The sequence below is a fragment of the Maylandia zebra genome, linkage group LG18 (assembly GCF_041146795.1).
Source record: "Maylandia zebra isolate NMK-2024a linkage group LG18, Mzebra_GT3a, whole genome shotgun sequence".
In the NCBI taxonomy this organism is placed as follows: Eukaryota; Metazoa; Chordata; class Actinopteri; order Cichliformes; family Cichlidae; genus Maylandia; species Maylandia zebra.
In genome coordinates this window covers 13,427,970-13,716,327 of record NC_135184.1, presented here as the reverse complement: position 1 = coordinate 13,716,327, position 288,358 = coordinate 13,427,970, and the positions used below count along the sequence as shown (strand labels likewise).

Genomic DNA, 288,358 nt, shown 5'->3' with positions numbered 1-288,358 from the left:
TATCACCTCTTCAGGTTGTAAATCGTGTTTTTAAAAAGTAACTAAGTAACTAAGTAATTAATTACTTTTGAAAATAATTAATCAGTAAAGTAATGGGATTACTTTTTTGGGGAAGTAATTGGTAATTAGTTACTGATTACTTTTTTCAAGTAACTTGACCAACACTGTTCATCAATGGAAACTTCAAGGCCACTGGATATTTGAAATTGCTACATGATGATGTGTTTCCCTCTTCATGTACTGAAGCTGGCACGTTCCCTGAGTTTTTCCAGCAAGATGGTGCACCACCACATTATAGGTGCCAGGTCCGAGCATTCCTAGATGAACAGTTTCCTGGAAAGTGAATTGGTCGTCGTGGGCCAATTGAATGGCCCCCACGGTCTCCTGATCTGACCCCCTTAGACTTTTATCTTTGGGGTCATCTGAAGGCAATTGTCTATGGTGTGAAGATACGAGATGTGCAGCACCTGAAACTACGGATACTGGATGCCTGTGCTGGCATTTCTCCTGCGGTGTTGCTATCAGTGTGTGAAGAGTGGGAGAAGAGGGTTGCACTGACAATCCAACACAATGGGCAGCACATTGAACACATTTTATAAGTGGTCAGAAACTTATAAATAACTCATGAAAGAGTAAAGTTACGTTGAAACCAAGCACACCATTGTTTTTCTTGTGACATTACCAATAAGTTTGATGTGTCACATGGCCCTCTTCCTATTGAAAAAACAAAAGTTGTATCCAAGATGGCCGACTTCTAAATGGCCACCATGGTCACCACCCATCTTGAGGAGTTTGCCCCCTCACATATACTAATGTGCCACAAACAGGACTTTAATATCACCAACCATTCCCATTTTATTACGGTGTATCCATATAAATGGCCCACCCTGTACATTTGATTAAATATATGGTTAAATTATTGACAACTAATGAATAGAAAAATTTGCTTTCTGTTTGGCCTTAGTTTAGCTGAACTCAATTTTTTCATTGTGCTATGTGATTTTTGTTGGTTGGCTAATTGACCCAGTAGTTTTTAGTAAACAAGAGGCATTATTCTCCATTGCAATTTTAAAAGACATGTCTCTTTGTCTTATTGCACCAGTAGCTTGCATCCTTGTATGCAGTGCCATGAGACATGGGGAAAGCCAAAGGGAAGAAAGAAATGAGACAGTATCATGTGTTGATAGTAACTGCTTTTTTTAATTGCTAATGTGCATAGAGATACATGTGGTTTAATGTTTGTTGTTGGCCTTGTTGACAACAGAATGCAAACTGAGATGGCATTTATCATTCAGTGCAGAAAATGTTTTTAAAATCATGAACTGGTGAAGGACATGGATCTCCCTTTACACCCATATTAAACTGTGTTTACTCTGTCACTCCGCCCCTGCACTGTTTCTAGTGTTACTGTAGGGCACATATAAAATGATTCTTTAGCTCAGGTAAACCCAGCAGGACTGCAAAGCATATAAGATCCAATCCCTGAAAAACAGTAGCCTCGACAGCTCAATGACAATACAGTGTGTAGACCTCCTGAGACTGTGGTTTCACTAAGAAAACCTTTGCAAACTATTTTACCTCTTTCCTCTGCTCTCTTTTCTTATAGTGACTAATAAATACTAACAAGTTTAGATGTTCCCAAACTCCCAATGCAGATAACAAGAACTCCTCCAGATTAACTAAAATGACAGATGAACTAAATGGAAGGTCTGCTGAGATTTCTTGAAGTTCTCTAATATTTCTGTCAATACTGACCAGGTAAGAGAGGCAACAGTACCTGTAACTGGTACTGAGTCTTCAGTGAGTTCAGCCTTGTGCAAATAATTTCTGTTGTCATGGATAAAGTTCTGCTGCATGCTATTAGCGATTAAACTGCCTGTTGTGTGGCTCAGAACTGGCATCTCTTAGGACGAGCACAGATTTTCCTTGCAGTTTATATGCAGCTCATTTAAACTTTTTAATCTGATTTATTAGCATTAATTCAAAAGTCAATAAGTTACAAAAGTAGTTGGTCATTACTCTCAATTATCTCACCTGGCTGATAGACAGAGGAAAATATAGTGTTTGTCACTCTAATATCATCCTTGTTACCTAGAAGGATCACAATTATGAGGCCGAACTGTCAGGTACAATAACAGAGGAAATGTATCAAAGAGACATGAAATCCGCATTGGTGAGAAACACACCACTGGTTTCACTAATGAATCCCATTCTCTGCCTGGAGATTAGTTTAATAGACATGTGTGCAAATATGTGTATGCTATGGAGGAGTGCAAAAGCGTGGGCGGGTGTTTGTCTTGGATGGACTCGTAGCTGTTGTGGAGTTTTCTCTTTGATGCTGATAGTAAAAGAGGTGCAGCAGATGATACACACCCACAAATCATTGCTGCCGGTCGCCACCAAGGAGAATATCCGGCAGAGGTCACAGCCTTGACCTATATAAAGAGTGAACCCTCTTCATGTAATACTTAAGTTAAAACATATAGTGCTAGTGATAAAGACGTTGGCTTCCTGCCCAACGCAATGCAATTTAAAGCCAAATCACTGAAAAAGTGCTAAATTCTCTGACAGACTCAGATGGGACTTGATACAAACACAAACTTAACTTTGAAAAAAATATGAATAGTATGGAAGCCAGGATCATGTTACCATTCCTCAATGACTGCAAATGTCTAAAAACAGGAATTACTGCAGCCAAAAATAGAACTACTAGCACTGACGTTCTCCTCCCCTCCTCATGAATCCTCATTATCGAATGCATGTGCATCTGTAGCTCAGGGGATCCAGACTTTCTTGAGTACTCCAGGAGTTGTTTGTAGTTGGCAAGGCTTCAATGCAAAAAAAAAAAAAAAAATCTGCAATCTACATGAACACACTTGCAACGCTTGACACAAATCCAAGGAAATTCTTTGATTTCTGTGAGAGATGACTTGCAGATAAAGATGGGGATTCTGGTGAATCTTTTGAGGAAATCTTTTGCATTCGCAAAAGAAAAATGAAAAAATTGCAATGCCTCACTTGAGCTGGGCTTTGCATACATATCACTCTTTTCAGGAATAACTGGAGAAAATTATTCCTTCCTATCCTCCTTTGTAGGTTTGAAAGGTGTTTCATTCCTTTTACATAAACAGTTGCACTTGATATGTTCTGAGAACTATAATGTACTGTAACTGACAGTTAAATGACTCATAAAGACACTTCTCCCTTCACCAGCTGTCACTGTGTTGTAATATATTCTCTTCTAATTGTCATTGCACATGTTGTTCAAATGATATCTTTACATAGCTATGCAAATGTCCAGGTAATGAAAGACAAATAGAAAACCAGCCAAACAAACAAAAGTGAAATTAAAACCAAAAAAAAAAACAATTAACTCTGATCAGTATTTGGTATGACCACCTTTTCATGCTGTTTAGCAGGTATGTTGTTGCAATCTTATTGGATTAAACCATCTGTTGCAGGCTTGTCTTTTTTCTTGTTGCTGCAGTTATCCATCTATGACTCAGGCTTCTACCGATGCACAATTCATTTGCGATTGATCAGAAATCTCCCTGGTGATTTTCCGTTCATTTTGTAGAAATGTTCGTCTTGCTGTCCCTAGCCTTTACAGAAATATGATAACATTTAAGGTTTGCACTTTATTTCTGCGTTAAAATATGAATGTGATTTGAACAATTGCACATTCTCAAGCCATAAATCTAACAATATTTATTAAAAAAAAAATCAAATATTCCAAGTATAATATTCCATGTGCTACAGAAGTGCTCATTCCCACATTCAAAATATAGTGCAACTGCTATATTTTGAGGGGAAAAAATATACATTTTTAACAATTTAAAACGCAGTGATGCATATATAACTATTAAATATACAAAGTCACTGGTATGACTCACTTAACTGTAAAATTGTCAAAAAAAAATAAAAATGGTTTAAATTACAAAGTTTTGTGAGTACATTATGACTGAGAACATGTGATTTGATCTCCTGTAACATCCTTTAATAAAGAGCATAATTCATGAAAACTGTTACTGCTCTTGCCTTTCTTATGGCAAGATCATTACTCTTCAGCTTACTTTGGTCACATGTGTCACTGTTGTTACTGTTTTCTGTCATATCAAACAAAATGTTGCACATTTCCCAAGATAATAACGTTATATCCATTGAATTCTGCTACACTTAAGGTCTGAGGTCTAAAGAATGGCATCATCACTCATTTTTAACCGTTTTTCAAACATTTTCATTGTTACAAGGTCTCACAAATGAAGAAATATCATACAATCCCACTTTGAACAAAGCTGATAGCGATAAATAAAAGATAATCTCCTGATTTGTTGCACTATCATTAATCTTCCGTGACTCTAACTGTGCTGCAGAGACAGAAACAATATTTGATAAAAGCCTTTAACATAGAATAGGAGTTACTTCAGTGACACAAAGACAGCACATGTAGTCTTTAAGGAAATGCACAAAAAATATATTTTTGGGGGTGATGTTATGATGTTGATGTTATTTGTGTGTATATATAAATTTCAACAAGTAAAACCATAGTGGAAGTTTGCAAGTTAGAATAAAGGAAACTAATTTTAAGGCATCTTCCATATTCCATTTCATTACCCCTAAAAAGCAAGGGGGCAAATTGGGTTATTATATATAAAAAGCCCAAAGGACAAGAAGTGATTGTTATATTGCTCACATTCCAGACAAAGCAAGTTGCACTACTCATGGATGTCACACCCACACATCCTGCAGGAAAGCACCACAGAAACACTATAAATAGGTTTTCTACTGCATTTCTTCTTCCTGCTTGTACACCTTTTACACCACTGGATTGGTGTCAGAAAAGAGCAATTAAATGACAGTTTTGCAGGCGAAAAAAACAAAAGTATGCAGTGTGCGTGTGTGTAAAGGCAGACACAAAGGAAGAGTTAACTCAAAGCAAACAATTAATAAAAGCAAGTTTCACATAAGGAAGGAAAACATGGGAGCCAAAAAAAAACAGTAATGAGCATCTATTAGCTTGCCGAGCACCTCAGTGCTCCTTTGTCTGAAGATATTGGTTATGTCCACTATTGTATTATACGGTATTACATAATCTTAACTCTGAAAACAAATGGCATTAGATGATAGGATTGATTCAGTTACCGCCCTTCTCTTTTACTAAAAATGAGAAAGGCATAAACTCAATTTCAGCTGTCATAGGATTGTTTTTATATTATTACCACAGACAAATGCCCAGTATGGAGCTGGGGGAGAATGTCGGCCAAAACTGAGGGAAAATCTAATTACAGTGGAGTGATTGACCATTCAAAATAATGCTACCCTAGGTATGGCAAATTTCGAAAGCTAAATGCGTGGCCGTGACAGGAGATCCATATTACATCTTGCATCTGTGTAATGAAAATGTGATATTGGAGACATAAAGCACATGTAATTGGCAGTTCTGTTTAACAAAACCCACGGAAACATTGCTACTGGAACAAAGACATAACGGAGCTCAGATAAAACCACCGTTTTTACAATTTGATATTTAGCTCAGGCGGTCTTCGAGATTTCATTAGTTTTTACACCTGCTCACCACTGGAACTCGCGACACCTTGACATTCATTAGTATCGGATGCTGCAGGAATTCATTAGTTGCCAGCTGACAAGACAAAAAACTGCGGAGCTCGAGAGCAACTGAATCAATACTTTCACAGTTTTAACAGAAGTTGCGTGATGCTCTGTAGCTGCCGTCAAAACGTTCAGATTTCTGCCTCCTGATGATTTTGATCTATGCTGATGCTTTCCATTGCTTTACGGTCACTAGAGAAGTAACAGACTGAAAGTAGTCATTTGAATGTAGAAGCGGCCATCGTGACATCCAAAATGAATTTATGCACAGTGAGTCAGATAATACTTTTCCTTCCGGTGTTAAATCCATATGGATGTTATACTGATCAGCCTCATAAATGCGTAGGTCTGTGTATTTGAAAGCTGTCATGCTATGCACAAATAAATTCTTCACATCATGACTCAGTACAGGAGATTATTTAACAAGCTAATAAAATCATTTACAAATGTTTAAAACCATCTATTACTGGAAAACTGTTCCACCGGATAGTAATGTCACCAATAAGGAAGAAAAAAAAGGTTGATATTTTCTATACAAATAAAACCAAAATGCAACCAGATCCACAGCTGCTTGTTAGTGTTGCTTGTCAAGACTAAGTAAGCTTCAGAGGGGGAAATGGGCAGAATACGAAGCTGCACTAATGAGCTTCATTATCAGTCAATGATTTTAAGAGGCTTTGTGAAGAGATCCACGAGGGGAATGAATTAGCAAAATTCAGATTAGAACACACCAGTGATTCATATCGAATGCTCCTTGATGCTTTAGATTACCGAGCATCAGAAGTAACATGAAAACAAGAAAAGAAAGGGTGCAATGAGCAAGGCACTGTGTGGCTATTTTTTCCCAGTATTATCAGCCTCTCACAACATAAGCAACATCAAAGCTGATCTAATGACACAGAGACATGCGAAACACGCAGAAAAAGCTTTTATTTTTTTTAATTATTATGTTTTTTATGGACAGTATCTCTGAAGTGGCTGTGTTAATATGTGAGTCATACTCCTCTTCCAGTCCTCCTCCCTCCTGTACTGCCTTCTCAGATCCGCCGCCCCTCCCTTCCAGACACCCTTCTCCCCCTCTATTTCTCACCGCGGCAGTAGGTAGTGTGAGCGCTGGATCCCTGCTGCATTACTGGAGCCTTCTGATCTAATTGTTTTGTAATGCGGAGATTTTGCTTGGGATGACTCATAACTTAGAGAAGGGTAGAAAAGTGCAGATGTCACCAAAAATTCAAATGAGTACAAAATAACAGCCAAGACACTCAAAGCAAATTAGAATACCCCCTACATAGCTGTCTTCAACGAAATCATATTGCTTCTCTCAGTTTTCCTTCCATCCTTCAGGTGCAGTTTCCGTTTATTCCTTCAATACATTTTTTCTGTTTCATATTTGTCGGCTCTGCTTCGGGCTTCTCAGCAAAAATGTCACTGCTAATTCTAGAATGCTTCAGCTGTCTGAGCCCAATTAAACATCTTTATACCATTTTGAACTTTCAGTAAAGCTCAGCAAGCAAACACTGATCAGCTTATATAACTGAAAAGAAGGAAAAAAACACCCTGGAGGAAACTGCAGTGCAAGGTGAAATGGTTACCACATATTACCACAAAACCTCACCAAAGTGATAATAAGTTTTGTAAGGTATTTAATGGTCCTTAACACGATTTAGGCTAACTTATAGTTTGCTGTTCTAAGAAAACAACATTAGTCCTGGCAATATCCAGAAACCAGATTTAAGTAAAATTTATAATTTACTACTAATATAAAATCATCCCAGCATTACACCCATCCTGCTTTAAGAGCAACCAACAGCTGCCTGGAACGGTTTAGCATCTTCCCTCGCTGTTTTTTATAGTTACAGGTGCATTAGACAGGGCACCCTTCTAGCACACCCATGATGCTGACTGTGATCAAGGGTGAGCCATTTCTGCTTTTTAGCCTGCTGTTCTGATAGTCTACTGAGTAACCCAAGCTGTTTTCACACATGTACTGCAGCACTGAACTTTTGTAGACATGACACGAGAGATCTGCAAGTGAGAATGCAGTCAGATCAGAGATTAAACATGTCAGCAACCTACAGCAAAGTCTGTGTGATTGTCTGTCAGATTGGCTCCTGTGTGAGAGGAGGAGAGGTAATAATCTGTAGAATTCCCAGAAAATGATTGTGTCTCATGTGCATTGCCTTCCTCTATCTAGGGAATACCCTTGCTGGATCAGAAAATGTCCTATATAAGACACTGAGTAACTTTATCCTGTTCCGTGCTTATAACTGTGTATACTGAAACTAAGTAAAAATGTAAAAAATACATGAAATTGATGTTTTTTCACCTCAGGATTTTAGGCATGGCAATTAAGACAACATCAAAGGAAAAGCACAATTTGCCTCACTGGAGAAATGGGTGAAAATGACCTGTGAAGTTCAGAGGTCAGGACCCTGTAGAGGTATAATAAATTGTCTGACTACAAACATGAAGAAAAAATAGCATTGGTCCACACAACAAAAAATAGTAGGGGTGCAACGATACACAAAATTCACGGTTCGGTTTGATACTTTGGTGTCACGGTTCGATATTTTTTCGATACAAAAAAAATGTTCACGTCTTTTTAATTTGTCATTTATTAAAATTATAAATATATATTTTAACTCAAAAGTACAGTTTTTAAATTTAATGTTGCTGAAACAACAAAGTAATAAAAAAAATAAATTTATCTGATCGAGAAATCACTCATCTTTGGAAAAGAGAGTTTATTACAGAGAAATGGCTCTTTCCAAAATAAAAGCTATACTATCCGCTTCTTCTGGGCTATATTCTCAGCAGCATATTAAACATATCAGGTCCCCATAAGGAGAATCATGTGCTAATGGCTGTCTAAATGACTCGGGTAAAGTTTGTAGCATGCGTACTGTTGTTTTTGTCTGCTTCCACTTGTCTTTGCACTAGGATGATGTCGGCGTAAATGTGCAGTCATATTCATTGTGTTCCCACTAGTGCTGTCAGCGTTAATCTCGTTAAAATGACGTTAAAACCACAACACGGCAAATCTCCGTTAACGAGCTACCGCGGATCGCCCCGTGCGTGGGGCTGGACGGCCAACACGTTAACGAGCAAACTGCGCTAACACACTAGTTCCCACCCATGTAATTGAGCATTGCGGGGCACATCCAACATACTGTTTTACTTTTGTCCATGACGCGCTTACCTTTAGGGTCATACGTCACATGAAAACCAAAATAGTTCCCAATGCCACATCTGAATGAGGGTGGGGGAGGTTCAATTTGCCATGTTGCAACGAGAGCTTAACTTATGTCTTGGTAGCTTGCCCTGCGGTCAGTCAATCTGCGTTCGACTACTCCACCTAGGCTGCACTGTCGAGCGCAGATCCACTGAGCGCTCACCAGTCAGAAGAAAAGTTGATCAAATAAATTAAAAATTTTGTATTGTTTGATACATATGCGTACCGAACCGAAAGCACTGTATCAAATGGTTCAATATCGATACGAGTATTGTTGCACCCCTAATAAAGAGATACTGCTACAAGGTCTAGAGTGGGACAAAAAAATCAGCCCTGGTGTTTCTGGTCCACGCTGCCCAGCATGATCGGTCAAAACAGCGCAGCTGGTCCAGTTAAATATCTGCACATTTTTTTCTTAGCTTTTCATCTCCACCTTTTCACTTTTCTTTGTCTGTCCTTATCAACCATTTCTTCCACACTAGAGTGTGTTCTACAAGGTGCATGAACTCACAAGGAAGGTATTGGAGGGTCCGCCTGCATTAAGAGATTTGATTGAGTAATCCAGTGTCAGCAATGAAAATCAAAAAATGGGCTGCTGTCAGTGTTTGTAGCTCTTCAAGCCGGCCTGTAGCCTGTAAAATTATGACAATGAAGAAAAAAGAAATTTAAAAAAAATTAATTATATTGATCTATTGGCCCACTCTGGCCAGATTACCAGTCAAGCCCTAACTGCTACTACTTCTAAAAAATATTTACATAGTAAAAATAATATACACTTGATTAAATTTAGTGCATGCTGTGCAGTTGTTTGGTCTGTTGAAAGACTCGTACCTTTCACAAGACAAGTGTTACAAAGCTTTTCCTTCTCCCAACATCCAGAGTAGTTACTCTTTAATAAGCTCTGTATAAGCGCTTGGAAGCAGTGTTCAAACAAACCTTTGATGAATCAACCCACTGGTGTTCAATAATGTGTTTTGGTTGTAACATCACGACAACCTTTCAACTAGAAGCTTAAAAAAAGTATATCAACTGCAAGAATTGCAATCTTTGCTTAGTACTCTTAGAAAATGATTACGCATTTAATTTGACAAGTTTAACCAGTCAATCCAAAATAAATCACGGATTAAGTGATGACTAATATACAGTAAATAATGCTGAACTTCAAAAGTACAATCCACAAGTAATTGCTTTATTATTTTGGTAAACTTTCAAGGTACATAATGAAAAAAAATGAAAGAGGATAAATTTGGAGGCTGCAAAACAAGTTAGAGAAAACTAATTCCACAGCAGCAATGATGAGTGGCATGACATTACAACTTAAAAAAAATTCCAAAATTGTATAGTGTAATGCTAATGTCTTATTCCCGCCTCCACAATATGATGAAAGGTTCAATAGCAGAGATCTAAAGTGATGAACCTTTTGTCCGAGCACTTTTCTCCCCTGGACATTTAATTATGCTAAATGGCTCTCTTAGTGTGTGAGTGGCCCTTTCACTGGCTTCTCTGCTAATCAGGACGTGGGCTGCTGGCGACTTGTTAGCTGACCTGCTCATTATTCTTTAGCGTTAACGTTTCTCATGCTGAAATGCACACTAATTGTTTGCAGGAAGCTGCAGACTCGCCCACCATGCAAACCCAGGTTAACATATCCCTTGATAGATTATTTGCCTGTCAGCCTTTTTAGCAATAAGAGACACAAAGATTTCAAACTACTCTCATTAGGTCACATTAAACTTTAAATAACGTCATTTAAATCCAAGCTTTGAAACCTGTGAGTCTTTGTTTTATGTGATGGAGCATTTCTTTGTAAAGCACACAGTTTTTTCAGCTGACCGAGGATCTGCTAAGAAAAAAAACAAACCTTTTTCATCATTTTAAAAAGTATTTGCTAGCACAGTCCAGCAAATGTGATGTAATAAGTTCAGCCAAACTACTTTCCATTACTTTTTTCTCTAATAAATTTAGAATGAGCTTGTCAGACTGAAAATCCAATAGAACAAGTGACAAATTAAAATAAAACTCAATAAAAACATGTCTTCCAAGGTGCTGGACCAGCAGAACAATTTAAGTGCTCTTTGGTACTGAGATAAGGTAATTTTTTATTGCAGTGACCCTTTCATCTGAAGAAAAAGTAAATCCTACTATTTGCAGGATGCGAGTCACCATTCCTGCTACTTATAGAGTACAAAGACTGGGCATTTTTCCTTTTGTCGTCAACAGTCTTGTATACAACCAAAATTAACTATATGATTACAGCTATATAGTCAACTGGCTCATGAATCCTATAAATGCACAAATGTTTATGTAATATCTTTAGGTCTACAGGTCCAAAAAAAGCTCAGGCGGGCATACGAAGAGTTAACTTTTATCTTATGTGGTGACTATTTGTCACTGTTGCATTTTTGCCATGGATATTTGTGCTCCAGGTCTAAGGGTTAAGCCCTTGAAGAAAAGAAAAGGAAACTGATCATTTTTTGTCACTAAATCTCATCCTTCTTGGTGGCTTGTGTGCCCGTATGTGTTTGTTTAGCTCAGCTTCTTGTTCTTCTTATTACATGACAAATGTCACGGTAGTCACCTGCATCCTCAACTGGAGATTAATCTTGCTTAGGAGCACTCCACTGTGTGACAGGTCAGATTAAGAAAAATGACTGTTAGCAAGAAAACATACACAACTGCAGGTCTTGCCTCCATGTTTCCATCTTCATCTCTCAAGCCCCCCACCCCCATGTTGAATGCCAGCCCCACCAGTTCTCAATTGCCCCATGGACTCGTACTACACATTCTTACCACCAGTTGTTAGGGAAGACCATGATTTGTAGGCTGGGTTGTGAGGTATGTGGGTATTTGTAAGCATAATTGAGGTGTGGCGTTTTATTGGAGACTGTGTGTCGATGTGAATGTGGGTGTATCCACAGGGCGGGGGTAGCTGCGTATGTACAGACTGAAAGGAGAACGATAATAGGTGTCTGTGCATGTGCACTATTGTTGCTTCGTCTAATTAAAAAGAAAATAGTCTTTGCTTCATTAGGCTGTCTAAATTGAGAACCTCACTGGTGCAGTTGTGCAGCGTTTTCCTGATAATTTTAGTACATTTAGCTGACATGAATTTTAATCAAACTTTAGTTATTATTTATTTACAGTTTCCAAACTACTAAATTATAATAAGCAATGTTTATTCATTGGATAACAGTTGTTTTCTGGATGGTTATTTTAAATGTGATAACTTTGTTCGTAAAACTTTGTTAGTGGTTAATAAATACTTTGCACTGCAAATGAACAACTACAGGCCGATCTCAAATCTCCCGTTTTTAAGTAAGATCATTGAAAAAGCAGTTTCTCAACAGCTCAGTTACTTCTTAAAACAGAATAATTGCTACGATGCCTTCCAGTCAGGTTTTAGACAGAACCACAGCACTGAAACCGCTCTGACCAAAGTGTTTAATGACATATGTCTGAATACAGACAGTGGAAAAATGTCAGTCCTAGTTTTACTGGATCTCAGTGCAGCATTTGATACAGTTGACCACAACATATTACTCAAACGACTGGAGAACTGGACAGGTCTTTCAGGAACTGTACTAAACTGGTTCAAAACATACGTAGAAAACAGGAAATACTTTGTATCAATAGGTAACTTCACATCTGAGCAGACAAGTATCACATGTGGAGTTCCCCAAGGTTCCATCTTGGGACCCCTTCTGTTTAACATCTACATGCTCCCACTGGCACAGATTATAAACAACAACAAAATAAACTATCACAGCTATGCAGATGACACACAAATATATATCACAATGTCACCAGGAGACCGAGGCCCTGTACAGGCTCTTGGTAAATGCATTGAGGAAATTAATGACTGGTTGTGCCAGAATTTTCTCCAGCTAAACAAAAACAAAACTGAGGTAATAGTCTTTGGCGCCAAAGAAAAACGATTACAGGTCACCAGAGAACTTCAATCTATACATCTAAAAACCACAAACCAGGCGAGAAATTTGGGTGTAGTGATGGATGCAGACCTAAACTTAGAAAAACACATTAAGACAATAACAAAGTCAGCTTACTATCACCTCAAGAATATATCAAGGATAAAAGATCTGATGTCTCAACAGGACCTGGAAAAACTAGTCCATGCATTCATCTTTAGTAGGCTTGATTACTGTAACAGCATCTTTACAGGTCTACCTAAAAAATCAGTCAGACAACTACAGCTCATTCAGAACTCTGCTGCTCGAGTCCTCACTAAGACCAAAAAAGTGGACCACATCAGTCCAGCTCTGAGGTCCTTACACTGGCTGCCTGTCCGTCAGAGGATAGACTTTAAAGTTCTGATGCTGGCCTATAAAGCTCTGAATGGTTTAGGACCAAAATACATCAATGACCTCCTGACCCAGTATGAACCATCCAGATCCCTCAGGTCATCTGGATCCGGTCTTTTATCAGTTCCCAGAGTCAGAACCAGACACGGAGAAGCTGCATTCAGCTTTTATGCTCCTTATATCTGGAACAAACTCCCAGAAAGCCTCAGATCAGCTGAAACACTCAGTTTATTTACATCCAGGTTGAAGACTCACCTGTTCTCAGCTGCATTTGAATAAAGCACCAAATCCACACTTTAAGCTTAAATTTCAAAACTTACATTTAACTACTGATTTTATCTACTGTTCTGATTTTATCTGTTTTGATTTTATATACTGTTGTTTGTTTGTTTGTTTGTTTGTTAATTAGTTAGTTAGTTTATTTGCTTGTTTTATTCAATTTTAAATCATGCTTTTTATTTGTTCTTGTTTCTAATGTCTCTGTAAAGCACTTTGAATCACCTTGTTGTTGAATTGTGCTATACAAATAAACTTGCCTTGCCTTGCCTTGCCTTGCAGCCATAAAATTATCCGGAAGACAACAATGTTTCAAATGCTTCTCTTTTTAGATATCGAACTCTCACAGACACGTGCGGAAGGTTTCCCGCACTGAAAACAAAACTTTTTTTCTCTACATAAGTAAAACTTCGGGGTTAGCATTTCAAATTTTCAACTTAATAAGTCAAAATTTGGAGCTGCATATCTCAGATTTTCAACTTACTAAGAAGTAACTCAAAATTAGAGCAGCTGGACCTTTAGCTTACAGACACACTGTGTGACAAACTGCACAGAAACAGTTTGTGTGTTTGCAGATATTTTTTGAGCTCCTTCTGCTGTGCTAGCTACAGAAGAGTAGTATATGTAGTACTGGATGCTGAAGTACCATGACCACAACTATGCGCCAAAACTGTCATTGCAGATTGTTTCACCACAAAGTACAGTTATATAAATGAATACATTACATCTTTTTGGCGATTTCATCTATTTAATATGCCAACAGTATTGTCTTTTATATGTTATTTTTCCATCCATTTTCATCTATTTATGCAAGAAGGTCCACATTGATGGGAAATGGAAACTTCCCCCATCTGTGTAAACGATCCTGTTTATGTAAGGAGAAAATTAAAAATTGTAAAGAAAAACAAATACTCAAGTAAAGTACAGATACCTAAAAATACTACTTAAGTACAATAAGAAGGTATTTGTACAAAAAATTATTAATGATTGATGTTGTTACCAGTTTTGCATAATTAAAATGTGAATTAACATTGTACTGTATCTATGGTTTTACATGGCAGAAATTTGTGATGAATATAAACACGTTACAGTTTTAAGTCCTGCTAATTTCCTCAAATGTTTACCAACAGTTTGGATATCAAACCCCGACAGTTTTTATTGAGATTTCTAAGCTCCAAGTCACCAGTAATGCATACCCACTGATGGCTAATTACACAGCACATGAAAGGGAACAGAGATGCTCTTTGACATCCACACACCACAGAGCAACCAGCGGGAAGCTGAAGCCTGTTAGTGAGGACACGATAAGCTTAGGTCTAGATGCTCGGTGTGCACGATACCTTTCCAAGCTTCTTTCATTTGTAAAATCCCAGAGATACTGCATCTCATGTTGTGCTTTTACTGTATCACCACAGTCATAAGCATGCACAAATAGGATCTGTCTGCAGCACTTTTTAAGGAAAAATGAACTGAAAAACTGTTAGGGACAGGCATGCAGTACCTAGTACGTGCGTGCAGATGGATATCCTCACACACAAGCTTTAGGGTCTTTGATCAGCTTAACTTTTAACTTCAATAAAACTGGAGATCAAGTAGAGTACATTGTTGCAATCTTACTCCCACGTCTCTTAGTTTCCATTGAAGTCTCTGATAGTGAAGGCGCATTTGCCTTAATAGTTTTAGAATTTCATCAAAGAGACTTCTCAGGTCTCAACCTGTACAGTTATTCTGACAGTCTGGCTGCTATAATAAATATTTTAGGCGTGTTCATTTTCTTCACACTTGACATGTAAAGAAGAACATTTTGGATGTCATGCAGTCGTACTCAGTGCTACCACTGGTTAAGATTGCTGTACCTATACATACCACGGGAATTTATTTTGTGGGTGACATAAAGTTTTGGGTTTGTTCTCGTTAATGCAGAATCAGAAGTATGCAGGAGATGATTGTTAATGTTTCACTGAATAAAATAATGAAGTGAATATGTATCAGTCATGCATTTTAATAAGAAGAACATGCCAGTCTATTTTATATTACAGACACTCATGGATTTCAGCTGTAATTTTTACTTAAAGGCGTGCAACACACGGTGGCGATTCTAGTATTTTTTCTTTAAATGGCAAAGATTACACACTTTACTAATGTGACTCAGCAAGTACTGCATGTAGCACCAACATGTATTTCAGTTCAGGCCTTCACAGTCTGTAGAGAATGAATATGAATGAGTTTGAAAAAGCAGCCTTGACAGATGGTGGTCAGTTCAAACGCTAATATTGGTTTGAGTTCATGAATATTTTCTATTTGTCAAACAGTTTCTCATTCAAGATCTTGTGTACTCATTATAATATATATTAATGCAGTTTTGGATGTTTTTTCTATAATTCATATACAAAACTATGACGGTTTTGTAAAAGCGATACTTCTGGAATTGACTTTCCATTTATAGCTGTTTCTATCTATTCTATATAATTTGCTCTGTGCTTCCTACAAACTTTCCTTACAGGCAGCATGTGGCTCATTCTACTGACATTAACAATGGCTTTAGGCATCTAAGTCAACATTGCAAGCAAGCCAGCATAGAAGGCATGTTACTCTTAGATCAGCGGTCCCCAACCCCCGGGCCTTGGACCGGTACCGGTTCGTGAGTCGTTTAGTACCGGGCCGCGAGAGTTGAGGCTCAGGTGTGAAATGTATAGTTTTCAGGGTTTTCAGAGTTATTTTGTTATAGTTTTTATCGTTTACTCGGTTTTCCTGGGTCTTTTCACGTGTGTTATGAATAAACCTTCTTTTTTTTGGTAGTTTTATTTTGTTGTATTTATCCGCGACACCTTAAAGGCCGGTCCATGAAAATATTGTCGGGCATAAACCGGTCCGTGGTGCAAAAAAAAGGTTGGGGACCGCTGACTTAGATCACTAATAGGAATCGAGCCAAGAGTATTCCCATCTATTAGACCTGTGTTTTTTTCCTTCTTGACATTTCTAGGTGTCCTTGGCCTGTCTTTCTACTTAACCCTAAACCTACTTGATTTATTTATTCACTCAACTTTACAGTCTAATTACTGCTCAAGTTCACTGTACATTTATTGTTAATGTGCTGCAGTCAGTTGCTTTGTTTGAGAAAACCCCACATCTTTAAATAAACACTTTGCATCCTAATTGGAGGAGTCCTGCCCCACTCTTTTTGGCTGCTGCACTATTTGGCTGCTGTGATATAAAGCCGCTGCTGCTTTCTGGATTACAGTAGGTCAGTTGGTGCCAAGTGGGACTGCCTAGGCTGCCGTGCCAGTGACGGGGACAAGGTCAGCCAGAACAGTATGTAGCCATTGCCAAATCTCTGCCCAAAACTCTGTTTAAAATTATAATCAGCCATGATTATATTCACTGCAATTATACAAGCTAGGTTTATGGTCATAAACTGTGAGCCTAATGTCTGCTAGTGATTAATTGGAAAGCATAATTAGATTTAGAGATTTGGAACATAACAATCAGCTCAACATAGTGAACAAGAATATGAAAGTGACAAATGCTTTGTTGATATGATTACCTGAATTAGATTAACATATTACAGCCTAGTGATGTTATTTGTTTACAAAATTCTTTCTTTGTACTGAACAGTTGTGAAACACAGATAAATGAAGAACAAAGTAAAACATTTTGCATTTCAAACTACTGCATTTCATTAGTTCCTTTCAAATTGTGGGTTTTAGGATCAACCCAGTGGTGTGATCATTCACAATAGTTCCATCGCAGGACATCCAGTGTCAATCAAGGAAAAATCCAACATGGCACGCTAAAGACATTTTTCTGTGGAATACTTGCACAGTTTTCATTTTCCATTATCGGAAAGACAGTTCAGAAGGATTTCGGTTAAAAAAAAAAGCAACAACAAAAATCGAAGATCAAAAAATGTAATTTTCTATCCTGAAAATTGCTGGACCTGAAAAGACTGAAGGTCCTTTACAAAAGATGAGCAAAAATATAAAATATTCGTTAAAACCAGAAGTGAGTCCAAAGATGGAAAAAAGGTGGCTTAAGGGAAGTCCCTCAGGAAAAAACTCAGTTGTGACCAAGGTTAGATGAAACTAGGAGTAAACATGGAATGTTCCACCAATGCATCCAAACATTTTCACAGTAATACTGACGTTTAAAGGGAGATTTTATTACTGCATCAAACATAGATCATGTTTTGCGCAGGTAGATAAAAGTGTTTTGAATTAAAATTAGTTTTTTTTGGAAAACTGTCTCCTTAGCTTCTAAATTGTGAACAAACTGGTCATTTTTTCATGTAAAGTACATTGGAAATCTTTTTTTTTTTTGGACATATTTGGGCAAGCAAACATTTGATTTTGTTTGAAACAGTGAACCTCTGGACACTATACTCAACTAAGTCAAGTCGTTACATTTTTAGACTTTTTTTTGTTCTTTTTTCAGAGGCCTTAACAGTTTTGTATCACTAAACTGATGTTTTTATTCGTCTCATTTCTAATAATTAGCATACATAAAGTGTGAAGTTTTCACTTGTTCAGGCACTGTGAGTTTGTTTGACTTATTACCAGCAATGTGGATCAAGCTCCTGTAATGGATATATAGTGAACGAATCCCTCATAACAGTGAGCCGGGAACCCCATACTCCTGAACCACTCACCACAGGATACTTCTCTGGATCCATAAAACACATGTAGGTTGAGTAAACTCCCGTGTACCATTCAATATCCTTGAGAGGATAAAGAGCTGGTCCAGTGTTCTGTGACCAGGATGAAAACCGCATTGTTCCTCCTGTATCTGAGGTTCATCTAACAGATGTTGTTTTCTTTCCAGGACCGTGCCATCAACCTTCTCAGAGAGACTGAGGAATGTGATCCCTTGTAGTTGGAGCACAACCTCTGATCCCCCCTTCTTAACGAGGGGGACCACCACCTCAGTCTGCCAGTCCCGAAGCACAGCCCCAGATCTCCGCGCAATGTGGTAAAGATGTGTCAACTAGGACAGTCTTACAAAATTCAGGGCCTTAAGCTGAACCTCATCCACCTAATGGGCCGCCCAGCCAAAGATTTAGCCAAAGTTTAACTGCCTCAGTGATGGGGAAGTTGTTCCCCTGGTCCCTATACTCTGCTTCCTCTATGAAAGATGTGTGAGTGGGACTGAGGAGGTTGGGACATGCTCCAGCCTCCCTGAGAATGCTGTAAAAGTTCTGTCAGAAGTGGGAGTTAAGATGTCAAGGACCAGCACCTCTTCCGGACATTCCCGGAACACCCTTACAATGCCTCCTCTGCCACCTCAAACTCATCATCTGGTATTAACCAGTTGACAGCTCCTCTTGTCACCCAAGATCCAGAACATGTGGCCGCAGATCCAATGATACAAGATTCCAAGATTGCTCATTGACCTGCGACCTAGGGTGTTCTGGTGCTGTGTGCACTTATGCACATGCTTGTGTTTGAACATGACTTTTGACCGAGCACCACTTAGGTTCAGATAAGGCAGGCCATTCCTCCCAATCACGTCCCTCCAGGTCTTGCTGTCATTGGCTACGTGAGCATTGAGGTCTCCCTCTATGAGTTGCCAGATGGAGTACCCTCAAGTAACCCAAGAACACTGGGTACTCTGAAATGTCATTTGGCACATAAGCGCAACCCATTACCCGACCCAATGATGAAGGGGAAGAACCCTCTTGTCCGCCAGCAGAGACTCCAATGTGCAGGCAGCAAACCGAGGGGATGCAATAATACCCAGGACTGCTAGCGGCACTCTCACCAAGGACAACTCCAAGCTGGAACAGAGCTCCAGCCCCTGTTTTGGATAAAGTCGCATCTCTTAAATCTACCCTTCCTTTGGTGACCGACCGTATGCCCACCCCTGATTGTTCTACTACTTTTTGTCAATTTGAACCTGTTTCTCTCTCTACTCTGAAGCATCTAATTGAGAAACTGAACAATACTAATCTTGTACATGATGTTCTTCCATCCCGTATAGTCAAGGATTGTTTTAGTGCAATTGGACCTTGTCTATTGTCCATATTGAACTCCTCCTTGCTGTCCAGCTATGTACCATCAGCTCTTAAACATGCTATAATCCAACCTGTTCTTAAAAAAAGTAACCTCGATCAAAATGATTATGCCAATTATAGGCCGATTTCTAAACTTCCCTCGTGGCTAAAATTCTTGAGAAGGTAGTTCTGCTTCAACTTCAGACCTACCTGGATGAGAATAACATTAATGATAAATATCAATCGGCCTTTAAACAACACCACAGCACTGAATCAGCACTGCTCCGAGTTTTTAATGACCTTTTACTAATGGCTGACAATGGACGCCCCTCTGTCCTAGTGCTATTGGATCTTTCATCGGCATTTGACATGGTTGACCATAACATACTATTGGCGAGACTAGAGCACACTGTAGGCATCAAGGGCGCTGCCTTGGATTGGTTTAAATCTTACCTCTCTGATCGTCTCTCTTCGGTTCACTTGGCCACCTCCTCCTCCTCCGCTGTACCTGTTTGCTGTGGTGTCCCCCAGGGATCTGTGTTAGGCCCTACCCTGTTCTCACTGTATATGCTTCCTTTAAGTGTCATTTTTGAGAAATACCACATTGCCTTTCACTATTATGCCGATGACATCCAGATCTATTTTGAGCTGAATGATGATCTAGCTATGTCCGTGAGTAACTTTCGAGAGTGCATGTGTGAGGTCAAGCAATGGCTTCTGGCAAATTTTCTTATCCTTAATGATAAGAAAACTGAAATTATGATCTTTGGCAGTGTTATGGTTCGATCCCGGGTTTCGGCACCAGGAATTGTTATGGTTCGTTCGATTCAGGTAAGAGAAGAAAGCAAGCCCAGGCCGAAGTAGGTGTCAAAAAATAGTGATCTTTATTACACACTATTGCGCAGTCAGTGTGGGAAAGACAATTTGCAACACAATCCTTCGTCGACTGGACCGTCCCGTCTCCTTATATTGCCATCATGACATCACAGTTGGATCTTTACTGGAAATGATAACAATTGCCCTCCTCTTCAAAACCTTGTCCTTATATAGACATCAACTGCTACTCTTAAAGAAAAACAAGTGTGTACTACATTGTGCATTTTGTGAAAGTGTATCTATCAGAAAAACTATCCTCAGACGACCCTCCTATTATTACTAAGTGTGAGTGTAAACGTGCATGTGTTATATAAGTGCGTGCATGTGGTTACAGGCCGGCGTACGTGCAGAACTGAACGCAGACAGGCCGGTGTCCAAGTACTGATCATCTGTGTGCATTAATATTTGGTCAAAGTAACATAGATGTGATTCAAAGATTATTCTGTCAACAGATTCAACAATGGTAAATGATTAATCAATGATAACTGATTATAAGAATACAAAATAAAATATCTCCTGATCACACTCCTCCTCTTTGGCCTTTAGGAAAAAGGCCAACTTTTACCCAGATATTGTGTCACTCCTCCGTCCAGGCGGCTTCTCGCAACGGCATCATATGTTCCGGACCAGCTGACCCAGCTGAACCAGAAGCTATGGCCCTGCTCACCAGATTACCCAACACCTGCCTCACCAGAGGAATGAGACAACACCCGATCAGCAATAAACCTAGAAAAACTAAAAGAGAAAACATGGCAGACATAAACACACCCTTCCATTGCCCAAAAACAGATGTGATCCAGTCTCCCAGCCTCGAGTTCACGCCTGATTGCTCATGCATGGTTCTAGATAACGCTTTCAAATTCTCCAGCGCCCGCGTGACCGTTCCGTCCGGAGCTGTATTGTTGGGAATAAAGGTGCAACATAAGTCCCCAAACATCGCACACACGCCTCCCTTCTCAGCCAATAACATGTCCAGCGCCATTCGATTTTGGATTCCCATTAACGACGTCGGACCTAATTGTTCTGCAAGGCCTTCCACCGCGTCCCTGGTGAGATTAGAGAGTCTCAACACATTATAATGAACATAGTTAATGCGATCAACATTTTTATTTGGAGTTACCCACAAAAACACACTTTCAAACCCGGCCGCTATCTGATCAACTAACTTATACTCATCTGGAACTCCTCTGGGAACTCCTATTGAGTCAATCCAGGTTGGCGAGTCCCGTCTTGGATCATACCTGTGGATACCCCCTGTGGCTCTCCTTCGTCTGGCAGTAGACACATCCGCGCCTCGCTGTGGAACTGTCTCTAGCCTACTGCCTATGAGCATCAAAGGTGCAGCTAGGTGCACCAGAGCACATGTTCCCACACTCCCCAAGGGAACCTGCACCAAAAGGGTGTACTCCCCACAATAATAATATAGCCCACCTCTCGCCCAGGTGCCTATAATTGTGCTTGGGTCACTTACATCATTGGTAGTCCTACCTGTGATTGTCCTCTGACACCAGCTTGGATCAATCCTCCCTACCCTAAATCTCACTCTGTCTGTAGAGAACTCAAAACATGTATAATTATCTCGTTTTGGTGTGAATGAACCTGGTTGTGTGCGTTTATCAATTGGCAGATATAAACCTGACAAAGTGGTGCAGTTACCTGTGTCCACCGCCTCTCTAGTTAATCTCAGCATGCAATTATAACCCCACTCATCCTCTGGATACAGAGGAGCGGGTTCAGTAAACAAATGAGGTCGAGCGGTAGCACAAGCAACACAATCAACCACTTCCTGCTCTTTAGCATTTTGAGCCACCCAATCTAACCAAAGATTCCTATCTCCGAAACCTGTGGCACGCTCTATCAACTCCTGAGGTTTTAACCTAGTATAATCAGTGGCAACAAACCATTTCTCTTCTGAGTCCTTGTAAGTAACTGTCTCTAAGGGATCCATTTGCTCCGTGAGATTCAGTGCTGAGTCATTCCCCAGCGGTTTAGACCTGGGATTAAATAAATTCACCCGAATTAACCCGAATGGATCTGTCCCTACTTTATCTACCCCTACTACTAAATAAAACGCACCTCCATCAAACCCAGGTTCAGGGAGTTCACTCCATGGTCCTAGGGAAAGAGTAATAGGGTTATTTGTAACAGAATAATCTCTCTGAATAGCTATTCCTTCAAGGGCCGGTGGCACTGTTGGCTGCCATCCTACCCCTGTCCACGCGACCACATCCTGCCAAGAACACCACTGATCCGTTACATAGGTGTAGATGTCACTATCCCATGATGGGCCCCACACCGACTTAGGGTAACACATCATTGGATGATAACAAACCCACACATTATATGTTCTCCAGCTATTCCCGTCACCCGAGCACAAATCGAATGTGAACGCTGTCGTGGACCCATTAACATACCCAAACTCGACTCCGCCACTGGCTTTGAGACACCCATCATCCCCACCTGAACCAACCGCACGCTTGACTTTTTTCGACGATTTGATCGGTTCGGGCTCTGGAGCGGATAGACCTCTGCGTCTGGGCAATTCACCTGTCTGCCAAAAAACAAAGAAACACGTTATAACACTTATTAACCCCAACACCCCCGTTATTTTCCAATTTTCCCACAATTTCATGATGCTCCCAGGCTCGTTTTACTTTTACTCTAAGCTATGTAATAAGAATATAAAGTTATAAGTATAAACGTATGTGATTAACGTACAAAACTATTAAGATTCCTTTAAACTATCAATTACTTCAGACTAGAGCCCTAGCCTATTTAAGAGCCTCAAATTAATTGACTGACGTGTGCCGCTCCTCTTCTTTTCTTCGCCTCAACTCAGGTTAGACTACTGAGGAGGACCGTGGCCAGGGGGAGAGGATTATTCTGCCTCTATATTCCCCCTGGGTTAGTTGGGGTGGAGCTTAGCTCCAGCAAGCTCTCGTCCGCGACTGCACACTGAGACCAATGGAACCAGGTCTCCCCTTTCCCCTTCAGACGGACAGCACTGGTGGTTCGGGCAGTTACTTCGAAGGGTCCGGTCCACCTCGGGTCTCTCCACTTTCGCTTAATGACCTTCAGCCACACCGCCTTGGCATCGGGGATGGACCTGTCCTCCGCTTTCACCCCTTCTCCAACCTGTTGTGTGAAACTAGACACAAGAGCTTTTAATTCTTTCCAACATTCAATATGTTTTCTGTTACTTTTTACACTTTCTTCCGCCGGAACTGTTGTCCAAGGACCTGGAAACTGTCGTCCTGTCAACAGCTCATATGGTGTGAAACCTGTGGATTGATTAACACAACATCTTATTATCATCAATGCAATTGGCAGGGCTGCTACCCAATTTAGCCCCGTGTGAGCAGAAATTTTAGCAATTTTATTCTTCAGGTTTAGATTCATTCTTTCTACCTTTCCCTGCGACTGGGGGTGATATACCGTGCCAAATCTATGTTGCAACCCCAGCTTCTGTTCTACCTCTGCCAAATCTTTGTTTTTGAAATGAGTCCCATTGTCGGACCTGATCCGCTTCGGGAAACCATAGCGGGGGATGTAATGATTGATTAAACACTTAATCACACTGCATCCTCCCTCTTGGTTGGCCATGCCTCAGGCCAGCCCGTCAAAGCATCTACACTTACCAGTAGATATCGAACTCCTCCTGGGCCTGGATCAATCATGTCAGTGAAGTCAATGACAATCTCTTCACCTGGTCTTTCCGGAATGGGGAACTTACCTGCCTCTGGTTTAATCACTGGCTTCGGATTGTGCCTCCCACAGATCAGACACGTCCTGGCCTTCTCCTTGATCATATCCTTCAAAAAGGGATGCCACCAATGGCACAGCAGTGACGCTCTTCGTGCCAAACTTCATGATGCTTTTGGTTTTCTCACTAGTTCTTTCCCTGACACTGTTAGGAATTTGGGTGTGCTACTTGACAGCTCATTTAAACTTGATAAACAAGTGTCTGCTGTCGTCAGATCTAGTTTCTACCAACTTCGCCTTATTTCCAAAGCCAAACACTACATCCCGCACAATGACTTGGAAAAGCTTATCCATGCCTTTGTAACGTCAAGACTAGATTACTGTAATTCACTTTATTATGGTCTCCACTCTACCCTTTTACATAGATTACAGACAGTCCAGAATGCCGCTGCACGCATTCTAACTTAAACTAAGAAGTTTGCTCACATCACTCCCGTCCTTGCTGATCTGCACTGGTTGCCTGTGAAATTTCGTATTCAATTCAAAATTCTGTTGTTTACTTTTAAAATTACTAATAACACAGGGCCAAGTTATCTTAAGGAACTCTTAAAATCATATCTTCCTACGAGGGCCTTAAGATCCTCCTCACAGTCATTGTTGGTTCAGCCCAGATCTCGCTTGAAGTCTACAGGGAGTGCAGAATTATTAGGCAAGTTGTATTTTTGAGGAATAATTTTATTATTGAACAACAACCATGTTCTCAATGAACCCAAAAAACTCATTAATATCAAAGCTGAATGTTTTTGGAAGTAGTTTTTAGTTTGTTTTTAGTTTTAGCTATTTTAGGGGGATATCTGTGTGTGCAGGTGACTATTACTGTGCATAATTATTAGGCAACTTAACAAAAAACAAATATATATCCATTTCAATTATTTATTTTTACCAGTGAAACCAATATAACATCTCCACATTCACAAATATACATTTCTGACATTCAAAAACAAAACAAAAACAAATCAGCGACCAATATAGCCACCTTTCTTTGCAAGGACACTCAAAAGCCTGCCATCCATGGATTCTGTCAGTGTTTTGATCTGTTCACCATCAACATTGCGTGCAGCAGCAACCACAGCCTCCCAGACACTGTTCAGAGAGGTGTACTGTTTTCCCTCCTTGTAAATCTCACATTTGATGATGGACCACAGGTTCTCAATGGGGTTCAGATCAGGTGAACAAGGAGGCCATGTCATTAGTTTTTCTTCTTTTATACCCTTTCTTGCCAGCCACGCTGTGGAGTACTTGGACGCGTGTGATGGAGCATTGTCCTGCATGAAAATCATGTTTTTCTTGAAGGATGCAGACTTCTTCCTGTACCACTGCTTGAAGAAGGTGTCTTCCAGAAACTGGCAGTAGGACTGGGAGTTTAGCTTGACTCCATCCTCAACCCGAAAAGGCCCCACAAGCTCATCTTTGATGATACCAGCCCAAACCAGTACTCCACCTCCACCTTGCTGGCGTCTGAGTTGGACTGGAGCTCTCTGCCCTTTACCAATCCAGCCACGGGCCCATCCATCTGGCCCATCAAGACTCACTCTCATTTCATCAGTCCATAAAACCTTAGAAAAATCAGTCTTGAGATATTTCTTGGCCCAGTCTTGACGTTTCAGCTTGTGTGTCTTGTTCAGTGGTGGTCGTCTTTCAGCCTTTCTTACCTTGGCCATGTCTCTGAGTATTGCACACCTTGTGCTTTTGGGCACTCCAGTCATGTTGCAGCTCTGAAATATGGCCAAACTGGTGGCAAGTGGCATCTTGGCAGCTGCACACTTGACTTTTCTCAGTTCATGGGCAGTTATTTTGCGCCTTGGTTTTTCCACACGCTTCTTGCGACCCTGTTGACTATTTTGAATGAAACGCTTAATTGTTCAATGATCACGCTTCAGAAGCTTTGCAATTTTGAGACTGCTGCATCCCTCTGCAAGATATCTCACTATTTTTGACTTTTCTGAGCCTGTCAAGTCCTTCTTTTGACCCATTTTGCCAAAGGAAAGGACGTTGCCTAATAATTATGCACACCTGATATAGGGTGTTGATGTCATTAGACCACACCCCTTCTCATTACAGAGATGCACATCACCTAATATGCTTAATTGGTAGTAGGCTTTCGAGCCTATACAGCTTGGAGTAAGACAACATGCATGAAGAGGATGATGTGGACAAAATACTCATTTGCCTAATAATTCTGCACTCCCTGTAGAGGTGATCGAGCGTTTGCTCTAGCTGCACCTGAGCTGTGGAACAATCTCCCGATTGGCATCCGGGCGTCTGATTCTATTCAATCTTTTAAATCACGGCTTAAAACATATTTGTTTGAACTTGCTTTTTCTACTAGTTAAATTCTCGCCTCGCTTCTGTGAGTTATTCTATTAATGTGTCTGGTTGTTTTGCGTTGTCCTGCGCTGTCAATGTTTTCTATCACTGTGTTTGATGGTACAGCTTTACTCTGCTATAGCTGTGTGCTATAGCTTATTCTTATTAGTGGTCTTTACCTGTGAACATAATCTCACACTTATATGACTCTGACGTTATAGTGCTAATTATTTTATTATTTTATTGTTGCGTTGTCTATGTTCTCTATCACTGTGTATGATGGTACAGTTCTACTTTGCTATAGCTGTGTGCTATAGATTATTCCTATTAGTGGTTTTTACCTGTGAACATAATCCCACACTTATATGACTCCGATGTTTTAGTGTAAATCATTTTATTGTTTTATTGTTTTATCTAAAGCACTTTGGCATGCCCCTGGCTTTTAATGTGCTCTATAAATAAAGATTGTTGTTGTTGTTGTTGTTGTTGTCCAGAAGATTGACCCCCTTGTTGGACATCTACATCACTCTACCATGCAAAATGTCTTCGGCATGCCTGTGTCCATACTCATAGGACCTCTCACCCCTTTGAATCCCCCAGACAGCTGAATGAGAGTCAAATTTAGGATCATTATCCTATTCTAAGATCAGTGTCTGGAAGCTCTCTGGTGAGTAGTGAAGCAACTCCAAACCATAACATTTCAACCCTCATCAGCGACAGATGATTATCTTATGGGAGGTTGTATTTATTCTTACTTTAGTCTGCTGTAACTCTGGTGAAACAACACCAAAGAAGGCCAATTCCTCGTAAGATTAATTATTATTTCCAGTATTATTTCCATATCACCAGTCTACTGGTGATCTTTCTAGGGTGTCCCCTGTTTGAGATAAGCCCCCGTTTGACCCTGATATGGATCCATGGAAGAAAATGAATGGATGTACAGATGTAATGCTTATGGATCAGTGTCAGTGAAGCAATACAGAAAAAAAACTGACACAAATATTTGCAGAAAAAAGACTAATTGTTTTTATTATAAAACATGGCTTTGATGCTCACTCTGTATTTGGTGTTAATAGTATGTAGTGTTTGCATGGATCACATTATGTCTGATTATGCAACACTTTTTTGATCATTTTATCAAATTCTAATAGAGACAACAAAGGTCAGAATAAATAAAAATTAGTTTGTTGAATTTTCATTTTTAAATTTTTGCCAAAAGATTTGCACACATGGGATAGTTCATCCCTAGGGTGGATCTGCACCTACATTTGAAACTAGATGTACATATTATGGGGTTCTTAGACTGAATTGGAGTGTCACCACCCAGCCTTGGACAAACTTTGGGGTGTTCACCATGTTGCATTATTGTCCTTGCACTGAAATTACTTGTTTAAAACAATTTGAAGAACTTGAAATGAAATCTCATATAGTAATCATCCCCATCTCTCTTGTTTTTGCTGAAGGCTTTAGAACACTCTTGAGCTTAAGATGATGACAACATACACTTCAAAAGGAAAGATATCACAAAACAAATTTTCAGAGGTTTAAATAATACAGGTTTCATCTGTCACTCCCTTAGCAGGAGATTTGAAGGTATGATAAAGGTAGAGGTGTAGTTATTTTTTTTACATGCAAGACCTTATTTTGTTTATATAAATAATAAAACATGAAATGACAACAAAATGTCAATCTTATGTTTCATTTGTTTGAGTGTCTCACATTCCTATCACATAATAGGCAGTATTTCAAACAGGATCAAATGTTTCTTTTCCAGATATGTCAAAAAAAGCCAATGTTTTTCTTCTTGTATGTTTATGAATGCAAGGGTGTATCAATCTTACTGTCGTATTCCAGTGTCTCATATAATGATATAATTTTGCATTTCAACATTTCAACATTTGAATATGTGTCCTGATTTGGTATGGGAGACCTCACGCCACATATTACATATGCATGCACACAGATATAGGAGTGCATGTGTATTATTAAGTTCACACCTATACATGTCTGTGCACGTGCGTGCGTGTGTGTAATATGTGGTCTCTATAAATCATTGACCATATCACTATGGAGCTCACTCCTCTGACCTTTTCTTGTCTCATCCCAGCAATAGAGCCTAGATACATATCGATATTGTCTAACTGCTGTATCCCAGGCGCCGTGGGTTGTCCTGTGCAACACGCTACTGGTGTTTGAAATAAACACTCACAGAGAGAAAGAGAGAGAGAGACTATGATTTTCATTGCTAAATTGTTCTTTAAAGTTGTCATGTTTGTCATTTGTGTAAGCCATTTCAAGCACAGAAAGCACTGATTTGTTTGATGTGCAAATGTCAGAACTTGAAACTGAGTACCTTCAGTTTAGAAGCCTGAAGACATTACTATGTGTTTTATAGTACTTTATGTAAGAGTCGATTTATGTAAGTGTATTTGAGGTTCACTGAAGTACTTATTCGTATATCTACATCATAAAACGTGTTGTTGTTGTTTTTACATAAAACTATTAGGAAAAAGGATTTTCATAAACGAATGTAACTACAGTAGGTGTGTGGGGTCATGTTATGCCAGACAAGAAGCACTCTATGATGAGCATTTATGGCTTATCAAGAAGGTGGGCTGAAAAACTGGAAGCCAAAAAAGTAGAAGGCCTATCTTCCTACAATGAGAAATGACAAGAAATACTTGTTTTTAAAACCATCTGGTGAAAACTACTGTGGACCACACTATACATTTTATATATGTTCAACAATTCACAGTTGCACTGCATGGTAGAGAAGCAGATATGCTAATAAATGAAGCGCTTAGCACAAACAAAGCTGATTATGAATGTGATAATCAGATTAACATGCTTGACAAACATAGCAATGTCCCAAAATAATACTTTATGCTAAATGTTTGGAACATTAACAGATATTGCTTTGTTTACACCAATAATTCTGTGAAATACTTTGATTCCTCCTTATGGTTATAGAAACTAAAGCTTGGTGTTGATATGAGGCCAAACATGCATTACCTTCTTGAGTAACGTAATGAGGAAGCCCATTAATTAGCTAATGGAAACATGGCCTTTGTCATGTTTACTCTAACATTAGTGGTGAATTAACATGCTCATTAGATTAGTGTAGCTGATGAGTCTGGGGGATTACGTTCGAGGCATTCTCCATGTCCAAATTTTCAAGATAAAAACTAGATTCCAAGGTGAATAGACGAACATGCCTTCGATCCCGAGGACTCGGTCTGACCAGTGTGCCAACGTGTCTGATGGCTGGCAGCAAACGGAGCGATGAGTCATTATTTCACTGCTGCAGTGCACAATCACACACACCTTTTGCAGCACGGAGAAATCCCTGTGTATTAAGCTCAAAGCAGATTAGCCAGTGGTATATAAACATCTGAAAGAAAGACGGGTGACTTTGAGATGTTCATTATTTTGGTTCACACAATATGTATATTTTTGTTTTGGAATTTTGGGAAAATTATTTCACAATATTATTTTGGGGAAGCATAATAATGTAACACTAGAATTTGTAAAAATGAATGAAAGTGTATGTAAATCAAGTTAAATGTGTTATTTTACAATATACAGTCGTATATAGAGGTTTTTTATATTTTTCCTGTCACTAACATTTGAGTCATTGTTTTTTTTTTCTTGAAGCCCTTGAAATATACATCCCAACGTAATGAGTCTAATACTGACTAAACATTTCAACACAAAAGTTGTTCAAAAACAAAACTTTTTTCTACTTCAACACAGTTGAAAAACATGAGACATGAGATTTTTTCCACAGTACCCACTCTACAGATAAGCTCACTAAGGACAAGATGAAGTGTCTTTATCAACAAGTTTTAGTCATCTACTTCTTTTAAATGCTTAAAAGAGGGAACATAGTGGAAATTCAGTGGGATTCAACTGAAATTGTTTTTCATTAGTAATTAAAACTTTGATAATTTTTTCAATCAGTTTTGTTTACTTGTCAATAAATCATAATAATTAGAAATTAGAGAAAAAAATGCCTTTTAAGATTTCCCAGAGTACAAAGCAATGCAATTAGTTTAATGTCACTAATGTTCAAAAATGTTTAAATGTTAACAAATACAAATATTTGTAAGAAAAGCCAACGATCCTTCTAATTATGCTGCAGATTTGAAATGCAGATTCACTTTAAATCAAAATCTAATTCAAGTCTACTGTTCTATGGCATCTACCTCCCCTCACCCCCAACTGGTCAAGGCAGATGATCACCCCTCTGAGCCTGGTTCTGCTGAAGATTTCTTCCTGTAAGACTTTTTCCTTCCCACTGTTGCCAAAGTGCTTGCTCATAGTCAGGTTTATTGACTTTATAATACACTGCATGGCTCTTAATTAAGTAGGCTGCTCTTATGTCATGTAATGTACGAACACAGGTTCTAGATTTTAAATATAATGTTCCCATTTCATAAACTCTGTTTATTATTGAGGCTGTAGTTGCTGTTGATTTTGTATTGCACTCTAGAATTTATTTAGCTTTGTTTTCAAAATGCCTTCCCCCTCATATTTTAAATGGATAGCTAAACCATTAGATGCAATGCATGATAAAAATGTGATGGTTGCTGAATGCTAGTAATTTCACCTCTGTACTGTATGCAATCTGGACAAGCAGCATATGCCATCGTATTACCTTTATTATTGTTGTTTTTTAATCAAAATTTTAGCAACATGGGATACAAAATATAAAAATATGTTTCTGAAAGACTGACACACAAAAATAGAAACATCAAAAATCTGGCGTTGTCAGGAAATAAAACAAGGCTCCCAGCTGAACTTGAAGGCTAATGGGAAATGGGGAAAAAAACCTTTATCATGTTACCAGCGCAGTTAAAGGGAGAGCCCAGCCCACAGTTATGATTCCACTAGCCCTGAGACCTCCAACAAGACTTACCTTTTATCCACTCCTCCCACGAGGAGCGCAGACACTATAACCTTTATTCAGCATGAGTTCAGGCCTGCCCCTCCAGACACAATCACTGGTTGAGACAACCTTTATATTAAGACAGATCTGCCTCGCCGTCTCACTGTATACTCAGAAAATTGTCTGTTGGTCTACCCTCTGCTCTCCTCTTATGTTTCAATATTGCCATCCTCTCAAAACAAGTTAGCTCTGTGTCAAAAAGTAGACAGTCGACTTGCCAGTGGGCAATTTGTTGAAATATAGACAGCAGTGACGGAGAGATCTGTGTTATTGTTCATTTTAGGGTGCCCATCATCAATTTTGCAAAGCAGGTTTTTCTGTCTCCCCTCAATTTGACCTCCTGTTCACATCTGAATAACAATAGCTGAAAGTGACAGTACCACATTATGATATCAGCCTGGGTAATCCTTAGTATGCCACGCTGCCTTGCATTTTTTAGATATTTAAAAGTACATCAACTTATACTGAAGCTGTTGACATAGGAGGTGATTGCAGCATTAATAATTCAACATTTTATTAACATTCTACAATCCAGACTGTTGGAATAATAGCAGCATGAATACTGCAAACCATTTCCATTTTAATGGCGCTAAATATAAGACCTTTTACCACTATGTCATACATCAAAATGGCAGCATTACAAGCACGCTCACAGTTACGTTGAATGTTTGTGACTCAACAAGTGACTTTTCATGAATCATTATGTTTTCATCGAGAAGTTTTGATTGTTACTGTAGGCACTGCACTTGTGATATGTTTACCATATACACAGATTGTTTCAAGGGTTGAGAAGGCCAATACCAAGGTTTGGACCCAAATGCAGACATGATGGGCAAGTGTTAGAACAAAGGTTTTATTGAACTCAGGAATCTAAAGGGACAGGTTTCTGCAGGGAGCGAATGTCACAGGAGATTTCATTGAAAGAGAGGAAAAGCTGGATTAATCTGCTGAATAAGAGCGGTGGGATCAAGGTAAGTATTTTGATGGCGAGTGAGGGGAATGAATTCTTCTTGGTGCAAAAGACAGCTGTGATTCCAGGAGGGGTGTCAGCCAGGTGAGCATCAGAGGGAGTGCGGGAGAGTTGTCCGAGCTTTTTATGCTTCCAGAGTTCATGCTCAGTTTCAAGGACGACCAATCAGAGTTAATGAATTCACATTTATTGTTCCTAGTTGCTGCAGTGATTGTTAAGGTATCCCTTAAAAAGAGCAGTTCATCTTGGAGAACATTTCTGTTGTCCCTGTTAACTTGAACCCTCTTATTGCACAGTAAGCTTATAGCCACATTTTTAGAAGAACATATTTTCAGCACCACTACTTTAAAGTGCTGAACAATAAGGAGATATAAACACAGATTGGAGCTCGGCTAATTAGGATGGAAATGCCAGTAAGTAGCAATAAACCTGTGCAAAAGTAAAATGAACTAACAAGGTCATTTAAATGTGAAAGTAATGGACTATTCTTTTAAAAAACCATAGCGTTAGCGTCAACAAAACAATAGTCATCATGAAAACTATTCAGCTGTCTTTTTGTTTATCATATACTTGTTTACCCTTGAGGTAGCTTCTGAAAAATAATAGAGCATTTTCTCTCAGTATGACACATGTTTCTCTATACTCTACATTCAGTTTGGTAACACAAGGTGAGGGTGGGATATGCGTATTAATATTTGAATATATGACAGGAGGAGAGGTGGAAACAATTCACTGGTGGAAAAAAAAGGTTTTCATCCATGATTAGTCACTGTATGAAGAAATGGGCTGGTCAGATGAGGTCCTTTCTCCATGTTAGAGCGGCTCATGCGAAAAGAAGTCTTAGTTCACATGACCTCTCAACATCCCATTGCTGCTTTCGATTAAATCTCCCCTCAGCTATTTCTCCCAGCAATTTTTTTTTCTTAAGCCACTTATTTTTTGTGGGTCAAAATATTTGAGCTTCATGGTTTAATTTGTCAATCTGCCATAAAGCAGTGCATTCAAAGTGGTGTCGTGGGCACAAGCTGACATAGCAGGCTAGCATTAACAATTCAGATACAGCATCATCCTCACATCTTGCTCCATATGCCTCTGGTTTAACCCGTCTGGAAAAAGCAGATGGTGAAAGAGCTTAATAACACTTGAGTCCTCATCTGTCCCCTGGTCACACTCGTTGCTTTGTAGCTGAGATTTCTCTTGACTTTGAACTCTACCCTACAAAAAGAAGCTCTCCTTAACACAAAATGCATTCATTTTCTTTCTTCTTACAGCATGTAGTAGCTAACTCCAGAACGGCACGTCTATTAAAAACTAACTCTTCAGCATAATTTAGACCTGTCTTATCATTAAAAACTAACGATGATCAAATGAGGTGTTTCCCTTCAGATTCAGCATCCCCAAGATGCAGAAATTGTCACAAACAAGAGATTTGTCTCACAGAGGTCATTCTTTACAAGGTTCCTATGTATTTTTCATCACCACCATCATTCCTCGATTCATCGTACCATGTTACCCCGGAGTCTGACATTATCACAGTCCTGAGGGTGCTGAGCACATTGCAAATTAATGTACCCTATTGACTTTGGCAACTCCATCAGCACATCTACCTGCAGACACAGTACACAAACACAGTTTTAGTAATGAGAGCATGAGAAGTTTGGGGTTTTGTCACATTAGTTAGCACAATTTCGATCATGATGGCAATGGCAGTAATAGTGGAGATTGGAGAGTCCTGGGAAATAATAAGCACCTTCATTACCTGCAAAAAAATATACGGGGACTTCCGCTTGAATGTCAAATGCCAAGAAATGGATATGTGGGAGTTTGCTGACAATTACAATAGACTGGGAAAAGTACACAAATGAATATCCATTTACAAAAAAATGTGCCTGTGCTTGTGTGGCTAGTCTGTCCTCTAGAAAGACACTTGAATACAGCCACTTTATTTTTGCCACTAACATTTTGGAAGTAATGTATTATGTTCATCTGTAGCTCTGTTTCCTCTGTTTTGTAGGTCACCTCCTTAATTTGAACGCCTTTAAAATCTTAGAGAGAAAATACAAACAATTTTATCATTCTGATCAGGAAGTCAACATCTGTGGGCTCACAACTCGGTCTGAATAGCAGGTAAACAGATAAGATTTTGCATCCAGGCAATGACTATACTGTGATCAAACAAAATGAAGTACAGCAAATGTTTTGTAGTTTGGATTATGGTTCTCTCAAAATGTATCTGTATTTGCACATTAGTATAAATTCTTAAAATGCAGATTTGGCGTCTTTGTTAGGATGTTAGGATTCTTTTGTATTAGCTCACGTGTGATAACATTCATTAGCTGCAAGTATTATCTTGATTTCATCCTGCTATTTTATCTCTTTGTCACTGGTTTGCGCAGCACCCTGAAGATCAATATCTATCTGTTTGAGCACTAACTGCCGGTTCTTCTATTGCTATTTTTATGGTTCATCCCTTACCACGGGTTGATAGTCACCAAACAGAATTTTGCTATATCTTTCCACAATGACAAATAAAGAATCTTACTGTGTATATTTTAATTGTTTAACACTTCAAGAATTTCCAACTACAACAAACTCTGAAGAGTAGAATTTCAATTTTGAAGAAGCCACTTAGGGTTAAGAAACGTGCATGTTTCCTAACCCTAATGCATTTCTCCATAGAAAGAAGGCACCTGAAATAGAATCAGGCTAAATTGTGTGCATGATACAATTTTTCTTTCTATCTCCCACGTAACCATAGTGACTGCTGGTTTTCGCTCAAGACAGAAGTAACATTTTCTATATAATCAATAGTGCATAGAATTTCATTTAGGGGAAAAACCCAAAGTCTGGCTTCTTTTCTACTGATTAAAATGCCAGCGTGTCTCCAGTTAGAGCTATCTGATAGACATAACCTTTAGTGGGCCATTAGGAATATATTAAAAAAGACTCATTTCCTGGGAACATGTCACTGATGAATTATTAAAACATCTAAAACAGGCCACACCATTCTACTCCGTCTCCCCTAAAAAAGATCACCACTGATGAAGAGTTAACCCCCTGAGTGACGAACACATAAAATAAAATTTAAATTTGCACTTACAGGACACGAGCAAAGCTAAGATCAAGCTTACAAATCATCAGATACGGCCTCTGATATAATTTTCTTATCGATTTTGAACCTGGCCTTGCTGACTTCGCCAGAGCCAACCTTTGCTCCGGCCAATCAGTATGCATTCGAAATCAATGGGTCGAGCAAACGCACAAGGGTAAAGTGGGATCTTTAATTGGCAACTGCGCAGCTATGTTTGACTGGGAAGAAATCAAATCCTGCTGCTTAATTCAAATCAAGCAATCAATTTTTGCATCTTTGAAGAGTAATTTAAGAATGGCAGCTTGAGAATGAATTACAAAGTGAAATCAAATGTCAATACAGAATGAGTGATAAGTCACAGCAATCAACAGACGTAAGCAAGGAGCCATGCAGATGAAAGGCAACACCACACTCAGGAATGATTCATAGTAAGTCCATAATCTCCCTCATCTGACAAAACCCACTGAGTAGTTTTCTGTTCTTGAACTAATAATTCAAGCCAATAGCCTGTTTTTACTAAAAAAGCTGAAGGTTAGCATTTGAGGAGATATCTAGTAATACACATACAAATACTCTAAGGATCGTTTTTATTCCTCTGCTTGTGGAAACATTTCTTGAATAGAGAATGGCAGTATAAGTATCAGTCACTTTTGATCATATTTAAGAATGTGAATACTGATAATGATGGCTCAATACTGAGGCGTACTCATCTTTTGACAATGGCATACAAAGTTAACTGGTTTTTCCGTATTTCAAAAGTACTTACTGTAGCATATTAACATCACTTCTTTCGGTCTGTGGCAAACTAAAATCGAGTCATATATTGCCTTCATTATTTGTTTGAGACAGATTTTGGAAACCTAATTTAACAGGAAATCATGCCTATGCTTATCTTTAATAAACAGTCAAATACACATGTGATGTAGTTTTTAAATTTGTTGGTCCGGTTTATTTTTAGTTTTAATGAGTACACAACCCAAAGCAATGCCACAGAGCATTCACAGTATAATGTGATATGTGCAAAGCTTAAAAAAATCTCCTTATTCCCAATTACCTGCTTGATTCAGCACAGACTGTGCTTTTTCCTTCATTTTGCATTGTACAGTGCCATTCGCATGCTCTGTAGGGCACAGAGTTAGACAGGTGCGTGTTGCCCTCCGATTGTTTGTACTGCGTGGGCTGGGTTTGCGTGGGCTGGCTAGGAAGTTAACTGATGTCTGTCCATAACTGAGTTTCCACTCTCTGGCTCCAGACAGGCATGCAGGAAGTCAGGCAAACAAGCTGAAAGGCTGAAGCTCATAGAAGTGAGAGGAGGAGATGGCCAGGGTGGCTGAGCTGGCAGGGGAAGGATAACGACTGGTGCATTGTGCCCAAGCAGCTTGGGCTGAAGGAGCGTGAGAGAGGCCAGCAACTGGCCCATGAGGTCCACAGATGGAGCCTCTGGATGGATAGAAGAGAAACCTGGTCAGACTTCTCAGATGCACTTTTGGATGACTCACAAGCCCTCAGTGTCCTATACACCTACACAGAGACATGAAGCAGAACGTTGTAGTGCAGCTTGCTGCTCGTGTTTACAGATGAAGAAAACAGGAAAGGGAAGTCATTACTTCCTCTGACTCTCTCCCTGGACCACTTTCAGATTATCATACTGACATATGACTGTACTGTTGTCTAGGTTAACAACGTGAAAATTAAATCTGACAACTCAGATGGCATGACGCTATTCTGATGAAACATATATCCTCCAAAAAATGAATGTTTTGTTTTTTGTTTTTTTGTTTTGTTTTAAGAAAAAATCAAATTCATATCCAAATCTACAAATGAAATGATAAATGGTGATAGGTTAGATTACATACTTGATGGTTTTGCTTTGACACTCTTTGAGTGAGTCTCCCATACTGTATGTGGCAAAATCAGAAAATAATAATACATACTGTAGGTGGGTGTGAGTTAACTGCACCCAGCAAGGAGTTATTATTGCTGAGGAAGTGAGAACAGCTTTACAGTAGAGTGGAAATCCAGGAGATGTTAAATTGAATTTAGCATCTCAAGTGATGGTAAGTGGTCATTGCACAGCACTTGCAACAGATCTAAATCTTACTAAATCATTGCTACATGTGCTGTGAAAACTTTTCTCATGGTCAAGTGGGAGTGGACTTTATTTTTTGACAGCTCTTTCACTTCTAACATGTGGGTGTTTATTCATTTTTTAAAAAAATTGGTTATCATTTTTGTTGCAGCTAGTGCAAATTGATTTATATATTTAAACCAATCATTTGCTGTTTATGCTGCAAGAAGAGCGAAAAGTATACATAATGATCCATATTATAGATTGTCTTCCATGGTCCAAAAAATATTGGCTAAGAAAACAAGTAGAGGAAATGGTCTCTATGAAAAACAGGGACACTCATAAATAGAAAGATCACAGCTGCTTTTTATGTGCTATATTTGTTTTTTTCTAGATTATGAGATTTTAAAATATTGCTTCACCATTAAGCCGTGATAGGACAGTAAATCAAACTAACGAATATGTAGTAATTTTCTTCCCCTAAATGAAAATGGCAGGGGAAAAATGGAAAATGCAAGAATATGTCATCATAACATGTGTTTTGTTACTGAAAGTCCATGAATTTCTGTTTCTGTCATGCACTGTAACATGGAGACCACAGTGAGAATGATACAAATCCCTTCCTAAAGCTCAAAAGTCAATTTAAAAACATGAAGGCAAGGATCTCCCTATACTCTTAATGTCCTTTTCTTTGGAGAAAAACAGAGACCACAGTAGGATTTATGAAACATTATGTTCTAAGACTAGATTTTAGGATGCATTAAAACACCCACAGCTCTGTATTTAATATCATTTCCACAAGCAATCCTCCCACTGAGTGACCCTGATAGTTCGGTTCACGTTCCTTGTGCTCTTCAACCTTTCAGACCACTGCAGAAAACATCTGCAGTTTTAGCGTCATGAGGTCCCAGTGTATCATGTGGAGCACACAAACCAAACACTCCCTCCAGAAATAAACCAAGACCCTGACACACAGACCTCACTCTTATCTTGCACTATTTGTGTTTTCTTGCCCATTGTGGCCCGCTGTAACACAATTCTGCCACTCAAACAGAGGCGATGACACATTAAACCCTTTATAGACACATCATGCATATTTGAAGACAAAGCATTTTGGCCCATAAATAGCACATGGGTGAAATAACTGACAAAGCAGTTGGTAGACACGTATGCAAGCACTGAGATCTACTGCACATCCTGTTCCTGAAGATTAAGCAGAGCATGAATGACGCTATACTCGAGCAAATGGGAATTGCGAAAGTCTTACTATTAAAAATAAAATAACAGCGCTGATAAAGTTGTTTAGGAGATGAGTGATTGCAACAAACATGGCTGAAATATGAAGCGATAACTGCTGTATAAGTATAATAATGTAGTATTATCTCTTCTGGTATGCAAATGCTATGAAACATAAACTGAGTTCTTTCCACTATTATTGAAAGTAAAGCCAAAAGCCACCATTGTTTAAGGAAATTGAATTGAATATATGTTTTATTTAATGGTCTCTTTTTGCTCCCATTCACATGCACATCCAAGATATTTCGTTTTCTTCAAAACTATTGCAACATTTTTGAGTGGATCGGTACTTATGCCCTGCCTCTTGCCCTTTGGGATCGGCTCCAGTCTTGACCTGAAAGGCAGCACAACGGTTTATTTATTTGCAAGGAAGTGCAAAGATGAGGAAGCGATCATTATGCAGCTTCAATATTTATTTTAATAAATATAATGGAAAGCAGTAAAAGGTATATTTTTGCACTATTTATTTCTTTTCGGAGTTCCTAAATTGTGATTCTGTGGTTTCATTTGCACTTCCTCGTTGAATCTATGTAAAGTGTACGACATAGTCTAAACAAGTGGCCAAGTCATTGCCAGTTTTTTTTAGATGGCAGTGGAGTTTGTCGCTTCAAGTATGATTGTATAACAAGTAGCAAAGATGCATAGAGGGAAATGACGGTACTGAACCGGCCAGTCACAGTGTTTGGAGTCTTTGTGGATACATTTCTCAGGACTCCAATATATTTCATATATCCACTGTAAGTCGGCTGCAGGTGGAAATGTGAGATAGATAATGAATTAATGGGTACACTTGCACCCAGTTTTGCACCTGGGTTGAAATGGTCCATTTTTGCACTATTACATTAAAGTTAAACATTGTCCACAGGGGCAAAGATAAGCACCTCCTGTCAAAGGTATAATGCCAGCACCAGATGGTACTCCCCCAGTGACAAGCAATTGTAGCCCTAAAGTTACAATAAGGTACTTTATTTTCTGAGAGTAAGGAGCAACTGCACAACTTTCACAATGGCTCAAGGCAGTTAAGGAGAGGGGGAAAAAGTATTATTTCAGTTTTCCTCACAGACCTCGCTAACTAGTTCAGGGATTCACGCTGGCATCCTTCTGGTCTGATATTCTTCACTCTCACCTGCTGCAGGCTCACAGTGCTGTGTGCCGTTTTATGTTCCCAGCTCTCTGCCAGTTGTTTGAAATCCTGCAAAAGATTCATGTTCACGGTGAAAGGGAGAGTGCTGTAATAGGAGGCATGATTTTACAGCACATAGTGTTTTCTCGCACAGGGGCCAGATGAGGTCCAAGTCTGTTTCTCATACATGGGGAAAAATAAGTCCAAGAGTCGAATGAATTTTTTACTGAAAGTGCCCGGCCAAGAATGGGAATGTAACCTCAGCGTACCCTCACTATTCACTTTCTCCCACACGCATATCGCATCTTCCTTCACACAGGCTCACCCACACAGCAGTATACGCACATGCAAGCAAAATGTAGGGACACGTACACAGAAGCACATATGGATTCGGCTGACTCCTGAATAATTGAGATGTTGCTATAAAACAAATGGTGCACCATATAGTGAGAGGTGGTGGCGGAAATAAATAGAAAGCTCAGGGAGTGCCTGCAGGTGAGCGTTAACATGTGAACCATCATGAATGGGTTTTAACCAGAGAACATCACGCATTAGCAGTTTGATGTTCTAGCTGGATCCATGATTGTCATTTTTTTCCTTCTTTTTTCTGCCTTTATAGTGCAGACACACACACACAGACGCAGACACATGCAGAGTTCAGTGCACAGCAAACAAGTCAGCTCAGCTGGAACAAATTTAACTTGAGGGCCTTTTTACTGCATCCAAGATTACGACTTTATAAAATATGAATATACAAATATTGAATTAATATGTAACAAAAGAGTGACTCTGGGAATGTAGCTTTACTCAACACACTGTGGTAAAAAGTAGAGAGGATTATGCAACCAAGAAAATGGGACCAAAGAGTGCTAGTCATGTTAGCCAATGCTTTACACTTCTACTTTGTCGCAGTTCATTACCGACTGCTTGTTGGGATTATACTTACAGGCTGAATCCATGGTGCTGCAAGCAAGTATTTTTTTTAGCTCAGTCCAGATTACTACAAACTCTGTGAGGCCATTATGATGGCACCTGCAGTGCTAAAGCTGGGGATGCACACACAGAGCAACAATGCATGTGTGTTTGTTTAATAGTGGATCAACAGAGTGGGTATTGACCAGGTGTCACAATTCCAAGTAATTCAATACTCCATTTATTTAGAAGAGTGGGGTAATAATGATGAGATGAACCCAAGCAAATGACAAAACCAACGTGTAATACTTTAAAGTGAAATATAACTCTAGGCTCCAGTGGACCTCCATTCAAGTTAATCGTTTTCAAAGAGTCATCGTGTAAATCTGCTCCTCCTGATTAGTGTGCTGGTGTTCATTTTAAAAATATGTCCATAATTAAGTACATATTTGATTGACATGCGTGGTCTATAGCAGTTGACAAGCAATTTTGATAAGACAGTTCTGAGGGACACACGTACAGTTTTTAATTCAGGTGAAATGTGAGTTTTATATTTTGTTTCATGTGTTCCACAGGAGGCAGAGCGATGCAGTGGTTAGAGGGCTCCAACATTGTTCTGCTGTATCCTACGCACAGCCTACAGACAGCTTTGCAGACTGTCTACATGTTGTACCTTTTTACAGTGTCACAAACTGGTCTGTGGGCTACTTGTGCCATTTCTGGTCCTTGGCAGCTGTAGAGAAAGAGCTCAAGTGAAACTGGTGAAACCAAGTGTTGAAAAGTGTCCACTGCAGCCACTGTCTGCTCTTCTCATTATGTTTTTTGTTTTTTTCTTTGTGCATCTCTTGTTCGTGTTGAATACATAGTGGAGTTTGCATGTTCTCCCTTCTTCTCCCCGCAGGCCAAAGACATGCATGTTAGGTTAACTGGTGATTCAAAATTAGCTATAGGTGTGAATGTGAGTGTGAATGGTTGTCTGTCTCGATGTGTTAGCCCTGCAACAGGCTGGTGACCTGTTCAGTGCCCACTGACAGCTGGGAACTTGATAAAGATGGATGAGATGTTTTTGCTGTGCAATGGCAGAGTCGGTATATTACATTTTCTGAAGTCTGTGTGCTGTTTATTAGCTTTTTTATTCATCTTCTATTCACAGTAATTATGGTTTGATCTTTGGATAATTGTACACAGTGACCCTCAAGAGGATGTGATGCAAAGTATTTCTTGTTTTTGTTGATGACTTCCAATTTTGATGAGGTTCGTGTATATTTTGAAATATTGAATTAAGTAGAGAGTCACTCCATTCATTTAGAAGTCACAAGTCACGTTTCTGTGAACATAACAATCATGTGTTGCAAATATTGGCAGTGGGTGTCAGTATCACTTGGTTTGTCCCCTCAATGCACAAACGGTGACTGCTCTGCTTTAATATAATTCAGAATAACAGTAGTTAGCATACAAGGTCCAAATGAGAAACAAATCTATATTTCTAACATCTCAATATCTGTTTGTGGATACAGAAGAAGAAAACTGAGTTATGCAAAGTTCAAGTACTTAAAGGATGAGTTGAGTGCCACAAGACCGAAAGGTCGGTACAAAAATTGGACTCAAGTGCAGGAACCTAGAGAAGAGATAACGGAAAGTTGAAGTTGTTAAACTCAAAACTTCAAAAGTGCGACAAGGGCAAAGTAAACAAAACACAGAACTTGATATGGCGAGGCCTAGCTAACATGGCTAGGTGGACGTGGATTGGCAGGGGTATTGGGCCAGAGATGCAGCCTGGAGCTTGGCAGTTAAGCAGTGACACTGAGGATTAGGGATGGGTATCGTTTAGGTTTTATCCGATACCGGTGCCAAATCGGTACTTTTGAAACGGTGCCGGTGCTCAAACAGTGCTCAAACCGGTGCTTAAAGAATGGAGAACACAAAATTGGTCCAAAAACCTCTCATGTTCAGCTGTTTTTTGTAAAAAGATAACAGCCTTTTCTGCAGCTATGGGGCATATATGGTATCACTCTTGGCTGGAAGCAGTGCTTAAACAATGGAAAAAACACAAACTTTGTCCAAAAACCTCTCATGTTCAGCTGTTTCCCTCTTTTTCTTTGGTCATTTTAGCCTTTTTGGCCAGGGTGAAGGGAGTACCTGCCATCAAACAAGAGGACAGCCGCATGTAGCTATGATGATGTTTGCTAGTTCATCTTACATGCATTAATGTAATAACGTGGTTAGCCTACTCAACGTAAATTACACACGAACAACATTAAGCTACTCACGCAGAGAAGAACGGCTGCTGCTGCCATCATCATCCTCATCATTTCTGCTACACTGGCAGGGCTAGAGGCCAGGACTCTCCTCTTCGTGTTTTTGGGTATGTTGCTAACTCCGGGTCCGATAACAGGCACCACACCTGCAGTAGATGTGCTCGGTGTGAGGTCTCGCAGCAAGCTATCAAATACGGCGCATTTCTCGGCTTTAAAAAAACCCGCTATGCGTCGCCTGGTGTTTCATCAGATTTGAGGTGTTACCTCCTTTGACAGTATCAGCTTAAAGCACTTGTTGCAGGCTGCTGAGTTTGCATCTTTTGCTGTGAAGTACAGCCAGACTTTGACCGCTTCGCCTTGGGCATTTTTAATCTGTAGCTCTGCTCTAAAAGAACGTACGTACCTGGACCCGCCTACTATCCTCGGAAACGTAAAATGATTGGCTAGAAGTGTATCACAGCTCAGGAAAAAAAAAAGCACCGAAATAAAGCACCAAAATGTGCGCTGCTTTTCGGTCTGGTTACTACCGTTTATGTCAGACACCGGTACCCATCCCTACTGAGGATAGAGGAAAACTGAGTTGGGGAGGTAGTGGAGAGGAGCTCTGTACATGGTGAGCATATTGTACAACTTTTCTTACTTGCAGGTGGAGGAAGTAAGCGATGAGGGAGGAGTGATGTGATGTAAATCTGGAGTGAGGTCAACGGTGTGGAATGGCTGACCTGAGATCCAGAGGTTCCAGATGGTGTGCAGTGGCAGGAGGGCAGGCAGGTGAGGCACAGAGTGATTTACAAAATGAGGGTAAGGTATCCTGAGTCCAAGAGAAAAGCTTAAGCTTGAGGTTTAAGTCAAGGTGAGTTCAGGAATTGTGGCACAAGAAAACAAGGTTAGCAGGGTAAATCACAAAGAGAGCTTGAAACATGCAAACCGGCTGCCAACGTGAGTTGATGACAAACTGGCGGTGAACGAACGACAGCGTGAGGCTCAAATCACTCTGGCTTGATTGCCTGCAATCAGCCCCAGGTGTGTGGAACTGCAGAGGAGAAGATGGCCAGGGGCGGATACCAGGTAGACTCAGGAGCCAGATGGAAAATTCCAGCCACAGACCCGGACCATGACATTGAGCCTCTTAATGGGGCTGAATGAAAGCCTTTACCTCAGCTGTCCTATACAGCGAAGACGAGAACAGTGAAGCCAGCTTTGTTTTAATTAATTTTAATCACAGCAGTGCAGTGTTGTTTGTCCTATTTCTTCTTAATTCTAATGTTACCTAACACATTAAATTAGCCAATCAAGTATGTATGCGTGCACAGTTCTGCTCCAGTTTCATCATAGTTTAATAAAGTTGAAGTTTTGGCACTTTAATATAGACTTTTAGGGCTTATTAAATCATGTGGCACATGTACAAAGATACTGAGAAATGACATAACCAATGAAAACACTTTAGCTTAATGTAGTTTCCTGTAGTTTTTGGTTAAGAAATACCCCAAACCCATGTGTGGCTTTTTATTAGCTGCTTTTGGGTATGTGGAGATTGCATTCACGGAGATGAATGAATATAATCTGCACGTACTGAGCATCATTTCTAATGGAGAGCCATGTGAGACTAGAAGCTGCACCAAAGTAATCTGGATGTTGATTTTTATACTAATTATATCCCCGAAGAGGCATCTATTGCAGCTGAGTGGGAAATGCAAAGTATGCTCTCCAAGTCTAACCGCATTACATTCTATTTATTCTAATGGATAAATGACCATCTTTATCGGCAAATGTGGTCTAACAAATTGTAGTGTCATGAATAGAAATAAAAAAAAAGTTATTTCCAAGCCTTATAATGATTTATTGTTACCCATGTAACAGAAATAACTTTCTGGCTGCACATCAATAAAGTTAGAATCACCATGGTAATGTAATCTACTTTTTCTAACTTCAACTTTACAAGTTTTCTTTTTTTATCATTGCTGCCATGACAAAAGGGTGACAGGTTGTGACGCTCTGCTATTTATAAACAGCTGCTGCTCTGAATAAATAATAGCACCAGAATAGGCTTGTAGTATAGGTCACCTTGCTGCTCATTTCATCAAGTTCGTCAAGATTTTACTTAATGTCTGCGGAAAATATTTCACTTGAGGTAGCTCAGTAAAATATGGATTTATGACACACGGTTGACCTTTGAGAAAATGCCTTTCACGGCTCATTCTTTTCATCCATTACAAATATCTTAAGTTATTCAAGAGGGTGACAGATTTTTATGTGCTCTCCACTCTGCCTGATTGTTAGTATGATATCAAACACTTTATGAGGATGTCTGAAGCTTCTTTGGGGGTTAGAGCCAGGTACACAACACAGTCTGACTGTTTGGTAAGGAAGAGACAGGCTATCATTATTAGCCCAAAACAAAGGCTGTGTGAGAATGCGAAAAGCAGTTTCTGCTTTCAAAATAAACATTCTGCCATTTCTTGTCCTTGTTACGTTACCATAATGTTAATGATGCAACACGCTGATGTTTTTGTAAGGTGAATTTGACAAGGACGCAGAAAATTCCAGGTGCATTAAGAATGAGAACAAACAAATACAACAACTGCAACACATTAGTAATAAGTAGCTAACTCAAAGGTAAGACATCTGGGAATCAGAAATAGAACTGAATTTAATATTGCATGCAAATACATGTTTCTATATTCCAAGCCTGATCGTCCAACAGTAGTTTGAAAGTCAACAAGTCAATGATTAAACCATGATTTCGATACGGTGTAATTCAATCAGCATCATCATAATTAACAATGCATTAAATGACTTCACATCTGACACGTCAGCCTCAGGTTCAGTCTCTGTGGTCCATCCACCCAACAGCCTGGTGTCATTGTTTCCTGCTTATTTATTTTAGCTACTTGTTCATTTTTATATAGTTATACTTCAAGGTTTTTCTCAACAGTGTTTTGTGGAGGTTTTGTTGCTCCTGTTGTGTGAAACTGGATTCAAAGAAGGTCCTGCACCAACAACCAATGATTGCTTTGGTTGCTGATTGATTGCCACAGTTGCCTGCAGATTTTCATGTTTGTGTGTAAATACTCACTAACTACTTGCAAGTTATACCTCAGTGCTGCAGCCAGCGTATTTCATAAGGAGCCACTTTTACTTTGAAGGAAAATGGTCTGTATTTCCAGTTTGTGTTGTACTTTTCACAGTTTCTCTACAGCTGAGAGAGTAGGTTCAAGGTTCAAGGTTCTTTATTTGTCACATGCACAGTTATACAAGTATAACACACAGTGAAATGTAATCTGACACGCTCCTTGACATGTGCAAAAATGGGGGGGGTAGAGGAAGAACATTATATATATAGTATATACATTAGGTGAATGTGCAGTAGTAGCAGCAAGCAGGTGAATTCTGTACATTAATAAGAATAGACATCTGACTATTTTACAGACTAGACAATATAAACATATTTAAAATTGGTGGCTGTAGCTCAGGTGGCAGAGCAGGTCAGCCACTAATCAGAAGGTCGGTGGTTCGATCCCAGGCTGCATCCTAGCTGCATGCCAAATATCCTTGGGCAAGATACTAACCCCATGTTTGCCTACTGGTGGTGGTCAGAGGGCCTGGTGGCACCTGTGTCCGGCAGCCTTGCCTCTGTCAGTGCGCCCCAGGGTAGCTGTGGCTACAATGTAGCTTGTTCTGTGTGAGGATGCTCTCCACAGCGCCTGTATAGAAAATCCTGAGGATCTTTGGAGAGACCCTGAACTTCCTCAGTTGTCGTAGGTGATACAGGCGCTGCCTAGCCTTTTTGGTCTGGACCTGAATGCGGGCAGCCCATGTCAGGTCTGAGGAGATGTGGACACCAATCAGAATCAGAATCAGAATACTTTATTCATCCCGAGGGAAATTAGGGGTTACAGCAGGCAGCACGCTAATGGCGCATGCGCACTCACAAAGGAACCTTCTGACCAACTTTACACAAACATCATTCAACATTCAAGTTACTTGAAGGACTGCACCCTCTCCACTGGAGCTCCATTGATGATAATGGGCTTGTAGTCTCTGTGCTGACTCCTTCTGAAGTCCACCACCAGCTCCTTGGTCTTGCCGACGTTCAGCTGGAGGTGGTTATCCTGGCACCATGATGCCAGACTCTTCACTTCGTTCATGTAGGACGCCTCATGGACAGTGTTTATAGACAGCCCAATCATTTCCATTAAACTACAATTGCTGCAGTGTGCTAGCCACCAGAGCAATCACAAGGATGTTTCTGCCAAACGATTGGTTAATGCACATTGTTCCCTAGCGACATGTGCTTGGTAAGAGGTCAAAAAGCTGTAGGCTATCTGTAGGCTTGTGTCACTGGGGTTTAAGAAATAACTTTTTAAGCAACTACCACCAACACTCTGTAACTACTCACAGGTACGTGGGGAATGCTTATTTCCCCCCTTATCACAAGTGATTAACTCCTTATCATGTCTGCAAAACCTCAAAATCAACAGTCATATAGAGTGGAAAAAAGATTTCTTTTACTTTGTTAATCAGGTTTTTAAAGCTAACATGTAAACAGCTCTTCAATCACATTACAGTTGTGTAACGTGCTACATTTCACTTACAATTATGATGTTACTTATGATACAAAGCATCTTCAGTTATCTGAACAAAGAAAAAAATCACCAAATAATCCTATTTTTTCTTCCTGTGCACATCTTTAACAATCGGATGTTTTTAGTTTGTGTGCAGGAAGATGAAAATCATGGTATGGTACAGCGATACAGGAGATCTGTATTTTTATTCCATAAAATAACAAAGAGTGCAATGGTAAAGTGCAAATTGCATCCAGGACTGAAACAACTAAATTACACTGGTAACAGAACTGTCACGGACCGCCGGGGCAGACCGTGTGGAGAGTGCGTGGAGGACTCAGGTGCAGACACGAGTGACACGGGAGTAAACTTTAAACAAAAGCGAGCCTTTTATTGTGGCTGGTAACGCAAGAGAAACAAACAAGAATAAGGGCAGCTCAAAAGCAATAACTAAACAGAAACCTAAACTGGGAATGAACTAAGGTAAGGCTATGACTACAACAGACCGGGCATGGAAACATGGAGGGTGGGACCACAGACGACGCGACGCAGACTACATGAAACACAGAGACTAAATACACATGAGGAATGATCAGGGGAAGTGGCCACACATGGGAACGCAGCTGACACACATGAACTTAACGACAGGACAGGAGGAGTGAAACTGAATACACTGACAGTGAATGCAGGCCTTCAAAGTAAAACAGGAAACATGAGACATGAACCGGGGAGACGTAGTACAGGGGGAGGTGACATAACTGACAGCATGAACTTGACAGTACAAGACACACAGACATAAACACACGAAGGGCAAGGGAGACTTAATGCAAGGGTGGTATATACAGATGGCTGGACTAACTTAATGAACCTAAACAATCAATAAACATCAAAATAGACTAAACACAAAACACTGGGTCGCACGACCCAGGACCATGACAAGAACTTCAGCTCTTTGCAAACATCTGCATAGCCAGGATGCTAACACAAAGCTAGCGAAGAATCCAGAGTGATGATGAAGCTGAGTAAATGCCAACCTCAGCTCAGCAACCAGAGCTGAAAACAGCAATCATGAAGATGATCATTTTAAGTAACAGATTAGTTGCTACACATTCCTGCACCGAGAGGCATTTGCAATATTATTAATATTTAGACTAGATGTTAGGTTCAAATACTTTAACATTACAAAGTATTTAGCTGTCATTATAGTAAAAACTTTTGAAAGCCTTTTTCCTCTTGTTCATTCATGATGCCACTGTAAATGGTGACTACAATGGATCTCTTTCCTAATAGCTGAATATGCTGATATTGTTTCCTGTGCCCTTTCTCCTTGTGTAATACTCTCATTGTTTAAACCTGCTGTGTATGGTGCTAGTGATGCACCACATCCTGGAGCTCATTTCAAGTGTGTGCCTTGGCACAGATGTGAAAAATACTGTGTCAACACAAGAGCACACATTAAATGTACCAGGACTATACATGTAACTACCAATGTATGGGAACGGCTCAGTGGACTTTGTCAGTGCGTATATATTTAGCCGCTGCAGTCCTTTTTCAGTGTGGTGACATCTCCCACAGTCTCACCCAGCTGTTTTTATCAAGTCATTCTGTCAGCCAGGCAACCCCACACTGCTGCATTATTCATACTCTGCTACGGAGACAGGGGAATTGGAAGTCCCGACCACCACTTTGAAGACATGCAAAGAAGGGGGGAAAGACTCTGCGCCGCTTACATCTGCTGTCACCGGTGCTTTCCCAGTTGCTGTGATCACATTGAACGCAGGAATCATTAATAAGACTATACTAACATGTGGAGGTGAGATCTAATTGCGAATAGATGCTTACATTTATGTGCACAGGTATTTTGTGTGCATGAATGCATGCACATGCATGTGTGAAGAATATGCAATTTTGCTTAATGTCATTGTCCCCCAGTTTTCCTTTTGGTTTTGTACCAATGTTTATTAAAGCCATAAATCATCTTCCGGGCTTTGGGTTTCCCTTGCACAGGCTACAAAAGAACACAGCTCCCCTCTGTACTATAAATATCTTAGATGGTGAAACACCCCTTTCAGGCACTGTCAGAGAAAAATCTAACCACCATCTTGTTAAAAAAATTGTCTGTGTTCATTTCAGGATAATTACATAATCTGAAAACTCTGACAAGATAACGGATGTGATGGAAAAATGAAAAAAACACGTGCCCCCCCCCCTCACAATACCTCATATTTCTAAAAGTCTCCTCGTCATTTCAGTTTGATAGAGACTGTAGCTGTAAGGAATATGACTGATCTTCCATCACAGAGATTTTTTTTGTCAGTCCTAACATCATAATAGAAACACAGCAAAGCTGAATAGATTGACAGTATTTTGTAGATGCACACAGACCCGCACACAAAACAAAAGTAATATTCCAGAAATGAAAGAACGCATGAAACCCTGACGTAAAACTAGGCAAATAACGCCGTGACTGTGTATGCTGGTGTTTGGCGATTTGCTCGTGTTTGCATAAATGGGAAAGCCTGATTGACAGAATGACTTCCAGTGTTGACTCAGTGTGATTGAGTTGGAGATGTGAGTGCACTCTGCTGGCAGTGTTCTCCATTTGTCACCATCTTGAGCCATGAGATGGGCCGGAAGACGCCCGTTGGACCAGAGACCTCCTATCTGCCTTGCCGTAATCCCGCTCTTAGGATGTACAGGCACGCCTACGGCCCCCAAGAACACCCATATCATGGAAACTAATCCATTGATCCCACTCTGTGTCAGCCACCAAAGCAGTTAAAGCTGCGAGCTACAGAGCTATGCTATGTCAAGTGTAGCTCTCATCACCAAGGATTCGACAATGTGAAGATATTGTGGAATGCAAATGGTCAAATCGCAGCTTTGTTTATGAGTAGTACACAAGAAAGAGGTTGTTGAAATAGCTTCTTCTCTAATTAAGACTCAACCCTTTTTATGAAATTGATTAACATGTATAACTAATGAATGGTTTTATATTCATTATAGATTTGTCTGTAACTTAAATCTAATCAAGTAAGACAAGAAAAATCAGAAACACCATTAATCATCATCTGTTTTCCTAATGTCTAAGGCCAGCTTTTTATTCCCCAAGTATATATCAAGTCTACGAATAAAACCCAAATAAAAATTGATATAACGTGATTTATGAAAGAGGCTCATTGGAGAGTAGGGCAATGAAAATGCCATCCGCCTGAAAATCTAATAAGCATCCTCTCTGAATCAGCGAATGAGGCGGTGGCATGTACAGGAAGCCTTTCACAGGGTGATCATGTATTAAACAGACTTCCTCTCCTCAAATATTCATGGGCAGAGATTTACTCATTAATCTTTCATTATCTTCTATCTCTCTGTTTTGCATACATCAGGAGCTTGAAGCTGTTATTGGTTACAATCACCTTCATTGCGTACATATTCCTACGTGCGGGTGCCTGCGCTTTTGAGCTGATTATAGTGCCTACGTGCAGCAGATAATGAGTCAACTTATTATTTGAGCATATGATTTTGCTGCTGCCTTTTCTGTCTGATTTAGGAATTTTTAAATATTTGTGATGAAGGAGTCAGAGTGTATGGATGCCTAGCTCAAGGGTTCAGTGGGAGAGGTGTTTGGATGACCCACAAACTAACAGGATCTCTACATAAACACAGATGTTTGTCTCAAGGAGCAGATACACTTCAACTTGTCATGGCTGCAGACCTGTGCATAAATACAAACAGCCAAGTGGTGGTAGAAAAAGCTCTGAGATAATTAAACCTTTATTTACAGGAAAGTGAAACTCTTGAGATTAAGAAACTCATTTGCAAGAGTGTCTTGGGCCATCGTGTGTGGCATGAACCTAGCATGTTTTACGTGCCCTCTTGCTGTGAGGGAACAGCACTAAACACTCATCACCATTCTCTTGCTTCCAGTTCGACGACCACCATGTTCAGATCCCCTGCCATTTGCTTTTGAAAGTGTTGTAGTGTATAAAACAGAAGAAAATAGACAGATTCACTACATGAGTAAATGTGCCTAACTGCATTTTAGTACTATACAATGCAATAAGTAAACATTCTACTACTTAAATAGCTTTACTCTCATAAGGGGCAGTAAACAAACTAGATTTATGTTAACTTCAAAGCTTTATGATCCGAGCTCACATGATGCTGCAGTGCGTTCCAAATTAGACTTTGGGGGGAGACAGAGTAGGCTACAAACTATCCTCCAAGATGAAAGCAGTTTTGACAGTCCAGTAAGGTCAGTGGTTCACTGGCTACATGCTTGGCTTCCCAGAACCGCCCCCAGCATGATTAAGGATGTGCTGTGATGTGATCCCTCTGATTACCATAGATGACTATAGGAAGGCAAAGCTGTGTGTAAGACTTCAGGGGGACACTGGTGGGCAGCAGTTGTATCGACCTGCTACCTTGGATTCCAGTTAATAATATACAGGGACTTAACACGCCTACATATGTGAACAATGTGCAAGAAGAAATGCCTGGGCAAAGAGAACACACCAAGTCGGGAAAGCAGAGGAACAAAAAAGTCATCGAACTAGAAAATAAATTACACATGCACAAAAAGAAACACTTTTGAATGTAAGACGCGTACACTCCCGTTTCCTGCACATGAGGAAAAACTGCTTTAAATGAGGCAAAATCTAAATGTCGCTCCTGATAATGACTTTCGTTCTGCTATTTGTCCACTAACATCATCATCACCATGGTTCTCAGAAATTGGACCTTGTTATTCTGTCGACTCTCTTTCTACATGGTCTGACTTACTGGTAACAATGCAATTAATCAGAAACTCTGGATCGAGTTTCTTTTTTCTGAAAAACACAACTTTTGGTTTTAACTTTAGGGATGTGCAAAGGAGTTCTTTTCAGTGTCTTCAATCAATAGAAGCATTTCTTTAAAAAAAAAAAAAAGTTGCTCAGATGATTTGTTTGAGTCCACTGACTCACTCAGGGGACTCAGCTTCGTTGTGTAACCTGTTCAGTAAACGAATCACTGAACCTGCACCTTTCCCCTCGCAGTGACGGGATCTGAGACCGTCTTAGAAGCCACCGAACAACACTCAGGGCTGTCATTCCATGTGTGGTAGTTTCACATGAATCACTGAAAATATGCAGCTCTCTTGCATTGAGTCACAGCTGCTGAAGCACCAATGTGTAAGGTGAAGCTAATACTTTGATTTAGCCTTTTTTAGGAAAGTGTGTTACCAAAAAAAAACTTGCTTTTGATTGTGTACCTTAGTATTCATGTGGCTTTGTAAGTGGAAGAACACGACCATCTAAGCCAATTATCTTGTGCTAACTCAGCCACATCAGTCTGGTTAGCCCTGCAAAGAGTCATATTTGTGTGTAAGAATGTACTTGCTCATTACTTTGAGTAATGTATATACCGAAGACTGCATGATAAACTGCACAACATCACATAATATTTTGAAAAGAAACAGTACCAGTGTAGCACTGACATCTACAGACAGTATTACAGTTGATGTTGCACAACTAGGTGTTTGGGCAGTCAGTTAGTCCAGTATAATCAGCAGCAGTTCCTTAAATCTTGCAATATGTCTTTTGGAAGAAGCACCTGACATTGAGTTGATAACATTTTTACTGCGAAAATGAACCGGAAAACATCTCAATTTCACAGTTTTGCCATTTGTAGATTACCCTGACCTTCTCCAGGAAACAAAATGCTTGTCTTTTCTGGGAAGGATTGGCTACGGATCCAGACTGTTAACAAGCACAGGGAGATCTTTTCCATCCCAACAAAGAGTGTTGTACTTATTTTTTCATATTTATTTTATGAGATTCAAAATGTTTTCTGAAGTCTTCCTGCTAAACTGGAGTTTTCTGATATGACTAATGCAATAATGAATCAGCATTGTACAGAACCTGGTCAGGCTCAACCTGTTTCCACCGCTCATCCGGCTTTGAAGAGGTACGTATGTCTGCCATCTGTTGTTATCTGGGCACCCGCTGACACCACACAAAGATTCATTCATATTCATTGATTGGAGCTTGTCAGGCCCTCTTCAATGTTAAAAAATAGATGAAGGTGACTTTATGTCCACGCTGTCAATCAGAAAGTTCAGTAAATTTGAAAATATATCTAAACCTGACTATAAAAACTGGAGCCTGACCAATATCAGCCAAAACTAAAGTAACTCATCTGCTGAATAGTAATACATTAGCAAGTGCTGTGTAAAAGTTGACATTTTGCTAGGAAAATGGCAAATAGGTGCAGCAATTTACTGAAAAATATGGAGAACATACATGGAAATACAGTACATAAGCAAACGGTTTGTTCAGTTCTAACAAGCTTGAAAATTAGTAGTTGATAGCAATAGCAATGACCACCTTTATTCTACAAAATAGCCTGGACTACGTTAGGCAAGCATGCTTGTAACAGTTCAGGAACAGTTCTTTAGGCTTCAAGGACATCCCAGATATCTTCTTAGATATTGTTTGCCTTTTGTGCCACCCTGCATCATGCTCAGTGTTCATTAGCGAGCGTCAGCGTGGAGTGCGAATTTGGACATGTGAGTGACTGGCTTTGTGAAGAGGGGAGCCTTGATGTGTTTTCCCTTCCCTGGATTCCCTCGAGCCCCTTTCCCTTCACCACTGTATATAGCACTTGGTGTGACTCTGTAAATAAACTCGCTTTAATTGTTTCGTTCAGAGTACTGTGTTTGAGTCCTGCCGTTCACCATGATGCATTTCTATTCAGGTATGCTTCTACTGCATTGTCAGTGCCTTTGGGATCACTGTCATGCTGAAAAATGAACCCATTGCAATCAGATGCTTTCCGGATGGTATGGCATGGTGGATCAAAATCTGACGGTACATTTCTGCATGCCCAATTCCTACAGTTTCAACAAAATCCCCAACACCACTGACTGAAATGCAGTCCCAAACCATGACATAGCCTCCACCGTGTTTTACAGGTTCCTGTATCGACTCACAGTTGAACCTCTCCCCTGAGCACCTCCATGCATATTGATGATTCATCACGCCATAAAACCTGTTGGCACTGATTCCCAGGCCAGCTCTGGTGGCAACTGGCCTATACTTATTTTCCTCTAACCTTTCCTTAAGAACATCTTCTTGACAGCCACTGATACCATTTCTTTAAGGCCGACTCACTACCTTGGCAAAACATTACTCCATTGTGACTGCAAATTACGGACTGTCAATAGTACTGCAGGCCAAAGGTTTGTATTTTTCACGTGTTTCGAGCAAAGACTACTTGGATCATGTATCCAGGAAGGAAAAACAAAGATATGAAGAGAAACTACAGATTTTGGGGACTTATGATCCATACTCTGCCCTGGCAGCTTTATTTAAATCTCTCCTAGAGCTCCAGGATGGTGACATCTAAGTGTATCTTGTAGAGAATTGCTGATCTTCATTTATTTATTTTTATTTATACAGGTAGTCCCGTTGAGACTTAATGTCTCATTTACAAAAGAGGCACTTCTAACACATTTGACAGGATGAAAGCTTTCAAAATACAGAAAAGCTACATGCATTTTCAATCTGGATGGGTAGATATTGCCGCTATGCAGGAGGTGAAAACAAGATGCTAACTACATAAAAACCAATGCACAAAGACAAAAGCTATGATGAAGTGTATTGACACTTTTGAAAATGTTCTGGAGAGAGGATATCCAATCAGAATTAATTAAGTTGTGTAAAAAGGCAGGATGGGCTTGGAAGTGATCCAATCAGAAGTTAAGTACTTGTGCAGCAAGGTTATATGCACACAATTTGATCAGCCTCCAACAAACAGGTTTTGAGGGGGTTGGTGAGGAAGCTCCCATTGGGCAAGTTACTTTGAAAAAGTAATTAATTATAGTTACTAGTTAGTTCTTCAAAAAAGTAACTGAGTTAGTGACTGAGTTACCAGATTCTAAAAGTTATTAATTACTTGAAAAGTAACTATTGCATTACTTTAAAAAAAAATGTTTAAGCTTCTGGGGTCCAGGTTATAATTGGCCATTTAACCACTTTTGATTTTACCTCAACATTTCACCTTTAAAAACTATTTACTTTGCCTTGTTTGGCATCATTTTTTCAGCACAACTTCATGTGTCTGAATTTACAGTTATGTTTTAATTTTGATATGGTGTATTAACACAACTGATCTAAAATCAGACAAAAAACATAAAATCAGAGTAGAAAAAGTTATATTTGCACTGTAACAACCACAAACATTTAATGAATCCTATCTCATAACTTTAAATGCAAATATAAATTGTCAATTTTAAAATCCCATGCACAAGTTTTGCAAACAACAAAGTTATTTGCATCAATTTACCTTTTACCTTGATTTTTTATAACCATTTCAAACTATTTACAGAACAATCAGCTGTTCTGCATTCAATAAGATGCCACACAAATTATTTGTGCCACTCCAAAAAAATAATTTCTGTCGACTATAAAGGAGAACATCACAGCCTGATACCTGCAGGTGTGACAGCAGCAGGAGTATCACTCCTGTTTTCTACCTGGAGACAGCAGTCACCTCATTGTTCTGACACACAACACAAAACTATCCACAACACTACACACTGACTACACAACACACAACACACTTAACTACACACTCCAAACACGCCAAACATCACAAATCTCTCACATCTCAAATCTCGCTCTCCCTCTTTTTCTACTCTCTCTCTCGCTTTCTCTCTCTCGCCATCACTCCTAAAACGTCCCCCTCTTCCTAAACAACCAAATGTCATGTTGCCATATCATTTTTGATTGGTTGACATGGTGCAGTTTTCCACCAACACGAACGTTTTTTTGTTTTGTTTTTTTTAACTTTTTGCTCATAAGCAGAGAGTGCTTGCTAGCGCTGTCCTTAGACAGTAAACGTGATGAAAATATTGAGGAAAAATATTGTTTCCCCCTAGCTCCAGGTGTTGTGCCAAAAAGTGGTTTGTCTACCAGAAAGTGATTGCCGCGCGCGCAGCTGCTTAAAGCTGTAGCGCCCAGATTACCTACAGCTACTTCCTTTGCAACTGATATAAGCTGCGGTAAGCTGAAGACAGCTTCAACCTTCTGTTTGTTGAAAAATAGTAACGGACTGCATTTTCTTGTTAGCAACGGTAACGGCGTTGTAACGATGGGAATAGTAATTAGTTAGATTACTCGTTACTGAAAAAGGTAACGCCATTACTCCCATCACTGCTTCTTACCAACATGGCATTCGCATACTGTTTATCTTCTGTAAAACGTTTTTCAGGCCTTTCATTTGTTTGACAAACTGTGTTATCTTTGGCATTTTTTTACTAAAGAAATGAGAACAAATGATGTGTTTTTTCAACAAGCTTCAAGTAACAAAATCTCTAAAATGCTATTTAAAATTGGTTCTTTGCTAAATTGTCTGTAACAGTGGTTCCTTCCTTGAGGTAGATGCCTGTTTTATGCTTGAATGAATTATAGGTCAGCATTGCACAGCTTTCAAAAATCCTTGAAATGGCTGAAAAAGCAGCCAAAGTCCAAGGAAAAACTTTGAAAGACCTGTAGAAAACCTGGAGAATTGCTCAAGACCACCTTGAAAAATTACAGGAAAGTTTCTTGGCAAGAAGATAAAAAGAAATGTATCAAGACTTTTGCACAGTACCGTGGTTTTATATATTGCTTTATTTTTGAAAAAAAAAATCCTAAATAATTTCAAAAGATGACTTATGTTTTCTATTTGTAAATTGGTTTCCATAATTTTAATGGCACTAGTAATAATATTGATTTCAAAAATCTAACCCTGGTAATGACCTACTCAGGAAAGGAAAGAAAACATTGTGAATGCAAACAAGTAAAAACAGAAATCAATAAGCGAATAAGTAAAAATGTGACTTTGGTTCAACCTGAATTTGATGCTAAAGGTCAACTCCAAAGCCCACACTGTGTTAACAATATCACAACAAACCCAAAATATCACGACGACACCCATTTCAACACTTGTCACATTCACAGTAAAGATCCAAAGTGTAGAAGAAAAACAACCCACGGTGTATACAGCAAAAATGTCAATTCACACCACAAATCCCCCCTGTGGCCCACACCGTATGCTGTCATGAAAAAAGAGCCTAACTTGTCTCTCAGTGTTCAGTCATCTGTGTTCCACATGACCTGTTAGATATGCTTAATAGCTGAAGAACACTTCAAAGACACAATGACAGAGGACACACAAAGATCCCAGAAGTTTATTTGCCAGCTTTGGATGCATCCAGACAATCACGACTTGGCTGACGGGATGTAATGGAAAGTCCTAAGACTCATAGTGGGAACAGCACAAACATCAGATTCAAACAACACAGCGCAGCACTGTCAGTAGTAGAGTGCCAGCTGAAACAGATGGGCAGATGAAACAGCTGTGTGCCTAAATTAATAGGGTTTTCAGCATCAAGCTGACAGCTTGTCTCGGTGGACAATGTGTTACTCACTGACTAAAAATGTAATCAGATTACAAACGCTTTTTAAAAATCTAAGTGATGTCTTGTTGGTTTAATTAAAGCCCAAATTTTCATGTCGAATTTGATTTTTTTTTTTCTTTTTGTAGACAGCCAATGAGTTTGTTCAGTTTGTTTTTCCCGCTGATTGTAAATTGGATTATAAATTGGATTTGTTTGTAGATAGTAAGAGCAAACATAAAAAATGTCATGATCAGTGGTTTGCCCCCAGGTTTCGGTGTTATTGGAGTTTTGATTCTTGTTTAATAGGTATTTTATTTTCACTGTGTATCTTGCTCTCAGTTTTTCTTGACTATTGTTTGAGGCCTGGATTTTCTTTGTACTCTAGTTTCTTGTGGCATTTATGCTCTAGTTACAGCTTAGTGTTAGTGAAGTTTGTGTTTGTTTTTAATTTCCTCATTGTTATCAGTGTTTTTCTTTGGTCTTTCTGTGATCATTTTTGTTCCAGTAAAACTGTTTTTGTTTTGAATACAACCAAGTTTCTGTTCTGTATTTAGAAACTGGATTACTATTTGATTTGCTCATTATTATATTATGACCTTCTTTCCTTATCGAGTCCCTGGTTTCTGTTTTATTTATGGATTTTTAGGGAATAGTTTAGTTTTCTGTTTCACATCGTCCAATATTTGTAGATTGTTGTCTTGTGTTTATGCCTCAGTTCCTCTGCATGTCCTTGTGCTGTAGTTGTTGTAAAGTGTTTGTTTTTTGATTTGGGTTAATTTTCTTCAGTCATTTCCTGCTTTATTTTCTAGTTCTTTTTTTTGTCTGTTCTGTTTTAGTTGCTCCTCCGATCTTTATTAACTTGATTGCTTGAATGTTTTCATGTCTTGTTTATTGTGTTCAGCTGTGTCTCATTTCTCCTCCTGTGTCTCATCCCTAATGAGACTTCCATGTCTACGCCTTTACTCGTTGAGTCATCTTTTTACTTCCCTGTTTATTTGTGTGCTCCGTGTTTTCTTGCATTTTGTTTTCTTTGAGTTGTTGGACCCGCTTGTGTGCTTCAGGCGTCAGTCAGGGATGGAGGCACTGGGAGTCGATTCTCTGGCTATTGAACCTAGGTCCTGGGACATGGAACTTCACCTTTCTGGTGGGAAAGGACCCTGAACTAGACGTTGAGAGATACTATATAGTCAGGATCACCTCAACAGACAGGTTGGATTAGAACGTGTTTCCTGGAGAGGGTCTGGAGTTGCCCTCAGAGAGAGGCAACAAGTGGGGCTGGGTATATGTCATTCCCTCGCTTCCTGCCTGTATGTTGGAGGTTTCTCTCGTGGACTTCAGGATTGCTTCCCTGTCCCTCCAGTTCAAGGAACAGACTTTGACTTTAGTTTACCAAAAAGTTCTTTAATTAAACACTGGTCACCTGCTGACCCATTTGTATCCGTGAAATGTGACTAATTCCACAGAGGAAGGGTTATGGAATTAGAACAGATTTGTCTATTTTTTAATTCAAAATTATGATTCAGATATAAGGGACATATTTTCTTGGCTATGAGTAGTGTGACTTATCCCACTCCTCACACCTCCTGAGTTGGACATATAAGTATAAGACTGCTTTTGGAGTGGAAACAGTACAATCTATTTGCTAGTCTATGTAATTTTTTGGAGACATGGTAGTGTATCAACAGATGAATGTTTAATATTCATTAAGACTTGTGTCTATGGTCACCCAACTCACACAAATCCACCATTCAGTCTCCCGTTGGCTGCACTAATGGTTCACCCACTCCTGGATAAAACACTTGGCAGGCATATTGAGTATTTCTCAAAGCAGAGAGGAAGGCCTTCTGAGATATTGAACATCTTCAGTTCAGAGCTAATAATAATGACAGACAGGGTTTGAAACTTCTTCTTACAAACTCTAAACTGTAGATGTCTAGTTTCTGGTACTATGCACGTCACTTCTGGAATGGGCTGCATGACAGCGTTAGGTTAAAGGCTCACAATCCCCTGTAAGCGAGAGACGTTAAATCTTTTGCATCTCATTTTTCAGAATGTTTTAATTAGTGTGGCGTGTCTGTGAGTGAGTGCTTGTTTGTGATAGATGTTTTAGTGTGAATGATTGTAGCACATGCATTAGTTATGTTTTTCCAGTTACTTGAGTATTTAATTCATCATCCACCCCAGTGCTTTTCTGCCCTCTGATCTTTACAACAAAAAATAATAATAATTATTTGTGTGTTAAGCAGTTAATTTACAAAATGATTTTTCCATACTTACAGAAAGTGATTTTCCTCCATCATACCTCAATGTTTCTGAAGTTTGTGTAAGTTTATCATTGCATTCATTGCCAGTAGAGGAAAAATAAGCAGTGCGGAAGGAAGTATTGGGAACTTGACAGTCTTTTGGGAATGACTGTCAGCATTCTAAAAGAAAATTCCTGAGACATTATTACTGCTCAGAAAGAGAGGGACAGCAGCGAGGTTATGCACTGCAGACTATTTACTGACTGGAAATTTGGCCCACATGTCTACATCATAGCGCTCATTATTTTACCTGATAATGAGCACTGTGATTAATGAGTAAATTACAAACCCAATAAATCACTTTACATTAAAACAAATGTCATTGTTGGTATTTAACTACACAATTCTATTGACTTCTATTAAACAACTGAGCTATAACTTCATTTCCATTCTAGTAACAGTTCACATCACCAGTTTTCTCAAGGCACCATATTTTGTAAGATAAAGATGCTGTAGTAGTAAAGGGAAACCCCGGTGATGAGACCAACCCCAATGACCAAGCGCTTGGCAACAGAGGAAAAGAAGAACTCTCTTTTAATAGGAAGGAGGAGGCAGGGTTAAAAGGCGACCGTAGATTTAATGTGTGAGCCGAAGGACAAACCCTGATGAAAAAACTACTCCGTACTATAAAGTTTACACTTTTAATTGTAACATTATGACTGAGTACGCATTTTTATTATAAATGTTGTCATTTAAATTCATGTTTATGGCATTATGTAAAAATGCATTTATACACTCCTCTTTCAGCCACCTTGAAGTGCTTTGTGCCAACTGCCTGCAGCAGTGTGACCTTCCTGTCTCTTTCTCTGGCTTGCTATTTATATATATATATATATATATATATATATATATATATATATATATATATATATATATATATATAGAGAGAGAGAGAGAGAGAGAGAGAGAGAGAGAGAGAGATATTAGATTGCACTTTCTTATAGAACTGGAGACAGTGTGAGACACCCTGTGAGCTTTACAAGAAGTGCATCATATTTGAACATCTTGTGAAGTTTACTCCCTGGCCTATATTTTTAAATTCCTAAGCAATATTCAAGAATAGAAGAAAGGATTTTGGAGAAAGAGATTTTTGTCCTCTATTCACAAAGAAGCTTTCTCCTGTTTTATCTGTAGGGCATGTTTGAAAATGTGCCTCATGGATTGCTGGTCCATGAACGGGGTGTATGGGGACCGGATGTGTCACCAGGTTGATGACGTGTTACCACTGGGAAATGCTTCTGAGGATGCAAACTTTTGACATGTGGATTTGATACCGTCTAATGGTTTCTGATGAGCGGGAAATCACCTTGAGACTAAACTTTTCACATCTATTCTTAGGAGAGGAAAAAAAAGCCAAAAAAAGTATCATTTCTCTAGCGCCATCTCAACAGAAGAAAACCTCAGACAAGGATGAGAGAAATAATAAATGTCAAGTATTGTTTTATTTTCATTTTATTAGGCAAAAGTAGATCTTAGATGTACTTGAGTCAGTTTGATTTATCATCTGCTGAGACCAGCTGAGTGCCTCCTAATGACTTAGAAAGATATAATTCTAAAATGTTTGTTTTCATCAACAAATAAATAGTCAATTAGGTGTTAGTCACACCTAATTAAAATGTTGCTGTACATGTCTGACTTAACTTTTAGGTAATCTGACCTAGATTTTTCACATTTTCACAAACAAAGCAAGTCGTAATCCAATCTTCACGGTTCAGTTCTGCCAAAGGGGCCTTCCTTGTATGTCTCCGTCTCTCATGTGTACTTGCTTAAAGTCAATTAAAAGACAAGCAAAAATGATGTATTTTTGTGTTTGTAGACAATAGTGATTCAATGGATATGACAGTAAAGACAAATGGGCCGAGCTGTTTAATCATATGATTTAATTTAGTCTCTGTTGCAAGTCTCTTATGAATGTGTATTTAGGTGCAGCGCTACAAATGCGCTGCAGGTGAAAAAAACATCTGCTAACACACAACATTGTTAGCTGAATGCACACTCTCAGGTTATTTACTGCAAATGAAAATCCTTTCTCTTATTCTTTAGAGATACAGTCATGTATTCGATCCTCGAGCAGGTGTATGTGCAGTGATTTAAATGATTGATCTGCCTTAACTAAATACACCATAACTGTCTCATTTGTGTGTAGATCAGTCCTATAGATCATAATGCAGCTTTCAGGGACATGGAGACTTATAGTAAGGTAGACTTTGAGTTTCCTTTTAGAGGAAAGGGTCGCCATAAATCAATAAAAAGTTGCTCTCATTGATCACCTTTATCCTTTGATGGTGTGGTGGTGTTTTCTTGCTGCTCACTTTAACAGGACACTGGGTATGAAAATTATATGCAATAGCATTCAAGGTCACGAGGTTTTAGGTCTTACATAGCAATTTCTAGGTTATATCTTTTGGAAGAACGGAGTTGCATCCCTCCACCTGTGTCACAGAAACTTGTGGGGTCAATGCCAGCATACACTGAAGCTGTTAGGAAGATATTTTAGGCTCGTTTTTCCTATAATTTTTCACCCCCATACCTTCACCCCCAGATGTGTCTGCCATACAGACACATAAAAAGAATAAAGGGTTGAAATAATACTGTCTAAGGTTTATTTTTAGATGAAAGAGAAAATAAATAAAACACACCCTTTTTGAACAGTTAGCGTCAACACCAACAGTCAGCGGCCACGTTTTTCCTCTAGTTTTTAATCTGACTTGTGTTTGGATCTATTTGTGAACTCACCAGGGAAATGTTATATCAGCTCCAATCAGTCCCACCGACTGAGGGAACCAGCTGCAGCACTGCAGCATCACAGGAGGTTTAACTGTTCCTGCACTAGAGCCGGCCAAATCAACAAATCTGCTCTCTAATAAAAACTCGTGTGTAAAACAGTCATCATCTGGAGAATGCTGTGCTTGCCAATAGTGATGCATTCACTTTGGCTCTCTTGTGGTTCTTCCCTTTCTTGATCATTTACTTAAAAATCTAGGAGGCAAAGTCAGTTTATTTATGGCCAATGGTAAATGGTAGATGTTACAGAAAGAAGATACATTAAAATAGGCAGAGTTCATATCATGTTCACAAAGATTCCAAACTCATGCTAGTAAAATGAATATATTTTCTCATTTTAGTCAATGATCAGTCTCTTTTTTGCATTATTGGAGTAAGTCATGCAATAATTTACACAGTTTCAAAGCTGGAACAACTTTTTAATCTGTGTTTTCTTGCCTTTTTGAATCCATCCAAATATTTATTACAAATCTTTGTCAATCTTACTGAACAGGAGCCGTCGTGATTTCAGTGGGGCATTACAAAAATAATAGCAGATTGAATTTATTTATGAAACTGCTTTTGAGTGAATTACTTTCAAGCCAAGATGTGGTGCTGGTTATGTGTAGTGGTACAGCTGCCTGAGATGTTAAAGGAGCTGCTTTTGAAAAAATTCATCTTCATCCTCCAAAACATTTTCCCCACAAACATATATGCAAAGGACATCTGTACAAGTTTTGTCACTTGTGCTTTACATTTAAAATCCACAGATTGATATCTCACCTACAAAAGCTAGTTTGAAAGTGCATTATGTCATCACAAAATAACCAGGTTGACCAGGTGGGACTAAATGGGTTGAATCAGGGAAAAACATATCAAAGAATATGGGAGGACAGGAATGTCTTTTTTATTTTTACTTCTTTCTTGTGTGAACATTTCATTTCATCTAGTTTTTTCAGCATATGGGCTACAAGCACGAAAAAACAAAGAGTAATAAAAACAATTAATTTGAGATTTTATGTTATGTTAGATATATGTTATGTTTTAATAACATAATGATAGAAATAAGGACAAGGAATGTGAGACCACAGACAACAACATAAAATGGTTCCAGTGAGCCAATATCACCTCTGGTTTAAATTTACTAGCACACATATTGGATATTTCTGCTTTCATGTCTGTTTATTTCACATCATTGTCACTCTTAGTAAAAAATGTAAATTCACAGCTCTGTGCACACAACAACTACAGTCTGTCCAGACTAAAATGCAAAGTCTGTATCCATCTCTGAGAGCAACCAAATATTGTCCAACTAAAATAAGGAGAAATAAGACATCTTGCCATCTGAATAGCAAAAGACTTCACCCTGCTTTTAACAAACCTCAGATTCCCAAATCAATCTGAATTAAAGTATTTGATTACCAGTTTCCTAGCAACCCAAGACCATGGCCATCTGTTGCTTCTGCAGGCAGACGAGTCGGCCGGCGCTGTAGCCAGCAGGGAGGAATTCCACCACCCTTTCCTTCTCTCAAGCTTGTGCAGAGCCCCTTGTTTTATTCCAAAAGAAAGAGAAAGACCCAAAAGGGTACAATTTGCAGTATCTGCAAAACCCATCACAAATACTACTTTCCTGAGTGCATTCTGTTCAATAATTCAGCTGCGGACAGAAGGAAGAAATGAAATATAGACACAGATAAATGTCCCGCTCTGTTCCATGCAGGCCCTGGGAGGACAGCATACTTCTCCTAACACGATGGACTTGAAATTGCAGATACGTGAAGACAGGGTATCAGTTTGAGTTCATCTTATGACTGCACCTGCCAATGTAAATTTGCACCAAGCATGTTTGAGGAGAAGCAGTGAGAGAAATTCTCAGCAGTGAATATATCCTTTTCAAACTTTTCATGAGAGTGAACCATTCACCACATCCACTTTATTATTCTCTTAACCGCTTAACAAACATAAGGTCACATGGGAGTAGGGATGGGTATCGTTTAGGTTTTATCCGATACCAGTACCAAACCGGTACTTTTAAAACGGTGCCGGTGCTTAAACGGTGCTTGAACCGGTGCTTAAAGAATGGAGAACACATACTTTGTCCAAAAACATGTCATGTTTAGCTGTTTTTTTTGTAAAAAGATAACAATGTTAGCCTTTTCTGCAGCTATAGAGCATATATGGTATCACTCTTGGCTGGAAGCAGTGCTTAATCAATGGAAAAAACACAAACTTTATCCAAAACCTCTCATGTTTAACTGTTTCCCACTTTTTCTTTGGTCATTTTAGCCTTTTTGGCCAGGGTGAAGGGAGTATCTGCCATCAAACAAGAAGACAGCCGCATGTAACTACGACGGTAGGGATGGGTATTGATAAGATTTTAACGATTCCGATTCCATTTTCGATTCTGTTTAACGATTCGATTCCTTATCGATTCTCTTATCGATTCTTTTTTTTTTTTTAAAGGAGAACACTAAAGTCGATTAGCTTAGAACTGTGTTTTATATCTTCTCTTTGAACAAGATAGAAATTTAGGAGTAACATGGCCTTACAAACCCAACAGTGAGATCTTAAGAGATCCACAGCCTACGGCTCTTCAATGGGGTGTCACAGGGTCCCCAGGAAAAAAAATGTATATGTAAAATAATAAAATAAATATTCTCCTGTAGCAATAAAAGTTTAACATAAATTATTCTGTAGCAATTACACAAGAATATCCAGTAATGTCCTGCCTACAATTAAACACATTCACTTACCAAAGTGAAATCGGGGGCATCTGCTGTGGCAAATGGGTGCAAGCCTTTGACCACAAACTTAGACACTGCTGGGTGACATTCGTCTATCCTGGCCTGAAAGGAGACGCTACCGGTAGACTGCAGCGAGAACTGCCAGCATCTGAGCCAGCCAGACTCTGTCTCTCTCATCATGGTTATCTAAATGCAACGCACAGTAATAGCAGGTTTTGTAATAAGGTAAATCGCGCTAACATAATATGCAATGCTAATTGATTAGTTACCTGCAGTATTAACGGGAGAGGACGTGGAAACGCTACCGCTGCTGCTGGGTTGAGCTTCGCTAGTCCGGAGCGGATCAAAAACACGACATTCGTTGAAAGCAATCACGTGTTTTTTGAGCAAATGCTTTTGCATGTTCGTAGTGTTTCCTCCCTTTGATGAAATCTCTACTTTGCAAGTATTGCACGTTGCCCTGTTGTCATCCTTTCTCATAAAGTGTAACCAAACTTTTGAGCGTTTGTGCCGCTCAGGCGCCGTGTTTCCTACTGGGTAAAAGACACTACTCAACGTGATGACGTCATTCGGGGCGACTGGAATCGATAAGGGAATCGTTTTTAAAAGTGGCAAACGATTCCAAGGAATTGAAACAGTGGGAACCGGTTCTCAACAAGAACCGGTTTTCGATACCCATCCCTATACGACGGTGTTTGCTAGTTCACCTTACGTGCATTAATGTAATAACGTGGTTAGCCTACTCAACGTAAATTACACACGAACAGCATTGAGCTACTCACGCAGAGAAGAACGGCTGCTGCTGCCATCATCATCCGTCATCATTTCTGCTACACTGGCAGGGCTAGGGGTCAGGACTCTCCTCTTCGGGTTCTTTGGGGGACGTTGCTAACTCTGGGACTGATAACAGGCAACCCACCCGCAGTAGATGTGCTCGGTGTGAGGTCTCGCAGCAAGCTATGAAATACTGTGCATTTCTCGGCTTTTAAAAAAACGCTATGAGTCGCCAGGTGTTTCATCGGATTTGAGGTGTTACCTCCTTTGCACAGTATCACCTTAAAGCACTTATTGCAGGCTGCTGAGTTTGCATCTTTTGCTGTGAAGTACAGCCAGACTTTTTATTCTGTAGCTCTGCTCTAAAAGAACGCACGTACCTGGGCCCGCCTACTATCCCCGGAAAGGTAAGATAATTGGCTAGAATGCAACATGTATGACGTCTCAGGAAAAAAAGCACCGAAATAAAGCACCGAAATGTGCGCTGCTTTTCAGTCTGGTTACTACCTTTTATGTCAGAACCGGTGCCATAATGGCACCGGATACCGGTACCCATCCCTACATGGGAGCTGGAACCAGTCCATCACACACAACCACATACTTGCACACCCACACTTATGGACAATTTAGAATCACCAAAAAACCTAACGAGTATGTCTTTGGGCTGTGGAAGGACACCCACACAAGTACTGGGAACAACATGCAAATTTCACACAGAAAGGCTCGAGCTGACCAGGACTTCAAGCTAGGAACTTTCTTCCTGTAAAACCTCACAGCAAGAAAGTTGTGGATTGTTTTAACTCCCTCAGTGGGATTATTAAACATTCACTAAGGCAGTGAGATGCTCCCACTAGAGCTGAGGAAAAGGTGCAAACTGTCTTCAATCATAAAACATAAGCTACATAAATGAAAAATGGGGGAAATGGTTTACTCACTTGCACTGATTTTCAAAAGTCAGTTAGTGGTTCCCTGCAAACCGCTGCTTGATTACCAAGTGTTATCCCCTAGCATTACTGTGGAAACGAACTGTATGTTCCATGTGAATCTGCACTTTATTTGGAATCCAAGCTCCCACCAACAACAAATCGCTCCATGTCCCAATAATCTACACATATTGGCAATTTCAGAAGCCACAGTTTTTACTGGCCTTATCCAAGTCAAAGAAGACAATTTATTCATTTTCAGCACTTTGTGTCATGTTTCCATTTGGTTGTTCAATTTGTGGCCCTTCACTTGCTGTAAGCACTTTAACTCAGTCTGTCCCTCTGAGAAAAGATGTTTCCTCTCAGCAAATTAATATTCCTTTAGATTCTACAGAACATGTCTAATAACTTTGAATCTAATCCAAAGCAGTTTTTTTCCTAAAGGCTCAAACTCAAAATGTAAATTAAAGGTCACACTAGGATTCAGAAATATTTGCTGATACTGAGAGAGGCTCAATATAGAGCCATAAAAACAGAAATAGGACTGAATTTCCTCAGAGTCTAGATGCTGTTGGTGTTGGAATGAGTAGGAGGAAATATGAAACCTTTCTTCTGAAACTAAAAGAACAATTTGAATGTGCAGTGTAGGTGGGGGATTGTGTAATTGTAGTTCTGTAAGGAAAGACTGGTGCTTTAGAGCCAGCATCAATTGACATATACCTTTGAGAGGTTAAGGATCAAAGCTGGGATAGGCTCCAGTTTGACCCTGAACAGGATAAGTGGAAGAAAATTGATGGATATAAACAGAACCAAGGCAGCACGGTGGCACGGTGGTTAGCACTGTTGCCGCACAGCAAGAAGGTCTTGAGTTCAATTCCAACATCAGGCCGGGGTCTTTCTGTGTGGAGTTTGCATGTTCTCCCCGTGTTTGCGTGGGTTCCCTCCGGGTACTCCGGCTTCCTCCCACCGTCCAAAGACATGCAGCTTGTGGGGATAGGTTAATTGGAAAATCCAAATTGCCATTAGGTGTGAATGTGCGAGTGAATGTGAGTGTGAATGGTTGTCTGTCCCTGTGTGTTGGCCCTGTGACAGACTGGCGACCTGTCCAGGGCGTACCCTGCCTCTCGCCCTATGACAGCTGGGATAGGCTCCAGCGCCCCCCGCGACCCTGAAAAGGATAAGCGGAAGCGAATGGATGGATGGATAAACAGAACTAAAAGAAAGGAAGTTTTGCTTGGTGGATTATTTCTTACTTGTAACAATGGTTCTTGTTAATAAATCTTATAAAGTTGGAAAGCCTGTTTATTTCCCCTTAAATGGTGCCACATTTGTGTGGCAAATACATTTGTGGTTTGAGCAGCAGAGTTGAGTATGTGGGTTAGACCCAGAAAAACTTGCTAAATCTTTGCCAGTGCCAAACAATTTATTCTGCTACTGACTTTGAGCTTCTTGTACCCCAGATTCTGAAAATCAGGTCTCTGGTTGGTACCTGATGAGCATGGACCTTGCTACAGCAGCCAGTTGATTCTCTACTCCCAGCATGTCACATTCTTGATAGAGCCCTTTCCATAGGGTAATATCAAACTGCTGTTTAACAAAGACAAGTTGCAGCATTATTTGGAGTGATTGCTAGTGCCATCTCCAAATTACAGGGCAAGTTCCATAACACGGGAGATGTCAGAGACAGACCAGTGGGGCCCCAATAAGACAACACGACAGGAAGCTGTTTCCTCATCATGTCAGCACTTAAGAAGCGTAGGCAGTCTTCTACAGATCTGCAGGACAATGTGGCTGTCTGCTCTCTACCCAGACAATCCAGAACAGACCGCACACAGGCAGCCTCCTATCTCACAGGGACACCAGGGCAACTGCTGGTTGAAGAACGAGATCCCCTCCCACGACATTGTATGACCAAGTTGTTGACTAGCATGAGGAGGAGGTGCCAGGCTGTTGTGGCCATGTGTATATATACATCAGTCCTGACTATATAAGTTACAGAGTAAGCAATACAAAGAGTAACAGATTACTTTCTCCTGAAAGTGAGTAAGCAATGAATGCATTAGTTTAAAAAAAAGAAAAAGTAATGAGTAATGTGCAGTGCATTAAGTCTTTTGAGTAATAACCCCAACACACTACTTATCAAAATATCTCAATTATGGAAGATTTCCTGCCCTAATAAATACATTAGCCCAACTTAAGATACATTTTTGTATTACTGAAGTTTCTACTTATTTCTGTCTATTTGAGGGTCGTATAAACTGACCTTACAGGTATTTTTAAACACATGAGTGACTAGTTCAGCAAATGTTGTCATTGAGTTTACAAGACTAGCATGAATAATTACTGGACAGTTTAATTTATATTTATCAAAGGTTGGGAGGAAGGTTTGATGAAGTGCCTGGACAAGGACCAGGAGCAGGGTTTTGATGAGGATGTTGAAGGGACCTCAGGTGCATAATCCTGTTCCACTGTCAGGCTGAGCCCTCAAGGATTTGTTTGCTCCAATTCAGTCAGTAAAGCATTTTTGACATTGTGTGCTGACATTGGGGTTCAGCTCTGTCCGTGTGTTAATTTGTAATAGTATTGGCAGGTCCTGCTAGTAAAACATACAAAGCAAATTCCAACTAGTCATTGAACATTCTTGTTGTTTATTTGGGAACTGCCCACATAAAAAGGTTGCCAACAGCTAATTATATTATATGGAGCATAAACAATTGATAATTTTCTACATTTGCAACAGATTGTCTACTATACTCCAAAGAGAAACATGCTTTTAGGGCATCTAAAAAAAATGTGCTGGCGATTTTCTTGCAGTAGTAAAACATCCAAGGTTTGTGCAAAATATTACCTAGGACAATTTAATCACCTTATAAAGGAAATCACTTTAAGCTCTAATACAAAAAGTCAAGATCCAATAAGACGTTGGGTTAATAGATATACTGAGAGAGAAAAAAAGGTCTACAAATGAAAGTTATTGTTAGCATTATTTGTTTCATGGTTCTTGCATTCAAATAGCTTTTTGTGATCAAATAGTTTGTCTACTTTTTTATCACAGTTTTCAATAACAAACAACATTTCACAAAAAAGGGAGAGAAATACTTTTATGAACTTTATATTTAATGCAGTGACCAGATGGAAACGTGCTTTGATGTATTTAAAGCAGTGATACAGCTTAGTGATGAGAAGCACATCCATCTAGTGTCCTATTAATGGGTGATCTGTAGCTTTAAATCAATTCCTAAGCAAGCAGTATCTACACAAGGACTGTGGTACATTGTGACACACCCGAATAGATGTGCTTTAAACCTATATCTTCTTATCCCATGGCTTTAAGTGAAACCTCAGTTACCCGTATCTCTCCAAGTGTATATCAATAGCTGTAATCTATCGTGGAGAAGGAAAGAAAAGGTTTGATCATCATTTTCTTTTTACCTGTCCAAACTAAATATTTGTGGTGGAGGAAGATAAGCTCACGTTATTTTTGCCGACCACACAATTGGTCCAAATTTGACAAAAGCTTCATGCAGCTGTTTGCAGTCCTGCCAGCTGGAGATCTAGCAGCCCAAGTAACTTGATTTTTTTGTTTGTTTCTTTTATGTCCTTATGAAACAGCTTGTCTTTAATTTTGCTTGCGGTGTTGGATGCTATACCAGTCATGAAAACCGTTTTGTCCAACTGGGATTCAGTAGCAATCAATTTGGCAGTGGGACACCTAAGCAGTTTAAAATCTCTCTGTCGTCCTCTCTAACGCTAACCCTCCTTCTCCTCTCCTCTACCAGCCTCAGAGACAAAGTGATTTACTCCAGGGCTATGTTTAGAATCCACTGTCACATCACTGAAACACTCAGTAATGTTCGTCTATAATTAGAAACTCTAGTGTCACTTCTTCTATTATTTTTTTTTTCATTTCAGCCTGCTGTTGCCTTCATCCCTTGTTTGAGTATATGAGCTATACTTTGCCACAATATGGCTACCTGCAATATAAGTAACTTTGTAATATCCACAGTTTTGTTACAGCACATTAATTTCCCTCCTGATTCTGTGTATGTGTCTGTAATAAACAGTATTCGCTGAGTTGCTGAACCTTTACTAATTTATTCTTATTGGGGGAAGAACGTTTCCTGATTCTGTGTTGTTGTACACTTAGGTTAATTAATAGGAATGACATTTTCTGAACTTGCTTGTTAACCAAGTTTTAGCCAGATGTTCTGCATGTTTACACTGCAAACATAGAGTACTGTGCAAAAGTCTTGAGTCAACCTCAGAGGTATTTTTCTCTCCTCACAGACTCACACCAGGAACTGTTCACATGTTAGTTACAGGAATGGTTTAAGTCTGGCTCCTTTGAAGCGAAACATAAAGAAATCAGGTTTGAAACCAGATTTTAGCTCAGTACTACATACAGTCAGAACATTTGGGAAACTGACATCTAAAGTATCAGCATTTACTCATTTTCTTCATCAGAAAATATATAGACACATCTTCTTAAAGACAGGGCTGACATAGAAACACTTCATTCATTCAAAGGAAAGCACTTAAACATCCATCTTTGTTTGTATTAGCTGTTGTCTGTTTGCTTGTAGGACCCTCCCTCTCCCCTCCCTCATCCACTGCTTGCCATTCTTCCCCGCTGCTGGCATTAAGGGGGGGGGGGGACACCAGCCCCTTTGGAATCCTTCTTTGCCATCATTAGTATTCTGTGGGGAAATAAAAGGACCCATCTGTGGAGGTGGTGATGAGGGGGTGACAGGAGGAGGAGGAAAAGAGGGAGGGGGCATCCCCTGAGGGACCAGGGGATTAACCACTGACACATGGAGCCTGCTAATAAGGTGGTTTGGTAAAACCCATCCATAGGATCAGTATTTACATGTGTAACAGACACCAGGCGCACATATCCATACACCTACATGCATGCTACAACAACAATATGGCTTATACACTTAAAAAAGTGTCAAAGTCTATCACACACTGCAGCCAGACACACACAGTAGCAGTGCAGCACCCTTTATTAAATTTGTAGTAGGGCCACATCTGGTCACATACACCCAGAGAACAAAAGGAGAAGTGGAGGAGGTGGGGGGCAGTGTCAGATATGGAGATTTCATTCCATGCTGTAGAGTATTAATGTGCGTGTGCACACGCCAAGCATCTGTCACGTATAATTGGAGGGTGTCAGGTGTGGACATGGGGCCAGATTCAGTCCACCCACAACATGGATTGTCTGCTCCCGTGACTGGTAGAATCTGTGTGTCAACATCTATATTTATTACGGGGCTGACCCAGAGGTTTGGGAAGATGACTGGCTGATAGCGGATGAATGACTCTTGAGATCGTCATGAATCATGCTGCATCACCCACAGATGCCTCTCATCTACAACAGCCCCACCGTTGCAGTTGTTGATTTAATCGGAATTCATTGATTGCTCCAAACATTTCTCCAGAGGCTTTTTTTTTCTGGCTAAGTAATAAAATAAATAAATACTCTGCTCGATGTCAGCTGTGTTCAGTTAGAGCATCTTTGTTAAAGCAGTAAAGCAGGACTTTGTTAGTTTTGCTCTCCACATTATATTGTCACCAAGTGCGACATCCAAGTGCTTGAGATCATGAACATGAGACCCTTCCTCTCAGGAGACTTTCCTGTCACTGGCACCGCTCACAAGCCCCACAAGAGTCTCCAATGCAGCTTGATAGGAAAAAATCTCCACACCCCTCCTTTTGCGGGGAAGATTCTGACACTTTTGCAGTTTTGTTTGCAAAAGCAGTCTCCGTGTAGACTTCGAGTTTCTGCATTACCACACTGTTCATGAACGTCTGCTGACTCGAGGAAGGGGGATTGCTCACTACCTTCGGGTTTCATTCATGCTAGCTAGGTAATGTGTCGCACGGGTTGATAGCACCGCTCGGAGTGGGAATTTACTCATGGGATGAGGCAATTAACTGGGATGCAGTGCAAGCTTCACAACAGTATGACAAGGAGTTTTGCCTCTGTCAGTCTCTCCGTCTCACCTAAATTTAGCTTAAATGACAGTCTAGTTTAGCAAGCTCGTATATAAATAGATCACTGCAAATTGAGGAACAACAAGGTAATATAGTGCCATTCAGCGCAAATCAGGGTCTGATTGGCTTCATGAGATATGCTGGATCTAGAAATAGAATTTTGCTGACAGAGGAAGCAGTTGGGACCAAAGATCGATACGCTCTCTCTCGCTCCCTCCCCGCTTTAAACCTTAGGCATTTTGTCTGAGCGCTGCATTTTGTTTTCCCTTTTCCTGTCTGGCCATGCACTGACTGAAGAGACGGTGGTTTTGATTGTAATAAAGTTTACCTCTGAAAGACTCTTGCGCCTGCAGAGTCAGCTTGCCTCAGAATTATGCAGACTGAAGTTTAGCCACTTAGGAAACATTAGTTTTAAATGTTTAGCATTAGTGCTCAAAGGTTGTTTTTTTGTTGTTGCTGTTTTTCAATAAATCTGCCTAAAAACCACGAACTTAGACTTTTGTCTAACTTTCTTTTTTCTTATCTTTCTTTTTTGCATAACACTGAAATTTATGTCCTGTGGTGCTGTTTGAACAGCATTACCTAATGATTAGGCCACGTTTGCCTAACTGTAGTCATACAATCCTTACTTAATCATAATCATTAATAATAATCAGGACAGTGTTTGGCATGTGGAGAAATTAGAGAGCAAAAGTATTTTAAAAACATTAGCATTTTATAGCTGCAGAACTTCAGTGTAAATTGAGATATTTTGTTTTTGTTTCTAGTGCAAATTTGGGTGTTTAAGCTGAGTCAGAAACGTTAATGAGCATGCACAGTGGGTTGCAGATTGCACTTCAAGAAAGTTTTTTTTTTTTTGGCTTCTATGATAAACTTCTAGTTAAATGAACGAGCATCTACTTGAAGTTAAATATTTAATTTTTATTGTCATGGCTACCAAGTCCTCCTGTGCAGCACTTCCAGTTTCTATCTGCCTCTTTGCATGGGCTGTCCTTAACGAAGTTATCTGGTCGTACATTTGTGTGAATAAAGTAATTTATTTATGACAGACAGTCATGTGACACTGGGTGCTGAGTCGAGTATTTATGTCCTGGCCTCTATGGTGATTATAAGCTGTAAATTAATGTCCTAAACGAGCAGCTAGATGGCGTGTGTCCGGGAGGGTGCGAAATTTGAAACTGTGAGTCAAACAATAATGATTTTGCCTTGTGAAACATGCGCTAGTCAATCTTTCCCCATATGGCTCCGAACATGCTTGCAAGCTGCCGTCGGTCAGTGACGATTCCTCCTACACCAAACAGTGGAAGTGATCTGGGCCTGCACTGCACGTCCAGCAAAACAGCAGCAGATGGTGAGAATTCTAGATCTGCGAGCCTTTGTGATGGACACCTCTGAGACTCGAGTGAGTGACAGCTGTTTCTCAGTACGTGTCTGTTTACTGTGCAATCAGCTGCCCGGGGGGGTTGGCACAAAAAGCTTAATCACAGATGTGATGTCATGAGCATGTGCCCTTCGGTGTATCATTAACTAATGATGTAGGAAGAATCGGCACAGGATAGACTTTTTAAAGAACTGCATAAAATGTCATTCTTTTTAAAAAAAAAAAAAAAAAAAAAAAAATCCTTTTTTGATTATAAAAGCAACTTTTTCATTCTTTAAAGAAATTCATAAATATTCAAAACACAGCCTCTAAAAATAAACTCATTAAGCTGCGTTGTTTTTCTGTAGCCCACTGAACACTGAATTATAATGGTTTCTGAAAATAGATGGGTACTGTAATAGAGCCTTGATTTTAGCGACTTCACTGATCCCAGTTGTGGAGAGTTAAAACAAAACTGATGATATTATATTGATTATTTATTTGTATACACATATAAAACATATATAGACATGTGGTTATGCCTATACATGGTTATAAATGGGGTCTAAAGTCTGAATATATGTTTGCTTTGCTGTAATATACTACATAAATTTTGTGTTCAGTAATCCATGATTGTGTCCAGTATCTGCTCATTTAGAATGAAGTATTTCAAAACAGTCTGAACTCAGCTTGTAGTCACAGATGCAAAGGCATCCTCGTGATTTGATTTCTTACTATAGATGAACAAAGGAACCTTAAATTGATCTGGAATGAGTTAACAGATTCACTCTGGTTCCGCAGTATTTCTATACACTGTAATAATAATAAAGAAAAATATTATTTAAGTGTATACTAATAATAAAAGACAGCTGCAAGTATCTCCGGTTTGAGATATTATGTATCTAAACCATCTAAACACCACATTTGTAAAGCAGCGGTTGATTACACTCATTGCTTCACACCGTGGGAAAACCTTAAAATTGGGAAGCTAATGGGTCATTAAGAGATTTAAACATTTTACTGCCTCATTTTCAATATTTATAGTGTTACGTCTCCCCGAGGGCAGGAGGGGATAACACAACAACTCCGGAAACTCAGTACAGGTGTTATGAAAAAAGGTTTAATGGCAGCGCTCTCACAAAATAAACAACCCAGACTCAAACAGCAAATGTGGGGGGAAAAGGGACAGTTAGGTTGTGCCAAAAAAAAAAAAAAAAAAAAAAAAAAACCACCAAAAAGACAAAACCAAAACTTAGCTGAGCTGAGCTACTATCCTAGAAAAGCAACAAACAGGAGAGATAGACCCAAACCTCAACTTAAAATAAGCTCAAAATTACATGGGTGGCACCAACCTACTTACCTAGTGTTTCTAACACAAAGACTCTACGTGAGTAAGTGTATGGGGTCCCCAAACTCACCTAGTCCACTTTACTCCCACCACAATCATCAAACAAAAGAAAGACAGCAGGAAACCATCACACATGTGTCAAACAATTCAAGGAGGGAAGAGAGCCGCGCCCAGCCACAGGTGAGTCTCCTTATCAAGGGCTTCACTCCTGGTTTGTCCAATCAGGGCCTCCCTCCTCTAATTAATTGGACGTGCCCAGATTGACATCAGCCTGCAGTCTGCAACCTAAGGGAATGGCAAACAAAAGGGGAGGGAAAGAAAACATGCAGCCTGCAGACACGTAACAATAGCCTTTGTTTACTGTTTTATTTTTGTTTTTTACATTATTTTCCTGTTTCGGAAGACTTTATTGTTTTAGCTGTTGTCATTTAACACTTATCACACAGTCATTTAAGTATATCATACACTAGCAAAATGTGTGTGATTATTTGAATCTGTTCAACACTTAATTTGGACAAAGATGTAACATCGTAGATCCGGTCATTATGTAGCTTCTCATTTTTAAGTTGGTTTTTTTTTACCTGATTTTTCCAACTTTGTTGAAAACTGTGATGTTAACCTCCAAGGTTTGGTGAGCATCTAATATTTGCTGAATGGCTTCACTAAATATTGATGCTGATCTTCCATTTTCATCAAGCACAAATAGCATCATTTTCACATGAAATAAACACTCACAAGCTCTCACTGGAAGAAAAGCATCTGAAAGCGTGGTGTGATCATTGCTGAGAAATATTTGACCAATCCACACAGGGCTTATGCAGGACTGACTGGGTTGTTGACCTTGACTCGGTCGATTATTGGTGGACTTAAGCAGCCCTGACCCAAGTTTAATCCGGCTACTTATTTTTTGCGGTGAAAGAAAACCTGAAAATGCCTTTATTTCATCTTTGTGTCTTATGTTTCCACTCTTCTTAAGACCAGTCAATGAAATTATTTCTAAGTGATTATCTGCAGTCTGTTTGTTTGTATTTGGAGACGTCTTTGGTGCTTAGCAGTCATTGCCATGTTGTTTTCACTGCATTTCTCAGTAATCACTGTGCCAGCATGATGATGTCACTGGACTTGCAGCAGCTGCCAAACCTCCAAACAAACAGGCATGAGCTGTCCTACTGCAACTACAAATAACAGAAGGGATGAAATTAACACAGTGCCTCAGTGACCATGTCTGAAGAGACAAAAATATCTGCGACATGTTAAGGAAGAATGATTCCATGTCAAAAATGCTGCTTTCCATTGATTTGAGTTTGGAGCAGGCAGCTGGACAATTTTCCAAACCTTTTACATTGTTATTATTTTGCACCAAGTCTCATCTCTTTTCATTTCACACATGTTAATTTACCACAGCAGTGTGTCATTAGATTTTTGGCTTTTCTCTCTCTTATTCGGTGTTTTGTCCTGTCTGTCTATTCTCTCTTTATTCCTTTTCTCTTTCCCCCATATGACTGCCCCTCCTTCAACCTGGCTCTGCTGGAGGTTTCTTTCTGTTGAATGGGAATATTTCCTTTGCACCATCACAAAGCTCTTGTTCATAGGGCGTGGCTTGATTTTCCAGGTTTCTTTAAGAATACTGTAATATCTTTACTCTGTAAAGTGCCCTGAGGCGACTGTTGTTGTGATTTGCACAATATAAATAAACCTAAACTGAAGTGAACTGAAAAGCTGTTGATACATCTTCTTATATTCTGTCAGAGAAGACAAAAGACTTTGTGTTTTCAGCAGAAAATCTGAAAAGATTTACCTTGGAAATTCTGCAGTTCATTCCAAGAGGCAGCATTAAGATTCAATGTCAGTCTTCCTTTAGATTAGGTTTCACCAGGTGGAAATGCTCCAATGTCAGTGTTCCCTGTTTCCATTAAAAAAGTTTTGGGGGAAAGTTCCAGAAATAAGTCACCACTACTGCTCGAACAAACAACAAATTTTCTCAGCCAGCTAACTTTGGCATTATTGTAAAATTTAACAAGTTGCACCAACTGCAGCAAACTAACCATCATAAATTTAACATGAAACCAAAGCAGGTATAATAAGATAAGATTGGCATCCATGTGCAATACTGTGCACACCTCATTTCTTAGTGTTTTGCCTCCAAGGAGTGTTTGTTGACTGAACAGAAATGACGGGAAACGCACACAAGGAGTTGATAGAAACTGGACTGGTAAATGAGAATTGGAAACAGCTGAGAACACAGCTGGAATGAATCTAACTAATGGAACAGAGGAAGTAAAACTAAACATAATGCATATAAACAACAGGTTATCACAATAAAGCAGGAAACATACATAGGAAACTAAACAGTGTCCATACTGAAAACACTAGGTCAACAACCCAGGTACTTTGACAGTACCTGACCATTTTCAGAGGAACAGTTGTTTGTCTGTTAAGCCAGTTAACACTAACCAATGAATCCTTCAAGCATAAATATGGCACCAAACTTACAGAATGAACCCGTGTTGGGTTTAACAACAGTTTGTGGAAATGGTGGAGAAGTCCACAGCTTCTTAGGAGTGGAGATACAGACGTCACTTTTATTTTTATTGCACAAAAGAAGAAGATTACAATGGTGAAATGCAAACTGTGTCCAGGACAAAAACAACTGCAACAGCTGATACACAACTTCAGCTCTCTGCAAGCATCTGCATAGCGAAGTGATGTTAAAGCTGTATGCTGACCCCAGCCCAGCAGCCACAGCCTCTACTTCAGTGGATAGTGAAAGCAATGAGAGTGAGCAGTAAGGCTTGCGGGACTATAGCCTAATTTTTCCACCTGTACATGTTTGTACTGTATAACTACTTTGGTGATGCTTGGAAATCTGTTTTTAACTTTGCTTTGTGTTGTTAGTTTTGTGTTCATACGTTCATAAGTTGTGTGTGTCCTCATCAGGATAGGGATTCATTTTGTTGTGTGGGACTGTAGTCTCAGGTCATTTTATGGAGTAATGCAAAAGTAATGCAGTGATCTGTCAATCTATGGATGCACACAGCAGAGAGCTTAGCAAAGAACTCATTTTAATTTGTATTTTTTTTGAACAGGACACTTTCTTTAGCTGAATCTACAAAAAGAATTATCCAACTATATCTGGCCATATAGTAGATTCATGCTTCAAGAAGCCATTCTTCAAGGAGAAAAGGCAGAGTTATGCCATACTACCCAAGAACTCGTGTTAAAATCAAATGGAACAGGTCTAATGGACACAAATTTGTCATTTTTAGTGTATATGTTCATCAATATGTAAGGGAGAGAAACAGGTTCTGTCATGATTTGGGCAGCATTTCAGCCAGTGGTGTTGGAGATCTTGTCAGATAGATGGCATTATAATTGCAGAAAAGTACGGTCATTTTTGAGTCACACACAATACCATCTGGAAACCTTGTAATAGGCAACAGCTTAATTTTTCAGCATGACAATGATCCCAAACACACTGCCAATGCAGTAGAACCATAACTGGATAGAAAAACACACAATGCGGCACTATCAGGCATGGATTGGCCTCCCCAGAGCCCAGACCTCAACATTATTGAAGCAGTGTGGAATTATCTTTACAGAGAATGGACCAAAAGGCAGCCAAGATCCAAAGAAGAGCTTTGAGTGTCCTTCAAGAAGCCTGAAGAACTATTCCTGAAGACTACTTAAAGTCCGCTCATCTAAAAAAGTTCAGGCTGTGTTTAAAAATTTGGCCCACTGTCTAATGTCATCAGTCCAGCTATCAAGTTATCCGTGCTGCTGTAGACAGTGTTGCCAAACCTTGCCACCACAGTAACAGTTTTTAAATATCGGAACAGGCATTGTTGTCGTTTGTAGGTCTGCGATTGTGTAACAAAGTATGAAATGCAAATGACATGGATATCTGCCTTAGGAACATTAATGTTTCAGCAGTGTGTCAATCATTGTAACAAATGTTCCCTGATGGGAAGAGCTGTGTAGGAGGGCAACCCTTCCAACAAACGGAAGAGGAAAAAAAAAAGAAGAAGCGAGAAATGGTGGGATGCGCAAGCACAGTCTGTTTTTCTACTACACGATTTGGATGCTTTACCCCGGGGAGCACAGGATGCTGTTCACAGGTGTGAATGAAGAACCTGGTTGGTTGCCTCGCCTCCCTATGTTTCCCACTTACACTTCTCTCCTTATAACACAGCTTCACTTTTTATAGAGCTGCCACAGACAATTCCCAAAGAGTTGTGTGTTTCTCTGTGACAGGCATTTCCTTTTGTTTTGAATATGTGTGAAAAAGATGGGAAAAGCCTGCTTTGCTCAAAGCGAACACTTACCTTTTTGGTGTGCGTGTGAGGATTGGGGTAAAGCAATCTCTAGGATCTCTATATGTGAACCCTTGGAAGCATGAGAAGTTTGTAAGACTGGAAGAAAAGGAGAAGATGCATTTTAGAAAGGCAGAAAAGGAAACTCTTCCTATTATAATCAAAAGATGTTGAAATAACACAGGTTTCTTGAATCTTTTGTGATGTAAACTGGAGAAAGGGGACTTTGCAATTTCTCTTTTCTCCAGCAACTTTTTCTTCAAACATTTGTTGTTTTCTTTGTCCACAAAACTTGTTTTTGTCAGGAGTCATGCATTCAAAAGCAGTACTGTTCCATCTGTCTGTATTCTACAGTCTCCTCAAATATTTTGCCTATTTATTAAAGCATTTCCCAACCCTCACAGACACACACGCTCATATTGCGTTCATTAAAAGGAAAGAAGAAAGATAACATAACCACAAGCTGCGTGTCAGCGTGAAAATTTGACTCTCATGAGCACATAACCCATGAAGCCTGAGCCTGACAAGCGTCTCTCTCTGCTCTCCACTGTTCTTCATTCATTAACACTCATCTCATTCAGGAAATCTCTCACAACTTTAGAGACGTGAGGGTGAATGATGTGGAAAGGGGTGCAGCAGTGGGTGTCTGTAGGGGGAAGGAGTAATAGGCTGTCTTCCTCCTTCATTTTAGAGGCAGGTGAAAGAGATGGGGAGGAGAATTAAAAGAGCATGAACATATTTCTTCTCGCAAATCTCACACTGAGTCTTTGCACCTAACTTCACCAGCAGTGATACATTATTCAGTGTTTGCACAGCCTCGCCCTAAACCAGAATGGGCACAGCGAATGTACGAGCTGCAAGAAAAATTGAAGGCGAAAAAGACGGTCAGGCTGCAAGATGCTGGTTTGTTTGCATCCCGCTGAACCTTTAAGGTCTGCGTGCGTAAGGTTTAGATATTGTCGTTCGTGACCCTGTTTCTTCTCTTCAAGAGCCAAAAATGTTCTTTGAGTTTGATGTATTAGCATAACAAAACGTCCCAGTACCGCTCCCACTCCCCAGGAAGTTGAAATGCAACCCACCCTGCCACTACCACTGCTACCAGCAGAAATGTTGAGAAGCACATGGGACAAAACAGCTCTCAGATCAAGTCTTTTGGAGAACCAAGCTGGGATCAGACAGCTTTAAAGAAAATTGTTTGATGTTGAACAACGCAGAGCCATGGGGTTTGGGGAATTTTTTTTACAGTTAAATAGCAGCGACTAACGGGAATATAGGGGGTTCTGGGAATAGGCCTATTAAAATGTGTGTTAACAAATTAGGGTTTTCACTGGCATGTTGGACTCGCATGTGAGAGACAGTGTGCAAATAGTCTTTAACTGAGGGTCCAATTTGCAAACTATTCATTATTTTCTATTTATTATGTTTGAGCCTACACTTAGATCAATGGGTGTATGTATTGGCCTCCACAGACAAGATTATTGTCTGCACAGTCCCAGACCTTCTGGCAAACGCTTTGTCTTATTAAGTAAATCCACATCTATGTAGACCCAAGCATAATAAACGCCCAGCTTTATAACACCTGAAGCATCTACAAATGGAAGACTTGATATGGCTGTTTGATTTCTTCTTCAGAACTGCTCCAGTCAACATGTTTATATTGACTGGATCAAATTACTGTGTGATATGAAAGGACATACTTGTACAGACGGTTCATCCGTTTCCTGCCGCTCCGTAGAGGGTTTTAAAGTTTTACTGCTTATTGTTCAGATTTTTAGTTCGAGTGCAGCAACATCAGCCTTGCCACAAAAGCAAGATGTTTTTCAGAGGAATGGGCAACCAGAGCGCTTAAGACAAAGATGTAGACAAACAAAGAAAGAAAACAAAAAAAGAAAGAAAAAATCAGAAGCTGAAAGGGTCTGAACTACATTTGGAGAGGTGGATGGAGACATAACTACACATCTGAGATCTGCTGCATATCTACAGGATATGCAAATAGGCAACTGTTTGCTAGCATAGAAGCTGTATAAGTTTATAATATCTTGTTTTTCTAGCCTTTCGTGCTAGCCTCAAGGTGTCTAGAGATGATTCATTTTTTCACAGATGTGCTCTCTGTTCTCTAAATAGGTTAGAATGTGTAATTTTTATTCATGACTTATAATTCTTTTCTTTTTGTTTATAGCAGGTGTATTGCTAAATGCACCATTCTTTAGTCAGTTTATTAGTAGTCATCAGCAACAATGTAACCTCTTAAGACCTTGAAAAATAGAAATCAATTGGACTTCTTCAAGTTTGTGAAGACGTTTCATGGGCTTCACATCCAAGACGAAACTTCAGTTGACCTACGTCCAAAGACTGTTGGAATAACCACTACACGTGATATTTTGAGCTTATTTTTGTAAAGTCGGGTTATTGTTTTTTCAAGGTGCACTCATGTTCAAGCTTAGCTTGGAGACGTGTACATTTAGTAAAGTAGCTGAGAAAATGATGGTTGAGGTGATTTTCTTTCCAGGCCAAATAGCCTCATAATAAATGATGGATAGTTCTGGTCACCCATGATTACTCAAGCAGCACAGGTAAAGTGTTTCCCTCTAAGCCAGAAGCAACTCTTGATCAGTGGTCCATGTCTGCAAACCCTCGCCCACATCTCCTATTTTCTCCCTCCCTGTCTTTGCTGTCTCTCTCTCTCTAACACGTTGCTCCCAGAGGGGTTGATGTTCACCACAGTGTGCCGCCTGCTCAATGGTAGATGTGACAGAGCCCGCCACAAGAAGGGATTTAAGGGAGAGGAGGATTGAGGGATTCGTGGCTGCCACAATCAAGAGTTTCATAGCAGGCATGACTAGACTGCCCCCCCACCACCCCCCACCCCGCTCAAACCTGACCACTGAATGATTCATGGGGTAAAATGCGAGGGGGTGGAGTGGGTGGGATGGTGATTGCATCACTGCGGTGTCTGGGCCTTTCTTGTACTCCTAACCCTGACATGCAAGAGAGATGTTATGGAAGAAGGAGGGGGCAGTGTTTGCACTTGAGATAAATAAACACACAAACACACACACACACACACACACACACACACACACACACACAAAAGTATTGTGAAGGGAAGGAAATGTTAATCATACACACAATAGAGCAGTAGTGCTCATTCACACACACATACACACTTCTGGCTTCACATGCTCATCAAAACATGGTGACAAAGAAAGATGGGTGTGGCCATGCGGGACTGGGAGAGGTGTGGGTATCCCCACTGGAAAAGCCCTGAACAAAACCTCTCCTTCCCCCTCTAACACTCCATACGTGATTAAGACGTGTCTGGAGGCAGAGAGCTGATTATTAAAAGCCGTGTTTGATTCCAAACTGTTTATTGAGGGAGTTAGACTCTAAATTTAGGAGCTCTTTCCATTTTCCCCCAAGAGAACGAAACAAAACAAAAAACCCAGAGAGACTGAGAACCTTCACAGACAACCCAGAGAGACAACTCCTGCGAAAAAATCAGTTGTGGAATCGCTCAAAGATGCTAATACAGATTTAAGACGTAGACTGCAGAGAGGAGAGATGATGCGGCACTATGAAGAGGGAGGAGCCATCTTTTATTGATTCAGGCATTAATGTACATTACAGTATGTACAAATTGGTCAAGGGTGGCCCCTTATGTGGAAGCTGTGCAAACAAATTGATGCATTTGTCTCAATATCCACTTGTGGGGGTGAATATCAAATCCAATTTATTTTTGAATACATTTTTTTGTTCGTTTCACCTGCCTCATTTGCTCCATACAGAACAAGTCTTGCAGTCTCTGCTTGTCAGGTGGACCGAAGCTGCTTTTCACTTTGACAGCAGAAGAGCAAAGGGGTAGAGGGGGTATAAATAAAGACCGGAGACAGCATTTATATCACACAGGTAGGTTTAGCACAAAAAAAAGGCCCCTGACAACCAACAATCTGTCAGCCTTTTCTTAGCAACAGGGCAACTCCCATGAATTGGTGTCTTCAGGGAAGAAACAGAGATGCACGTCGAATGAGTGTGTGGCAGTTTCTCATGGCTAACTCACTTTGTTGAATTTCATTAATCATATTTAATACCTGTGCTCCTCTGTGGCAGTAGCTGTTGGTGTCATTACTGTGTCTCTGATAGACACACACTGTGCATCTGTTTCTTCTGTTCAACAGGCAGCGTGTGCACAAAAACTGTAAGGTGTGATGCAGAACCCCATTCCAATGCAGAGCCCGCTCAAGGTCTGCCTGTGCAGTGCACACAAATAGCCCAAAACACTCAGACATGCACACAAATGCACACAGTCTCCGTCTTTGTCTCGCTCCTTTTTTCCACACATACAAACACACTTGACACATGCGTATACATAACCGTGTCCCTTTGTGGACCGTTGCCATGCAACATTTCTCTGATTGGGTTAGTTGAGCTCTGGTGCATGTGCACTCACAGACACATACACACACACACACACACATACTCCTGCTGGCTTATGAGTATCAGATCACACACATAATCCTTTGCCACACCCATCCTCCTCGTCTCCCACAGGACACAGCTGCACTACCAAGGCCAAGGATGGAGTGAGGAGAAACACAAGGCAGTCCAGGAGGAGAGAAGCCCTGTGTGGGGCTCTGCAGCTCAGCCGTAGCTTCTCTTGATGAGCTCCTCAGAGATGTTTGATGGTTCTTCAGTTTGAATTGCAGGTTCATTTATTTATTTCCTCAACTTGAAATGCAAAAACACATCTGTGATTTCCCTTTTGACGCATTGCAAACGTGTCTTTTAAAAGTTAGACCAACTTCACACAATGCATTTGCTGCTTTATTTTCTGCTGTGCAACTTTATGTTTGTTACAGGAGGAGATCTGTGCTCATGGAAATAGGTGGTTCTTCATGTAAGCTCAACATTCATATGCGGGCAGTAAACTGCAAACAAAATATATATTCTAGTCAGCGTGTGTGATGTAACTGTGGCTCCGCTGCACTTTCTTTGTTCAAAAGACACGTCTCCTCGAAAAACAAAGTGATGTATTTCAAAGATTAGACATTGATTAGAAAATGTTGTTGTTTACAAAAATTTATTCATACAAATCTTACAACACTTTCATAACAATGACAAACGTAAAACCCCATATAAGGACTCCTGTGTGTATAACGATGTCACTTGTACTAAGGTTCACTTTTAAAACACATTGTTTTCAGATAGATAAGAGATTAAACATTGAAGTAAGGCGTTCGGCGCTTTCAGAAATATCAACAACAGGCATTTTCTATGATCTGAACAACATCTCTATTATATTCTCAAACCCTTTTAAATCTAGATAGTGATGCACAAAGTTCTAATATGTAGGGGATATTTTCTCATTGATAAATTACTGACCCAAAATAATCGACAACACGTCATAATCAACAGCAAGGAACACTGGTCATTGTCTACTGTTCTCACAGACACTGAACACCCCATGCACACACACACACACAAACAGTCAGACACACACACATACATCGCCTGCTTCACCGACATACACATTCTATTCACTTTTTTAATATACTTTATACTCAACAAATCATTGCCATGCTTTAAAAGAAAGCCTAATTCTACTACTCTTGGGGCAGACTAAGCCGAGCGATTAAACAGAGGAAAAGGAAGTTTTAATGTAAGCTAATGGACTGCAGCATTGTAGGGCCACTAAAATTGCCATCTGTCACTTGTGGTGAATATTCTTTTTAGTATTTTTTTTTTTTAGTATTTTTTATGTTTTTCTCACGTCGAAGCAAGGCACCAAAAGCCAAAAGCTGTTTCCACCTCCGCATGCATGTTCAGTCACTCGTCCACACAAACAAACATTAAATGCACACACGCTCACAGATAAACGCAATATGCACATACGCACTCACGCAAAGCCTGTGCGATGGAGCCAAATTGAAGAAGGAGTGTGTTGATAGTTTCTATGGGGGAACACAGGCCACTGATTAGATTGCAGGGGTGCATAAAGCTGCATTTGCATAATGTTGAATAAATACATGAGATATCTCTCTAATAAAAGTCATAGGGAATATCCCTCTGCTGGAGGGCTGAATTTCATACACCTCTGTTCTGCTGGTCTGATCCACCTTGACTCACATACTCTTAAACCTTCTTATGAAACCAAAGTGAAGGGAATTCAACGTCTGACATTTTTTTTTATCAGACTCATTGACCCTGATCTCACTTCAACAGGTGAGCAGAGGCAGTGGTGCCATCACTTGTTTTGTTTGTTTGTTTGGTTCTGTATTGACGTGCGACAAACCTCCTCTGGCTCGTGGGTGCTGTAACCTGTGTCTTATGCAACAGGCTACTTTGCTTGCCTTTCCTCTCTCGCGCTCTCTCTTTCACACACACACACACACACAAACACACACCGTCTCTTTTTCCACTGCCTTTTCTTCGACTCCACACACACATCTCTTTATCAGCTAACACTCTTCACCTGCTTCCTCACATACTCTAACACAGATCAGCTTTACAGTGAAACTAGAGCATTAACATCAAACCAGAAACTTGGCATGGCAATCTAGAAGCAAAAGAACTACTACAACCAAGACAAAGGCAATCAGCATATAAGGGAGGTGAGGGGGGTCCAGTGTCTTGTTCTATGATATCCACAATGACAGCAGCAGGACAGGAAAAAATAAAATCAACAAGTCAGTGCAGTACCAGTTTCTATCACTTCTAGCCCTCTTTCTTCACATTTCTGTCACAAAACATCTGAAAGGGGGGGGGGGGGGGGGGGGGGGCTGAAAGAGGCTTAGCACAGCTCATCTCCTACACAGCAACAAAAGCACAATCGCATGCAGTTTGTAAGGGAAAATTAGCACGGTGTCAGTTTTCACATGCACCATTAAATCAGAAATAAGAGTCCAGTATCTCTAACCCCAACTCAGACGCTACCTTCCCTCTCCTCCTCTTTTGTCAAACTGCATCACTTTCTGCTCCTTCTGAGTCCTTTCTAAATATTTCGGAGCTCTGCCAAAATACAATCAACAGTTTAAGCATTTTTTTTCCTTTCTCTTCTCCATTTAATCCTGTTGACTGAACAGAGACAACACTGAGATGACTATGTGCTCTGTGTAATTTTTATACTGTACACAATACACATATGTGAAACATTCCTTAGACAGTCGTATCGAGCATAATTTATCTCCCACTGTAAATGACTCTCGAGGCGAGTGAGCAAGCAGTGTTTTCTGCATACTGTTAACAGCAACTCGAGTGCTTCCTTTCGATTTAGTAAAGGCATCAGTGCCCTTGCAAAAGCCTGCAATGAAATTGGAAAGAAGGTTGAATTTTTACCAGCACTTACATTGACTTAATGTGTAAGTCAATCGGTTAACCATCAAATGAGAGGCTGTGGAACAAAAGCCGTCTGAATTCCCCTTGGAGGGGCAGCAAGCTATACAAACCCACAGAGCTCCCATTAAGGGAGCGTGGAGAAGCGTGGACAAGGGCAACATCTATCATTTAGGATAAGCCGGATATGCCTCACATAGCATGCTCACTGCTTCTTTGGGCCTGTTTGGAAAACAAACAACACTAAAAAAATAGAACGTTGGTTACAAAAATAAGTATAACATTCAATACTTTGATTGTCTTTTTAAAATCTATTTATTTTCTGCATATGTAGATGACTTTTAAAGATTTCAAGCGCATAATGTTGAAGGTGCACAATTATCTCTTTTTTTACTGGTTTCTTCTTCTTCTTCTTTTTTTTATCATTTTGTTTTGTTTTCAACATCGTAAACATGAAAATAAAATATTGGTCCACAAAGTATAACTGTGCGGTATCAAGTGCTTTTGTACAAAAAGAAAAAAAAACGATATTATTATTAAAATATTCATTTTAATGGCTTTACTTCATACATAAATACATGTTGAAAGAACACAGGCGCAATCCACTGGTTGGTCAGATATATCTGAATGACTTCGATTTAACGACTGGATGTATATACACAGGAGGGCAGTTTGAGCGCCTTAACAGCGCTACAAATAGGCAAGCCGGCGTCCTTTGTTCCTAACTCTCTGTCTGTACCTTCTACCCAGAACCGCTGCCAGGTATTTCTGCACGGCCATCTGCTTTCTATAGCGACTGTAGCTGTCAGTGAAGATCCCATCTGAGTGTCTTTTGGATAAGGGCTCTGATTCTTCCTCCATGCTGTTGTCGTCACTGAAAAAATACAGAAGATAAATAAAACAACAGTGACATTAGTTAAAGCTGCGAGGTCTTGACTGGTTTGTGCTCTTTTTGATGTGGCATTTCAACTTTGATCATCTCTTCATCTGGCCAGTAGTCATTAATAATGCATTTATGGGCCTTTATTTTATTTTTTTTATTTTTTTTGTTTTTTTGTTTTTTACGTTAAAATATATATATATGTGAGGAAAGATTTGGTGATTTAAGCGTTTTGGAAAGGTTATCAAATATTAATTTACATCCCATTACATATTCTGACGCTTGCTTTTTTTCCCACCACCACCCATTAATGTTTGTAAAAGCAAAATCAATTGATAGGTAAGACAAGGGCTACAAATAGCGCTGTATTTCAGTATCTTATTCTTAAAGAACATAAATCGTGGATGCAATGTCACGCCACATCAAAATAGGAGCAAAACGGTGGAATGAAAATGTCCAGACGTTATATAGAGGGGTAGCATTTTTTTAAGAAGAAGAAATAAACCACACACGCACGTAAAATGACAGACAGTGACACAGCAGCCTGAACTTGAGCAGCGCAGAAACATAAAAAAAATAAAATAAAAATGATGACTGCAGGTGAACGCTAATAAGAAATGCCCTTACCCTGCACGAATTGTCATCAGAGAATGCAGATAATGTCTCGCTGTTAACTGACCCAGGATCTCCCTCAAGGCTCTATCTAATTCTTCCTCAGCATGCCTTTCTGGTCTGAGATGATAAAACGCCAAAACACATAGATCGTCAGTGACTAAAATAAAAATAAATAAATTAAAACAAAATAAAAAAATAGATTAAAAAGCGCGGACAAAATGATCAAAAGTAGCCTAAAATGTTCCCGCCCACTCGCATGTCCAATATCACGTCAAGTGCAATAAATAAATAAGAAAGAAAGAAAGAAAGAAAGAAAGAAAGAAAGAAAGAAAGAAAGAAAGAAAGAAAGAAAGAAAGAAAGAAAGAAAGAAAGAAAGAGATTAAAGGCTATCCTTTACGAATCTGCCGACCTTCTTTTTTTTCTTTTTTTTTAATCTTGATTATCAACTGCAGGGAATCAACATTTTAGGCTACTCGGTATGAAAATAAGACAGGACAAATAACATGAGAAACTCTGGGAAAAATAAAGCAAGCAAACATTATAGCAAACAGCAACAAAGTCATTAAATTGGAATCCAGCCCAAGGCTTTGGCTGTGAAACGAAGGCGCATTTACCTCTTCTCCTGTGGGTAGTATAGGGTGTATGCGTCGTCGTTTAAGGATGGCGGGCTTCGTATAGCAATCTGATCACTATCAAAACCCATGTCGGATAACGAATTCCCGTCCTCATCGAATGCGTCGTTTTCAAGTCTGCATAAAGAAAGAACATTCATCACAATTTTGATCAATGCACACGTGTGGACGCAGGAGTGAAAGGATGCCAAATGTCTGCATCTGCCTTTAAAAACAGCGGGCGGTTAAATGCAATGAAAAAGGGTAAAAACGGGGGAAAGAGGCTTTTTAGAGTAAATAAATAAAGAAAAATAAGCCAGAAAACGAATAATTTAAATTTGGCGAAAATAATGACTTGAATTTTATTAAATGCGTCCTGCTGTATTGTTTTCTTTCTTTGAATATGTTTTTCTTTCTGGAAGAAATCGGGTTTTTTTAATATATATATATTCCACTTGATGCTGCCGGCTCCAACCTTATTAATTATTTAAAACTCGAAACAATGGGTGTGAAAATGATCACATTTAGTGTAGGCGTGGAGCTCAAAAATATTAAAAAGAATTCAGAAAATACCTTTTTTATGTATTTATTTATTTATAATTTGATCAACGAGAACCACGCCCAAATAATGGATATGCTTTTCCCGAAGAAGGAAAAAAAGAAGAAGAAGACTAAATCTTAAATGGATAAAGCTCCCCTATTCGTTTTGCCTCGCCTCTCCTTGGTGACGCCAGTCCACCGTCATCCCGAGGGCTATCCATTGCATCGACTGCATTCTCATTTTTAATAAGGGGAGTTCCGTGAACCGTCCCACCGGACAGATACTCCTGTGCAATTTCCATACTCATTTTCCACACCAGCCTTGCATTTGATTGTTTAAAAGCCTGCATGTCCTTCTGTTATCATGCTTAACTGGGAGATTCTAAAACTTGCGCGCGGAGTTTCTGCGCAATTGCGCGCATTTATTTGAAATAAAGTGAACAAACCTCTTTTTCGTTGATTGCAGCAAACGTAACAGCAACATTAAATGAAACGTGTTGCTGAGGAGCATTTCAAATAGAACATAAAGGACAACGATAACAACCCAGAAACCAGAAACCTACCTAATCTTGGGGTAACTTAGTCCAAGAGGTGTGCAGAAGACGCTGTAGTGCATAAAGATCCCGTAGATGAGCAAGATTAAAGTCGCTTTACTCGAACTGGCCATGCTGTTAGGAAATGAGAAACAGACACAACATTAAACAGAGCAGTTACCTGACAATAAAGCGGCTTTTTCTTTGTTGTATCAAAATCACAAGGCGGTGCTACTTTATCACCACTAATAAAACTAAAAAGCTGGTTCGAACATGAACCTGTTTGAATTAACTGGATAAAGATAGCGTCCACTGGCTTATACCAAAAAAGGATCATTAAAAACGAGGGGTGGGAAGAAAAAACTGGATATTTTGTGTTTTATTCACCTCATCTTGTAAAAGTTACACTGCGGTAATGACACCAAATCCTCTATGTTCAGCGTCAAAGTAGCTAAAAAATTGCAGATCTCCACGCAGTTCACAAAAAGGGAAAAATTTCCATTACTTTATCTCGCTCTGGAGCATAAATTTCTCCGAGTTGTAAGACAGTCCGCAGATAAAGCACATACCTATAGCAGGAAAGCAGAGAGGAGGCTGTGCTGTAGGTTGTGAACCGGGCGCGGTTGTGGCAGTGCTTGTCTGCGTGTGTGTGAGAGTGAGAGAGAAAGAAAGAGAGAGACGGTATCTTTCTCACGGCACTTCTTCCCTGGCTGAAGCGCCTCCGTCGTCTCCTTATGTTCCCCTCAGTGCTGCCTATCTCACTTTTATACCCAATTAATAGGACTCAACCGGTCGCAAAGCCAAACAAAAACTCGGTGGGAGAGCGCGCTGTCTGTGCGTCTACATATCGTTGCTCTAAACTTTTGTCCTGTGCTGTGATTGCCTTGGATTTTTATCCATGTATCGCAAGCCTTGCCCCCCTCCTTCTCCTCCTCCTCCTCGTCCTCCACCTCCCTCCAATAAGTCACATTAAGGATGCTATAGACGTCATCAAGTCTTCCTCCCGGAATATAATAGTACAGTTCCTTCCTCATCGATGCATCCGTCAGACTCACCCCCACCTCCCTCCGAAGATGGAAGTTTACTTTCAAACTTTCTTCTTTTTTTTAAAAAAAAAAAGAGAGAGAGAGAGAAAGAGAGAGAGACGCTTGTGAATGCATACATGAAATCATCAAGTTTTGATGTGACGCCCAATACAGATCAGTTCGTCAACGCCTTAACCACTACTGCTTTTCTTGTTTTTTTTTCTTCTTTTTTTAAAATATAAAATAAATAAATAAAACTTTCACGTCACCAATAGGTTAATTACGCTTTAGTGATTATCTCTGATCTGGGAAGTGGTGCTGGTGGTTTCAAATGACTTGATGGTTTTGATGGAGGGTGATCAGGCTTCCGATGACCAAGTCCAAGGCCCCTGGGGAGTCGGGAGCTGTCCAGTGCTGAAACGACTCGTCTCAAATTGCGGCTTTCAGACTTTATATTCACTTTTCTTTTTGTTCTAATCGTTTACAATAATTGCTCACTGGATGTCGAGGGGTGGCTTTAATGGCCGTGCAATGAGAACGCTAAGGTCTAAACCTAACCTCTGGATTGTTGAAATAAACGAGGCACATAATCGGATTTGAACAACGGCTGGTGACGCAGGATGCTGGTTCGGAGAGTCTGCGTGGCCGAATAAACGATTCACGTTTTCCCAGCATTGTTCTCAAATTATCTATGTCATTACAATCTGCTGATTGATGTGTTTAAACGAAAAACGACGATGCAATGCTTTTTATATAGAACATGTGTCAAATAACCAAGAAGAAGGCCTAATCCTCTCCACCCATAGTGGACTGGTGACGTCTAATTTCGAGCTCGTGGAGAGTAAGTCGAACCTCTCTGTATCTGCAGCTTCTGAGCAATTTTCTCTTTATTGTTTGTTCTAATGCCGCAGTCAGATGATTGGAGCAAAACTTGGCATTCTTTTTTACTCCATACATGAGACTTTTCATCTTGGAGGTTCGGAGGCCGGTCTAGCAAACTTGAATATTTTTCGTGGGGACTGGTAATATTCGCCAAATGGAGAGGTCAGGAGACGCTTAGGTTTAACTATGCACCCCCACTGAATCAGATATATAGCTCACCAACCAATTGAAGAGTTTGCCAAAGAGGGGAGACGGAGACATTCACGTCAGCGTTTTGTTTACGCTGACGCAATATGACGAAAAGAGCCAGTCACTGCGGGAGGGGGGCTATCTAGAACCTCTCCTTGATTCATATGAAGACAACAACTTAAAGCCCATGCGTTTCAACTGGAGCAGACTGCTAATATTAGGCCGGGTACAGCAGGTAGCATGCAGCTCCGTAGCCTGAGCAAACGGCGCCATCATGAGGACAGAGGACAAACACGCTGAGCCAGTCTATCGAAGTTTAGTCATCATCACAGAAGCACACAGAAGGAAAGAAAGAAGGGAGAAGTGGAGCAAATCCTCACACCAGTAATTCCTCTTCATAAAGTGTCACCTTGTTAGTGAAACAGCTTAACTGAGAGCTTCATTTAAAATTCGTGTGATTTCGGCATGACATTACAACTAAGAGGGTTATTTTGCATTTAAAACACAGACGCGTAAAATGGAGCTACTCCAGCGTGGCTTTGAATGTCACTGCACCTACAGTTTAGTGAAGACTCATAAAGGCCAGTTTCCCTATATGGCTGACCCATAATTGAAGTACTCTTTTTTTCGAGCTGGAACCTCTGTGAGTTGCTAAACATTGGCCATCAGAATCAGAAACACACAACACCACAGAGAGATCATAGATAAGGAAAAGGGATATATGTTCAACAGCTTTTCTACAGATTTCTGTCCGATTTGTTATCCGTGGAAGATTTAAAGTGCCCAAATTCAGATTTCCCTTCACTCCATGTTTATCTATTACATAATACAATGCAGTAATAATAACAGTTTATGTGCTTTATCAAATGTAAATAAAACCGAATTCAATGATTGAGTGATCTCAAAAGCCATATTTTGCAAAAGACCATAGAAAACAGACCACCCTATGGCAACACGTCTTCTTTTTTTTTCTTTTTTTTTAAAGTCTGTAGACAAGTGTGAACTGAGGAGACCAGTTGCTGGTCTTTGGGGAGAGAAATGTTCCATTCTTGTCTGCTATAGGATTCTAGTTACTCAACAGTCTTTGTCATATTTGTTTCATTAATTTCTTCGGTTGGTGAAAGGGTCTCCACGGGATTCTTTTCTAATAGAGCCAGGTTTAGCATTCTCTTACTGAAGGCTTTCCCTGGAAAACATGTAATCTGGATGCACATGTTGCTCTAAAAGTTGCATATACCTTTCAGCATTGATGTGCAGCACACATCTGGTCTTTCCAGCTGTGAAAGCTGCCAATTACAATGGACCCCCATACTATCAGAGACACAGGTTCAAATTTTACATTTCAGTTCATCTGAACACAGAACAGATTTCCACTTTTGCCTCAGTCCATTTTAAATTAGCTTTGGTCCAAAGGACAAGACGGTAGCACAAGCTTATGTTTATGTTTATTTAAAGAGATCATGTCTATTAATTAACATGAGAACTTAAATTCATCATGTAAATATGCCAGATTTAGGCTAATTTTCATCGGCATACGGCTTCTTTTTTGCATAGAAATGCTACTTTCGACTGCTCCCTCACTCACAAGGGGTCACAGGTAGCTTTGCTTGTTTGATTTCATAGATTCTTGCACTAGATTACCTTCCTAACCCAATCCCAAAAGGTTTTATGTCTCTCTGAAAATAACAGGTATTTAGTATTGATTCTCAACCCCTTGCACACAGAGATTTCTTCAAATTCTCATGTTTTGATTATGTTATTTGTTGTAGATATATAGATATTCACAATCTTCAAATTTTTACATTGAAGAACATTATCTTGAAATTGCTCCACAATTTGTAGACACAGTTTTGTTGAAAACTGGTGATCTTCCATCTGTCCTTTCTTCTGAGAAACTCTGTTTCTAAGAGGTTCTTTTTATACCCGGTCACGTTTCCTGTCCAATCACGGCTCATATCCGATCATACTGCCAACCTCTTGTAAATCAACCTAATTAGTAGCAAAATGTTGCTTCACGTGTTTCTTTTTAGTTCCACTTTTTGTTGCCCTGTCCCAACTGTTTTAAATAGTGTTTCTGCCATGAAATAAAAATGAGCTAATATTTATCATGAAGTAGTAAAACATCTCAGCTCAGTTTTCTATGGTCAATAAAATATAGGTATATGAGATTTGCAAATGATTTGCAAATGATTGCATTCTCGTTTTATTCACAATATCCACCTTTTTTGGAATTGGGGCAGTACTGAACTACTACTACAATACTACTGCTATAATAATAATAATAATAATAATAATAATAATAATAATAATAATAATAATCAAAAGAAGAAGAAGAAGAAGGGTGAGGTGGGGTGGTCAGGATTATCTATGATGGATAATGGTATATTGCTCAGTGGCCTCTCCACAACAGCTTCAAACTTCCTAATCAGGTTATTTGGACTATAGCTGCCACTAGTGCAAATGCTACTCCCCCACATAATGACCTTATTACAAAAATAAGAGGAAGGCTTTCTTAAGGACATTTTGAAATGCTATTAATCTTGCATCTCCTTGCAAGCCATGCACGGCCCATTGGCTGATACCCCTGAATCAGGAGGTCAGCAATTAATGGAGGGCACCACCAATAAGCTCATAAAGAGATCAAATTAAGACTGAGCAGAACTGAGTGTAGCTTATTGCTGCAGCCCTCCTCCACAGTCCCAGTTTCTTATGTGACCCTTAGGGAAAATTAATTGCACATCCGCTGCCCTGAATGGAATTTAACCAACGTGTTTGAGCAACAGTTGTGTTTATTTCCACCCCAATAACTGGTTCGCATGATATTTAATCTGAGCATGGATGTTTACTGTAAATATTGTTCTTTTTTGTCCTGTCTGTCCCCTCACCCACAGCTGGTGACGACAGATGGCTGCCCCTTTCGGAACCTGGTTCTGCCCGAGCTTTCTCCCTGTTAAAAGGGAGTTTTTCCCTCCCACTGTCGCTAAGCGCTTGCTCCATTGGGGGGGGGGGGGGGGGGGGGGGGGGGTCTGATTGGTGGGTAGTGGAGTTTTCTCTGCATTGCTGTAAGGTCTTTACCTTAAAATATAACGTGCTTTGAAATGACCGTTGTCGTGATTTGATGCTATATAGATCAAATTGAATTAAATGGAATTGAATTATTTAACTTTAAAGGCTAACCGATAATAAAATATAATATTAAATCTAACCGATGAAAAAACAAAATGTAGATATCGAGCAGTGGAAATCATTGCATGATGACAAACAGTGACCGTGCAAACTCTGAGAATCCTTGCTCGTATGCATCCGAAGTGTTTTGCAGAGGGAGCCACTTTCTAGGAAAAAAGCATCTGGGGGACATGCTGTGGCGCCTGCGCACTGTGTAGTTAGAGTCAGTAGGGGTCAGCAAATCACTTGAAAATTGTTTCATCCCTTTACAGACACACTCCCGCTGTGTCTGTAGTCAGCTTTTGGTTAGGTGTTCAAGGTGAAAGCCCAACATTAGCCTCCCGCTCTCCTTCCTTTTCTCATTAAATATTTTGAAATTATTTTAAATATGACTTTTTTTAAACTACCGCCTCTGTGTAAGTTTAGAAATCTTATGGAAACAATGAATATTTTAATAAGTGTTTTACACACTATGATTTTCCAGTCTGTGCTTCGCAGACAGCCTCGCTGAAACACGCAGTCTTTTACACCTATTGTTAACTCAAGTATCTGCGTGAACACACCTCTTTTAACCGTTTGTAAAACCCAGATGGCGCTAAATGCCTGCGCAATATGAACAAAGTTCAGAGGTGAACACCACGACGCGACTGCGCTTTATTTTTATGGCCAAATAATACATCTTAAAAAAAAGAAAAATAATGAATGGAGATTGTTGGAGAGCATAACTGAAAACGCTTTAGCTGTCCGGGCAGATGGTGGGCTTTCTCCTTTACAGGGATGTCGGCCATATTGGGCACACGGGAAAACCGTTCAATAGGACACAATGATACCTTCAAGTTCTATCGGAAATAACAAAACGTCGACATGACCAGGCGTGGGCTAGATAAAAGTTTGATTTTTCTTTTTTAATGACCAAATAATTGAATTATTCAGATTAAAAGACTCTTTATCTTGTTGCAGTACAAAATATACCACGGAGTAAGATATCCGTTACACATGAGTAGTTCACTGACAGACAAAAGTAATTACTTTGAAGTTATCCTCGGTGTGGTTATTTGCTGTACTTCTGTGAGCAAGCTAAAATTCTTTGGGTTTCGTACAGTTTGACAATTAGAAGAAGCAATTTGGTGATATCGCATTTTTAAAGAAACAAAGGCCAAACATTCAGAAAAATAATGGTCAGATTAATAATAATTATTATTATTATTATAACATAAGCGTCTTCAATCCTCATTATAGTATACACACACAAACAAACCGCGCTATTATATATATATAGTAACACTGGATAAGAATGGATATTTATATTATGCTGCCTCTCAAACTGGAGGTCGGATTGGCGTTTGAAGTTGGGATTTGCCGATGTTCGAGTCTAATCTGAGCAAGTGAAGGCAGCATGATTCCTTCTTTGGCCTCGTCTGTTCCTCGGTCCTAGTCCGGCTATTGTTGTGTGTCTTTCGTGGCAACCCTGACCTATCGGCAGGCGGTGATTTCTGATATTTTAAACTGCTTTGCTCAGCGCCTCCACCGCCATATTAAGTAGTCTTTGTCAGCTGGCGGCGTGTCCTCGCTTTGAGGGAATTTTAATTAAAAAAAAAAGGATCCCAGTGAAGGGCTCAGTGCTCGTGAAGTAGTTAATCGGTATGGGACAGACGGAAGACTGAGATTCCACGTTAGTAGAGTCTGCTCGTGTCGCCCGTTTCCACTTAAGGTTGTCGACGTGAAATTGAAAACGCTGGGGGGAAAAAGGCTCACAGGACGCATGTAGCCGACCCACCACACTGCTACGGTCGCTTTTGAGGTAAGAAACGCTCGCCAACAACTGACATTTTACGTTGGAAGTCGATTCAGCAGGGCCTCGTTGTGTTTGTGACACTTGGAGAAAGTTGGGAAGGGACCAGAGGAGTTTCCTCGCTGTGTTACATTGTCGTAAAAGCATGTTTCATTATTAATCCGCGTTTAAGACCCCGGTGGGGTGGGGGTGAGGGGTCGGTCCTGTGTTGGAGAGGACAGCTGTTTGGAAAGGCTCCAAAACCGTCCTGGGACAAGACGAGAGCAGAGTTGTAGCTATGATGAGAGGTATTATTTATTCATTTACATCTTGGAAATCTTTATTTCAACTACATATTTTGGTTCTTTTCATACAATAAAAGTTTACCACCCTGTCCCTATCTCTGTGCCTCACCCAGTCTCCCTCTCCACACATGCATCAGCTGTTTTAGGCCTCAGCTGTGATAGGCCTTTTAATGCAAGGCACTCATCAGATTTTTCTAAATGGCCAGTGTTTTGATGCCAACTTTGCTCTTGCGTGCTTTTATTGTGATAGTGCAGCTCTGTTCCTCAGACTTATACACACGTGTGTAAGATTTTCAGGCATGCTGCTGTGTTGGATTGTGTATGTATCCTAACATTTACTGCCCCTGACTCTGCATGTGTCTGTCGGTGTGCTTATATACTCTGGTGCCACGGTAATCCCTCTGTTAGTACAGCCCCAGTTGGCTGGACAGTTGTGTCTCCTTCTCACACAGACACAAACACACACATATACACACACAGCTGGAATGGAGAGGGCAGTTGGTAGAGGAGTGAGGAGCACTAACAGGTGGTGTTGGCTGCGGTCCAGGAGCTTGAATTTTAACTGGGTTGAAGGATCCTTGCATACTCTTTGAGTGTCCTCATGGCACGAATGAGACTCTACACTGTCATTAAAGTTTGCTGATTAGAAGCCTCCAGTCTTTTGTGCCACAAGTGGAAAGGCTGAAGTCGTAAGGCAGCTCCACACATGTTGGCAATCTGAACAAATGTTTGGATTTTTGGTGAAAAATAAAAAAATAAAAGAGGAGAATTCACCGTGGGCAGAGGGAACAAGAAGAGCTCTTCTTTTTAATAGCTTGAAGATGGCTCTTTCTCTTTCCCAGCCTCACTCTAGCCTTTGACGGGCACAGCAGGTGGCCTCGACGGCATGAATGGATTCGGAAGGAAGTTCATCTCCTAGCTCCCCGACAGTCCCCTCCTCTCGCTGTGATTGGCAGAGATGGCAGGCTGCCCTGAAGATAAGACCGAGCTGGGCCTCAGAGAGTGTGCCAGGGCAATTACTGCGTTATGCTTTAGTAATGGGTTTTCAGGCCCTTGTATATTTTCATTGCTCAGTGCTTGTGGCTGGCGTTAAAAACCAAGGCGATTAACTTTAATATTATGCAATGGCTTTATCTTTATCAGAATGAGCAGTTTGGCTGTAGAAATAATGTTTACTTATGCATATTGCACATGCTCATTAATAACTTTTTTACGGTGCTGAAAAGATCAATGAAAAACAAATAAGCAAGGCTGGAGTGATTGATGAATTCATCTGAAGAATCTATAAAAAAATACTGAACGATTGCTGGTTTTCAAACTTTTCAGATGTGAGGTTTTTTTCTGCATTTGTCTCATTTACACCACTATGACTCAGTTTTTTCGATTTTTGTTTTCAGTGTCCAAAAAGTTCAAAAACAACTCATGTTTAAGGATTTCCAGCTGATCGGGTTAATCCACTACCTGGATCACATAACCATAAGGAAATTGGTGCACGTTTTCATCTATTCTTGGATATAGAGTATAAACATGCTTCTCTCTGTAATTGTACCTGCTCTAATAATCTGGCCCTCCAGGTATTTGAGTATTTCAATACAAAGGTTTTTCTTTATGCAATGTTCCAAATAGGGCTTCAGTCTATATTTGTCTCTATAAGTTGTGAAATAGTGGTCAGTACTGCTCTGTGCCAAGTTTCACTCTCTGGTCACTTCCATGTTATTGTTGTCAGATGACATTTGCAAACATTAATGCCTTTCTTTTATTTAAAATGAATAAATAAGTGTCCTTCCTGAGTTATGACCAGTTTGTTTAACCACGATCTCCATTAGCAGCATTAGATCCATTAGATCAGCCTCAGGTTAGCTATTTTTAGCTTAGCTATTTATCCTGGGGTCCCTACACACATAATCCAACAATCGCAACATGCAAACAAAACAAGCAGGTTCTTTGTATAAAAAGAACATTTTAATTTAAACAACTAACTTATATCTATTGCTTTGGTTCCAAGATCAGGGCTTTAAGTTTGCGTTCATATTCACACAGTATATTTACATCCTGTGTCCATCAGCTGTCTTCATTATCCATTTGTTAATACTGCTTTAACAGATATTTAAACTGATTTAACTTGTGAGAACATTGCCGTGCACATCATGCAGATTCATTTTGAGCTATTTGTAACTTATTTATTCCTTTTGTTGAAGCACTGGAACAGATCACACTAATGCATTTTATAACCTCGTGTCATTCATTTTAAAGCTCTTCTAATGACTGACAAACCTCCACCTGTTTTACTTACATTATTATCAGACTATGTTAATTTACAATCCACCATTATATCAAATAGTTTAGTTTTCTTCGATAGGAACATTCTTAACACTCAGGTGGTAACATTTAACACCAGTTTATTATCTGTCACACAATCTTCTACAGCCTTCAACTCCTCATTACGTGTTTCCTTTAACTTATCGGTTGACGCTATAAATAACTCTTGAGTCATCAGCATATATAGCAATCTGAGCCTATTTTAATAAGATCATTAATAAAAAGACAAAATAATAATGGTCCCAAACAGCTACCTTGGTTACTCCACACATTACATGTCTTGTCTTTGACGGACCATTAAATTAAATAATCTGCCTACAATTTCACAGACAAAAGTTATGTTATATCTGAAATGAGTGTGCTGACCTGGAAGCAGTACATATGTTATCACTGCAAGATAACATCAAGTATTATTCAGGCATTTACAGCTACCATCTGAGCCTTTCAGTGACAAACACAGCACTTTTAGTCTGACATGGACAGTTGTCTAGTGGGATTACACTGCAGTCATTTTATAGTTACCCATTATAGCAATCTCAATCACTACCAATGCAAACAGTTGTGGTCCAACCAGATTGGAACCAGTTAGAAGAAACCTGGTTTATACAATGTTGATAAGCCTGTAAGCTACCAGAATACTTTGCCTTAAAAGCTGTCAGAAACAGAGACTGAACGATGAAAACCTTTGCTGATAGCTTTCCGTACTTGAGTGTTTTTTTTTATATAGACTTACACTCTATTCTGGCTTACATATTCTGACTTAATATACAAAGTCTTACACTCTGAAAAAATACATCCTCTGTTGAGCTCCGGTCTCTGGTATACACCCTACAAGCCCAGTCTGCGTCACAGAAATGTCCCAAGTGACTGCAAAGTTTGCGAAAGGCAGTTGTGTAAGGGTCAAAGTCTTCTCCAAAGTTGCGTCATTCGCGATCTGTCACCTCAGTAGCCAGAGTAAGGAGCTTCATCTCACAGGACATAATGCATGAATATCGCATTTATACAGAGCTGTACTGAACCATTTTTCTGAGAGCAGACATGCTGGAATTTGTTTTGTTTCTTTTTAAAAAAAAAAAAAGCCCTCAAATAATTAAAACCAGTTTGTCCATTAGGATTGAGTTTGTTTTCTTTTCGTTTGACAGATCTGAGATTTAGCATGACGTTTTCTTTTCCCTGTTTTTGCTTAGTTACTCTGCTTACAGTTTCTGCCTGATATTTGCATCAAATTGCTGTACTGACTGTATAACTGGTTATCTCTTGTGTGGTAGCTCGCTGACTCGTGCCATTATAACAAGTATAAGGCTAACAGTTTGTAATGCTGGAATTTTTCTTAATTTGAATGTTGATGCATGCCAGCCGCAGCAAATAGCTTCCCGCCTGTAGTGCAGCTTCATTGTTGTATTTTCCCCTCTGGGAAGCAGCAGCCTGTGTCTCCTTAATCTGCATCAGCATCACTGGTAGTCTGGCACATAGCATTGCATGTCGCATGTCCCTGGATACAGTCTATTGCCAGCATTTGTTTGAACACATACCAGTCGCTGGGAGTAAAGTTATTCATAAATATGCGTGGGAGTATCTGGATAAGTATATTTCCCTTTCTTCTGTTATTCCACACAGTGGTGGTTGTTTGAAGTGCAATGCAACTAATCAGTATTGTCGTTCTTTATTATTGCACCATTTGTTTTCTAAATTAACATATTTTTCATTCCTGTAAATGGTCCGTTTGATCTGAAGGAAGATCAATAAAATTGAATGAACGTGAAGGGTTATGGTAAATATTAAAAAAAAATATCATTCAATTAATGTTGTTGACCTAAGTGCATCAAAACTTCAAGCACTGCCATGGTAATCAATGTCCAAATCAGTGCTTCAGTTTTTTGGGGTTTTTTTTAATATATGTACTTTACTAAAGAAATCAAAGAGACCACAAAAGAACTCACAAAAAATCCTCGAACATGATTTATAATGCATCAACATTATTAAGGTCACTTTATTGATCATGTTTGACGCAAGCTGTGATGACACCACAGCTCAGTCACCACGTATACAGCCGCTGAGGGTGTGCCATACTCACTGTAGTGTTCTTCTGAGTGATGGGTGTCGCCACTCAGACTTCTATACAGCATAAGTGCTGGTCTAGGAGAAGAAAATGTCAAAAAAGACAAGCAAAGAAAATCAGAATTTGTTTTTTTTTTTCCTTTAAAGAATTCTCCGGAAAGTCTGATCTTCTCTGGAAATCAGAGGTTCTGCGCTATCGCTGAGGTGGTGGTTTAAAAACAACACGACCAGCTGGAACAACAACAAAGCCTGGCACGCACCAGCGGATGTGGGGCCACCCTTTGTGGCGCTGTTTGGCAACATTAGTGGGTAGTTTATTTCAGACAACATTTAATGATAGGCGAGACCACCACAGCTATCATCTGCCAACAAGTGACACTTGTCAAAATAACTTGTCTGGATACAGTCTATAAAAGAAGCTACTTTTAACTGCTCGCTTATTCACAAAGGATCACCGCAGCAGGCAACTCTGTATGTTTGATTTGGCAATTTTTTTTTTCTTTACGCTTGATGCCCTTCCTGGTCCAACTGGAATTATTTCCAGTTCTTACCTAAAAGGAATTTATAGGTTACAAATCTACAGGAAGTTTGGCAAGTAATCACAACAGCTTTTGCTAATGCAAACTAGGACTGCAACTAATGATTATTTTGGTAGTCGACTAGTGTGCCAACGATTGTTTCAATAACTCTTATCTCCACTTCTTGTGGGCAAACCTCTTGCACCAGGCTCCACTACCTCACCTCCTCAAGTCTGCTCACCTGTGAATGTCACCCTGTTGTCTCGTCCCACAGCAAATTAAAATAATGACTCACGAACATTTGAATTTGAAAATTTAAAAATAATCTAATGTAATTGTAACATTTCTCAATAGGACATGCTTAATTCTAATTGTACTATGATTGCATTCTCTTTAACGACTAATCAGTACACAATAAAAATATAGTTCAGATTACAGGTTTAGCAGTATTACTGCTGTTTGTAAGCACTGCTTCCATCTTGGATGGTGATGTCCGTGTTGGTAGGGTGTCTTTGAATTTTCAAGTTGGAAGTTTTTGGGGATTGTTCCAGTTGAATATTCTAACTCATAATGCCATAGATCATAGGCTCGTTACATGATATGATGTTGCCCACACCTATGCTGATGTGTAGTGCACAGCTTGTTTAATTACTGTGGATGTTCCAAGTGGTGCCAGTCGATAGACTTTTTTTTTTAATGCCAAGATTAATATGTTTTTTCATTCTTGTGTCTATTTGTATTTGTCTATTCCTGTTGTACTTATTTTTTTTACGATCTCTTCTATTCCGATAGTTTTAGTAATCTGCCTGCAGGAATCTGCTAACATTTGTAAGCCCTTATATTGATACTACGATTATTGTTCTTTATACTGAGGTGATGATTGTTATTCTCTTACTGATAATTAAAAAAAAACTGGCAAAAAACTAGCCAGAATTGAATAGGAAGAATCGACGGTGCTGAACAGGCTAATCACAATAGTTGAGGGCTGTGCTGACCTGACGTGTAATCACGGTTCTCTATAGGAGCGCGTCAGGTTACAGCATAGAGTTCAGAGGGTTTTGTGGTTATGTCATAGGTCACAACGTAGGTTTCACGCTGTAGCAAAACTTGAGCATAGCTCTTTTGCTAGCTGCTCCTGTTGTTAAACTGTAGAACAAATAGTTCTGCCTGTAAAGCACTGCAGTGTTGCTGATTATCTAGTAAAACTTTTTGAGACAGGATCAGGCCGATGCCAGATCAGCATGCCCAGTTTTGTCAAAATCGCTGTTATGTTATGTTTTTGAGAAACTATGGGACTAAGACGTCCTTTGTGAGCTGACAAAATACTCCCATTTCTTAAATAAAAAAAAAAAATTATAGCTCAGCTTCACGAAAAATTGAGTTTTTTAGAATGTATAGTTTGCACAGGGCAATAACACAATGGTAGCATGCACTATACATTATCCATCTTAAATCAGATCATGACCCAAATCACTGTATGGGCTTGAGGCACCATTTACCGTGCCCCTTGGAACCACCAGAAAAATGGCACATTTCTTTCAGCTAAACTCATTGTGTGTGTAACAGCCTCATTTAGGAAGCCATCTGAGAGAAGATACAGTAATCTGCCTGTAATTTGATTTGCTGTGAAGGCGATTTAAGCTGTCATTGCTGTTGGCAGATTTGTCACACTAGAGAAAACACTGGTAGTAATATTTATCTTTGTGACATGCATTATCGGGCTTTTTTTTTCCTTTTACAAAACTGCAATTGATGTATAGTACAATGATTTGGCTAAGCTGTTGTAATGATACCATTTTCTATTCATGCCAGCTGTACTTGTAAATGTTTGTCTATGAGGCCATCTGGTTGTTTTGAATATTTAATTGGAGCATTTGATTGATAGTTGGCTGTTGGGTGCCACTGTAAGAACAGTTCCGGGCCCTTATAAGCTTTTGTGCTGTTGGTGTTGTAGGAATATGCATGGGATCGTATAGTTCGGGGGATTCTGATGTGATCTGTGGGGGAGCACCACAAAATCCTTTCTCTTTGTCCATAACAAAAGGTGGGGGCAGACAAAAGAGAAAGCCAGAGGGAGAGGTGAAGTTTCTGCCTTTTCTCAGCGCACATTTCCCAGTTTTAAGTTTTAAAGAAAAACTGGGTGGTTCATTTGTTATGTGACACCCCCCCAAGAAAGAACTGAACCAGAATATGATGGACAACTCCAATGATGTTGGGGCATATTTTGACACGGACAGTAGAAAAGCCAGTTCCAGTTCTAAAGGAATCACATTCCACATGTTTTTAAGGCATCGTTGAAGATTTGTATTTGATAAGTTGCTGCTGTGTTATGTCTAGATTCTGCTTCAAGCCAATTCTTGAGATCTAAAGTGAAACTTGTGGCTGTTGAGCCAGTTTGACATTCGGGCTTGCTCAGGCTTGTTATCCATCCATTACTGTCTTAGAGAGCAAATAATATGAAATCATAATGGTATAAACAGCAAAGGTTGTTTAAACATATCTGTGACTTTGGGAACAAAACGGTAGTCTTCACAAGAGAAAGCCATGTTTTTGTCTAGATTTTTTTAAACCTGTTTTTATGTTGATACAGTGATCCATACTGATTTAAATTGATTTGGTCTTCATCTTTCCAGTTATTGACCCTTCATCTTAAAGTAGACATGCCACTTGCATTCTTCTTCATCAGTTTTTATGCTATTAGCGGCAGGCTAAAGTGCTGCTTCCAAAACAAACAGAATTTTGGATGTTTTTTCAGAAATGTTTTCACAAATTTGTTCCAGGTCAGCTCTAAGGTTCTGCACTTTGTGTATCGGACAGATGAAGCAGCACGTTTTGAAAAAAGGTGGGGAAGTGAAACAATAGACCAAAAAGGTTGTGCAATGGGGAAAAAAGTATAACAAATTAGATAATGATATGTTAGTCATAGTTTCTGTCAACAACCATTTTTTTTCCTAACTCAAACAAGAGGATAACTAAATAAAAACTAATGCACAAGGACAAAAAATATAATGTAATGTATCAAGACTTGTCAAGGCCAACATGTTCTGGAGAGATGAGATCCAAACAGAACTAATTAAGTGTTGTAGAAAGGCGGGACGAGTTTGGAATGGATCCAATCAGAAGTAACACTTCCCGTTTCTCATGAAAATGTGACAAAATGCCAACGAAAATAAGATTCCTAGTATTTAGCAAATCTGACTGGTAAAAATCTGACTTTTACTTCTTTACTTGATCTTGTGATTAAGAGTTGTGCAACAGTTTGATGTTGTGTGTTGTTTTATGAATGAGAAGGAACCCAGAGCTTCCAGAGAAAAAACACAGAAGTGGGGAGTATATGCAAGCGCGTCATCAATGTTCAAAAGTCAGTATTGATAAGTTATGGAGGTGCATTAGTGCACATGGCATCTTTATACATCTGTGGAGGCTCCATTATTGCTAAACAAAATCATGGACATCATAAACGAGAGGCATGTGACTTTAAATGTGAGTTATGTTTTTGTTGGTAGAAAGTCAGTAAAAGTATCAAGTGTTTGGGTTTTTTTGTTTTGTTTTGTTTTTTATAGTCTATTTTGGGTGAATATGTCTTGGTAACCAATGAAGTGCCCAGAGCTGGTTCGAGATATTTGCCAAACTGTGAGGCTTGCACTTGAAGGACTTCAACAATATAGGTTTTCCGAGCAGCTTATTCTGCCAATTGTGTGGTTTCTTTTTCAGGAAAGGCCTAGGAAGATGATGTCATTCATTACAAAAACACAACTCCATTGCGGAGCAGGCTGAGTGCTGAACTGACCTGGACACAGCTCAGATCCATCACACATTAGAAACATTAAGAGCATTAAAGGGGAGGCCTAAACGGCAAATGTACATTTTGGTGGCATCAAAATAAAAATCATTGTTCCCATAAAATCCACTTGGACCTGTTTTTTTTTTTTGGTCAGCTTGCTAGCAGTATAGAGTTTCTGCATTGAAATATCTGCGTAAGTATTTTGTTATACTAGTAATTTAGTAGACAAATTTTAAAAAATGAATCTGGAGAATATTATTTTCTATCCCAGCATATTTGGTTTTCCAAAACAGTTTTCTAATCTAGTTTTTATTTTTTATTTTTTGCATTTGATAATAACCGACTTTAACTAACTGCCAGTCGTAGTGCTGCCGTGCCCACACAGCTCACATGCTGCTGTCACCAGCTGGTTATCTCGTCTGTGCTAAAACTTCTGTTAGCTAGACCTCCTTCTGCAGTGGATGTCTGGATTCTGAGAAGCAGCTGACTCATCCTCGTGATTTCTAGTAATATATGTCATTATAATTGTCATATTTGCATTTGATTTCTTCTAACATTGTTGCTCCAGACACATAAATAGAATTTAACTGTACAGTACAGTATAAATATAAATATTGATTGTTTCAGGTCTGATTCTTCTGGCTCAGCATTAGCTTTCCGTGAGTCCTGTTTATTTGTTCCGAGAAAGTCAGTTGGTCCCAGTTTGATGAAACAAATTGGGCGTCTAATGTCTTTTGCTTGCTTTGTTGTTTATTGTCGCTGTCGACCTTTAGCTGGATTTTAAGTAGAAAGGCTCAAAGGGTTAACAGCAGTAACGCTCTAGGTCTCAGTGCAGTGTAGCTTTTGATTTTGTTGCTGATATAATCGCTGCCTTGCTGCTTGCACATTGCGATTGCGATCAGGCTGTGTTGGGCTCCTTTGGCGCTATTCCCAACAGTCGGCATGTTTTCAATCTTTTATTTACTCTGTGGTGCAGAGCTGCACTGAGCTACACACAAAGAGAAATGTGCAGTCGTTGTGTTAGGGCTCATTTATTCATAGAGAACAACAAACGGGCCGAGCAGGGGATTTGTGCTGCAGTTTCTTTGTCGGGTGTTTTGTTACTTAATGGGAGGTGACTGCTGAACAGTGTTTCTTTAGCTTCAAGGCCACTTAACCTTGAAGCCAAAGCTCAGAGCCACCAAAGCTACAGCCTAACCTCTTAGCACAGAAGAATAACTTCACCTGACTCAGCCGCTCACATATTAAGTGCTATAATCCTTAACTAGCTTCAGAACAAAGATACTAATTCAAATTGGAACATTAAAAGAGATTTGATGTACTTATATAGATGTACTTATATAACCCTTAATTAGGCTTAAATTGTGGTATGTTTAGGGTTATTATTATTATTTTCGCTTACAGAAATACTGAAGTTTATTCAGGCTTTTGAAAGTCTGCAATTTCCAAATTACAAGATTCACACTTTTAATGATAACTCGCACAGCTAATGTCTTAACAAGCTGGAGGAGAAAAAAAGTTCACTTAAAGTTTAGTCAACCAGTCATGTTCCTCGCAAATGTAGTCAACTGTAGCTAATTAACTGAAACGCTGCAAGCTTGCGAAAGTTTCTTTAGTCAGAAGTACCACTTTTGTTCCATTTTAATGACTGAAGAACACTTTGTGAAGTTGAGTGAAAGAACAGCAATTTGCACATAGTTATCAGATTTCAAGTGTCTTCAAACCGCGTCATGTGGTCTGGAATACAAAGATAGCGTTGCGGTAGAGAACAACTGGAAATCCTAATATCTGAGACACTGAAAACTTTTGTGAATTTTTTTGGCTTCAGATACGGTATAAACAATGAACCCATTATGTTAATGTTACAGATCTGATAAACACACTATTAAAACATTTACAGCCCGTGCAGCCGTAGGTCACACACCAATGAAAAAGTTTACCCATGTGATTTAAGCCAACCAAAACAGAAAACAAGGCAAACACTCAACCATAATCCAGCATTTGAACACACATTATCTTTTTTTCTTTGACATTTGAATGACAAGTTAAAAGTAAAATCAGCGACTAAAGCTAAAGATGCTTCGATCCAGCTTTTTTTCAGTTTCCCACCCAGTACCAGTTACATTGGCTTTTAGTATCTGAGAATGTGACGTGATGGTTTTAAATTGATGAACTGTAGTTCTCACTGTGAGGAAGGGACTGTGACTCATTCTTTTAGGACGTGCACTGAACCAGCGTCCTCCTCCCTTCTCCCTCAGTCTCTCTGACCGAGTGTAATGAGCGCAAAGTGTGACGGGAAAAACAACCATGATCTGATATCTTCATTCATGCCAACTCACTTTGGCCACAGCTCTGCCGTTTACCACTGATCCCTAACATAATTATTGTTAGTATTATCAGAGAGTATATGCGATTATACAGTAGATTCTACAAACGATTATCCATTTATAATGACATATTATAAAAAAACAGTACTTTTGGATACATGTGGTTAGAACAACTTATAATGATGTATAAATAAATATAACATCTTTTTATGAAGCTGAATCTGTGTATTAGATTGGCATATTTATTTATACCATATAAATATATTATAGGTTGCATAATCAAAACAGTTATATAAAATGAGATGGATAGTGTTTGGAATTAATTTGGAATTAATTGATTAACTTGGAGAGGGTAGTGATTAGATTATGTTTTTGTGAATATGATGGATTTATGATTTTTTTTGTGTGTTATCACATATTATTTATGTGTGAATTGAAGATTTGACTGATTGAAAATGTAGTTTTTCCCCAAGTAATTTTATCTCCACCAAGTGCTGATTGATTAAACCCGTAACAGTTGTATGCAAATCCTTTCAGCATTAACGGTATCATAAGGGATGAGTGCACACTTCAGCTATTCTGTTACAAATACCAATGTGACCCTTCACTTACGGGCACTTGAAACTATGTTGTAACATTTTACAAATGCCAGGATATGAGTCACTGAAACTGGAGAAATCTTGGAGTTGAGCATCCATCTGCTATGTAGTGGCAGCTTGTTTCACTCTGCTGCCACGTGCATGTGCGCGCGCACATGCACTCGACCTGCATACACACAAGTAGTTTGACATAGAGGTCAAAGGTGAGAAAAATGAGTAAACAGAGCAGGCACTGTAGAGGATGCTGTCAACCCTTGACAACGCACACGAGCTCTCATACTCAGACACCGAATACGTTTCTTTGCGATCACACACTCTCCTAATTTGAGCCCAGATCATACGCTGTGCAGACTAGACTGCTAAACTGCCATGTACATGCTTTTATATATCTTTATCCCAGCATGCATTTCATGCACAATGCGAGCATCCAGTTTACTGCTCCAGGGCAGGTGTGGTTGGTATGCTTGCACTGAGTACAGTCATTTAAAAGTTCCTTTTTGGGGCTTATTGGGAACTTATTCTGAAGATATGAGCCAAAATATTACTTTTTTCAAATATCCCATAATGTGACTGTATAAACAGATACAGGTCCTCACAATTTGAGTAATCCCTGGACCACACACACACACATTACTAACTCACTGAGTCATGTGTATCAGTAAGCCTGGGAGGGAAGAGCACCAGCTCTGAATGCCAAAGGGCTTTTTCTCCCTTTCAAATCTGTGTCAGTGTAGTGTGAACACAGGGGAGAGATGCCCGTAGGCTGGAATCGTTTCTTGCTGTGCAGCCTTGAGAGGTTTTGTCGGGACTTGTAAAGTCACGTGAGGTCACGCCTTGTTTTCTGTATGCTAGAGTCAGGCTGAAACCCTCCAAAATGCTTTAGGCTAATGATGAACAACATAGTAGTTTCTGTTCATTTGTGTCATTCAAGTTCAGCCCTCATGACAAAGCTTATTATCAAGTCAACATTTATGGTGTTTAGCATAAATTTCTTTTATCCAGCGAGACAGGATGGTGGCTCATGTTACAGATATTTTTCACAGATTTGTACTTTGTTTTTGTTTTTTAAAATTTGCCTAATTTGGACACATTTTTTGGAAATTATATCATTTGTGTTTCATATTTTATAGTTAACAGCATTGCATTTACACCACAAGGGTGACAAAAGCATCTTTAACCCAAAGCATCTTTCTTGGGCTACTGGTATCCTGGTATTTGATCGTCAAATCTTCCTCTTCCTCGCAGGCTTGACGATGGGTTGTGTCAGGAGTAAAGAGGACAAGGGCCCGGCTCTGAAGTACCGACCAGACAACTCAAATGCCACTCCGGCCAGCTCGCTCCTGGGCCACTATGGGCCCGAGCCTACAATGATGGGTCATTCACCTGCTATGAATGCTCACAACAACAGCTACAACAGTCATGCTGCTGGCCTCACACCCTTTGGCGGGACGTCTTCAGTCATGACACCCTTTGGCGGTGCCTCCACCTCCTTTACTTCAGTGGCTGTGAACAGTCCCTTTCCCAGTGTCATCTCAGGTTAGTTTGTGGTGAATCAACATATTCTGTATTCATAGATTTATGTATTAGAGAAGCTATAAATGAATGACTTGAACAGCTTTCCTTTCTATTGTGTGATGCACAAACTGTTGTACAACTTTAGAATAAACTCAGTTGATCATTTGTTATGCAGAGGACGTTATAAGCAGCAGATGTTATGCAAATGAGACATTTGAAACGAGTCAGCCAAAACATCATTGCTGAACAGAAACCCAAAATAGGTCTGTATTATGGGAAGCAATGCAGAGGCATGGCCTCTCCTGAGCCAAGAAAAACAATAACATGGACTGGATTGAGTGGCTTTAGTAAATGCAAATTGCATATTGAACGTTTTTATTTCCTACACTAGTTAGACTTAGAATGACTTTAGAATTAAGGGTGTGTCGGTCATAGAATGACTCTGAGTGGATTTATATTTAAATTATGCAGGAAATGTATGCAACAAAGCATAATGTTGCCTCCTAAAGCACGCACACATCCCTCATTCCCTTCATGGCTCTTTCACGATGCTGTGGCCTGAGGGGCTCCTATGCATCTAATACAGCCCTTTTAATTTTCTCTCCAAGATAAACATATCTGAGTCCCGTTGTCTCTCTGCACTCCATCATTTGTCAGTTCTTTTTATTGTGAATAAAAAATTAAATGACCTCCCTTTAATTTGAGGTGATGCCACTCAGTTTGAGAACGCTAGGAGGAATATTCTGCTTCCCTGATGAATTCTTAAAAATAAATCAGAGCTGAGAGAGCCAGGTGTATATGCAGACCACCTCTGGTGGTATAGCAAGGAAAATAAATATCTGAAACAATATTTCACCGTGTTCTGCCATATTTCCATCTTACCTTTGTATTAATCTGTAATTTAAGGCTGTAACAAAGAGCGATCAAAATGAGTGTGTGTTTAGAGGAATCAGGCGTTTAAATTTCTCTCACTTTCAGGTGGTGTAACGTTTTTTGTAGCGTTGTACGACTACGAAGCGAGGACGGCAGACGATCTGTCTTTCAAAAAAGGGGATCGCTTTCAGATTATCAACAACACGTGAGTATATTTGCTTTTTACACTGACAAAATGCTAGGCGGATTTGTGTGTGTGTGTTTAATCCTTCAGTGTATTCAGGTCTGATATTAAGGCCGAGATCTGTCTGGGTTAATGGGTTCCTTTAATGGGCCATCTGTTTACTGTCCATTGATTTTTCTCTTGCCAAAGAAAAACATGCAGTTAAATTTATGACATTATACCAAAAAAAGGATGCTTATTATTGGCGCTTTGATGATCACTGAAGGTCAAGCTCATTAGAGTATTGACAAACCAATTAGCTTTGTAAACCAATGCTCATTTACTTCTTTTGATTTTATTTTGTGGATTACTCAAGTCTTGAATTTGACAATTCAGTATCAGTCATGTTAGTTCTCATAGTGCTTTGTAAGGATATCATGATTTGGAAGGAGAAATATGTCACTCAATACCTGCCGCAGCAGCTTTACCTTGTACCCCACATGTGCTCAGGTGTGAAAATAGGCGGCGTGCCAAGTGCTCTGCTTTTCTTGTTTGTCACGTTCCACGTCCCATCCTACCACTGTGTGTGTCCACATTGCTTTTGCGGTGATGAAAATGCCATCTGCTTCTAGAGAAGAGGTGGGACGAGTACAGATTGGCTAAAGGTTTTCAGACAGATTCTCTCTTCCTTCACTTTTAATTTAAGCTCCACATCTGCTGTTAAACACACTAGTAATTGTGGCTACTTGCTTATTTTAGCGTTCTAGAAAATTTTGATTCTTTTCCAATCAGTTTTACTTGTTTTTTTTTTTGTTTTTTTTAAATAATAGAAAAAGCATATATAACATTATATAGGGCTTTGGAGTTTATATAACGGCCCAATGTATTGTGGGACTGCGGCGCCATATTTGCAGGTCACGAATCAAAACAAGCACACTGTGGTGGACGATTGCTAGAACCATGCTTAAAAGCAGCTCAAAAGAAAAGGGACGGGATAGAGACTGATTGCGTCCGGATGCGAAGAGACGATACTTGGAAAAAATAGAGTGCGTTGGTAATGTGGACACGTATGAAATATGGCTGTGGAGTAGAAACCCTGATGACCTACCGCCATTGCCCTACCCTGATACCTTCTCGTACCTTGTATGTCAGGGGTGGGCAACTCCAGGCCTCGAGGGCCGGTGTCCCTGCAGGCTTTGGATGTGTCCTTGAACCAACACAGCTGATTTAAATGGCTAAATTAGCTCATGCAGTTCTCCAGAGGCCTGGAAACGAACTAATCATGTGATTCAGGTGTGTTGACCCAAGGTGAGATCTAAAACCTGCAGGACACTGGTCCTCGGGGCCTGGAATTGCCCACCCCTGTTGTATGTGGAGTCGGTGCATACATGGCGAACCAGTTTCGGAATTATAAATCTCTGGAGGCACACATCCAATTTACAAGATTTCAGGGTTCAAGATTTGGCTGTTTTTAAGCCTCCGCGTTGTGAGTACGTTGTCATTCAAACAAAGGTAAGTCAACTTGAGTACTGCGAGTAAAACGCGATTGATTTCCCCCCTCCCTCCGTAGATTAGACATTTATTAATGAACTGCACAATCTCCATATCATATTGTGTGTGTGCAATTATTGTCACTTAAAGTCAGGATTTGTTTCATCCATTTCATAGGCTGGTTTGCCTGCAATAACGCCAAATAATTAGCAAAACATAGATCCTCAAAATCACTCATTAGGATGTTTGTTCTATTACGCTATGACCTCAGAGCACATTGAAAATAAAACTAATAGGCTATAAAGAGCAATATGAACTTATATGAACTTACTGGAATGAAATGATGGAGCACACCAACAGATATCTGGGGATAATAGAGAACTGGATATCAGGTTGTCTCACTGCTGCTATCCAGGCTTGACGCCTTCGTTTGGTAACATCCGATACTTGAGATCCCACATGTTGCTTCCAGGAGGGGAAAGAATGAAAAGGTAGACCATTTTCAAGCTTATTCCCTTGCCGGTCATGCAATCTAACATTACAACCGACCACACAGCAAGTACGACCCATAGCTGATGTTATCCGTGTGCTTTCGCTCCGCTCAATTGTTAGCTTTTTGTTTGGCCTGCAAATATGGCGCCTCAACCAAAAATCCTGGCCACGCCCCCTCCCACAATGTCATGCTCCAAAGCCTTATAATGTTATTGAGGCGTAATTTAACTTTTCCTTAACAAATTACTTTCCCATTTTCTGCCAGTGACTTCCCTCAAAAAGTAGTTCAGTCAGGACCACTTCTGTTAGGACTCACAGGTCACACAGACCTGGAAACCAGTCCATCGCCTCCCACGGCAACCTCTGGTTGCTAAGGAAACTTGTGGTGATAGTGCAATTTCAAAAAGAACAATGCAAACTGGAAAAGATAAACGCTCACCATCAAAGTAAAAGCTGTGCCTCCCTTCTGAAACTTTGAAGTCAAATGGCCTCTGTTCCTGCTTTATGCCTCACGTTTCAGTTTCACTATCACTTGCCGAGTAGTTTGAGTGTTTGCAGACAAGTTGCAGTCTTCCATGAAAACTACTAGTGACCAGAGCAATTGCTAGAAAATTTTTGGTGCAGCACCACATTATCTCTTTGCGAACATTTTCACACTACCAGCCGCCATCAACCGGTCAGGAATACATTTGCAGCTTATGGTTAGCAGTTGGTTGCCGACCAATCTGGTCTGTGTAACTGGGGTTTTAATTAAGTAATGCATGCAAAGGAAGAGCTGGGTTAAGGGTGGGTTCCAAATGGGTTTGCATCAACAGCAGTAACTGTAGGTGATCTTGAGTTATTTAAATATTGCTTCCTGCTGAGGTTAGCTGTTATCAGCTGATCGCAAGCTGAGCTTGACTTCCTGTTTTGACTAAATGCTTAATATGTGGTCTTTGTGTCACATCACAAGTCTTTGTCAGTTGTTTGCAATTAAAATAAAGAAACTCAAACCCTTGAAATTTATTTTAAACATGTTTTTATCATCTGTACAAGTAATTTTTTCTTTTTTTACAAAAAAGCTAATTTTAGTCATCATTTATTAAATAATTTTGTATTCTTGATCTGTTCATTTAATACTATATATAATATATCAGTTATTTAGTTTCAGTTGATTTAAAAAAAAAAAAAAAAACTAAAAAAACACCAACAACATTCAGCATCTGAACTCCACCCACATTTTGATGACTCAGACTGCTGACGTCTTTGGATGATGTATAATCCTACCTCTCTCTGTCTTTTTTCCCCCTTTGTATGCTTTCATACCAGCTCCCTTTCTTTTGGAATAGGATAGTTTTTTTTTTAAGTCACACTTTTGTGTTTGTATTATGTGGTTCTGATTTCTAATTTACTTCTCTCTTCAGGGAAGGCGACTGGTGGGAGGCGCGCTCCATCAACACAGGGCAGAAAGGTTATATCCCCAGTAACTATGTGGCTCCAGCAGACTCCATACAGGCTGAAGAGTAAGAACTCACACAATTGCCTTTCCAAACATAGTATCTTTGCCTCTCTCTGTCATCCAACAACTTTTATTTCCACGTCTCTTTTTTTTTTTTTCTTGTCCCTTCTTGTTATTTTCCCGTTCCTCACCCAACAGAGAGTCTAAACAATGAAGCCATGTATTGTCACAGGAGCCGATGGCGTTCTCTTTTCTGTTCTTCTTGTGTGACAGAAACATTGTGCTGCTTTTACACAGTTGTGGCCTAGTTTCTCTTTTAGCTGTTGGCCATTTTCACATTTTCACTTATGTTTGAGGTTTAAACTGCTCATTTAAATAAAAAAAAAAAACTGGGTAAACCTGCCCAACTTTGCCTTTAGCATGAAAAATAACTTACTGTGACTGAGTTTGCAGGATTTTAGTATATGAAGCAAAAAAAAGAAAAAGAAAAAAAACTCATTTCTTTGATTGAACTTCGCAAAGTAAGCCTTACAAACAAGAAAATTTAGATTTTTGTTATTTACATCTGGGAGACAAGTGGAAAATAGAAAATATACCATGGAATGGCTGTTCCAGCAAATTCATCCCAGGGTCAGACCGTGCGATGTTCAGAGAAATTACAAACAAAGCCCAGACACTGTATACACAAACAGAACAAGTATAGCTTGTTTAGAAGGGATGCCAGGTGAAGGAAAAAAATGGCGGCACTGTTTAGGTTTGCAAAGTTGCATCTGAACAAACCACATGACTTCTGTACCAATGTTCTTTAGAGCGGTGAGCTAAAGTAGAGATATTTGGCTAAAGCGTCACGTTTGGTGAAAACCAAACACACCATATCAGAACAAACACACATCATACCAGCTGCAAGCACGGTGGTGGAGGCGTGATGATTTGAGCTTTTTTTGCGGTCACAGGACCTGAAGGGTTTTATTATAACACAAGATTAACCACACTGTGCATGTCCTCTGACTGGAGCCTTTTATTTTGCCGAGCCAGCTAATTCAAAAAAAGCCTCGCTTTCTTGAACCTCCTCTGTAGTAGACCCCTCAGTTCATCTTTTGGTCACTGAGTCAACCATGAATTCGTCTTTATATACCTAAATATTCTAGAGTCAGAAGCCATCTGTCCGACAGCTAAAGCTTGGCTGAAATTGGGTCGTGCAACAGAACAGTGATCCCAAGCACAGTAACAAATCTACAACTGAATGTCTGAAAATAAAAAGAATCAGGTTTGTAATGGCCCAGTCAAAGTCCAGACTTCAAGCTGATTGAGATGCAAACCTGAAGGAACGCTGTAAAGAAGAGTGGGGCAAAATTCCTCCACAATGAGGTGAGAGGCTGATAAAGTCGTACAGAAAATGAGTCCTTCGAGCTATTGCTGCTAAAGGTGGTTGTACCTTTTGACCTATTAAAGCATGGTATATGTTTTTAAAAGGATTGCAAAATCTTTTATAACTTTATTTTCACATGACTATAAATTGAAACATGCAAAACGCTTGTTGAAGCAAAGTTTTAAACAAGTGATTATTATTTTACCTTAAATTATATTTTATATTTTTTCCCCTGTCTTATTTTCAATGCAATAATGTTAACTCCACATATAAATACCTGTCAACTGGTTGATGTCAAATATATTGTCACATCACTACAAAACATATCCCTACTATATGAAGGAGAAAATGTAAATTGTGTGCAGTACATCACAGTGGGCTCTCCTCTTGTGACTGATTGTTTGACTTTATTTCTTTTGGCAGATGGTACTTTGGTAAAATGGGCCGCAAAGATGCAGAACGCCATTTATTGGTTCCAGGAAACCAGCGGGGAACTTTCTTGGCACGAGAGAGTGAGACGACTAAAGGTAGGATGATTTATAACAGACATAAAGATGGGCGTGGGTATAGAGACGTCACCCTTTCCCTTTAAACTTGAACTTTAGCATTATGACGATTTTCTTCTTTTGGACCAATAAGTGACTCTATTTGGACACAAGAGCAAAGTGTTAGCTTGCCCCGTCACATTTTCTAACAATTTATTTAGAAAGATGTTTCTATAGAGTGCTGGGGGCATCACAGGAACACAGATACCTGCTGATTCGTGGAATGAGTGTAGCATTTTTAAATACTGGATGATATTGAGATCCGGTGCTTCAAGTTCTCATTTGGTGGATTGAAATTTTTGGCACTTTTGTGTTTCATTTTCCTTCTCTAACTGGACACACTAGCAGCGTAGCTATACCAATGGCTGTAATGCTTTGTCACTTGACCCACCATTATCACTTTACTGTGTAGTTTACTGTAAAATAGAACCATAGATCTATCTGTATGTCTTTGTTCACCTTCCGACTTCATGAGATTTGTAGGCTCATCTGTGACTGTGGCTAAATATTTTTTTTATTTCTTATCGGTTTAGTTATTTTAGAGTGTTTATTTTCCCGAGCAACACATCTAAGTTCATTTCTGTGGATTGTTAAGGTGCGTACTCTCTGTCCATCCGTGACTGGGACGATGTAAAGGGAGACAACGTCAAACACTACAAGATCCGCAAGCTGGACAACGGCGGTTATTACATCACGACACGAGCGCAGTTTGAGTCATTACAGAAGCTGGTGAAACACTACACAGGTATGCTGCCCATCTTCTGCACACTCGGGCGTCTTATTTACGTGTGGAACGCATTTAGACAAAGTGCTGTTTATAACTGGACAGATTTATTTATTTATTTATTTTTTTTGTTCTTTCCTTTTTTCAGATGCATGTTTTATGAAGCCTAGTGGTGTTATTTGGGCAGATGTGATGTAAAAGTCACTGAGACCATAGAGACTTATTCTTTTGAAGGGTTTTAGCATTGCAAGTAGTCCCCTGCCTCCTACTCTGGCTCCATACAGTGTGTAGACCAGCAGATTCAGTGCTCACAGTGGGAAATGTATTATTCAGCTGCAGATCTATGTGTTGAATATGTATGCGTGTTACAGAGGCTTTTTTGCTATGGTGATTCTGAACTAGTCACAAGCAGCGCTTTCACCGACGCGGTCACAGCTCAGTAACTCGGTAACGAGGTTCTAAAAAAAAAAAGTTTAACCCACTGGGACTTAAGCCAGAGGAAGCCATGAATACAAAAAATGTTTCACTTTTTAAAAAAAACTGTCTCATGTAGCTGAAATCTGCACAGTATTGATAAACAGTCATTCTAAAGGTCTCCTTTGGTATCTTAAAAGAAAGCGACTGCAGCGCATGGTGTGTAAACACATTCAGTACAAACTGTTTTTGCGAACTGCACAAATCCTGTTAAACTTGTAAGAAAATCTATTTTAAAAGAGAGTGTTTGTTAAAAGAGACTGCGTTTCTGGTTGTGTTGACCGCATTTTTCCACATAACTGATAGAAATCACTCGCTGCTGTGTGGGGGGTTTTTTTTTTTGTTTTTTTTTAAAGAACTGTTATGGCTCAAAGCTCTGCAGCAGTGTAGCCTTTGATCTGGAGACAGAAAGTCAGGAACAAGTGAGAAAATCTTCACTGGATCTTAACTGCTCAGTGTTTGAATACAGGCTGGATTTCCACTCATTCCTCTGTTTTCCCCTATTTTGTGTGCAGAATTCCAGCAGGACATGATGTAGCGATTGCTGCTGCTGCCAAACAAAAAACAAAAACCCAGAACCTTGATCTTCTTGCCTTTTAGTGTAGTTGAAATCAAAATAAAACACGGGATACTATTATGGTGAAAATCAGATTATTTCTGGAGTGCATGTTGGAAATAAAGTTTTTCTGTGAGGTGTGGGGACGGGGATCAAATCTGTTGTGATTTGATTCTAGTTTGCTACCTGCTGGTGGCCAGGACTGCATGTGGATAAAGCACTCCGCATCAAAGCTCATTCACTCACTCACTCACTCATTCCCCTTCTTTTTTTTTTTATGTACTTCTTCCTGTGTAGAACATGCGGATGGTCTGTGCTACAGGCTGACGACTGTGTGTCCCACAGTAAAGCCGCAAACTCAGGGACTAGCTAAGGATGCCTGGGAAATCCCACGAGAGTCACTCCGGCTGGAGGTCAAACTGGGACAGGGCTGCTTTGGAGAAGTTTGGATGGGTAAGAGGCCACTAGAGCCATACTCAAGCACACAGTATGAATGATATTATTTATTGAAATCAGCCCTGCAGGCACAGAAACCAATGCTTCAATCTTTCTTTGTGCTCACTCACACTAAAGAGTGACAAAGCAAAATTCATCTATATGCCCTCCAGATGTTATGTGACAATGATGGCTGTAGTTTTTGATTCCTGCACAATTGGTTGACAGCAAGGACGCTACTTTTATGTCTTTGTTAAATATGGAGATGGGGATTGAAAACAGCAGAGACTTCATAATAAAGAGACATGCTACTGAAAGAATCCTGAATGGAAGCTGTTGGTAGGAGTATAAACCCTTATTATAATCCTTATTGATGCACAAGTGCTTGAATAAGTGCCTGGAGGCATTTCAAGATGGCTGCTGTGTGGCAACGCTTGCTTCTAGAAGGACTACAGTAAACAGTACAGGGAGTGCAGAATTATTAGGCAAATGAGTATTTTGTCCACATCATCCTCTTCATGCATGTTGTCTTACTCCAAGCTGTATAGGCTCGAAAGCCTACTACCAATTAAGCATATTAGGTGATGTGCATCTCTGTAATGAGAAGGGGTGTGGTCTAATGACATCAACACCCTATATCAGGCGTGCATAATTATTAGGCAACGTCCTTTCCTTTGGCAAAATGGGTCAAAAGAAGGACTTGACAGGCTCAGAAAAGTCAAAAATAGTGAGATATCTTGCAGAGGGATGCAGCAGTCTCAAAATTGCAAAGCTTCTGAAGCGTGATCATCGAACAATCAAGCGTTTCATTCAAAATAGTCAACAGGGTCGCAAGAAGCGTGTGGAAAAACCAAGGCGCAAAATAACTGCCCATGAACTGAGAAAAGTCAAGCGTGCAGCTGCCAAGATGCCACTTCCCACCAGTTTGGCCATATTTCAGAGCTGCAACATCACTGGAGTGCCCAAAAGCACAAGGTGTGCAATACTCAGAGACATGGCCAAGGTAAGAAAGGCTGAAAGACGACCACCACTAAACAAGACACACAAGCTGAAACGTCAAGACTGGGCCAAGAAATATCTCAAGACTGATTTTTCTAAGGTTTTATGGACTGATGAAATGAGAGTGAGTCTTGATGGGCCAGATGGATGGGCCTGTGGCTGGATTGGTAAAGGGCAGAGAGCTCCAGTCCGACTCAACAAGGTGGAGGTGGAGTACTGGTTTGGGCTGGTATCATCAAAGATGAGCTTGTGGGGCCTTTTCGGGTTGAGGATGGAGTCAAGCTCAACTCCCAGTCCTACTGCCAGTTTCTGGAAGACACCTTCTTCAAGCAGTGGTACAGGAAGAAGTCTGCATCCTTCAAGAAAAACATGATTTTCATGCAGGACAATGCTCCATCACATGCGTCCAAGTACTCCACAGCGTGGCTGGCAAGAAAGGGTATAAAAGAAGAAAAACTAATGACATGGCCTCCTTGTTCACCTGATCTGAACCCCATTGAGAACCTGTGGTCCATCATCAAATGTGAGATTTACAAGGAGGGAAAACAGTACACCTCTCTGAACAGTGTCTGGGAGGCTGTGGTTGCTGCTGCACGCAATGTTGATGGTGAACAGATCAAAACACTGACAGAATCCATGGATGGCAGGCTTTTGAGTGTCCTTGCAAAGAAAGGTGGCTATATTGGTCGCTGATTTGTTTTTGTTTTGTTTTTGAATGTCAGAAATGTATATTTGTGAATGTGGAGATGTTATATTGGTTTCACTGGTGAAAATAAATAATTGAAATGGGTATATATTTGTTTTTTGTTAAGTTGCCTAATAATTATGCACAGTAATAGTCACCTGCACACACAGATATCCCCCTAAAATAGCTAAAACTAAAAACAAACTAAAAACTACTTCCAAAAACATTCAGCTTTGATATTAATGAGTTTTTTGGGTTCATTGAGAACATGGTTGTTGTTCAATAATAAAATTATTCCTCAGAATTTGCTGTTTGAGGACGAGGTGATGAAGCAGAGCTGTAAACATGACCACGATGAGCCGCGGCGTTTCGAAAAAGTCTTAAAAATTTGATATGTTGTCTTTGTGTCCTTTTCAATTAAATATGGGATTTGATTTGTGGGTCATTGCATTCTGTTTTCTGCACTTTCATATTAATGAAATTATTAACAGGGTTGTAGATGGCGATGTTAAGGGATACATTGCGATAAACCAGTGGCCTCCGTGCGTTCGAGCAGTACTTCCGATGTTAACAACTTGCAGACATAAATCCCCGCTGTAGTCCAGGTGTTTGACACAAACACTTATGAATTAGTGAAGAACAGGAACAACTTTGTGGACGTAAACACACACAGTCATTAGGGCCTACAAACATGCCCAATGTGCATGATTTATATGCGCATGAATATGAAACTTATGTAGAGTTAATGTGAAAAACAAATGACACTGATTTATGTTAGTGTTTTAACGTCAGGAGTGGGCCTGTTTTGCTGCCTCACCGGCACACGTACTGATGTCAGAGCTGATTACAGATTCCTGTGGGTTTTCATAGACACACACACACACACACACACACACACACACACACACACACACACACACACACAGCTCCAGTAATCACAGGTCACTTCCTACGCTTCTTTTCACTGGCCTGCTTGTGAGACGGGGCCTCTGAGTGAACACGACTCTCTTCTTTCATCGTTGAGTCTTTAATTAAGCCTGCCCTGCAGCAAGCCTCGACCTGCAAGCCTCCACTGAGCAATCCCAGGAATCCCTCTCTGTCACTCACTGTTTCGTGGTTTCGTGATGGTTTTCTGCTCAGCTGCAGTTCGTGCTGCTCGTGTGTTTTTGTTTTTTTAGATGATGTTCTCTATGCACTCCCCACCTCACGTTATTACTTATAGATCTTATCATTGTCTTACTTTGTCCTTCAGCTTGCGTGCGTGCACGCAGAGTTTGTTCGCTATGATTCATTCATGAAGCTCAGCCCTCTAACGAAAGCAGTAGATCTCCTGCCTTGGCTTATTGTATGTAAGCAGGGCGTGAGTAAGTGGCTCTCAATCAGGAAGTGGCCGATTATTTCAGCTGCCATGTTCTCTCCATACATGGGAGCCCTGCCAGAGGTCCAAGTGATTTTAGGATTGACTTTTTAATCACGTCAAAGGGTTAGAAAATGGGCCTTTTAGTCTTTTAATGAATTGGAAGTGTATTTCCTCTGTATCTTTCAAGCAAAGTATTTACTTTTGCAAAGTAAATAAGTGATCATTCACATTTTGTTTCATATATATTCAGGCACATGGAACGGTACGACTAAGGTGGCGATCAAGACCCTGAAGCCGGGCACCATGTCTCCAGAGGCTTTCCTGCAGGAGGCTCAGATCATGAAGAAACTGAGGCATGACAAACTGGTACCTCTCTATGCCGTGGTGTCTGAGGAGCCCATATACATTGTTACTGAGTTTATGGGCAAAGGTAAGAACTGTTCAGTTTCCAAACCAGAAGTTATGACGATGCACACAAAGAATGTATATCTTAAATTTATTTGTATAGCCCAGTATAACACAGAGGTTCCAAAGAGATTCACAGGAACTAAAGCATATGAACCCATATGAAAACAGACATTTAAATAAACAAACAGTCCATCAGAAATAAACACAAATAAACACACAAATCGTGTTTGGTTTTAGAGCCAAGAAATGAAGAAATGAAATTTAGTCTTAAAGCATTTGCAGTCATTCATATGTTAAACACAGTGCTAAAAAGCTCATTAAATCAGTGTCGCCTGGCTCTACAGATAGCTGTGTATCGACTGCACAACTATGCTAACAAATGTTTTGCTGTTTGGTGACGTTTCCAAGTGGCAGCATGTATAAGGAGAAAAATAATGGATCAAGACAACTGCCCTGTGGAACGCCATAGAAGTCATGAGTGGTTGATCTCCGTAGATGATGATGAATTTTCTGTTAGTGATAATATAATATGATCTAAAACATTCAAGTATATTATAAAAGAGTCGTGCTGTGACTCATTTTTTTTTTTCATCCATAAACTGTTTAGGAACAGCCAGCCAAACGTGCCCATACTGTTTGCAGTGACGTCTCTTTGGGGCTTGTAGTTAAAATAACACTAAAAATCAAAAGACAATCACTTTGAATCAACTTCAGATGTGTGCTTCATTTGGCATGAAATAACAGGAGAGCTCGCCTCACCTGGCCACGAAACTGCTCCTCAGTCAGTTGTCTGAAAATGGAGACTGTGTATAAAAAATGGCTATAATACCCAAACACTTCATGCATTCATTTTTGTAAAACCTCTGAATTAAAGCTGAAAAATCTTCCCTTCAAGCACAAATTGATTTGTTTATTTGGATTTAAATCCACTGTGGTGGCATAGAGAGTCAGAGCGGCAAGAAAATGTATGTTTATGCAGAGCTTGTTTGAGTGCAGCTTTGAGATAAATACATTTTTTTTCCACTCCAAGAGTGAGGCAGGAAGTCTGACATATCTTGTGTAAACCTTAGAAGTGAAAATATCGACAGACCTTTCAAAGAATAAAAAAAAAACTGACGTCCTCTTGGAATAATAATTTGTGTCTGTCAATTTTTCTATTAGAGTGTTTCTATAAAAGATCTTCTGTTTATCTTTTAACCTCAGAAAAGTAAATGCAAATTATTTCAGAGCTTATATAATGTTATCCCTGGCCTCAGAGCTCTTTTTAGAGCTGTCACACAGATTATACTTAAGCCAAGCGATCAATAGCCACTCCTTTCACTCTGATTGATTGATTTATTTTTTGAGCAGATGTTAAACAAGAGCAGCAAAAAGGTAAAATTTGAACTCATTAACTGGTACAGAACTGTGATTAGAACAGCCAGATAGTTCCATCAACATTTAATAAGTATTTCATTCTTAATCTGACCCCATTAAACACACACAAACCTTCCAGTCAACAACTTGCTCACCCCTGCACCACTGGATCCCCCGCAGTCCAGCAGCCTTTAAAAACACATCACAGTTCATTTGAAGGGTTGTATTCACTTTTTAACAGTCGCGGTGCCTCCAGGTTATTTCTGTTTCTGTTTATTTTGGTGTTGTCTTTATACACGTTGCAGACGGATGTATTGATTCTCTTGACAGTAGTCTTCTAAACTCTGGCAGGTAGTTTACTGGACTTTCTGAAGGAGGGAGATGGAAAGTATCTGAAGCTTCCCCAGCTAGTGGACATGGCTTCACAGGTAGGATAAAAACTCAGTGTTTAAATGCTAACACAGGTGCAGCAGCTCCCCGTGTCTCTTCCCTGCCCGGCTGCTCTTTTAACTCTGACTGAGGGGAAAGATTATCATACATCAGCAATGCAGCGGAGAAAGCTCCACGCGGGCTTCTTTCCAGCCGTGTGTGTAGGTGTGCATGAGTCAAATATTCACGCCCTGTGAATACTGGTTTCGGTTTGTTCTCCATCTGGCTGGCATAATTTATTTAAAATCTACCCTTCCCCTCTCTGCCGCTTCCTGTGCAACAATGTGCGCCTCCTCTCCCCCTCCGACAGCTCTTCACCGCTGCGTGTGCCTCCCCTCGTTGTCCCCCACTTAACTGCCTGTAGCACTTAAACGCTGCTCACCAGAGGCCATTTAAGCTCGCTGGTTCAGTCACCTACTGTGATCTGCTCTTAATTTGCCTCTTCACGCTCACAGGCTCCCTCTCCACTCTGCAGAGTAGTAATTTTTCTTTTCCTTTTTTTGGGGGGGAATTAAAACTGAAACAGGCTGAAACCCAGAGATGCCTCAGAGGGAGTTTACAACAAGTGTGAGAATGGTGTCGAATGGCTGTGTTCAGGATGTTTATCCAGATGCTGTTGGTGTCATTGTTACAGGTGTAGAGTGCCTTGTTTGAGTTTTGTCTTCGTGTATTCTTGACACCTAAATGCAGCTATGTTTATTTGATCTATAATTGAAAATAAAACGTCCTTTTTTCATGCTCGCACTTTTGCTTTCTGAAGCTGTTAGAATAACACCATTACGTCCTGTCCAATCCAACTTAATCCCAGATTGCAGACGGCATGGCCTTCATTGAGAGGATGAACTACATCCACAGGGACCTGAGAGCTGCCAACATTCTGGTCGCTGATAACCTGGTGTGTAAGATCGCTGACTTCGGCCTGGCTCGGCTCATCGAGGACAACGAGTACACCGCCAGACAAGGTGTGTGACAGGGAGCGGATGCAGTTGGACGCATGTTTGTCTGCACTGACTATAAATAGAGAACATGTTGATACTGGGCCTCTCAGTGCCTGCTCTGATCTATTTAGTTATGACTGCTGCTTAATACAGGACTTGGAGCTTAAATAAATTGAGTTGAATCTGAAAATGTCACAGCAGATTTTGATATTAGCTATAATTAAAAATGCAATTTGCAGGCCCGCTACATGAACCATGATTTTGTTCATTTAGGCTACACATGCTTACATTTTTTTGAGCTGAAGGGTGGTTCAAAAAATCAGTTAACATTTCTAATCAGTTGACCGATTTGGCATCCTGATGTGAGGATGTGCTGCTTTTTCACAGTTTCTAACATTTGAAAAGTTTAAATTATTGATTTACCAACTGAGGAATATTCAGCAGTCTTATTGATGTTTTCTTTGCCCATGCTTGACTCGCCTCGCTGTTTCCTTTTCTTTTTTTGCCAGGTGCTAAATTCCCCATCAAGTGGACGGCACCTGAAGCTGCCTTGTATGGACGCTTTACCATTAAATCAGACGTCTGGTCGTTCGGTATCCTGCTGACTGAACTTGTGACCAAGGGCAGAGTACCATATCCAGGTAAAGACAGCACACGCAGATACATGTAATGCACTTTTAATTTTTGCTGTAGATGCTTTTGGCCCCTCCTCCTTTGTTCAGCTGAATGGAGTTCTCGTGATGGTTTGCCCCAGGAGACAGTTTTGCGTCATGATTATTTTCCAGCACGCTATTGTCATCCTCAGTCATCTGGGGCTTTTTCACCCTGTGAATTAGAATAGAAATCCACACATGTGATCTGATATGAGTCATCTCAGGTGTTTAGTGACTTGTCAGTCACTGGCAAAGTACCCTTGCATGTGTGATCCCCCTTCTTATCCCTTTCTTCCACCTCGTTTCTGCCCCCTGCTGTATGAGATCAGTACTGCAGTGTGTGCCTTGAACTGTGTTAAACTGACAGTGATTACAGAGCATGCCATATGGACGACTTAACGATGTCTTGTAGAGGTCCATCTGGCTCCAGTGGCCTTCTTGGTTTCAGTGCAAATCATTCCTCTAATTATTTCACCCCAGAGCTGCAGATTCAGGGGGTTGAACCCACTTATTTGCATTTTTTTAAACCATAAAGTGTCTAACTGTACATGTATGGTCTGCTCTTCTTATTTGAATTCGATGCTAGACAGTGCAGATGTATTTGGATGCAGTTAGACCAAGTGTCTGGACCGTGATGTGTCATTTCTTTTCCATTTTATATCAAGTGTGTGTGTATAGGTATCTACTGTTACCCGAATAGGCAGACATGATGTTAGAGCTGAGGTTTTAACATGCGAGATGTAAATCATTCTACCACCTCAGCAGCCGACATATTGCTGCCACCACATCCTGGTCTCAGCAGCTGCTCGGGGCTTTTCCTCTCCTCTCCGACTGTGAGATAATCTGATCCCCACTCTCCCACAGAGAGATGGAGGGGGGAGGATGCGGCTATGCTGTGACCATGCCGCTGACTCTGTGTCATAACCTCTTTTAGCTGCAGTTGAGCTCCCCACGGAGCTGTTTCTGTGCTGTGTCACAGAGTTCATGATCACGATCTTCCTGTCTTGGGAAGAAATCTGTGACACTGGGACGCGGAGCTGGAGCAGTTCTGTTTGTTTTCTTGTTGTTCAGTTTTACGAGTAAACCAGTAAACTGGAGGAAGCTACGCAGACTTCTCTGTGAGAGCGCTGGAGCACCTGTATCGGTTTATTTCTGCTAACAGTCTTATCTCCCTGTATGTGTTTTAAAATTGACTAAAAGTCTTAACAGGAAATAATGAGTGAACTTCCAACTGGGTCATTGAGGTTTTTTTTCCCCCCGTACCACAGTGGTCTGCGTGGGCATTTAATCCTGCTGTCAGCTGTATGACAGCAGCGCTTTCTACAGTCAGGCTGCACACTGAGCTATTTCCTAATCAAAAGTTGTACTAGTTTTCTTGACCAGAAAACTTTGGAAGACTCCTTCTGTTATATGGTTTTTCAAATAACCACAGAGAGAAGTCATATTAATGTGGAAGTCAAACTATATTAGGTGTGTGTGTGTGTGTGTGTGCGTGTGCTTGAATGCTTCAAAGGCAAAAATAAATGAATACATCCGTACAAGGACTAGAGTGAAAATTAGTGGAAAAGCTGCTAATGTCCAAAGAAAAACTTTGAGAGATCTTCAGAAATTCTGAAGATGTATTTCTCATGACCATAATAAATAAAATAAATTATATGAAAAACGTCTAGAGTTATATTAAACCACCAATTTATGAAATTTTATTCCCATCCATCAGAGTGCACAGCTTCACTCGGCACATAGGTTAGATGGTGCGATAATCTCCCTTTTTGTGTGTCTATAGTGTAAATTTCCACGATTACAATCCCACTGCCTTACTTAGATCAAATAAATGAATAGATGTATGAAGTACCTTTGTAATGAATGTTTGGATAACCTGACTATATAATGGCTGTCCATTTATATTGTATTTCTTGTCCTTTTTTTTCCTTTAAGGCATGGTGAATCGAGAGGTACTCGAGCAGGTAGAGCGAGGTTACCGCATGCCCTGCCCACAGGGCTGCCCCGATTCACTGCACGAGATGATGAAGCAGTGCTGGAAGAAGGAGCCAGATGAAAGGCCGACCTTCGAGTACATCCAGTCCTTTTTAGAAGACTACTTCACAGCCACAGAGCCACAGTATCAGCCAGGAGACAACCTCTAGTCGGGAGGATCTGGGACTAACTCTGGCAAACCGCGGTACATCGGCAGAGATCAAAATCCAGGAAAACCAACGTTTCTGCTGAAGCTGCAGAAAATACTTTTTTTTTTTTTTTACAAACTTTTCCAAACTGACATACCCGATGTAGAGAAAGTAGAGGTTTGTCCCTTATGTACCTGGGGGGCCAAATATGTGGGGAAATGTCCAAGCGGGTTGAACTCTGAGAACTGTGCATATCACAATAATCCATATAGGCTGGCCACAACACTGTGATCCAAATTTTCAAATGAATGGTTACTCGCGGATGCATTTTTTTAATGAACGTTTTTTTAAATGAGAAGTTCCCCTACCCTTCCTCCAATCCACCATCTTTTTTTAAATTAAATTTAACAACAAAAAGTCTTTGATATTCGAGTGAGAGCTTTTATATGTATATGAGTTTGGTATGAATATGTAGGTTGATAAGAACAGACTGCTGACAAATCAAAGGAAAAACAAACGGCGACTCAGTGGGCACAAAAGGAGCAAAGGATTCGAGTATTTCCTTTCATTTGTCAGCCATATGTATGTAGTGGGCGCCCAATTACTGTGTGAGATGTTACGTATGTGCTCTGACTGTAAAGTGTGGAGCATTATGAGGTGGAATAAATGGAGGAGGAAAAACGGTGGTATCGTATGGATGCAAGAATGTACTGAGAGATGACCGCAGATGTACATACAGTATGTATAAAAAGTGTATTTGAGCAGGTGTGACGAGGTGGAAGAAGCAGGAATAACAAGTGTTTTATATGATTCTTTTTTAACAGGGTTGTTTGAATCTCAAAATGAAATTTTCTTCTTTTTTTTGTCATTTAATCTGGGACTTGAAATCATAAAGAGGTATTTTGCTAATTTACAAGTGCAAACAGTTTTTCCTGATTAACGTTTTGTATAAGAAAAGAAAAGATTAGACAGTTCAGCTGTGAAATTTAATTAAGATTGTCTTCATCTTTCTATAAGATTTGCTTCTTGTCTTTCTTTCCCTGTTGTACAGCTCTGATTGCTACAGAAGATTCTTGTAGATTTCTCTTCATTATTGCACACATCTACACAGTCGAATTTTGCAGCGCCGTGACTGACGGTGCAGGAGTCGTCATACGTGGGACTGTGTGCAGATCGACACTGTCCTCATTTCAGATTTTGCTGGAGGGAAAAGCTTTATCCAAAGCTACAACCTCAATCAAGTATTCTCATAGGTTTGAAATGCAACTATGCAAAGCCGTGCGTGTGGTGATGTTTAATGAAGCATCTCCAGTGGTATTTGCATGTGAGCAGCTCCGCTCTCCTATGATTTTCATAGTTCAGTTCCCGGCGGTACAGATGATATATCACTTCGTGTGCGAGTTAAATAGAAACAGACAGACAAAACAAACACCTGGCACACACTGTGTTCCAGACAGGGCTTTAGTGCTTTTACAGATCAAAATCTAATAAGAAATTCTTAGAAATGCTTCCATTCTCTGTCCAGGTGTGTGTGATGGGGAAATTTGGGAGTATGAAAGCTACAAAGATGTGAACTTTTTGTTGTTGTTGTTGTAATTCTTTCTGTTCATCACTCAAAGAACATGTGTGATTGTTCTTAAACATAAAGACATGGGGACTTGAACTAGTAGGGACATGAATAATGAAATGAATGAGAAAAGTTACTAATAATGATTTTTGTACAGGAAAAAAAATAAAAGGTTTACTCAAAGGTTACTTTTACTACTTGTGTTCTTGACGAGTTGCAGTGATCTTCTTGAAGAGTCGGACCCAAGACGTCCAGATGTTTTCTTAAACGTGGCTATTTTTAAAAATTCATTTAAATTTATGCTTCTTTTTACTTTACTGAATACTGATGCTTTCTGACTTTGATTTGACATTTGTAGATTTCAACAAGATGATGGCTACAATACAAACATGCTCGAGTTGTATTCACTGTTGCACACTGCAGTATTACTCATCTTCAAACCTGTAAAGAAGCAGAGAAAGCAATACCTAAATGATCTCCACCGTCGTTGTAAAACTGATGAATATTGCATCAATATTTCAGAAAGATTCAGCCTTGCTATCTAATGACATTTCTGCCTTTTTCTTTAAAAAAAAAAAAAAAAAAAAAAGGACAAGTGATACTGACAAAAGCATGGGTGAAGGGTTCAGTCATTCTGGCTCTCACCTGACCATCTCCTTGTACTTCTCCAGAGCCTCTCGAGCCACATACTGAATGAAGGCTGGGTCCTGCAGCTCCAGCTCGCTGGGAACGGTGAGGGTAAGCGGAGGAGAGTTTAGGATGCTTACCTCCACCTTGGTCTCACGAACAGCCTCATTCTGTTCATTGTGGCTCTCTGGCGCCACCTGGAGAGTGGAAGAAGTCATTTTACATCAAGCACTCCTTTGCAGTGGCATATACAATAAATATTCCACTTTTACGATCAGATTTAAAATTTTCCTTTTTGCTAAAGCTTAAAGTTCGGGCTGGATCAGATGACTGAACCATTCCTATGTTACACTGCTATAGGTGAGTGCTGCTGGGGAGGGGCTTCCCGTGATGCACTGAGCATTTCTTCTTCACTCGTCTCTTTTCACTCTGTGCATTTATTCTCCACTGCTGTGTTTAATCATTAGCAATTAAACTCTGGCTCTCTTCTATATTTTATCTTTTGTCCTATTTTCCTTCCCTCACCCAACCAGGCATAGCAGATGGTCGCTCCTCCCTGAGTCTGGTTGTGCCAAAGGTCTCTTCCTGTTGAAAGGGAGGTTTTTTTCCCCCATTGTCACCAAGTATTTCTACTATTTTATAAATGTTTGCGATTTAAATTCGGTTTATTGAAGATTTAAGAGTTCCATGACAAAAGCTCTGTGGATATGCCTCCATTTAAATTTCTCTTTAAGAAAACATATCTGCTGTTTTTATTTCATATTTCATCATAGCTTTGCCACCTCTTCCACCATCCCTCCTCACCTTGGTGATGTGGAAGATATTTTGTGAAGCGCTGCTGTTGCTCACAGCCTGAGCCACCCAGCTGTATACAGCCGACATGTTGCTGAGCCAACTGACTGTTTCATCAGTGTGGTGCTGGACAATAGACAAGATCTCATCAAACTGCTCTTTGGAGATTTCCAGCAGCTGAGAAACGTCATCCAACTCCACGTGCAGTTCCCGAACACTGGGACACTCTGGAGCCAAGAAGAAGATAAAGTTTTAAGTTTCAAAATGTCAGCTCGAATAAACGTCCAGGTTGAGGCTGGTGGTTGCTCACCTGTGAGCAGAGCTCCCTGGCAGTTCTCACACTCGCTCTGTAGCTGCCAGCACTCTGATGTCTGTCTGCGGAGGGCTCTGCACAGCTTCCTGTTCTGCAGGAAGCGAGGAAGACTTTCCCTCTCTACAACAGAATTTTTTATTTATTTTTTAGTTTGCTAACACTTTATGGAACAGCTAAGAATAATAAAACTCAGTCTGTACAGTTAACTTACAAATAAGAAAATGCACTGAAATTTGTTCAATTACATTTAAAATGATTTCAACTCAGTAGTTCCAAACCATGTGACACTGGGAGCAAGGAATCTGCATATTTTAATTCCAACCAATTCCAGCAGCAGCTCTATAAATTTACAGATGGAACCAGAGAAATCTGCAGCTGTTATCATTTTTTGTATATTTGGCACACGCTCACTGGCACACGTGAGGCAAACTGCTCGGCTTAATCATTACCTTTCTTCTTCTCCTCCTCCACTGTCTTGTGGATATCATCAAACACCTGGGTCACCACAGCTCCAAACTCATCCACCACACTTTTAGCAAAGTCAAAGAAGGATTCCAGTACTTCCTCTAGTCCCACACCCTGCAGGAAGCCCGAGTCCCGGGCAGGGTCGTAGGGATCAGAGGTGGTTTCTTCCATCAGGATATCGGTGTTGTTCAGAAAGGCTCTCTGAAGAGCTTTGTCAAGCCTGCTGCTCAGCTTAGAGACCAGGGTGACGCTACGGTTCACCAGCATTCCCACTTTATTGACCAGTCGGTTGAAGGAGTCTTCCATCTGGACGATCTCTGTGTCTGTGTTGTTATCCTGGTTTACCAGAATGTCCCCTGCTTCCAAGTTGGTCTCACGGGGACCAAAGCGCCGGGAAACTCTTTTAAAAAAGTTTTCTACCTACAAAACAGAAGTGATGGAAATTGATGCATTTCACAGAATAGAATAGAACAACTGTGATTTCAGGATTGGGAGATAATTCAAAAACATCCCGTTTTAGCTGAATTTAGCATCTACTACTCAAACATCAGGATTTATTTTGAGGTATTGTTTTATTGTTAATATACAAAACAAAAACGCTATTATAACAAATACACAATGAAAAAAATTAATTAATGATAATAAATTAATAAAATAATATTTCAGTTTTTGTCTCAGTATTTTTAAAATGGATTTGCACTCAATTTTTATGACTCCCATTACTGACTAATTTATTCAAGCGACTTCAGACAAAGTTATTCAATGCATTGTTATGAAAATACAACAGTCTGTCAGTGGGAGAAGATTGCGCCAACTGTACAACTGTCATTTTTCAACTGAGAACATGTAACTTTATTTCTAGCAGCATTATTTGAAGGGCATGAAAGTCTGCATACCTTAGTATGGAAAGAAGCAAAGCCCCTGCGGCAGGTGGAGGTATAGAAGTTTTTACATGCATCCTCCAGACAGGGTCTGCAGTCCTCCCACTCAGTCTGCAGGGAGTCTTTGCACTGCTCCTCTGCCTCTTTTAGCTTCTCAGTCACCTCCTTGGCTAGTTCTGCTGCCCCCTGGTGGTCAAAATAGGATTCTTTAATATGTTTTCATCATTGACTTGAATCTTTTATTTTCTTTTGCAGGAAATCAAACGTGGATCCAACCTTCTTCTTTTCGCTGCTGTTTCTCAAAGACCTCATCAGGTGTTCATGCTTCTGCTCATTCCTCCACATCACCTCCTTCATCTGCTTCACCCCATACAAAGCTCTCCTTACCTCCTCATCCACAAGCTTCTCACCACCCAGTGACAACTCTGAGAAAACAAAAGGAAACTGAGTGCATTTTAGTCTACACATAAACACACTATTAAACCCTAAAAGTTTAATATTAAGAACAAGAAACACATTTCCTTCAAAGTCACTTACAAATATTTCTGAACAAAAGAATAATTAGATGAACCAAATCTACTTGGAAGTGTCTGTTCTGCAAACTCACGTTTTAAAGTGTCCTCTGAGATGCCTTCACCTTGATCCGTAGGTACAGAATCGAGGAGACCCAGCGTCACCAACAAAAGTGTTAAACCCAGCAGGAAGTTCATTTTGGAGCTCTGTCACAGCGACTAATAAAAAGTCTGACAGGATATACCAAGTGTGATTTAGGGGTTACGTATGAAACCGACTCACATTTAGACACTGAGATTTAAACACAATTAGAGCCTATCTGTGCATAAACTTTAAGATTGTTATCAAAGAGATCGTTTTGCAAAGATGAGTAAGCAAATCATGGCATCATGGTGACCTCTCATTTAAGGTCACTAGATTAATATGCAAATAATGCTACACATAGTTACTTCAAATGTCAGTTTTGAGACTGACAAGAACTTTTTGAGTACAGCTAAATCTTATTTTTTATGTACATTACAATTACAAGTTATAATACTTTAAATTGATAACAACTTTAATACAAATAGCATGTTCATGAGTATTTTAAAACCTTTTTAACTTGATATTTATCCCTAAACATTTAAACATTCCATTGTTTTAATAGTCAATGAAATGAATGCCACATGTGAACTATATGCACAAAAATAAAAAATACTCAAAATAACAATTATACTCAAAATTATGTCAAGTATATTAAGATGGTGAACACCTGCACTTTGCACTTGGCTTTACTGCACTACAAACTTCTAAAAAGGACGATGAAAATAACATGAATATATAAAGAATATACTTATTTCCCTTTAAATGTAACTACTCCCCAGAGAGTGAGCTGCCGAGGCGGAGGTTTGTGCTCTCTGGAGTTTTTTTCTTAGGCTTTCTTTTCTTTGCTTTCAAATCTAACAATTTGACTTATTTGTGCTTGCATACACAAATCCATCTTTATCCATTTTCAAGAAAACAATAAGTGCTATCTAGTCAGCCACAAAGGCGACAGGATTTAAGGGTGAGCGTGAGCCTGATTTAACGTGGTCATATAGAAGTCTCCCACTTGGTGGCGCTACACAGCCACTAGGCGCTGAAAAATCCGGATGATCTTATATCGTCGTGTTGGTGTTGATCCTGGAACAACATAGTAAATGTTGTTCCAGGATCAACATTGCAAGTGACCAATCACATTCTTCTGACGTTATTCTTTGGCGCACCAAGCCATTCGTGCATTTATGAAATTCCAGTGTTGCAAGGACAATATCAATTCTGCTTAGCGTTTATTAAAGGGTTGGGGTTAGGGTCAGGGTCAGATCGTGCGAAAAATCCCACCTCTCTCATACTTACTTCTCAGTTACCATATTTGTTTACATTTCACCAATAGTTTCCTGCACAGAATAGTGATCACTATACTTTACTGCATTTAAACAAATTTAACTTATATTGTTTAGAGCAATGGTGTAGCCTGTTATGACTCTATGAGGAGGCTTTGCCCTTTTTCTTTTCTTATCTTTTTATTCATTTGGCTGACTGAGTTTAGTTTTTACTTTAAGCAGCACCAGTGTGAGGTCAGCAGCAGGCGGTGATCACCAAGCAAAAGGCACCGTAGGGTCAAATTCAGCTCAAAAATTTTGCAAGCTGTGTTTCCGACAGGGACATCTGCTGTGTCAGGAGGTTAAGCTCCATAAAATCACAAGGATACACAAAAGAGGAAACTTTAAAAATACATTTTTGAATTGTTTTGAGTTGGGTTGCCAGTTTGGTAACAATTAAATCATCTGCCTGAATTTTCTAGAGCCTGTGCCTCAATTATAAGCCTCGTGAGTTACACAATTTGGCATGCAGCAGGGATTTACAGTAAACAGGGATGAACTTTTTAGGGATGTGCTAAAAACAGCTTCTCTATTCTATTTTACTGTCTCCAGTTTTTATTAAAATATGTTTAAACTGATTCAACTATAACCCAATAACAGACTCCTGTCTTTTCCTTGGCGTATCTCACTTTTTGCCCTTTGCCAGCTGACATCCAGGATGAGTGGGTAAAAAAAAGGGGGAAGAATGGTGTAATTTTTTTTTTAACATGATTTCATTATTTATGGTTATGGTTATGAATTTAGGTTAATTTTTAAATACAGCTGCTGAATATTTGAATTTTATTTATGGCAATAATTAAAGTATCTATCTATCTACAACTGTTGCTGTGCCATCACAGCTCATGGAAAATTTCCGACTTCACTTAGAAAAAGCGTTAATGATAAAAGTTAGCTGAAGAAGTGTTGATTAACTAAAAGACAAACATAACAACAACAGAGCGATTACATGAGGCACAACTCACCAGCAGCAGACTGAAGGTGCTTCTCTGTCGACCGAAATAAACAAAGTGCTCGGTGTGGACAGATCTCGTCAGGATATCTTGACCTGACGAGATCTGTTGGTAATCTTTCCACTTCAGCTTTATCCTATTACTGTCCTTGCTTGAGGTTGATGCCCGTTAATCCAGCAGTCGTCACACTGACTGAGTGGTTTGTTTTGGACAAGAGACTGCTTAGTCACATCAAACGTACTGTTGACAACCAGAAAAATGTATTTATTTCAAATGTTGTAATGGGGTATCGGCACATGTCAGACAAGACTAACCATCAGATGCCAGAAGTCTTGTACGTGCACATTAGAGGCTGAAAGGTTTGAGCGAGGTTTACTCTGTGGCTGGCTTTTGTATGAGGTGTAGAGAAGATGTCCCTGAAGGGATTCAAGTTAAATAACCACAAAAGAGTCAAAATGTCTCAGAATCAACTGCAAATTCTGATTACATCTGCCAGCAGCTGTACATCTGTGTAAAGGCTTTTGGAAATGTTTGCTGCACACACAAATATTAATGTTAAATTAACCATTAACCAGTCAACCAAGCAACCAAGCACACATGGTTGTCTCAGTCCTGTTCACACACACACACACACACACACACACACACACACACACACACACACACACACACACACACACACACACACACACACACACACACACACACACACAGTGAGCTGAGCTTTACACGTTATTCTTTCTGTTGTTAAGCTTGTTTTGGGGTTTTTTTAACCTGAGCCGGACTGATCTCATAACCTATACTGGCACAGGTGAAAGAGGTGAATAGTACACTCTGTTATATATTATATGAATAGAAGCCAGTCCAGCCTATTTTTTAGTAAAGGGACACATTCCTCTCAGCAGAAAGCTGTTTCCATTAAAAGTTTTCATTCTTGGTCAAATGCGAGGGATTCTCTCACTGCTGCTCCCATCATTCTCAAAAATGTGCCCTCTTTGCATGGTGTGACCCAGATAATAGAGTCCTTATGGATAATAATCAAAAACAGCCAGTGCTTCAGCCTCACTGACACCTTCTGCACCTGGTTCCTATAACACTGCAGGGCAAACCCGTTCCTCCCATGTCCTTCCATGGCTCAGCTCAACATAAAACAGTTGAATGTATAAAATGGCACTTGGCTGTGTAAGATTTCAAGCACACAATTACTCATTGAGAAATTCAGGTCAATTTTATTTATATAGCGCCAAATCACAACAACAGTTGCCTCAAGGCTCTTTATATTGTAAGGTAGACTTTACAATAATACATACAGATAAAAACCCAACAATCATATGACCCCCTATGAGCAAGCACTGTGGCGACAGTGGGAAGGAAAAACTCCCTTTTAACAGGAAGAAACCTCCGGCAGAACCAGGCTCAGGGAGGGGTGGGAGAAGGAAGACATGCTGTGGAAGACAGACAGAGATTAATAACAGGTATGATTCAATGCAGAGAGGTCTATTAACACATAGTGAGTGAGAAAGGTGGCTGAAGAAGAAATACTTAATGCATCATGGGAATCACGTAGCAACCTACACCTATTGCAGCATAACTAAGGGAGGATTCAGGGTCACCTGGTCCAGCCCTAACTATATGCTTTAGCAAAAAGGAAAGTTTTAAGCCTAATCTTAAAAGTAGAGATAATGTCTGTCTCCCGAATCCAAACTGGAAGCTGGTTCCACAGAAGAAGAAGGCCTGAAAACTGAAGGCTCTGCTTCCCACTCTATTTTTTAAATACTCTAGGAACAACAAGTAAGCCTGTAGTGTGAAAGTGAAGTGCTTTAATAGGGTAATATGGTACTACAAGGTCATTAAGGTAAGATGGGACCTGATTATTTAAGACCTTGTATGTGAGGAGCAGGATTTTGAATTCAATTTTGGATTTAACAGGGAGCCAATGAAGGGAAGCCAAAACAGGAGAAATATGCTCTTTCTTTCTAGTTCCTGTCAGTATTCTTGCTGCAGCATTTTGGATTAACTGAAGGCTTTTCTGGGAGGTTTTTGGACATCCTGATAATAATCAATTACACAAATAGTGCTGGGTGTGTGTGTCATGTTTAATATTGTGGCACTGATCAAAGTCTGAAGTCCTGGGTTGAAGACATAAGCAGAGAACTGAATTATAATGAATGAAACTGTTAAAAACTGTTAAAAACTGTGCCACTCCTGTCAGCTAAGAACAGAAAACTGAGGCTACAATTCACACTAGGAACTCATAAGGATCCTTGCAAAACAGGTAAAACCCATTGATAAATTCTCTTGATTACAGCCTGTTTACAAAGAGGAGCAGGGATATTAGACATGAAAACAGATACAAACATTGGAAGTGACTTTTTGGCATGACACCTGCATTAGCAGCATGCACCTAATAAAATGTGTGTGACTGTATTTATTCATCTGATAACCCCTTTATTCAATATTTGCATCTTTTTCCATTTTATTGAGCAGTTATTTATACAGACCAAAAGAGAATCAAAAGAAGTGTGGAGCACTATTGTACTCAGATCCTCAAATGAATACCAGAGCTCCTCATGTATTCTGGACGCCCTAACACCTTGTGATAATTAGCTCCCCAAGCGACCAAAAGAGAAAAAAATCTTCTCCAATTTCTTCACATTTTTAACTGCGCATATTTAAACAACTGGAGCTCCTCTTAAAAAAGTAATAATAATAAGAATGATGACGTAAAAATAAAACTATAATATGGAAAATCTGAAAATAAAATAGAAGTCTTCTACCTTTTATTTTATTTATTTATGTATTTATTTAGTTAGTTTGCCATGAGACAAACATTTCAGTCCACTCTGAGTTCTTCTTCGGTTTTGTGTTTTCGGACATAAAAACTGAACCAATAACGGGGAACACAACATTTGGAATCACTATAATTCAGAATCATTCTCCCATATTAAGACTGGGGAAATCAAAATGAACCGCACAATGGCAGCTGTGCGCTGTGTGTGTATGTGCAAACACCCTCTGCAGACGGTGCGCACAGATGTGAGGAACACGTGGTTTCTCCAAGCAGCCACTTCCTCTCACGTATGGATTCCTTCACTTTGGAGTTTCTCCTGTTACTCTTGCGGGTGTGACTGGAGCGCTCATGACTCGGATACACCCTCAAACTCAGCATCCCTTCCAACAACCACATAACTATTTTACATTTTTCCTCCCTACTTTTTTAGAACTTCTTCTTCCATTTCTTATTTTTAGCAAAGTGCGTCCTTTTTATGCAGCACTAAAGTTACCTGCGCTGAAGGAGGTCTAGCTTAAAGAGCTGCGGATGGAGCTTTGAAATCTTATTATTGTTATTATTATTCTTTTTAATAACCTATCAACACGCTAAGGAAACCGGGAAAGCCCACGGATTCAAGGTGCCTTGGCGCATAACGGGAGGTTTCGGGCAAATGCCACTGCGATGCTGTGGATGTGACTTCAAACAGCAGCTTCACAACGGTATAGTCCTGTAAACCACAATGAAAGGTAAGCTCAGTCTGGGGACAAAAGTTTTAAAATGATGGAAAATATCTAAATAGCAAACTTCGGTCTACTTTCTGTTTACCCCACATTCCTCTCGCGCTTTTTTGTCACACTTTTCTGCGCGCGCTCTCTCTCTCTCAGTCTGGGGCATGAGGAATGCGTAGGCTACAACTGGCGTCTAACATCTGGAATCAATTAAGGCACTCTGTTTGGGATTGTTTTGCATCTGTCCACTGCTGCACATCAAACACTAACCCGTGTTAGGAGAACTTTTCAAAACTTAGGAAAAAAATGAATCATGGTGCAGTGTGTGACTGCCTCGGGAGGGAGAACGTGTTGTTTTAAATCAAGGTTTAGATAAAGATTTCCCAGATGCGATTCTCATGTATTGCCCTGGTGTTTTGGACTAAATTAAGCTCCTCCATGTCAGTCTCTGAGGTCCAAGCTTTATAGGTCAGTAAGCTGTTTCCCTCTTACAAATAAAAAACACTGGTTACTGCCATCTTGTGGTCTCTCTTAGAGAGCTTCACATTTTGACCACATTTTTGATCATCTCTGGGATTTCACATTATTTCCGCCCAGCAGAATGACAGACATTGCCCTTATACTTTCAATTTCTGATATTCCTGATTTTAGAAAAACAAATATAATAATAATAATAATAATAATAATAATAATAATAATAATAATAATGAAAGGGAATGATTTATGGCCTGACCATCAAATTAAAGAATTCAGAAATTATGGCACTGCATAACCTCAATGCAAAAACAAAAAAAACCGCAAATCATATAAAATCCATTAAGGCAGGTAAATACTTGCTAGGATCAGACTCTACAGAGTCCATACTCTGTAGAAATAGAGGAAGTGCATTCTGCAATCTGGGCGCAACAGCTTGGAAGGCTCCTCTCGAGTTCTGAAACGGGTGTGGGGGGACCACTAGAAGGTTTTGATTCTTGGCCCTTTCTTGTTTAGACAAGTAAACAGACGATTACAGTAGTCCAGTCTTGTAGAAAGAAAAGCATGAATTATCATCTCAGGTTCACTTGTTGACTCAATTAATCTAAGTTTTGAGATGTTTCTCAAATCACAAAAACAGGTTCTTACTATCCATTTTAAGTGTCACTCCAAGGAAAAAGCTTGACCAAGAATAAAACCTAAATTTGGAGACCTTGGAGAGTTTGTGACCTTCAGAAGGCTTAAATGAGCAGTATAGCAGAATATCACCAGCAAAAGATGATAAGAAACATCAAGAAACTGCTGTGTTATCTGGCCTAAAGGAAGAATGTACATCAAAAACAGAATAGGCCCCACAGAGCCTTAAGGAACTCCACTCTACTGAATCCTACTGCTTATTTTTATATAGATATAGAGACATGGAAGTGTATTTTTTTTTTAATCTAATCTTACAGATACTGCACATTGCTAATACAAGCAGAGATTTTAACAGGATAAATATCAGTATTTTTACACTGTTTATCTGTATGTATTGTTACTGCTTTCATTTAAAATTTGAATATAAATGTGAAGGGACGTCTTAATACAGAAGATAATTAAAGGCAAATAAATACTTATAGAAGGCAAACACAAAGAGGCACTGGACTGCTGTAGGATTCAAGTTTTAAAATACTGATGTTGATGGGGCCAATATATTGGGCGATATTAGCTGTTTTTCAATATACTGGTATCAGCATTTAAAGAAGAGATCGAAGAAACACCCTTCAATTGTGTTATGATTGTTAATGCAACTTCTCTGTTGTCAACACTTTTGGAATGCTAGCTGATCCAAGCAAAGTCAGGCGGCGCAGAAACAAGTAATCCACCACTTAATGTGACAATAAAGCACATTATTTTTCTTTGTATTATCTTAGTAAGGACTCATAAATATCTATATATAACAAATGTTATTGAAATCTGGCAATGTTTCGTCTGTCTGGTAGAAAAAAAATATCAGCCAACATATATGTCAGAGTTTTAAATCAGTAAATATCAGTAACGGTGTGAAAAATCTTATATTATTATTATTATTATCATTGTTATATATTTTAAACTTTCTTTTCCATGCAGGACTTTGTTTATATCAGAGAGACAGATGGCCTAACCTTCCAAAATGGACAAATTGTGTCCTCTCAGTATTATGTAACTATTAGTCTCACTAGTATCTGCTTCTGGAATGTTAAACAATCTTTCTTAAGTATCCTGGCCCCATGCAGCAGTGCGCATCGCCAAATCCAAATAACACTCACTTTGACTTGCGCTTTTTTCAGGTCAGCCCTTCGGGTAAAATTCCATTTCCCAAAAATGACTTTTCAGCAGCTCCAGACTTACACTGATACAACTATTGTAATGGGATGTTTTCATGTTACTTGGAAACATAAACAGGAAAGAGGTTGTTGGGGGTGTAGGGATAGGGAAACACAAATTGTAAGATTGGTTTAGTATGTTTTACAACACTTTAGATTGTTCTGGTCACCTCTTAGCTCCATCTGCTCTCTGTCCATGGGGTCTGCTAAAAGGTCAGAGTCATTTATTTCAGTACTAGACCTTGGAAAGAGGCAGCTTCCCATCACACATTTCTTACTTCTCCCGTTTCCAGCTGAAGAAGCACTGATAGAAAAGAGTCACTGCTCTAGTCTTCAGACATTTATTGCCCCTTTTAAGGTTATATAGATGAAAAAGGGGGTTTTTGTCATAAGATTATTGGGACATGTTTTGTTTCTTTATTTTCATGGGTTAGAGTTGTTCCCACAGACATGGGAGAAAAATCCCACACAGTGGTTTTGGGGTTCAATCCTGTCAAGGTTGGACATGTTGATAGTCTGATTTAGACGATCTCAGTTGGACAAATTTTGGACATGTTTTTAAAATGTTTAAGGCAGATTCAGTGGGCAAAAAAAATCATTTCCTATATGATTTTCTTACAGTACTCATTGAGAGAGACATGGTTTTAAATATCCTCTACAAAGGAAAATTTTGATTTAAATTGACTGGAGAAGTCTGTTCTTTATTAAACTGTAATTTGTGTAGAAAACAAAAGCTAATCTTAGGGTTTCAGTAATGTTTCAATCTCTTCATCAACAGGCACAGTTTACAGTATATTCAAGCTCACATCTCTTTATTTCTGTCTGACTGAATTTAACATTCTATTGGTTTTTGGTTTCTTTTTGTTTACTTTCCATTAAATTTTATCCCTTTTACTGTTCTCCTTCCAGACGACTTTGCTGATGAGGAGGAGGTGCAGTCCTTTGGTTATAAAAGGTTTGGTAAGTATAAAGTGACTTCTGGAACCATCTGCTGTGACCACCTTAACTGGTTCATATTTCTTATGACACATCAGTGATTTTGCACACTTTTTTGTGTGTGTCTTGGCTGTAGCCCATCTGCAATAATCCTTGAGGTTAAATGCAGACTGCAACTCATTTCCGAGAAAGGTACTTATTTTTGGCTGTAGCTTTCTTTTTTATTTTATTTCTTTGTTATAACAGAAAAGGATTACAGTGGAACGAGAAACCACAATATCCTGGGTGTTCCTGACTAGCTGATAACTTTGCAGTTTTATCAGCACATGTGTACTTCTGTTAAACCCTGGGCTATATAAAACATAAAAACTGCCTCCCACTGGATCTGTTCTTGGTATGTATTTGGGTCTTATGCAGACAGGTTTGTTGACTTACCCACTCATCAGGTAATATATATATATAGACCTCAAAACAGATGTTGTTAACATCCTAGATGTATGGCTATATTGATATCAGCCATTGGCTTGTGACATATGCAGAATCTGTAGGCAACAGGAAAGATTTCTGATATGTAAAGTGGATCTGAGAGTCCACAAACACTACATAAGATTTTCTTTTACAGAGGAGGTACCCATTGTTGGATAAAAAATGTACATTTCAGACATTTCTGTACTGGCTTTAATTTTCAGACACCATGTGTGGTGCTTAAATGGAATGCAGCTTCCTGCAATTCCCATAAATGCCCAATAAAAACAGATCAAATTTTATCCCTTTAATATTTGAGTGTTACAGAGTCCTTAGTGTTTATGCAGCCTAAATGCAGTAGGTGAAATACCTACCTTAAATAAGTTAAAGTCAGTTTAAATTTTATGTGTAGAGATCCAATTTGCAGCAACAGTCTTCTAATTTTAGGTAAAGAACCTACAATTAGAAAGAAACAACTCTACAAGCAAGCATTTAGTGACAGTGGGAAGAAAGAACTCCCTTTTAACAGGAAGAGACCTACAGCACAGCTAGACTTCTGTGTGGGGGAAGCTGTCTAACATGACAGTTTGGAAGGAGAAGAGAAAAAGGACAGCATAGGGAGAACTTTTGGAGAAAGAAGACAAGTCAGTGACACACAATATTAGCTTGTAATTGCATTATTGGTGAAAATAGGTGAGTGAAGAGGAAGAGCTCAGTTAATTATAGGAAGTCCCCCAGCAGCCTGAGCCTATAACAGCATAGTTAGGTGATGGTTCAGGACCACCTGATCCAGCCTCGACTATAAGTTTAATCAAAAGGGAAAGGCTTAAGTCCAGTCTTAAAACTAGAGAGGGTGTCTTTGTCCTGAATCCAAACTGAGAGCTTGTTCGATGGGGGAAGGGCCCTTAAAGCTGAAGGCTCTGCCTCCTGTTCTTCTCTTGGAAGCTCTAAGAACCACAAGTAAGCCTGCAGTCTGAGAATGAAGTGATGTATTGGGAGAATATGAGGTCTCTAAGATATGATGAAGCTTGATTATTCAGGACTTTTTATATGGAAAGAATCATTTTAAATTTAGTTCTGGTTTTAATCAGGAAGAGAAGCTAATGTAGGAGAAATATGTTCTCTCTTCCTGGTTCCTGTTTGTACTCTTGTTGCAGCATTTTGGATAACAATGTATCTCATGTACAAGACGTTCCAAATGTTGTTTATTTTTACAAGTAGCTTTTGTTTATTTTCTAGGCTGTCTATTACTGTATGTGCGTTAAACATGAATGCATGTGCTGATCCAACTCTTCTTACAAGAATAGGGCAGTTTGCATTTCTTTGCTTCCAAACCAAACATCGTTGTTGCTATGAATGTGTTTTTGTGTCATTCAGACAATATATATGTTGCCTATTATTTATTCAGACCATCTGCACTTTTTACTGAGCTGTTTGACCTCTGGTTTCTAAACAGATCACATAAGCGATAAGGGAAGTTGTATACCTAAATTGTATTTTTTCAAGTAGTTGCTGGACTTGAAACCTATCAAAACTGCTCTTTGGCACAGATTCTGTACAAGAAACACAATCCCTCCCTCCCCAGCAATATTAGTTTTTGATTGGCAGGGAGAAATTTGTTTCATGTTGCTCTCAGACCTTCAAAACATATTCACTCGGCACATCATTTCTATATTTTTCATACTAAAACTAGTCATTTAGGTCCTCAGTCTTATAGGGAAGCATCAGCATTTCTTGTTTGTCCACTCAAGATGTAGTTTGATGTTTCGATATAAACAGTCACATACTATGAGCAGATTGATATTGTGCTCACGTCTTTGCATAAAACAGGGAGCTAGAAGCCATGAAGACGGGAAGCTTAGAAAAACATGTAGCCTGCATAGTTTATACATCCACCCTGCATTTCAGGGATTTTCTCCAACAAAAAATGTTAAACTGTACCTTTAACTTGTCTCCTACACTTATACATTAGCAAAAAATGGTATGTTGCCCTGCGTCTCCTATGTCTTCTTTTAATGACAGGAAAGATGGTGTTGACTCATTCTGACATTTACTTTTCACAAGTGGTCTGTTTTCCCACTAAGAGTACGTCCAAACCTGAGAAGTTGCTGAGCTGCTTCCTGTGTCCATACTGGAGGTTTATTCATTGCCGGCCCGTACTCCAAAAAAGAAAATGAGACAGAGGTGGAGTGTGGGTTTCAGGTCTGGCCTGTGCTGTGTCAGCAAAATGCCAAAGGAGAGAGAGGGAAGAGGGAAGTGGAAAAATCTATTTTTTATTTTATTTTAAAATGCTTCCTTTATCTTAGCATCACTCAGTGCCCAGTGGTTGTTTTTGCAGTTTGTAATCTGCATTTATTTTTGACTAATTCCACAGGGAAACATTTTTCCATTGTTTTGTTTTTGGGTTATTGGTTTTTTTGTTTTTTGTTTCTTTTTTTTTCTTTTTTCTTTTTGGAGCTGATGAGTCACGTTCTTTGCTTGACTTATTTTTGGGAACAAGTGGTTTTAATTTATGCAGAGTTTATTACAAGAAAAGAATGCTTTCTAAATGCCTCCTTGTTACTTGCACCCCACTTCCAGAACACGCATGCATGCACTTTATGTTCCGTTGTCGTAATGAAAAAACAAAAAAAAAACTCTTTCTCACACACAGAGAAGATAAGTTAATCCTGGATTGACCAGTGATAGTCTGGCAGGAATGGACTTATGGTAAATGGTAAAGCATGCCACAAGAGCTTCTGTTCAGAGCATCAAAGAGGGACAGTCGCAGGGCAGCTGAACAGACCCAAGGAGATTAGATTTAACAAGGTGCTGGAAACATTCCTCAGAGATTTTGATCCGCGATGATATGATAGCATCACACAGTTGCTGCAGATTTACATGAGTCAAATCTCACATTCCACCACATCTCAAAGATGCTCTATTGGATTCAGATGTGGTGAGTAGGGAGGCCATTTGAGTACAATGAACTCATTGACATGTTCAAGAAGCCAATTTGAGATGATTTGAGCTTTTTGACATAGCACGTAATTCTGCTTGAAGCAGCCAAGAGAGGATGGGTACACTGTGGTCATAAAGGGATAGAGTTAGACTGTTGCATGTAAGCATTGCCCCAAAGTGTGCCAAAAAAATCTGTGACAGTATTACACCATCGCCAGGATTATACTATCTCCGGGGGGGTTAAACCATAAATACAAGGAAGGATGGATCCATGCTCTCTTGTTCTTTATTTAAAATGTTGCAAGAAAAATTTAGGCTCTTTAGACCAGTTAATTATGCAGTTTTGGTGAGCACAAATTGGGAATGGGAACTGTAGTCTCAGTTTCCTGTTCACTGTTTTGTTTATGTGTACTGACCACGTAAGATCCTCAGCCAGATGTACACCAAGGAACCGGAAGCTGCTCACTCTCTCCACAGCAGCGCCGTTGATGGTGATGGGGGTGTGTACTTCTCTGCACCTCCGGAAGTCCACTATCAACTCCTTTGTCTTTGCGACGTTGAGGGTGAGATGGTTGTCTTGACACCAGTGGGTCAGGGCGCTGACCTCCTCCCTGTAGGCCGTCTCATCACCTTTGGTGATAAGACCCACCACTGTAGTGTCATCCGCAAACTTCACAGTGATGTTGGAGTTGCTAGTGGCCGTGCAGTCATAGGTGTAGAGTGAGTACAAGAGAGGGTTCAGTACACACCCCTGTGGAGCACCAGTGTTCAGTGTGATGGGGGATGAAGTGATGCTGCCTGGTCTGACCACTTGGCGTCTGTCAGACAGGAAGTTAAGGATCCAGCTGTGTTTTAAAGGGGTACATGCTGGAGCAGTAACACAATTTAAAAGCAAAAACAGGAAATAACTGACTTCGGTAAGATTCCTATACGCTGATTTCCTTCAAGAACTGGATATTTTCTCCTGTTTTTAACAATTCCTTCTAAACCCTCAAGATTGTTGTGAGGAAAATTCGCAGTAGATTAACAGTTTCTGAAATACTCAAAACAGCCCGTCTGGCACCAACAGCCATGACATGTTCAGAGTCACGTAAATTCACCTTTGTTCCCCATGCTCAGTTTGAACTTCAGCAGGTCGTCTTGACCATGTCTGCATGGCTAAATGCATTGAGTGGCTGCCATGTGATTGGCTGATTAGATATTTGTGTTATCATTTACTGTAAACCAGACATTAAATGCAAAGTTGTTTGTGGTACATCCGCTAATGTTGGTCTTTGATGCTCACATTATCAGTGCAGTAGTTATTCACACATCATTTGTCTCAATCTACAGGGTTCCTCTAAAAAAAAACCTTTATCTATTTATTCTTTTTTCTGGGTTGTGAGTGACTTTAGTGTGTCATTATGTGCGTCAGAGGCCACTGTCCCCATGCATGTTGTATTCATTAAGGAATAGTACACGTAAGTTGTTGCCACGTTGTTTTTTCCACATTCTGCATAAAGATAAACCTTTCTTGACTTCACCCTGCTTCCAACTGAGGGCCTCTTGCGTGTATAAGCAGTAGTAGCTTCAGCTGACCATAAATTGTTCCATCTTCAATGTTTGACTCCAAATTTGTGGAAAAGGGTGTTCAGATGTGAAAGCCAGGTGGGGTGGAACTGCAGTGCGTCTGGCTTTCTTGCAGTAGCAGAGTTAGTCATTTCTTACAGACCAACAGATTTTTTTTTTTTTTAGCCCTGCCATAATTTTAGTTGTCTAGCCTGAACCACTAGCCTAACCAAACCTTAAGCATATCTCAACCATTCTTTTGTTTCTGTCCCCAGTTGAACCCTCATGCAGAGCACGATTGTGAATACACTTGTACATAAATATAGGAGAATAGAGTGAATAGAATTTTCCAGAACCAGCATTTGTACGCAGATAGTAGGAGTGCAAACTTAATATAAACTGCTTTGTATCCAAAATAGGTCTTAGCCATGCACAGCTGGATGTTTTATGGTGTATATGAATTTGTATTGAGTTGGGATTCTGTCTGAATTCCACTAAGGCAATTTAGAGATCACAGTACATTCCAGCTGCCTCCAGTTACATCTTATTCACAGTATATCAGACTTCCTTTAGTACAGACATTGCCACATAGATATAAACTCAATAACACAATAACTCAAAATGTCAATGAAAAAGGATCTCCAATTTAAAACATGATACTTCTAGAGTTGCAGCAGAGTTTCTGTCAGTAAGTAGTTTTATATATAGCCACAGTTGTTTTTGACTGAAATTGGCCTAACCACCTCATCCTTCGTCCCCAAGGGATATGTTGGTCAATTTTAACGAGATCCCTGGAACTGACTGTCACCTTCTCTCACATAATGGATGCTTGTCAAGCTCTGCATTCATGGCAGGTTCTGGCTTAAGAATAACATGGACAATATTGGAAGCATCTGACTGTATTTTCTCTCTACAGTCTCAGACGGGCTGGATGAAGAACTTGTGTATATGTCTCAGCATCAGCGTTACACTTAATGAAAGTCTTCTGGCCCCAGTGATGGCCAACATAAACTTATCTGCTTCCTCTCTTTGAAAAACAGCAGAAAGCTTCACTGAAACTGTGCGTTTGTCATTGCGTTGCCGTGAATCACCTCGCTGCTCGCTGTCTGACTCGCAGACCTGGCTCAGGGACTCTTGTTGCTCTGGCTATGCTTACATTGGCCCCAGTCCAGCACAGAGCTAAGTGTTTTTCTTGTTTATGCCTTAATACTTTCATTTTGATGGCTTAAAATGTCTGCATTTTATCCAGAAAAGTAGGTTATGTAATTTTTCCAGTTACTCAGCTCTCATGTCTTTTAAATGACTGTGTCAAGTATGCATTTGTGTATTCACATCGGTGCATCTGCTGCAAAGGAAAATCAGAACCGCCCAGTCACCCTGAGCATTACTATGCAGGACTGAATACACGTAGTTCAGTACAATACTTCAGTGTTTTTCACCCACACTCCTGTAAATCAGATTTTCTTACAAATAGTCAGAGTCAGTGAATAGTTTAGCATTAGTCAAGTTTGGAGTTTGGAGACACTGACTCACTGAATTAATTTCCTTTCTGGGGCTTAAAGTGTAAAAGAAACTTTCAAAGCATGCAAATACTTGAAAGATTTAAAAGACTGAGATCAGGATATTTTATCATGATTATTCACTGATATCAGTGACAAAGATGTTTTGTCACATCAACTCAACATAATTTTTACATCTGGCCTGTGCTATATTTCCCCTAATGTACACATCTTTGCATCCAAAAAATACTGGTCCTCCCTTTACACCGAAATTCAGTGCATCTTGAAGAAAAAGTAGTAAGATGTTAAGTAATAGTGTAAGTACTATAAGTAAAAACAAGGTGTTTGTTCACATTACCCAAGCGCCAAGAAACAGAATATACTTCAGACCATTTATTCTGCCTCCATGATTGATGTAAACAAAACAGGTCCTCACTGCTGTGAGATCCCTCTGTCTCCACTGCAGTGTGTTTCGCACACAGTGTAGGTGTTGGCACTGTGGAAAAATAAAGCTTTCATTACTCACCATGTTTATTGGACACATATTTTTGGCCAAATAGAATGTGATAGTATTTTGTCTTTGTAAAATGGATAGATGTATCCAATGTGCAGTACAGGCTCACCTTTGAGACTGACTTAATGTTGGGTGACTCACATTAGCAACCATTTCTTGACCTACAGTATATTCTACTGCAGCTAATGGTGATTTTGCAGGCGTTTGAATAAGTTAATTGTGCAGCTTTGCAATGCAGGCGCCACTATACAACAATCTTTGCATATGATTCGTTCTGGGTTAACATCACTTTCCCTAAATTTGAAATATTTCCAAACAATAGATAAGCAACCTTTAGGAACAAGCTCTTTGCCTTCAACTGTGCCAGACATTTGATTTTTGTTTTGACGGTCTGTTATCTGTTGTCTTTTAAGATAATGATACTGATTCAAACTTTATCCAAGAAACTTTGCAGCACAGGGAACAGCTTAGATTGGCAGATGCAGGTATGTGGTCAGGTAGTGGCTTAGGGAGCAATAGCGTTAGATTAGCTTTGCGTTCGAGCAGTGTTTTTTAAATCAGTAGATCATGTTTATTTAATTGTGGGAATCATGTCATGTTTGTGATTAAAGCTGAAATAATTTTGTGGCCCTGTGACACACTGCATGCATTTTTTTAATTCGATGCATTTGACATAAAACAAATAGCAGCTGCTAATTTACTTCTGAGAAATGTGGACCAGAGTAATAGGTGCACTGTTTCTGGGAAGGAATGCAGTGAAATCAGATCTTAAATTTTCTTCATTAATTCATGGCGCTATTTTGCATCAGTGACAAAAACATCAAAAAATCTGATGTTTAGTTTTTGTAGTTTCAAATTGCCTAATCAGCCATCAAAGAGTCCACGACATATGTGAATGATTGAGAGCTCTTTATTCTGTGTCTTTGTGGTGACATACCACATCTTATTAGATACAGTAAAAGCTGTCTGAATGATCAGACTAGTGAGAAATGAAATGTATTGGCATCTTCAGATTAAAAGCTATATTGCATTAAATAACTACTTTGATATGGATCACATTAAAACTGCAGCTGCTTAACAAATAGTTAGATACCATCGTCTCTGTGGTCAGCATCTTTCCCCACAAGTAAAGCCAGACTTGGCTGGACAGCCTGCTCAGTCCACGCTGTGTGGTTTTATTGGCTCTACTTGGCGATGAAGCTTGAAAGAAAGTGCTTTGTGGCGATGGGATAGAGTGTAGCACCACCTCAGACAGACTTAGGGTTATGACCATCAGGCTGGGTGATGATTGTAGCTGATTCAGTAAGTGCTTCCACGCTGGGCCACCCAGCCGGCATGACCACACAAAAATCCAGCTGCACAGATGGTGTGTGGAGTTAACTCCAGCGCTCAAGTCAAAATGCGAGTATAGCAGGTTTGGACTGAAACGAGAACGCAATGAAAGATTCGTAACCTTCTTGACAAAATATGTCTCAGTTTAATTGAGGTCATGTTCTTGTGGTGAATTTGAGATCCGTGGGGCTTTGTGAGTGAACTCCATGAATGTCATCCAAGACACAGATAGTTCTCCGTGAAGCTCCACTATGGGAGCCATCATAAAAACAATTTTCTCTGAATAACATGGTTACAATTAAAGAAATGTTTGATATTGATCACACTTATGCAATCCACATTTTACCAACGAGCACAGCATGCTTTCCTGGTAATAGGAAAATTGCGTGGTTCTTGAGGCATAATGAGATTATAGATATGGCACATTCGTACATGGAGGTTTCCAAAGTTTAAAAAAAGGTGCTTTCTTTAGTAGCATCTAGTGAATGAAGCACTTTGAACATTAAAGGTTGTTTTTTTGTTTTGTTTTGTTTTTCAAATTCATGCATGCCTGTTTTACCGGCTGGCTGGGGCCTTTCTTTGTGGGATTTTCATGTTTCATGTTCTCTCTGTACTTCAGCTTCCTCCCACAGTCCAAAAATACGCACATTAGGTGAATTGGTGACACTAATGTGGCTGTAGGTGTGAATGTGAGTGTGAATGGTTGTCTTTCTCCCTATGTTATCCCTGTGAAGGTATACCCTGCCTTTTTTTCCCCTTATGACAACCCAACTGTAACTCTGAATTGGATAAACGTAAGAAAATGGATGGATGGATATCTGTTTTAAAATAAGAAGAAGCTTAAAAGGATGAAAAGTTTGTGTTTTATACATTAATAGACTACTGCCTGGAATTTAACGTGTCTCTCTTTAGAGCTTTACTCGTGATGTAGTTTCAAAAATGTCTGTGTTTATTTGTGTAATAATACTTTATCTGGCTGTACTAAATATATGTTTTCTTGTGCCCCTCTGCACAAGAAAACAGCAAATCTTTCTCATTGTAATTAATGGTTTTATGCCAGTTATGGGGAACTGGGATATCAAACGTTTATAAGCACTTAATGTGTATGAAAATACATACTTGCATGCGCCTGTGGTTGCAGGTGCTGTTTGAGTTGCACTTTACAGCAGTCCCCGGTAATATTAACTCCCAGTTATGTTAAAAAGCCCTGCCTGTGAGCACTGCCTCTGCTTGCCAGCTCGTAGTGGACCTACCTCATACCCTGTATTTTATAACACAGCCAGCAGTTGGCATTTCTTCCACTGTATATTGTGGCAGCAGATGTGACTCTACCTACATATCTCCTCATCCCATCATACACTATTGGCCTGGATTTAAATGGAAACTGCTGACTAGAACAGAAAGGCTTTTTGGTCACAGCCACACAAAGTATGAACAATACAGTGGCCCAGCTTTGTTTACGAGGCACACATGCACACTTAAATGTATGTCTTAGGATTACAATATATGACCCATTTGTCATAGTCTGTCTTTCTTTAACCAAGCACAGATGGAATGACAAAACTGGGGGTTAATCAACTCCATCTTGGATCTGCGATTGTCTTTGATAGGCCAGCTAACCGTTTTTTTTTTTTTTTTCTTTTTTCCCCTCTACCAGTTGGAAATAAAAACACAGAGGAGTGCTCAAAATGAGAAATGCATCATAAAGTTTCCCCTAAAAAACAAGCTCAGTTCTATTCCTTTTCACAGTTTGCACAATTCCTTCAGTAGCTCCAATTTTTTGTTTTACTCGCTCTGTGTTGTTATGAAATCTTACTGGAACTAAGTACTCAAAGGGCTTTTAGGTAAACAAATGTTGCAGGCAGAAATTAATGTTTGTTTTTATAAAGCAGCTGGTGGCATTAGGAAAGACTCATTAAGGAGATAATTTTGCATGAAATTGTGTTGTTCTTTTGTTGTTGTTGCATAAGTCAAGCAAGCAAGAGAGTCTGAAAAATTAGTCATAATAGTAATTGATGGATTGATGGTCATTAATGTTTTGTTTATTCTTTTTTGTCAAATGAAATACCCCCGATTACACGTTCAAGATATGAAAACATGATATTAAACATCTGTAAGTAATACTTGGATTTGTTATATTTTCACCATTAAATCTCACTAGCTAAAATTGAAACTAGAATGAGGAGGCCTCTGTTGTGTAAGACAAAGGTTGATGGCATTCTGAAGAGAGGATGTGTTTGAGTCACCCGTCCACATTGTATATCCCAGTGGAGTGTTTGTATTATTGTCTTTGGCCAAAGCCTTATGAGTACAATATACAGTTTTTTCAGCTTTAACTAGTGTGTGTGTGTGTGTGTGTGTGTGTGTGTGTGTGTGTGTGTGTGTGTGTGTGTGTGTAAAACATGTGCATGTTATCCTGTTCAGACATGCAGTCCTCTACCCCAGCGGTCCCTAACCTTTTTTGCGCCACGGACCGGTTTATGCCCGACAATATTTTCACGGACCGGCCTTTAATGTGTCGCGGATAAATACAACAAAATAAAACTAGTACCGGTACCGAAAAAAAGAAAATTTATTCATAACACACGTGAAAAGACCCAGGAAAACCGAGTAAACGATAAAAACGATAACAAAATAACGCTGAAAACTGATAAAAACCCTGAAAACTATACATTTCACACCTGAGCCTCAACTCTCGTGGCCCGGTACCAAACGACTCACGGACCGGTACCGGTCCGAGGCCCGGGGGTTGGGGACCGCTGCTCTATATGTTATTTAACAACATACAGATCTCTCCTAACTGTAACACTCTTAACTCCTTACTCATCATGAAAAGGAAGTGAATACCAGTGGGAAGGTTTCTTATAAAAACACTCCACATAGTCCACTGAAAGCAAAGTTTAGAACTTAGCTACTTGCTTGGCACGAAGGAATGATGTATCAAATGTTTGCATGCATCCTTTGATTTGGCTCCACTGTAACAAGGCCCAGATGTGCTAGAGAGAACCTGGGGCTCAATTTAAAGTGTTATAAACCTGTCAGCGGATTTATGACACTGTAAAGTTAAATAAAATCACTCACTTTGCGCCAGAAAGAAGAAAGCAGCGGATAAACAACAGCAGAATGGTTAAGCTTGATAAGCAGTTGTTAGAATTTATTTAATATTACTTTCTACACCAGGATCCTTTTCTACGTAGCTGCAGTGGCGTGTCTAGAAAGTTTTTGTTGGGGGGGCCAGGTAGGGGTACAGATAATGTTAAAAAAACAAAAATCTACCAACCATAATTCAATAACCCTATAAACCTAATAACCGAATGCACTTTTAACTCTTATTAGAATGAGATTTTATCCACTACGGTGCAAACTTTTTAGGTACTGCGTTGATAAAGTACAAGAGATACAATCAGTGCTTTGTCAGTGTTTATTCAGCATTCAAGGACAGCAATATTTGCATAGTATTTTTACTGACATATAGTGCACATATGTTATGGGCAAAAACATTTTTTAATATTAAAATACGAACATTTTTAACATACAATTGTCAAATTAGCCAATGCAAAACTTTATCTGCCTATTAAAAAAGAAGATAATCTTCTCACAAACTGGTGTTTGATTTTGAAACAGGAAAAAAGTGGGGAAACAAATGAAAAGACTAACATTTGAATAAAACCTGGAAGCAAGTAAATACTTTCTATGCTGCCTTATGATAAACTTTGGTAATACTGATGTATAAAGAACACTGGCTGATGATGAAATACAGTCAGCTGGCATGGTGACACTGCCAGTATTAACCTGCTGGGCTGGACTGGGACAAAAAATCGGCCCGGGCATTTTGATTAAAGACCGGCCCACCAGGTATTAAAGCCATGAAGCCTTTGAATGAAAACAAATGCTGTTGTGACAGTGATGTACACTGTCTTGTTGGTATATGTATGATTTCTATACATTTTACGTCAGATAAAAACTTTGTTCGCAAGATTCAGATAATTATTTAACAAAAGCTAGATATTTTAAATGAGAATAAGAAAGGAAAGTATTTATTTGTGCCCCCCTCTCCCTGTTAATGCCCTACCTGGCCCCCTGACAAAACTTTCCTAGACCCGCCCCTGCACAGTTACCAGTTGTCAGCTACTTAGAAAAGGATCCTGGTGTTGTTTGTCTCTCAGAAACAGTTCATAACTTCCCTTCAACTCATTCATGTCACCTAAAAGGTAAACCTGTTTCTCCATCACCTGTTCAGCTCTGATGATTCAGTAAGGACATCTCCTGGTTTCATCTTCATGTTTCCCTCTCACCACATATCCAAACTGACATCATGACCAGCAGCTTTACAGCTGTGGCTCCAGCAAACATCAGCTGATAGAAATTAATATTAAATAAATTCTAACAACAGCTGATCAAGCTTAAATGTGCTGCTGTTGTTTAGCACGACATCCGCTGGTTTCCTTTTTCTGGCGCAAAGTGGACGATAAATAAACAAGAGGGAAAAGCCGATCAGCTGATCATCGATCAGTTTCATGATTGAAGTAGCAACAGGAAAGGGAGGAGAGAGAATGAGAGAAGAAGAGGCAGCTGACAGCGTGAAGACGCAGAATAAATCCAGCTTTGTGTCTTTTTCCATTTTAGCTTAAGCCTGGAATAAACTGTGTTCCTTACAGCTCAATATGAAACGTGTAATATTTTCTCTGAATGAGGGACCATTCCATTTTTTAAGGAGTGGTTGACAAGTCTACTAACTAACCTTATGAATAAAACAAAGTTCACTATCAGTAACATCATAGCACCCACTCAGCTGTATAGAAACTCCGTCATGCTAGCCAGTACGCAGTACGAGTTATTGTAACTGACTGTAAAAAGTCAGCACAACGAAAATAAACTCCACCTAAATTTGTTTTATATCTGACCCAGATAGACTGCAGGTCATAAGTTCTTACCTGAAGTTCAGTTCACCTGACACTCGGACTGGCGGCCGCCTCGGGTCTCTCCTCCTCCTGCCTCCCCTTCCCTCATCCACCTGCTGGCCTCTGTGGAAGCTCCGCCATAGCCACCACCAAACAACTGAGTTATTTTTTCACATCGGCCAGCATCTGGCCATTCCACCACCTCTCATTGTTCATGCCGTTACAAAAAAAATTTATAAATAAGTCATCAGCCACTGGGCAAATGCCCGGTATGCCCGATAGCCAGTCCAGCTATGTTAACCTGCAACCAAATCTGCAGCTCCATAAAGCAATGTTAGACTTGGATTATATCTTATGACTCATGCTATGCTAGCAAACATTTAGCTAAAATAGGCTACGACTTATGCTAGCTCCCCCCAGTAGCCTACTGTCTGAAATATTAGACGGTTGCAATAATTCTCTAAGTGTTATTTTTTCCTTGGTATTCTAATGTCACAGAAGTTTACAAAACTCAACAAACTTAATATTACTTACCGGGACATTTATTCTCTCCTCATTTTCTTTCATCGAAAAATTGTTTTCTGTCTTTCTCCTTCCTTTGCTAACGTGATGCTCATAGTGCAGAAGCCGAGGCTGCATTCACTTACATTCGAATATCTGAGCTTCACTGTGAAAACATAATCGTACATTTGATATTTGATTTAATTTTATTGTTTTAGCTTCGGGGTGGCACCCGGGGTGGCCAGTCTGGTTGGGGCCCCCTCAGGGCCACCCTGCTGGACACGCCACTGCGTAGCTGACAGCTGGTAACTGTGCAGGGGCGGGTCTAGCAAAGTTTTGCCAGGGGGCCAGGTAGGGCATTAACAGGGAAAGGGGGGCACAAAGACATACTTTCCTTTCTTATTCTCATGTCTAGCTTTTAATAAATAAATATCTGATTTTTAAACAAGTTTTCATCTGATGTAAAATGTATAGAAATCCATTATTGTATACAGTATAGGAACTTTATAATTTATAACCTAGTAAGCTATAGTACTTTTTCCTTTGGGAAGATACCATGTGTGCAGTCTGCAATTCTGTTGAAGATGTTGAATCTATTTAATTATTGTGGAAAAATTATTGATTTCTGTGCATTTTTTTTTTACACGTGTATTAAATTAAAGTTGATTACGTCAATTAAGCATTATGAGGTGGAGGGTGGTTCCCTATGTTTTTTTGTTTGGTTTTTTTTGCTGGGAGTTGGCAACCCTACTAGTTAGGTTGCTTAATATTTCCGCGAAGTACTCTTTAAAATACCAGAATAGGAAGGATGGTGTAGGTTTAAGTTTATTAGATTGATAAGTATTGCTGAACTATGAAATATTTTGGGTGCAGTGTATTTTTTGCATACAAGTATAACAGAATAGCTTTAGATTTGTTTTGTTTTTTTAAACTTGATTATGAACTTATACAAAATGTAGCAAGATATTTAAAAAAAACATTTTATTGATTATAAAATACGCTATATCGGATTTATATCGGTATCGGCAGATATACAAATTTATGATATCGGTATCGGACATAAAAAAGTGGTAACGTGCCATCTCTAACATGAGAGAGAGAGAGAGAGCCCAGCAGGCTGGCTAAGCTAGCTCGGTAGTTCAAGGTGCCTAATGTCTAGGTAATTTGTCTCAGTGGTAGCTTCCCCTGTGGCGTAGTGCTGCTTACTTTTTAACATTCCTGTTGGCGACTGTTAGCTGCAGGAGCCGGAGTGAGATGTAAGGACATCGGTTCAACTTGCAAAACCTGCTCAGGGTTTAACTGTTTAACATGGTCCTAAAAATGGCATCAGGAGAAACATAATCAAGTTCTTTAAACCCAAACTCCACCGGCAAGATAAAAGTGTCGTTTGCTTTGATGTATTCAATCCACCTCTTCTCGCTGTGCTGAAATAACTCGGCAGTTATTAAATGGATTGCTTCATCCTCCTTGGCCCACTGTGGTACATGTTTGTTTGATAAACTGCGTGTTTTTTGTTTATCTACTCAGTTTGTTGAATTTCCAAACCAGATTGTAAAAAGACAAGTCCAAGAATGATTATGGAAATCACAAACTTGAACTCGATCCACAAATATATCTAAGTAAAGTTATGACGGTTTATAGATCTACAGTTTACAGCTGTAGACAGACAGATATCACGGGGGTTTACCATTTAAAAGAATAATATTTGCGTTTCCTTAGGAAATGTGAACATGCTGTATTGACAGGATTAGAAAGTGTCAGACTCCATTCAGGTGGGGAAGAAAAGTTCTGTGTGACTAATCTGGGTTTTGGCTTATCATCATTTTCCACTTATATACAAAACACAAGGCAAAATCAAAGAATTAATGTGATAGCCATCCACAGCTACTGTATAAAAGGCTCTGACCTGCACAGGCTTTCTTTGTGTTGCTATGGAAATTTCCACTGCTACGCAGGAGGGAGGGAGGGCTTGCAAGCAAGTCTAATGTCAGGTATAAGGAACTGGGGAATTTTTTTCTTTGACTGGCTTAGAGTCCAGATGAAGTACAGCTGTTTTAGAGACACCACAGTGGAATGCTTCATCTTTCAGTCTGTTTTTCCCTCTGTCTCCTAATCCGCATCCTCTGTCTTTCTTCTACTTTGATGGCAACAATAAAGGATTTGCCAAAGATAAAACTGACTCATAACAGAGCATAACTTCTCCTAAGTATCACCGGCAACTTTAAAAGCACTCACAGGTCAATTTAACATCACTGATCTTATCATTACAATGACACGATATACTGGGAAACCTTGGATTCTGGCATCCATGCAGATGCTACTTTGACCAAGCCTCTCATCCACGCTGACAACGATAGGACTCTGAAATGGCAGCAGTATCCCACAACAGGGGAGACAACAGTTCGGAACAATGACCCAGGCTCCATACTCTCCATATCCCAGATCTCCAAAAGGGAACAAAATACACTAGAAAAAGCTCGATGCATAGAGACGCCATCCTGCATACTACAGGACCCACAGGATCTGCCTAAATAATCTGATGGCTTAGCATTCATTTTAGTATTCAATATAAAAAACTGCAGTCAATCCTGCAGAGAAATACTCCATGGGGAAGTGTAGAGCTTAATACTCATGTTAGCAATGTTTATACCAGCAGCTGCAATTCTAAAATGCTGAATTTTTCAATATCTGCAGCACGTTCCCTGCTAGTCCTTGTTTCCTGAGCTAGAGACACAAAGGAGTGCCATCCTTGTAGAGCAACACTGCTAGCTCTGGTTCTCCAGATAAGACACAAGTAGTCTTGCATTTTTCTAGAAATATATTTCTTTTTGTCTTCATTCAAAAGGACAAACCACAAAAAACAGACTGGAAGCACAAGGTTTTCATTTGACATCAATAAAATGTAAGTTGCAGTATCCTCCACTATACCTCTGCTCTTTGTAGCATTTTATGACATTTATTTGCCTTGTGGGGATTATTTGGCTCAAGTCCAGGTTGCTGATGAGGAATCTGGCTGCTCTCCTGCTTCTCAGCTCTCACCATGCCTCAACGGTTCTCGGCATTCTGCACCAGGCCTTTGGTGTAACAGTCCCTTTTAAGTCAACTCATGACATATGTCATCATATTTATGTTTCAGTCACAGTGGTCCTATGAATATAAAACAAAATGCATGTGCTGACTAATGAGGTACAGAAGTAGATTTGCTGTCTGCATGTACATAAAGAGAGGACTTGAGTGAGCTTTTTTTTTCTTAAAATACTCCATATGGTAAATTAAATTATCAAACTTTGTTGTAATGTACTTTGATTGACATCAAACAGTATAAGTGTAATGTCAGAGATTCTGACTACCTTTCACTTGTTCACCTTAGCACATTTCAAGGTCAAAACAAAACTGTGTCAAAACAATCAAAAATGTCTGATGAATGGTTATAGAAACAACGTAGGTTTATTTTACTTCTTGATTCTCTGTAAAAGAATCTTTTAGCTACCTTGGAAGTGTTAGTGTGGACCACATCACACAAAATTGTTGTTTATGCAAAATCTCTTGGAGGTTAGAAAAAAAAACCCGGCAGTGACAAGCAGTGGGAAAATGTTACAGCCCTGGAACAAGTCATCAGCTGCTCTGCCCAGAATGAATTTCCATGTTAGTTCAGTCTAAGCGTCGCTGTGGGGAAGAACATGGCTGTTATGGTTTTTAACCCAGGTTATACACAGTATGTGCTAAATTCTTGTTATGCTAAGTGTAGATACTAAAAAGTCTGCAAAAAAAAACCCCCACAATTATTTTTCTGCCACAACAATTAAAACACTCTTTTGTTGTCTTTGTTTAAGATTTTAAAGTCACAGACACATTTTTTTTCTATTTCTGTGGGAGAAATCCAGCCAGGAGAAAAGTTATTGATGCAAAAACGTATGTGAAATTCATCACCTTACACTTACCTTGCTTTCAACCCAGAACCTGCAGATGTACAGCTGCATGTTTACATGGTGTGATGCTGTACTTTAAACAGCGTGTTTTCAGGGACAGTGGGGGATTCTCTGATGGAGCTCTCCACATTCACTCACATGGGGCTGTCGGTACACATAAGGACAACAGTGGCCGGCATATCCATGTCTAGCTCCATGGTGGTCCCCCCCCCCCCCCCCCCCCCCCTTTAGTTTGTCAGACATGATGTTTGTACAGATGTCTGGGTCCAAAGCAGAAAGGACAAACCCTCGCTGCCCTTTTGGTGGTCCCGGCCTACCCCTGACTTTAAAGCATAGATATACTCAACTGTACAAGTTATCTTTTGGATTAAATTTTCTGACTGTATTCTGTGACCATGGTGGGTATAACATGTTTCTATAAACAATTCTCTCCTTATTATTGTTATTATTCATGGTCAACAGCCTTGAAGACTGCTGTTGTGCTCTGTGAGGTTCTTTGACCCATTTCAATGTATTTCAGATTTAAATAAAATAAAACAATTTATTACAGTTTGCGTTTTAGTAATGAGTTCCGATAATGATAACTAAAGAAAGATGAGCAGCCAGGACATTAGAGTGGTTGTAAACAAACCCTGATGTTGGCTACCTGAAGTTTGAACTCTAAGACCTTTATCCATACCGCTGCTTCCTTTGTCCTTCAAATGAAGTGGTAGCCAGTCTCTCCAAACATTTAGCTTGCTTACAGTCTGTATGATAGCTGCACTTTCTTCCCCAGTCAGTCTTATCTTTCAGCAGTGTCACTGTGTTCAGTGATCACAGCAGTTGCTTAAGTGAGTGCACGGTTTTTATAAATAATAGAACCAATGTTGAAAGTAAATGGAAGACCCACTTTGTTTTATGATTATCTATAGCAATATGACATTTTATGAATCTTATGTACAGGACACCTTTTAACAACATCTTTTAAATAATAGTTTGTTGCAGCTTAAGTTGTATTGATGAGTTATGATAATGGTATGATATTATACTAGAGAAACCCTGATGTTAGTTATAACTAAAGTTTGAACTGTAAGCCCTGCATCCACACTGCTGCTGTGATTTGTTTGTAACGGCAGATGGTGATATTGCACGATTTTCACATTTTGTTTGCAAACATCCAAATCGGGAATGTGTGACAATTTTCCATAAATTCTCCTTTCCTAAATAACCTGATAACCTGATAACCTGACCTCTTCCATTAAGAGCTTTTTGGCCTGTTGTGAATTCACGGCAGCTGTCTTGTATCTCTGCTTACTAAATGCTACTTTGTCAATTCGAGTAAAGTCAAGCAACCAACCTGCCTACAATGTTTAGCATTAAATCACTTAGTGTTGGGGATTTTTAGGAAGCAGAAGTAAACGTCTGCGACACGAATGACCAAAAATCTCACTGTCCCAGTGTTCTAGGTTAGTTGCCAATGACACAGAAGGGGAATAGTAGTGTTTTGTATTGGTTCCTCAGTCATATGGATAACACATGTGCAGTGTTTTCAAAGTTTCATAGTGAGTTTTCTTGCCAGTTAATGGGGCCAAATGTTTTCAATTGATACTCAACTTGAGAAAAGCACAGCGTGTGCCACCACAGACACGCAGGTCTAAACTTAGTGATGACGTAAAAAAGAAAGAATCCATGTGGTTTCACTTTTTATATGAAAACATTTGGGATGTTTTTATGAACTTCCTTCTTCAGCTGGAGCGTGTATGGGTTACTACTGCAATTTTATTCTTCTTGCTTGCAGCCAACCTAGAATAGAATAGAATAGAATAGCACTTTATTATTATTGTAAATGTACAACGACATTATGGGTGTCCCATGCCAACTGTCCCGGAATAAAATATATAAACTATAAATAGACAGTGCTGTACACTGTTCACTGGTTTGTGACACAGACCCTGTTGTGTGTTACAGGAATTCAGGAGGGTACAGAGTGCACCAAGTGCAAAAATGACTGGGCATTAAGGGCAGCCATCGCACTCCTCTATGTGCTCTGTGCCCTGCTCGCTATAGCGGTGGCTGTCCTCGGATACAAAGGTAAGCCGTAACTGAAGTTAAAATGCCTGCTTAAACAAATACTCTAGTTTTCAGCTGGATTGCAGCTTCTGACATCCACAACAACTTACCTGACAACACTGAACCCACAATGTGTGCATAACGGGTTGAAGTGGAATGGCAGATGGTGACCTCAGTTTTTCCACAGTGGCTCAGTTAGACCCTTTCTTACAAGCCAAGAAATATTGATGCTCTAAGCCAAATACATAGACTTTCCTTTAACTACAGATGATGGAACACTTATTTAATTCTTCACTACTTCACTACCCCTCCACGGACTGGCATATTAGATCACCCAATTATGTAAATGTAAAAAACATATTCTTGCCATTTCCTTATATTTACATGTGAATTAAGTTCCTGTCCTCTGTGCTGTGGTGATATTACTTGTACAAGCCCCTGGACTGTCAAAAGGCATAGCAACTGGCCCTGTTGCCCTTGGATGTATAATCCTGTATTGTACTCCTGTAGGTGTGTTTGCTGGTTTAGTATGACGTGATTCACAGAAAGTGAGAGGGGATCAGTATGAATGAAATTCTGTATAATTTTATTATGAAGTTCTTTCTCTTCACACAAACTTGGTTGATTTTTTTCCTTTTTTTGTCTAATAGATTGAACGATAACAAACAGAAAATACAGTACACAAAATCTTGCTAGAAAGTCCAGAAAGGATGATAAGGCCAACTTCAGGAAAGACTTTGGACAGACAGATAATTAAGATGTCTGACTTTGGCACAATTATAGTTTTTTTTCCCTTTGTTTACTCCTGCCCTGCCTTCTGACTCCCATGGTCCCACAGCTTCTCTCTGCCTTCGTCTTTTTCTTTGATGTTTGATAAAAAATTAAATGGTTGTATCACTAACAGTCAAGCCAGAGGCTTTGGCCTAAGATTAACCACTCTGTTGACAGAAACCGTTGTTTACTGTCCACCATATTTGACATCTTTAGCCACAGCTCTAAATGGGAAACAGATTGTGTGGCGCTGTCCTTACTGCACGCATGCTGCTGTTACTCCCTGTTTGAACAATGGAAATAATATTAAATAGAAACAGACAGGAATTCCACATATTTCAGGCGTTATCATCGGGGAATGCTTTCTGTGCCTTACACATTTGTGGTCCAAAGCAGTCACAGAAAAATATGCCGAAAGTATCCTCGAGTGAAACACTGCTACAGTCCTACCTGCTCCACAGGCAACGGATGGCATATTTGCCTAATGGGGAAAGACTTAATCCAAACTACTGCACAAGTTTAGATTTAAATCAGAATTAGGTGCTGTCAGGTTTGTTTTAGGCTTCCAGCTTTGCATCTGTGTTAGCGTCAAGCCCAAGTGAGTTTGATGTCTTGGCTCTAATGTCTACCAGATGACTGTGCAGCGACTACCCAGGCTTAACAGCCCAAAGCAGATTTTATGGCTTGGTTGCAATTTGTTATCTCGTGAACTACAGACTAACTCACAAATTGCTGCGAGTGTCCAAAATACTTTGAGTGTGCAAGAAACCAATCTGAGCTCTGCATTCTATGATTTTTTTTCTATGCACTTTGTTATAGATATGCTGCTATTTTTCAAGTTAATGCTTTAATTCCTGTTAAAGAATTGTTTATTTAAATGTTTGCTCCAGCAGCTTTCATCAGTGTTAATCTCAGTTTGGGTAACTGCCTAGCTTTTGCTCATAACATGTCCCAATAGACAGCCAGACTTACTAAAAGACTTACTTAAATTAGCAGCCTTATATAACTCGCAGTGCCTTTCCAATATAAGGATGTGAAAAGGATGGAAAGATTAACAGGGGTGAATGAGAAGGTATGTTCAAGATTAGTGGGGAGTTTTGCAGGTGTTTCTAGTTTATTCTAGATTTTTCTCACTGTTATCAATGGAATAAATTTATAGAGTGTTTCTGATTCACCCAAAAGAAAAGCATGTGACCATTTCAGAGAAACTAAGACAGATTTAAAGGAGATTACCTTCAAACTTCAGTTCTCAGCAGTTACCCAACAGCTCTTTGAAGCTGTTTTTGTTTGTCCCAAGTGCATGTTATTGTTTCATGTTTTTGTCACTCCTGGAATGATAACAGTGAACGCTTAGGGTGTTTTCCAGTTCAGTATTTAGACGCCCACATGCTGAGAGAAAAACAAAGCATGGAAGAGAGGAGACTCTTCCTGCAGATGTAAGGAGAGAGAAAGTGGAACCAGCGTCGTAAAGCGCTGGCGTGGTATTGATTATGTGTTTGACATTATTTACACTGATGAAGTGGAATTTGTGAGGAAAAATGTTAGGAAAGTTTTTCACTCCATTCAATCCCATGTTCCCATCAGTGGCGTTTAACTTTTCCAGTTTTTCATTGCAGCAGTATGAGTGTAACAATGCCCTCTGCTGTTAAGAAGCCCTTCTGCAGAATATACTATATCTATCTTCAACTTTAAGACAGTCGCTTTCATTTTTTCTTAGTGGTTGAGAAAATGGACAACATGACAGAGGGCATGCAGAATTATGGAGGCAAGATCATTGCTGTGGAGACAGACTTAAAGAAACTAGGTAAGTTCCAGTAACACAAGATTATATCATAGATGCCGAAAGCTGCAGAGATTTCAGTGACGTGTACAAGAAAGTAGGTTTTGGCTTTGACACTATACTATATTTGTATGTCCTATTAACAGTGTGTGACTGTTTTTCAGATGATCAGGCTGGAGTGATGTCAGTTAATGCCACTAGTGAGATGAAGACTTTCAAGTCAGATCTGGAAGCGTTACAGAATCAACTACAGCGCATTGCAAACAGGGCAACAAGTAACAGCGACAGGCTGGATGAACTTAGGATAACAGGAGGTGATACGGAAAGTGGACATGTCTCACTGCAGAGTTTTATGGAAAACAATGATGCTTCACTGCGTGGCATCAAGCAGACCTTGACCTCTTACAGTGGAATGATTGACAGCCTTGAGGCGGACACTGCACGGCTCCAGTCTGAGATACAGAGCCAGGTCAAAGTAGAGAGCCAGACTCAGGTTGATGTCAGTGCGCTGAACATCACGCAGGCCCAGCAGCGCAATCTCCTCAGCACACTACAGAAGACAATTGAAAATGCAGGACAGGAAGTTCAGAAACTGAAAAATGACTATCAGATTCTGCAGCAAACAGCCAGACAAACACGGGCTGACACAGAGTGGCTGAAGGAAAAAGTTCAGAACCTTCAGGTTTTGGCAGCCAACAACTCCGCCTTGGCCAGAAACAATGAAGAAGCTCTAAATGACTTGGGAGCTCAGCTCAGCACTTTAGCCAGCCAAATCCAGAATACCTCAGCTCTCACAGAGGGACATGACCAGAGCTTGCATGAGATGATGGACCACCAGAGAGACCATGATAATGCCACCTCGTTTAAGTTTGACAAAATGGAAGCACGATTAGACAGACACGAGAATGACATGAACCGCGTGACTGGAAACATTAGCTTTGCCGCACAGATTCTTGGTGTCATCAGTTCCGAGCTGAATGGCCTGAGGTCCTGTGCTGAGACAGTAATGCAGCACTCTGACCTGTTAGTGGGACTGAATGGAAGTGTGACACAGGCCAACGCAGACAACAGAGAGCTGCGCGCCCAGCAGGATGAACTAACAGCCCGGTTGGACAGAGAAGTCAACAACTTGTCCATGGTGATGGAGGAGATGAAGCTAGTGGACAGCAAGCACACACAGCTTATCACCAACTTTACCATCCTACAAGGTGAGGAATACCTGGCGTGCCTGATTTAGAGCTTTTCATCATCATATGTAAATAAAGCACCTTTTCCAATTATTTGTGAAAATTATGACAAGTATATTTAATTATTCTAGGTATGGAACTCGTACATTTTTAATTAATATAGAAAAGTATAAGAATATATAGATAGATTTCTTCCACTTCCATTTTGTTAAATAAATAAGTACAACAGTTTTCAGTTTCTTGGGGTAAGTTACATCGTCTACAACCTTCTGGTCTTAAGAAGAATCATATTTATGAATTATTTGTGACTTCTGACAGTGACTAGGATTGTACCTCTTCTAATTTGTAGTATGCATTTGTACCAGAAAAGAAATATAAGATTACAAGAAATCATTTGTGTGATGTTTTGTGTGACAGTGCATGTAAACATTAATTGTTACACATTGTTCTATCAGTTATAGTTCACTTATCTGCTCGTATTTCAGGCCCACCAGGTCCAAGAGGGCCCAGAGGTGATAGGGGTCCTCAGGGGCCAATGGGCCAAACGGGACAAAAGGGTGATAAAGGAGACAAAGGAATGCCAGGATTGGTCGGACCTAAAGGAGAACAAGGTGCAGCCGGACCACCAGGCGCAGCAGGTCCAAAAGGTTCAGTTGGGGCTCGAGGTCTTGTAGGACCTAAAGGATCAAGAGGGCCTAGTGGTCGACCTGGAAACCCTGGTGAGAAAGGTGACCCTGGGGTTCCAGGGCCTCCTGGGACGGATGGACCTTCCGGAATGCCAGGACCGCCCGGGCCACAAGGGCCCAGAGGAGCAGCAGGACCTTCAGGTATGGAAGGACCCCGTGGGCCTATTGGACCCATGGGCCCTCCAGGTCCTCCCGGTCTCCCAGGACTTCCTGGAACTCCCATATTTGTAAAGCCACCTCAGCCCACTCAGCCCCGTCCAGTCACTCAACCTCCCAAACCATCTCAACCTTCTAAACAAGTACAGGAACCACAGGGCTCTGTGTTGGTCCAGCCTCCTGTTGCCACAAGTCCAAAGCCTGGTGAGTTTTGTCCTGTCTCACTCTCATCAAACCCAACCGTTCACGGCAGTTGGCTGCCCCTCTCTGAGCCTGCTTCTGCTCGAGGTTTCTTCCTATTAGAAGGGTGTTTTTCCTTCCCTCTGTCACCAAGTGCTTATTGATGGAGGTTGTCTATTTGTTGTGGTTTTCTCTGTATTAGGGTATTGTAGGGCCTTTATCTTACAATATAAAGTGCCTTAAGGTGACTGTTGTTGTGATTTGGTGCTAAATAAATAAAATAAGATAGAATCTTGCACGGTGGCACAGTGGTTAGCACTGTTGCCTCACAGCAAGAAGGTCCTGAGTTCACTCCAGCCTGAGCATCACTCCAGCCTTTCTGTGTGGAGTTTGCATGTTCTCCCCGGGTTTGCGTGGGTTCTCCCTGGGTACTCCGGCTTCCTCCCCCAGTCTAAAGACATGCACTTTGTGGGGATAGGTTAACTGAAAAATCTAAATTGCCCTGTTTTTTGGTGTGAATGTGAGCGCGAATGGTTGTCTGTCCCTGTGTGTTGGCCCTGCGACAGACTGGCGACCTGTCCAGGGTGTACCCCGCCTCTCGCCCTATGGTAGCTGGGATAGGCTCCAGCACCCCCCGCGACCCTGAAAAGGATAAGCAGAAGCGAATGGATGGATGGATAGAATCAAGTGATTAGATAAATTAGACCAGGACATTTTTGTAAATGTTGATACCTTGTACCATCTAACTAGCATCTCTAGTGATTTTGTTTTGTTGGATAACATGTATGTGGTAATTCATTCTTCCAGGTTGTCCACGTGAATTCAGAAACTTTGGAGACAGCTGCTATTACTTTTCTTCTGGTTCACAGAGGCTCAACTTTGATGACGCCAACCAGTTTTGTACTAATCGTTCAGCTCATATGCTCATTATCAATAACAGTGAAGAACAGGTAAATTAAATTACATCCATATATTCCATATAAAGCTATTGCTAATTTTAAACAATTGCACAAATTGACATAAAACATTATTATAAACATTTTTTCTTGTTACATCTTCTTTTCTATTCTACCTCTAGCAATTTGTAAAAAAAGCCATCACAGGAAAAGGATATTTCTGGCTTGGACTGAGTGACAGAGAGGAGGAAAATGTCTGGAAGTGGGTAGATGGAACCATACCAGTTTTCACGTGAGTTGCAAATTTGTGTATGTATTTTAACTGTACAGGACAATTTTAACAAAGTGTAACCAAGTGTCTTTGTGGTTGTTTTTAGGAAGTGGAAGCCTGGCCAACCTGATAACTGGAAGCATGGTCACGAAGACGGCGAGGACTGTGCTGGCCTTATCCATGAGGCCAACTGGAATGACTTTTACTGCACTGACCGCATTGGTTTCATCTGTGAACATGCCTTTGACAGTTAGTACCTTCTTCATATTGGACTTTTAAATTTCCTATTTGTGTGTATTTCCATAGTTGCTTAATTTGTGTTTTTGGAAACAAAGCCCATATGACGACCAAGTTTGTTTATTCAACTCCAAATGTATATTTTTAAAATGTGTCACAAATGTGTAATGTCTTAAAAAATTATACTACATTCATTTACGCTGTTCTTTTGTAGACTGATGCAGTTTTGTTTATCTAAACAGATCCAGTAATTATGATCCCCTGTTCAAATTGGACTCATTCAAGATCACCTTAATATATTTTATTAAGTTTTTCAAAAGAAAAATAAACAGTCTAGTTTATTTTGTAGTTATATAGATATACACACAGAGACATATACACACACAAAGAAAGAATTTAATCTATTTTGGAATTTTGTAATAAGGCTGTAACAAAATGTGGAACAAGTAAAGCACTGTGAATGCTGTCCGGATGCACTGTAACAGTGAACATCCCCTGCTAAGTGGAGCTTAGTCATCATTAATAGCTGCTTTTTCATACAATAAAGCCTCAAATTGTCACTGTGAGAGCTATAACTTTAAATGCAACATCTTGGGCGCACACACAGAGATACAGATACAAAATGTGTTGTATTTTTTTTGTTCTCTTTACAGTGAAAGTTCCAGTTTTATAGCATCCATCTAAGAAGTAGTGATCAGTCTCCTTTCAGGAGAAAGGTGAAGAGGTTGAAGAGGTCACTATAACGAGGGCCATGCGGAGGAGCGCTACGTGACTAGAAGACTCTGATAAAGCCAGCCCAGTGGAGCATCACTGACACTTAGACTTTTATTTGTCTTTAAAGGCACTTTACAACATAATACCATGCAAAAGGCAGAGCAAACACAGAGCCATTCCACTGTTGTATTAATTTAGATTTTGTACTGAAAAAATATGAGCATCTTCATTTATTTAGGCTGATGCAGCCACAGTTGTACATGTGTATCTGTAAATAATATTTTACAAATGACAATTAGTTGGTTGGAACTGAATTTGATATTGTTTGATTTGTTCAGTTACTCAGTCTTTACACATTTAAACTGTCAGAGTATACTTCAAATCTTTGTATCCGATAAAATACTCCACAGAATCATAGAATTATCATTTGTTTACAAGCAAGTTCCCACAAACATGGTGAGCAACCACTTGTCATCATTGCCCAATAAATACCTGTAACCTAACAAAAAGAAAGAAAAGTAGAGTAAATTTTTTCAGTGCTTTTTTGGAGGTTGGGGGAGAATTGATTGCTGATGTGAGCAGTGTTGCTGCCTCACAAAGGACTGTATTTCTTGGACTTTGACCTGCCAGTATTATCTTAATCTGATATATACATGATCCATATGCACATGGTTTGTAATGTATCCATTATCAAATGATTTCTTCATTATGCCAAATGCAATATGCGAAACATTATAATTTGTATAATCAATTTTTTTTGTTGATCTTATGGACTGAATAGCAATGTTTAATCCAGTTTAAGGTTCATCTGTGAGTTCATTCAATCACCACATTCCGATGGATCGGGTCAGAATGCTTAACACAATAAAATGGGGAAAAAATTTGTGTGGAATCACTGACTGTTGTCCATAAAATATTTCAGTAAATGTGTGCAGACTGGTTAGCATGAAATGCCAAGTGTTTACACATAAAAACTGAAGGAAAATAGAGACTTTAAATTTCAAATATTACTGCTAATCTGCTATTTATGTCTTATTTGCATTTTTATTTTGTCTTCAATAAAACGAGTGTATAACAGTATAGCATCAGTACTTTGAGAAAAAGTAGCAAAATATTACAAAAAATCTAAACTACAGCTAAACTTACATATTTCACACACTCTAGACAGAGTGTGTGAACATCACTGATGCTGCCTAAACCTACATACTATTGTATTAATAATATAATAATAACATGCTAATATTATAAATTGACAATTACAACACATTGACTAAATAATGGATTTATATAATGTAATAGTCAGTCTTTCGAAAGATAGAAAATTTCAGATGTACTAAAGTAGATTTGTATGTTTTGGGGTTTGTTTGTTTGTTTGTTTGTTTGTTTGTTTGTTTGTTTGTTTGTTTGATATGTATGCTTTGTCTAAAAAGTGAAAAATGCATAAAATAATAAATGCTGACAATAATACCTTTTTTAAGATTACATACTTGTTCTAAGCACTAACAAAATTCTTAAAATGTATAATTTTTTCAAAAATATACTTGAATTATATATATGCTAATATTGGTGCCAATTTTATTTATATATATACATATATATATACACTTTTAATTAAACTCAGTGTGCTTTCCATACATTATAAAAACATTTTTAAACTGTATCTCGGTAATGTCCTAAAGCAATTAACAACTAATTATCAACTAAACAGAACTTTAACGTTGTGTGTTGACTTTAGGCATCTTGGTCCAAAGGACAAGACAACAGTGATGCAAAGCACCCTCAGCGCATTTAGGTCCAACTCAGGGAATAGTTTAAAAGATTTGCACCTCTCTAGAGAGGTCCACTTGGTCTTACTGAGCAAGTCAGAGATGTACTTGAAGAGCAAACCACTGAGAGTTGTATGAACTAACAGAGATTTTAAACGTAATCCTGGGTGGAACCAGGACCCAGTGAAGACTTCAATATTGGGGTAATTTGATAAAATTTCTGTTTCTGTGTAGGGATTCTGGATGCCGCTGCTTTAAACTGTTAATATATCCAATAATATAACTGGATAAATATCTCAAATATTTCTTTCTTGTCTCTGTTCAATTTTAAAAGGTTTGTAGACATCAAGCAGTTAATGTCATCTGTGCTAGAATTACATATTGGTTAATGTAGTTTAGTTTAGACCACTGTTAATTACTTAAATTAGTAATTACTCATTTATTGCTTCACTTACGCCACACAAATCCTCTTAACTACAAGATTAAAGTCTTTATGTGTTACTCATTTTCACGCGCTGCAGCCTCACAGTCACATTTTGTCACGTGATCGACATCACCTGACGATGACATGTTATTTTTTTCTATGCCAAGGACAATTGGTGACTTATGATTCATTCTCTCTAGTTTGCAGACAGCACACAGGGATGAGCAGTAGTAACACAGGGAGTGTTAAACTGTAGAAGCTTATAACCGTTTATTAAATACAGTGAGGGCTCCTTCGATTACCCAGAATGCCCTGCTTGTTGCCGTCTGGCGAAGGAGTGACTGTGTAGAAAAGAATCAGTTAGCTACCTTTGATACCCATTAGGTTGTCGTTACTATGCATTTGTATTGTATGAAATAAGAAAAAAGAGGGAAAGAAAATATCTGGGAAAGGCGAAATCTGTTGTCGTCTATACACCAAGCGATGCCTCTCTTCACGACTAACCCCTTTGACCAAGATGTTGGTGAGTAATCACAACTGGAGGCTGTTATTAGCAGGCTAGCTAAGTAGCTGTGACCAAACAGCTTTGTTTGTGTTCTCCAGCTGTGGGCAACATTTCACTTAGCCACTGGATATATATTATTGGTATATGGGTAACGTTTGGTACATACTGTAGTTTGTGTAAACTGACAACCTGAAGCCCATGATATTAATTTTGATGTCTGTTTTGCTTGTTTTTGAGGAGCATAGATGGCTAGCTTGCTCCCCTATCCTATGTGTATATTTAGCTAGCAAACAGCAAGTGACCGTTTGGCGAAAGCATCCTAAACTGGTGATGTTATTCTCGAGATGTATTACGTGTATTATTTAAGTCAGGCCAACTCTTAATGAAGGCGGAGACACAGGCTTGTCATCGGATCACTGAATTGAGTTAGCAAGCCATATCACTGGCTACCTTTATGTATCCCATCTTCTGTTAACTAACCACAATTATGTGCTTGACCTCTCACAGTGAGTGGAAGTGAAAGAGGATGCGGAGCTATGGGAAACCACAGAGTATCGCTGTATTTCCTGTCGTCTCTTTGATCTTTGTCGAGTGGTTAGCCACCTAATTTTCATGTAGAGCGTGTAGTTTTCATATAGATGAAAAATACACAACACCGTTCACTTGCACAGCCCCATACACAGCCTCAAGCCCAAATCCAGCAGTAAATGCTATTTTGATAAAACAATCCAGCCTTTAACTGATCGTGCTCTTCTGTTCCTGGCTTTTACTACTGTTGTGAGCATCTGTTACTTCACTATACTGTTTTGTATGACATGACAGCAGCCAAAGTGCTTTACAGGCTCACATAGTCAGTCAACATAATGAAAAATAATAAGTGGAAAAAAACGTCAGAAATAAGAATAAAAAACATTAGTCAACTAAAACGGGTGGAAAAAAGACATTTGCAGTGAGTGTGATCAAACCATGAGGGACCTCAGACTTAATTAAAGCAAGTGTAAATAAATCTTTAGAGCTGATTTAAATCATCAGCTGTTGATCAGATTCTTATTTGGGGAAGCAGATTATTCCAGAGCCAGTGGCAGTAACCACATTTGCCTGGTTGCCTTTAGCTTTCAGTCAAGTAAGGGGCACTGAGAGAAGTTGTTGGGATAATGAGTTGGTGAATTGCAGACAAAAAAAATATCTGTTGTGAAACTCATTTATTGGAAACTTCACAGATAGCCAATGCAGTTCAACTAAAACAGGAGCGATGAGCTATCTTTTCTTTGTACAAGAGTCAATCAGCTGCGTTTTGAACCAACTGGAAAGCGTGGAATTGGGCAATCCTATATACAGAGAATTGCATTAGACCAGGTGAGATTTGGTAAAGGCTTGGATAACAGAACTGGCTCTAGCAGTGGTTTTCACTTGGTAAAAGCTCTCCTTCACAACATTCCTTTGATTGCTAAAATTCACGGAATGTCTCATAAAAACACAAAGATTGTCTGGTTAAAGGACTAACTGCCTCACTGAGGATGGTTGTGTAGCCATGTAGGGTCTGAATAAAATAACTTCAGTTTTTCTTAGTTTCTTTCTTTAGTTTAAGGGTTTGTTTTTGTTTTTTACATCTGTGATTCCAGATCTTCCAAACATTCAAAGAGGTTCTTTATGGTTTGAACACAGTCAGGTGTGGCAGGTAGATAAAACTGGGTGCCACATAACAAGGATAATGAATTTTGGCTTTCTGTCCCTCTCTAATACTTCCAATCTTGTTTAGGGTATATAGACATATTTTTCTAATGCTTCTTTTGTCAAGAGCAAAAGAAGCAAAAAAAAACACTTTTTAATGTACTTATTACTTCCCAATTATTACTTCTACTTCCCAGTAACAGCAACTGATGACTCATGTTAGAAAGCAATGTCAGCTATTTACACATCTTATTTCTATTCCTATGTTTATACTTGGAATACACTTAAATAGCTCTGTAATAGACTGGGACCCTGTCCAGGGCTAACTTAGACTCTTGCTCTATGACAGCTGGGATAGACTCCAGCTCAACTGCAACCCTGAAATATCAGCGCTGTTGATTGCTATGTGATGCCACTGGCTGATGTTTATTATTGGCTAAATATTATTGGCACAACATTCAAGAAGATGTTAAAATGTTGTCAGACAAAGCATTTTAACATCTGTTTAATCTAAATCTAAAATGTTCTTGTTAAACACCTTATCTGCTCAAAATTGCACAAGTGGTACTTGGTAAAACATGAAGCTGCTTCCAAGAGCAGAGGAGTCAAACACACAGAGTAGATGCAAGACTAACCATTTCATTTGGAAGGAAAACCCCAAAAACACAATTCTTAAGTGGCAAATAGAACCCACTGCTGATTGAAATGCACTGATCCTTAGATAAACTTCAGGTGAAGTCTTCGCAGATCATGAGCTGTTAGATTGTGTTCACTGTAGTGCGGTAGTGTTGATGGGGCACTTCTCATATATTGTCAGCCCTTTGTATCTCATCATGTTTATGCTTATGTGTAGAGGAACATAGTAATCTTGTTGTTTTGATTTCTCAATACCAAACATGATCATGAAAAGAGGATTCTCACGGACCGTTTACAACAGTGATTCTTTTTTTTTTTTTTGTAGGATTACAGTAGCTTTATTACTCCTCTACAGAATTCCCATGTCTCTTCTTTCCCATCTCTAAATACAGTCATGCAGAAAAAATATGCTTTTGCTGTAAAGACTTCTTCTCACGCCGGTTGGTGTTCTTCTTTCCTGCAGAGAAAGCAACCAGTGAGATGAACACTGCTGAGGACTGGGGCCTCATTCTGGACATATGTGACAAGATAGGGCAGTCACGCACTGGGTCAGTTAACTTTCCTCATTCTGAGGCATACCAACACATTTCTTTTATATTTTTGAGTTTTGGATCATTAGAATATATATTCAAGGAAGTCTAAAGAAGTTTAAAAGAAGAGCTTAATATAGCTTAACCTTCTCAAACCTTTGAGTTGTGCTGTTCTGTTCCAGGCCCAAAGAATGCCTCCGCTCTATAATGAGAAGAGTGAACCACAAGGACCCTCACGTAGCCATGCAGGCACTGACTGTAAGCAGACTCTTAACAAACAGCCATGTTTTGTTTATGTTTGATAACTTATTTCTTAAATGACACTAAGCTATAAGCTAATAAAGTAACCACATTTACTCTTTTATAAGTGATAAATTACGTATGTCAAAAGTATTTCAGGTGTTTACTTACTTCATGAGGTTCATGAAGAGGATGTACACTTTGTCTTCGCAGCTTCTCGGTGCCTGTGTCTCAAACTGTGGGAAAATTTTCCACTTGGAGGTGTGCTCCAGAGAGTTTGCCAGTGAAGTCAGTAATGTCTTAAACAAGGTGTGTGGTAAATTTCACTTTCTTGTGTGTTGTCCAAATAAGCCACATTAACTATGTGGGATTTCTTCAAAAAGGTTCACTTTTGATCCCTGTTGGCATAAAATGCTTTAATGCGTGTTCTCCAGGGCCACCCCAAAGTCTGCGAGAAGCTGAAGGCCCTGATGGTGGAGTGGGCGGAAGACTTCCGCAATGATCCGCAGCTCAGTCTGATCTCAGCAATGATCAAGAATTTACGGGAACAGGGTGTCACGTTCCCTGCTGTGGGCTCCCAGGTTGGTATATGAGTATGGTGGTTTATACCCCACCCCCACAATTGCAGTGGATACGTACCTGACGTAAGTTGGAAAATGTTTACTGTTCAGAATAAACGCTAATATTAATGTGAGAAAAACAAAAACTAGCAGACAGTGTAGCGACTCCTGTTTAATGGTTTACTATCGCATTTCACTCATTAGCTAACAAAACTGAAATGATGTTCGCTCAACAAGCATCATCTTTACCTTACGACAGGTAAGCTAACATAAACATTACTGTCAAAACATTAATATAAACAAGGTATCAAAGCGACACACTAACTTAACTCTCTAAAACTGACCCACTCAGAGTTGACGTCACAGCTCCAGATTGCTGACGTTTTACATTCTGGTGCACTGCAGTCGTGCTGCTGTGGAAGGAAAAGCTCTGCTTTGACAGTCTGCATTCAACTTTGTTTTTTGGGAAATCCTTTAAAATTCCACGTCGACATGTTTTTATAGTCTGTCATCAATTATGCCGACGAATCATTGCAGCGCTAGTGGTTAAGATCAGAATTTTAAGTTCCGGCTCATTCTATTTGTAATGCTAGTATCTCTCTTGGTTTGCTCAAAATCCATCCACGTTCTTTTATTCTTTTGAGTCATGAGTGTAAGTCATTATTTATGTGAAGCACATGATTATTGTCTTCACAGGCTGCTGAGCAAGCAAAAGCAAGCCCAGCTTTAGTGGCAAAGGATCCCTCCACATCAACAAACAAAAAAGAAGAGGAGGATTTGGCCAAAGGTAAAGAGGACTCTATCAGATAATCAGAGCACTGGACCATTTTTTTATTTTGTTTTTGTAAAGGACTCTTGTATAAATACTCTTTTTAATATTCAGACACACATAGAAATGCATTAGAAGCATGTTCATTAAACACATTTTAACTGTTGTTTATTGGCTTTGCAAAACTCCCCCTGTTATTGTGGATTAATGAATTGCAGATGTTCCACAAGGTTTTCAAGGGCAAACACACAATCACACTCTTGTGATTATCTTATTATCTCTCTTGTGTGCAGCTATCGAGTTGTCTCTGAAGGAGCAGCGTCAGCAACCGCAGACCTCAATGTCGAGTCTTTACCCAAACACCTCCACCCTGCTCTCCTCACACAAGTCTGACGGCAGAAAAGTCCGTGCCATCTACGATTTTGAGGCTGCAGAGGACAATGAGCTCACCTTTAAGTCGGGAGAAATCATCACTATCCTGGACGATAGGTGAACTTTTACACAAATATAATCAAGAGCACACAACAAACCAGGACTTTCAGTATATAATAGTGAGCAGATTTCCTGGGACTATGCTACGTTCTTATTTGGATGGCTGTTCTCTTTGAAGCCTTTTTGAAATGCTCTTTAGAAAAGCACAGAATCCATGAACTCAAAAGAAAAATATGTTTTAAACATCACATCTATGTATTCATGCTTTAAAGAGGTCTGGACATGACTTTGTAAAATGCCAATGAAATTATTAAGGATTAAATTCAGTTACTAAAGGCAACATTTTTCTCATAAATGAATGGACTTTTTGTTTTCTTTCTCCCAGTGACCCAAACTGGTGGAAAGGGGAAACATATCAGGGGGTGGGGCTGTTTCCCTCCAACTTTGTCACTGCTGATCTCACTGCAGAGCCTGAGATGAGTGAGTACACACACTTGAATCATTGCTGTTTCTTTGGGAGCCCATTTAGTCCATTAGCAGCATTGCTTTATAGATCTGGGAGTGTGATATCCAGAGAGCAGAGTGCAGTAAGAGACACAAAATAGGTACTGAAAAAATAACACTGCCTAAATTTCTGGGAAGGAGTTCAAGCAGTGTGTGATCAGCACTTTCTCCTGCTGATACTCTTTTCTTATGTACCAAATCTTTTTCTGGTATAATTACAGAGCCCTCTGAAATGCAACATTCATATTCATATGTTGGTATCTTGATGCTCTGTTCTATCTAATTCATTGTTTCCACAGAAATGTGTAGTCTTAAAAATTTATTCTTGGGAGTTTTCTGGCTTTTTCATCACATCCACTTTTTGTTGGTTAAGATAACCTTTGTTGTTATTGCTTGATGATTGTATGGCTTTGTCATATTGTTGATTCTGTGGGTTTGCATACTGGGTATGTACATCATGCTGTTGCACTTCTACTGCCTTCATGCTGTGTGCCACCGTTTCTTGTAATTCGAGTTAAAGAAAAACTTTTATCAGCTCGTAACTTCTATTTTTATCTGATATCTGTTCCTGTGCTGCATGCTTCTATCAGAGCATTACAGGTGATTAAGTTAGTTTGTTCTTATCTCTTACGTTCGCGTTGCTGACCACTGCCACTGTTGTGTTGTTTTTCTCCTGCTGCATCTACGGCTGCTTGAAAACCCACAGTGAAGACGGAGAAAAAGACAGTACAGTTCAGTGAGGACATTCAGGTAGAGACCATAGAGCCCGAACAGGAGCCAGTGTACATAGACGAGGTGAGTGCTCTGCTGTGTGCGCTTTCTTACTCAGATCATTCAGATTTATTAAGGTCACAAGTTGCTACAGTAAATAAAAAAATCTCTTCCAGTATAAGATAAAAAACGTTATTACTTCTGGATTAAGTTGTGAAATGATCTCACATCTATCCGATACTTATCACATCTCCTCAGGACAAAATGGACCAGTTACTGCAAATGATTCAAAGTGCGGATCCAACAGACAACCAGTCTGACAGTGTTGAATTATTACAGCTTGAAGGTAATTTTCATTCATTTATTTATTAATTTCTTATGCAAAATATGAGTATATGAAAGTGAAAGAAAACTATTTAATAACATTGTACACATGCTGCATTTTGGAAAAGGTGGATTTCTGTCAGCCAAAGAAAGAGATTTAAACAATTTTTTCATCAGGTGCCTGCAATCAAATGGGGCCCCTCATTGATCAGAAGTTGGAGGATATTGACAGGTACATTGTGTTGATGTGGCGTGCTTTATTCATAGAAATTCAGAACATTGTAAGCTCAGCAGAAGCGAATAACATGCAGAAGGTGTTTGACAAGATATGGATTGCTGATTGTTTGTATCACCAGGAAGCACTCGGAGCTGTCAGAGCTGAACGTGAAGGTGATGGAAGCGCTGTCTTTATATGCCAAGCTGATGAATGAAGATCCCGTCTATGCCATGTATGCCAAGCTGCAGAGCCAACAGTATTACATGCAGCAGCCTGCCAGCGCCGCACAACAGGTGAAGTCAATACAAACTTCTTCTTTTTTTTTCTTTTTTTTTTTTTTTTAAATTTGAGAAGCAGCTACATTCTGAAAGGGAAGTACCAACACTGGGAAGTCTAAGACGCTTGGAAAGAAAAGATAGATTACCATGAACCTGAATGATTGAGAATCTACACAGACAACATTAGGTGTTGTCATTTTTTCAAGGACTTTAAAGCTGATTGAATATTAATATTTACTTTATGTTTATATTTGTCACCACAGGTCTACCCTGGTCAGCCTGCATCAGGTTCATATGCCATGAGCAGTGCTGGGGTGCAAGGCTATACCGTTCCTATGGAGCAACTTCCTCCTGGAACTCCCATTCCTGGTCAACCAGTTCCCAGGTGAGTTTGAGGTTACCCACGGTCCTGCTACAGCACACAGTACAAATACTAAGATTATCAGTTTCCGCTGTTGTTCTCCTCTCTTTTATGTGAGATGAAAAATGGCAAATACATTTAAATGCTTAATTAAATTCACGTTTCACTTATTCTTTAAGTTATTTTTACATATGGTAAATTTTCCGCTGGTATCAGAGGCTGTTACTCAGCTGCAGAACCAGGCTTTCACTTGTTCCAGCGTTATAGACGAAGCCTTCTTAAATACCTGAACAACTTCTGGTTTTTCCTCATTGAAATTGAATCTTGGTTTCCACATTTTAAATCAAAGTATTTGCTGTACTTGAAATTGAAAGCAGTAATTTCTCACCATTGAGCAATTCCTTACACACCACAACAGTTCTACTCTTAAACAGACAGAGGTTTACTAGTGTTAAACTGTGTCTTTTCACAGTGACGTTCATATGTACATGGGCCAGCCGCCTGTGTACACTGCAGCTCCAGGCGGCATGGCACCAGCAGATGTTCAGTCCTACCAGAATCCAGCCAGCAACCCTGGCCCAGCACCATGCACAACTCCCGCAGGCATGACGCAGACCGCAAACTACAGCGCTGCCTCTGGCGTGAGCATAGCACCCTCCACAGATGTCCCACAGGCCCCCTTCTCAGAGAAAGCATTGTTATAGGGCCACCGGAGCTCACTGATATCCTCACAGGCACATATGCACTCTTACATACAGACACAACCACACACTCACAAAAAAACAGACCTGATCAAATAGTTATAGTTGAAAATGTGTTTTTATTGCATAAGTTGACACCAGATCAATTAAAACACAATTTAAACAGAGTAAACTAACATTGGCATGTTTTCTGTTGTATTCAGCCGATATACAGTCAAAGCTGCAGTGCAGAACTTTAATTTCCTTCCTCTGGCAGTCAGAGTAATTAAACAAAAATATTATTTGATTTTCACTGGAAAGCATTAACCTGTTATTTGAAGATTCATGCTGCTGTCAAATGACTGCGCATATGTCTAGCAGACGTTTGACATACTACTTTTATATGGCGGAGTTTACACTGGACTTCCATTTATTTTTTGAAGGAGTTGAAGAGTGTTCATTGTTGTTGGCTTTCCGTGTTTCTCTTGTTTATACAAGCATCAAATCTCACAATACGAAACGCTCTACAAGCCTGATGCCAACTAGATGCGAGTCTTTATTCTTCTGTTTTTGTTTGATTTTGTTGGTTATGTGATTTTTGGCTTGCAAACAGTTTCTAGGTGCAGTCCCATCATCTTCTGGTGGTAGTAGACACTACATCCTACCAGGTGCTAGTAAAATAAGGGAACAATGTATTTTAGGAAAAGAAATAGTTGGATAAACTTTCTTTTCTTTTTAAACAACTATTCAGATAGCCAGAAAGATCGCATCTTTCTTTTTTAGATCTTAGTCTCTCATCTGACTGGTGAACTCTTTTCTTTTTTTCATCCAGAGTATTCAAAGAAATTAGAAGCGTAAATCTACTAAGGATTCAGTTTCTATCTGCCATACGTCTAGCCCAACTCCAACTGCATAGCTCCCAAAGTTTAGCTCTGGCTATTTCGCCACACATCTCACATTTCAAACTTCAATAAACTGCAAAGTTTAGAGAGTTTTATCAGGTGCTAATAGCCTTGACTATAGCAGACATTCATTTTTATGCAAAGGTCCCACACTCCAGCTTTAAATACACAGTTCTGCTTCTCTTACCAGTAAAGAAGTGATCATGGGGATTTATTTAAAGAGCTCACACTACACTGAGTCACAGATATAAAAGTATGGAGCGGCTTTCAGTTTCCATCTCTCAAGCCCGATCACTTCAAATCTAGATTTGATAGCAATACATGCATTCAAATTTTTTCTTGTCACATGCAAAACCATTATGGCATTAATTGCTTTGTATTTATTTCAGACTATTGAACAATTATGGCAACACTGAGTTACAAAACATTTTTTTCCAATTAGTTCCTAGAAGAAAAACTAAAACTTTGGTGCTAAGAAGTTGTTTTTTAGTACATATGGAGTTAAATTTGCATGCATAAAAGGGTTGTTTTTCAGCAAAACAAATACTCTTTAAATATTAGATTCTCTCTTCCAATATTTAATGCTGAAGCTTGACTTCAGAATATGCCATTAGTTTTGTTTTTTTTCCTGTATTATTAAATTTAATAGTTCTTACACAACAACTTAAAAATAAGAAGAAGAAATGTCAGTTTCCCACTTCTAGCTAGCTATTTAAAAAAATGCAATTACTATTTGATCAAGTGTGAAATATATGCACACACACACAAACACACAGCTTCACACCACCCTCAGTACACACACTGAGACTGCACACACACGATGCACACTACAGGCTGGCATACAGCAGCGAATGCACATACAGACACAGCTGCACTACTTGGTTCACGTATCCTGTAGTAGTGTGTGATCATTTTCCTTCATTCACACACTGACATAGAAATAAAATGACAGTGTCCCACAGCTTTCTCACCCACTTAAACAAACTATAGTTCTAATCATGTCTCAGAAAGGGGTGTCAACTTTTTTTCTTCTTCTTCTTCTTTTTTTTTAATTAAAGGACTTTTGGTCTGCTGAAAACATCAGGATACTCTTACATTCTGTATATGTTGTCAAATTTTAGAAGTACTGAAAACTGAAGCCACTTTGTTTTTGGAGAGAAAAGAAAGTAGAGGAACTGAAGCATGCACATAACTCTTGTATATACTGTACTGAACTAGTAGTGAAGCCACATGATGACCTCATGGGTGGAGCTGTATGCTAGCACAGCTCCGGCTGTTTCTCTCAGCCTTAAAGGCGAACTCTGCAGTCGGGATTTTCCAAATGTGTTGAAAGGTGTCGAGCCAAAGAGCACAAAGTGGTTGCAGGGAAAAAGTGTCTGAAAACAAAATGGTATATTTCTTTATTTCTATTCTTTTTGCATTGTTTTTTTTCCTCTCAAAGAAACAAGACTGACTGCTTAATTCATACTGCAGAGTTTTCCTTTTAAATCGGGCGGTTACGCATCTTTTTTGATGGCTTTGCTTTGTACCCATCAGGGGCTGTGTTAGCAAACCCGCACCACAGACTTGGCTACTAAGTGGGAGAGCCCCAGTGTCTCCCCAGTGTCTTTAAAGCATTTCTTTAGTTAGTGTTGGAAAAATAAATGCTTATTTTTTTTCTTTTTGTAGTACGTTTTAATTCATGTTTTGATTATTGTTAAGATATTTTAAATGGAGAAGCAGTGAAGGATGTATGTATTCAGAGAATAGATCAGGATATGTAATATTCTGTCTAACTTAGTTGTATATTTAATTGCTTACACAAGAACATGGACATTTCTCTCTGTGTTTGATACATGCTTGATGTACTGTAGGCTCAAATGATAATGTAAAAGCTGACTGAACCCCTCCATGCTTTTCAAACCTGTCCGTTAACACTAATACAGATTCTACCTGAAGGTGTCTCTGATTCTGAATATTCAGAGTCAGGATTTGTAAACGGCTCTTTACCAAAGTCTCCCTAAGCTAAACAGTTAGCGCTATGTAAGTCATTCAAGATCAAATGTACAGGTCTGCTCCTCATATCCTACCGTATTCACCTTATTCTTCATATTTATCTAATTTATATTGCTTCTACTCGGACAAAGCCTTTGGGAAAGAGTTCATGTTTACAAAAACTGACTGGACTATAAAAAAGGAAACTAATTTATCTGTTGTATTTGACATCAAATGATGTTACATGAAGGAATTATTAAGAATTGTTCAATTTCTGGTGAAATTAGTGTGTTGATCTAACAAATTGGTGTCGTTTAAGTTTTTCAGGAGGTACTATGTTTCAAACTTCCTACTTCTCGACACCACTGTGAGATTACAAACCGACTTGTTTTAAGCTCTGTACCTCCAGTTCCTTAATTGAGCGCTAGAAAGATGAGGAATATTTTTTGTTTCTTTGTTTTGTTGCCTTCAACTAAAATCAGGAGCGAAATGGAAAATTAATCTGTTTGTTCAAAGAGGGTTAAAAATATCAAAGTAGCAGCTGTTCTGGGACCATAGGAGCCAGTTTATTGTCACGTATCATCCAAATGTCACATCTTGTTGCACCCCCAGAGTTGGACTGTAACCTGATGTGTTTTTTTTTGTTTTGTACAGGACTGAGATGCTGCCATTTTTTTTTTTTAGTTTTAAAGCAACATTATTGTAAAGGTTCCGTCTAAAGGTGTACCCTGCTGTTTGTATGTATTCTTTTAACCATACTTATTAATTGGTATTCACAATAAAACCAGGCCAAATGTACAGAATACTAATGACTTCACTTGGCTTGATATTGTGTTCATATATTTATGCAAGTAAGAGTAGTCCTGATTATCACAGTATGACACACACAGTCTGCGTTATTTATAGGATGATCCGTCCGTCATGTTAAGAAGTATAAACCACCATGAATCAGTTTCACCTGCTTTGGTGTGACTCAGTGTGACAACAGGTGCAGTGATTAGGCAACGACCAAATAACCCCTCCAAAACAGCAAAGACTGTACAGGTGGTCGATGCAGACTGTTGCTCTCTCCCTGCTGACTGATTTTTCTCTGGTTTTGCTGCAGCTGGTTCAGGTTGCACAGGTAGTCTCCCAGCGCACTGCTGTGTCTCCCAGCGCAATTCCCAGAGTGTGGAGGACAAACCAGGAAATGGGCCTGCAACTGCAAAGAGAGCTTAACAGGGAAGGAGAGGGGGTGTAAACCCAGCAGCAGGACTGGTATTTGTTTGTGTGAAAAAGAGCGCTGCCAGAGTTCTAGAAAATGACCTCAAACAGGTTTATGAAAGAGACTCCATCAGGGTGTCATATAGGTCAATGCTCACAGCTCAGCATCATGCAGCTTGACTGGTGTTTACCACTGACACCCTGTTCTCTTCACAGATGAGAGCAGGTTCATGCTAAGCAGATGTGCCAGATCTGAAAAAGAAACAACACGTTATGCTTTCTAACTGGACAGAAGATGTCACTGACGTTTAACTTTTATACTGTGATGATTGATGCTTTAATGGTTAAGTTTTTGAGCAATTTTGTTTAATTGTTTACTGTTTGTGAGACTTAAGTTTTCCTCATGCAGAAATACCTATTTGGTTGATATAAATTAGACATAATGGACATATCTGTTACAACAGGTAAGACAATATTTTACAGTCTCTGTCCTACATGCCCTCTGCCTTTAACATAACACAATGCAAGGAAGTTCTCCCAAAATTACACAAGCACCCAGGATATTATATTCATATCATACTCACCAGTCAAAGACAGGCCAGCCAAACTTAAACTCCTTAAGCTCCCCCCAAACCCCTCCTACAATCATCCCTACATGATTGAGAAACTTGGAAAAACTAAATGATTATATAGTTTGATTTCCTTTCAGTAAGAAACTAGAAAATTGTCCTCTTCCCTGCCACTAGGTGGAGTTTGGTGTATGTGTAAGCAAGGCTGTAAGCGTGTCACTGTGATTTTAAATTGAATTCAGTTTTATTTATACAGCGCCAAATCACAACAACTGGCTTCTTTAAATGCAGTAGGAAGTAATTAAGTTTTATCTGGTTGGGAATTTAGCGATGGAAAGGTATACCTCCGTTTCAGCTACACACACACACACACACACACACACACACACACAAATCCATCCATGGTTTTCCAAATGTTAATGCTTTATATATCAAGAATGTATTTCATAACTAAGTAATTTTTCTTTAGAGAAAAGCAAGAACCTAGAAAATCCTTCTTCTTGCCACCAGGTGGAGATCTGAGCATGTCTGAGCAAAGCTGCATGTAGCCTTGCTGCATGTAGCCTTTCAGCATGTCACTGTGATTGTAACTGCAGTAGGAAACTATTAAGAATAGTTTATGCTCACTATAAAGGTTTATCTGGTTGAAATTTTAACATCAACTCACTGTAAAATTATATCTGCAAACAATGTGTGTATTACTGTAAAAAAACAACAACACATGGGTCAAACAACCAAATATCTTAAGATAACACTTTTAGGATCCCACCTACATCTCCTCTTCGCATAAGGGAATGCAGTGAGGTTCTCCAAAACTACACAAGTATCCAGGATGACACATTCCTAAAAATCCTCCATATTCACCTGCGATGGACATTTAAAAACAAATGTCACTATTCCTTTTTGGAAGGTGTGTACAATTATAGCTCGGTGTAATCTGCCCCTGTGATATTATAGGATGGGAGATCTCTTCTTTGTCACCCCCCATAAAAAAAAAAAAGACAAGCATGATCACCTCATTACCTCAGCAATAAAATAATACAGCCTCCAGTGCAGTGTAAGCAATGTCAGTGTGCAGAGTCCAGCGTCTCCACTGGCTCGTTTTTAGGAGATGATTGTTAAAGTCTTAAGCTCTGAGTTCAGATCAGCGACTGGTAATCCAGCACCATGCCCTCGGGGAAGAAAGTCAAGCTCATCCTGTATGAGGTGCTGCAGTTTGCAGCACTGATTGTACCCATCTTTGTAATCATGGAGAGATTTGCCAGCCTCATATACAACGTGAAAGGACGGGATCAGACAGCATACTGGCTCGTTGTGGCGGCTTCTATCGCCTATGTGACCTCTGTGACCTTGCTGGTGTGGGCTCCTGTCAGATATATGACTATTAAGCAGCGGCGATTCATCAGAGAGGTCACGCAGTGGTGAGTTGAGGCTTTTGGAACGTGATAAGTGACAAGCTTATCGTTTTGTGTGTATAAACATAAACCGAGTCTGTGTAACCTTAAAAAAAAAAGAATAAATCACATCTTAAATGTGAAAAGTCGAGTTTACTGAGTAAACTTTAGTTCAGTTCTGTGATTTGCTGCTACAGTCTTAAATTGTCTGGTATTACAGCTCATCATTTGGTAGTATTTATTGCAACTGAAATTACAGATCAACTATTTTAACTATTAATTATTAGTTTAATGACTCTTCTCTACTAAGTGCTACCCCTAATAATACAACCTTTTAGATCATGTAAGTATATTTATGCCTTAGAAATGAAGTCTTCCCTTACTCTCAAAAGGGAATATAAACCAAGTGAGCATAGATAACAACTGTAATTGAGTGTAGCTGCTGTGTTATAGATTAGAATTATTAAGCTGCATAAAACTGAAAGACTGCTTCAAAGTCTTTTCAAACACAAATTAAAAATCTAAATATAAACTCATGCACTTGTTAAAAAAAGAACAGTTACTCTTCATTATGGGATGATCATTATGTAAATGTAAGCTGTGTTTTTTTTCAGGAGACCAACAGCAATGGCATATCTCATCCTGTGCACATTACCGTGCTTTGCTATCCTAATAGCCAGCTCCAAGGTAATGTCACCAAGACTGATTGATCTTGTCACTGAGGAGCACTTGTTGATGTTTTGTTCAGTCATGCTCTGACAGGGTCCTTGAAGAGGCATACAGAATTTGTTGTAAACAGTCCATTAGAGGCCACAGTATTAAGACACTATAATTATTCACTGAGTGAACAGCGACATGCTACACTGCACCACAGAGAAAGAAAAGCATCCCTTCTCACGGACTCACCATGATCTCTTGAGGTTTACTTATTCAATGTCAATCTACAGGTAGCAAGAAGTTGTACTCTTGTACAGTTGTATTGTATTCTTTATTAGGTAATAATATAGTAATGAAGTAAATACTACATGTTTGTACACCTATTGTTTTTGCCATATTGTCAAAGAATTTGTGAGAAGGACTTTGGCAGGGAAAATAGGTCCCCAGTCACAAGACTGCCCTCCCTCTGAGCTATTCAGTAACCTATAGTGAAAACAACAGGTTGTCCATTAACTTAAGGTTTGATGCTATCCCCGACCCTAAAAAGAAAAGATTTTTTATTCCTACATTACACTGTGTCACTTAGTATTTTATTGCTGTTCCAACAAGAACATAAATAAGCACAAAGATGTTTCTCATATTTATTCACCCAGTGTTTCTTATTTTACGGGCGTAAAGATGTAAATCTGCAAGGATAGGGAAGTAAATCCTAATGGGTTCATAAAACTTGGAATGTAGGCGCTTCTTTCTCATTGGAGACAAATGTTACAAAGACTCTCAGTTTCATTTTTTTCCCTCACTTTATCCTTTACCATCCTTTACCAGTGGAACAATGAATGAATACATTCATTGTTCCACTTATGAGTATTTTCTATTATTGTGAAAACACAGGTGCAGGTGGACAGAGGACAGACACTGGACAGTTTCTCTGAGTTGCCAGTTTCCCTGGTGCTTTTCTTCCTCATCTGGGTGGATATCATTGAGAGGATTCGACCCTGCAAACTCATGGGAAAATGTAAGGCTTGAATTCTTCCAAATCTTTTATTATTATTGAATATTTTTGCGTCACATTTCATCTTCTGCGGGAGTGGTTATTTAACTGAATCCATAGACCTTTTGCGCTTATTTGTAACACTTTATTTTATTGGTTTGTTATTTCATTAAAGCAGCACAGACTGCAAGCTAGTTCAGAGAAATATCAGTCACTTCACTCACATCAGATTTCAAATCAGAATCAGAATCAGAATACTTTATTAATCCCGAAGGAAATTAGGGTTACAGCAGGCAGCACGCTAATGGCGCATGCGCACTTACAAAGGAACCTTCTGACCAAACTTTACACAAACATCACATTGGGAAGACATGTCAGAGAGGTAGGCTGATAGGAAAAAAAACAACAAAAATACATAACATGAGGTGAGAGGAGGAGAAAAAAAACTCCACTCAGACTGAGCTCCTAGTGGGAGAACAGTTTGATAACAGAAAAAAACACCTCAGCACAAAAGCACATGACTATCAATACACCATAGAAACACAAGACAAGCAACAGGGGCGGGTAAAGGGTAAGAGAGAGCCAGTGTAGACAGCGCATCCGGTCCTGCAGCATGTCTGCGCTGGTCCAGTCGACCGCCATCTTCCCCGGGAGGGGACAAGCATCGAAGGCGTTTGGAAAGGGAGGGGGAATGAGTGTGTATCAGTGTGTATGGGTGTGTGTGTGTGTGTGTGTCCAGAGTTCAGCTGAGACAGTGTCCTTCGCCCTGCTAGGCTAAGTAAACAGTCTTCCAGCCAACCCAGGTGGCCTTGTGTAGGATAGGAAGAACAGTCTAAGCACAGTCTGTTATCAGGGTGTTTTTGTTCAGCTCCAGCCTTGAGATCACAGCTGGCGCCGAAGTGGTAGCCGCATGAAGTGATGGTGGTTTTTACTTTAGTGCGAACAACTCATGTGAATTTCAAAGCAGTTCTAACAGTCCGACACTGGTCTCTCAATCTCCTGTTGGAGAGCCGTGAGCTTCTCCATGATGTTATCAAACTTGCGCTCCGTGATGTTGTCATTCTTGTGCTCAAAGAGCAGATTCTGAGAACTTCTCCAAGATGTAATCCAATTTTCGCTCAGAGGTCTTATTCTGAGTGTTCACGGCAGCCGTAAGCTTCTCCAAGATCTTATCCGTGCTGCGCTCAATGAGCCAATTTTGAGAACTCACCATTAGTCCCATTGATTCAATCCCAGCGGGCAGCCTTGTGGGGTTTTGAACAGCCGATTCCACTTGCTTTAATCTTCGATAAGTCAGGGCCAAGCCAGCTCCGATCAGCAAGAACCCTGTTATCATGGTTCCGAATAGGTAGATATCTTCAGCACTCAGGCTCACCCGAGCCCAGACTTCTCGTTGAGAGAAGGGTGTCAATTGCATTCAGGGACCAGATGATCAAATCCATAATTCCTCTTTAGGTTTTTGAGAACAGACTGTGAGAGAGTGTTCCAGGGAAAAGTAATACAAAAATACACAAGACTAGACAAGGATACAAGAGGCTAAGCAGGGAAGATAAGGGGGAGAGGAGAGGAGAAAAAGTCCAACCGCCTTGGCCAAGAGCCAAAGAGGATGATAATAAACACACCCTTCCTAATTTAGCTGTTTAGTCAGCTGCAAAATTTTCCAGCTCTCCCTAATACATCCCTGTACCACTGCTACATTGCGTCAGTGCCTGATTCTGTTTATCTAGACATAGCATTTTCAGTGGGAGAAATGTTTCGTCACCAAGTGACTTGACTCGATTTATAAGGTTGGGGAAACCTGCAGTCAGCTGAGACAGAAGAAACACTTGAATGAGTGATACTTGAAAATGTTTCTACCACTGAAAACTCTACATCCAGATGAACAGAGTCAAGTTTTTGGGACTTTGGTCATAGACTTCCTGTGCATTTTCTAACCAGTGAATACAACCCACCTAAACAGCTGGAGAACACAAGAGCACAAAACATTGACCAAGATGACAAATTCTCCAAATTCAAATCATGTATCTGCTAAATGTACAGTAAGAAGCCTGATTCATGGAAGCTGGACCTTACAGTCTACAGTAAACCCTAACACTAACCACCTTACCCCGTCACATGATTGTCGTTACCTATGCTAAAGATGATTTTTCTTCTCTTATTTTTAAAAAATGATTTAAAAAAAGACAAGTTCTCTTGTTATTAGCTAGTCTTTCGGATAACCTAACTTATACAGAAAAATTTGGTTTTGTCATTTATAGCAGACAGCTTAGATTCAGACTTTGACATATCCGGCCCTGTCCTCACCCACATGGAACCAGTGACCACCGTATCAAGCCAGATGAATCCTGAAGAAGGCCAGAACGGTGTGACCCAAGGCCAACCAGAGGCCAAAAATGGCAGTCCCTCTAACAGATTCCACGATGTTGCCAACTCACCACCAAGAACACGAATCACCAGCACTGCCTACTTGTACTCCTCAACCTCACGCCCTCTGTCGTACTCGGGTCGCCCGAGCATCCTGTGGAAAAGGGACGGAAGGTCAGAAATATTTGTGGATAGTTTCCTTTTCTGGTTTGACACTGTGGAGATGGTGAGAGTGGCAGGACTGCCCTCAGTGTTCTACTCAGGCTGGGTGTTCCCAGTCTACATCCTCGCCTTCCTCTCTACTCTTCGTATGATTATCACACCTCACAACCCCTTGTTGTCTTCTGCTGGATTTGCTCTTCAGGACTTCCCTTTCTTTGTTTTGCGGGTTGCTCTGATTGCTGTGTTTGGCTTTGTAACACCCTTCTTATACCCATTGAAAAATGTCCTGGTAAGCCTAGCTTTTATCTATTTCACATTTCTGACCAGGCTGAAAATTTTTAGACATCACAGCCTGTTTTGAGGAGGAGTGGCACATTCTGTTGTTGATGAAAAAGCCACTTGGACTGTGAGTATTTCGACAGTTGGTCTTCATGTGTGGAGAGCAGCATCAAATCAACAAGATGCTGGTGCTGATGATGGCGAGCAGCATGTTTGAATTTTTCTGGCTTCTAATGCATTAAAAGGACATTCAAACCAAAGTGCAAAAATCATTCCGAATTTTGTTTAAAAAACAGGTGTACAGATGGAAGTATAAAGTAAGCCAACTCTCATCTTGATTAAAATATATTTATTGGTGCAAATGTTTATCTGCTTAGTTTTGTATTTTAACTCTAAATTTGTTTACATTTCTTTTGAATAAAACCTTGAAAAACAATCCTTTATGTTGACACTGGTGTATATTCTGTAAATACTTCAAAGCTAATCTGATTTTATTTATTTGTTAAAGGAGACAAAGTTAGGTGGATTGACAGTGGTTTGATGCGCTATATCAGATGAAGAACACATGATTCTGAAGTGAATTCAAAGTGTAATTTTCATTGTGAGGCCCAAAGAGATTCATTTCAATTCAAATTTACTTATATAGTCCCAATTCCCAAAACAGTCAACCCAAGGTACTTTATATTGTAAAGTAAAGACCAATATTATAGAAAAAACCCCAACAAATATATGACCCCTTATGAACAAGGACTTGGCGACAGTGGGAAGATAAAACTCCCTTTTAACAGGAAGAAACCTCCAGCAGAACCAGGCTCAGGGCTGGGCGGCCATCTGCCTGGTTGGAGGTGAGAAGAAAGAGAAGAGAGCAAAGTGAAACAGGACAAAAAGAAAACTATGGAGAAAGCACCAGAGTGTAATAACTGCTAATCATTAAATACAGTAGTGGTATATAAAAGTGAAAATAGAGTTAAAATAGACAAGTAAAGAAGTTCATCATGGGAAGCCCCCAAGCTGCCCAAGCCTATTGGTTCAGTCCAGCTCTAACTATAATGACATTTTTAAGCATAAGCTTAAGAGAGTGTTTATCTCCCAAATTTAAACTAGGAGCTGGTTTTATAGCTGCTTAATTGGTGATCCTAAAGTGACTACTGGTGTGAACATGGGCATGACTGACTGTCTGTATGGTGTTAGCCCTGCGACAGATTGGTGACTTGTCCAGGTGTATTTGGCCCTGCTACAAGTGAGATATTCTTCAGCTCCCCTCACAACCAAGAATTAGATTAGTGCAAGAACATGGATGGACAACCCACTCAAAAATGCAACAAATAAACAAATGAAGGTAAGTTAACTTAGAAATAAATAACTGTTCGGTAAACTTTCTGGGTGTGTCAAGTAGGTGATAAGCATGATGATTTCAGACAAGGTAATTAAACTTGTGATTTAAGAGCTGATGCTTTGTCTTTGCTCGATAAGTACAGTTTTATTATACAGCATACTCACCTGGACATCCTTTATAAAATATCTTGTTTGTTCAGATGGAGTGGCTTACTGCTCAATCTTTGGGAATTTGTCTCAAGAAATTGTGTGGCAGTAATGGTCAGATAATTAGTGCCACAGGGCATCCAATCAAGAATTCTCATAAACAGATGGTTAGTTTGTTAAAGGCAAAAAGTAAAACATCTTAACAAGTATCTGGGCTATCAAGAGCTTCCAAAAAGATAAACACCATTCTTCCAAAAGATATGCTGTGCTTCTAAACATTGTTTGAGCGTTTGATTTTGTTGGGATTTAATAATCGTGGAGATCACAGCATGTGATAATCATTTTCATGGTCCACAAAATCTTTGATGAGTCCTTCTAGGCTACAGCTATTATCCTCATCTGGCAGAAATATCCACACAGACCACACAGATTAACTTCCTCCTGAAGAACGTCTTGCCACTTGGCAGCCATTTCAATATGCCTGTGGGTAATTATTTGCACACTTATTTGAAGCGTTATCTAAAACAGCTTTGAATTCAAAAAGGGCCAAAGAATATTTTACCATAAGTTTTGGGAATCATCAATATGGTTCTTGGCAAATGTTACACAAGCCTTTGTGTTCTTTTTAGTCAGCAACAGTTTTCTCCTTGGAACTCTCCTATTGGAGAGTTGGCAAAGTACTTAAATAGAAGTATAAATACTGCTGTTAAAAAACACTCCAGTAAAAGTTAAAGTACTGATTCAACTTATTTACTCAAGTAAAAAAGTACTAAAATGTACTCAGAGTAAGAAAGTAAAAATGAGCTCTTTCGAGGATGTTTCTATTTTTGTGCAAAGCTAACTGTGAACCTAGTTGCTATATTAGCATAATGAGAAAATAATATCACTGGACTCTGTGGAAGAGTTCCATGGAGGAGGCTGTGCATTGGTGGCATTTATGAAAGAACCATAACATCCATTACAATAACAATAACATTGGATGAAAGGGAACAACGATGGCTACCTTTTGAGAGTAAAATGATGGCTGTACACCAAACACTGTGGACACAGCAGCAGCAGTTTAAACTTTTAAGATCAATTTTTCCCCTGCTCCCACTCAAGCAGTTGAGCTGTCTCACTCTAACCTCCAACATTGCGTCCCATACACACCCATTATAAACTCAGAAACGGTGACTGGAACTGAAGAAAAAGTATAAAAGATATTAAAAAGATAAATACAACCTGAATAGTTCAATGTCGTGGCTTCATTTTACAGTTTGAATGGTGTCTGTCGGTCAATGTATGTGGAAGTAGTTAGAGTTGAAAGAGGAGTAAGTTGAATGAGAATTTGAATTCTCCCATTGAAAATACACTGTAAATTTTTGTTGAATAAAGTTGAATAATTTAAAAAATATATAAAAGTTAAAAATGAGAAAAATACAAGCACACATGTCTAAAAGAAGAGGAATCTAATGGTGGTTGAATGTTTTTTCTAGGTTGAACAGTGTTAAAGGAGATAGCGTACAAGAAATGTACTGAAGATGAGAAGTAGAAGAACAATACTGTGGATGTTTAATCAGCATCCATACTAATTGTATTGGAGTGGATCTTAGCATCATGGGCTAAAATTCAAATGAATCTCTGCTACACTTACCTAACTCTGACAATGAAACCACAGCCACTGTGCACAACTCACACACTATTCTTTGCTTTAAATTTATCACAGCTGAGCAAACTAATGTGTTTATCCTGCACTAACCTACAGAGGATTTTAATGCAACCTTTAAGTAGCAGTTAGTCTACTTCAGTTTGATTTGCAGCATGTTTCACAATATGAAAAAATGACATTTAAACATTTAAAAGCATGAGGACTTACACATAAGCTTTAAATTTCCAAGTTTATCAAATCTCACTGAGCATCCTTACCTTTAAATCTAGCCTTTCTTCTTCCTCTTCTGTCCTCTTTCTTATCTTTCTCCATCTCTGAGTGAAGCTCTTTCTTTTCTCTCCCTGTGAAATACAGCAGCTGGACCTTTAGCTAGCAACACACTGTGTAACAAGCTACACACAAACAGTTTGTGTGTTTGCTGATGGTTGTTGAGCTGATAGAAACGTTACATTTGAAATTACCGGCCACTTAAAAAAGTCACTCCCTTTAAAAAAGTCAGGACTAGCTAGATGCTGAATTACCGCAACGTACAGACACCTGCAATAATTCGGGTGTTGTGGCAAAAACAACACCCCCCCCCCCCCCCCCCCCCCACCCCCCCACTCCCCCCCACTCCTCTTTTAGCCTCCGACTATGCACCATCCTCTGGTGATAAAGAAATGAACAGGATTGCCTTTCATGTGTTTCTGTTTAGGCTTGGTTTGATGTTTGGAGGCTCGACCCAAATGCGTTAAAGCAAAAGAAACAAGCCTGTTTTAAAAATACAGATATTTGTTTAAAAATGTAGGAAGTAAAAGTAAAAAAGTACTCAAGTTGAGTACAGATACCTGGAAATTATGCTTAAGTACGGTAAGGAGGTATTTGCACTTTGTTACTTCCCACCTCTGTCTATGGATCCCATTTTTGTTCAGCCTTTTTATATATTGAATCATGAACTCTGACCTTAACTGAGGCAAGGCAGGCAAGGCCGTCCTTCTGGGCCTATTTAAGTGATCTGGCAGCTATCAGGCCTGGGTGTGGCTAGTACATTTAACAGTGGAGGTGGGGATAGCTTTTTCCATTAATAAATAAAATTCTGATTTTAAAAAATGCATTTTGTATTTACTCAAGTTATCTTTGGATAACATAAATGTATTTGATGATCTGAAACAATTAAGTGTGGAAAAAAATGCAAAAAAACTAAGAAGTCGAAAAGTCTTGGATTTTATGTGCTGCCTCTTCTGTCCTTGGATGTCACAAATTAGCATTTCCCCTCTTCTTTTGTTTATAGCATGAAGGCATAGCGGTAGTTTATATGGTTCTATGGCTGTATAACTCAGTGGACTGGAACCTTGATATGCATGTGTGCATGTTTCTGTGTGTATCTGTTGTTGTGACACAACAGAGAGCTGTTGTTGGTGTTTACTGTAATCGGCAGTCCTCCAACCGGACAAACCTGACAGAATTATACCCATGGTGCATTTGGTCTTTGTTCCTCTGATGCATGAGCCGGGGCTGCAGGACTAATTGTTTAAGGGAATTTTCAAACCAGCAACTATTCTCGAGTGAAGAAAGGAAGAAATGAATGGATTCAGCTGAATTGCTGCTGATAAATCTGAGCTGTAAATCTGTTGCCACACTAAGAGAGAAGATTTGTTGAAGGTGTTATTAATGATGTACAAATGACAGGGCAATAGACAAGCAGCTTGGATTCACAGTGAGGGACCATAGCTGGCCTGCTTTCATTTACCGGTATGGAAACTAAAATTATCTTCCCTTAATTTCCCCATAGCCACCATCAGCCTACTCTTTAATGATTCATATTATAATCTGCAAGAAGGCATTAGTGCAGCTCGAGTGATTATGACCATGTTGCAATACGTCATGTTGGCAGGATGGAGAGCACTTTTTCTTTCCCTTGTGACATTGGTTAAATGCTCGAAATGATCAAAGCAAAAACACAACAGCCTTGCAATAAGAGACTAAGATCCACATTCATGGATGGAGAGTTCTCTGAGGCAGGCTTTCATTTATTTATTTATTTATCTGCCATCAAATTAACCCATCAAGTCTGCTGAGAGAGAGGCTTTGCAATAATTCTGGCATTTTAAAATTCATATTCAGCACAGTGAAAATAGTTTTTGTTAAGTAGTTTTGTCTGGCTTGAAAGTCCAATTTCCTTATAACAGGAGGAAATAATCTTCTGCTCGAAGAAATATGTGGTCCAGATAGTATACATGGAAAGTTTTTTTTCATACTGCCTCTAAAATGGTGATTTTTTTGGTTGTACAATGTAAAGACATATTCATTTATGATTTTTAATTATGTTTAATTTAATTTTATAGATGCATTTAGAGGATGAATCACAGTTACTTTGACGCCACAGGTCTATACAGTTTCTCTGTGCCTGTGGGTTCTTAATCCAGTGTCCAGAAACATACATATCAGGTTAACTGGTGAGCCTAAAGTATCAAAAGATGTTAATGTGAGGGTGTGATAGACTGGTGACGTGTCCAGTTTGTACCCTGCCTCTTACCCAGTAATATAGGCTCCAGCTAGTATAGGTGCCATCCCTCTGAAACCCTGAACTGAATAAGTCGCTAAGAAAATGGACACAAAGATTCAGAGAATCCTCGCTGTGCCAAAACAGCCAAGCAATGAAGCAATCAAGAAAAACTGGAATTTCAAATAGTTCCATTCATATCTTACTTTACTATCTGCAAATGTCTCTCAAAACTATATCCAAAGACTTTCCTTTATTGACTAGTTTCTGATGCACAAACTGCAAATAAAGAAGTTCCTATTTTACCCTAAATCTTTGTTGAAGCTGTGGAAAGAAAAATCCTGCTCAGCGCAGCTACACAACAAGGGCGTAAGCTAGCTGCATAGCCAGTTATATTTCCTCCCTTTCTGATGCTGACCACTTTTCCATCTTTAGCCCGTGGCGATTACACTGTGTGGATTGTGTTAAACTGCATTAATTTTACCATTGTTAAATGTGCTATGAGGGAGTATTTATCAATTTCCTTTTTTTTAAATTATATTTTTATTGAAGAAAAAAAAGGGACTTGTTACAATAGAGTGCATTGACATTATTTAGTCAAAAAAAGAGAAAAGGAAAATAAAAAAAACCAAAAAAAAAACAAAACCCTTTTTCTTAGTCCTTTTGTTTTACATTCTGATAGCAAAAAAATAAAATTAACTCATTGGCTTGACAATGTGTTACATAATGCAGCATGTTTAACTTATTTACAAAAACTACATTAGGTACATATAAAGTGGTTAAATCCAACTCCGCCAACACTTGAAGATTGGTTTAATGTGGTTTTCGAAATATTTAAAATGGAAAAATTGACATTCTTTTTAAAAATTCGGAAAGACAAATTCTACAAAATATGGAATAAATGGATTAGTTTTGTGTCCCCCATCTGCCCTGAATTTAGGTAAGACCAGCCCTGAATTGGTGTATCTTGGTGTATCTCCCATGTATCGTACAATGTCAGGTTGATTATTTATCAATTTCCACTGCTGCTAAACCAAAATAATTCAAAGAATGGATCAACACAGTTTGTCATTTTCAAGTTAACAATTAAGACTGTAAACTAAGAGCGATGAATCTGCTCTTTGCATTTTAATCTCAAAGAATGAATGAAAACTTTGGACTTTAGCCTGGCTTTTGCGTGAAGCCTGGTAAATGTCTAATAAGCTCTGACTTTGGACACTCACGTTAAATCTCTGGTTTGCTCATTGAGAAATATTGCTGAGTCCCATTGTGTCACGCTTTGAACTGGAAATTGTTACATGCATTTGTTTCATCTCATTTGGACTATTGTAATTCTTTGTTTTCTTGTTTATGTAAGGCCTCCTTGGAATGTCTGCAGGTTGTCCAGAATGCTGGTGCTGGGCTTCTGACCAAGTCTTCCAAGTACTCGCATATCACACCTCTGCTGATCAAGCTGCACTGGCTCCCTATTAAATTCAGAGTCCACTTTAAGATCATGACTTTGACATTCAGTGCTCTGCATGGTAAAGCACCACCATACATCAGAGATCTTTTACATCCGTTAATCCCCAACAGGTCCCTGAGGTCATGTGATCAGGGCTTGCTGGCTGTCCATCATATGAGGCTGAAAACGAAAGGTGACAGAGGCCCCCAGACTCCCCTTTGAGTTTGAGATCTCTGGACTGGTCTCATCCTTTTAAACTTGCTTTTGGTTATTTTTTTGTTTTTATTGTTTAATGTTTTAGCTTCTGTGAAGCACTTTGTGATTTTTTTCTTGAAAGGTACTATACAAATAAAATTGCACTTGCTTACTCATATGGAGTAATTCCCAGTCATGAGGGCTGGGTTATCTTGTGATTCTTAGCTGTAGTTTAATTAACACATTACAAAACTTGTGATAGTACCCCAAACTATTCCTGCTTATATCTGTAAGCAGTCAAAATTATTTGCAGTATATAACCAACCAACAAACCAACAGTCTTGAGAGACGCAAGCAGCTAACCTTAGTATTTAGTCATATCACCCACTATTAGACTGCCTGAGGTTAAAAACTGGCAGGAACAAACTGATCAAACTGTGCCTGACTGTTCACATGTTAAATATAAAGCTCAGACTCAAAAATACTTCTGACTAAACCGACTCTTTCAAAACAAAATGTTCTAAATATGATTATTCTGTTTTTGTTTTTTGTCGTTGTGATTTTAATTAAAAATATAAGTCTTGATATTTCATCAGGTAGAGTCCAAGATCAAAATGAAACATGTCAGTGTGCAGTGTTTTTTCTGCCTTTTGGGTTTTTTGCTCCCACAATGCAATGGGTTGTTAGAAAACATGGATAAATACCTGTATAAAGATGTATTTATATTAGCATGGTACACTGTTTTGCATTTTTACTGGCTTAACTCACATTCATTAGTAAATCATAAAAGATTTAAATCTTTTAAGTTTGGGGGGGTTTTGTCTATATTTGGACTGTACCATCAGCAGTAAGTTTTATTTATGAGTTTATGCAAATGTTGCAGTTCCCATCAAGGATCTTCCACACTTGTTTTTGCATGCTGATGTCACTTGAGCACTTGACACTTGCTAAAATCTTGTCTAAAGTGGAAATGGATGGTAATAGTACGGATAAATACACAGATTTTCCTCTCTTGATTTCAGTGAGTTTTTTTTAAACTTAATTGTAAAGTCTTCATATTTTGTCACAAATGGAAACAGAGTAATTTCCTGTACCTTCTAAGCCCAGTCTCAAGATAACATGGAAAAACCCTGACATCGGAGGGAAAATGACACAAAAGGAAGCAATGGCAAAGAAAGAGAGACAGAGAGAGGATATTGTGGAAAGAAAAGAGGATAATACGATAGAGTGAGAGGAAAAAAACAGATAACAGAGAGAGATGGCGGGGAGGAGGAAAGTTGGGGGGTGGTGTTTAGGGAGGGGTGAGGTTTTGTAAATCGGAGAGGCTGGAAGCGCATTTGAATTCAGGCTGTGTGTCTCCTGCGCTAGCCGAATGTTACCTGCTCTAGCATGGCAACAGAGAGAGGGAGAGTGGTGAGCTTCAGCTGCAGCCTCCACACACACACGCACACACACAAACACACGCACACACACACACACACACGTGCATGCACAGCAACAACAGGAGTGCGAAGAGTGACTCAGGTAAGCAGGAACGCCCCTGATGGAAGACGACCCTCGAGAGAGCAAAGCAGCGTGTGCAGTGAGAGGGAGAGATACTGAAGGAGGAGCCATAGAGCTGGCATTTCTTTGAGGAGGGAGAAAAGAGGAATCACGCTGAAGCTAAAAATCTCTGAATCTGCACTCCCAGGGTGGGCTTACATTGAAGGATAGACAGGAAAAAAAAGAAAGATGGATGTGGAGCGATGCAAGTGCTCTTATTGGACAATTTTGTGAGGCTGCAAAGCACTAAGGGACACAGCAGAAAATGATATTTAGTTTTTATAGCAAGACCATTCGGAGGGCTTAAGCCGGGGGGAGGCTGAATGGGAGGTTTTTAATTTTTTTGGACAGGGTGAGCTGAGACAAAAAAATGGGTCAGGTTTGGTAAACACACACAGGATGGGAAAAGAACCACCTGTCCTTCTTAAGATGAGGTGAGCGCACATTAACAGAAGCACACACAGAAACCTCGCACACACTCTGCACATCACACCGAGTCTTCAGGACAGTTTCGCAGGATTCACGATAGATTGGATCCTTGCTCCTCGCAAAGTGCGTGACTTTGAAAATGCTTTAAGACGTCTGCCGTCGGGATCCCCTGGATTCATCTGAGGACTGAACTTGTGAATAGAACCAGCCACTAAACTCCCAGGTGACTCTCTCCTGCGACAACCTGTGGACACAGAAGCTCGGCTTTTTTTTTCTTTTGTGGGATCCCTCCCCCTAAGAAAAAAAAAAGAAGCAAAACAAAAAAACTCCCTGATGAGCTTGCAATTAGGTGGATCACCTGTCTCATGAAGATCCTGTCCTGAAACGACCCATCCCGGAGGCTTCATCAGCCTGTCCCCTTTTCTCCCCCCAACTAGATGTCTTGATGTATTGCTGTGGGCTGGGACACTGGCGGAGAGTGCAGTCCACCTATGTAAGTGACCATTACAGCATCCATCCCATCTTTTTGATCTCATAGCAACATTGGAGTTGTTTGGTGGTGTGTGGATTTATCGTATACTTTTGCAAAAAGAAATGCCGATGATGCATTCATATTTATATCCAGGGTTGTCATTCATATGCAACGAATAAGCATGACAGAATTACTGCCTGCAAGCAGCTGTGAGCATGAGTCTTGCAACCTTTTATTTGCTAAGCTGTTCATTTCTCAGTAACAATAAGTTTTCACCTGGGCTGCATTTTACCAGATGGTGAAAATGTCAAACAGCTCAGCGTATTGACTCCAGTACAGGACTTAATAGCACCGTACCAAAAGATGGAATATCAGGTAATGGAGAGTTTCCTTTTTTTCCCACCCAGGCAACAGTTTGGTCACTGAGCAAGTAAAGTAAACAATGTGTGAAAATTGTCTTCAAAATTAAGATGATTAAGTGATACAACATGACAGTTCCCGTCTTCCTCACATCGTATGTCCTGGCTGAGAAGCGGAGGAGGACAGAGAGGTGCTGTTATCTAATTGCAAGTCAATTTTACTGTCCTCTCAATGACAGAGATGAGAAGGGAGGACAGTTTCCAGCCTCTACAGCGCTCTAATCCACCTGTTTTTCTTTCTCGTGCTTTTGCCTGTCATCTAACTCTCTCTTCACTTGCCCTCCTATCTCCTTCTATCCAGTCTCTGTGTATCCTCTGTTTAGTTGTGTTGTAGTCGATGGAGTGAGAGTTGTGCATTGTGCGATGGCGCTGACTGCAGAGCACCCTAACCACATTCCTACATGAAACAGGCTTACTGTCAGCCCTCAGCACTCAATAGGCTGTCAGCGCAGAGCCGCGCAGATTACCACGTACTGTAGTGCTGCATGTAATGTGTGCCCACCTCAGCAACGAGCCAGGAAAGGAGCTTACAGACTCGAAAGGCATGGCTCGGTAAAAGCAGTGACACATCCTCCCGACATTCAGCGTAGTTTCATTGACATGTGTGTGTGTTTGCAGGCTTAGTTTAGCACCTAGTGTTAAATAAGTGCGTGCAAATATAATGAACTAAGACACAATTCTACAAAATCTCTTCTGTAGATGCACTCACTCTTTCTAATTTCTGTGCAGAAACTACATTACTCATGCATTATCTTTACTCATGTTGCTATGATACATTATGTGTCAGGGTGCCAATTACACTTGAGTGAGTGAGATATAAATACTTTTATAATAAATAAACAGCCCGGAGGCTGCTGGGCCAATAAAGGTTGGAGAATAAATCACAGAAGTCACCACCTCAATAATCAGATCGATAAATAACCAAATAAACATGTTCTAATATACAATTTCCATAATCGTATGTTCTTTGTTATTACATTTGTCATAGTATACATACAGTAACATAGATTTCTGATTTAATACAGAATATACATTCTGACCCAAAGGATTCTGAGCGTTATATGTTGCTATCCCCAAATGCATGTTTCAGGGAAGACCTTACTTATTTTAGCAAGATAATGCAATATCTTCCATTATTTTTAAGAAATTTGAACTGTTGTAAACTGTTTTAAAAGCTCAGTTAAGATGAAACATCCAAATTCTACTAACAAGGCTTTGGAAATATTAAGTGGTCGATTTTTTATATTTTGTCTTTGCAGTCACCGTTTTAAATAAATATATATAGCAAAGAAACTGAATCATTAGTCAATTTAAATTCTTATTTTCACTGTGTTGTAGAATAAAGCTGGATTGTTTTAAGTGCTCATCTGGCTCTAAGAAGGAGGTTATGGGCATCTTTAGATATCAAACAATTCTCTCTGTAGTGGCTGCCATTTTTTACACTGAGAGTCACAACAGCTTAGCCAATAGGTGAAGGGCAAGGCATGCTTATCCCCATTACGCAAATGTGATAAAACCTTAAAAACACAAAATAAATTTCAGGAATCGGTTTGTATGTTACCTAAAATTCCCTATTCTTCCCTCTCCACTTAAAGTTGGTTTTTTTTAGAAATAAAAGCATTAATTTAAAAGTATATATAATCAAAACAACGATACATACAAAGAAATGAAGGGAACATTTGATCATCAGTGTAACATAACGTCAGTTAAACTTCAGGTATTTCTGTCTAGGAACCACTTCAATCCACAGCTGCTTTGGTGCAAATGGAAGTGACAACAGGTGCACAGCAGAGGCAACAAAAAGACAATCCCCCACAAAGGAATGGTTTCTGTTTTTTTTCCTTATTTCCTCATCCCTCCTGACTGATTTTTCTCTAGTTTTGTGTTTTGCTCGGGTTCTTGTCAACACTGGTAGCATGAGACGGTAGCTGTATCCCATTCAGGTTGCACAGATATGGTAGCTACTCCAGGTTGGCAGAACCACACGTCCATTTCCAAGGATTTCTGTGTCTCCCAGCAGAGTCTTATAACTTTCATTTCATTTATTTATTTATTTCACACTTGGTACAACAGTTTCCACAGTTAGTTCTTTCAGACAAACCAACCACACTTTCTATCAGTAAAGCACTGCAACTGTGGGGGAGATACCAGGAAATTGGCTGTTACATAGGAGGCACACTGCTAGACCTAGAGAATTACTTGCAGGAGGGTACTCATGCATGTTCCTGCCCAAACTGTTAGAAACCAACTCCCGATGTCCTTTAATGAGACCTGTGCTCACAGCCCAGTATCGTGCCCATTCACTTACATTGACATTACTTTTTTCATTACTGTACATTATCTGAATGTTAGCACGACATGAGCATAATATTTTGTTGTTTGGCTGCTTTAACCAACCAAATGTCATTTACCAAAAAAAGGAACCCATTAACAAATGAAACCTTGAAAGTAAATGTAAATAAAAACACATTTAAATAATAATTCCACTAGGGCTTGTTTAATGCAAGGACACATCATCATTCATTCATTATCACATTGGTGAAATTTTAAACTGAGGGTTGTGGAACAGGCAAAACGAATGCATGTTAAAGTCATTTTTACATTTGAGCTGACTCGTGTGGGTTTTGATATTCAAAACAAGGGGAATTTAAAACCAGCTCTGGCAGAGAATCAAAGCTTTAAATGATAGATGTAGCAGCCGTGCTTTTTGCCTGGATACTCCTGCTGTAAACTTGAACACTCACATGTTTGGGGCTCGCTTTTTTCACTTTATGAGATCTGTTTGAACAAACAGATAAAGTCACTTTTTTATCTGTGACACAGAAGTTTCTGTTTTTATTTCTTCTTAAGTGGGACTCTTCCTCATGCTAATATAATCAAAACAGATCACAATAACAGTGCATATTTACCGGCTCTCACACATGCCAAGATATGGTTTTGTTACAGCATGTTTCCCCTTTTTTAGTCCAACAGCATTTCTGAACATTTCAAATTATATTTTTACCTTTAGGTTTATTTTCTGCACAGAATCCAACATTAAACATGAACTCTTGGCTTCTTTTTTATATTGCAGAAGTGACTCTATAAGGACCACAGATCTATACTGTGCTAGGGTGGGCATTGATTATAACGTTCAATCAAAACCTTTTGGATTTGGTGAACACGCTGCAAGCCGTGGTTGGTATTGACTTGTTTCTTCACTCATGCTGCTATATCCTCCTTCACTGGAGGCGATGGCATTGTGATTCATACTCGAGTATCTCTTCAGGCCAAAAAACCCCTTCAGCTCAAATATAGTTCTTTTTTTTATGTATATAAACATAGATGCACTGTTCACTGAAGGAGAGTTATAATGAATAAATTATTCGAGGTCATTTGGTCAAATCAATACAATATTTTTTTTAATAAAAATATGAAATTATTTTTGACGATTGTTTGTTTTTTTAAGAATGGGTGTTACACACAGAGTCTTACACAAGAGTCTAATAGCTTAGTGGACCATAAATTACTAAAGACAGAAGGAAGCAGTTTTCTCCCAAACATGCATCTCTGATGTACACAGGCTAGAATGCAAAAAATGCTATTTGATGTTGTTAGGTGGTGTCCTCAGTAAAGGCCCTTGGATACCACTATGACTTCCTGCTACCTGGGTAATTTCAGATTTAACGCTGAAGTTGTCTGCAGCATGAAGTTAGTTCAGTTGTTACAGGGAATATCACCACAGTAATTTATGTAACACGCCCCCTAGTGGCAGGTCGACTGACAGATTATATTTGGTCCTGAACAGACCAGTTAAATGATAGTGACGACAGGTAGTGTGGTAGGATCGCGCTATATGTTGGCTCTTCAACAAAAATCATAAAATTACAGCCTTTCTTTAACAAAATTGCGTATGAAAACTTACACAATATACAAAATTAAATCACATAATGTGGCCAAGCATGATGGTGCGTCACACACGGACCCATACTGTGAACATGACCTGCTCCAGAGCAGGTTAGAGTAGGAGGTTCTTAAGCTTTTTAATACCATCAATTGTTGGACTATCAATGAGAAATATAATTCTTTTTAAAATTTGACCACAGTTGTATTTTCAGCTATTAATATATGACCCAAATTCTGGGCATCTATTTGTACTTGCTGATCTCGTTTCAGATTTGCACATAGTGGCCGAAGTTTGACCTCAGCTTTTATATTCTTTCTTTCTTTTCTCTCAAACAAGTCTGCAGCTGAAAGCATAAAAACTACAACTGTTTTTTACACATTAACTTAATGAAATACTCAAATATTATCCATCAGGTTCTCCTGTGTCTTAATTGACAGAGCTGTGATATTGATAAATCTATTAACTTACACTGTCAGCATATTTGTCCTCTTTCTTCCCTGGCTTCAAATAGGATAAACTTTACTAATATAGTAACTCTTTTCCAGCTCTACTGACTGAAGCACTTAAAGGGCCCACTTTTAATATTAAACTACTGTGTAGTGCTTTTCCTTTCACATGCATACTCACACTGCTGCTTTGTCTGCAGCAGCTGTATTGCTTTCAGTGATACTACCTGTTAAACCTCTTCATGCCTATTATCTGAGCTGTACTCTGAGGGTCACTGGGTCGCGGTATCCTTGTATGCGGGATTTTTAAATGATCTTTTCAGCCACAGTCAGAAAAAAACGATGTTTTCTACTTATCACAGATTCCCCAGCATACAAAGAGAGTTTAAACTGAGTTTCAGTTTACCAGAAAGAGTTCTTTTTAAAATATAAAGTAAAATAAATGAAAGGTCTGGAGGTCTGGCAAAGATGAACTAACAAATAAAGCAACAAAAACACCAGGATCAGCATTCCAAAAGGGAAAGAGCAGGGATCTGAGGTTGCTGGAGATAGCCTCCTTTAAATGTGGGGTTACACCACCACCCTAAGAAAGACAGAGGAGATGAGCGAGGGAGGAGCGAGGGAAACAGAAGAGAAGAAAGAAGGACAGAAGAAGCAAACACAAGGGGAGGCTGCATATCACTGTTATCACTAATAATTGTGGATACTACTAAAAATCCTGTGAATGTTTAGTAGTATCCACTACTATCCCCATAGTATCCCGGAATTACGAATGTTTTCAACATTCTTAAGTTGTTGTAATTCCAGGGAGCAGAAAAACAAATGTTTAAAATCCAAACTGCTCGCCTTAAACAAATAGGTTTGCTGACTTTTACTTAGACTACAGTTGAGTGCTTACCTGCACATGTATTACATGTATTTTTAATGCACTTGACTGAGTTCAGCATGTGCTGTGGATCATATTGTGCTGTGTGTATCCAGTAAATGTAGCCAGATTATTCACACAATGCATGATTCAATACAGCAGTGTGAATGAACTGCAGAGTCTCAAAATAAGCAGCAGTCAGCAGGTTAATGGTCTGACAGTGAGCATCGGTGCGCGCTGCCTGTAGTCCTCTCTCTGCGTTAGGTGTTCAGTGCAGTGTGAGCAGTGGAATTTTCATCTCAAGATTTCAAGACTCCCGATGAACTTTACTTTCTTATAGTACTCTCACTGCTGCCTGCTTTAGCAGGTTATGAAGAAAAATGAGATATTTCACAGCAGCCAATTTAATGTTTCCTCTTTAATCTCACACGAGGGATCAGTAACTGACTCTCACATCTGTGTCTTTGCAGTTCTTTGTACTACTTCCTCCACTTCATAACCTTCTCCTTCCTAACTCACTCTCCCTCCATCTTAAAACACTCACTGCCCTATCCCTCGTATTCCATTGTCAGTCTCTTCTTTCCCAGTTGTAAGAAGGGTGGGATTGGCATCAGCATCCAACCACCAGCATCGCAAGGATGGGGGCATCAGTCCCTCCTAAGTTATTCATACAGGTTTCATGAAGATGAAGCCACTGATAAAGAGAAGGAGCAGTGAGACTCAGGTGGACGAATGAAAGAACGTTCTCCATGTGCTATTTCTGCCTCTGAAGGGCACTTTTGGAGTCATCCTATCTTTGTTTCTGTCTCACTCCCACGCCTCCTCCTCCTTCTTGACTGAGTTTTGGAGCATGTTCTGCCGGGTGTGATTGGAGGGCAACGCTCCAGGCAGATGTAAATCTGGTGAGGGTTGTTGGCGCAGGGGGAAACAGAGGATGTCAAATGAAAATCCTGTCTCCATCTCCAAACGGGCTATCGCGCTTGAAGGTGGACTGAGATCTGGGTCTTTGTGGATGCTAAGCTTATCACGAGCCGGGTTCTTGACCTTTTCACCTGCAAGTCATGTCAAAATTGCTCAAGAACAAAAATGTGTCCTGGGTGAGTACTGCCTGTCTGGTAGGCTGATGGGGGGAGGCAGATTATTTCAGCTCAATGTTTAATGCTTCTCAATTCTGTCAGGCTTATCTGCTTTGAAATTTGTCGTCTACGGTTGCATTTTCTAAGGAATGATGCGTGTAGAAGTTTCAGTATATCAGAGTTTGGTTTGTATATTCAAAAGACAAACTCACTGTCGGTGATGCTTCTTCTGCACATCTGCTTTGGTTTGTCCAACAGCTGTGTGGTGATAAAAGGCTCAGCTCTTCTTCAGCTTGCTTTGCACCATCCTGCCGTGTCAGTCGTACACCGTCAGAGCATCAACTGACAAAAACGTATGAAAAGACACTGACTGGGCTGAAATCGATGAATGGAAATAACTGTAAAGTTCACTCTGGGCTAACTTGTGTTCACCAGGCTTCCAGTATTGATGATTAAAAATTTTGGTTGTGTTCACTTGTTACCAAAAATAAAATTTTCAGTCTTTTCTTATCTATTTATTTATTATTTTAGTTCAGGGGAGGTGTGTGGGTTTGTGGACATTGGGGAGGGTGGAGTGTCTAGTCTTGCCTGAAAATTATGCATGCTGTCCATCTCTGGCTCAGCAGTCCCACAGTACCGGCCCCAGATTGACAGAACACACACACACAAAGGTTAAAAGAAGCTTATGGACAGGTCTCTGTTTATGTATGTGTAAAAGCACATGTGCACATGAACTTATGTGTGGAGGAGTGGATGACAAGTGAGATGAAAGATGTGTGCTTTATATTTCTGCATTTTAACACTAAAAAAAAAAAATCTGTGACTATATATATATATATATATATATATATATATGGAGAGAGAGAGAGAGAGAGAGAGAGAGAGAGAGAGAGAGAGAGAGAGAGAGATAACTGAGTGAAGAAGTCTACAAAATTGTTTCTGTCCAATGTCTCAGATTAAGTTAGAGTAGTGAGTTCTGTCAACTACTTTTTCTATAGTGAATATTTTGATAAGTACATTTGTTTGAATATATGTTTTTACATATGTTTTTACTGGGTATATGGCAGCAGCAGAATAAACTAGTTTTTATCTCTTTTAATCTGCCAAACATTATTCTAAAGGCTTTGATAGTTCAGGGAAAAAACAAGAAAAGGTTAACGTTATCCTTGTCTGTAAGTCCAAAAAATATTGCGGTATTATAGAGAGTATAGACATGTTGCACGTAGCTTTTGTGTCTGATAAGTGAAACCAGTGTATGCTGTAGAGACTGTTATCTGTCTAATGGCCAAAATTCTGGCCAATTCTTTTGAAGAAATCTGGTTGTATAAAAAGTTCTGGGAAAAATAGCTCGTGTCACTTGATCTTTGACCGCTGTGGGTTCAGTTTCTATTTTCAGTTCTTACTTAATACAACATGATTTTCATTTTGTAAATTATGGTCCCGATTAATGTGCAGACAGAAAGTAGTGTTTATATAGAGCTACAGTATGGTACACAAGTCTTGAGCTCATTTCTTTATATTTTACTAGGAAAATGGGAAATCGGTGCAGATTGAACGGCAATGTTTGGTGTGACTAGCTTTATTCTTCATCACAGCTTGAAGTCTCTTAGGCAACTTTCTTGTCATTTCTTGAAGTAGTCTGCAGGAATCGTTCTCCATGCTTCTTGAAGGACATTCAAAACTTTTTTGGGGATGTTGGCTGCCTTTTGTTCCCACTCTGCTTTACTAGTGTACAGTCTGGACTTTGGGGAGGCAAATCCATGTCTAAAAGTGCTGCACATTGTCTTTTTCTATCTAATTTATTGCATTAACAGCGCATTTGAATCATTGTGATGCTGAAAATTGAAACTGTTGCCATTCGGACGCTTTCGAGATGTTATTGCATGGTGGCTCAAAATCCATCTGTTGTTTTCTGAATTTAAAATTCCATCTATTTTGGCAAGATCCCCCAAACTACTGGCTTAAATGCAGCACCAAACCAGGATGGAGCCTCCAAAGTGTTTTGCAGATGTCTGTCAACACTCACTGTCATATCGCTTTCCTGACCCCCTCTGTACTGATGATGATTTCAGCCAAAATTTTCACTTTGTTGGAGTGTTTCATTGGCTCTGCAGGGTAACCTCCTCTTGCTTGAGGAGATTTAAGGTGTCACAGATCAGAGTTTAGTAAAGGCCAAAGTCTGTTAGACCTCAGGTGACTGCAGCTGTCTGACCTCTGATCAGCAGCATAGATATTGACAAGGACAAGAGCTGTGTGTGTTTATGTGTGTATAGAGCCCAGATGTACATCTGACCCAGGATTTATTATCATCTCTCCATAGAGTCACAACCTGGATCAGCTGACTACAGGTCTGCATTTTCTTTTCTATTCTCAGTTTTATGTAACACTCCCATCTTTGTCCCTCTTCTCCTTATAAGCTCTCCCTGGAGATTTTGGTACCACACGCCCATCTGCTCATGTCCCCTGTCCAGCTGTCCAGGTCGCAAGCCATGGTGACAAATGGGCCAAACACTGTTACTTACCTTTAAACAGTGGAAGAGGAAGTATACATTTTTTTTGTTTGTTTTTAGGTCCTATGCAATGCGTAAAGACAGAATGATAAAATTAAATTATAAACCTTTTCAAATCAGAGGTATTATCAGCAAAATAGTTAAGCAATAAAAGTAAATTGGCATTGTGTTCAATGATCTTTAATAAACAGCTATTACACTATTTAAAATGACGAAATAATATGGATAATATACAAGATAGTTAATAACTGGTTTGCAAACCTTCTGTCGATTTAGCTTCAAAAGAAGCAGCGTCTGTGTGTGGCTGATACTTGGCATCGAGTTTTAGTGGTGACATAATGACACCGAACCAATGTGAAGAAAGAGTCTCTCTGCGCTCTCTGGATGATGAATTCTGTTTGTCTGTAATTCCGTGCTGTAAATCGGGCGCACAATGGAATTATGGTCTGCGTGTTTTTTTTAAATTTCCATCTTTCTATTTTGGAGCCATGCCATTATAACACTCCAATTCTTGTTTTTTTTTTTTCTTTTTTTTCTTTTTTGCACACAAACCCTAGGAACACACGCACACAGGATGGATCCTGTTCTTTAATAAAAGGGGGGAAAAGAAAGTAAGACTTTCCTCACTTTCCGTTATTTAGAACTCATAGAAAGCTCGGGTGGGTTGGAGACTTTCCTGGTGTGTTTGGTGCCCGAGGTCAGAGTGAGCGGTGTGCCGCGTAACAGATGCCGCACGGAGAAATAAGCCTTTAATACCCACAGGACTCGGGAAGGGGCAACTACACTCAACTCACATCAGCGACTTAAGTGAAACCCTTCACGCAACTCTCGCAGTCTCCGGTGGTGTCCTCGGCGTCGCGGTTCTGAGAAGAAATTGCATCCTCATGCTCAAACTGGCGCGCAGGGAACACGCGTATCTGTTGCACTGAAGAGCATCTTTGGAGTTATCCACCTGAGTGGAGGGAGAACCACTCTCATGGCATCCTTGCCCATTTGTTTACTGGAGCCAGGTGAATGGTGATTTGAAGTGGTCGTTACAGCTTTGGAATAGCGCTACAGGACACCTTTAACTGCCATGCCGCCCAAAAAGAAGGTAACATTTCAGATATTTCTTTTTCGTGCATATCTGTGCGCGTGCGCGTGTGCTGAACAGGAAGGGTTGGAGAATACGCCATCTGTTGCACTGGGCGTTAATCCTTGTGTGAGGCCTTTCCACATCGTTGCACTCGCTATGTAACAGCGCGCAGGGCAGATAGAGATGCATATCCGCATGCTTGTATCATGTCATATGTCCAGCTGAAAAACAGACTTCAGATAGGGTTGCATAACCAATAGTCTGTGAAAATCGAATGGATTAAATCTCTTCTCGAGCTTTTTCCTCTCATTTATGACTCTTGTACTCGCGGTGAACTTTGTGGCATGTGGTATTAAACCCCAAACTATGTGCTGCACCTGTTTGGCTTTCTTTTCACTTCACGTGTTGTAGCTGTAGAGCACGCCATCAGCAGCATGGTTTTGTGTTTCTTGCACATGCTGTGCAGTCCATGCATTGTTTTGTTTTAGTTATGAAACCAAGCTCCAGTTTGCAGTATTCAGGTAAACTTCACAGAGTGAGGCACCCACTTCTCAGTCTTTTAAACAGCTTGAGGGTGATGTAACATTAATTAACGATGTTAGGGGGTATTCGTTTAATATACGTTTAATCATTAGTCATATTGGTCTCTGTTTATTTATTTTCTAATATCTCATATTACAAAATACAGTGCCAGTATTGTCTGTCACATTTCCAGAAGCAACTATAAGAATTTCTTCTATATTTTGGTCTTTAGGTTCATTGTTTTTGTGACATACAGCTTTTCCTTTTTGTTTTAAACTGTGCTACTACCTAACAAAACACAAAGTTAGAGAAACAGAGTGGGAAGGGAGTGTGAGAGACAGTAGTTGCCGGAAAACAAAAATGGCTATAGGAAAGTGAATACCATTTGCATGTTGGCTAGAAACATTACTTCAAATACTAATGTTCCTCTGTAGCTGCAGAATATGTAAAATGAAGTATAGTTTAACACGCTAGCTGTAGTGGCCAAAATAATTGGAAATATACCTTCAAAGGTTCATGGATACCTTTAGAACAGGAGGAAGTGTTTGGACATACGCTTCTTGGTTTAACAAAGCTGATATTTTTCTCCTTTTTTGGAGATGTAATACTAACACATCGCAGGAAGACTTTGGCTGGCCTACTCTCTTGGATTGCAGTGCTAGTTAGTGCTGGCCCACTGCTTGTTACTTAGAATAGGAAAAGCCTCTTAGTAGTTGTTACTGGGGTATTACATGCTGATACCTGCTCTCCTTCCAGGCAGGAAGGGGAGTAATAAGATGTGGAGCTGTGTGGAAAGTTCCAGAAGTATCAGTAAACCTGTTTCCTGTGAAATTGGGGCTGTTTCCAAATTTAAAATGTTATTGTTTGCATCAAACTTTTTGCAGTTTAAAAATAAAACAAAAACGACTCTATTTATTTTATTTTGTGTTTAGCTTGATGTCAGGTTTTTGTGCTCATAGAGTGACGTTCCAGTGATAGTGGTTGCTCAGTACTTGTGCAATAACTAAGTGAGAAATGATCAGAACACCAGTGGCTGGCAAAATGATATTTTATAATCCCCACACATGCGCACACCTCTCGGCACGCCAGTTCTAATCACGTTGCATCACAGCGTTGTGCAGAGCAGAAGAGCAGAGAGATTTCTGTGAACTATAGATGAAATGTATCTATTACAGGGGCCCGGCAAGCCAGGATTTAAGTGATATAGATACGACAAATGCTTCTATTTTATGTATATCTGATGACTGTCAGGGAGCACTTGAGCACATCCAGTCGAAGCTGCAGTGTTGGCTGTCTGTGAGGAGTTTGCATTTGTCTCTCTGCCTCTAAATCCTGGATTGACGCATGCTATCTTAATCTCCTTACTCAAAGACAATCATGACCCAAAGAGAGAGAGAGACAGAGATAGAAAAGGATCCAAATACACATTGCGTCTTATGCTTATAACCCCCCCCCCCCCCCCCCCCCCCACACACACACACACACACACACACACACTCAATATGAGCAAATATCTTTTTTGTCTTTTTGTACTTCTTGATGAATGAGTAATCATTAACTGCAAAGTGATGAGACGGAGTGATGAGATGTTACTCTTTAAAGACTAACCAATATTGGATTTATGAGGATGATACAGACACAGATTTTTGAGGAAAAGAAATTTGATATTGATGTGTTGGTGGTAGAGGAGCTTCACAAACCGGTTAGCAGCTTAATATTAGGACACAACTGTGGTCCAGCTGTGATGCATGCTCTGCTACATGTGCTGCACACAGTGCTGATAGAGTTAAGAGTATTGCAAGCAGTGGAATCAGAACTGTTGTAATGCCACCTTTTCTAAATCACTCCAAGAGTATTTTTTCTGCAGTATGTTTTAATGTTTCCCACAGATTTAAGCAGCTACAATGTGTTTCTTGCAGGATGACTTCTAATTTCATGCCCAGGCATAGCAGAGCAGCGACCTGTTCTTCTTCATACGTTTAAAAAAAAAATTAATCAAATAATGTTTGTTAATTTCTTTAGTTGCAATTACAAACTGTAATTAGACACTGCACGGTGATGAAATCAGAAAAAAAAGAATACATGAATGAAATGAAATCCTGCCATTAAATGTAGTTTGGAACATTGCTAATAAAGCAGGGAGTTTAGGGGTAATCCCAAAATCTTCCATACGAAACTGCAAGCCCATCTTAAACTGTTCAGTGATATTTCTTCTTTGTTGGCCTTTTTCTTTCTCTCAGCATGACATGTTGATGGCACTGACTACTACTATAAGTTCCCTATGTTTATTTGTTGTCCAGTGATTCAAGACTCTTTCAGCACTTTATACTAGAGCCTGAACAATTTGTTAGTGGGCTCATACTATTGGTCATATCGATCTATTTGTGTCATCATTAGTAATGACTGATAAATGATCTTGAAACACCCTTCAACAGTGAGTGTTGGCATTACATAGATTGTCCACCAGAGGGCGCTCTGCAACTTTGTTGTTCATGAAATGTGTTTGACTCTTCACAGCTACCAGCTGATCTTAGCAGAACCAAAGAATAACTACGCAAAAAATTAGAAGCATGACATATCCCATACTTACTGTACTGTTTGTTATTTCAGATTTTTTTATTATTATATTCTTTACTTTTGTGTGAATCCGCCCGCTCAATCTGCCTGTCACTTTGCTGCTGCAACACTTGAATTTCCTTCAGTGAGGGAAAATAAAGAATATGTCTATTCTATTCTATATTGGGTTTTCTCCACACATCAGATATCTTAAAAAATCCAATGTCAGTTGGAATCTAATTTATAAATTTTTTGCGTGTGAATCCTTTTTTTTTTTTACCCTCTTTTAACAGATTCTCCAGGAAATTAAAAAATCATGCTCCTATTCTTCTGGTTTCTAGAAATTATGTCCTAACAGAATTTCTAGAAGTATGGTTAAGTTGTGGGCTTGCATTAAAAAAGCTGTTGCCACCACGTGTTGCCAGAAACTTGAGTGTGCCTTTAAAAGTTTCAGAAATTTAGATGACGGTGGTGAAGAGCTTTATCTAACAGATGTCCATCCATTTCCCTCCATTTATCCAATTCAGAGTCACAGGGGCTGGAGGCTATCCCAGCTCTCATAGGCAACAGGCGGGGCGCAGGTCGCCAGTCCGTCAGAGGGCTCAAATAAAGAGACAAACAACAATTCACTCTCACATCCACTTCTGCAGCCAGTTTAAAATTTCATTTGAACAGTGGGAGACAGGCAGAGGATGCCCACCCCACCACTGCACCACCCTCTCATTCTAACAAATATGCTGTATCCTCTTGTGTGCTAAGGATGGGGACTGGTCTGCTACAGTATGTAAAACTCATTTCTCTTGTAACATGAAAATTAAGCCTACTCTCTCAAAACCCACTTACAACTAATATAGCATTAGTATTCAAACTATGGATGATCCATTGGCCACGTGGTTAGGACATTTCAGCTCCTGACAAGCTGGAATGTTGCTGGTTGTTATTCCTCTTTGCTCAGTATGGGCCCTTAAATATGTGATCATGTATCAGCCATCAGATTTTGTCTACATCTGTCTGAATTGGAGGAGCCATTAAGTTACTAATAATCTAATTTCTACAGTTTCTACATTTTTCACTGCAGCAACAGCAACCTTTTTTTACCCTTTATTTTTACTGGCAATATCAGCAGCCATAATAATGATAAAGCCCACATTAACAAACTATATATGAATTAAAATACATTTACCGTGGTACTGATTTACTGCCTCTTTTGATCTATAATTTGAGATCTAAAGAGATGTGATGCAGCCTTAAACTCCACAGACGGAGATCCGTGCCAAAGTAAAGATAGCTGTGCCAGCCCGGCCGTATCTGCTCTATGGTAGCATCAGGGAGAGGGCATGGAGCCAGTCTCCTTCAGACAGATGATGCAAAGCAGCTGATTAGACAGGGCTTGGAGAAAACAGGATCAGAACACTCACTGCATGCAAATGAACTGGCTGTTAATGACCAAGAGATACAGTAGCAAAGAAATCATCACAATATACAGAATAGGATGTCAAAGTAAAAAATGAACAGCAGAAGAAGATGGGTGTAAGAGAGCTGAGTTCCATTATTCCTCACCTACAGAAAAAAATATGAGGAAATATTTATTGGCAAAAATTGACAAATGTTTCACCACACCTGGGCTTGTTGCCAGCGCCTCATTGGTGGTCCGACAGGAAATTAGTCACAATTAGATCACTGACCTGCTCTGCAGATAACAATAAACTGTAATGAAGGGGAAGAGGCCTATGTTTGGGTCCTTTTTGATGCATGGCTCTCTATTCAGCAGCAAGCTTTTAATAACCATCCCAGCATGTATGCACAGATCAAAAGTGTGATATGAGTAAAGATATTACATCTTTGATCTTGTTCATGAAAAAAAAAATCATTGACTCATACAAGATAAAAACGTCAAACTCACCAACAGACTCTACACTCATGCTTTCTGAGCCAAAACCAGCACATCTACTTTAAACAGCTGCAGTAGAAAGATATTTCCAAGTGCTGCAACAGTAAGGCCGCTATTGTCATGGAAAAATATGGTCCTTGAGATACCTTCTGCAGCAACAGTGTCTACATAGGCAGTTTAGAGCATGTCAGTCAGGTATTTATATGCCTCTCTGACAGATTTTGTCAAACTAACCACACTGCACCCGTAGAGCCATGGCACTTTTATAGCTGAGGCCAAAATGAAGGCCAAATGTGAAGATGAGTGCAGGTCCCTCCATTGAGTAATGAGTAAAGGGTACTAGAAGTGGGATGGCAATATGTTTATCTGTGTGTGTCAGCAGTTGGGTGTGTGCAACATCGTTTGTGGTGGCAACTTTCACTCTACTTTCGCTATGTTTTAATGTATTTTGGCAGGTGCTTTAGGCAGGTGACAAATCAAAATCAAAAACAGAACCATTGACCTCTTTGGGGTATCTGATGGTGCTGTCTGTAGAAGCAATACCTTCTTCTAATCCATTTGTCTCTGTAGATGTAAGGATTGCTGCAAATACCTTGAGATGACTGTTATTGTGAATTCGTACTATATAAATCCTGAAATCCTGAACTGAAGTAAGATCAGCCTCATCCTGTCTGATCTGCAATACACGGCGTTCCAAATTATTATGCAAATGATATTTTTCTCTGTTTTTCCTAAATAGTCGATTCAAATGACAGTCGGCATAATTTTCGAGTCATCGACCAATAGGGTATAATTCAAATGTTACTAAACAAAACTCCCAATGAAAACAGTATGTTTTTCAAAAATAAAAAACTTAAAATGCACTGTTCCAAATTGTTACGCACACAGAGTTTCAAAAGATTTTATAGGCTGTAGAGAATTGAAAATGATCCTTTGTTGAATTTGCAGCATTAGTAGATCAATTTCACTGACACCAAAAGCTATTTCAATCAAAAACATCTTAACAGGTCAAGTTACATATTAACATAGGACCCCTTATTTGATAGCAGTTTTACAATTCTTGCATCCATGGAACTTGTAAGTTTTTGGAAAGTTTCTACTTGAATGTCTTGCAGGATGTCAGAATAGCCTCCCAGAGCTGCTGTTTGGATGTGAACTGCCTCCCATCCTCAAATTTTTTTGCTTGAGGATGCTCCAAAGGTTCTCAACAGGATTGAAGAAAGTGATCAGTCAGAAACTCCACATACTTTGCAGAGGTCATTTTCACACCTTCAGGGACCCTAAAGGGGCCGACCAGCTCTCTCCCTCTGATTCCAACCCAAAACATGACTCCACCACCTCCTTGCTGACGACGCAGCCTTGTTGTAACATGGTGGCCGTCCACCAACCATCCACCACTGCATCCATCTGGACCATCCAGGGTTGCACTGCACTCATCAGTGACCAAGACTGTTTGGAACTTAGTCTTCATGTAGTTCTGGGCCCACTGCAGCCATTTCTGCTTGTGAGCATTGGTTAGGGGTGGCCGAATAGAAGGTTTATGCACAACTGCAAGTCTCTGGAGGATCCTACACTTTGATGTTCGCAGGTCTCCAGAGGCACCAGCAGCTTCAAATATGTGTTTGCTGCTTAATCTGATGTATTTGTCTGGCAGAAACCTTCCTCATTGTGCCTTTATGGGCCACAAATCTCTTACATTATGGTGATCACGCCTAAATTTTGGTGAAATATCTAAGGTTTTCATTAGGTGTCCAAGGTATTCAACTATTTCACGCTTTTCAGCAGCAGAAAGATCATTTTTCCTTCCTATTTTGCTTGAAAATGGTGGTCTGCTTAACAATGTGGAACATCCTTCTTTAGTAGTTTTTCCTTTAATTGGGCTCACCTGGCAAACAAATGATCATAGGTGTCCGAGATTGATATCAGTGATAAAAAGAGTCCTGAGACACAATTCCATCCATGAGTTTAATTGAAAAACAACTTATTTAATCTTTATGACACTTAAACACAATTTGCATAATAATTTGGAACGTCGAATAGTCTCTTCCTGGATGATGTCATCCATAGCACACTGAGTGGTTTGTATAAAGTGACTTTAAGCCTCTCTCTTATTTACAAGGCGTCACCTATAGCAGGAAGCTCCCACATTTAAGATAAGATAAGATAAGATAAGATAGAACTTTATTAATCCCTCGGGTGGGTTCCTCTGGGAAATTCGATTTCCAAAAAAAGCACAGCAACGACCGAAGTTACAGTTACAGAATTGTTATATATATATATACACACACACACACACACACACACACACGCACATATATAAATACAGAGACAAATATAAATAAAATATACAAAGGGGATAAATAGAATAAATAGGAATAAAAAATAAAAATACAAGTGAATTGCACATTTCAAGTATTGAGTCTATTGCACTGTTGACTATTTACAAAAAGTATTGCACAAGGTATTGTACAGTGAGGTGAAGAGGCACTACAGCTTAGTTGTTCCCCCCTCCTTTGTCCTCCTGTTTCCCCTCCCTCTCCCCTCCAGAGAGGAGTTAAACAGTCTGATGGCGTGTGGGACAAAGGAGTTTTTAAGTCTGTTAGTTCTTGTCTTGGGGAGAAGCAACCTGTCACTGAACAGACTCTTCTGATTGTTTATGGCCGTGTGCAGAGGATGCCCAGCATTGTTCATAATGTCCAGCAGTTTCTTTAGTGTCCTTTTCTCTGCCACTGTCACCAGAGTGTCCAGCTTCATGCCGACCACAGAGCTAGCCCTCCTGATCAGTTTCTCCAGCCTGGATGAGTCCTTCTTTGCTGTGCTGCTCCCCCAGCACACCACAGCATAGAAAAGTACTCCAGCAACCACCGACTGGTAAAACATCCTCAGGAGCTTCCTGCAGATGTTAAAAGACCTCAGCCTCCTGAGGAAGTACAGTCGGCTTTGGGCTTTTTTATACAGGTGCTCTGTGTTGCATGACCAGTCCAGTTTATTGTCCACCCACAGCCCGAGGTACTTGTACTTGTTGACCACCTCCACCTCCTCCCCCTCTATCTGAACTAGCAGTGGACCTTCTCTGGACCTCCCGAAGTCCACAACCAGTTCCTTAGTCTTTGAGGTGTTGAGTTGCAGGTGGTTTGTGTGACTCCATGCGACAAAGTTCCTCACCAGACTTCTGTACTCCTCTTCCTGATCATCCCAGATACACCCCATGATGGCCGTGTCATCTGCAAACTTCTGAATGTGGCATAATTCAGAGTTGTAGCAGAAGTCAGAGGTGTACAGGGTGAAGAGAAGAGGGGACAGCACAGTTCCCTGTGGTGCTCCTGTGCTGCTGACCACTGTGTCAGACGTGATGTCCTTCAGCCTGACGTACTGTGGTCTGTCGGTGAGGTAGTCGGAGATCCAAGCCACCAGGCAGGGGTCCACCATTTATGATTGGGCAGATTTTTACTTTCCTAAAGCAACTCGCAAGGGATTCAATCTCTTCCTGGGGATCTTCCCTCGTGTGAAAATGTGTAAGCCACTGCACTGCGGAGCTGTGGAACAGTTTATTGAGTAGGAATACAATAAATTGTATTAATGCCATCACAGTCATCAAATCTCAACCTAGTTAAAAACCCGTGCAAGAGTTTGAACTGACATGTCTGCACCACAAACATTAAAAAGGAAATAGCTTTAGGAAGAATTGTGTTTCGGGCAGCACGGTGGCACGGTGGTTAGCACTGTTGCCGCACAGCAAGAAGGTCCTGAGTTCAATTCCAACATCCGGCCGGGGTCTTTCTGTGTGGAGTTTGCATGTTCTCCCCGTGTCTGCGTGGGTTCCCTCCGGGTACTCTGGCTTCCTCCCACCGTCCAAAGACATGCAGCTTGTGGGGATAGGTTAATTGGATAACCCAAATTGTCACTAGGTATGAATGTGAGTGCGAATGGTTGTTTGTCCCTGTGTGTTAGCCTTGCGACAGACTGGCGACCTGTCCAGGGTGTACCCCGCCTCTCGCCCTATGACAGCTGGGATAGGCTCCAGCGCCCCCCACGACCCTGAAAAGGATAAGCGGAAGTGAATGGATGGATGGAGAATTGTGTTTCTCCCTCCAGCAGAATTCCAGAGACTTGAAGAGCCAATGCCAAATCGCACTGAAGCTCTTGTGGCTGCATATAGGAGCAACAGCTTACTTCTTAATGTAAGCCCACACTATAGTGTAGCATGAAATAAAAACTGTCTGTGGTTCCTATGAATAGTTACACTTTGCTCAGTATCTCGTGAAAGCTGAAAGATGGGCAAAGCCATCCTTTAACTAAAAGCAATGGCTCAGAGGCGGGTTAAAAGGTCCAACACATTGCTTTTTGTTTAGTTTTTAGTTTTTGTTTTTATTTGTGACTCATCTATATTTTGTTTTCTGTATGATTTTACCGACACAGCAGCATCACAATTTTTCAAAAAACATGCTTGAAGCTTTACAAGTACCCAAAATGTGGTCTGTAGACTCATTGCTATCACCACTGATTTTTGCCCAGCTCAAGATGGTCTTTTGTGGTTCTGACTTAAATTCAAATTTGGATTCATGTCAACAGTAGAATTGTATCATTACTTTCTTAAAAGCTGGATTAAAGTAATATATCAAAGCCTGCTGTCTAAGTGAGCTGTGAGTGAAAAGAATTACTGTGGCGCTGCCTGAGAATGTAAAAGTCCTGATGGTTTTTGCTGTATGCAGTTTCAGGGAACTGGGAGTTGTGGGCATGCTGAATCTCTTCTCAGTATTGTCCTTGGGGGCTTTTATGCAGAGTTTGCACTGATGCCTTTCTCCTGTGATTATTCAGCTGTGGACAGAGCAACAACCAATTCACCATCACACATGAGATACACAGGGTGGTTTTAAAACTCTGTTATCATTACCATACTGTCATTTTTTCAGCCCTGCTGTCATAATTTTCATTTGCATTGTGTGGTATGTCAGTGAATGATGCTGGAGTCACAGTCCTATAATAAACTGCCAAGTGTTTGAGCTCTCTTCTCAAACTTAAGGCTCTTATTATAGTAGTTAACTGCCACAGGGATGAAGGCACCACAGATTTGTTCACCTTGGTCTTGTTCATTGAAGTGGAAACTCCTAGCCTAAGATGTCTTTTTTGTGACGAGTGAGATCACAGCAGTACCCGAGGAGTATCCAAGAATGCATGGGAGGGTACAGGAGGTAGTAGCAAATCTCCATACTCACACAACCAGAGATCAACCAAAAAAAAGTTTCCCCATATGAATATGAATGCTTTGAACAAATCACTATAGGATTAACTATATCCTTACCTTCCTAAATAACTATGTTTTACTTCTCTGGGTTTTGTCCTGTAAATTGCTTGTCTTCTGAAGTGGTATTAGAGCTGACAATGGGTACTCCATCACATAAATCCATTTAAGATGTGTCCTTTTCTGCTGTTTAGGGGGCTAGAATTTTACTAGTGTTAGTGCACTCATGTTTGTCCAATTAACATATTAATGTCTAGCCCAAACACTATATATTTATGCTAAAAGAAGCCAAAAGATACCCTAAAAACTGAGCTCTAAATGGTAGAATTCAAATCTTTTGCTGCTCTTTAAATATATTAAAAGGGTGATACTTCTTTCATCCTTTCAGCAGTTAAAATAACTATAAAAAAGTTATCTTCATCCAAAAAGCATCTTTAGTTTAACTAACTTCTGCTTCCTGTCTTTCATGCTGATGTTTTACACTGATTAGCATCTGAACTTCGTGAAAAGATAAAAAGATTGATTTTTATGACATATTTAAAATACTATTTATAGATGAGTGTACAGGTGTAATAGTTTTCTGCTGTGTCATCTGAGGGTGGAAGTACAGTAATGAAGTGCTATCAGCACTTCAAAGCCGACATAAATATAATGAAAGTTTTATGACGGTTTAACTAGCTCCTTGATGGATCTCCCATTGAGTTTTATGTAATGCTCACTTAATGTCTTTAGTCTGTCTACAAGGATGTGATGAATTTGAAGGAGAGTTAAGGTGTCAGGTATGGGTTGTTGTGACTCGTATGTATATTTTTCTGAGGATTGTGGTATACAGAATGTAACAGCAGACGTATTTTCGTCAGTGGAAGTAATTTATGCTCACGTTGCATATGGTTGCCATGGAAATGTCTTTCTGTATTTTGAGTAATATGAAGCGGGAATTACTGTATGAGTATCTTCGGCCAATACACTCTACACGGTACAGTGAATAATATATTCAAGAGGAGACACTGAAAGAAACTTAAGATAATAGATGGATTTTCCTTTCTAGTTTTTAACCCTGTGAGGAGGTATTTTGTGATTCAGCATTCATAGTAATATTTCCTTTTTCATTTTTATTCTTGAATAATGGTGGGTGGTATGGCCAAAGATCATAGAGCGGTCATTTAAAGTAAACTCTCCCCATGTGAGTCTTCCCACAATTAATGTGCAGAGACCTACATGACTGGTTGTGCACATAGCTGTCTGGATTTTCCCTCTGATTATATTCTGAACTTACACATCATGATGCATGAGCCTTTTCATCTTTGTGTCACCACCTATCATGCTGCACCTTGAAGGAAATTTGGATTGCACATCACTGTATTTTAATTGTTTAATGTAGTAATCTTTTTTTTTATTTCCTTTGACAAATCAAATCAAATCGAAAGATCATCTGTTATCTTAAATTGTCAATTTTCCCACCGTATATCTTGTATTTGAACTCATCTCCTCAACTCAAGAGGAAAAGGTTCTTGTACTGTTTGATACAGTTTCCTACAGCAAAGAGTCAAGCGTGCCTCCCAGTGTACAGCTAGTATGTGTAGACATGAAGACTCTATACATTCTCCCAACCTACTTGGGATTTCATCCTTGATAGTTAATGTTTCATTACTCTTTGTGAAAGACTGAAAATATCTTCTTCTTTTACAGTTATATCCTCTGGTGGGCCAAAGGTCTGTGTGGTTTGCAATTTGGCAAACTTGTCAGTTCATCATTCCATGTTTGGCACTGATCACCACCTGCACTCATGTATATATCTATCTACTTAGCACTTTTAATTCTTATTCTTATTTTTATTTATTTATTTATTTATTTTTTCATGTCTATTTAAGCGTAATTTATGACAGTATGTTTGCACTGAAGCACCGCAGCAATTTCCTAATGTTGTAAACCTGCTCAACATTTGGCAATAAAACCCTTTCTGATTCTGATTCAAGACTGGACTTTCAGGAGTGTCAAAGCCATTTTAGCCATTACCTACTCTCTTTTTCACCACTTGTGTTTCTGTTTTACCGACATGGAGCAGATAAAAGACAGGTGTAGCAAAGAAAAAGTTTGTCCAGCTCTTATTAACTTATGTTACTGTAAGTGCAATAAAAGCTTTCCAAATAGTGCTAAGTGCAAGATAACTAAATGAAAGAGAAAGGAAAAGAAGGAGGGAAATGTCATAAAGAAGTCTCCAACATTCAAAAAGGAAATGATCATTTGAGCTCCACCACATGCATCCAAGTACTTCACTACATGGTTGGATGACCAGGCAATGACCTGGTCCCTCCTCACCTGACTTACAGTGAGAGAGGGCGATGCACCTCTTTGAATAGCATTTGGGAGACTGTAGTTACTGCTTTAGCTGTCAACCAGTCATCAACCAATCAAGAAACTTAAACACTCAGTTGATGTAAGGTAATGAAAAAAGGGAGGTTACGTTCATTACCAGATCTTTTTGAAAGGCAGTTTTTTGATATTTTATTTAACTAATTAAATTGAAAAATACTTTTTTTAAAAATTATGCACTTTATAAAGCTGTATCTGTATAAACAGATGTGCTTTCCTCCATTGTTTTGCAGCTGACAGCTGTGTAACTAGCCCTCATATATCTCCTATTCGGTCAATGTCAGTCAGTGGAGTTCTCAGTTCACACTTTCTGCACTCAAAGTTGAAAAGTTGATTCTGTACATCTGGACACAGTGTTTTAGTGAGAGGAACGCCACTTGGATGATTGAGTCATTTGAGGAAGACATTATCCACTTGGATGAGTGACGAAATGTTTGACGAATGTTTGACGAAACTTTTCCCCCCTTAAAATTAGATGAACATAAGAAACTTTCTGGGATTTCCTTGCCTAGATGACTGAGCATGCATCAAGATATTAGTTTAGTTTACCAAACTTGGTACAAAGCCACACTTTCCTTTTTTCTTTGGTTTCTTTGGTTATTAATGTTCTAATAATTTTGCACATTTTGTCACGCAAGGCTTAAAATACCTGCTAAATATCTGATGTTGATGCAAGCTGCATGTATAACAGGATCCTTTTAAAAACTGGTTCAGAGTTTAGTTCGACCTCTGGGGAATCACAATCCTCCAGGGCAGCCAGCTGGCTCCTGGTGACTCGATGGTTCTGATTATTTAGGTTTGGGGATGGAGTCCATCTCCCCAATCAGATGCTCCTTTCCTAATGCACTCTCCTGGCATGTGCTGAAAGAGCTGTGTAAACACTTTTCAGCAGAATAGGAGTCACCTTCAGGTAGCACATGAGAGAGCGTGCCTTTATTCCTTTTTTTCACGTCATCCTTGCCCTCTACCTTCCTTTGCCCACCTTCTAAGCCACGTAATCACAGTAATGGTCTAAAAAGATTCTCCAACAGGGAGAGAGAGAAGGACAAAAGAGAAGAAAGAAGGGGGTTTAATGAAATGATGAGGGGATCAGTTAAGGGTAAAGACTTTGAAAGAGTGGAATGAAAAATCAACTTGGAGTACCTATATAAGAGAAAAGTTTAGTGATAGAGAGAAAATACTGTGCAGGGAAGTCTGGGTATTATTGGTCAACAAAGATGCAGTTTCTTTTAACTCAGCTGATTCAATTTAATATCAAAAGAGAAAGGACTGTAACAACTAATGAACTAATGATTATCTATTAATGTGAAGATTTATTTTCTGAATTGATCACATCTTTAAAATCACAATAACACAATGAAACAAAAGCCTTTTTTTTTAAACATTTAGTTAAATGTAATTTATCTCAAAGAAAAAGATCAGATCTTCACATTTCAGAGGCCGGGGCCAGAATATGCACAGGTTGGGAAATCTGAGAGAATAATCCAATAATTATGAGACACAATGAGAAAATGTTTCAGTTCAAGCAGGTACAGTTATCTACATGGCTTCAATGCAGCAACACAGTGAATAAAGTAAACCAGGCACAGTCTTCATCTGCAATAGAGTCTAGAATCACACCCTGTAACTGTTATGCCAGACCACAGACATGTCCATTAAGATCTTCCCCACATATGTAAAACTCTTAAATAAATATGTGAATCAGAACTGTAAAGTGAAAGGTTACTTAACTTGCGATATTAATTACAATCTCTTTCAAAATTATATATATATATATATGTATATATATATATATATATATATATATATTATTGATTTTTGCTTCCTTTCTCTTGGAGAGCTCAACTCATTCTCGTAAAGTCATCAGCAGTAGTTCAGTGTTGCTTAATAATTCAGCGGGGGCGTTTTGTACTATTGGCTGGGTGACACTGGCTCACAGGAGAGCTGGGTGCTGTGCGACCAGATGTCTTTGCCAGGCATGGGTAAACAAAAATCCTTGCCTGGGCATAATTGTGCCCCAGGGAGATTTACTTCCTCCTTCTCTCTGATTTTCAATTTTCTGTTTTGACATTGTCTCTACTGCATCCACCAGCTTTTCATAACTGTAATGTGTAATTACCAGCAATCTAGTACGTTGATACGTTATGTCCTTGTGATTCTTTGATCAATACTTTTGTTGTTTCTCGAGTATTAGTCGTGTGTGTGTCCCCCCTTCCAATGAGCAAGTATGTGCACATTTGTGCCACCACTGAATGTGCTTTTGTTTTCTCTCTGAAGATATTTTTCTTTTACTTTGTTTTCTTCTTGTAGCACTGTAGCGCTCTCAGTCGCTTCCCTCACGCCTCATGCTTTCCTTCCTCGTTGCAGTCCCTGCTATTCTCTTTCAATTTCATTTTAAAGCTAAGCCATTTTGGAGTTGAAGATAGGTCAGAAGTAAAAATTGGCCTATGGTAATGACATGGTGCATAATCCATCATCATAAGTGTTTCAGTAGTGTCAGTGTGCACTCATTTAGAATAACATGGAGAGGGGGAGCAGGTGGTAGAGTAAAGGTGTGCCAGAAAAAAAAGGTTCTTTGGGTTTGCACAGTGAGCCGCCTATATTCTCAATTACTTAAAAAAAAAGTCTTAATCATATGAACAGCCATAAACTAGTGGATTGTAGAAGTCTTCATGTTAAATGTTTAAAATATGCCGACATTTTCTTAGATTTTCGAGGAGGCAGGTATTGCAGCTGACTGCAATGTTTGCTGGAGAATGTAATTGTTCCCTTTACTGTGATCAAGTGGAAACACTGTGGGGTGCATTGCTCAGGGTGGGCAGCGGGCAAGCAAAAGCAACTCTCCATTTCACTTTGGAAGACGAGGAGTTGCAATTCCAGTTTTTTGCAGAAAAAACACTTTAGCTAGGAGTGGGGTGTGGATTCAATCAATCAATCAATCTTTATCTATAAAGCACTTTTCATACAAAAAATGTAGCACAAAGTGCTTTACATAGTTAAAAGCAGCCCACCCCACCCTCCAACTCACTCCCCAGACTCTCATTAACATAAATGATGTGAATACACACATATTCCCCCCCCCCACACACACACACACACGCACACTTAAAGAGTAAAAATTGGGCTTGCCATAATTGAGCTTATTTATTACTTCACCATTTAGCTGTGTATGATTTTCAATGTGTTAACAAGTCAAAGAGCATCTAAATGAAGCAGAGCAAACATTTGCAAACTAATTTTAATGTTTTATATCATTGGTAGGGACCTAATACAAAAATCACTTTGTGCACCACCAATTTCAGATTAGATTTGAGAATATTGACTTTGACCCACCAAGGGCGCATGATCTAAATGCATCAGGCAGAGCAGACTGTCTTCAACAACAGACCTGATTTGCGACTCTGGGATGCGAGTGCGTATCATGAGTGCCAGATTGACGCGATGGGCTTTGCCACCTCCTGGCTATGACACTGAGAGCGTTAATTACCATGTCTTTGAGAGGACAATCTAATCTTAGGGACACATGGTGCATAAACCTGGGTGTCCCTGGGGGAGTTTGCTGCTACATTTTTGCAGAATTACATGCAAAAGTTTCTTGAAAACTAATTGATAAGTTGTTTAATTATTGCAATTATTGATCACATGATCAGTTTCTCTTTTGCATCTGTGTTTCCTGGGAATCAGCTGTTAGTCGTTAGTAATAAATCCATATTTGCATTGATAGGACTGACCCAAGAGCAACTGGGACACAAGACAAGTAAGGTAGAATAAGAGAATGTTTTTCTGTTGCTGAAATTCTGTAAAAATAATATATAACATATTATGTCGTTTATGTTATGTTGTTTACCCGTGTAACTGATAGAGTCCATGCAGTTGAGAAGGCAAAAGTATAGGAAGGGACAGTTTATTGTGAGGCAATATTTTATTTACTGTAGTTTTCTTTTGTTTGGTTAAATTCCATAAGGGTTTTCCTGTTACTTTCATTATGACATTAGTTTTTTCTCTTGCTAAAACTCTGCTGTTTAACGATTCCTTTTTGGCTCTCGTTTGCTGAACAACTGCAGCTCTCGTTTTTTTGGAACACCCTACATGACTTGAATAGATTCGACTTTGACTAGGACAGAGAAACTTTAAAAAATAAAGTGCGACATGTCAATTATGCTGTTTGTTCATCAGAAAGAGTATGGCTAACTAATGACGCTGCTGAGTTGCATTACTGGATTGAATTTTAAAATATGAATGTTTTCCTTTCCACTGCTGCAACATGTTTGCTCATATCTGATTGGTGGGCTTTCCTCTCTATTATTCTAAGGTCTTTATTTTGAATCCAGTGTTTTTGGAATTTGAACCATGCTTGGATTGTAACCCTGCTGCTGCTGCTGCTGCTGCTGCATTGATTTAAATACATTTTAAATGTCTCATATGTCCTCCACTATGTAACCACCCTTGAAATGACTGCAGCAGAAAATATGTAATTTCTTGTCCTCCTTCTGCAGCATTCCTCTCTTGTCTTATTTACAGTGAATTGATCAAACTAATTGCTCCTCCTTTGTATCTCCTGCAGGGAGAGCATAAGGACACAGATGTCGTTGAGGAAAGAAACGCCCAGGTGCAGCTGGAGAAAGCAAAGGTACTTTTGCTCTGTTGCATCATGTATCACCTGATCTGACCCACTGTGGCTCTTACAGACTCATTTTTGAGAGAGGCTGCTCTCAAGGACATGATTACATCACAGACATGAAACACACACATCAGGACATTGGATTAGCGAAGCAATATTCTTCTACTGAAATGAGTCATCACAGTCTTCATCCTTGTCGTTCCTTTATGTGCTCACTGCCAGGAGAAGGATGATGACCAAGGATATTGATTATTGCTTCACATAAATTACAATACTTTCATCTTCAGCCATATGCTTTCTAGCAAGATAGCAAAATAACCAATTTAACTGACACAAACTATATTGTAATGCAACAACATTTAAATTTGATATGTGATTAATTACTTTGCCCTCAGAACAACAGTGGATGTGGAACGCCAGGACTGCCATAATGAATTAATTAAATACACCATTAAATAATTAATTAAATGTGGCAATAATTAATTAAAATGTGAAATACATAAATAATTAATTAAATGTGTCAATAATTAATTAATTAAATGTGTCAATAATTAATTAAAATGTGAAATACATAAATAATTAATTAAATGTGTCAATAATTAATTAATTACATGTGTCATAACTATTTATTTAATTAATTAATTCCAATTTTAATTAATTATTGCCACATTTAATTAATTATTTAATGGTGTATTTAATTAATTCATTATGGCAGTCCTGGCGTTCCATAAGTGGAACAACATTTTTCTGCAGTGTGTATATAATAAACACAATATGTAGATAGTCAAGATGAGGTAAAACGATTGAACCTGCTGGTATTATACTATGAATGTAATATCATATGGTTATCATTTTTAAGTCTGGCTTACATACATACAATCTGCGAGGTTTTCCTTTTGGGGCATTATCACAATTAAGGTCATTAGAGATGTGATTTTTTTAAAGCCCCAGTTGATAGCAGACTTCCTCTCTTTTGCCCTTTAAGCAGACCCTGCTGATGTGTTGTATATTAAATTAAATCCTCCCCCACAGATTTAATGTGCTCCCACTGTTGCTTTGTAATTAAGGCGGCAAAGACACCCGACCTGTCACCTGCTGACCCTGCAGCCTCTCCCACAGTCTCTAATCTTTCCAAAGTGGAGTAATTAGCAGCTTGAATGACAAGCCACTGACATTTGATTCTGATTGGATTACAACACCAACCTTCGGTCAGGAGGAACCATACAGTAGTTACAGTGCAACAAAGAAGAAACAGCAACAGGTCATTTTTCCTAAGCATAAATTAAACATATCCCTTTGGTGGAAGAAAAATCAAACAAAACATTATCGTGTCCTATGACAGTCAGACAACAGGAATTTAATCATCAGTAGCTTCGTCTTATACAGCTGAAATGCAGAATCTTCCAGAATTTGTGTCTAAGCTATATTTCTAAAATATAGCACTTCACATTAAACTTATACTTGTTTTCCTAACATCTGTCAAAAGGTTGATTTATATGTGCATCAGGCCACATATTTGTGTATGTACACAAAATGCTGGCAACACAGCCAATTGTACTTGACACAGTTATGCAGTTTAGCCACACCCCTTAATTAAAAAAAATGTAGAAAAGGGAGAAAAAATTGATAAATGTTATGATCTAATGATGTTAAAACACTGGAATGAAGTCAACATTCTGAAATTCTCTAATAGTTAGTTGCAACTTCACATACAGTAAAATAGGATTGAATATTAATACAAGGATAAAAGATCAGTGACTTGTTTGGTCGTACGTTACAGCTTGTGGTATTATCACAGTAACTCTCTTTTCTTGACTAATGGTTGTATTTTTAACTTTAACCTACTATTTTTTTACTTACCTATTATTACTGACCTAATTCATTAAATGTCATATTTATAAAAGTTTAGCTTTTAGCTTTTGTAAAATGGAATACACAAGGTTACTCTCTTACCCTGATGTAGATTGTATTGTATATAATATGATTTATTAGTAATCATAACTCCTGCCTTGTATTCCCAGTACAAGCCTGTGGCATTTGCTGTACGATGCAACTTCTCTTACACGCCAGCAGACGATGACAACGTCCCTGTACCAGGCAAGGCTGTCACTTTTGAGGCCAGGGACTTCCTACATATCAAAGAGGTTTGAAACAAACACAAATACACATATCATGCAAAATTACAAACAGTACAAATGGGGGTTGTTAAAAGGACCTAACTGACAGGGCAGAACCAGACGGATTTTAAAATGAGAAGCAAAATGACAACAAACTGATGGAATGTAACCCAAGAGACGGAAAAGAAATCCAAAGAGGAGAAGCAACACAACATCCCAAATTGTCCAGATAGTGGCGTACTTTTGGTGCATTCTTCTTCTTTTCGCACATTTTGAAATGTGCTGTGGTTTAGCTGATAAAGCTATGGGGCGATCGTGGCTCAAGAGTTGGGAGTTCGCCTTGTAATCGGAAGGTTGCCGGTTCGAGCCCCGGCTTGGACAGTCTCGGTCGTTGTGTCCTTGGGCAAGACACTTCACCCGTTGCCTACTGGTGGTGGTCAGAGGGCCCGGTGGCGCCAGTGTCCGGCAGCCTCGCCTCTGTCAGTGCGCCCCAGGGTGGCTGTGGCTACATTGTAGTGTGTGTGAATGGGTGGATGACAGGTTGTGTAAAGCGCTTTGGGGTCCTTAGGGACTAGAAAAGCGCTATACAAATACAGGCCATTTACCAAAGCTTGACACCTGTTAATTAAGATTTGGGTTAATCTTTAGAGACAGATAACATAAAATGCAAAGCTACAGTTGCTAAATTGGACCATTAACATCATCAGATAAAAATAATGTCACATGAGAACATCAATCTTTAAATGTCCGCTCTTCTTTTTTTCTTCTGAATGAGCAGAAGTTTAACAATGACTGGTGGATCGGACGGCCGGTGAAGGAGGATGGTGTGGTGGGCTTCGTCCCCAGTCCAGTCAATCTGGAAACCATTCTTATCCGAAGAGAAGTCCAAGCGAGGAAAGCTGCCAAGGCATTAGCCAAGTATGTACATCGTGATGCTCTTTCATTTCCTTCATGAGGGTTTTTATGCAGGAATTTCAATGCAAAAGTTGTGTTTTAAATTGACCACAAATAAATAAAATTGCTGGAGCAGAGAGACTTTGAGGAAACAGTGTTGGTTCGAATGTGTATACACTGATACTTTTGGCACAAAGACGAAAAAAAAACAGGAAAGGTTGTGATATCAGCCTGTCTGCGGGTGGTGGCTCGGTAGCGGACCTTTTTTAAAAAACAAAAAGACAATTCTAAAGTCTTTTTACTGGTGTGGAATAATAAGTTTTCAATTTAAAAAAATTATCAACCAGACTGGTAAACAAGTTTGCTGTAGTGATATGCAAATAACATTTTGACTTAAAACTTGTATCATACACTTTCCCAGCTTACTTTTTAGTAATTTAGTGTGTTCATGTATGAATGACATTAGTTATTTTATGTATTTTATGTTGTTTAACTTAAGTTTGTTTCATGTCATCATGTGTGGTAGTAAATTATAACGGAGATGACTATATTTTCCTTTTGTTACTTCAAAAGGTTGCACCCCCACCCCCCTCACCAGAAGGCAAAAGCTCATTGATTGACACAGTTAAACTGTAACACATCTAAAGAATCTTAAAAATGTTGCTTTGGTGGAAACTGCGCTGAACCACTTTGAGGAATTTGCCCTCTAAGCTTCATATATTTGTGTCTTATGCTATAAATAGACACACAGTCTCTAAGCACCAAAATCCTTCATTGCATAGAAACATGGTGGTCTATTTTTATCATTACTAAAGCACTGAAATTCAGAGTGTGGTAAAATCAGCGTTTGGTTGTTGCAGACTTAAACTAAATCAGAGATTTCCTCTCATTTTAGCAAAGCTGCATCTCAGGTAGCTCAAGATATGAACTCGAAGAAATATACGCCTCCATCACAAGGTCAGTATGTGCATACAAGGGAGTAACAATAAATATGTTTACTTTTTTATTCATAATAACTGTGGAACGTGTGCGATTTTGTCATTCTGCACAAGCAGCCAATCAGCAGGTGAAAAAGAAGCCGGTAAGTGACGAAAGTGTTTACACTCTGTTTACATCCGTTTCAGCCCATCGATCCTCATTATAAAGAACACTGCTTTCTAGAAACACAACAACTGATTTTATCTTATTCATATTTTCACTGCATACAGTGTATTCTTGAATGCAGAAGCTTTGGTTTTGTCTTGTGTACCATTTTACAAATGTTGCTCTAACTTTCAGACTAAAGCAAGGATATGTGTGTTGTCCATTGGACTGACAGTGTCAGTAAAACTGGCTGTCATGATTCAGCTGTGTACAGGCAGGAAGAGGACCCAAAATGCAGAACTCCCAACACGTGGGAATAACTCAAAATTCAGCTTTATTGCTGACACACGGAAATAATACAGGACTAAACTAAGCTGGAAAATATAAACTTCATCAAGAGGCACACAAGGAAACACACAGCATGAGGGACAACACGACACTGACGCAGAGAAACACAGGGCTTAAATACACTGGGGAATAATGAGGGGAATGAGACACAGGAGGAGAGCACAGCTGGGAGAAATGAGACATGACGAGACCAAAGGGAAGCAAAACTAGAAACACTGACATGAGACACAGACCTTCAAAGTAAAACTGAACTCTAGACACGTAAACTTAACAGAGACTGGGGAGGCAGAACATCGAGACCTGAAATGTAGGACAGAAGGGCACAGAGTTAACACCAGGAAACCAAACAACAAAAACTAAGAATTAGAACTCAGGAAGTACTACAGAACCAGGGAGCTAGAAATACTAGGACAGAAACCAAAACACAAACAGTCATAATCCATGATAAAATCAAAAGTAAAAGTACAAAACTCAAAACACTGGGTCACCGATCCAGGACCGTGACACTGGCCAACTGAACTTTTGACTTGCATTTAGATCACCTTGGTATATTACGGGCTAAAAAAATAGTTCATGAATTTCTAAGTTGCTATCTCATATGACCAGCTAAAAAGTGAGAACAAAATCTAATGCTCAAAGTGGTATTAATAACATGTTAATAAGTTATTCTTCTTTATATGTTTAAGCATTTGAGTACAGCCAAAATTGAGCTTGTGATCATCATGCATTATCAAACTTTGAGGTTGTTCATAAAAATAAGATAATTTTAGCCTTTAGATGATGGGTATAGTGGTTCCTCATGTAGCTCTTGTTTCATAAGCAAAAATCTAACTTTGGGGGATTTTTGTAATTTTTTTTTTTTTGCTACAGGGGGAGCAGGTGGCTATGTATGATGTAGTGCCTACAATGCGCCCTGTGGTTCTAATGGGACCATCACTGAAGGGCTTAGAGGTGAGCTTAATTTGACTTTTGAAGAAATATAAAACTCTAGTATTATTTGTTGAATTTGGAGTAACTTTATTTGTTTCCCTCTTGTAGGTAACAGATATGATGCAAAAAGCACTATTTGACTTTTTAAAACATCGATTTGAAGGCAGGTAAGTTCTGATTTAATTCTTCACATAATCTATCACATAATTTATTTGAAAAAAAACAACAACCCCAAAATAAAATAAAACAACAAAAATCATAACTGTGTAATCATGATTGTTATTTTGTCTCTGCTCCAGAATTACTATTACGCGGGTAACAGCAGATATCTCACTGGCAAAACGATCCATCCTCAACAACCCTGGCAAAAAGGCCTTAATGGATCGCTCCAACACCCGCTCCAATTTAGGTATGCCGTCTGTCATCTCCAGAACAGCTTCCCTGGTTGACATTCACAGCATAAAGACAACTGAAGCAGTAGTAGCAATAAGAAAATAAATCAATTACAAAAACAGATGGAGAAAATCATGACAGCCACTCAAAATGCATCATATATGAAAACACAATGTCCCAATTTAGCATCTCTTCCTCTGACATGTCAGTGTTATGGCTTCCCTGCACGCAAGTTCAACCCCTCCACCACCCCAGCATCCACCTTCTGGCTCCAGGGCATGTTAACTTATCACTCTAATGTGAAACACATAGTGATAAAGAAGCATCCCTATGAGCTCAGAGCATGGACATCAACCTTTAACTGTCTGCTGCTGTAATGAATCAATCATTTCAAACGACAGTGGTCTGACTACACTTCTTTAATTGTTTAAGCGTTCTGGGACTCACTTTTTTGGTCTCTGGTGGCAAAAAACTTTTGGAAACCTAATTAGGATAAAATAGGAAACCAATACTGTCTGACCCAGGTTTGATATGATGCTTGCTTTACCCCATTAACACAGTGTGGCTCATGCTCACAGAGTTTGCTTTTATATATGGTCCAAAGATTATTCCAAATTCATAATGTGAGAGAATAATTTATCCATTGCCATGAAGACAAAGAGTTTGAAATGAATAGTTAAATATGACAGAGACTCAGATGAGAACACTGACATCAGATCTGCGTAAAGCAGTCTGTTGTCTGTCAGTTATGGTTATATATTGACTGGAAACTTACTGTGGATTTGATGTCTTTGTCCCAGTGACACTGTGCACTAGGATAGTGCAAATCTCGCCTTTTCCTAGAAGAGTAAATATTTGGTATCAGACAGAAGCGTGATAAAAATTTGTTTGGTTTTCTCTACTCTTGTCTTTCCCATTGCTGTCTCATCCCAGATGCTGCCGGTATGTATTGACTGAAAGCACTGGTAGTCCTTGTGTTTTTGAATGCTCCACTTTCCTTCTCCTATCATTACCTCATCACATCTGTCTCAGCTGCCACTTTTTTAACACTCTGTATGTATACAGCCATTGACTTGTGGACTTCACTGTCATTAAAATTGAAATCGACTGTTATTAAGTTTCTCAGTTTGCTGGGTTGAGAGATATGCATGTGCTTCACTGTTATTTGTGAACACTATAACTCATTAAGGACAGAAGCAGCCACATTTTCTGTATGCCCTGCTTCACGCTCCCTCTCGTGGCCAGTCTTTAAATACACTCCCATGAGTGTAACAAGTCTTACTCACCGCGTGGATTAGCTCACCAAGAAAATGAAAACATCCATCCATCCGCTTCCGCTTATCCTTTTCAGGGTCGTGGGGGGCGCTGGAGCCTATCCCAGCTGTCATAGGGCGAGAGGCAGGGTACACCCTGGACAGGTCGCCAGTCTGTCGCAGGGCCAACACACAGGGACAGACAACCATTCACACTCACATTCACTCGCACATTCACACCTAGTGGCAATTTGGATTTTCCAATTAACCTATCCCCACAAGCTGCATGTCTTTGGACGGTGGGAGGAAGCCGGAGTACCCGGAGGGAACCCACGCAAACACGGGGAGAACATGCAAACTCCACACAGAAAGACCCCGGCCTGATGTTGGAATTGAACTCAGGACCTTCTTGCTGTGCGGCAACAGTGCTAACCACCGTGCTGCCACAGAAATGAAAACAAATAACCTTTAAAAGAAGTTTTATTAGGCATGGCATGTTTTTCATAAACACAGTTTTTAATCTGCTGATGTGTTTTGTGAAGTGAGTGTGCGTACCTTTTGTTTTCTATATTAGAAATGGTATAGCAGAGAAAAGATGACAATAATTACAAATAAGCACATATCCTAGAGTGTCTGTGGTTTTGCACGTGACAGTGAGATGTGCTTAAAACTAATATTGACATTTATTTTTTGTACATTATCAAGCCTGAATGACTCCCCATAAAATATATAAAAGTATTGTCTTGATACAGTCTTGATAAGTCACTGGTATGTCTTGATACACATCCGGAACCTAAAAACAAGTTATATTTAAGATGCATTATTGTTGTACATGTTAAAATGTTTAATCATGCACAGAGTAACTTTCCTGGATTTTAGATGTTAAAGTCTTGCTTTTGCTTTCTGGTGTTGCAGCTCAGATCCAAGGGGAGGTGGAGCGTATCTTTGAGCTCGCCCGCAGTCTGCAGTTGGTCATTTTAGACGCAGACACCGTCAACCACCCTATGCAGGTGTCCAAGACCTCCCTAGCTCCAATTCTTGTCTATGTAAAGATCTCCTCACCAAAAGTAAGCTTCACCGGAAAAGACTGTGGAATCCGATGAGACATGATTTTTCTAAACGTGAACTTTGGACTATTTCAGTTCGTTTAATATTTTGAACTAATAATAAAGAGAAACTTTAAAATGCAAGTCCCTTTTTTCACTTCCTCTTTTATTCTCCTCCTTCTCTTGATTCCTGACAAACAGGTGTTGACAAGACTGATCAAGACCAGGGGGAAGTCCCAGACCAAACATCTCAATGTTCAGCTTGTGGCAGCAGACAAGCTTGCTCAATGTCCACCAGTGAGTGCCATCTAGTGGCAGATGAGAAAAGTTGGCAGAATTGTGACTACTTTAGTGCATGAATATATACTACATGTGTTATTTCCAGTGGCACTGCTGAGGGCCCAACAACAACATATCTGACGATTTTGGTGTGCCTTTGAAACATCATTTAGACCTTATTTGTGATTCTCAAAAATAACCACAGATTTGCCCTTGTCTCCTGACTGTTACACACTTTTCAATTGAATTTTTCCATTTCCTGTAGGAAATGTTTGATGTCATCTTAGATGAAAACCAGCTATCGGATGCCTGTGAGCACATTGCTGATTACCTGGAGTCCTATTGGAGAGCCACTCATCCGCCAGAGATGGAGCCTGCCAACGCAGTGGTGGCCCAGCTGGCTGAGAATACACTGCCTGCCAGTCCTACAGTAATACCGGTACTTAAAACACAAACAAGTACAGAGAAAAACTACAAAGAAAAAACAGATGTAAAGTCTTCCTTTCATCTAATCTCATCCCATTCATCTCATGTATTAGAAAGACAGCTGAGTGTGGAAAATAAATGTTTGATCTGTGAATAATCTCATCAGAATTCATCTAACACTTTCATTTCATTTCTTCTCATCGTACTTCACTGGAAAGTTGAAGAAATGAGATAGGCTTACCTCTGGTGAGTGAGATATTTTCAGACTCTATTGTCACTCCCGTGTAGCAGTGGAGATGAGTAGTTAGTACCATGTTTATCATGACTATAGTGTAATCTATGTAGAAACAACTTAATAGTGCTGTGAAACTTCCTGGGAAAATGACAGAAAACAGAAATAACACAGACTATATGAAGATAGACTAATACTGTAGTAGATACAAACAAAAGGCAATAGTTGGATTGATAGGCTGACCTACTTTTATTTAATTAAGTTAATTATCCCAAGCTAAGGCTATCAATTAAAACACATGTACTTTTCTTCTCTTCTTTGATGAATCTCTTAACATTTGGTGAAGTTGCATTTCTTTTTTACCATTGTCCTAACTGATTAAAATAAATATTTGTGGTGCAAACAGTTTAATATGTAAATGATTTAAAAAAGGAGTGTTGACTATGGAAATCAGGCTCATGCTTGCGCACATCTATACAGTTTCAACGATTGAGCTTTAAATAAAACAGCACCATTTCTACCTTTGTGCATATACTAAGTTGTAGTTTTTACAGTAAATGTGGAAACTTTGTCTTTATTCACCAAACTGAAAATAGTTTTTTGAGGACAAAATACTGACAAAGAAAATAAAAGTCAAACATCAAAATAAATGTCTCACAGATCTTTGCAATACTTATTAAACAGTCGTGACCTGTAATGTAATGGAGGATTTAAGCTCTCCACCCTCCACTACATGCAAAAATAAGATATCTGTCAATTACAGCGACAGTTTTGACCAGATCATTAGATATAAGAAGATAAATATTATTCTAAGATAAAATGATGGTTTCCATCATGAATGACCATTTTAAACCAGTGATCCAGTTATACTAATGTAATCACAATTATCTTTTAATTCATGAGAATATTTCGTCTAAAAGTCATATTTTTAACTTTTTTGCCCCAATTACCATTTCAAGTTCTATAATTTATAATACAAAAAGAACTTTCATAAAGATCTGTCCATAAGCTTTTCCTGGCCTAAATTTGTAAGATGTATAATCTGTGATATAATGGTTATATTTAGTCAGAAAACACTATGTTTTTTCTTTCTTTTTTTCCTAGGATGAGCAGAAAAGCAAGAAGTCAGGTGCCCCTAAGAGGAAAGGCTCACGGGAGAACCATCTAGACCATGAGCCCCCTTCAGTCCCGGCTCAGGAGCAGACCGCTGAGGAGGGCCAGAGAGAGGAGGAAGAGCGGCTCCTGAAGACTGAGCCAAAAAGACCCCAGCACACCCACCACCATCACCATCACCACCACCACCGGCGGACGGAGCACCACAGCCACGTCCAGCACAGCCAGACTTCAGGTGGCATGGAAATACAGTCGAGCAGGGATTACGCCTCAAGGCCTCCTCGAAGGTACATGCCCGAGGAGAGGGATGGTGAGGTGGACGATGTCCTAAAGGAGGACGAGGAGGAGATTTACTGTAACTTCCGGGTTCATAACCACCATCATCACAACAGTAACCACCAACACCATCACCACCACCACCACCAACATCATCGTGGAAACATCCAGCCATATGTTGGGGAGGACTACGAACAGGAGCACAATGAGCGCAACCGGCAGCACAGACATCACCAGCATATTCCACCACGGACACACCACACAACGGATCACTATACTGCACACAACCATCACAGCTACCACCACTACCCAGGCAGAGACCGGGAGAGAGACAGGGACAGAGACAGGGAAAGAGACAGAGATAGAGACAGAGATAGAGACAGGGATAGGGATAGAGAAAGACATAAGGACAGGGAAAGGGACAGGGATAGGGATCGAGGTAGAGATAGAGATAGAGACAGAGATGCTCGACAGTGGCACAGAGATTCCTATATACACTAGTGACTGTTGTTTCTACTCCAGGTTGATGCATGGAATTATGCTTCTCACCTTATAATGCACTAATGGGCAGGGCAGGTTATGTCTTCTTTGTAGTCAATGTTTCTCCTCATATTGCATTTTTTAAAGATTTACCCTGTCCCACATGCACACATCTAGTTCTTTCTTATTTTAGCTCTTGTAAGATAAAATTTTTTGTATGTTTTATCCTAAGTCTTACGGCTCCATACGTGTTTTGGCACAAACAGTGGTCAAGGTTAAACTGCATCAGAACACTCATGACTCGCTCTAGTCTAGCGTTCACGATAATAATTTCATATATAATTTCAGTATCCACTAAGGTTACTTTTTTAATTTGTCATGATCACAGCAGCCAATAGATTTGTCTGACCATCAGTCAAATATCGAAAGATGCTCAGTTTACAGTAATTCAGAATAGCAGCAACAACAAAAAACATGTATTATGTTTTGATTCAGTATACAGTAGCTGTGACATCAGACTAAAATGTTTTACTGTGACTTTGTTTTGATATTGTGAAACATTATTTTGTGTCAACTTGGTTCTTGAACCAAACAAAACAATCAGTTTGGAAATGTCACTTTAAGCTATGGGGAACTGCAATTTGAATCTTTAACATTTTATTGACTAAAGAGTAAATTTACTAATGTATAAAGTGGCAGGTTAATCAATTAAACGAAATCATTAGTTGCAGCCCATTAATGTTTATCTCCCTTATCAGACAATTAACTAACTCATTAAATGCACAAAATGTGAAAGAAAAGTTACAACAATGAATGTTGTATTTTAGGATATTTTCTTCTACATATCTGCACAGTGAGATTTTTTTGTCTGATCAAATGTTCATACAACTGTGGCGAACAACTGACTTGTGCATTTCGGTGTCACATCTTCATTTAAATTGGTGTGTCCAAAGACAAGTTATTTTAAACACTGTTATGAAAAGTCAAACTATTTTTCTACATGATTTGAGAGTGAAGTCACTACTTTACTTCCTACTTTTTACACTGGTGTACAAGCATATTTACTGACTTGTGTTTGCTGTGTCTGGAAGCATGAATAATCTTTTGGTGACACTGACCTGTGCTATATGCTGGATACTCTATGCATCTTCTTGTGATAAAATATATTGCTTGAATACAATCTCTATGCATTTGTACATACTTCATAATTGCCTTGTTAAGTAAATGTAAGGAGAACCAGAGAGCCTCTTGCACTGTTTGGTAAGACTTTGGTAGAACCACAGACTTTAACAAGACGGGATTGACTCTGTTCCTTTTAAGACTTTTTTTTTGGCTATCTTTGTTTGTTGGTTGGTTGGTTTTGTACAGCATTCAGAAGTTTATTTCGACAAATATGCATTCTATTATTGAAAATCATTAAACTGTAAAATGTGTTAAATGACACCACACTCAATAATTACTGTCCACTGAATCTATCAGCGAAAGTTTTTTTTCAAGATGAACTCAAGATCATCCAGCAGTATTGCAAGAGAGAAACAAGGTAACTTGCCCGAACACTTAAGGTCACGGGAACCAAGATGGACAAACATTTAAGCAAGCTCATATATATTTTTCATTTCATTTAAAACATCAAATAAACCAACAGAAAGCATAAATTCCTATCGCTACACTTTTCCTGGGTCTTATGGTACAACCACTAGACTAGGTGCCAAGAAAGAGAAAAGCACGACTTATAATTTGTGTTTTGCTGATAAAATCCTGAGCAATATTGTCAGCAAATTATTTTTCCATTACAGTATTTGGAGAATTTTCTCTCAAGATAGTCGAATGGTTTAATGCACAGTATTTAAAGAGAAACAAAGTCAATGTAGAAAATGACACAGAAAACAGTGGGCACAATTTTCAGGTTCACGTGTTCCATTATAGATTTAATATGATAACGGTGGTGCTGCAAGAGAGTTCAATGTAGCTGTTGATTGTTTTACTATTGTTGTGTAGCATAACCTATAATATTGAAAATTGCAAAATAATGAGTAAAGTTTTAAAATAAATATGAAAGTACAAAGAATAATACTTACATCCAAAGTACAGTGGAGTAGAAGCAAAAGTAATAAATGTTGAGCTCATAAAAGAGGTCAAAGAAACAAAACTAAACTCAGGCAAACAACTGCAAACTTAACAAACCAAATGACTGCCCAAACAAACATAACTGACCTCAACAGGAAATGACACAAGGGTATATATAATGGCTGATCAGACCACTATCACACATGAGGGGTAAGTAAACAGAACACAATCATAAACCACAAAAACGATGCAGTACAGTCTAGTTTGTTAATAAACAAAGAAGAAAATCAAAACCACTAAGCCCTAAACTCAAATATTTAATCAAATACAAAGCATAGCAACATGCATAGCTCTAATTTCTAATTTTTTATTGGATTTGTTGACAGATCTGAGAACTGAAAGCTGCATAGAATTATGTTTCATAAGTAATAAGAGTAAATGTGAAGAAAATCATAGAGGACAAACTGTGAATCTTCTGTGAATTAGATTTCTTGTACCCATCTATAGTTTCAGAGTTCCTTGATCTACGGTGCAATTGATTTTATTTGTCTTGTTTCTTTTTTGGGTATCTTTAATGTTTCAAGCTAAAGTTCACCTAATATAAAGTAAACAATAGAACAGTTACATTGCCCTACAATGCATGTTCGGTACATTTTCCCCATTGTGAGAAAGTGAGTTTTCTTTTTATTAAGTATTTTCACTGCTTCAGAAACAGAAACACTTGAATAAATTATTGCTAGTTTTGGTCTAAAACATGTTTTTCGGTCGCTCCTATGAATGCAACAGCGTATAATTTTAAAGCATCATGGTCTCTGAAACAAAACCTTTCATCAGAAGAATTCAATTACTGTTAGCGGTGAATAAACCAAACCACTTTTACAAGTTATTGCTTTGTTTTTGGAAAAGAATGATCACACATTCAAGATAAAATGTGTGGTGACCCACTAGAGGGCTCCACTCACACCCAAGCTGGGAGGAAAGATTCTGCTGTTTTGGCGCAATATGCTCAGTTCATGTTTGGAGGTGAATAAAGTTGGAGTGTAAAACTAGAGCTCCTGTGTCGTGTGTCACATGCCTCCATGAATGTTATTTTCCATTTATATCCAATGAAGAAATACTAACCTAACCAGTAGATAAATGTAATGGGTGTATAAAATAAAGCATTTTTGCTAGTTAAGTGGTCAAAGGAGCTTGCAAAGAAAAGCGTCTGGAGTTCTTCAAGTTGCTTGAAGACGTTTCACCTCTCATCCGAGAAGCTTCTTCAGTTCTAAGGTCAAATGGTGGAGAGTCTCAGATTTAAACCTAGTGGGAGAAACCCCCCACAGAGGGACAAAAGGACCCCCCGATGATCCTCTAATCGTGTGAGCAAAGGTGTGAAACTGGGTGTGGGTCCCAATCAGCCAGGGTTTCGGGTGTGTTCATTGTGAAACCTGGCCCCACCTTATCATGTGAATTCCTGAGGTCAGATGGCCCAGGATGTGAGTGGGCGTTCAGGCGTCTGGGGAGGGAACTCAAAACTGGATTATAGATGGCAGAGAGTTGGTGTCGTAAACCACCGCCTCTGTTCAAAGATGGTCACTCACAGTGGACATAGATGGCTTCTTTCACTCCTCTTTCAAGCCATCTCTGTCCAAAATGTGAACATTGGCATCCTCGAAAGAGTGTCCTTTAGCCTTTAGATGCAGATGGACTGCTGAGTCTTGTCCTGTGGAGGTGGCTCTTCTGTGTTGTGCCATACGTTTGTGAAGTGGCTGCTTGGTCTCTCCAATGTAGAGGTCTGGGCATTCCTCGCTGCACTGCACTAACTAGTGTAACCAGACATTATGCTCAGACATTGTAAACTAAGCAAAGGAAGTACTAGAATAAATCCGATGAATCTTTTGGCAAAAGTGAAACCGATATTTTATTCTTGTAAATAACTTTAATCAAATTGTTTCATTTCCTGTGATAGAGATCTTGTGATCAAGATTTCAAAGACAAAATGGATCAGTAGGACATGCGACAGTATTTGCATTATTTACAATCAACTACACATCCCAACTTTGGTTAACACACAAAAATCAATCTACATCTATCCATGTAGAGCTATTCTAACATTTATATTTGTAAAAAATAAAAATTAAAAATTAAAAAATGTATGGATTAAAATTACTGATCAGTTATCTTTTAATTGGGAGTTTTTATTATTTAAAAAAAACACAAAATTAAATATCAAATAAGATTATCTAAAAATATGCCACTTACTGCTAACTGACTAAATAAAACTAAATTTTCTAAATCAGAGCTCTATTAGATTATGCAGGTATACACATTAAACAGTTAGTTGTGAGTTCCCATCATATGCATTTGATACCAATTAATTTTCACCCACCACACCAGCCTGGACCTGTTCATTGTTAAAGAACATCGGGTTATCAAAGGTAGTTAAGTTTTCAGAGATGGACTGGCAGATACCAGACTTTTTCAACAGGAAGATGATGATGACTATCCCTATGGCAGTCACAGTAATGCCAAGCAAAACCTCCAAAACCATGTGGCCATTGGCTTTAGGATCCTCTATAGAAGAACTTGCTGTATAGATTGAGCACATAGATTAGTCCAACTAAATTATAAATGTAAGACAAATATAAAAAAAGACACAACTTACCAATTGTTGTTGGTGCTTGTAATACTAAAAAGAAGATTTAAAAAAGATAAAAATTTCTGTGTCACTGCAGGGACTGGTACTGTAATGCTAAATCAATTGAAACTAGTGCTGTCAGTGTTAATCTTGTTAAAATGTTGTTAAATGTTGCATAACTACATTAACGCGGCAAATCTCCGTTAGCGAGTTAACGCGGATTGCCCCGTGTGAGGGCTGCACGGTGTCAACGCGTTAGCATGGTTAGGTTGTTAACGCATTAGCGCCATGCAGCTCCTCCCACATGGCGATCCGCGTTAACTTGCTAACGGAGAACCGCCGCGTTAATGCGGTTATGGTGTTAACATCATTTTAACAAGATTAACGCTGACAGCACTAATTGAAACATGTTGTTAGGTGTATGTGTTGCACATTTGTGCTATTACAAAACCATTTTTTAAATTTCTGGACTTACCTTTAGGTGCTTTACAAATAAATCCCTTGCTACTATACACCCTGCCTGTTGTCCAACTCCCATCTAGAGATGCAATTGCTCCATAGGTTCCAAAACCGCCAGGCTCATTTGGACCCCAGTTAATGAAGTCAATGGCTGTTTTATCCAACCATTTCCACAAGCCTAGAAACAAACAGAATTTCTCTTTTGCTCTAGTTCAGTTGCAAGAAAACTGGTACTTTATTTTTACTCTTGCAATAGGAAATATGTATGAAGGGGAATAACTTGAAAAGTTACATTAATTAGCCACTTCAGAGCAGTAGAAGTGACTGAAAACACAACACTAGCACCTTAATGCTCCACTACCAAATGTTCATAGTTGTGTTTGGCAGTTTGCTTTTTTCCCCTCCTTCTTAATGGTCAATAGGTGACGAGTCATCGGTAGCCAAAAGAAGTGTGGATGTCTAGAAGTCTGAAGTAATCACTGAGTTTGTCTCAATTGTTTGTTTCATGTCTTTCTGAATGCAACATGAAACATTAATCATTTGGGGAAATTTGATCTCTGGGGATCTGTCCAAAGGCTGGTCTACCTTGTAAGTAACAAGTCACTGCAGAGAGTCCAGGAAAATCACTTTCTCAATCACAGCAACCTGTCACTAATCACATGTTATATTAAAACACTAAGATTGTGTTAATTAACACTCAGCTTGAATCTTCAGCATGGGACCGAATCAGAATCAGAGAAACTTTATTTATTGCCAAGGGGCAATTAAGATACAACAGAGCAGCATGACATTGAAGATAAGGACAGGGCATAAACAGCCAATAAGAATGAGATAATAAATACACTAGCACCAGACAGACTAACCAGATATTTTATGTCACGGTTACAATTACAATTTTCAGTTTATGTGTTCTGTTTTTATTTATCTTCAAGTATACATTAATATTTTTCTATGAAAGAGTGGAAAAAATGACTGTACCTTTGTGAGTCTGATACATGCCAATCCAGAAAAGGGGTTGGCTGTCTTTAAAGACTAGCACGTTGTTAAAAATGAATCTTTGCTCAGCAGGATTTTCAATGCTGGTTAGAGTTCCACCTTGACCAACAAAAGATAAACAAACTGTTAAATCCAAACACAGCTGATGGACTGGGAATTTGCATTACACCATTCCCATATCCTTACCATATCTTATACATAGTGCAGATGCATCTCCCCAGTCAAAACTTCCTTTGACAAAGAGGTAACAATAACCCTTGAAGGGTATCCAGGTATAACCAGTTCTTGATGCTGGGTCTTCAGGGCAATTTCCTGGAAAACTGACTGATTCTGTTGACTCTGTTGGTGGAACATCTGTGAATTAAAAAGTAACCAGATATATAGTTTAAATCCAATGAGCATTCAAGCATCTTTAATTGGTACTGATATACAATAAACAAACTATGTCAGATCTAAAATAGGGAAATAAAAAAAAAAAGTTCATAGCACCAGAAATGTAGGATCGCTTTATCAGATTTTACATGAGCCCTACCTGTAGACTTCATACAAACACTGGCCATGTTGTGAGCACAATCAGCAGTCTTCCATTTTCCATTTTCATTATTCACATACACACAAGATTGTTGCATTTCTGGTTCAAATCGATCCCAGTTGGAAAAGGTCATTTCCCAGCCGTCAATAGGTCTGAAATATCCAGTCTGAAGGAAAAAGATGAAGATGATATATAACATGCTCCATGCTTCACTGCTTCACTGGGTGAATGGGTTAAATGCAGAGTGTAAATTCCCTACAGGGGATTTATTAAAATCAGGTACATTAGCAAAACTAAATAATTACGCAAACATTTACATTAGTAAAGTTACAAGTAGATTAGGTGAAACCATTTGTGTGCTGTACCTGCTTTTTGTTCAGTCCAATCCACAAAGGACCTTCCATTTCCAAAGCCATCAGCTCAACATAGACCTGTGACCACTCATTTCGCAAGCTAGCCAGGTTAGCGCCATCAAGCTCACAGTACTTTTTGGCTGAATCCCAGTTCATTTTCTGAGTAACAACTTTGATTGAATCATTAAGTATTTTCACATAGCCATTGTTAGCTGTTGGTTCAGGGGAGTCTGGGAGAGATGGATCTGTGCACAGTAAAAATAAATAAAATGGTTAAAAAACTTCAATTTTAATTTGCTTCATCTATGTCTGAAGGCTAGAATATTGTTCTGCTTCCGAGAAGAAATTACTTATTTGCCCAATTGTGACACTATTCTGTTGGAATAACGCTAAATTAAAAAAAAAAAAAAAACAAAACCTGAGGAGCACTATGAAATACTACATTCAAGACAAATAATACAGAGCATGAACTTAAATCATCTCTTAAATTCAAAATAAAAACTCAAAACGTTGATTTGAAGACCCAGGACCATGACACAAAATGCACTGATAGTTAGTCAAACATTTTTTTCCAAACAATATACTAACTTCTGTGTTCTAATGTGGCAGCAATACAACACATTCTTGAACATGTGTAATTAGCTCATTGTACTCAGTTGGCCTCCACAGTCACCAGATTTCAACCCAATAGAGCACCTTAGGGATATGATGGAACAGGAGGAGCTACATACATAGAGCTACAGCATTTTTCTGATGCACTACAGTATAAAAATACAATTAAATAAATATATATAACAAGCATTTGAAAATCTTGGCTCACCAAGATTACGAAGACAAATATATCCATTTTTGTCACTGCAGGACCTTTGGTCCCATTTCCCAATACCAGTGGTACGATCAGTTGTCATCACAGCACATCCTCTCTGGTGAGACAGACAGAATAGAAATAAAGAAACTAAGGTTATATCTGGATCTGTTTTGCTGGCCTTACTTTCCATATTTATGGTTTGTGTTTATTGCCAATACACTACTGTGAACAATTTCTTTAATTCATTATTAACCCTTATATACTTTTCAGGTCAAATTTGATGTGTTTTGACATTTGACCGGAGAAATGTCCTAAATGTCATTATTTTATTATGACATTTGATGACTAAACAAAAATAATACTACTTTAATTTTTTTTCCTTTTGGGGGGGGGGGGGGGGGGGGGTTATTTATTATGTTTTGAATGTTGTACAGGTGCTACGAATTTTTGAACATTGAAGCTGTTCCAGGTCAATGGGGGTGTCAAATTCATAGGCTGCATCCTCCTGAGGCCGCATTTGTAGGCCGATTACATCACAGCGACGTCACAAAGGCTGTCCAAATTCGTAGAATCCTCCAAATGCAGCCGCCAAATGCGTCCTCCTTTTCCCCAGATTTGAAGGATGGGTTGGGTGTATCCTTCGTGGCCTACCATATCCCAGAATTCATAGCGCAGCCCAGCCAATTCCAGTTTCCAACAATGGTGGCAGCTACTAGTTTTAATATTACTCTTTTTACTCTTTCTGGGTCACAAAATAATTTTTTTTTACATATTTCCAGGCTTGAATGTAGCTGTGTAAACTTCAAATATCTGCTCGGTTTATCAAGATATCACATATTTGCAAAAGTGCTCCGACGTTTTTTGGAGACGTCTGTTACCCACCAGCTCGATAGCTAGCCAGGGCGAGAACAGCGAACTCCCGGCACATCGTTTTCAAACCCCCTGCGGTCTTTTGCTACTCAGGTTAAACATGAGAGAAAGGGACCTTCTGGTCAATAAAGGATTAGGCTGCACAGTATCTCTGCTGTTCCTAGGACTGCGTTGTTCTAACCTGAGATCTCGTATGTTGTTCCTGGGATCTGACGCACATACTCGCCAAGTTTGGGGGTCACTGCCCCGGGTGCCCTTGTTACCACTAGGACCACTGTTGCCTTCACTACGGGTGTCCTCCACTGCTTGTCCACAATACTATGGCTGGTTGGTTAGCCATCACCAGTTTGCCTGTCTGTATCTGGAAGTCCCAGACTTCCAGTTATGTAATGGATTGCTCATCCATTCCAGATAGACTATTTATCGTGCTAAATTGAGCTTTATTCAAAATTATTATTGTATCAATACTATGATGGAATTCTTGGTCTGGATCAAGATATAGAATACAAATAGTATGCAAGGGTAAATAATATTAACTGGGTTTTTTTCAATGTGGCATAAGGAGAGTAGTTACCTTGGCATCTCTTGAGAAATAACCACGATGATCTCTCTGCAATGAAAATTAGGATATGAACTAGAGTGATATTTGAATATAAGGAGAAAGTATATTACATATAATGACAATTAAATAAAAAGCTCAATGTATCATGTGCTAGAATCATTAACTACACCAGACCTTTCTGTGAGTTGTAACAAATTAAGTGTTATTGCACCTTCCAGTTAAATAATCAAGTACCTCATCCTCATCATCCGTAAAAAACATCCAGTGCCCAGTCATCTGCAACTGAAGACTGGTACGTTAAACATGCTTAACAATGCACAGAAATACAGTGTATACAATTCAGATGCATACAAATGACTATAATGCTAATATTTTTCTGTTGTGGTAAAGTAGGGGGAATAACAAAACTGACAAGGTTAAACTTCAAGTACACTGATGACCACTCACAGAACGCCAGTTGGTGTACCGCACTGGTTGTCCATTGGTCCAGTAAAATGAATAACCAAGCAAATAATGTAAACCGATCCAGAGGTCTGTTGTAGGCGCGTCCAACATTTTAGAAGTCAAAAACACTAGAAATAATATAAAAAACAGACATTGTTTTGTGTTTGTCACAAATATATACTTATTTTGAATTTCATGTTAGCAGTTTAAATTAAGAAAATGGTAGGACAGGGCACTGTTGAGCACTGTGTGTCATCATTTACATTTATGGTTTTACATTATGGAGCCCTGCTCTCAAAAACTTACATAGATGTAACACTGCCTGTGTAGCTGGATCTAAGAAATAAGTGCTTAAAATTAAACTTTAAAAGCACGTTTACTGCCATCTTCTGACAGTATGGAATGTTACATGACCAGTTTGGTTGGTTGGTTGGTTGTGGTCAATAGACTTAAATTAGTTTATGTTAGCTAACTAGTAACAGAACCAGTAATTCAAGAGAAAATAAAACTAAAAATCAGTTTAAGGGGATCACTTTTGTGCTGTCCCTGGCTGCAACTGCAACAAGGAGTTTTATGTTAAGAGACTGAGGATATACTGTCCACTTTTACTCTCCATTTTGTTAGCAGTGAAAGGCTGTATGCTGTTTGGCTAGCTGGACTGAAGCAGGAAAATCCACCTGTTAGCTGTAATGTTCAGGCTTAGAAAGCACTTTGTGAATGAGGACAGGGTGGAGGAAAGTCTCTGTGAGTCAGGTGACAGGTGGCTCACCAGACCAACAAACTGGAGTCAGTAAATTATTTTTCCTTGTCTGGCCAAGTGTATCCAGCAGCGCAATAAGCTGACGTGATCAGCACTATTTTATGCAATAAAATAGTCTCTTGTCCTACACACATCTAGACAGTTTACATCACAGGTTACTACATGCACATCACACAAAAGCATAACTATGTTTCTTAATGAAGCATGATTGGGAAACCCATCAGCATGTCTGCAGGGAAAATGTATGCGATAAAGAAAAGCAACCAAAAAACTGAGGGGATCAGAGGAAAAGATGCCAGACTTTATGGACACACTTTCATGTGTCCACTACATATTTTTCCTGGTAACATAAAATACATCTTTCTATTAGTATGACAGAGCATAAAAACACAAATAATGAATGGGTTCAGACTTTTTGACTCCTTTGTTATAAAAGAGAATGTATAATATAAAAAGGACAAACCTTGTACATGCTTTGAGAGAATAGAGGCCAGATTTCCTCCTTTGTTTTTGCATTGTGTTCTTGCTCCTTCCCACGTCTCTAATTCCCTGCTAATGATGCTGTAACACTGTAGTTGAAAAATGATCAGCTTGTGATACTTCAGATTTGCTCATTCTTATGCATAACTGTAGTTTTTAAAATGCAGTGTTATAACGCACTCATGAGTTACATCACATTTCTTTAGGAGACAATATTTAGGAGCGACTCTGACCTTTGAATTAAATTTTTTCCAGTCCTGTGGGCAGCCACCCTTTGGAAGAACAGTTGGTACCACTGAAATGTGCTCGGGCATTGAGCTATTGCGTTTACAAATGAAAGAAAGCTGAAATCCACAGTTATAATCGTGCCAGAACCCTGTGAGCCGATTCCAAATATAAAATATTTTTTTGTAATTGAAAGAATAAATATGTAGATAATGGACTTCATTGGTGTTTTATACTCATGTTAATATTTGGATGAAAGCTAGTGAAAATGTATCAGCTTACTCACCCCTAGAGGGAGTAATAGCCACACAGTTCTCGTCATTGTTCTGGAAGTTGGGTTGATTTTCACTCCACGCTTGAAAGACGACTGGAGAATCATCCATCCAGCTTTTTGAAACACAAATTTTCAAAAACATAATTGCAGGTGCTTGTTGAGTTCTTTCAAGAGCTGAGTAATGCAGATCTGTTTCTACACTCACTGTGTGTTAGGAACAATTCAATTCAATTCAAAAATCTTTAAATAGTGCCAAATCACTTCTCATTAGGATGACCAGTCTAAACTATAGGATTTATCAAAAAAGGAAACTTCTAGTTTAGTTTTAAGTGTACTCCTAAAAGTAAAAAAGAGTTTCCACATCATGAATCAGTATTCCCATCATGTAATGGCTGCCTCCATCAGGATAATGAGCCATGTCACAAAGCTCAAATCATCTCAAGCTGGTTTCTCGAACTTGAAAGTGAGTTCACTGTACTCAAATGGCCTCCGCTGTCACCAGCTCTCAGTCCAATAGAACACTTTGGGATGTGGTTGTGTGATTTTATCATGGGGAAAGAAAAACAGCAAAAGTAAGAGAGAATTAACGATGATGTTTATCAAATGTGAAGCGTAGTTTCGAACTTTTTTTGCTGCTGGTTCAGTAAATTTTGGTTGGATAGTGACAAAACCCTGACCGACATCTCACAGATTCTGATGCCTAATTTTCAAATTGCAAATAACACAACACAGTGTTCAACAGGTAATATCGGCTATATGTCAACTATTTTTGTTAAGTTTCTTTCTCTTTTTACATTTTTATGTAATTTACTTAGAATGAGAATTTGCATATTAATGTTCAAGGCAGTCTAAGGAGCTTGGAAAGAAAAGCGTCTGGACTTCTTTAAGTTTCTTGAAGACATTTCACCTCTCAGCCGAGAAGCTTTTTGTGGAGAGTCCCAGATTTAAACTCTGTGGGAGTAACCCACCAAAGAGGGACAAAAGGATCCCCTGATGATCCTCTAATCACATGAGCCGAGGTGTGAAAACGGGTGTAGGTCACAATCAGCCAGGGTTTCGGGTGAGTTCATTGTGAAACCTAGCCTCACCCTACATGATTGGGTGGGGCTAGCCCATTGTTCATTAAGTAGTGCTGCTTTCAGTCATTATGCAAATGTACTGTTTATGAGGTTGGTGAAACCTGCAGTCAGCTGAGACTGAAGAAGCCACTTGGACATTTCTCCCACTGAAAACGCTCTGTACAGATGAACAGAATCAACTTTTTGGAATTTACTTAGAAACATTATTTGTTTTATACTCACGCAAATGTTCCATCAAGATCTACAATGAGGCCAATCCAGTAAGGGTGATGACCTGTGTCTTGTATCTAGCCCAGATATGTAGAAAGGAGGCTGAATCAGAAATATTTAACTTGTAGCATGACCTGAACTTAAATTCTGTGGAAATGGATGCTAGTAGTGTAGTACAGTATGTTGCTGCTCACCAGTTTCCATAGAAAGACCCTTTCAGCTTCACTGCTGATAGTTACCAAGTCACTATGCCTCTGCTGACAGTACCGACGAGCATCTTCCATGCCCATCTGATTTCTGTTAATATAATACTGATTCCTGTTCCATTCAAACCACCCATCTGATGTTTTATTATAGCCTGGAAATAGATCAAAACTTGCAATATGGATTATATTCACTATAACTGTTGTTTTTTTGATTTGTTGTTTTTTTAGGAAGACATAGTGGTTGTGTGGTTGAAAATTTAGTGGACTGAACAACAGATCAGCTATAGGTTTTAAAAAGTTAACCCACAATTGTAAGCTTTATTGTGCTTAGAAGAACAAAAAAAAATGGAGATAAAGGTGATTTTCTTCAGGTTTGATGAAAAAAATGCCAGACTTACTTGGAGTGACGGGGTCTGGAGGCGGATTTGGGGTCATTCCTGTATTGTTATAAAATCATTTAAAAACAGTGCACTGGACAGAGAATTCGAGGTTCTGCAACACAGCTCTAAGCAGAGAATATGTTAAGAAATATGACTGTGCATCCTAGTGTTCAAGAACATGGGTACTAAACCAAGAAATTGTGCATATAGGAACAAACCAATCTGTACACAAAATCAGCTCCCAAATAAAGATTTTATCAATAGTTTGATGTTTACTCCAAAATCTGAGGACAATAAATCTTAGGAAGACATTGTGTGAAAGTTACTCTCACTGAGTTCACCTTCAACAAATGCATAAATGTGTTTGGTTAGCAATTTCACCTGCACGGATCTGGCACAGCCATTCGCTGTATTTCTCACAGTGTATGTCACTCCAAGATTGTCTTCTGAATGTGCGCTCTGGTTTCATTTCCACACAAGACTCAACATTATTTTTATTGTTTGGCTCTCCAATCTTCCATTGTTGGAAATTTAGCTTTAAAAAGAAGGAAACAATGAAAAAAAGTTATTTAATTGCATCTTCTGAATAATGCATAAAAATGAACAACTTACTGGAGTTCCGTCGCTCCATACATAACCTGTGTCAGGATCTGGGGCACTAAGTCCAATCCAAGCTGCTTGTAATCTGTAATAGAAATTTACATTATTGATATAAACTTAAAAAATAATTGTTAGACATTTTCCAACTCATTAGTTATCTGTGGAAGAACTTGCTAGCAATTATTATTATTATTATTATTATTATTATTATTATTATTATAACAACTAGTTCTATTTTCTTTTATACTGTACCTAGGTACGGACTGAAGCTCAACAGAACTGTGGATGCTGAGCAGGTCTCCTCCGATAGCCCTGCAGTAATCTTTGGCTTCAAACCAGGTCTTCTTTTGTATAGAATACCTATCAAACAACTTAACACCAACCGGCATAAAGATGCTCAGTGTGATTTGGTAATGTCAAGGTCACACAACTTTTATATACTGTGCAAAGGCTAAGATGTTGTATTCACGTGGGGTGATCAAAAGGTTACTGGACTTAAACATTAAAAAATATTACCCAATTAAATTTTTGTCAGGCTGCTGTTTTTAAATTGTTTTCTGGAAGTGCTGTTCTGATCATACACACTGTGCTCTCTGCAGTTTCAACTTAGACCTTAAACTTGCACAAACAGCAAAAAACAACTTCTGTTTTAAATTGGTGCAAATGTCTTACAAAAAGGATCAACACAGCTGATGGGAGCTGGGTCTGCTGCTATGACTGAGCAGTTTTCTGCAGGTTTTAGCTGAACAGTTTCCAACCACAATGACAGACTGCCGTGTGAAGAGCGAGACCAGAATTACCTGAACTGTAGCCTGAAACATGGTGTATGCTAGCATGCTAGCGTACACTACTATAGCGAGCCCTGAAAAACACAGCGGCACTTTGGCCGTACCAGCATAATCTTTGCTTGCCAACTTGAAACATTCCCAATTTTACCTCGCTGGAACATTGTCCACTTCGCAAAATGTAAAATTAAGTTGAGTATCACAACTGGAGGAGACCCAGCATGCACTGCAGAGTTACAAGCACAAAGGAAGATCACAGGACTGCAATGAAGTGATGTGAAAATAGAAGCTGGTTTAAAAGGGAGATTTAGCACATTTAAATCACTTTTATTGATCTATACTGGGAACTTTTTGATGACCCTTCATATATAAGTATATGATCTTGTCTTTAGTATGAGTTAGGACAACCTGATCAAATTAAGTTTTTCCTTGAGATTGTACCTTAAAACACCGGTTACTAAACCCCAGGCGAGTCCAGCCAGATGCACACTCAGGAGGGAAAAGAGTGGGTGGTGGAGGGGTTAAAACTGCCCCCTCGGCTAGGTGCTTACAGATGTATTTCTCCTTATTTGTGCAGGGCACCACATCCCAGAGGCCAGCAAAAATCCCAGTTTTCATCGCAACACAACCCTGTCTGTTCCCTTTCATTGTCAGAGAAATAATAAAAAATTTAGTTGTGAGGCTATGTTCTGCAATGTCTTACTGACGGAGTTAAATGTGTCACCATACCTGGCATTTCAGCATTCCAGTGTGTGAATCTCACTGAGTCTGTGTTGGTCCATACAAATTCTTCAGTATTTTTCTGGTTTGAAAGCCCCAGCCAAAAGTGTTTCTCTGGTCGCATCCCCACCAAGCTTACAAGAAATGCATTATCCACCCTGAAAATAATTTCAAGAGTACAGCCGTTTAAAAAGCTTCAAAAGTTGATGTGATTATTTATGTTTGTTTTTCGTTCACATTTTGTTTTGTGCGCTCAAAACATATGGAATAAAGACATGTAAAACAAATCTTACCCATTTGAAACATCAGCTAAGTAAGAAAGGGAACCTTTACAGTCATCTTTAGCTTCATCAAATGTTTTAGTCTGTATTCCTATAAAGTAGCAGTATGAGCCGTGTCTCCTCCACCCCTGGTTTGATGGAAAAGAAGATCATGAAGAAACACTGTAAATGATTCAGATTTTTAACAATGACAAGGAAAAGGAGATTTTTTTTAAAGCTCAGTTATGGTCAGTTCTTATTATGACCCAGCAGCTGTGTGGGGCTCCCACGAGTAATAATATGGAGCTTGAAATGAGTGAACAGGTTCAACAGTATTTGTCAAACATCGGTCATGTTAAAAATGACTGTCAACACGCTCAAGCAACTCAGTCCACTAACTTTCACCTAATTGTCTCATTGTACGAAATTATTCTTTAGCTTTAAATTTTGCAGAAAACAATATTCATTTAATTAAATAATCATTATTTCATGCAACCTCAACCCCAACCTAATAACTTCACAATTCTTATGGTTTATTTTTTAAACAAATTCATAATTATACCCACATTTTTGCAGCCTGTGTTTTGCTCCACTTCCTCTCCAGATGGTCTTAAGGCACTCATCTTCTTACAAATAAAGCCATGTTGCTCCTCGCATACAAGATCTGCCCAGTTTCCATTCTGTAACAAAGTACCATAAGTAGATCTGGAAGTACTGGTATTGGTATTTTTTAAACTTTACAAATTTAATGTCATATGTTAATGTAAATATTTATTGTATATGCTGTGCATTGTGTGTTCAGTATAGTATGTTGGAAGACAAAGACAGTGGTACAGTCTACAGTGTGCTTATGGACTGTTATATTTATTGCACAAAAGAGAGCGCGCTGATAAAGTGCAAACTGCATCCGGGACAGAAAAAAATGTATAACGCTCCTGACACGACTCACGCTCTTAGCAAACACCTGCACAGAAAGCAGATTGACCCCAATCCGGCAGGCAGAATCTGAGCTTCAGCAGGTAACAAAAGTAATGAGAAGATGATTACACTGATCAGAACAAAGAAGGGAAATAACTCCAACATGCACAAACATCTGACCACACAGTGTGCACTTAATTTGCATGACTATAATGTTTTTGATATACTGCTCAGCAATGGTGGTGACTCTCAAAGCAGAGCCAATGAGAACCCGAAAAGAATTGATAAGAGAATCGACAAGTAATCGAATCAATGAGTAATATTGATAATGGAATCTGAATCACAAAATTATTATCTATTTCTATCCCTAGTGTTCGGAAATGCTCTACAGCCTCAGGTTGTATTGTATTGGTTATTGAATATTTGAGTTACTGTTGTCTTCTCAAAGTAGACAAAGCTGAAAGCATTCATCATCATTTTTGTTTTCCATTCTGATGCTCTGTTTAAACTTCAACGGCTCCCTATAAATGCACTGAGTTGCTGCCAAACTGCCTAATAAAGTGGCCAGTGAGTGTAGATTATGTGCACCGTATGCACTCGATGATGCTGCGTACCTCTCCACGCATGAGAACACAGTCTTTTATTTCAGAAGACACAGCTGGTTTCCCAAACTCCCAGCTGGTGAAGGCGACAGTCGAGTGGTCAGACCAGTCAAATAACCCCTCTGTCTTCCTGTCATTCATTCCAATCCAAAGCTGATCAGTGGATGCTGCAGACGTTGGTTAAAAACAAAAGGACATTTTTGTATTTTTCCAAATCTACAATTGGATTACATGCATGTTAGAAAACATGTTCCATACAGTTTGCTTGTTTTTATTCATGGTTGTAAATCTTTTGAATAACCTCAATGGTCTTTATATTTTTCTGATGTCAAAATATTGATTCAAGGAATAGAGACCAGCACCTGAGGATTTACAGGGATTTTTTGTTTTAATTATTTGTTCCTTAACAATGATCCTTTTTTAAATAAATATCCATACATACTATATCCAAGCTGAGAGATGATGAAGCTTTGGTCCTCCACACTGTGGATGCTCACTAAGTCTCCTCCATCCTGGTGGCAAGCTACCTGAGCCTCAGACCATGTTTTCTGAGCCTGATTCCTGTGGAAGCAGTGGCCATTGTAGTGTATCCAGGGGTTTGAACAAAAACCTGTCCCAGCTGATCATAAATAACAAAGTAATAAAATAAGTGTTGAGGAATATTTCAGTTATGCTATAACCAAAATCTGAAGAAAAAAAAAGATATTTTTATTTACCTCGTGTAGGAGCTTCTTCAGCCTCTTTACTGTAGCAGATGTAGCCCAGTTTATTGCTACAAGGTAAACTTTGCCAAAGGTACCGTACACTAGGATCAACAACTGCACAGTTGTATCCCGGATTAGGAAGTGGATGTCCTAAACATGATGATAGATATACTTTACATGTTAACTCTACAACAGTCTTATACCGGGGCTCCAATTTCTATCTTTCTTTTTGCAGATGCATTTCAGTTTTTTTCAGTTAACAAATTGTATATTTTCTATTAATATGTTTTATTGTTGCTGTCATAGAGAGTCAGGCTGTTCTGCCTCTTTCATGTCTTTATGCTAACTTAAACAGCTGTTTTACCAGTAATCTGCTAGAATATATTATATCACCTGAGTCCCATTTCATGTAACGGTAAGGCCTGCCATTTATCCATTTCCAGCCATGTTCTGGATCTAGGATGAGTCCAATCCAAAGTGTATTGCCCCCTTTCCATAGCAGTGCTGTTGGAGCCATTGAGTACAGAAATGAAAAAGGAAAAATGTCTTTCACTTTGCGTTAAATAAATCTCTAATTGTAACCTCTATCATCCCTGTTGGACAACATCTCCCACCCCACGCAGGAGACTCTGACAGCACTGAGCAGCTCCTTCAGTGGCAGTCTGCGGCACCCATGATGTGGGACGGAGAGATTTCGCAGGTCTTTCCTCCACACTGCTGTCAGACTCCACAACAAAGACTTCAACTGATCAAACACACACATCCACACATGTGCAATAGCAATAACACTAAGTGCAATACTCTTTCTGGCATCGTTGTATTATAGTGTATATTGTGTACATTATCTTATGGATATATTATTCCAGTGTTTTTTTCTTCTAATTTTTCTATGCAACTTTGCACTGTCCACTGCTGTAACAAAACAAATTCCCCACGCGTGGGACTAATAAAGGTTATCTTATCTTATCTTAACAATAATCAAAACTAGTGTTGATGTTCTTTTTTTTAAATGATGGGGGGAAAATCATGTAATTCATAACACAAAGATAAGAGATAAGAAAAGATAAGATAAACTCTGATTAGTCACACGTGTGAAATTTGTTGAGTCACGACAGAAAGTGGACAGTGCAAAGTTACAGGGAGCAACAGTCAAGAAAAACAATGGAATAGAATAAGATAAAAAGAACAATATACTATATAAAATAGAATAAAATACTATGTTTGGATACATATACTTTACAGGAGTTAAAGTATGCACATAAATACATGATCACTTTTTCAGTGTGTCCGAGGCACATTACCTGTGATATAAGCCTGCTCGTGAGGATCATCGATGCTGAGAAGGGAAGCTCCCTGCTGTTTGCAGCTGACTTGTGCCTGGTGCCAAGTCAAAGCTGACTGTATGTTAAGCTGGTAATACGCTCCCGTTGTTGGGTGCATATTCCAGTCTTCCTTGGCTGTATATACAAAATGCATATATGTTTATAAGTCAAACTCATTTTAGATCATGGGTAACTTTAATCTTTAGTGGGCCTAACCAGTGAAACTCAACTTTCCTTCAATGCAATTCAAATATTATAGAAAAATTATCTTTTTTTTTGGGGGGGGGAACAGCTTTTCTGTCATTTAATTGTTTTTCTATAATTTAACGACTTTGTTGTAGTATGAATAGAAATAGTGATTGAGTCATGATCAAGGAAAACTGGGAATATAAGAAAAGCAGCAGAACTTATCAAAATACAGTTAAAAGTTTAAAGTCTATGCACTTCTTCATATTTTCCAGAGTCTTCCAGTGGGTTGTTCTGGAGTCTTTCCCAGGCCAATTCTGGCCCCGGTCTTCAACAACACTGGTGCAATAGTAAAGGTAATACTTTACTTCTCTAACTTAATGTTGATTTTTTGCCTCTGTTCAGCTATGGGAGTTGACTTAAGTTAAAAGTATATAATAAATCAGTTAATCCTTGTAAGAGCTCTGAAAAATAATTGTAGGTCCTAATGGTTGAATTATTTCCTTCAATTGGTTTCATTACTCACACATGGTTGGGCAGTACCCCCAGCGTTCGCTTTGATAGTTTGTTTCAACTGCACACCAAAGACGCTTTTCCGAGGAGTCAAATTTAGTACAGTCTGAATACCACTGAGTTTTGTATAGAAAGGGAAACATACACGGCCTTCCCGCTGCATTTCCACCGATGGTAAAAAGCTCTAAAAGGTCAAATAAACAAACGAACAAAACAAAGACTGTAAAACACATTTATCACAAACAGCTTTAAGACATGAAGCTAGGTAGAAACCTGTGCATCCATTTAATACAACCCTCTTATCTAAGAAAAATTGCATTATACTCTTTTTCACATGGCACAATACCTCTATAAGTTCTTGTGCAGGCACCACTGGATGTTCCAGAAATTGTGAGGTGGTTATTTGGTCCTGTTGTCCTGGAGAGAATGGCTGTGTTATCTGCAGTGAGCTCAATGTAAAGCTCCTGGCCTTTGAGAGCGAGCACTGTTTCGTTCTTGCATTCCCACTTTTGGAGCTCACTGGCTTCATCGCAATCGTAGAGGTTTACTTCACTGCCCACACTTTTTCCCTGGACACCCAGGCACTTGTTCCTCTGCAGAACCAGTAGTCGATCACCAGTTGTCCAGCGAATGTCATTGCAGTGGTTATTTGTTTTTATCAAACAAAAACCAGTGCCCCTGTTAGTTAGCTGAAATGGTGAGTCTGTTGAAAAATCATTGATATAAATTCACTTCATTTCCATGACTGGGATTGCTTTTGGTGCCTCATTGACTCTGAATCATTTCACTCTTCTTGCTGACAAGAAGAGCCAAATGATATGCTGACATAAATTTACAGGATAAACATGCTCGTTTTAAAAACACAGAGCAGAGGAAATCAATAAAATCTGACAAAAGATTAAAATTAAAAGTTGGATTACTGTACCATCTGAAGCCAAACAATAAAATGTTTGGATGAGGATCACAAAGATTTTACAAGTTATCCTCATTGTTAGTATTCCTGCAATTTGTATTAGAAAACTTTATACATGCATTTCTTGCAAAGTGTTTAAGGCTTGTGTGAATGACTGTTGACCACCAGTCCTAAGAGTATTATTTGTTCTGTCTCAGAGGAACAAGGAGGGCCTTGTCGACTTCCAGTATTACACAAATTACTACGTGATTGAAACTGAGTAATAAACAAATCAGTGTGTGAAACAGGAAGTGCTAGAATTACAGTTACAATTATGTTGCAACAACCACACTGAGGAAGTTATGATATCCTTCTGTGAATGCTTGAAAGAACTCAGTGGACTTTCCATGGATGCACTGGTTCTGTTAAACTGATGCACCGGTTTTTATCATTTATCCTGTTTAGTCTTTGCCCCCTACCTATATGATGGATGTACATGTGCTTTTCTTATACACTTTACATTAACAGTTTTGATACGTGCAATACAATTAAAGCTTTATTATAATTAAAACTCAACATTGAGTATAGCTGATGAATCAGTGTTACGTTGAGGAGAAAACACACAATGTAAGCCTTGGCTTGCAAAGAGAGTAGAGGAATTGTCTGCATGGCTGGAGAGTGGTTTTTATTAAGGTAATAGATTATTGTTTCTTTTGAAATGGTAATTTAAGCACACATATCTGATGACAGCCAATTACAGTCTAAGGAGCTTGGAAAGAAAAGCGTCTGGACTTCTTTGAGTTGCTTGAAGACGTTTCGCCTCTCATCCGAGAAGCTTCTTCAGTTCTAAGGGTCAAATGGTGGAGAGTCCCACGTCCACTGTGAGCAACCATCTTTGAACAGAGGCGGTGGTTTACGACACCATCTGTCTGCCATCTATAATCCAGTTTTGAGATCCCTTCCCAGACGCCTTAACGCCCACTCAAATCCTGGGCCATCTGACCTCAGGAAATCACATGATAGGGTGGGGCCAGGTTTCACAATGAGCTCACCCGAAACCCTCGCTGATTGGGACCCACACCTGCTTTCACACCTTGGCTCATGTGATTAGGTAGAGGATCATCAGGGGGTCCTTTGTCCCTCTTTGGGGGGGAAACTCCCACTGGGTTTAAATCTGGGACTCTCCACCATTTGACCTTAGAACTGAAGAAGCTTCTTGGATGAGAGGTGAAACGTCTTCAAGCAACTCAAAGAAGTCCAGACGCTTTTCTTTCCAAGCTCCTTAGACTACGATGACCTGGATGACTGAGAACCTTCACAGACACAGCCAATTACAGTTATTTATCTTCTACAGCATAGTGGCTAATTAAAAATTGAAACACTGTTTAGAGGCCCTAGTTAAGAGGAAGTGGGTAGTGGAACTCTGAGAAATGAACCCTAACGAAGAGGAAGAAATCCAAAAATTTAGCAGCTGAGATGTCAAATTATAAACTGCTTAGTAGACAAAATAGCTGGGTAAGAGTGACAGTAAGAGAAATTTGCAGGTTTCAGCATCAAAACATTAATTGTGCCGTCATGTGAATATTATTGCCTGTTTTTTCAAACTGAATAGGTCTTACTTGCTTGTTTTATTAAGCATGAATCATGATGATATGAATACAACTTGTGTCAACTTATTGTCATGAATCACAGACAAAGAAGGTAGACAGGTTAAACAGAACAAAACTTTAATTCAGCAGGTTGAGCAAGTCCACAGCAAACAACAAAGCTACAAAAGCATACAAAAATCCCAAATGTTACAATGTTAGAATTTACAAGTTGATGCAGAAACTCAGAAAAATGCTCAATACCATTTTTGACAGCTATAGCCACTACTGTGGGACAGACTGTTAATCTGCCCAGGTTGTACCTTGCCTCTAGACCACCCCCAACCCTAAACTGGATAAGCAAGTGCAAATGGTTAAATGGATAGCCACTAACTGACATTTTGACTTTTTTTTTGCAATTTTCTGTAGGAAAATTTACATTTTTATGTGTTATGATGGTCTGTTTCTCTTCCATTGTTAATTGCCTTTTTCTTGCCATTTTCTTTAGCAACACACTACTTTCTGCAGTACAATACTGTTCAACCGATGCTCAGTTGGTAGGTACCACAGTGTATTGCAACACTGAGACAGAAAGGGTTGTAAGTAATGCAGAAAAGTTGGAACACCTGTAGGAATTAGTAGTAGCTTTCAAGGCTGGGTCAACCTCCATTGCTGCAGAACAGCTTTAAATTGTTGACTCATTTTGTCTTCGTTGAAAAAAGCCTGTTTGTATAATTCTGAAATGTTTATTATTTTTCAGTTTTGGTTAACCTTACATTTTTTCTAACCTCTGGCAGTTCATTACTTGCCTTTGTACCATTTCAAGCTATATATTGGACTTGAACAAATTTAATTGCAATAAAGAACTTGAAAAATTGGGGTATTCTAAAACTTTTGGCCGGTAGTGTATATAGTCTGAATATTTAAGAACTGGTGATCTACTGGAATTTTCCACACAACCATCTCTAGGATTTATAGAGAATGGTCTGAAAAAGAGAAAATATCCAGTGAGCTGCAGTTCTGTGGATGATAATGCCTCATTGATGTAAGAGGTCAGTGGAGAATGATGATGCTACTACAACTTGACAGGAAGGCAAGAGTAACTCAAATAATTTCTGAATGTATAACATGTAAAGCCTTGAAGCAGATGGACTACAGCAGCCTGTCAGCTTGCACAATAGAAGAAAAATGTTGCCTGGTCTGGTGAGTCTGAGCTCTTGTTGTGAAATTTGGATGGTATGGTTAGAATCTAATTTCAGCAACATGAAACCATGGATCCTTCCTGATTTGTCTTGATATTTCAGGTTGCTGCATGCATATATGATTGTTGACTAGGACATGCATTAAACTCCATTTACCCTACCTTTTATCCTAACCATAACTGAAATAACAAAAGCCAGCATTTATGTAACCTACATTCACAGAATATGATAATATGAGATGATTCTCACCTTTTATTTTCCAGTAAGCCATTATGTGCTACTTGCTGCCACCTCAGCTCAAATTTTTATAACATACTAGGAAATCATATGGGCCATGCAAATGAGCCCAAAATATTTAAATTACATACTGATTAAATCTCCAGTGTTCTCTTCTGCTGCATTCTCTACTAGTATACTGGTGTCAGCTTGCTCAGGCTGTGACACCCTACTACTGAAGAAGAGCGGGTTATCGAAGGTGTTAGGGGCGGGTAACTGATGACCAAATTTCTTAAAGATGAAGACAGCAGTGACTGCCACCACTGCAATCCCAGTAATGACTAACACAACTGCAGTGGTTATATAGACACGCTGATGATGAGGTAATCCAGTTTCTGTACAGAGTGAAAAAGTAGATGGTAATCAGCTAAAAAAAACATTTGTAACAATTTTACATAAAATAAATAGATAAAAGAGGTGTTACTTACGGGCTGGTGGTGATGGCGTTGGTAGTAATACTGCAAAAGAAAAAGAACAAATAAGATACTTTATAAAAAAAAAAAAAGTAGCTCTACTTCATTTCAAAGTAAAAATAAATTGTTCAAGATTCTTGTGGAGTAAACAGGCATTTATAAATGGATCTAATTTTGACTGTGCACTCAAGATTCTGACCCACAAGAGGTATTTCTTTCAGCTTTTGGATTCATATGACTGTGTTATGTATGCAGTCAAAGTCTTACAACTGATTTGAATCAGCATTATAAAAAGGAAAAAAAGAAAAACACTGCAATAAATAAAGATTACTTTACCTTTTGGTGTCTTGCAGATGTAAGGTCTATAATCCCATATTTCGATATCCTTCCATGTCCCATCTGATGTACTAATCTCTCCTGTGCGCGATCCAAAGCTCATATTAAAAGGTTGACCTTCAGCCCAGTTAGTGTAACCCATGGCTGTTCTGTCCACCCAGAGCCATTCCTCTGCAGGCAAATAGACAAAAAAAAGAGATGTAAAAATGTAATTTTTTTTTCCCAAAATAATATTTTTAAAGAACATAGCAAAAATAATAAATCACCTTTGTGTTGTTTTTTAAACAGGCCAATCCAGAAAGATGTGAAGCCATCTTGAAAAGTTCTCAGGTTAATTTCTAGAAATTTTTGCTCAGAGGAATCTTCAATGCTGGCAAGCATTCCACCTTAACAAAACAAATCAGTTGTTAATGAAAACTACAGCAATTTATTGCATAAACGTGTCTTTCACATAGGTTGCCTACCATGTGCTACACAGGTGGTGGATGCTTCTCTCCAGTCTGTTTGCTCTGTAATAAAAATATAACAATAACCCCTGAATGGTACCCAGATATAGTTCTTGTTTTCTATTGTTGCCTCTGGGTCTTGAGGGCAAACTCCTGGAAAAATGGTTGACTCTGTTGGCAGCACATCTGTGAATGAGGTAATGTCAATGGGATCAATTAATTACATTCTTTTAAAACTGTGTTGTCAAAACAGTATCTTTCAAACTGTGTGTGTGTTTGGTCGTACCTGTAGACTTCATGCAAACACTCATTAGTGTCTCATTACAGTGAGCGGTTTTCCATTTTCCATCCACATCCATGTATACACAGCTTCTGTCCTTTCTTGGTTCATTTGTACCCCATCGACTGAATATTAAATGCCATCCATCAACATATCTGAAAGAACCATTGATCTGAAAGCAAAGATTAATGAGACAGCAGTTACCGATATTTTCTGGTTTTCAGGAATATCTGCCTTAGTAAGCTTAACTGCATGGAGGGTAAAACAGTCAATAAAAAGAGATTTCTTTCTGTTAAAACAGTTGAATTAAACTAGCATGGTGATCTATACTGCTTAAAAAAATCCTACAGAGGTTGCATAGGTAGTCCAGCTCCTTCAGGATGGCACATCAATATGTGCCATTTCCAGAAGGTTTGCTGTGTCTCCCAGCTCAGTCTCAAGAACACGGAGGAGAATCCAAAGAGACATGCAGTTACTCTAAGAGGTGCTGTTGCTCAACATGCCTTCCTCTCACAGAGAATCTCCCTGCTGGAGCAGGGATGCTGCACTGCCACACTGCTTATTTAATGAATGCCGAATTTAAGAGTGTTCTTGAGTTTGTTGGTGTTACGTGCAACTGCTTCTTTACATCACATTTATTGGTACCTTCCTTAAATGTAGTCAAGTTAGCCAGTGCTTTATAACAGTCAGCCATTTCCAACCATGATTGAGAGTACAGAATGTAAACACACAGTAACTTCAAATGTGTTTGCCTAATGCTGGAAGATTTATTGTCAAAAGGGATGGCTAGATTTAGCTGACATTAGGTAACAGGTTAATACTGGTCACTATTACATTAACGGACTATTATTGCGGCCAAAAAACTGAAAACCATCCCATTGGTGTGGTGCATTTCTAGCTAGAACGGAATCACAACATCAGCTAGCTCTAGACTTTTAATAAGAAATGTCAGCTGAGGCTGGCTCCATCCTCCAACATCCTTATATTGGATAATAAGAAGAGGATGGATCACAATCTCAGTTCAAATTTATCATGCAAAAATTGTGCTGGATAAATAACTGAATGAGTGGATAAATAACTGAATGAGTGGATAAATAACTGGACCAGTATATTTATCCATCAATGACAATTTCATTCTCATAATCACAGATTATTTAGTTAGATAAAATCTTTGTTGGAACAATTTATTGTACCCATAGGTAAGTTTTAGAATTTTTACCAGAGTCAGTTTCAAACTGGTTGACCTATTATTGAGCTATGTACTTTTTATAGGTTTTTATAAGTTTACCTGCACTTTGTGTAATCCAAACCAAAGAGGAGCCTTGAGATTCAGCGCCATGAGCTCAACATAAGCTTGCATCCACTCATTCCTCAGGCTAGCTAGGAGGGCATCGTCATTTTTACAGTACTCTGCAGCTTTATCCCAATTCATTTGTTGAGGAATAACCTTAATGGAATCATTGAGTATTTTGATGTAGTTAGTAGAAATTGTTGGTTCTGGAGAATCTGGGTGAGATGTGTCTGTTGAGGATTAGAATAGAAACAATTTTATTTATTGACTTTTTTTTACATAACAAACCTCTCTACGGTACTCTTAAAACTATTACAGCTTTTGTCAATGTGGAATCATACTCTTGATCATAGATTTTATATATCACTTATAGATATAGATATTAATTATAGGACTAAAAAAGTCAAAACATATTTTTAGTTGTTTTAGAGAGTCTGATGAAGCTGCAGCTGAAGTTGGGTGGCAACAGGCCTGGGGTTAGAAATGGACTCACCAAGATTTCGATGACAGATAAATCCATTGGTGTCATTGCATGACTTTTGAATCCATTTCCCAATACCAACCAAAGGCTTGGTATTGATCACAAAACAGTTTTTCTGTGGAAACAGAGTTGGGTCAACAGAATGATGCTATGTGGTGACACAGGGAATTTACATATACTTCTACATACAATATACTGTATTATTGGTTACTGTCTAATCATCAGAGCAGATTATATTAGGAAAGTTTTCTTTCTTATTTTATTTAAACATGCAAACATTTGAGTGCCCTTGCATAATATATAGCTATATAAATAACAGATAAATAATTAAATAGTAGTTCTGTCACTGTAGAACTTGTAAAATACAACAAGAACTGTAAACTGTCATGCCATAAAGTGTCACTGTACTTTACAAATAAGTTTTAAAAACTACTTACCATTTGATCGTACCAATACCAATACTGCAATGTAAACACAGAGATTTTAAATATTTATACAAGAATATACAGTTATAGATTATTTCTAAGTATCTGACCCTTCACAATAGGTAATTATATTCTGTATCTACATGGTGCAAGTACACTGCTCAAAGTTAAAGAAACACTTTTTAAACAAAGTATAGCATCGAGTCAGTGTAAGTTCTGGGATACTGATCATTTAATAAGCAGAGAAGGCTGTTAATTGGTTTCAGCTGATTTGCTGTTAATAACATTATCAACAGGTGCACTAGTGAGGCAACAGTGAGACACCCTCCAAAACGGGAATGGTTTACCCTCACATTTTTTTCCCTGCTCATCTTTCTCTTTGTTTTTTCACTAGTTTTGTCATTGACTAGAGTTAGTGTCACTACTGGTAGCATGAGGCCATACCTGGACCCTACAGAGGTTGCACATATAGTTATGGTTGTTCACTTTTAATGAGTATAATGTTTTCTCAGAAAGAGAAACACAATAATTTATTATTATAATTCATTCATTTAATTATTCATTAGTTAATGTATATATTTAGATTATCCCACGTACATTATTACCCAAATTGGTATATGACTTTGGTTGTCCATCAGTCCAGTAAGTTTTCCACTGTGACCGAAATAAACCAATCCACAAGTCTGTAGTAGGTGCATCAACCATTTGAGACAGTAGAAACACTGAAAATGTAGACAAAGATTTATGGTTGAGATACAGTGGCTTGCAAAAGTATTCGGCCCCCTTGAACTTTTCCACATTTTGTCACATTACAGCCACAAACATGAATCAATTTTATGGGAATTCCATGTGAAAGACCAACACAAAGTGGTGTACACGTGAGAAGTGGAATGAAAATCATACATGATTCCAAACATTTTTTACAAATAAATAACTGCAAAGTGGGGTGTGCGTAATTATTCAGCCCCCTTTGGTCTGAGTGCAGTCAGTTGCCCATAGACATTGCCTGATGAATGTTAATGACTAAATAGAGTGCACCTGTGTGTAATCTAATGTCAGTACAAATACAGCTGCTCTGTGACGGCCTCAGAGGCTGTCTAAGAGAATATTGGGAGCAACAACACCATGAAATCCAAAGGACACACCAGACAGGTCAGGGATAAAGTTATTGAGAAATTTAAAGCAGGCTTAGGCTACAAAAATATTTCCCAAGCCTTGAACATCCCACAGAGCCCTGTTCAAGCGATCATTCAGAAATGGAAGGAGTATGGCACAACTGTAAACCTACCAAGACAAGGCCGTCCACCTAAACTCACAGGCCGAACAAGGCGAGCCCTGATCAGAAATGCAGCCAAGAGGCCCATGGTGACTCTGGACGAGCCGCAGAGATCTACAGCTCAGGTGGGGGAATCTGTCCATAGGACAACTATTAGTCGTGCACTGCACAAAGTTGGCCTTTATGGAAGAGTGGCAAGAAGAAAGCCATTATTTAAAGAAAACCATAAGAAGTCCCGTTTGCAGTTTGCCACAAGCTATGTGGGGACACAGCAAACATGTGGAAGAAGGTGCTCTGGTCAGATGAGACCAAAATGGAACTTTTCAATAAAATTGATTCATGTTTGTATTTTCTTGCTAAAGTGCACCGTGGTATCAGTTCTAACTTGTAGGTATGCCAGAACTGCACAACAACAGAAATTCAGTGGTAATTTTAGCTACTAAGAACAGATATCTGCAATGACAGTAAATAGACCACATAAGAGGAGAAGTTCACAAGATCTAAATACATATTTGAGTAAAATGAAAATGAAACAAACCTTCCACCTGTCTTGAAGTAATAGATGCCAATTGTCCACCTTTTTGTTTGCATTTTTCCCTTGCATCTTGCCACGTTAAATTCTGATTCTTAAAAATTATGCTGTAACACTAAAATTGAAACATGAAAAAGATCAATATAGTGTTCCAAGCACTGAGAACATATCCCTTCAACAGTAAATAACAGAAAAATTAAAAGACATGAAAGATATCTGACCTTAGAGTTAAATTTTTTCCAAGGGGGTGGACATCCACCTTTTGGGGACACTGTAGGCACTGCAGCAGTGGTGTTTGTGGGAGTTGAGCTGCTGCGCTTACAAAAGGACGCATACTCAAGCCCACAGTTGGAGTCATGCCAGAATCCTGCTAGCCATTTGAGTATAGTAAATTAATCATATAATCAACTCGAATGATAGATTTTAAAAAATCAAATCAACTCTATCTTTAATCAGTTTTGATATCACACAAGCCAGCTATCAGTTCTTGTAGTTTATGTAATAAGCAGAATCATGATCAGAATACATGGTTGTAGAGGTGCTCTAAAAACTCTCTATGGGCTCTTCTTGTTATGGCTATACCTATTATTTCGGTACACTCACCATTATGATGTGTCATGACAGCACAGTTTTCATCAAAGTTCTTGAATTCAGGTTGATTTTCATCCCACCTTTGAAACACCACTTGAGAACCATCCATCCACCTTAATGTAAAAAGACACATGGTTTAAATATGTCTGTAAAAACTTATATTACCAACACAGTCACATACTGGTTTAAGTAAAAGTACTCTTTGCCTTCTTCCTTTTAGTCACAGTTTTTTGGTTTTAGTTATAGTACCTGAATTAAGTTAGTAAGAAAGATAGCAAACTGGAATAGTAACTGATTCATTTTACAAATATTAATTAAAAGTTAAAGATCACAAACAGAAATGTAAATTAACCACAATTTACAGTTAATATGTATTTAGGTAGTTAATAGGTAATTTTGTCTCTGTATACTAGCCATCAGATTTTATATCAAACAATCAAGATATGATTAAATGAAATTAAAACTGGTATACTCGTACATCTGGCATGCTGCCTTGCACTAAGTACTCTCTATTTTTAACATGGTGTCACATAAATTTAAGTTTATTTTGTTGCATTTAAATTTTATAAATCAATTCATACTCACTGAAATGTTCCATCAAGATCTACAGATAGGCCAATCCAAGAATTCTCATAACCTGTTGAAATCTGCACAAAAGCATGGATGCATAGTAAAACTGTCTGTGTGGAAGTTTCAGTTTGTTCAGTTACACCTTACCCATTGCCTTGGTAAATCTTTTACAAATGCCATTGCCTACCTGTTTCCATAAAAATATCCTTTCTGCTTCACTGTTGATAGATACCAGGTCACCATGCCTCTGTCTGCAGAACGTACGAGCGTCCTCCATGGCCATCGCCTTTTCATTAATGTAATACTGAGCCCCATTCCATTCTAGCCACCCATCAGAGGTCGTGTTATACTCTGAGAATAGATAAGAAATGTGCATGTGTGTGGTTCTCTGGTTGAATTTAGGAAACTAGTACTATGTTAGGAAAAAAAACCCCCACTGTAAATATAGCTGATGAGCAGATTTTAAAGTGAACAATTTTTTAAGTAAAAAAAATCTGCATGTTTTTGATCTTATGCTCACACTACATAGTTCACTTTCTTCACTGTAAGTTTTATACTCATACTGTATCAATCAGGTAAACAGATGTTTTGTTTTTTTGTTTTTTTAACCAATATCTCATTATCTTACGAGACTTCAGAAGAGCAACTTTAGGTTCCTATTTATATTTTGGATTTGTTGTTGGGTTACATTAAACAATGTATTATATGAGTTATCATATATAATTCTACATGGCATTCTACAAGAAAAACAAAATTAATAATACTGTTTGGCCACAGATATTCGCCATGCAGTAAATCAGCATCCATTAGTTTCGTGTCAGCATAGTATGCCTCATGGCCTGGTAATCATAATAGAAAGTCAAAAGTCATGTAAAGATGCTGACCGCCAATGTGGTCAAATTCCTCAACATACCAGGGGTGACAGGGTCTGGAGCCGGCTTTGGGGTGACTCCTGTAAAGGTATAAAAACAAAATAGTGTTGAATTACTAGTGACCACCTCCAGCTTAACATTGTGAGAATACATGAGGCCGACAACAATAAATGTCTAGTTCAAAAATATGTTGCAAAGGAATTTTAGAACTGTGACCATGCTTTACCTGCGTGGATCTGACAAATCCAGTTATTGTACTTTTCACAGGGCACATCACTCCAAAGCAAAATGTTATCCCAATACACGCGTTCTACTTCAACACACAATTCAGCGTTATTTTTATTGTTTGGTTCTCCATCTTTCCAGTCTTGGAAGTTTACCTTTATACAAAAACAAGATAATTATTAATAGTAGTAGTATTTGTATCAGTTGTAATAGTAGCTGTAACATTATTAATGTTAATAATCATCATCTTGATCGTTATCATCATTTAGGCTACATAAACCATTGTAGAGAGTTAAAAACTGTAAACTCACCGGGGATCTATCACTCCATACATAACCTGTGTCTGGGTCAGGAGCACTAAGTCCAATCCAGTATTGATTAGGCCTATAATGGACAAATGTATGTTCCAAAGTTTAATACTTGATTTAGCACTCTCTGGAGGAATGGTGCACTAGTCTGCAAAAATATGACCATCATTGAACAATCATTGAGGATAAAATGGGGGTGGCTTCTACATCAGTAATTAATTACATTGTATATATAAAAAATACTGTATTTTTAATCTTTTGTAATGATAAAAATCTATACAAAACATTTTCATCTTATGTAGCTCTAACTGTAGACCAGAAAACACTATACCAATGATTGTAGATGTTATTGTATGTCCGTAGTAAATCAGCACTGCTGTGAATGCTGACTAGGTCTCCTCCAATGGCTCTGCAGTAATCTCTAGCCTCGTACCAGGTCTTTCTCTTTTCTGAAGCCTCTGGAAAGATCTTAAACAAAATATAAGAAACTGAATTGTGATCTGAAGCTTTGGTAATATTTGTACATTTAAAACTATATACTAAACTTGGGCAGCCATCTCTGTTTTTATGTCATCCCTATTATGAATAAGTTCAATAGAATTATATACACACACATAGGGAGAGAGAGAGAGAGACATGCTGCACCTTATAACAGATGCCTCTGGATTGCATCTTAATCCATCCATCTGTGCAGTTAGGTGTGGCAGTGGTTGGTGGAGCAGGGGTTAAAGCTGCCCCCTCTGCCAGGTGTTTGCAGATGTATTTTTCCTTATTGGTACAGGGCAACACATCCCAAAGGCCAGCAGAATGCCCAGTTGCCATAGCAACACAACCCTGCACGTGACCTTGTGTTATAAAAGAAAATGTTAGCTGTCATTTGTGAAGTCATCTCCCAACTATAGTTTACATATAGATCATGAGATTGTTTCATTACCTGGCATATGAGTGTTCCAGTGAGTATATCTCGCGTAGGCATTGTTGGTCCACATAAAATATTCTCTGTTTTTCAGGTTTGAGAGACCTATCCAGAAGTGTTTCTCTGGCCTCAGCCCCACCAAACTTACAAGGAAAGTATTATCCACCCTGGAAATATTTACACACGTTAGATTACAGACTGCCTGCAACTTGATACATTGGTGTGAAAAAGTGATTATCCCCTTGATGATTTGCTTAATATTTTTCCCACACTTAAATGTTTCAAATCATCAAACAAATTTTAATATTCGGCAAAGACAACACAAGTGAACATAAAATACAGTTTAACATGAAGGCGTTTATTATTAAGGAGAAAAAATCCAAACCTACTGTGTGAAAAAGTGATTGCTCCCTATTAAGCAGTTGGGCCACCCTTAGCAGAAACAACTTGTCATGGCTTTGTGCAGGCAGGCAGGAAGAGAGGACCCAAAATGCAGCACTCACAGAGACAGAAGTAACTCAAAATACTCAGCTTTATTGCTGGGAAGAAACTGAACAAAAAACTAACTAAACTGTGAATACGGAACAAACTAAACAGGTGGGCAGGCTGGCAAACAGAACACAGAGTGAAAGTGAGGGTAGAACACGACAACTAGCAGGGAAGACGCAGACACTAAATACAAGAGGTGAACAGCGCTAAGAGGAAACAGCTGGGAGACACAGCTGACGCTGATTACACTGATGAGACAGGGAGAGCACAAAGCTGAACCCACAGACATAAGGCACAGACCTACAAAGTAAACAGGAAGTACACGACAGACAGAGAGATCCAGACGAGACACAGAATTTAACAGACGCAGACTCATGAGCAGACAAAATAACACCATGGACAGACAGAAGGAACACAGAGAAGAGGGAGCACAGAATAAACACTGGGAAACCAAATAACAAAACCTAAAAACAAGAACTCAGGAAGTACTACCAAACTAGAAACCTGAAATACTAGGACAGAAACCAAAACAAACAGTCATACTTCGTAAATTCAAAAGTAAAAGTACAAAACCAAAAACACTGGGTCACCGACCCAGGACCGTGACACAACTGCAATCAAGCTTTTGCGATAACTGGCAATGAGTGTTTCACAGCTCTGTAGAGGAATTTTCACCCACTTGCCTTTGCAGAATTGGTGTCATTCAGCCACATTGGAGGGTTTTCAAGCATGAACCATCTTTTTAACATCATCCCACAGCAGCTGAATTGGATTTAGGTCATGACTCAAATGTTTTAATTTGTTTTTCTTAAACCATTAAAAGGTGGACTTTTGGTGTGTTTTAGATCAGAAATGGATTAGATTAGAAATGGCTTTGAAACCTTTTCCTTTACCAGACTGACAGATGTTAGTGAACTTATTTCTCAGGTGTTTCTTTAGATTGTGGTATGGTGTGTTGCTTTTTCAGATATTTTAGCCTGCTTCACTTTCTCAGACAGGTTCTATTTAAGTGATTTCTTGATTCAACAGATCTGCCGGTAATCAGGCATGAGTGTATTTAGTGAAACTGAACACAACTTTACAAAAAATGTGGTTAATCACAGTTAATTCGTGATTTAACAAGAGAAATCAGAAGGGGGAAAACACTTTTTACACCACTGTATATTACCTTTTTTTATGGTAAAAATTTTAGGAATCATAAAAACTTTTTTTTACCCAGTTGAAACATCAGCTAAATAAGAGTTTGAGCTCTTGCAGTCATCGTTGGCTTCATGAAACGTCTTTGTCTCAATCCCTACAAAGTAGCAGTAGGATCCATGTCTTTTCCAACCCTGCATCGCAGAGAAACAACAGTTGAGGAACTATTCAAGCCTGTCGTTAAATGCTGTCTTTGTGTACATATCTTTTTGTGATAGCAAGAAGAAAGACCCCACATGCAGAATCACTCTGCATCAGTGTGACTACTTCAAAGTCAAAGTAAACTTTATTTTCATCTCTGCTATATACAGAACAGTATATAGCGAGACGAGACGACTCCAGTTACATTCAGTGCAAAACACAAAAATAAATATAAGAAGAGTAAAAAATAAATATACACTTTAAGACTAGGGTAAAATTTTAAATGTACAATTTAAAGTTTGATAATACTTTGTATTATCCTGAGATAGCTTACTCCACTCACTCCACGTGCTAATTTAATCAAGAGAATCTGCCTGCTTTTTTTTCTTAATTGTTTTTCCTATAAACAACATCCAAATACAATTTATTTGATTAGGTATCATATCCCACGTGTATGCTGGTTTCCCAGCTATTTCTTGGACCACAGGCACAAAAGTAGCTTTAGACATTGTGCCATTTGAAATATACAACAGCCTTTACAAAACAGAAACAGATAACAGAATGTGTGCATTCAGACCAACCAGATGCAGACATTCTTTGGAAAATATATGAAAGGTTCACATACAGTTTTGCAGCCTGCGTTCAGCTCCACTTCATCTCCAGAGGGTTCAGAGTCACTTGTCTTCATGCAGATAAAGCCATGTTTCTCATCACACACACGGTCAGCCCAGTTTCCATTCTGCAAGAATGAAAAGAACAAAATATATGTGGAAACTGAAATTAACAAGAGATAGACAGGCTGCGGTGCATATCATAAAACAAAAGCCTCATACTCTTTGATATGACTGGGTTTTTATTTTTATTTTTTTATTGTATTTCTTTTGTTTGTTTCAAAAATCATGTGAATGCGATAACTCAAAGAGGAAGTAACATAGGACTTTCAAATTCATACCATAGGTTCATCTACTAGCAGGCTGAGCAGTAGCAGGGCAGCTTCCAGAGAGTGCTAAATCATCTTTTTGCTGTGAAACTGATTTAAATTGCCTTCCTAACAATCCTACAAGAAGTTCCTGCATAACATTTCCTTTTTTATGTTTATGATGTTGAAACAATACATTTCTCACACTGTTAGAATATAGTGGAAATATGTGCTTATATACATATGTGCATAGAAGAGATTTGTCATGAACCGAAGTTCCGAGCGCAGGCAGGACCCAGTAGCAGAACACACACACTAGGGAATGAGCGAATAAAGAAAGTAATTTTTTTTATTGAAACTAAAGGTGTCCCGTGAGGGTAGCCAGAAAAACAACGGGTGAAACCAGATGAAACCGAGGGACCGCACAGGGAACGCCGAGAGCGGGGCTGTGAGAGGGGTGATAGCCGGGCCGAGAGAACCAGAGGGGGGTGGAGCTCCAAAAGGGGTCGAGACGGCGAAGCTGAATGTGAACCGAATCTCAGGCGGACAGGTGGACAGGCAGGTGGCTCAAACAACACGCCGAGTTGTGATCGCTGAGAGGCGACTACGGACTGGCGTGGAGCAGCAGGTAGGGCAGGATTAAATAGTCCACCTGGTGATCGCCTGGGATGGGATGCAGGTGTGGGGTTAGCAGCCACGCTCGTGGGCGTGGACATCCCAGCAGCACCCCGGACGCCGGGCCGCGGACCATGACAGTACCCCCCCCTCAAGGGTCGCCCCCAGGCGGCCGGCCGGGACCCCGCCTGCGGAGAGAAGCACGGAAAGCAGAGATGAGACGAGGGTCCAGAATGAAGGAGCGCGGGACCCAGAGGCGGTCCTCGGGGCCGTATCCCTCCCAATCCACAAGATACTGCCAGCCGCGCCCGCGCCGGCGCGCATCCAGGATCCGCCGGACCGCATAGGCCGGATGGCCGCCGACGAGCCGGGCGGGAGGAGGGGGCTCGGAAGGAGGGCACAGGGGGCTGAGGCGGACCGGCTTAAGTTGAGATACATGGAACGTGGGATGCACACGCCGAGAGGCCGGAAGCCGGAGCCTGACTGCCACCGGGTTGATGACTCGGTCCACTTCGTACGGCCCGATGAAACGGGGAGCCAGTTTGCGGGACGTGCCCCGGAGCGGGATGTTCCCAGCAGCCAACCAAACCTTCTGTCCCGGCTGGTAGTCAGGGGCTGGGGTGCGGCGACGATCGGCGTAGTGCGCCTGTCGTTCCTTTGCGCGCAGGAGGGCGCGGCGAGCGCAGCGCCACACACGTTGGCAGCGCCGGAGGTGATGAGGGGCCGACGGGACGGAGAGGGACAGGTCCTCTTCCGGGAAGAGCGGAGGCTGATACCCGAGGGACGCTTCGAAAGGAGAGAAGCCGGTGGAGGACGAGGTGTGAGTATTGTGGGCGTACTCCACCCAGGGCAGGTAAGTAACCCAGGAGGAGGGGTTTTGACTGGCTACGCATCTCAGCATAGTCTCCAGCTCCTGATTAAGGCGTTCAGTTTGCCCATTGGATTGCGGGTGGAAACCGGAACTCAAACTGACCTTGGCGCCGAGAATGGAGCAGAAGGTCCTCCACACTTGTGAGGTGAACTGGGGACCGCGATCGGAGACAATGTCCAGGGGAATTCCGTGGAGCCTGAAGACTTCCGTGACTAACGCTTGGGCAGTCTCAGCAGCCGAGGGCAGCTTGGCTAGCGGGACGAAGTGGGCGGCCTTAGAAAACCGATCCACAACGGTGAGGATGACACATTTTCCAGAAGAGGTGGGGAGACCGGTAACAAAGTCGAGCGAGATGTGAGACCAGGGCCGGTGGGGAGTAGTGAGTGGGTGGAGCTGGCCCATGGGATGTTTCGTGGATGGTTTATTACGAGCGCAGACGGCACAGGCAGACACGTAGTCCTTCACGTCCCGTAGTAGCGATTTCCACCAGAAGTGTCTGCTGAGGAGGCGCGCCGTTCTGCTCACGCCCGGGTGGCACGCGAATCGTGCTGTGTGGATCCAGTGGATGACCGCTCCCCGGGCGGCGGCGGGAACGAAGCGCCGTCCCGGCGGTCCGGTCCCTGGGTCAGGGTCCCCTGGGAGCGCTTGACGAATGGTCTCCTCAATCTCCCAGGTGAGAGCACCCACCACGCAGGAGGCAGGCAGGATGGTGGCGGGGGGGGGCGCCTCGCTGTCGGGGGAATACAGACGGGAGAGCGCATCGGGTTTGATGTTTCGTGACCCGGGACGATAGGAGAGTGTGAAGTTGAAACGGGCGAAGAATAGGGACCAGCGAGCTTGACGGGGATTTAACCTCTTGGCGGTTCTAAGGTACAGTAGATTTTTATGATCCGTCCATATAACGAAGGGCTGTTCGGTCCCCTCCAGCCAGTGACGCCATTCCTCCAATGCGAGTTTTACCGCTAGGAGTTCCCTGTCGCCGATGTCGTAATTCCTTTCTGCGGGGGTGAGTCGGCGTGAGAAAAAGGCGCACGGCCGGAGTTTGTTCAGGGGCCCAGACCGCTGGGAAAGAACCGCCCCGACTCCCGCGTCAGATGCGTCGACCTCAACAACAAACTGTTTAGAAGAGTCAGGATGGGTTAGAATGGGTGTGGATGTGAATAATCGCTTCAATTTAGCGAAGGCTGCGTGGGCCTCAGGGGACCATGTGAAAGACGCCTTGGGTGAGGTGAGTTGGGTGAGAGGCGCGGCCACCTGGCTGTAGTTTCGAATGAAACGGCGATAAAAATTCGCAAACCCCAAGAAGCTCTGAAGCTTCTTTCGTGTCTCCGGAACCGGCCATTCCAATATGGCTTTGATCTTCACCGGGTCGGTCTTCACCTGCCCACCAGCGAGGATGTAGCCCAAGAAGGAGATGGATGAGGCGTGGAACTCACACTTTTCCGCTTTTACGTACAGTCTATTTTCGAGCAGCCGTTGTAGCACGCTCCTCACATGGATGCGATGGTCCTCGAGCGTCTTGGAGAAAATCAAAATATCATCCAGGTAAACAAAAACAAACACGTTCAGGAAATCCCGTAACACGTCGTTGACTAGGGCTTGAAAAACCGCCGGGGCGTTCGTTAACCCGAACGGCATCACTAGATATTCAAAATGCCCTAGTGGGGTATTGAAGGCGGTCTTCCACTCGTCGCCTTCACGTATCCGTACCAGGTGGTAGGCGTTCCGCAGATCTAGTTTGGTGAAGACCGTAGCTCCCTGGAGTGAGCTAAAAATAGAACTAATGAGTGGGAGGGGATATTTGTTTTTGACGGTGACGTCATTCAGCCCCCTGTAATCGATGCACGGGCGGAGCGTCCCGTCTTTCTTTCCCACGAAGAAAAAACCTGCAGCCACGGGAGAGGATGACGGCCTAATACGTCCTGCAGTTAGCGACTCCTGGATGTAATTCTCCATGGTTTCTCTTTCGGGGCGAGACAGGTTGTATAATCTGCTAGAGGGCAGCGAAGCTCCCGGGAGCAGATCGATAGCACAGTCATATGGACGGTGAGGCGGGAGTGAGAGCGCCTCATCTTTACTGAACACCTGCTGGAGATCGTGATAATCGGGGGGCACGGAAGAGAGGTCCGGCGCGGGTGGCGGGGCGGGCCTCCGTTCCGTTGAGGCGGAGGGAACGGCTGACCTCAGGCAGTTCGCCAGACAAAACACACTCCAGCTCGCGATACTTTTTCCGGCCCAATCTATGTGTGGGTTATGTCTCTGTAACCAGGGGTAGCCTAGGATAAGCGGGGTGTCAGGAGCAGGAAAAGTGAAAAAGGACAGCTGCTCTTGGTGGTTACCTGATGTGATTAACCGTACAGGCGCGGTTTGGTGAGTTATGTATGCAAACACTTGGTTGTTTAATGTAGACGCAGGGATGGGCGGTTCGAGTGGAGTAAGAGACACAGCTAGCCTCTTAGCCAGCTTCTCATCCATAAGGTTCTGTTCCGCCCCGGAGTCCACTAACGCGGGGCATGTAAAAGTCTGATTAGAAGTCACGATAGTAACGGACAGTAACAATCGGGGTCTAGTAGTGCTTAGAGTGCTGCCCACCCGTATCCCCGGACTCACCGGTGGGCCGGGTCGTTTGGGCGGACCGGGCAAACAGCGATGCGGTGACCGGGCCTCCCACAGTACAGACATTCTCCAGCCCGAAATCGGCGTTCCCTCTCCTCCGGAGAAAGCCGAGAGCGTCCGATCTGCATGGGTTCAGGCGGGGGCGGCGACGGAGAGCGCGCACACGCAGCTGGGGGCGGGGGCGGAGAAACGCGAAACCCGGGGCGCAATACGGAGCCCATAGGCTTAGACCGCCGCTTGGCATCCCTCTCCCGCAAGCGTCTGTCAATCCTACGGGAGAGGGAGGCCAATTCATCAAAGGATCTGGTCTCCTCGTGAAAAGCCAGTTGGTCCTTCATCTGGTCATTTAACGACCGTAAAAAAACCCCACGAAGAGCCGAATCGGGCCAACCCACGGCGACCGCTCGAGTACGGAATTCGACTAGGTACTCCGCAATACTGCGCCGCCCTTGACGGAGCCCCAGCAACTTCTGCGCGGCATCGTCCTCCGATACCGGAGGGGAAAACGTAGCCTGGAACTCCTCCAGGAAGTCATCGTACTCGCAATCACGAATGGGGTGAGAACTTAAGTAGGCTTCAGCCCATGCTAGAGCACGCCCCCGTAACAATCCCACGAAGTGGGAGATCTTAGCAGTATCCGTGGGGAACGCATCAGGCGTGCGACTGAAAAACAAGGAGCACTGGAAAAGGAACCCCCCACACAGGTCTAGCTCCCCGTGGAAGGGTTCCAGCGGCGGAGGCGACACGCCGCGGTGCACGGGGTCGGACGGCCTAGTTTGTAATTTATTCTGACACTGAGCTCTTGACAACGGTCTTGGAGAGACTGGAGCTGCTGATCGTGGCGACCGAGGATAGCGCCCTGTTTATTAATAGCGGAGCGGAGTGGATCTGCTGGGTCCATACTGGCCAGTCCGTACTGTCATGAACCGAAGTTCCGAGCGCAGGCAGGACCCAGTAGCAGAACACACACACTAGGGAATGAGCGAATAAAGAAAGTAATTTTTTTTATTGAAACTAAAGGTGTCCCGTGAGGGTAGCCAGAAAAACAACGGGTGAAACCAGATGAAACCGAGGGACCGCACAGGGAACGCCGAGAGCGGGGCTGTGAGAGGGGTGATAGCCGGGCCGAGAGAACCAGAGGGGGGTGGAGCTCCAAAAGGGGTCGAGACGGCGAAGCTGAATGTGAACCGAATCTCAGGCGGACAGGTGGACAGGCAGGTGGCTCAAACAACACGCCGAGTTGTGATCGCTGAGAGGCGACTACGGACTGGCGTGGAGCAGCAGGTAGGGCAGGATTAAATAGTCCACCTGGTGATCGCCTGGGATGGGATGCAGGTGTGGGGTTAGCAGCCACGCTCGTGGGCGTGGACATCCCAGCAGCACCCCGGACGCCGGGCCGCGGACCATGACAAGATTTAAAGACAGGTCCCAGACTAAACATGTGGCAAAGGTTTTGAAATTTACTTTGGCCAATATGTGTATACTGTATGTTGTGAAGTAAGGTGTGATACATAGCTGCATAGGTTTAGAGAGAGTGTTCTTTAACAGAACTGCATAGTTTTACAGAAAAACACTGGTGTGTCATAATCATCAATAATCACTCCCACACTGTGCACCTTACCTCCCCTCTGATCAGAACACAGTCTTCTTGTTCAGAGGTGACAGTTGGTTCCTGAGAGTCCCAGCTAGTGTAACTCACAGGAGAATGATCACTCCAGACAAACAGCCTCTCTCTGTTCCTGTCATTTAGTCCAATCCAGAGTTCATCAGTGGATGCTGCAGACAGAAAATAACATTAATTGTTGTATAATTTTCTTGATACATTCTGCTCATTTGCTACTTTTTAGTTGTTACTTTTACATCTAAATTTTAGACTGTTGCTAATTGTTGTCTGCCAGAATTGCTGGAAACTTTATCATATGTGAGATGTGCAGTGATACAGGGATCAGAAAACAACAGGAAGTGATTAAATGCTTATGAAGAGATAGGCATAAAGACCTGCCAAATTATTAGTCGATTCCAAAAACTAACAACTGACAAATGGTCATTATTATAAAGAGGAAGTCTACCTGTTGGCAAACAGTTGGAAATGACTATTACCTGTTGTCAGAGAACTGCATTTTCTTAAGTTGGAGGAGAGTTGTACATTGAAACTACAGCAGTAGACCTCTTTCCTAGGAAAAGATTGCTCACAATCTTATGAAGTGTGTAGCTATAAGATGTTCATTAATATCTGGGTTTGGTGTGTCTTTAACTTTTGAGTGTGATGTTCAACCCAACTTAGACATTTGGAAAATAAAGGAGAGGCAACTTCTTATGACTTAAACACAAGCTGAAAACTTCCTGGAACTTTAGCAATAACTTATGTTGGTGTTGTTTCTGGATCAACATAATAATATTGGTCCAGGACTGAAATTGCAACTGACCAATCACATTGTTATGATGTCATAGCTTTTCAACTTGGAAAAGAAAAGGGAGTGGTTAGGATTAGAGTTGGGCATCAGTATGTGATCGTGGTTTGGGTAATGGGGTTAGGATTAGAGTTTGGTGTGCGATGTGATGGTGTTTCCACATCGCAACACTATGACATCACTGCAATGTGATTGATAACAAGCAACGTTAAACCTGGACAAACATTACTTTGGTTGATCCAGAAACATACCAACATAATCATATTAGATCGTGCCTCAAAAATATTTCATTTTAAAAGGGCAGACGTGTGGGGAAATTACCAACAAGATGGATATGAAGTCTTGTGTGAAGATTATGTTGAAGGAATGCAAATGGTGCTCAGAAGTTTTTATTGCCATACCGTATCCAAGTTGAGAGATGATGAAGCTTTGGTCCTCCACATTACGAATGCTTACTAGGTCTCCTCCTTCTTTACCGCAAGCTTTCTGAGCATCAGACCATTTTTTTGTTTCATTACGATAAAGGTAAAAGCAGTGGCCATTGTAGGGGATCCAGGGTGCTGTACAAAATCCACTCTCGGGAGCTATGAACCAAAAGAACAAAAGAAGAAGATCAAAGAAATAGAGTCAATCAAGTTTTTTAAGAGAAGGGTAGAGAAGGGATTTTTTTCTATACCTTCAGTAGGTGCATCCAAAGGTCCTTCACTGTAGCAGATGTATCCCAGTTTCTTGTTACATTTTGAACTTTGCCAAGAAAACTGAACAGCGCCATCAATAATTCCACACTTATATCCTGGATTAGAAACTGGATGTCCTACAGAGCAGTGATGGTAAATGAAACTTGTCACTTATGAGATGAGACTCGGCAACTTTCCATTCACAGGATTCTCAAGATATTTAGAAGCATGGTGTGTATTGTGTATGAGCATTTTAGTTTTCGTGGAAATAAAATAGAAGCCTATGATTTCTACCCAAGAGTGACAAGGTTATGTGACACACAACGCCACCACAATAATTTAGCAGTGGTTGAAATTGCTGACCAGTAAAAGGTTACAGTGTGGCTAGCACACCCATGTGGAAGAAATTTATAAGAAATAGGGAAAAAATTATTTAATTGCTAACAGACAAGATTTCTTATATAAATAAAACAGATGGCAAACATGATCAAGATGAATTGATGAGATAATTTAACAATAGTAAGATAAATTATCATCAGAATGGTAACACAAGCTCCTGAAACTTGAAAGTAAACTTACCTGAATCCCAATTCAGATATGCATAAGGATTCCCATTAGACCACTTCCACACATAATCTAAATCCTGGAAGCTCAGTCCAACCCAGAGCTTGTACTCCTGTCCCCAATTTGCCCCTAATAGTGCTGTCAGTAGAGTTTAACAGACAAAAGAGACAGAGAAAACAAAAGTTACCAAGTGTAATACTCAAAACATAATCATCAGCTGGAGCAGTGTCTACAGTCTACAGACCACATATTACGTTATCATTTGTTTCATGGTTTTGCAAAATAAACTGTTTACGGCAATATTTTTTTAATCCTTTTGATGGTCACTGTAGTGGCTATATTAGTTTCTTAAAGTTCTCTCTTTCTTTTATATTTAAAATAACTACACTACGGATGGACAAGCAACTGTTTTTACGCGTTGTGGTTAGCAACAACGACGGTAAACCCAGCGTGCCAGAATATGCATAATATGTGTATTTTTAGGTGCTAAAAAATAAACCTTAGACTCAAACGTTAGAACAGGCTTTTCCCAGCAGCACGCCGTGTAATAAATACTCACAAAGAAAATGGTGGCCGTTACAACTTATGTCTAAACCCTAACACTTGACTCCAGGTACACAACGCCCAGCTGAAAACACTTCAAACAAGTTGAGTGTCCCGAGATTCACAGAATTTACATAAAAATTAAAATTTTTGTGATATATATATATTTCGTTGTTGTGACGATAAATGTCTTAAATTGGAGTACAAAATTTTGGTCACATCGCATAGCCCTAACACAGTAACTTTAATGTTTCAAGTTTTAGCTATTTGTAAAACTCTCTCAGCTTAAATGAAATGTTTTGTTTTCAATATATTCAGTGTAGTGTGGAGACTTGTCTCCTTACCTGAAATATAAGCCTGCTCATGAGGATTGCTGATACTGAGCAGGGAGGCACTCTGCTGTTTGCAGCTGGCATCAGCCTGATCCCAGGTCAGCGCTGACTGTGTGTTCAGCTGATAAGATGCTCCTGTTGTAGGGTCTTTGTTCCAGGTTTCTTTGGCTGTGACACAAACACAGTTAAGGTATTATAGTGTTACACTGAACTTGTACCTCAAGATGGCGTTCCTCAACATTTAAATTTGGATGTCCAGGTTCTGCTTATTACTCTGAAAACCTGTATTAGAATTTGTTGTGTACTTACAGTTAGTTGGGCAGTAACCCCAGAGTTCATGATCATATTTTGTTTCAACCGCACACCATTTACGGTTCCCTGGAGAGTCAAATGCAGTGCACTCCGAATACCAATTGCTTTTGTAAAAGAAAGGAAACATGCACGGCCTCCCAGCTGCATTTCCTTCAATGGTGTAAAGTTCTGAAGGACCAAAATAAGGAAAACATATAAGAAAAGAACAAAGAATAGCTTGAATAGTTTAAGCAAAATGATACTTTTATCATTTATCAACATCTTGTAATCATTTGACACACTATCTTTGCATTACAACTGTTTTGGAACTAAATATGAAAATCTACAAATTTATTATGCCACTAATATTATTTCCATAAAAGTTATTATGAATTACTTTACAATGTATTTTTATTTATTTCATTTACCTGTATATGTTCTTGTGCAAGCACCGCTGGAAGTCCCAGAAATTGTAAGGTGGCTATTGGGCACAACTTTATTTGAGAGCACGGCTGTGTTATCGGCAGTGAGGTCAATGTAAAGTTCTTGGCCTTTGAGAGCGATCACAGTTTCATTCATGCATTCCCACTTTTGGAGCTCACTGGTTTCATCACAATCATACAGGTTTACTTCACTGCCCACAGTTTTTCCCTGAACACCCAGGCACTTGTTCTTATTCTGAACCAAAAGTCGATCCCCAGATGTCCAGCGAATGTCATTGCAGTGGTTATTTAATTTTACCAAACAAAAACCAGTGGCCCTGTTAATTAGTTGAAATTGGGAATCTGTAGAGAAAAAAATATTGAAAAACAGTACTGTTGGAGATGTAAAAAATAAAGAATAGGTTATACAGGATTATAGAGAAATAGAGGACATAACAATCTTACATATAGTACAGATAGGCAGGACATTAATTATGCACGATACTCTGTAAAAGGCTTAGGAAAAAAAATAAAATTAATAGTTGGATTACAGTACCATTTGAAGCCAAACAGACAAATGTTTGGATGAGAAGTACAAAAGCTGTAGAAGTTATCCTCATTGTTAGTATTCCCATTCCTATGTCTTATATTTTTATATGAGCTACTTGCACAGGACCTAAACATATGATTAGGTCCTGTGCAATGATTGTCGACCATGAGTCTTTATATATCCTGTCTTGCCTCATCATGATGAGTGATGTTTCACAAGAAGAAGGGAGGGGAAGTTACTGTGAATTTTGCTGAGGACAACTGAGCAAACAGTGTAGATAAATAACCTTGAAACTCTTTGGTTGAAATAGTAAAAGTAAAATATTAATTAAAGTTAAAACTTCACTTTATAGATACATGTAAGTGAACTCTCCAACTATGATAGATACAAACTCAAAAACTCAACATAAATTTGTGGTGTACAGTATTTTCCCTAAAGAAAACACTAACAATAAAAATACAGAATAGTTTGTCATGTAGTCATCTGAGTAGATATCGACATGAAGCTAGGATAGGTTTTCATCATCTGAGTGATTCATCAGTTGTGTTAGAAAGATACAGGGACTCAGATTGTGATTTAAGTGTTGCGGAGTTGCAACAGTTGCGGCCAGAGTTGTGTCTTCAGCCAGTAGTTTGACTCTGAGGGAAAAAATAAATCTTGTGTACCCCATTGCAGTGTGAGTGTGGTGGTCCCTTACTGGTCGATATTAGAGCTTACCATGTTCTGGTACTTAAGCCATTTTGGGCCGTACATAACATAAGCATAGCCAAACATGATTCACATCTGTTCCGGAGAGCAGCTATTACTGATAATTACAAGCATAGGGTAATTGTCATGAAACAGCTGGGGCAGGCAAGATGTAAGACCCAAAATGCAGGACACTCAGACAGAGGAGTAAACTCTAAGAGGCTGCTTTATTGCAGTTATAGGACAAAACTCCGAAAACAATAAACTTGCAAAAAACAAGCTAAAACTAGAAACTAAAACTAAACTCTAAGAAACCTGGAGACAAGAGACTAGGAGCACAGAGGGAAACACACACACAGCATGAGGGGACGACACAACACTGACAGAGAGAAACACAGGGCTAAAATACACTGAGGGATAACAAGGGAATGAGACACAGGAGGAGAGCACAGCTGGGACTTATCACACTTGACGAGACTAAGGGGAGACAAGGCTAGAGACGTTGGCTGTATCCCAATTCAGGGTCTGCAGCCTTAAAGGCTGCATTTTAAGGCCGATTATGTCACCGCGACGCAACAAAGGCTGTCCCAATTCGAAGGCTGCTCGAAATGCGGCCCTCAAATGCGTCCTTAATTTCCCTGAATTTTAAGGACGTACGCGGCCCTTGAGGATCATTGAGGCTGCGTACTTTAAGGCTGCAGACCCTGAATTGAGATACAGCCACAGGCTGTGTCCAAATTCAAGGCAAGGCAAGTTTATTTAAATAGCACAATTCAACAACAAGGTGATTCAAAGTGCTTTACAGAGACAATAAAAAACAAAAACCAATAAAAAGCATGATTTAAAATGAAGCATCTGGTGGTACAAAAGTTAAATTGTTATAGTGGTTGTATTGTTAAGCAGTGGGCATCTGCATAGACGTGTTTTTTTTTTTTTTTAAATTAAAATAATCGTAAACTAGCTTGTAAGGTGGGTCCCACAGTTTATCCTATATTACCGCTTCCATACAGCCAATTTTGATTTTTGCAAATTAACCTTTTTGTGATATGTTGTAGGGAACAAAGACCAAAGGGCTCATTTTATTAAAACAAGGAGAAAATGATCACCTCTTCACTGGGGTGAAGAATTCAGCCACTGTGGCATGGAGGTACAAGAATAAATCAATTTACACATCATATTCATATGAGTACAGTTTTATTAACCCTCATGCTATATAGCAGCGGTCCCCAACCATTTTTGTGCCATGGACCGGTTTAATGTCAGACACGGAGCGGCCTTTAAGGTGTCGTGGAAAAAAACAACAAAATAAAATGATAGGACCAAGACAAAAACTGTGGTATTTTGTAAATATAACAATAAATGTGAATTCACTGTGTAATTGCGCAACTTTATTAGCAGCATCCTCCTGAAAATGCACGAACAACATTGAGAGTAACATCTTCCTCTCTGCCCTTTAACGCTCTCTGGTCGCTATGGTAACGTGTAAATATTTCTTTCGAAATAAGAGACACAACTACAACACGGGAAAAGACCCAGGGAAACCGAATTAACGATAAAAACCCTGAAAACCATCAATTTCACAACCGAGCCTCAACTCTCACGGCCCGATACCAAACGACTTGGTATCGGCCCAGAAATTGTAAGGTGGCTACTGGGTACAACTTTATTTGCTGTACAGAACCTGTGATGTCCAGACGGTATTTGTCTTATGTTATCCTGTGCAAACTTTTGGATTTAGGGATTAACATATGTGGAATATACTAGGCACAGGTACACGCACACACAGGTCTTTATCGCCAAGTTCCACATTTATTTACACTTTCACACACTGATACTATCGCACAGAATGACAGCTGTCCATCCCAGCTGATGTGTGTCTCTTTTCTCCCCTCCCGCTCCTCTCCGTCTCACTATAACACAGGGGAGGGAAACCATCATCAGTCCATAAACAACATCAGCTGTTCTTACCGGCCTCGCAGCGCCGCCCTGATGAGCCTTCCGCTCCACTCCTCCCCTGCAGCTGCGCCCGGGGCCACGCCTCCGCCACACACCCCCACCGCCCGTTCGAGGCCGGGGAGCCGTCCGGCCGAGCCAACTCCCCCCCTCCCGCTCCTCTCCGTCTCACTATAACACAGGGGAGGGAAACCATCATCAGTCCATAAACAACATCAGCTGTTCTTACCGGCCTCGCAGCGCCGCCCTGATGAGCCTTCCGCTCCACTCCTCCCCTGCAGCTGCGCCCGGGGCCACGCCTCCGCCACAACATAGTTGCCATGATTTCCTCTCTTCTCCTATTTGTTGTGTGTGATCAGGACAATTCTGGAGAAGATGGGCCTGCAGGGGAAAGTCACCGCCTTGCAGGCCAGAAGACATGGGATAACTTGTGTTATCAAGAAGATAATTCTTAAGAACACACTTTAATAAATGTGCAATTACAAAGAGTTGTTTTGTTGTTTTTATTTCGCTACTGTCTACTCTTTGTCTACTCTTCCAAAATTACTAGACAGTCAAGCAATGGCACTGGATTCGCCACTGACACCAGGTGAACTCCAGGAAGCGCTAAGTATGCCCAATAATAAGGCTCCAGGTCCAGATGGCTATCCTGCAGAATTCTACAAAGAATTCTGGACAATTTTGGCACCAGTATTCCACAGAATGTTGCAGGAAATCAAGAAAAATGGCAGACTACCACCAAATATGTATTCTGCCAACATTAGTCTCCTGCTAAAACCAGACAAAGACCCTTTATGTCACGGATTGCCGGGGCAAGCCGTGTGGAATGTAGGAAGGACCCAAAAGGCAGCAGCTCTGGTGCAGGTGAGTGTTTATTAACAGGGGTGGGTAAGTACAAACAGCGGTGGCGACAAAACATGAAACTGGAAACCTAAACTGGGTAAACTAATAAGACAAACCAGAACGAGGATGCAGGGAGGTCCGGAGAAATACATATGGGAAGACGCAGGGAGACCAAGGGGAAACAACACAGACGAACCAGCAATTACTAAGACAGAAAATACAACTTAAATACACTCAGAGAACACAGGGAGATTACACACAGGTGGGAAACACAGCTGGGAGTGATTAACATAACGAGACTAGGGAGGCAAACTGAAAACACTCACATAAGACGCAGACCTTCACAATAAAACAGGAACACACGGGCAGAACAGAGTAAACACTAAACAAAGGAA

General features: G+C 39.6%; 9 protein-coding genes and 1 long non-coding RNA gene across 17 annotated transcripts; 5 read left to right on the top strand and 5 right to left on the bottom strand.

Moving 5' to 3' along the window:
• Positions 1 to 76,829: 76,829 nt before the first annotated feature.
• LOC101478164 (uncharacterized) lies at positions 76,830 to 78,393 on the bottom strand. Its single transcript, XR_190990.4, has 3 exons — positions 78,280 to 78,393; positions 78,033 to 78,137; positions 76,830 to 77,409 (listed from the first exon to the last, which is right to left on the bottom strand). It is a non-coding gene; the product is annotated as an uncharacterized LOC101478164 (long non-coding RNA).
• Positions 78,394 to 85,604: 7,211 nt separating this feature from the next.
• adcyap1b (adenylate cyclase activating polypeptide 1b) lies at positions 85,605 to 91,615 on the bottom strand. 2 transcript variants are annotated; one of them, XM_004542950.4, is made up of 5 exons: positions 91,441 to 91,615; positions 91,084 to 91,188; positions 89,984 to 90,118; positions 89,381 to 89,485; positions 85,605 to 88,747 (listed from the first exon to the last, which is right to left on the bottom strand). In XM_004542950.4, the coding sequence occupies exons 1-5, from the start codon at positions 91,443 to 91,445 to the stop codon at positions 88,564 to 88,566; spliced, it is 534 nt and encodes a 177-aa protein (XP_004543007.1). In that variant the 5' UTR covers positions 91,446 to 91,615; the 3' UTR covers positions 85,605 to 88,563. The 2 variants fall into 2 exon arrangements, with proteins under 2 accessions (XP_004543007.1, XP_004543009.1); XM_004542952.3 differs by lacking the exon at positions 89,381 to 89,485.
• Positions 91,616 to 97,721: 6,106 nt separating this feature from the next.
• yes1 (YES proto-oncogene 1, Src family tyrosine kinase) lies at positions 97,722 to 130,776 on the top strand. Its single transcript, XM_004542953.2, has 12 exons — positions 97,722 to 98,115; positions 111,241 to 111,531; positions 112,489 to 112,588; positions 115,933 to 116,031; positions 117,760 to 117,863; positions 118,477 to 118,626; positions 119,933 to 120,088; positions 123,365 to 123,544; positions 125,230 to 125,306; positions 126,116 to 126,269; positions 126,755 to 126,886; positions 128,834 to 130,776. Exons 2-12 carry the CDS (start codon positions 111,249 to 111,251, stop codon positions 129,040 to 129,042), a joined length of 1,644 nt encoding a protein of 547 aa, XP_004543010.1. The 5' UTR covers positions 97,722 to 98,115; positions 111,241 to 111,248; the 3' UTR covers positions 129,043 to 130,776.
• clul1 (clusterin-like 1 (retinal)) lies at positions 130,465 to 136,648 on the bottom strand. 2 transcript variants are annotated; one of them, XM_004542954.5, is made up of 9 exons: positions 136,542 to 136,647; positions 134,274 to 134,409; positions 133,943 to 134,091; positions 133,682 to 133,852; positions 132,770 to 133,205; positions 132,318 to 132,440; positions 132,020 to 132,234; positions 131,234 to 131,412; positions 130,465 to 131,029 (listed from the first exon to the last, which is right to left on the bottom strand). In XM_004542954.5, exons 2-9 carry the CDS (start codon positions 134,374 to 134,376, stop codon positions 131,014 to 131,016), a joined length of 1,392 nt encoding a protein of 463 aa, XP_004543011.1. In that variant the 5' UTR covers positions 134,377 to 134,409; positions 136,542 to 136,647; the 3' UTR covers positions 130,465 to 131,013. The 2 variants fall into 2 exon arrangements, with proteins under 2 accessions (XP_004543011.1, XP_004543012.1); XM_004542955.3 differs by lacking the exon at positions 130,465 to 131,029 and having other exon boundaries at positions 131,230 to 131,412; positions 136,542 to 136,648.
• Positions 136,649 to 139,601: 2,953 nt separating this feature from the next.
• Positions 139,602 to 171,135, top strand: colec12 (collectin sub-family member 12). The gene is made up of 10 exons (XM_004542956.3): positions 139,602 to 140,048; positions 143,258 to 143,308; positions 162,861 to 162,983; positions 165,451 to 165,537; positions 165,678 to 166,721; positions 167,186 to 167,746; positions 168,530 to 168,672; positions 168,801 to 168,910; positions 168,996 to 169,138; positions 169,780 to 171,135. The coding sequence occupies exons 1-10, from the start codon at positions 140,042 to 140,044 to the stop codon at positions 169,797 to 169,799; spliced, it is 2,289 nt and encodes a 762-aa protein (XP_004543013.2). The 5' UTR covers positions 139,602 to 140,041; the 3' UTR covers positions 169,800 to 171,135.
• A 1,065-nt stretch (positions 171,136 to 172,200) lies between these two features.
• On the top strand, positions 172,201 to 184,129 carry stam (signal transducing adaptor molecule (SH3 domain and ITAM motif) 1). Its single transcript, XM_004542957.3, has 14 exons — positions 172,201 to 172,553; positions 175,306 to 175,390; positions 175,555 to 175,630; positions 175,826 to 175,921; positions 176,047 to 176,193; positions 176,869 to 176,959; positions 177,235 to 177,430; positions 177,759 to 177,853; positions 178,584 to 178,672; positions 178,847 to 178,934; positions 179,090 to 179,144; positions 179,269 to 179,422; positions 179,671 to 179,792; positions 180,241 to 184,129. The coding sequence occupies exons 1-14, from the start codon at positions 172,514 to 172,516 to the stop codon at positions 180,470 to 180,472; spliced, it is 1,566 nt and encodes a 521-aa protein (XP_004543014.1). The 5' UTR covers positions 172,201 to 172,513; the 3' UTR covers positions 180,473 to 184,129.
• Positions 184,130 to 184,259: 130 nt separating this feature from the next.
• On the top strand, positions 184,260 to 191,457 carry tmem236 (transmembrane protein 236). 2 transcript variants are annotated; one of them, XM_004542959.2, is made up of 4 exons: positions 184,260 to 186,517; positions 187,105 to 187,177; positions 188,039 to 188,162; positions 190,400 to 191,457. In XM_004542959.2, the coding sequence occupies exons 1-4, from the start codon at positions 186,264 to 186,266 to the stop codon at positions 191,023 to 191,025; spliced, it is 1,077 nt and encodes a 358-aa protein (XP_004543016.2). In that variant the 5' UTR covers positions 184,260 to 186,263; the 3' UTR covers positions 191,026 to 191,457. The 2 variants fall into 2 exon arrangements, with proteins under 2 accessions (XP_004543016.2, XP_004543015.2); XM_004542958.2 differs by having other exon boundaries at positions 190,397 to 191,454.
• Positions 191,458 to 199,846: 8,389 nt separating this feature from the next.
• Positions 199,847 to 240,644, top strand: cacnb2b (calcium channel, voltage-dependent, beta 2b). 2 transcript variants are annotated; one of them, XM_023154575.2, is made up of 13 exons: positions 199,847 to 200,658; positions 228,063 to 228,128; positions 230,141 to 230,263; positions 231,015 to 231,154; positions 232,026 to 232,087; positions 232,186 to 232,211; positions 233,432 to 233,512; positions 233,600 to 233,658; positions 233,791 to 233,900; positions 236,053 to 236,204; positions 236,385 to 236,480; positions 236,728 to 236,901; positions 238,225 to 240,644. In XM_023154575.2, exons 1-13 carry the CDS (start codon positions 200,611 to 200,613, stop codon positions 239,008 to 239,010), a joined length of 1,923 nt encoding a protein of 640 aa, XP_023010343.2. In that variant the 5' UTR covers positions 199,847 to 200,610; the 3' UTR covers positions 239,011 to 240,644. The 2 variants fall into 2 exon arrangements, with proteins under 2 accessions (XP_023010343.2, XP_076732657.1); XM_076876542.1 differs by lacking the exon at positions 199,847 to 200,658 and adding an exon at positions 210,267 to 210,932.
• A 178-nt stretch (positions 240,645 to 240,822) lies between these two features.
• On the bottom strand, positions 240,823 to 259,962 carry LOC101481500 (macrophage mannose receptor 1). Of its 3 annotated transcripts, none has more exons than XM_004542963.4 (32): positions 259,850 to 259,962; positions 259,271 to 259,627; positions 258,938 to 259,108; positions 258,205 to 258,360; positions 257,297 to 257,407; positions 256,916 to 257,053; positions 256,642 to 256,818; positions 256,212 to 256,366; positions 255,246 to 255,359; positions 254,713 to 254,828; positions 254,429 to 254,577; positions 254,141 to 254,340; positions 253,167 to 253,285; positions 252,927 to 252,999; positions 252,696 to 252,849; positions 252,333 to 252,371; positions 251,923 to 252,086; positions 251,741 to 251,805; positions 250,452 to 250,552; positions 250,174 to 250,316; positions 249,924 to 250,029; positions 248,704 to 248,828; positions 248,491 to 248,538; positions 248,269 to 248,304; positions 246,837 to 246,939; positions 246,029 to 246,261; positions 245,664 to 245,829; positions 245,318 to 245,485; positions 245,114 to 245,230; positions 244,152 to 244,313; positions 243,704 to 243,727; positions 240,823 to 243,627 (listed from the first exon to the last, which is right to left on the bottom strand). In XM_004542963.4, the coding sequence occupies exons 1-32, from the start codon at positions 259,911 to 259,913 to the stop codon at positions 243,413 to 243,415; spliced, it is 4,269 nt and encodes a 1,422-aa protein (XP_004543020.2). In that variant the 5' UTR covers positions 259,914 to 259,962; the 3' UTR covers positions 240,823 to 243,412. The 3 variants fall into 3 exon arrangements, with proteins under 3 accessions (XP_004543020.2, XP_004543021.2, XP_004543022.2); XM_004542964.4 differs by having other exon boundaries at positions 248,491 to 248,532; XM_004542965.4 differs by lacking the exon at positions 244,152 to 244,313.
• Positions 259,963 to 261,526: 1,564 nt separating this feature from the next.
• On the bottom strand, positions 261,527 to 284,611 carry LOC101474813 (macrophage mannose receptor 1). Of its 2 annotated transcripts, none has more exons than XM_076876571.1 (31): positions 284,487 to 284,611; positions 283,937 to 284,293; positions 283,527 to 283,697; positions 283,230 to 283,385; positions 282,358 to 282,480; positions 281,778 to 281,915; positions 281,503 to 281,685; positions 280,312 to 280,466; positions 274,295 to 274,408; positions 273,547 to 273,662; positions 271,861 to 272,009; positions 271,572 to 271,771; positions 271,258 to 271,394; positions 270,930 to 271,002; positions 270,620 to 270,773; positions 270,435 to 270,473; positions 269,709 to 269,872; positions 269,537 to 269,598; positions 268,964 to 269,064; positions 268,582 to 268,730; positions 268,367 to 268,475; positions 267,150 to 267,274; positions 266,565 to 266,588; positions 266,140 to 266,242; positions 265,644 to 265,876; positions 264,362 to 264,527; positions 264,094 to 264,261; positions 263,896 to 264,015; positions 263,630 to 263,800; positions 263,309 to 263,338; positions 261,527 to 263,215 (listed from the first exon to the last, which is right to left on the bottom strand). In XM_076876571.1, exons 1-31 carry the CDS (start codon positions 284,563 to 284,565, stop codon positions 262,965 to 262,967), a joined length of 4,320 nt encoding a protein of 1,439 aa, XP_076732686.1. In that variant the 5' UTR covers positions 284,566 to 284,611; the 3' UTR covers positions 261,527 to 262,964. The 2 variants fall into 2 exon arrangements, with proteins under 2 accessions (XP_076732686.1, XP_024655152.2); XM_024799384.2 differs by having other exon boundaries at positions 268,582 to 268,727.
• Positions 284,612 to 288,358: the final 3,747 nt, after the last annotated feature.

Excerpts from the sequence above, each read along its gene's own strand:
- yes1 (XM_004542953.2), top strand. The coding sequence starts at position 111,249 with ATGGGTTGTGTCAGGAGTAAAGAGGACAAGGGCCCGGCTCTGAAGTAC. Across the intron at positions 111,532-112,488 it reads CTTTCCCAGTGTCATCTCAG|GTGGTGTAACGTTTTTTGTA; the intron begins GTTAGTTTGTGG and ends TCTCACTTTCAG. Across the intron at positions 126,887-128,833 it reads GGGCAGAGTACCATATCCAG|GCATGGTGAATCGAGAGGTA; the intron begins GTAAAGACAGCA and ends TTTTCCTTTAAG.
- stam (XM_004542957.3), top strand. The coding sequence starts at position 172,514 with ATGCCTCTCTTCACGACTAACCCCTTTGACCAAGATGTTG. Across the intron at positions 175,922-176,046 it reads TCAGTAATGTCTTAAACAAG|GGCCACCCCAAAGTCTGCGA; the intron begins GTGTGTGGTAAA and ends CGTGTTCTCCAG. Across the intron at positions 179,145-179,268 it reads AAGTTGGAGGATATTGACAG|GAAGCACTCGGAGCTGTCAG; the intron begins GTACATTGTGTT and ends TTGTATCACCAG.
- LOC101481500 (XM_004542963.4), bottom strand. The coding sequence starts at position 259,913 with ATGAGGATAACTTGTAAAATCTTTGTGATCCTCATCCAAACATTTTAT. Across the intron at positions 253,286-254,140 it reads TTAGTAACCGGTGTTTTAAG|TTGTTTGATAGGTATTCTAT; the intron begins GTACAATCTCAA and ends GTTGGTGTTAAG. Across the intron at positions 250,553-251,740 it reads GATCTTGATGGAACATTTGC|CTGGATGGATGATTCTCCAG; the intron begins GTGAGTATAAAA and ends TGTTTCAAAAAG.
- adcyap1b (XM_004542950.4), bottom strand. Across the intron at positions 89,486-89,983 it reads TACTACCCACAGGAGAAGAG|ACCAGAAAGGCATGCTGAGG; the intron begins GTAAATGCGCCT and ends TTATCATCTCAG. Across the intron at positions 88,748-89,380 it reads CTGATGACAATTCGTGCAGG|TGACGACAACAGCATGGAGG; the intron begins GTAAGGGCATTT and ends GTATTTTTTCAG.
- LOC101474813 (XM_076876571.1), bottom strand. The coding sequence starts at position 284,565 with ATGGGAATACTAACAATGAGGATAACTTCTACAGCTTTTGTACTTCTC. Across the intron at positions 281,686-281,777 it reads TTTGGATGCACCTACTGAAG|CTCCCGAGAGTGGATTTTGT; the intron begins GTATAGAAAAAA and ends TTTGGTTCATAG. Across the intron at positions 269,599-269,708 it reads GGATATTTTTATGGAAACAG|ATTTCAACAGGTTATGAGAA; the intron begins GTAGGCAATGGC and ends GCTTTTGTGCAG.
- tmem236 (XM_004542958.2), top strand. The coding sequence starts at position 186,264 with ATGCCCTCGGGGAAGAAAGTCAAGCTCATCCTGTATGAGGTGCTGCAG. Across the intron at positions 187,178-188,038 it reads TCCTAATAGCCAGCTCCAAG|GTGCAGGTGGACAGAGGACA; the intron begins GTAATGTCACCA and ends GTGAAAACACAG. Across the intron at positions 188,163-190,396 it reads CTGCAAACTCATGGGAAAAT|CAGACAGCTTAGATTCAGAC; the intron begins GTAAGGCTTGAA and ends TGTCATTTATAG.
- cacnb2b (XM_023154575.2), top strand. The coding sequence starts at position 200,611 with ATGTATTGCTGTGGGCTGGGACACTGGCGGAGAGTGCAGTCCACCTAT. Across the intron at positions 200,659-228,062 it reads GGAGAGTGCAGTCCACCTAT|GGAGAGCATAAGGACACAGA; the intron begins GTAAGTGACCAT and ends TATCTCCTGCAG. Across the intron at positions 236,902-238,224 it reads CCAGTCCTACAGTAATACCG|GATGAGCAGAAAAGCAAGAA; the intron begins GTACTTAAAACA and ends TTTTTTTCCTAG.
- clul1 (XM_004542954.5), bottom strand. The coding sequence starts at position 134,376 with ATGAACTTCCTGCTGGGTTTAACACTTTTGTTGGTGACGCTGGGTCTC. Across the intron at positions 134,092-134,273 it reads CTCAGAGGACACTTTAAAAC|AGTTGTCACTGGGTGGTGAG; the intron begins GTGAGTTTGCAG and ends TTGTTTTCTCAG. Across the intron at positions 132,235-132,317 it reads CCAGGGAGCTCTGCTCACAG|AGTGTCCCAGTGTTCGGGAA; the intron begins GTGAGCAACCAC and ends TCTTGGCTCCAG.
- colec12 (XM_004542956.3), top strand. Across the intron at positions 168,673-168,800 it reads TCAATAACAGTGAAGAACAG|CAATTTGTAAAAAAAGCCAT; the intron begins GTAAATTAAATT and ends TTCTACCTCTAG. Across the intron at positions 168,911-168,995 it reads GGAACCATACCAGTTTTCAC|GAAGTGGAAGCCTGGCCAAC; the intron begins GTGAGTTGCAAA and ends GGTTGTTTTTAG.